Source organism: Notolabrus celidotus, chromosome 12, assembly GCF_009762535.1.
Source record: "Notolabrus celidotus isolate fNotCel1 chromosome 12, fNotCel1.pri, whole genome shotgun sequence".
NCBI classification, from domain to species: Eukaryota; Metazoa; Chordata; class Actinopteri; order Labriformes; family Labridae; genus Notolabrus; species Notolabrus celidotus.
Window position 1 is genome coordinate 6931340 of NC_048283.1, and position 285549 is coordinate 7216888.

A 285549-nucleotide genomic window follows, 5' to 3' on the forward strand; every position below is an offset into this window, starting at 1 on the left:
ACAGCCCGTTCTTCCTTTATACTCACTGCCTGCAGACATCATTCTTCTTGCTACAAACCGTCACAGCGCTCCTTCTCCCCCCCAGCTAATAAACAAGAGCTCCCTGCACCAGCAGCTGTCTGTCACCCTGGATCCTCCATATTACGCATGCTGACCATAGACAGCTGATCTTGCTCGGGTGTAGCAGTATCGTTTGGAACCGTGAGTATTCATAACGCTGTGACTGCAGTCTGAAATACGATCTGTTTGACAGCTGTCGCAGCAAACGCACAATGAGGACAGGCGCGCGTCCGGCTGTAGGTCCGGCTGTAGCTCCGGTTCTGAAAACATGCTGCACATGCGCCAGTTAGGGCAACATTAGAGAGCCATTTACCAGCAGATAACGAAGGCTTTTGATATTTTTAAGGAAGCTATTCTTTTTATTTCTATTTTTATTTTTGCATCATTTTGTCACAAGAAATCACGCGGAGGACAGAGCTGCTATTGTGCTGCTGCCGCCTGAGGCTTGGTGTCTAAAGAGGGGATACAGGGTCAGGTCTGGACACGCTGTAGAGCAAACGCCCGTCCTATTTGTGACTATGTGTTACTTTAATATAGCTCGGACATAGACACAGATATCAGCCAGGGTTTTAGGAGATCATGGCTGTCCTTTAACGCTCTACTGGCAGCTGCAAACAGAATTTGCATAGGGGTGTATTTAGGGGAAAACAGCTTCAACCGCCGGCACAATCACCCTCCACAGAAGAATCTGTTGGAAACGCCTCTGCAGGGGGGTTGACAGTGAGTTTTTTGTTCTTCTTGGTTAAATTTATTCGTATGGAAGCCTGAATAAAGGACCAGATCATGGATAGCAAACAGACTGCTGTGGCGCACTGAACAGCTGCGTTTACTGCCCTGTTTTTTTGCTGTTCCATGGCTACGTTTGGCCAAGAGGGAGTCTTTGCATTTGTTTGACATGTTATAGTGCTGTCTATTCTATAACAGTCGTGTTAAATTATATAATACATTTAAATCAGTAATATTATTGGCTTTACTGTCTGCCTGCTAGCTGCGTCATTTGGAGCATTTTCTGGTTGCATTTAGCTTCCAAATTCGACTCTATGTAACTTAAGCTGTTATTTTTCAAGTACAATTCGTAGAATTTGAACATATTTATTATTCTAAAAACTATTTAAGCTTTAAAAACTCACGATTTTTTCTCCTTGAGCATTTGGAGAGCTCCCAGAGTCAAAGGATACACCTGCGCAATTTTGGAGATGCCAATTTGGGTCCACAGCGGTCCATTGGCCTGCTTGGATTCTACCCGCTTGTAAATATTTTTCTTCCGGTTTTTTGGACCATTCCATTTGAAAAGGGTCTCTTTGACTCAAAAATAGCACCAATGGACTATTTGTAGTCTCCCAAAGATGCTCCAGGGCTTGGCAAACGCACAAAAGGCGTCAGAAAGTGGCTGAGAGTTCAGTTGCGCACTGACTGACAATTGTACTTCTGTATCAACTGTTTAAATGCTGGGTGGACCAGAATAAGTTGAAAATATGGGGGTAGGACATGGTGTTCATGAGGAGTGGGCTTTGCTGATTTTTTATTTTAAAATATTTTTTTTTAATTTTATTTTGGAGCTTTAGTGTATTTGGGGCCAAAAGGGCCAATTTTGGGTTCCTGGGGGTCTCTGGGGCCTTTACAAATGGTAAAGTTCCATTTGGACACCCCTACACATTAGACATACATGGAAGTGTCCTTTTTTGCAGGGATTGCTGGGAAGAAGAAGGAGGCTGTCGAGGTTGAGCTTCTGATCAGGGAGGTTTGGGCAGAGCCAGTGTCAAAAAGGTAAGAAATCCTCTCTCCTGCTGTGGCCTATGGTGCCCAATGTTGGCTGGAAGGTAGTTTTAGACCATTATCTCAACATTTATCCAGAGAAACTGAACTTTTACTGTGTATTTTTGTATATTTTTGGTGAGAAAGAGAAGGGAGGGCCAGGGCATTATGGTGTGCATTAACAAGGAAATATGGAGGCACGGCTAGGGGGAGCCATAGCTGGGCAGGAAGGCAGTTATGTGGCCCTGTGCTGCTGGAGAGGGGATGTTGTGCTGAACTTAGTACTTACAAGCAGAAGAACTCCGGAAGATACTTCATTGTTAGACTTTTATCTTCATTATTGTAGTTATTGTTGGAATTGCATTAGCCTCAAGGGTGGACACTTCCTTAGAAAAGTGCTCCAACTGCCTCACATGCTGTCATCTGTAAATACACAGAGCAAACACAAACAAGTGGGAGAAATGTATTCAAATAAGTTCTGAAATAAGAAATTATATCATGAAATAACATTTTTAAAAGAATAAAGTGTGTATATTTGGATTAGCATTAGCATTGCTGTGATCATAGAAAACATTCAAGATGGCCTCTTCAGTAAACGCAGGCAGGTGAGCCTGAACTGACACTTCCTGATTAGATTAAAGAGCTGATTTTTAAACATCTGACATGTAGTTCAGTGTTTTTATTTGAATTATCTTAACTTTACATCTAATTTTTGATAGTCACTGCATAGGCGCACAGAAGCTCAGTCACTAAAACAGAACTTTGAGATGAGACTTTCTGGCTGAGATGTGGGAGTGTTGTTGTGCCACATGTTATTTAAAGGCCATGCTGCTGCTGAGCTGTGATTGGTTGATTGATGGTATACATTTACACTTACATAGTCTTTACATGTTGGTGCTAAATAAACATTTTTATGAACATACAAAACCATTATGATCACAATATTGAGCATCACTTTCCTTAAAATGAATAAGAAGTGCTATAAAATGATCAAGCTCTCTCATAAATTATTTTCCTTGCGGGTGTGGAGTCGATTTAGGGTTGATTTTATCCACACAAAGGGTTAATATTCAGTTTCAGATTAAAATGCAGCCTCAGGAATCAGTCAGATGAATCCTAATCATTATATTTCTGACAATTAAAGCTCATATCATCAACAATAAAACATAAATGTATTGTTTTATTGATTCAGGGAGGGTGTTTCTACCAAAAACAATGTATTAACCCTTTCATTACCTGTGTCTCCTCTAGTAGTTTGTTGCGTCATCTTGAGACATGAAACAATTTCAGCTGTATATCTCCGTCTGTGAAAACAAGGATAACACATTTTAATTAGAAAACATCGGAATAAGATTCATTGATGGTTTATTTGCTCATAAATGCAAACTATGAATGAAAAACACAGTTTCTTGTCAGTCGTCAGTGAAAAAAGCAAAAAAGGTTGACATCTCTGTGCAGATCGAGTGGCTTTAAGCACATATACGGACATATTGTGATGTCAAAAATGATTAACTTCTACAAAACCAACTTTAAAATAACATTTAGAGAGACTTATTGTCATTTTGCAACACATTGTACGTACAGGTGCATCAACTAATCACATAAATACAGCAATTTACTTGTTTTTTTTTGCTGAATTCATTATTTTAAACACATCATTCAAAGTTATCCTGAAGCTACAGGGTTAAATCCTGCTTCTGTGTGTCACTGCTTTTAGTCCACAGTGATGGTGCTGAAATCAAACTCAGGATAACATGGGCGTCTTTCTCATTCTAGGTAAATTACTGCCCCCTCTGGTGGACACAGGTATTTAAAATAGAAAGCAAGACACTAAAACACACAACTTGCTTTTCTTTACATTCTGTGTGCATGTGTGTGTGTGTGTGTGTGTGTGTGTGTGTGTCTCAGGGCCTGTTTGGACTTGCACAGCCTATTGGACATCAGCTGTTTGGGTATCCAGTGTTGGCACAACACCTGTGTTATCTCTGTGACTATGTTGTAATCTTAGAGTGTGTGTGGAACCGAAACACACATGCAGAGCCAACACTGACTGACTGGAGTGTAGAGGAAGATATCAGAACACTTAACACGAGTGACTGAAGTAAATTTAGCTCTGTGGTTACTTCAGTGTCTCATTTTATCAGTGTGTTTGTGTAAAATCCTCCCTGTATGATCCTGCTGTAAGAGCTTCATGAACATTCTGTAGCCTCACTCTAATTCAACTAAAAATATTAAAATCCAGCCTCCAAACTATGTTGAAATGATGCACTATTGGGTATTATTGTTCCTGTTATGTAACAAACAAGTCGTACAGCTCAGTCAGCTGTGTCATTATTTGTTTTCACGCTGTCCTGCAGCGGAGAGTTTCAGTGAAGGTAACGCCCTTTAGCTGCAGCCTGCTAGCATCTGAACAGCTGCTGAGGAGCTATCAGCTCGGCCCATAGACACACACACAGAGCGGCCTGGTGCTGAAAGAGGCTGGAGAGCTGCTGAGTGGCTGTTAACTCTTTCACTGCTGAAAAGAGAAAAATCTATTCAGAGACAGAATGAACCAAAATCAAATCAATAAATCTACTTCCTGGGTTTTAATGGATTCAAAATGCTCCTCGTTTCTGAACCTCTGTTTGTCTTTTCTTTCAGAAATCACCTCAGGACCAGAGTCCCTTACTTTCTGTAAGAACCCAGAGAGAGGCTCACGTGGGAGCTTGAAGAGAAGACATTTCTTGTAAGGAGCTACAAATGTCCTCCAACACTTCTCAATTTTCAGCCTGTCAGTCTTTAAACAGTCATTAAATGCTCATTATTGTAGTGTGTGTCTGTCCAAACGGTCACAGTCAGGCTGAAGAGAACAGAAAGAATCAGTTTGTCATCATGAGACGCTGCTATGGAGCTGAACTGGACATAATTTGCTCTGTACAAAGGATGTCAGCACAATATAAATGCTACTAATAGATCAGGTCTGCTTGTTGTCTCTGCTGAGAGCTGAGAGAGACTGAGGCTGATTTGTTTGCTGTGAAACGACTCTATTATGCCTTAGAACCAGAATAATTAAGTTTTTTCCTTCCTTTTCATGGCTGTCAAATAACTTCTATTCTTTTAATTTTTTTTCAAAAGTTCAAAAGTTCAGTCTTCTTTATTGTCAAAAACTGCAGTATGCACCAGACATACAGAAGATTTGATATTACGTTCCTCTCTCAGACCCTAGCAACGACGACAACAGATAAACATAGGAAATAGCTAGAAAAAGATAAGGTAAAATTACAGGGAGAGAGTTCAGCATCCTGACTGCCTGGTGGATAAAACAGTATTCAGTTCCATCCATCCATCCATCCATTATCTTGACTGCTTATCCCGTTAGGGGTCATGGGGGGCTGGTGCCTATCCCAGCATTATTCAGTTAATCCTCATATTTATTTCTGTTTGCCTGTAGACAAATTGTAACTTTCCCATGATCAGCTGACCCTCAAGCAGTCCAAGACTCTACATTGTGCAAACAAGTCTCTGATGTTTAAGAGTCAGAGGCGGGCCAATCCAACCCTTGCTTTTCCTTTTCATTAAACTACAAAAGTCTTTCAAGGCAACTTCCTGAAGGACATTTCTACATCCTTATAAGTAGAACATCAATACACCGGCGGTCCCTCACTGTGACACTGCTACACAAAGGCCTTTAGTCGATTGTTCAGATCAGCTTTCAAAAGACTGGAAGCATTTTCTATGACGGAGCCCAATAGTTTAAACCTCACATCTACAGTTTTTGGCAAAGACACTGGTGTTCCAACTAAGACCCATGGTGAGGCAGCTTTTTATCATCACGGCCCATGCCTGTGGAACACCCTACTTGAAGATCTGAGGGCTGCACAGAGCATAAATATTTTTAAAAGCAAACTCAAGACGTACATTTTTAGTCTTGCTTCTAACTGACTTTTTATTTATTTATTTATGTATTATCTGGTTCAAATTTTAGTCAATTTCATTGTACTTTATTTATTTATGTACTTATTTATTCAATTTCAGTTCAATTACATTTTGCTTTATTGGCATGAACAAAGAGATGTTATTGCCAAAGCACATACATTCATACAATGCATTATATATATTCAAAACACACTACACTCATCACATATACACTAGCACGCTCACAAGACCCCCACCCAAAAACAAACACCATGGGATGTTGCGTCCCTCAGGCAATGACAGGCAGACACATATTTAGCAGCCAGAGGCGCTGCTGACCCTTCCCCCAGGAGAACTGACAGTTTCTCTTCTGGGGTTATTTATTTATTTTAAGTATAGCATCTTATTTTCTTGTAATGGTTTAATATTTTAGTGTTTTATCATCTTAGAAATTTATTTTATTTTGGTGATTTTAATTTCCTGTGTTGAGTTTTAACATCTTATTTTACCTCCAGTGTTTCCTCATTAAAATAGAATGAGAGCGTTTCCCCAGTTTGTTCAGCAACTTCTTGTTTATTTTACATTTTTTTTTTTTTTTTTTATTACTATTGTTGCATAAATTGTGTTCTTATTCTTAGGATTGTGGGGTGGGTTTGTGGTGGGATCTTTTTCTTAATTTATTCTATTTTAGGTTGTTTTTATGTACAGCACTTTGTGTTTAAATGCCATTGTATGAAAAGAGCTTTATAAATAAGTCTGATTGATTGGCCGTTTAAACACTAAACTGTAATCAGAATCCATCAAAGTAAAGTGTCATCTTTCTCTCTACCTCTCTGTCTCAGACGTCCACAAGGTGACATCAACAACAGATATGGATACTATGATGGACGAGGAGATCCTCGAGGACCGGGCCAAGCTGAAGCAGGGCCTGTGCAAAGTGCTGCAGTGTGTGGCCACCATCTCCTCTGCAGCCGCTGTGGTTAACCCCATTTTTGGCGTGGCTGGTTCCCTGATCAGGGTGGTGCTGCACCACATTGATGATGAAGACATCCGCACCCTGAAGCGGGAGTTCGGCTCTGTGAACAAGGGGCTGGATCAGCTGTCCCAGATGAACCGCAACACGCTGCTTCAGATCAGGAAGGAAACGCTGGACGGCCAGTACTGCCGCGTGGAGGAGAACCTGAAGAACCAGTTCAGGAAGTTCATGGCGATGGTGGAGGCCCGGCCGGAGCACCGCGAGGGTAAGAAGGAAGACTTCGAGGAGAGCTTCGCCAATGACTTGGGAGACCAGAACCTTCACACGCTGTATGACGGCGTGGTGGGCAAACCTAAGCTCTTCAGCCGGCCCATCCTGGAGGTCTACCTGAAGCACTCGCAGGGCGATCGCCAAACTATGGAGCTCCTCTGCACACGCCTCACCTACTTGTTCTGCATCGGCCTCATCGCCCTCATGGGCTACGCTGCCGTCATCGGAGACGACGAGGAGGGTCTGAGCGAGGAGTGGTCCGAGAAGATGGAGCACGTGCAGACGAAGATGCAGGAGGCTCTTTGCAGGTGCAAATGAAGACGGAGAAGCATGAAGAAGAGCTTTTTTCTGCAATGCTGCTTTTCTGTCATTTTCAGGACTCATGGCCTCTTTCCCTCTGTGACTCCTACTGTACGTCTTCCTTTTTCTTTCCCTTCCTGTAAGCACTTTTAAAAAATCTACTGCCTGAAAATCCAGTGGTAGTGAACAACAATACGTTTATTCATAACACTATTTGTCCAGATTTCCCGGATATGCAAAACAGACTTTGAGCCTAAGTGATACGGAATATGATAATGATAGACTTGATATCATCACCGGCTCAAATTCAGAGATAACCATCAGGATTTGTGATAAATCTGGATAGGAGTGCAGTCACTGTGAGATTTAAAAGCTAAATGTGAAGCTGCAGAGTTAGAACACTTAACACTACATATATAAAACAGCAGAACACTACCATGAATATGTTTCTGTCTGATCCAGACATCATTCAGAAATATTGAAATCAATCTTTGATGCACTTAGATCTCACTTTACATGTTTGACTTTGCAATGCAGCCTGAATCATTCTGCACTTGATGTTGTTTTCACATTTCTAACACTACAAGGAATCAGATTATAGAAATGAACAAGTAGCCATACTAAAACGTCAACACCAGAGACATAAATGTACGATGTAAAGGAATACTAAGTGTTTTATGTTGCTGTCATACTAATGTACGTCCACTAGAGGGAGCTTTTTAAAGCCAAAGCGTTATGTTGCTTTACAGCAAGTTTTACAAAAGCAGCAAACACCCAAAAGTTATCTTAGCTATGAATGTAACTGCTGTGAAATTATCACATTATCATCATATATATAATCATACTGCCATGTGCAAACTAATACATGTACCACGGTATGCTTCAGATGCTTGGAGATTATAATACAGTATCCATGAGTGTTGCTGCTAAATAGCAAACTGAATCTAATTTAACTCTCCTTTCTGATGCTGCTGAACTGACGTCTTCATTTTCATTCAGTCAGAAATCCCAGGTAAAGAATTAAAAACACTAAATGTACACCTAAAAATCTAATCAGTGATATCACTACATCTGATAAAGCATAACGACTAAGACGGATACACTACCTATAATCTTCTCTCACTACTATTTGTTCTTCCTTTCCACTACATGATGGATATTATGTTCTTTACTTTCATGAGGTATTTGATATTTAAATGTCATCACAGGATATCATACCGTCAGAGGATGAATCCTTTTTCTCTCTGCCTGATCTTTTCTCTCTCACTGTTTGTGTGTCCTATTGCCTTAATTAAAGCAAAGCAGGAGGTTCACCAAGTATATTTGTAATGTATAAATCAAATTATCTTTGGGTTTCTTGGGAGTGTGGCCATTCAGAGGTGATACAACAAACATGTATCAACCATTATTTCAGTTTCTTTGTAAGTCTCATCAGGATAAGCTCTGTCCTCTCGCTCTCCACTTCTGACCAACAGTGCCTAAATGTGCCATCACTTTGTATTATTCTTCATTTTAAGGGTTTCTTTTTGTAATTATTTTAACATTTTGTGTACGGCATTATGCTTTATTAAAGGTCTTTATGCTATGTTTAGATTTAAACGTGCTTAAATATTTTTTTACTATGTCTTTTTTTTTATTTGAGCAAACAAGCAGTATCAGTCGTATCAGGCTGGTTTAAATTTCTGCACCAGGACGGTTCAGCGAGAGTCAGCGAGGTTATATAGGAAAAAAAAAAACACAAACAGCACTGCATAAACATCGTTTTCATATCTCACAGGTCTCACCTGTGTAACTCATCTTTATAATAACTCTACCCTGAACTGCTCTTTGGTTTTGTGGCTTTGTGCCATCTCTCTCATTGTTGCATCAGATTCAATGCAAGGCTGCATAAAGAGTATATTCAACATGCTGTCGACATGGAGGATAATTATATGCACCTCTTAAAGGCTTTTTATGAAATGTCTTTTGTGAATATGTTGCCTTTTTGTTATGAGTCCTTCATGCCTGGTTGTACATGTACCACTAGAAATAAAAGAGTGGAAAATAAACATCTGGATGAGTCTTTTCTTTACTATTTTCTTTACGTTTTATATTGGTGTCACAATGTATGAAAGAGGGGTGTGAATTCAGCCGCATGGAACTACACTACCAGTCAAAAGTTTGGACACACCTTCTCATTCAAGGGTTTGTATTTATTTAAAAAATGTGAAACACTGTAGATTAATACCAAAGACATCACATCTTTTAAAGAACATATATGGAACTATTTAATTAACACAAAAGTGTTAAACAAACCAGAATATGTTTTATATTTTAGATTCTGTAAAGTAGCCAGTTGGTCCAGAATGCAGCCGCTCGCCTCTTAACTGGAGCACGTAAGAGGGAGCACATAACGCCCATTTTAGCCTCCCTCCACTGGTTGCCTGTGCATTTTAGAGTCCATTTTAAGATTATTTTATTTGTTTTTAAATCTTTAAATGGTCTCGCCTCTACCTCTCTGAGCTGATCCATCTCTACGCCCCTGCTCGGTGCCTCAGGTCAGCTGATCAGCTGCTCCTGGAGGTACCGAGGTCCAAACGGAAGCTCAGGGGGGATAGGGCTTTTTCTGTCACTGCTCCCAAACTGTGGAACGATTGTCCTTTAGCCGTCAGACAAGCCCCTCACTGTCCACTTTTAAAAGTCGTCTTAAAACCCATTTTTATTCCCTGGCTTTCGACTCAGCATGAGACCCTGCTCTTGTTTTAGTGCCTTTGTATTTTTTTTTTTTTTATTGTTTAACTTTATCTTATCTTATTGTTCTTATTGATTTTATGATTTTATTGTTTGTTTTTTATCCATTTTGTGTCACCGTTGTTTTATGTCTCATGGTTTTATGTTTCTGTACAGCACTTTGTGTCCAGCTGCTGTTGTTCTTAAAGTGCTTTATAAATAAAGTTGAGTTGAGTTGAGTTGAGTAGCCCCCTTTTTCCTTCATGACAGCTTTGCACACTCTTGGTATTCTCTCAGTCTGCTTCATGAAGTGGTCTCCTGGAATGGTTTCTAAATAACATGAGCCTTGTCAAGAGTTCATTTGTAGAATGACTTGCCTTCTTAATGTGTTTGAGACCATCAGTTGTGTTGTTCAGAGGTAGGGTTAGTACACAATGGATAGCCCTGTTTGACTACTGTTGTAATCCATATTATGGTAAAACCAGATTATTTCATAGTTTTGATGTCTTCAGTATTATTTTTTCTGTTGAAAATAATTAGAAAAAATAAAAACCATAGAATGAGAAGGTGTGTCCAAACTTTTGACTGGTAATGTATTTTAGATCAAGTGCAGTAATTATCAAGGTTAAGGTGTGTTGTTTTATTTCTTGTGATATTTTTTTGTTTATATAATCCTTTATTTTGTGTCATATTGATTGGAGAAGTATCCTATCACATGGGTATGGTCAGGCGTCATGGGGAAGGTTAAGGGAACCAGGTCCTGATTCAGAACTATGTCACATTTTCAGAGTAGAAATTCAAAAAAATCTGAAACCAATCTGTAGAATCTGAATCTGTGTTCTTGTTCATCCTGACCTTAACTTTATTCTGATCCCCATGAGCTTCCACAACCTGGTCGCTAGTCTTCCTGGGGTCAACAAACTTACATCAGTCTGGTTTCCTCTTCTAACCTCTCATCTGTTTTTCTCTGTTTGTGGTCTGCAGCTCTCTACCTGTCTGCCCTCTCTTATTATTTCTTTAGCTGATGGGTTTAAAGCCTTTAAAAAAATTATACAACAAAAGAAAAACCTTTACATTTTGTAAGGATTAAGAAAAACTAAATAAAATATGCTAGACTTTCAGAGTATTTCCTGGATTGGGTTGCCTGCCTCTAATATATCCTGAAACCAAAGAACAGTAGAGATCAGATTAACTAATGCAGACGTGTGTAGGTTTTGGTCCCTTTCTGGTATCAGTTAGTGTTTTAAACTCTGGACATAATACGTTGTTTGGCTTTTAGTTGGTTTGTTATGTTTTCTTTTTTATTGTAAATTTGCAGGGTGTTATTTGGTTTGAAAACTAGGAGATCACACTCTGAATCCAACAGTTCTGGGGGAATTTGACCGATTTGTATGAATTTAGTCTCTGATCCTCACACTCTTGTTCAGTTTTATGTTTGGTTTGATTTTAGATTTTTTTGCTTTGTTATTTCATTTATTTCCTATTCTTAAAAATAATGAAAATCATGGTATTTATATTTTAATGTTGCATATTTAGTATTTTGGAAAAAACCTGAATTCCAATATAGGTATGAAATGTATTAAACGTCTCGTGTGGAAAATGTCCTGAGATGCAGTCAGAGGGACTCTAATGTGCAGTTTGTTCATTCATCCGCGAGAGGGCGTCAGTACTTCACTGAAACACCTGTTTCCACTGAACTCCCCGGGGGGCCGAAAGGACTGAGGCATCACATCTGTAACATCTACATCTTCAACTCTTCAGCCTGCCTTCTTTCAGTAACCGTACAGATCAGCTGTCTGACCTGCGCGAGCGTGATCCAAAATGAATGTAAAGGTTGAAAAGAGTGGAAGAATGTACCTGAGCTAATGTAAAAAAAAAAAAAATGGGCTCATGGCCTGGGTTAAGTACCTCTGGAATGGCCCTCATGCATCATTTTCCAGTTGAACAGGTTTGACTCTCGGCTCAGAGTTGGGGAACAAAAACAGGAAAATGTGCATTGTTTGCGTCTGGAAAGCAGATTACTGAAACACAATGATTTAAAAGGTTCTTACCTGCTCTGCAGACTGCACGATGAGCCTGTTTGAGACACCGACGCACCTCGTTTATCATGTGATGGAGCTCGTGTTCTCTGCACGACACGAGCTCGTTTCAGTAAATCCATTTCACCTGAAGAAAATGAGCAATGTGTCAGACATTCAGATTTAAATCATCATCATATATCAAAGAAATCCTGCTGTCGTGAAGGCATTTATTGTTTGGAGGATAAAACGATTTGTGTAATGATTTTTTTTCTTGGTGAGGGAGGCTCAGTCTGTGCGCTCACAGGGCGCGTCGAGTGCGCGCAAACGAGGAGGTGTTAGGTTTAATTTGATCACCAAAAGTCATCTGAAGGATATAAATATTAGGCTATTTTGCGGTAAACGTGGTCTCAAATGATGGAATCTAGTAGATTTATATTTGTCAAGCACGGATGTATAAAAAACAAGATAAAAAAGACCCTTAAGATATATTAAATTCCCCATAAAATCAAAGGTTTTGAATCTTGTTACGAATTCAAACATCCAGGGTGTGATTCGAATCACAACTGTGTGTTAGATCAACTGCTTTGATTACAGATGTGTTCGTGGATATAAAAAGGCCATGATGATGAAATCTAGTTATATTTAAACACCTGAAAGATAAAACAAGATGATGATTTTTACATAGTCTTACCTTAATTGTGATCATTTGGCATTCACACCAGCTAAATGCTGAAGAGACATTTGCACCAAAAGCGCAAAACACTTCTCACAGGGGAACAAAAGCCGTCCAAATAATGTCGAAAAAAAAATCAACAAATAGTTAAATCAGGCATAAATGCAGTCCCTTATCGATGGAAGAAGTGACAAACACCCTTTCCTGGTGAAGACTGAGAGGAAAATGGAGCCGAACTCACATTTTACCTGCTGTTGTTTGCGCTCTCAGCTTGTCTCTCTCTCTCTTTTTCTCTCTCTCTATTATTCACTCTCTCCCCCTGTCTCTCTCCTTTGCAGATATTGAATGCGCATCTTCTTTCTCTCTGGATCCTGTTTTGGACCCCTCAGCTCCTCAGTGGGTGAGAGAACCGTGGGAATTTTCTCAAACTTGAAGGGGGGAAAAACTTGTTTGCAGCTGTTGGAGCTCATCAGGCTTGAGGGAGCAGCAGAGCCATCATAGTGAGGTATGAAAAATGCAGTTATGATATACATGTGATGAATCTCTTCAGCTGACACCAGAAAGGTTGACTGCGCTGTAAGGTGTGTCCGACGATCACAGAGGACTTGTGCGTAAAAAGGATGCCATTGCGCATTTCTCTTGGACGCGCATGACAGTTAAACGTGATATAGTTTGGATACATGATATTTTATACATCTATCGAATTAATTATGTTTTCTGCTTATAAATTAATATAAGTAATAATTTATCTGATTTGGCTTTCTATTGCTCAAAATATAGAAAATAGCGACACACATTCAGATACGTTTAAACAAAACATGAATGCTGATATTTTGGAGTTTGGTGACGCAGCAACTGCTCTCCATCCACAGACAGACATGTGAACAGAGAGGTCTCTCTAATTCATGTGCGTCAGGTTGTGTGGCAGGAATGAGGGGGGATTTTTAAACAAGGTTTGGCCTTGCTTTGCTCTGCCCTGAAGTGAGTCATGTGCAGACTCAAGGGCATCTGTGTCATTTTCTCCTCCAAGTATCTCAGGCCCCCATTTTGTTAGCATGACATCATTACATGCATCCTTTGGGGGGCAGTTTTCTGTTATGCTGATGGCATGTTATCACTATGTGACAACTGACAAGGACTAGATAAAGATTTGAAAATTTGGTTGAAGCCTGCTGTCATATATCTTTGTATTCTATCACTTTGGTGCCGAGCCCTTTTGCTTGAAAGTAATTTAGTTCTGCTTCATGATTGTTTTAAGACCAATTACGCTTTGATGTTTCTTCTAAATCATTATATTGACAATGAAGTTAGAAGAAGGCAGAAATAAAGCAGGAGAGAGCTTTAACCTGTTTTATTCCTGTACTCTTAGATATTGTTTGTCCAGCACACTTTGCTTTATGATCACATGAGACACTGGAAAGCAGAACCTCACCCTGAAGATGAAGAAACCAGAGAGTGTCAATGAGTGATGTCACAGAGACTGCATCCATGTTTTATAAGGAATAATCTGTGAATGTTCCTCTGGTCTCGACGCAATATGAAAATTCAGGCTAATGGTCAGTCCTCCCTAAACCAAATGAAGTCCATGAATGAGAAACTGATTTAAAAGTCTTTTTTAAAAGAAATACCTTAACGGAGAGCTTCATCTGTTTCTCCCTAATGTCTGTCACCAGTGTCAGTCCACCTGTGTCTCTGAACATGTCCAGTCCGTTGGAGCGGGTTGTTGCCCAGAAGAAGGAGGCCATCGAGGCAGCGATGGACATGTTCGAGAAAGGAGCCGAGGTGTTGGCCAGCGCTGTGGGCGAGCTCTTCCCCCTCTGTGAGGCCGCCGCTCCAGTACTCCGCCTCGCCTTGGACAACGTCCAGAGCAAAGAGGTCTTCTATGTCAAAGAGCAGTTTCTAACCGTGAGGAACAAACTGGATGTTCTCTCCGCCCAGCTGGAAGACATCGACTGTGAGATCAAGAAGGGGAGGCTGGACTCCCAGTACTTCTCAGTAGAGGAGAACATAAGGAACCAGTTTCGGAAGTATATGGACATCTTGGAGGCTAAACAGCAGTTCAAGGAGGTGAAGACCAGACTCTTTCTGGAGCATTTCTCCAAAACTGGAGGGGAGAAGAATCTGTTTGTGCTGTATGACGCTGTGATGGGGACAAACAGCTTTGGAGAGTCTGTTTTAGAGGTGGTGGAAAGGTATGTTGTCATATTTCATGTCATATTTACCTGCATCATTATCCAAGGTAAAATGCACAAAGCAAGGTCTGCCTTCTGCCTGTTTTACGAGTTGTTCACATCAAATACTCTGTTCAGTAGTTTCAGGCTTTTGAGGAACTTTCACTTTATGTTGTTTTTGGCAACCACCATGGAAAAAGCAGTACATCTTATCTCTTTGTTGATCTTATCATGTACAAGCTTGTGAAGTATCTCAAAAGAAAAATCTGCACATGCTGCTCCTCATTGTAAATGTAGCACCTCTGGGAAACTTGCAGAAATGTAAACAAGGTCTTTCGGCAGCACGCTGTGAACCGCCTTGACGGACACAGATACATGGCAGATGTTACAAGCATTAAGAAATTGCTGATTTCTTGTGGTAGTCAGATAATGGCTTAAATGTGCATGCAAACTGTGTTTTTTTTTTTTACCCCTACAGGTATGTAGCAAGGAATCGTCGCCTCCTTGAGGATTTCTGTGTGCGGATGAAGGAGCTCTTCTGTCTCGGCCTGATAGCACTGCTAGGACATAGCGCCTTAACCCAAGACCAAGATGAAGAAGAGGAGAAAGTCCGAGAGTGGAGTAGCAAAATCGAAGAAGTCGAATCCAGGATGAAGAAAACCATTGAGTCCTGTGTCTCTGCTTTTCCAGAGCAAGCAAAGTTGGACTCCCAGCTCCTCCTGCAGTCAAAGGAACAGGAGAACCTGCAGGATACAACTCAGCAGCTTCTCGAGTTCTTGGTGAAAAAGTATGATTGGATCAGCTGGTCCGTGCGCCTCATCAACCATTCAGGCAGCACCTACCGCAACTGGAGAGCAGGGGAGCACTTTCATCATGTTGCAGGACAGAACTGGTTTGAGGTTCTCCAGGTGAACAACATCAACCTGGTGGTGTCGTTCAGCACCAAACCCCAGCCGGTGCCCCGAGACTTCATCCGACAGCTGATGGAGGGCGCGGGTAAGAAGGGGAATGCTCCGGCAGTGGTGGAGGTGCTGGAGAAGCAGCTGTGTGGGTTTGTTGTTCATGCTGTCAGTCGCCACAAAGAGTCTGCGGCTGCGTGGAGCTTTTCAGAGGACTGTCACTACTGGGAGAGACACAAGAATGTGGCGGTGTGTGTGCACTCGGAGTAAAACTGAGGTGGTGTAGTGTGTGTTGTTAGTTCATCTAGAGGAATTAGCTTGAGAATCAGGAAGTTGATTTTTCATAAAAAGTTTAAAGCTCCTGTGAGGATTTTTCAGGTTGTGCTGATTTTGGTGCCCCCTATTGACAAAAGTGGAGTTACTTTTCTCTGCTGAATCTGTCCTCTCCATTTGTCATTAGTGACATCTGATGAAAAAAATCTCCCCCTTTCTCATATTTAAATGTTGCCCTTGCAACTCAGGATGAAGCTTTGGCATGGGATCATTAGAAAGGCTGTTTTGGCAGCGTGCTGTTGATCACTTTGTTGTGACAGGGATTAAAAATAACCACATGGAAATAATCTGTCTTCTTTAGTATTAGTATTGTTTGTTGTTGAATGTCAAATAGGAGGGTTAACATTAATTCAATGTCTATTCCATGCACAACCAAAAACCCCTCACTGGAGCTTTAAATTATGAAGCCGTCGATCTCACTCAACAGATATCGCTGCCAGTGCTGATATTATTTAACAAATCAGGTATGGGCTAGATGTAACCAATCTGGGTTAAAACCTTAACCTGACTGAATATTGTGTCTTGTATCACAAATAGAAATCTTATAACATCTGTCTCTTTAAATAATGTAATCTTGACTGAAAAATTGTATTAATTAATCTTAACCTTCAGAGTAACTAAAGTGGACTGGATAATTGAAGCTCATGAGAGGTGTGTGTCGATTTTAGCGTCCTCTTTGGAAAAAGTAGTAACTATTGCGCCTCTTTGCTGTTTAACTCTCTCTTCAAATGAGTGAGTCCAATCCAATCCATTTAATTTATATTAGCACATTTTATAAACAACAAGGTTACCAAAGTGCTGCACAGCAAATACCAACAGTAGAAATTAATAATAGTAAAATTTAAAATGCAGTACATTAAAGGACAAACAGAGACCAACACAAACTCTCATGCTGTATTCAAATCCAGAGAGTAAAAATGAGTTTTAAGACGTGATTTAAAAGTATCCAGGGTTGGGGCCATTTTGACTTGGGTGGGTAGCTCATTCCACAGTTTAGGAGCTACCACTGAAAAAGCTTGGTGACCCCTCGTCTTTTGTCTGCTTTTTGGCACAAGACGCATCTGATCAGCAGACATCAGTGCTCTGGAGGGGGCTTAGATGTTTATGAGGTCAGAGATGTGCTGAGGTGCCAGACCATGTACTAGTGTTTAAGATAAACAAGAATCTCACCCTGCTTTATTTTAACAGTCAAATATAAGAGCCATCAATGAGTTTTGCCATGGAAAAGGTTAAAAAAGGCTGTTTGGAGTGGAGGTAATCTTCACTACTTGCACATACCCTCTACCAGTGATTTATGATAATTACAAAATACCTGAAGAGATGTTGTATACATTTATGAATAAAGTGTGGCTCAATTTGAGATAAAACCATGCAAATAAAAATTGTATCAGTTTTCTTCTTTAGTTTGTTGCCACACATGCCACCTTTTTTCACATAACATGAAAATCAGTCAATTCCTAAGCTGGCCTGTTTATTCTTGCGTGTGGCTGAGCAACATTTATCCACCTCAGGTCAACGGGGGTCTCTGATCTCTGGTACTGTTATTTTGGGAGTCTGTGACTAAAAGGTTACCTCTCCTTCAGAGTCCGAACAGTGTATTTCCATCACAAACTGTCTATTCCACACCATATGTTTAATTCATGTACTTCAAAATGCACCTTTATTAGCTTCCATGCTAGTGTTACTTTTTATACAGTGCTGAGTTTAAGCATTTTGTGTACATGTATGTTTTTACAGCCATTTAAATTCAGACTGTTTGCATATTTCTCTTTAGCAATGCATCTATTTGTATTTAGTAAGTTACTAACCAATGATTTTTAATATTGTACACTAACACTGCACCGTATATAATGATGCAGAGTGTCTATGCTTTTACCTCGCCTGCATACAGTCATAATCCAGTCTCTCTGAGTAAAGGCTTGTGCACCTAAAGAGATGCTTCTGCTGAGGCTGCATACTGAGCTGTGCTCCCATTTTGTCTCTGCTCAGCAGGCTGGCCTACTTAACTCTGACAGGGCGACTGAGGTTACTCTTTCAGGCGTGAAGAACAAAGAGGCTCGGAGTTTGGCACCGGAGATGCGACAATGTGCCTTGTGTTCTAAACACATTTAAACCCCTCGAACCAAAACGAGTGAACCCCGCTTCTAACCAGAGCTGTGCCTAATATTACATAACAGTCGTGTTGCTTCAGCCTGTGTGAAAAATCAAATGGTCTGCATTTGTGCATTTAGTTTTTAACGATGAATGTTGAAAATCTGTGTGTTATTGCACTTCCCACATTTGTGAAGCTTTTTTTCTGTGTTTCCAATTTCTTGTCTGTGCAGGCTGTTGTCTGAATAAAAGCAGTGCATGAATGTTGTGCAGTATAATCCTTACACTTTATGACAGGTAATGACAGAAAACAAATAATTAATGGGTGTGTAAACAAACATAATCTAATATATCTGCCTCTGATTTCTTGTACACTTGTGATTCATGCAGCACGCTTAGCGTCTGTAACCATTAAAGCAAGGCAGTGCAACCTCAGCAGCAGAGACTTCAGCTAATTTAATTGATATTTACACATAAGTCAGCATTTCCTGACCGCAGCTCTGGTTTGATAGTCTGTGAATAACCTTTGGCTGAGCTAATACTCTGCAGACGAGCAGCAAAGTGCTTGTCTTAGCAGGAAGGGATCAGTCATGATGCACGGTGGAGGGGCAGGGCGGGTGGAGACGGCCATTATTTCATATCTCAGTGGATCTGGAGGGTCTTTAGCTGCTCGGCTTCTCTGTCGTACATCAGGCCTGTCAGACTCAATTCAGCGTTATCTGTATAATACATCACAGTGCAGGAGGAAGTACACTGAGGCTTATCGTCTGAGATTCAACCGCATGCAGCAGAAAATAACTGCTGATGGTGGTTGAGGTTATTTTAAGTTTCAGCTGCACTTGAGGAAAAAATGCAGGAAACTTGTGCATAAACAAATTTAACAAAAGATAATTTTGTGCAGACGAGATGATAAGAATGATTTTTACACCAATATTCAGATTATAAATGTTACACAAAAGATGGAAGATTTAATTTATCATGGTGTTACTTTTTCTCATCGCATGATTATATTAGATTTTTTTACTCCTGGTATTTTTGGTATTTTTGGGGATAAGTGTCATGAATGTAAACAAAGCCACACAGCACTACTTTCAAAGAGGAGGGGGGCCATGATAGCACAAAACCTCAACATTTACACACGTGACAAAACAAAACACAACTATAAATGTGCTGAATAAGGAAACAAAACATGCAGTAAATTTACACAAAAATAAATCTCATCTTACAATGAGCTGCACCTCTAGTGTAGGAAACATGATTTAGTGCCCTTTAAGCTTCCTTATATCACAGATTGCCATGTTCTTGTTATAATAATAATGTTAAATGTAATGAAGAGAGCAGTTTTCTTAAAGTGACAAAAATGCAGAGAGATAAAAGTGAAGTGGATTAGAACAGCACACAAAAGATGGATAAAAACACAGGAGGACAGCTTTCCTATAAAAGAAGGTTGTAAGAGAGGATTTAAGAGAAGCTAGAGATGTTGACCATCATCATTTATGAGGGACTCACGGACCCCAGACTTTCCATGTTCACCACCTTACCCTCAGGCAGACAATCCGCACATGGACGAACAGATTTAAGAACAGCTTCTTCCCCAAAGCGGTAGACATACTGCAGAACCCATGACCCAGTCCTTCGCCCAAAAAACAGTTTTTATTGACTCTAGCCACTTTGCTGACAGCACACTGCACATAACTGTCAGTTACTTAAAATTAATGCACATATTTATATTTTTATATAGGTAAATACTCATTTGTAGTACTTTTTAATTGTATTTATTGATAGATTGAAAACTGCTGTATGGACATGCTGCCAAAAGAAGTTTTGTTGTATCTCTTTTGCAATGGCAATAAAGTGCCTATCCTATCTTACTGTGAGAAGCAGAGAGCTCCACAGTTTTGGGGCCCTAATTCTAAAAGCCGGGTCACATTTGGTTACAAGCCAGGATCTTGGAACATCCAGCAGAGCAGCATCCAAACAAAGATAAAGTAAAGCATCTTATATCACAAAGAGTACTTTCTACATCTGCTCTTCTTGTAAAGTGATAACATTTGTTGGAATTTGGCGCTATGTAAATAAAGACTGACTGATTGATAAAGATCTCTTAACCTTTTGGAGCCAGTGGATTAGAAACAGCAAAGGCAGTCAGCATTAATACATTAATCCCAGTGCAATTAAGGTAACTAATTAATGCTTTTCTATTTTTTACTATTTATTTTGTCCCATTCGGCACACCGTTATTACGCCACTGCAGTGTCTTTCCTGGTCCCTGCTGCCATGATTGAAAACAACAACAACACCACTGCACTTCTGAATGGCACATAAATAATTTCAAGTTGCAAAGTCAAAAGTAATCTGCACTAGGTGTCAAAAGGAATTACACACATCAACTTAGTCCTCTGAGTTTGAGCTACCACCTATGAGCTAAACATTCAGGTGCAGCCAAATAGATGGATGTCAGTGGCCAACCACATCACAAAAGCCTGCAGAGCGCTATTTAGGAGAATTTCAATCACCATAGACGTGTGGATGAAACTAACTAGCAAACCTACTGACTGTAGGCCGGTCAACATTGAGGAAAACTATGGTCTAAGGCAGGGGTTCTCAAACTTTTCAGCCCACGACCCCCAAAATAAAGATGCCAAAGACTTGCGATCCCCACTGTCCCTCAAAGGGATTTGATGTGGCTTCATTTAGCTTGTTTGCAGAAAATTTGCCTACCTGTATGAGCATGTGGCCGTGTTTCCTGTGCTGTTATGAATTAACCTACTGCTACTGAGGCTTTTGACATTTAACTGTTCACTAACCCTAACCTTAGGAGTCATCTGGCAAAAAGAAAGGTAGAAAACTCATTACACTTTATATTTTCAAGGTTTTATTCCAAGTTAAGCTACTATTTTTGTCAACATTTTTTACTATAATGGGTAAGATGTACTATTTTTAGATAACTCTAAAAACAAACATTCTGAAAGACATCTCACGACCCCCCCATTTGTGTCTCACGACCCTCAATGGGGTCCCGACCCACACTTTGGGAGCCCCTGGTCTAAGGGACGACCTCAGGTTAATATGCAGTGACCGCACATACATATACCTTGCCATCAGTATTTATTTGAATAATGACTCTAAAAGTCAAAATCATGAAGTGCATTTCATTGCATTCATTTGATTCCCAAATCAAGACACTAGTAAGAAATGCTAAATGTTGTTAACATAGACTAAATAAATATTTTAAATGCAAAATAATGGAAATGTATTCATAAACGTGATTGAAATGTGATTATTCATGATAACTTTAAGTTCAGCAATCTATCACGATAACATTTTTTATAATTTGACAGTCCTAATAGTAATCAATCCAATGTTAAAATCAATGCAAAAAACAGGCAGATAATGTAAACTCGTTAAGACAACAGAGATGTGTTGGTACGTTGCCTCAATTTGCTTTGAACAGTTCTTCCTTTGATTTTAACCACTGAGGTTAACTTCTTCTGAGTCAGTAATTTCATCAAGACTTTGACTACACTGTATCTGTGTGCTGGCTCTCAAAGCATGCATCACAGCCTGTAGTTCAGGACAAAACATAAAAAAAGGAAGATATGTCACCATCAGTCAATGACAAACACGTTACTACCTTTGAAATATCAGGACTCTAATCCTACATTGAAAAAATAGAGAACAGGAAGCAGACAGAGAGCTGGGAGTGCCAGACAACATCTCTGTCTTCAAACGCACCACAGAACCAGTCCTTGAGAACAGACCACTCAAATGTTTCTGCACAATGCGACACAGAAAGGGCAGGAACTGGCTGGTGCTGCACCTGCACCTACTGCTGAATAATAGGCCTGTTCACCTTTTGTTATGCACTTCTACTCACATTAAACTCAAGTTAAAGTAGAATTGTCCTAATCCCTTCATTTCTGTCTTTAAATCCAAAGTAGTGGATGTATTTGGGGATTAATTTTCACATTATCTCCAGAGGTGTTAAGTATTTGCAGAGTTTTTTCTCCTGTGTCGACCTAAGCAGCAGCAGCAGCAGCCGGTTCTGTAAGCCAGAGGATTCATTAGTGGTCGTGTGGGCTTTGCCTAGGTAACAGCTATTGATCCAGGAGGCTCTCCTCCTGCATAAAAAGCTTTAGCTGTGGTAGCCCGTCAATCCTGACTGTCATTAGAGGAAGACTGAAGCTTCTGTTTACTGACAAGATTATCTGCATCCATCTCAGGCCACAGGAGCCACAGTTTAGCGTGCTTAGTGGTAGAGTGAAGGTTAAAGTAAGGTTTTCTGAATCAGAGGGAAACTGATGAGGAAACGGTACCAGAGGAAGAGTGCAGACAGAGGGCGCTGTTACCATACAGATACAAAGGCAAATCATGATTTTCTGTCAAGAGGAACCAAAGAAATTATCTCTCTACTAACCTTTGTGTTCTGAAATATGAGTAGGATTACAATTTGGAGCCTTTTTGCAAAAATGATGAAGTCTGTTGTGAGCTTTATACTATTCTGAGCTCTTAAAGTCAGTGAAAATGCAGAAAATGACAGTCAAATTGTCACAACTGATGACCCAAGTTGTGATTTTTATCAGTTACTGCAACTACAGATATTTCCCTTCTCCTTTCTTTGGCTTTCTACTGCGGCTCAATAAAGCATTTTTAAATGTTGAATTAAAGAATCAATCATGATTTAATTGCAGAAATAATAAACTGATTAGTCCCCCAAGAAAAAAAAAACTTTCAACCACAAATAAAACCTCCTCCAGCATCCCCCACATGCCCTCCTTCCATCAGACTGAATCTCCTCGTCTCCAAGAGGAGATAGCAGCCAATATCAATATTTCATAAACAAATGAAACAGTGGATGGAGGCGAGCATCAGAGCGGCCCTGGAGGGAAAAGTCGATCAATGGTAAGATAGGTCTGTCCGCTGGTGTCTGCCAATCCCGGCCCGCACAGGATAATGCTATTACCCATCAGGCCGAGTGGACCATCGACCGGCCTGCTGCTCTGTGAGTGCACTAATCCGATAAAAAGCATTAAAACATTTGTTCAGTGACACACTGGCTGCAGGTTCAAGCCCAGAGTTCTGGAGGACTCAGGATGCCTACTTTACTCCAGGCTGACTGATCTAGACTTAAAATATTCAAAGTTTTGAGACCCACATATTAGTTCCTTGTTGTTTTGAATGTTATGATGACTGGATGTAATCATGGACGTTGTAAAGCTCCCAAAGGAGGCTTGCTCGTTGTCGGTGTTCAGTCACAGTTTTATTCTTCTTATTGATTAATGAATGGGAAATCAGTTTTAATACTCAGGATGTAATAGATGTAATATGTAAAAGTAGCTTTTCCAGTTATTGTCAAAAAGTGCAAGCCCGACTAGACCTTTGCAAAGAGATTTCTAAGCATTGACTATCTTGAGTAATGTATCAAAAGGCGTAATGTGGAAAAGTATACAATCCAGAATTACATTCCGATAAATGCTAAACTACGACAAAGTATCAGGGCCTCCTTTCAGGAAAGAAAAAACTAGATTATAGCAGTAGTAGTTTTATGAGATTGAAGACATACATTTAAAAGATTAAATTAATACATTTATAAGAGATAAAAGATTATTTAAGGCATCGGTTAGCCTGAATGCTATTTTGAAGGGGAAAATCAGCGGCGCAGCCAGCTGCCTGAATAGATCTGAGCAACATGCAGCATCTAGTGTGAAGTTCTACTCTACTATATGTTCCAAAAATAACTGAATTCTCTCTTTTAGCACATCAGCACTACATTGTCATAAGAATCAGGATTTTGAAACTATGATGCCAAAAAAGGAGTCTAATCTGAGTGCACACCTCTGCTCTGTCAATTGATCGTAGGGCATAACGGCTTCCAGTTCTCCAAAGAAAAGTGCATAAATAAGTTGGAGCCAAGCCAAGAAGAGCCTTATAAACCGGAGTCATCCAGTGTGTATATCTCCTTACATTGAAGGAAGGCATGCCAGCTTTAGCGTACAATTCGCAGTGGTGGGTGAGGCGGCTACAACCAGTGATAAACCTCAGAGCACAGTGGTAGACCGGAACCAAGGTCTGTAGGCAGCTGGATGAAGCACACATATACACAACATCGCCATAATCAAGTACAGGCAAGAAAGTAGCTGATTAAATAAGGGTTAAATTAAAAAAAATAAAGTTCATGTAGTGAATTACTTATGCCTTCTTTCATTTCTATGCATTTTCTGGTCCCTATAAGTTCCCAGAGTATCATAAGCTGAGATGCTAGCTTCCTTTACCTCTAGTAAAATGGATCTGATGAGTTTTTAGCTTTTGAATAAATAGTTTAAAACCCAAACTTGTCAGGAAGCGAGCTAGCTTACTATGTTGAGCTTTAAAGTGGACATTGTCTCCTGAAATTAACCAGATGTGAGCTTTTAGTGTGTTTTACCTTTAGAAATCCAAGCAGGTGTACAAGATGCCCTCCAACATGGCCGCCACATGGTCTGAAAGAGTGATTTGCTGCTACTTCCTGGGTGCTCTACTCACCAAAGACATATGAACAATAACTTGCAGAAATGAAATGATGGAGACACATTAAAGCACACTGCCTGCCTCTAGAAGGTCTTCAGAATCCAGTCTTTCTCATGACTTTGGGGTAGTTTTACAGAGTGTGAGTCAAAGCAGCTTTACATACATAACAAGATGGCTGCCTCTTCGGTCAATTATCCAATAGGAGCTTCACACATGGAGGGCTGGCCTCTTAAGGGAACAGCATCCCCAACAGAGGAGACAGAGGTGCTGGCAACTGTGGATTCTGTGGGATTGTTCATTCTTCCTGTACAAATAAATCATTTTATAATCAAAAGAATCGTCTTTAAATCAATACTTAGTGTCAACTTATTTCTTTAGTTGGCAGCCAGGTAATAAGCAGGATCATGTATAGTGAACGGGTGGTTATAGCAGGTTGAAGCCCTCTTACAGACTCCTTTTGAAAAGTTTACTAAAGAAAGCCTTTAATGATAGATGTGGACTGAGGTCAGAGCATGTTCTCTTAAAAGTCTTTCACATGGTCATACCTGTGTGCATATTTGTATTCACTATTCACTTGTTTTTTGAGTGTGTAGTGTTCTTGAGAGAAAGAAGAAGAAGAAAGTGAAATAAGTGATGCAGACACTGCTAAACTGAAACTGCCATACATTTCATCTGAAGGCAGTTTTACCTGCAGTGTTGTAGAGGAGCTCTGTTTGCTGAGTGTGTCTGAACTGTGAGAGGAATCATCTGTCAGCAAAACTTTAAAGTTAAATTCCAGCGGGTGGTAAACACGTGTCTCCGCCATCTGCAGAGCCTCAGAATTTCCCTCATGTTTTCCAACGCTTCCTTTTCTCCTTGGATGCCATCGCTGTCTGCTTTTCCTCTCCAGGGCCCCGTGTCATCTCACTCCAACCCCCCATGCACTGATGTAGTCTGAACTACCACACACATATACACACACACACACACACACACACACACACACACACACACACACACACACACACACACACATATCATGAGCACTGAAGAATGTGAGAATAATAATCTGTGTTCTTGTTCACTCTGACCTTCACTTACATGATCACTCCTCGTTACCTCTGATAGTCCATCTGTTTTTCCTCACATGTAGTAAGCAGCTCTTTACCTGTCTGTGCTCGCTCATCCTATTCATTTTCTTTTGCAGGCGAGTTAAAGTTTAAAAAACGTTTTGTAATGTTTAAGAGGCAATAAATAAAAGTTGCCAGACTTTCAGAAAGCATTTCCTGGATTGTACTGTGCACTGTGATCTGTAAACTACAAGCAGGAATTCCTTCATTTTAAAAGGAAACAGAAGAAAAACAGACCTCTTCTTGGGTTTCATTAGTAACAGACATTATCAAGCAGAGTTGGATTGTGCAACACTAACAGTGGAGGTGAATTTGTGGACCAAGACCCAGAGGGAGCTACGGGTGACTTGGTAACAGCGTGAGAAAAAGGAAATGAAAAAGAGGAGAAGAAGGAAATGCCACGTCACTCAGAGTCATTGCCATCAGTGGGTTAATCCCACACAGTCTGCGTCAAATCCTCATGAGAACATCAACAAACACGGGATCAGATGCAGGGGCGGGCTTAATGATTCAAGGCCTCGAGGCAAATACCAGCATGAGGCCCCCTCAGTCTGAACTCTGAGTTATGAAGACAAAGAAAGATGGATGCTGGCGTTGATGGAGGAATGGATGTGTGGGGCACCCAAATATGTACAACCACATTTGTTGTGTATTGAGTAACTGAACTTTGTTTAATAAGCATTTAGTGTGTGCAAATATGCTCTGATAATCAAGAGTACTACTGACTGTAGGCCGGTCAACATTGAGGAAAACTATGGTCTAAGGCAGGGGTTCTCAAACTTTTCAGCCCACGACCCCCAAAATAAAGGTGCCAAAGACTTGCGATCCCCACTGTCCCTCAAAGGGATTTGATGTGGCTTCATTTAGCTTGTCTGCAGAAAATTAGCCTACCTGTATGAGCATGTGGCCGTGTTTCCTGTGCTGTTATGAATTAACCTACTGCTACTGAGGCTTTTGATAATTAACTGTTCACTAACCCTAACCTTAGGAGTCATCTGGCAAAAAGAAAGGTAGAAAACTCATTACACTTTATATTTTCAAGGTTTTATTCCAAGTTAAGCTACTATTTTTGTCAACATTTTTTACTATAATGGGTAAGATGTACTATTTTTAGATAACTCTAAAAACAAACATTCTGAAAGACATGTAAAGTATTACTTTACATTTATGAGATGTAGTCCTGTGTGAATATTGATAAGTCAAAGAGAGAAACGGTAAGCGGAACCTTTGTCACTGTAGTCACGCACCCCGGTTGCCTAGTGTGGACGGACTTCCTGCCCCCCCTCAGACGGAATCTGGAGAAAGATACGAGTGCTTCTGTTCTTCTTGCTCTGAGACTTTGCTTTTATTCTACAGATCTGTTCTTTTTGTTATTGTGGTCACCGTGCCCGGGACCCGTAACAGATGCACTCTTGTCGTGCATGAAATGAAGAAGGTGCTCAGAGTAGTCCCTGGGAGAGAAACACCATTTATGCATATAATCTACAACTTTTAACTGTTCTTCATTCACATAAACATACCATGAAGGAGACACAACAGTAACTAGAAAATATGGAAGACATGAACACAAAAAACTTATGATGACCCCCCTCCATAGATCCCCATGTACTGTACTGTACAGTTATAATCCAAGATGCACGGACGCAGAATTCATCAACCCATACAAATGATTCCAGCTGTTCCTTGATTTGATGTGTCACTCAATAGGGTTTTGATACTGGACCAGGGTTTTAGTACAATTTCAGCATTTTTTTCATCTTGCAACCCCCAGTCTGCAGGGCTGCAATGCAAAAGCTAGTACTAAGTTGTAAAGATTTACTGTATGCAATAATGTTGGCAACTTGGCTTGTCTTAACTTCTTAACTTCCTGCGTTCTGCAGCATCTCTGTTCCAGCACGCCGTAGCCCTCCGGATCAGATACGCAAGACTTCTATTTTTGCTGGATGCTGGAGCACAATGCAAAATCTCAACAGAGCAGATCAAGCGGAACAGGAAGTCATGCACCAATACAAAGTTAAAACATTAAGTTAATTTTTAAGAAGAAAACACATCGTGTTAACGCGAGACGGTATTTCACTCAACTACAACAACAAACTGTCATGATGAGTGAAGCCAGGCCAGGAGTCAACAGGTCAGAGGTTTACAGAGGCCATTAAAGACAACATGGATGAGGAGAGGAGTTGGATAATCGTTGATTCAGTAGTTACTGCAGGAAAACCTTGGTCTGAGCACGGAGCCGGACTGCAGCGGATTGGAGACGGACCCTACACGGCTCTGGTGGAAGTTCGATGTTAGTGTATGTTAGGTTTTTATGTTGGTGCACACAGGATTACAAGAGTCGCTTTGGTCAACAGAGGTGTTGATCGTGGGATTGTACCCCACTTTTAGAACCAAATACAGTTGTGCTCATAAGTTTACATACCCTGGCAGAATTTGTGTTTTTTTTGGCCATTTTTTAGAGAATATGAATGATAAGAGAATTTTTTTTTTCACATATGGTTAGTGGTTAGGTGAAGCCATTTACTGTCAAACAACTGTGTTTACTCTTTTTATATCATAATGACAACAGAAACTACCCAAGAAATCATAAATTCTACTAGGGTATGTAAACTTATGAGCACAAATGCAACTAATAAGAACAAACTTATCTGAAAAGCAGCACATGCAAATATATCAGCAGCCACTCATCAGGGGACAATCAAGTTGTTTTGGCTTCTGTTTTGTGGATCCTTCATGTCATTCTTCTTTTTGTTCATCTGGTTGAGAGGAACGCCTCTGTACTAGGTTTTATTTCAGTTGCATTTTTGTCGAGGAGTTCACTCTGTAACTAACTCTGTGTGGTTTGACAAAGAAGCTACGGTATAATTTTAGGAGGAAGTCGGAGGATGACGATGTGTAACCTCAACCTTTAGTAAGCTTCTAGGAGTTTTCTTTCCAGAAGCACAAATATAAATAGTCCCCCAGGCTGATTTGTCTGTCCACAAAAGCATTAGTGGATTACAGCTGTGATTACTTTATTGATCTGGTTTGTTGAACATGTTCAGTCCCCTGCCTTGATTTCTCATTTTTGTCCCAACAGTCTTTGCATGCAGCATTTTACATTACACATATTCCTCCTGAAGATGGAGGGTTTTTTTTCAAATAGCACCCTGCCATTACTGCGAATAATTTCCCTATTATATGTTTCATACATCTTCCTATGCAATGAGAGTATTAGCCACATATTTATTGGGCAAAATAAATAACTATTAAACAATCAACAATTCTGAATACAGTCAGAGAGTTTGGAAGCAGTTTTTGCAGAGATATAGAATGAAGTATGTTAATACAGGGTGGTCTTGTAGGCTCTTCATGAATCAGCATTAGAAGCAAATGATTGAACAAAAGTCCCTGCCAGTAACAGTGATTAAATTTCCAATTTACATGGGACATCGTGGTGGTTTGACTCTCTTCTGTGAGGGCCAATGTAGATTCTGAGGTGATCAATATTTTGTCTTCTTCCAGCTACTGAACATTTATCTGTTTCCTGAGATCTACTCAAAGTTTGTATTGATCTGTGTGAGTGACAGATGAGGCTGCGTGTTGCTGCTGAAGACAGCGTTGTGCACACAGATCATTGGTGTGTGACTCAGAACGGTCAAAGTTCAGTCATGCCATTAAAACAACAGCAGCTCAATAAAAAGAAGGCTGGGAGGAGATAAGTGACAAAGTGTTTCTCTATGATACTTAATACGTAACAATTATAACTGTTAAGATTGCCATTATAGATAGGCAGCTGTTGTTTTTCAAATGATTAATCTCTAAAATGATCTTTGATCGGAAATACATTTTCTGAGTTATTTCTATAGCTGCAAATTTACTTCTTTATCATTCCCGAGTCTGATGGAGTTTTAAAAGACTGATTTTCCCAAAAGAAACAAACCTAAAAACTTCAAATGTCATCACTTTAAGAACTTTGGACCTTCTTCTCAAGTTTTAGTAGAAGATAAGCAGAGACCAGTCAGCAAAGAGGAACTGATATCAGGCCGGTCACTTTTATTTTCCATGAAAAAGTCCTTGAAGTGAACCGAGGAAACACTTTCCCTCCGGCCCTGCCCTCCTCTAACTTTTTTGACTTCTTAACACAGAGTGATGTTTTAGTCCGTCTCTTGACACCACCATGTCTGTGACCTGGAAACATCTGGATAGGGAAGTGGGAGAGTGGATGGTTGTCAGGCTGAAAACACCGCCTTGGAACCAAAACTACAGACTGCTGAAACACAGAGTGTGCTGACTGGAATGGTGTCACTTAAAAATCCATGCCACACTGATATTAGCTTTTCATAACCTTGATTGCAGCTGTAGGTAGAATTATTTTACTACACGACAAACTACATGACAAATTAATATAAAAAAGAAGACTAGCAAAGATGGGTGAATTAATGGATACAAGGGCACAAATCACCAAGTATGGTTCTCTCACAGACATACAGTACAGCTTGAACAAATCAGGCCCAGAAACTATTTTTCCTATTGAACATGAGTGAAAATGATTACACTGAAATGCTAAATAAAAAGCTTTAAGTTTGTTGCATGCATTTCGATAGCATTTCAGCACCCGGCCTCATATTGTGGCACTCAATGTTCTAACTGGTGGGTGTGGTTTTCATGATATGATGTGTTGTACTCCATCCTCTTTATCATCTATTATCATGCTAATACTTGTAAAGTACTGAAGATGACTCTGATCACTGCTCAGCAGGACCTCTCCACCTGAGTGCTCCCACATTCCTGCAGATTTTGTGGGGGTTGGGCTTTTGAAACAGGAGCTTGTGGTCGTCAAGTTCAGGTAAACTCAAAACATGCCATTATGATGACATGACATGGTGAATACCTGCAGGGCACTTTTCTTTTGTCCCCTGCAAAGCAAGTCAGAGCCCCTCACCTCTGAGGGGGATGGGATGCTCATTCACCCTGTGGAGAGGGCAGTACCCCACACACACCCAAATAATCTCTTCAGGTTTTTGATTTTAAACTTCCAATTTTTCCAGTTGCAAGGTTTGCATGTTAGATCTGTTTATCTTATCAGAACATACAGAGGTTTGAGCTTCATGGGGGGCCACAATGGGTCCTACAGCCCTGTTTTAATACTCAAGGGAGAACAATGTGATACAATCTGTCTGTGCAAGCCCTAATTGTTTTAACCTCTGGCCAAGTCCCACAATCCAGTGCACATTACACCACTACAAGTTTCGTTTTTAAGGCTCAGCTGCATTCAAAGAACCCGTTAGCCCTGCCCACCTTTATTTTTCCCATGGGAGTCAGCTTAATCCAGCATGGCGGTTAATAAATCCTGCTTTTCCAACAGTTTTCTTTTTGTGAAGCAATCCTGCGATACACTGATGTAATGCTGGGGAACTGAATTATGGAACATGAAAGGAAACGTCTGTCAGCACCTACTACTCACAATACCACCTTTCCCCTTTCTGCATCTTGATTCTGCACTGGTTAAGATCATGTTTGCTTACTGAACCGATTATATTGTACAGTTCAACCAACAAGCTCTGTATCATCTGTAAGTGTTTTCATGCCCCTTTAAAGCTCTGCAAAAATGTTCTTTCTTGTCTTTACTGATCGTCATACTCAAATCAATTAAAGCAACCTCTCGTGTAGAACCCTTTCTCTTCCTCAAAATCAGTATTGACTTTTTCGACCACCTCCCCTTTCCAGAAACCACTGCATTACTCTCATACGGGATAAAACACTGGGGGCTTTTCCTGCGAGCTGAGGAGACATCTTGTGGTGAGGAGGAAACAGAAGCCACTGAACGAGGTCAACAAGATGAGGTCAAAAGCTTGTTCAGGCAAGGAGAAGTCATTTATCATCTCAGCTTGTGGACACAACAAAGACAGACGGAGACTTCTGTTGTTGTTTGTTACATGATATTTGTATGAGACTGAATAGTAAGAGGTTTAAAAAGCAATGCATAAAATATAAATTAGTCTTTATAATTAAAACGTGTTTTATGTCCTACTGCTGCTATTCTTTTTAAAGATTTAACTTGTTTTGTTGTATGTGTTGTTCATGCAAATGTTAATAATGAGTAAGGAATAAAGTTACCCTCAAGCTGAATTTCTATTGCATGATCTCACGTTGAAATAAAGTCCTCTTGTCTTAGCACCCAATTTAGGGGGGTTGTACGGGGACCTGCAGCGCTAAACATCTCTGATCGTTACATTCTGACGAGTTTTTCACACATCAGCCAAATCTTTAGAGGTCTATTTACACCTTTGTGGAGATGCAGACAATGAGAGGCTGAAGTTTGGATTCACTGAAAAGTAACTTAAAAATCAAGCCAATTCTTTTTGGTTGTTTTTCATCATATAGATTTTATCAAATCATTGCATGTGTAAATGTACTTGTAATGTTATTTGCATCAGTGTGAAGTAAAGTGAGCAGCAACCATATCCTTATAAATTGTTGCAACAAAGAGTTGTCAGAATCATTAAAGAATCTTTGTTTTTAGAAGCATGAAAGACATTTGCTAACATGCTGAGTAAAGCCAGACACAAAGCCTCTCTCCTATCAGCTGGCTATCATTACATCAAATACTTCACTCGTGTTTCCACCCGAGGAGGCCAGAACCATAAACAACAAAGGGCAGACTTTTTTTTCTATGACTTTAACACTTTCCACTGATCTGTCTGACTGTATGAGGTCACTGTGAACCCAAAATAAGCTCAGCTTTTTCTTATGCACAGTTGCATGAAAGTTGTGGAACGAGTGCAGTAGACTTGATGGACATCATGGAGGGACCTGTTGTTATTCGTACCCCCCCCCCCCCCCCCCCCCCATGGTTTATGGCATCCCTGCAAAGGGGAGTGTTTACAGGGTGCTATCTGTGTCAGAGCCTGCCCCTCATCCCCTTGTCTGACTTGATGTCTGGGGAATGCGAAGAAAGAGGTGGGCTGGTGGGCTTGGGTTGGGTGGGGGGACTCCCTTATATATATAGACCCAGAGGAGATACTCAGCCAGTCCCACCTGGACTACTGAATGAGGACACAAGCCCACCAGAGATTCAGCAAGCAGCAAAAAAGGTGAGGTTTGATTGTTTTTTTATACAATTCTTATTATCAGCATATATTATCTACTTTCCTCAATACAATGTAGATCTATAATTTTGGTTCCCTTATAAAAATGAATGGAAGGAAGAACAAAAAAGTCAACATTAGTGTTAAAAACTGCCTTTTTTTTTGCAATTCATTAAACGGAGTGAGGAAATTAATCTCCTTGTATCTCCAAATTGAAAGACCTCTATCTCTGCAACAGTGAAATGTTACATTTCTGCAGAGAGGAGTGAAAGTCAGCTGAAGTACTAGAGCTATGAGTGTTTGGGGTAGGGGGTCTTGTTAAGGACAGATGTTAGTGGTCTCTGTCGAAGCTCTGTAGCCTCTAGTGTTAAAAAGGAAGAAACTTTAAGTTACTTTGAGGCACAAAAAGAACATAGTCAACAAGATTCATGTTTGTTTTTTCTTCACTTGAATGGAAATTGACTCTGTTTTGCAACTCTTAAATTCAAATGGTGAGCTTTTGTCATCAGCTGCTTCATTGACCATGAAAGGGCTGATAGTTGTGAGGGGAAAAAAGGCCCAATGTGAGCCTAAAACACTGACTTTGTCTAACAAAGCTGAAAAGGGAAGAAGCACTACAAATATTGTCACAAATTGCAGTGTAATGACAAAGGGTTTTGTTTCTCTTTCTCTCAGGCACCAGTAAAGACTTTGGTTGTGAAATAAGTTGACATACACGACAAAAAGATGAGCCGCTTGGCAGACTGGATTGTTGAGAACAAAGACAAAATTGAGGCAGGGGTGGAGATCATGGGGAAAGCTTCCCAAGTGCTTGCTGCCACGGTGGGCAAGCTTCACCCCCTCCTTGAAGTTGTCTTCATTGCTGCTGCAGAACTACTCAGGAACCCGGATGGCCAAGAGGCTCGCTACGTGACCAAACAGTGCGAACTTGTCAATAAGAAACTGGAGGGAATCCAAGATGAGATAACCCAAATCGCCCTGGAGCTGCAGAGGACATCGATGAACAAGCAAAACTTCCACCAAGAGGCCCAGATGATCAGCCAGTATGAAAAGTTCCAGGACTTTATAAACGCTGATCAAACGTTTAAAGAGAAGAAGATGGAGAAGTTTCTCAGCCATTACGAGAACACTGACAGGGACATGAACTTAGACGCACTCTACAACGCAGTCATTGGGGAGAACATCTCAGGGGACCCCATGCTGGAAACAGTGGTCACCACCGAGCAGAGGAGCAGGAGGGCCGTGGAGAATTTTTGTGCCAGTCTGAAGAAGCTCTTTGTGGTCGGCATTATTGCAGTCATGGGCCACTCTGCCCTCAAAGAAGGGGTGGTTGGGGAGGAGATGGTGAAGAAGTGGAAGGACCGCATGGAGGTAGTAGAGAAGCGGATGAAAGCAGCTGTGGATGAATGCACAGAGAAATTTGCAGATCAAGCCAAGCTGGACGTGGAGCACATACTTCAAGAGAACCCCGGCACAGTCAACAGCGAGTTCACCCAAACCCTCCTGGATTTACTCATGAAGAAATACGACTGGGTTAACTGGTCCATCAGAGCCTTCAACAACAGAGAGCGGGTCTTCTTTCTTAACTGGCTTGCAGGAAAGAAGTTCCATGGAAGTGGGGGCAGCAACTGGTTTCAGTTTTTAACCAGGAGCGGGATCACAGTAGTGGTCTCTTACTGTGTTGACCCCAAGCCCATCAACAAGGGTCAGATTCAGGAGAAGATCGAGGCCAGGAAGTTGAAGGGGAACATGATGGCACTGGCTCTTTCTTTGAACAACTTTTTCCCAAACTGTCTGGTTCATGCAGTCAGCCACTACAAGGAGGTGGCTGAGTCCCATAACTTCAGTGAGGACTGTTACTACTACTGGAAACACAAAAGAGCCCACCTCTGCATTCACCCTGAGTAGACCCGCTGAGACTCTTCAAGTGGAGGGACACACAGATTCATGAATATTTTTACCTATACGACATTTTAATGTGATTTACTACCTCAGTCTTTTTAATATTCTTTTACACATTCATATGAATTTGTGATTTCTGTTTTGTTTTGTTGTACACTTACACTTTGTACTTTTCCCATTCAATGTTGTAATCTTTCACACAAGGCAGTAAATAAACAAGCTTGTCAGTCAAAGTGATTTTGGTGTGAATATGATACATTACAGAAAGTGCTCAATTTGGATAAGCTATGAAAATGGGTCATTTGGAGTGTCAAAGTTCATAAACAGCTTGTAAGAGATGCAGAACAAAGATATGACAATAAAATTCAATTTGAAATTTGGAGTTGTGCATGTGCATGCTTTAAGTAACACAAGAGATCAGTCTCCGAGGTTTATCTTCTATATGTGATCGAAAATCAAGACAGAGTTAGGTTTTCTTAGCCTGTGTATGAACTGAAAATAAGGGGAAATAACTGGGCCAGCGCTGTTGGTGAAATAATCGGCCTACAGATCAAAAGTTCCTCAATTTTGTTAGCTCAAATATAGGACACCAAAGTTAGAGCATCAATTTACAGGTAATATGAAAGCCTGTTTCTCAGCCTAGAGCAGTGGCCTCAAATACCACCTGTATAATCAAAAAGTACGCTTAATTAATTGTACAGATTGCACAAATTCTGGTATATATTATCCGGCGTGATAAGTGAGGTTTTCAAGCAATTTTTTAAACATTTTTGCAGAACGAGGTTTGCTTATGGAGCTCACTCTTAAAGGGATATTTCAATTTTTTTAAAGTGGCAAGCCACAATAAGTGCCGGTGAGCTCTTCCCCTTTCATGATAAAATTCCCAGATGACCGGCAGGCAAGCTAAGCTACAATTCTCTGTAGATGGGGACACCTCTTTCGCGTAATTTCGCTAAAGTTAAGAAAATATGGCACTTATCACGGTGCAATTGCATGCTCTACTAGAAAAAATTGCAACTCTCGACTTTGCCGCCAGAAACCCCCTTTCTTTTGGCACTATTTTCGGACGCACCACTGTTGTTCTTCCGCTGCATGAGCATGTATACACGCCGATCAGCTGCTTGGATCAACAAGCACATAGCAGGGTCAAGTAGCGGTATCAGTCTTTAGAGTGAATTAAACTCACCTTTCTGCTAATTTTAAATATGGTACGTACTTGTCTTTATCCCGGCATGTTTTGTAAGATATGTAGTTGTTAGCAATTAACCACAGTTATTTTTTTGTAACAAAATGTTTTAAAAAAGCGATAATAGTTGGGACATAAGTGTAAAACACTTTATTTTGACTAATATAAATAAAACAAGGATTGGCATCACTACCAACATTAATGAAATGATGCCTGGAAGCTAAGTTTAGGCAGGCAACTCAAGCTGCACCACTTTCACATTTACCATGCGTCATTCTCACAACCTGACAAAGTATCCTCACAATCAATCAGCCTCTGCCACTGCCCTGCACCTGTGCTGTGCTCAGACTGTCAGCCCCAACACCTCCCCAGCATTCACCTGCAGGCTCTGACTAAGAGGTTTAAGATATCATGTCATCACTCCTCAAGTCCTGCATGTAGAGTAAATTTGCGAGGAGTAATGAGGTTCAGCACCTAGACAGCAAACACAAACAATGTTCTGCTGCTGAAATAAAGCTTTGATCAATACAACATGAGTTTACTGACTGACAGACTAAATTTAAATGAACTTCATCTGAAATTCAGAACAATTATGTCAGTCTAGATGAGCCCAATTGCCAAAAATTACATCAGCTGCTCGTTAACAGTAACATTAGGTCAAGGGTTGAAGACAGAGGTGGTGCACACACATGTCCTATATTGTCCTGACAGCAGTTTGTCTCTTGGCTGCTGAGCTGGTAACTGTATTCCACAGTTTCTGGATTCCCAATTGGATTGGACAACTCCAGAGAGGATAAGAAACCTTTAAGTTTAAAAAAATACTTGATGTCCTGTCCATTAGTAATCCTAATTCACATTAGCCTTGGGTGCATCATTATCACATTGGCAGCCACGTAGGATGACTCGTTCTTTAGGCAATAAGACCATTCACTGTTTTTTTGACATCCATAAATCTCCACTTGCTGGCTGCTGATGGGCTGGTTTTGTGGCTGGCTGCTGAAGGGCTGGTCCTGTGATATGCCATTGAGGGGCTGGTCCTGGGATTGTCTGCTGAGGGCCTGGTTTTGTGGCTGGGTGCTGACAGGCTTGTCCTGTGGTTGGCTGTTGTTGGCTCATTTTGGACTGATCTTAACCTCTTCTTCAAACTCACAGTCAGATATCTCTCTGCTCGAAAACATTTGAGGATGTGAGAGCAGACGGGTGTCGGGTACGTTATACAATCATGTTCAGAAGTAGCAGGAACAGAAAAACAGAAACCAAAATACACACCCCTTCTTACACATACAAATGCACACATGAGGTGTTTTCGATCGCAGCAACTTTCCCGAGGAACTAGGGACTTTTTGAGGAACTCTGTGCTGTTCGACTGCAAGAAACCTCTGCAGGGAGAATGTCATCCCTATTTTCAGCGCTTCATTCCAGCAGCCAATTGGTTTTCGTCACTAATCATGAAATTCAGAGTGAAGTCACAAATCTTAAACACTATTTTACAAGTACTAGTCCAAGTCTGTATGTCTAAACAATGCATTTTATTTACCACATTAAGTTTTTGTGAAGCACAATCAAGCTAATTTTAGTTTTTAAGCATGCACAGTTGCAAAATAGTTTGGAGAGCCAGGGGGACCTCTCTGACAGACAGACAGAGAGAGAGACAGAGAGACAGAGAGAGAGAGAGAGAGAGAGAGAGAGAGAGAGAGAGAGAGAGAGACTATATATACATCCCAAGGAGGCTGGTGCTCACAGGCACAGCTGGACTAGGCAAGGCAAGGCAAGGCAGCTTTATTTGTAAAGCACATTTCATACACGAGGGCAACTCAATGTGCTTTACATTAAAACATTAAAAGAATTGGAGATATTCAGACAGACATAAAAGAGCACAATTAAAATGACAAATATAATTAAACAGAAAAGAAAAGGAAAATTAGAAATATATTAAAAATTACAATAAAATTTTAATTTAAAGTGGGTTAAAATAAGCTAAGATAGGAAGGCAGTGGCAAATGAAAAAGTCTTAATCTTTGATTTAAAAGAGGTGAGAGTTGGAGCAGACCTACAGCTTTCAGGGAGTGTGTTCCAGATATGTGGTGCATAATGACTAAACGCTGCTTCACCATGTTTCGTTCTGACTCTTGGGACTGAAAGCAGACCGGTACCTGATGACCTCAGAGGTCGAGGTGGTTCATAAAGTAGTAGCAGATCAGCAATGTATTTTGGGCCTAATCCATTCAGTGCTTTATAAACCATCAGCAGGATTTTAAAGTCTATTCTCTGACAGACAGGAAGCCAGTGTAGAGATCTAAGAACTGGAGTGATGTGGTCTACTTTTTTGGTCCTTGTTGGGACTCGAGCAGCAGCATTCTGTATGAGCTGCAGCCGTCTGATGGACTTTTTAGGGAGTCCTGTAAAGACCCAGTTACAGTAGTCTAGTCTGCTAAAGATAAATGAATGGACAAGTTTTTCTGCATCCTGCTGAGACATGAGTCCTTTAATCCTTGATATATTCTTAAAGTGATAGTAGGCGGACTTTGTAATTGTCTTAATGTGGCTGCTGAAATTAAGGTCTGAGTCTAAGACTACACCAAGGTTTCTGGCTTGGTTTGAACATTTCATCGTTGCAGATTGGAGCTGAGCAGTAACCTTAAACCTTTCTTCCTTGGCTCCAAAAACAATCATTTCAGTTTTTTCTTTGTTTAACTGAAGAAAGTTCTGGCTCGTCCAGTCATTGATTTGTTCAATGCATTTACTCAGTGTTTGTATGGGACTATAATTCCCTGGTGATATGGTGATGTAAATGTGTGTGTCATCTGTATAGCTATGGTATTTTATTTTGTTGTTTCTTATTATCTGACCTAAGGGGAGCATGTAGATGTTCAACATTTTTGACTGGTCAGCTACCTGCAGTGTCTTTATTTCAACAAAACACTGGTCGCCATGGCTTTAAATTTGTTTACAGTTGAGCATATGCAGAGGCAAATAAACCACAGGTTCTTTAATTCCAATTGGAATCTCTGTGATACCCAGCATACCTGCAGAACTCCTATCCTCTGACATATGTTGGTCAATAGTTTCTTTTATCCATGGGTAATGAAATGCACTTCCTCATCCATCTATTAACTAATCCACAGACACCAGCCACATATGTAAGTGAAAACAAGGCATTAGGACTGAATTTATACTCCTATAATCCTGCAATAAAAACAATCACCAAGACAGTGCAAGTGCTGTGTGTTTCTAAAGAGGAAGTTTCCTTATCTTTTTAACATGTTATCTTGTTATCTATCTAGCTTCATGGGGGTTCTCTGTTGATCCTACAGACCTGTTCTTTTTTTTTATCCGAACAGGAAAATGTTGATGATCTCTGTCTTGGCAGGTCACAGCTGAGATGGGTTGGGCCTCTGGCAATATCCCACAATCAGCTGTATTCAAAGAACCTGTTGGCCCCGCCCACATTAATTTTTCCCATGGGAGTCAGTTTAATCCAGAATGACAGTTGCTAAATCCTGCTTTTCCCACTAACAACTTTCTATTTGTGAAGCAATCCTCTGACACACTGATGTAATGCTGAGGAGTGGATATATGACGCAGCGTTCATAACGTCTGCCTGTACGGTTTGCTCAACATATACCTTTTACTTTTTCAACCTCTTCATTATATACTGCTTTAACTTAAATAATAGTATTATTCAGTTTAACTAAAAGTCTCTGTATCTGAGCAGCTCATCAACACATTCTAAGACTCTGTCAAAATCTCAGCAAATATTGAGTTTAGTGTTTCAGCATGATAATCTTCATCTTCCTCTGCTTCTCTTTGTGTCTTAGTTCTCACTCTTTATTTTTTACATCCAGCTGTATGAATCCCTTAGAGTGTTATCGGGCTAAAGACCTTATTCAGGTGCTGCAGGGGGAGGAAAGACCCCTTCACTTTGTGTCATTGCCCTGCTCTCCCTGTCAGGATTTCCTTTTACTGTAACTGCCTGCTCACTATACATCATACCTTACTTACAAACAAACCCATTGGTATGCAACCAAGAGTGGTCAAAATACTTCCAAGCATCTTTGTTACACAAAACCATGAAAGACATTTGCTAACATGCTGAGGTGATGCATGCTGAGTAAAAGCCAAACAAAACAGCTAGACACACACAAAGCTTCTCTCCCTCCAGCTGGTTATCATTACCTCAAATATGTTACTCATTCTCCCACCTGGAGAGACTGAACCCATGAACAACAAAGGGCAGACTTTGCTGCAACTTCACAACTTTCCACTGAGGCTGCAGCTAGAGACTCCATATTATGGGGTGACCATATTTTCAAACCTCCAAATACAGACAGTGTTACAGCAAATTCACATGCATGAGCTCAATTGGATTTTTCATCAATGATACTGAAATTCCAGCCTGTACTGTAGGCTAACTCAATGCTTGTGTTTGCTCATTGTGATATGGCTCAACATATCACGGTCAGTGATTGAAAATGGACACTTGTGTGTACAAAACGCAGCATATTCTGTGCCTGGTATACTTTTCAAAGGTAGCAGTTACTCTCCTGGAGGTCTTTTGGAAATGCTGGCTTCCATTTCATCATGACAGCTAGCCTACCTGTCGTTGAGAAGAAGGTCCTGTCAGCATGATTAGCTGTGCTAGCTTGCAACAGCCACAAAGACAAAGAAATTAGCTTTGACTTGTGGGTTGTTTGTTGCTACCATGGTGCTTTGTTTTGGATTTCTAATTGATTGAAACCGGGACATATTAGTGTTTCATAGATCTTTGTTTGGACTCAGGACACCAAGATTGAAAAGGGTAAAAAGGGTAAGGTCCCAATCATATCAGGACATAAGGTCACCCTGCAATATTAGCACTTGCAGATCATTTCCAATATTAAAGACATCCAGATAATTATAGAAATTTGTGTGGAAAAAACATTCAACACAAGACTAGAGAGCAACTGAGGTCGCCCAGCTGAATACTCATGCTCTCTTCAGTGTGTGTTTACCATCATCAGGCTGTACCACCCATCACGCCACATACTATTGAGTCACTGCGAAAGCTACAGCCTTCTTTTCGCCGCTCACAAACACATCAAGTGTGAGATGTGACAGTGGGACGACACAGGAACAAGGCGGTGGCTCGCCAAGCTCTCATCTTGCTCGACTGACCTGCATCATTTTCGCTGCAAACCAACTTCCCTCCCTTATCCCGTTCCCGCCTCTTTAGGAACCATCAAAGCTCATGTTTTACAGTGACGTTTTGGTGCTTGTGTCACAGCCTGCTGTATAAAGCACAAAGGACATGAGGGAGCTCTGACAGTCATGGTGTGTCCTCTCAAACACAGACGCTCTTTCATTTAGCTGCTCTGTGACGGACTGATTTCGGAGAGTGCTGCCTCTGCAGGGCAAATGTCATCCCTATTTTCAGTGCTTGAATCCAGCAGCCAATCGCTTCCCGTCACTAATCATCAAATTCAGAGCGAAGTCTCAAATCTTAAACACTATTTTACATTTTATTTGCCACATTAAGTTTTTGTGAAATGCAAACAAGCTAATTTTAGTTTTCAAGCATGCACAGTTGCACACGAGTTTGGGGAACCAGTGCAGCAGCCATGGCAACCTGTGAGCCACAACAAGAACAGTTTTGTCCTCATGGATCGCTTTGCTGAACCCCACTGCAACTAGTTTCCCTTTTATTTTTCTCTCTCTCTCTCTCTCTCTCTCTCTCTCTCTCTCTCTCTCTCTCTCCCTCTCTCTCTGTTCCACTCTCTCTCTGTCTCTCTCACTCAAACACACACGTACACACATATACAGTGAGAAACCAGTCCTGTTTCTTTTTTTTGTTAGTTTTCCCATGGTGCATGGTGTCCCTGCACAGGGAGTGTTTACAGGATGTTATCTGTGTCAGTGCCGGCCCCTCATCCCTCTGAGTGGGTTTCTGAGGAATGCTGTGAAAGAGATGGAGGAGTTCCAAAGGGGGAGTGACGAGAGAGAGACAGACAGACACTGGCGCGAGAGAGAGAGAGAGAGAGAGAGAGAGAGAGAGAGAGAGAGAGAGAGAGAGAGAGAGAGAGAGAGAGACTATATATACATCCCTAGGAGGCTGGTGCTCATTGGCACAGCTGGACTACGGAATAACTGGACTCTAGCCCATTGGATTTTTGCAATAAAGGTGAGTTATTTTTATTATGATTTTACTCTTTTTTTCAGCTTCTCCATCCCTTACTTCATCAAATTCACTTGTTTTCTTTACAACCCTCTTTATAACCATCTAAAGAAAGAAAGAAAGAAAAAGTAAAGTAATAAGTAAGAAAGAAAGAAGAGAGGACAACTCAACAATCAGTTTCTATTGTTCAGCAATTTTTCATTTCTAAAACTGGTCTTTATTAGAATCCATTGGAAGCTTTAAGGAACTGGATATTTTTTGTTAATTCCTCTATTTCAACAAATGGGATTTTTCACTTCTGCAGGAAACAGCTCATTTTTCAGCTGAAGATAGATATGAGTCCTTTGGGGGACGTGGTTTTGTTAATGACTGACGTATGCAGTCTCTATTAAAGCTCTGTAGCTCTGTAGCAGAGCATATCACTCTGAAATGGTGGACCAGTGTTTGATCAAGTGTCGTGTGGGACTCGCCTTTTTTTTTTACTCCAACATAGAATAATTCACTTTTTGTGTTAATAAAAAGAAGAAAAACTTTTATTTTGTTGAAGATATCTTGAAGCACAAAGCAACATAATTAACCAGTAAGTATTTATTTTCACTTTTCACTTTTTTCTGTGCTAGAATTGAACTGGATTGGATTGTGTAATACAAATAAAAACAAAATTTGAATGGTGCACTTTTTGTGGTAGGATCAGCTGGTTTATTTAGCAAAAGAAATATCAAAAAGCACTGATGGCATGTGACTGGATAAAGTCCATCTAATTAGTGCAGTTATAGGAAAGGCTGTAAAATGACACCACTGATCTCATCACTGCAGCACCTATTGGTGAGCTTATGTTCTATAATTTACCATTTTTACAAACCCTAAAAATAACAGGATATTTTGAGTGTTTAGATGACATTTGGTCCATAATGAGGAGACTAATTTCATTATTGAACAAGTGCACTGGTGGGGGTTTTCTTCTCCCAGAATTGGGTGTGCCTTTTTCTGAACTGAAAATGGCCTCCAGGGAGCACGACATGAGTTAGGTCATCTCTCTCGAGTGTTTTACTCTGAAAATCATACTATCATTACCACGTAAATCCCCCTCTTCCACCATGTTGTGAACATCTGTGTTTGCTTTGGGTCTTGGCTATTGTTAGAGCAATACAAAAATGACATCCCAAAGGACCAGTACTGTGATGTTGCACAATACTTCACGTCATAATTCATGAGTACACAAACCCTGTTTGATATTTGTTCTGAATTGCCAACGACATGTGCTTCGTCTGTGTACTTTCATGAGCTTTTTGGATTTGTTTCAATGCCACCAAGGCTTTAAAAAAAAAAGAGTCCCTGTCATTAAGTGAAGCTGTGAGGGTGCGGCATGAAACTGGATGCCTACATGTGCTGACATGACCTGCCGTTTGCTTTATTGTAGGGTTTTGTTTGTCAGGAAAATGTACTGTGAGAAAAAAACGACTTGATGTCAGCTGATAACATTTGCTTTGTGAAACATAGCTGAAAAAAGAACGTGCGCCATCATTCATCTGAAATGTCATTAAAGTGCAGTGCAATGAACTTTACAAGGGTTTCATGTTTCTTCTTCTTTCAGGTACCATCAAAGCTGTGGAAACATATTACATTAGTTTGTGTGAAATCTAAGATACAAAGATGAACAGCGTGGCAGATTGGGTTGTGCAGAACAGGGACAAGATTGAGAAAGGGGTGGAGATCATGGGGCAAGCCTCGGAGGTGCTTGCTGCCACGGTGGGCCAGCTTCACCCTATCCTGGAGGCCGTGTTCGTTGCTTCTGCTGAGTTACTCAGCAATCCAGATGGCCAAGAGGCTCGCTACCTGACTCAGCAGTTTGAACTAGTCAACCAAAAACTGGAGGGAATCCAAGATGAGATTGACAAAATCGCCCTGGAGCTGCAGAGGACGTCGATGAACAAGCAGAACTTCGACCGAGAGGCCCAGATGATCAGTCAGTACGAAAAGTTCCAGGACTTTGTCAACGCCAAGCCCAAGTTCAAGGAGAAGAAGATGGAGAAGTTTCTCAGCCATTACGAGAACACTGACGGTGACTTGAACTTGGATGCACTCTACAACGCAGTCACTGGGGAGAACACCTCAGGAGACCCCATGCTGGAAACAGTGGTCACCACCGAGCAGAGGAGCAGGAGGGCGGTGGAGGATTTTTGTGCCAGGCTGAAGAAGCTCTTTGTGGTCGGCATTATTGCAGTCATGGGCCACTCTGCCCTCAAAAAAGGGGTGGTTGGGGAGGAGATGGTGAAGAAGTGGAAGGACCGCATGGACGTAGTAGAGAAGCAAATGAAAGCAGCCGTGGATGAATGCACAGAGAAATTTCCAGATCAAGCCAAGATGGACGTGGAGCACATACTTCAAGAGAACCCCGGCACGGTGAACACCGAGTTCACCCAAACCCTCCTGGATTCACTCGTGAAGAAATACGACTGGGTTAACTGGTCCATCAGAGCCTTCAACAACAGAGAGCGGATCTTCTTCTTCAACTGGCTGGCTGGAAAGAAGTGCCATGGAAGTGGGGGCACCAACTGGTTTGACTTTTTGACCAAGAACAAGATCAAAGTGGTCGTCTCTTTCTGCGTTGACCCCAAGCCCATCAACAAGAGTCAGATCCAGGAGAAGATCGAGGCCAGGAAGCTGAGGGGGAACATGATGGCACTGGCTCTTTCTCTGAACACAAGCTTCCCCAACTGTCTGGTGCATGCAGTCAGCCACTACAAGGAGGTGGTTGAGTCCAACAACTTCCATGAGGACTGTTATTACTATGGGAAACACAAAAGAGCCTACCTGTGTATCCACTCTGAGTAGACTCCCAGAGACTTGTAAAGTGGAGTAACACATAGATTCATGAATGTCTCTACCAGACACCTGGTCATGTTTCCATTAAATTTAGAAATGTACTTATAGATAGTATCTATGTTAAAGTGTAATCTGCTCTACGAGGGTTCTTGAATGTGATTTATTGCCTTACTTTTAATGATTTTTTCACTTTTACACGTATACATCTGTCCTCTAATGATGATGCAGCAGCTTTAGGGTGTTATAGAAATTTCAAAGCCATATATTTCCATGCCAGCTTCAACTTTGTGTTATACATTTTATGACTACTGACTCTTTAGGTGTTCCTAGGGTTGGACGATACAATGATAAATTGCTGCCTTACTCTTTGACTTCTGTCAAGGTACCTTTCCCTTTCATCATTGTAATCCCTCTCAGATCTCCGGGTATGTCAGCCCATGGTAGTGAAGACCAAAAGTCAAAAAATTTCATTTGGATATGCCTAAAAATATTGGTTATTTTGATGCACTGCTAGATCTAGAACCAAAAAATACAATCAAATAATACTTTGAGGTTATTCATTTTATTTACAAGAGTTTCTTGTTTTGTAGTTTTATTTGAAGCCAAAGCCATGAACGGCGTTGAGTAACGTTAGCTCATCTTAGCTTTAAGTGGTAACTGGAAACAAGAGGCTGTAGCCATACTCTGATTAAAGATAAGAAAAAATAATCTACCAACAAGTCTAAAGTTCACTTTTCTTGCTTGCCAAAGTTTCAAAGGACTATTTGTTAGCTCTGAGCAGTGGCTTTCTGAAATCTCATCGTATTATACTCTGTAAAACCAAATAGCGAACCTCACTAACTGTACTGATTAAACAGATCAGGTAACATACATATTTATATGTATTCAACTTTGGGGTAGAGCCAAGTTAGATTTTGGGACATTAGTTTAAGCTAAGTTAAGCTAAGCTAACTGTCTCCTTGTTACTCATTGCTTCAAATTTAGTGTAGCCTTGAGGTAAGAGAGTGGTATCACAATTGTCATGTAACTCTTGTAAAGAAAATGAACAAACTTATTCTGCTTAACAACTGAAGAAGAAAGTATTAATAGAGGTTACTTGGTCACTTTGGTATCAAAATTATCAAGAATACCTGCTACACAAAAATATGTCAAGTGTATATGAAATCATTAATGGAATAATTTAAATTTATTGTTATATATATGATTTGATGTTGCCCAGTCCTAGACATTAATGCATACAAATCAAAATACTTTTCGTGCTGCTTTCTGTGCAATATATCGCTGCGGGTTAAATCCCCCAAATCTTCCACAATCATCTCTGAGAATGTGTACAGCTATATTTTACTTTTCTTGGCAATAAACAAAAAAATATAAATGTTTTTGTCATCATTGGTAATCACTGCTCCATTAACTGAATGCACTTTTTTTGTAGTATGTACAGGGGCGTCGTAGTGGGGGGGGGGGGGGGGGAGTGGGACTGACTACCTAGGGCCCTTAATGGGCCTGAAATAAAATGTGTTTTCTACTACCCTTTTGTTTTGTTTTGTTATAACTGCAATAAGATAAGATAGGTTATTAGAGTTTTATTTGACTTCATGAGATTAGATTATACCAAATAATGCCCCCTTGTTGTTATTCAACAAGTCAATTGGCTTCAGATAATCTTATTTAAAGAGGTGGACAGTCTGAAGGTCAATATTGTGCAGTTACATTTGGAGAAATTGTAAAATAAATAATATTGATATGTAGCTTAGATTTGAGTCAGTTAACCAGGATAGTTTTAAGCATATATTTTTGTTTAATGCAAATAAACCAGTATTATAGCAGCAATGTTATATTTAGTAGGGTTAGCTGTGGTGATGGGGCCCACTGAGATATCTATTCAGGGGCCCCAGAATTCCTGGTGACGCCCCTGAGTATGTGATTTAAAGTCATATTAAGCATGACCTTTATTAACTATACCACTCAGAACAAATTCAACGGTAAATAATGCTTCAATAACAAACCATTGTTTACTGAAAGGGTGGAGGAAAACCTGTAATAATATCTCCACAGCAACAGCCCTGCTTATTATGCTGGCAACTTTTTTTTTTCTTTGTCCAACACCCAACTTTTTTGTGCGCAACTGGGTGTGCCTCCCCTCTGTAACATGAGAGCCACATGACCAATAGGAAGACACACAGTCTGGAAGTTAGAGTATTTCTTCCGTAAACTTTGGAAGGTGAGTCCATTTCTGTTTAAAATGCTTCATAGTGGACAGGCACATTAATATTAACTCCGATTGAGTATAACGAGGCACTTTAATATCAAGTAATCGATTAAAACTCATCGACTTCAGTGCAGTTTCTTGTTGCGTAATCGATCATTTTTTCCCCCTCTTGGCACAAAACAGTCAAATCCTCTTAAAGATGTGTTAACGCAGCTTCATTACATGTAGTGAAGTAGGTGATCAAGTGAATCTACAAACTTTGCAGCACTTTAAACAAAATCTGTGTACTCTATGGGCGTTGGTTGCCAGCTCTCATGCCACCGATCCGCTTTTTCCAGGAAGTGTCAAACTCTTTAAGGGCGCTATGCATTCTGTAATAAAATAATTTGTGGTGTTAACCTGCCATGTTTGTTTGCCTCTCTGTCCTTTGGCTGCAAAGTGATACAATTAGAGCCCTTGTACACGGGCAGATCGATGTTTTGTCCATTAAGAAGGCGCATTAACAGATCAGTCCTCTCCTCTCGGTGGTCAGACTGAGTGGTCAGCTGGCAGAGAGAGAGGGCGGTCATCTTTCTGTTTAGAGGAAGCTCTAACACATAATAACAATGAAACAAACAATAAGTATTCATGAGTCTTTAAGAGCCATTCTGTGAGGCAGAAAGCAGCATGCACGTGACCTGTGACACTTCCTTATCTTGAGCATTAACTATATTACATAACTTTATTATGAAGCTTCAAGTAATAGGACACAGTTTCACTCAGATCATTATGATGGAGCTAATATCAAGATGTAGCCTTCCCATATATATTTTTAAAAACCTTTATTTAACCAGATGAGACCCATTGAGATCAAGACCTCATTTACAAGGGTGACCTGGCCAAGAGGTGAGCAGCACACGTCAAAATAAATAGCACAACTCAACATCATGGAGCATATATACAGACAGTATGTAGAAACAATCAATAATTTAAAAGTGCAACTAATTTGCAAATAAAGTGCAATTTGTGAACACAAAACAGCATTTTTTTTAAACACAGGCACTGTTCTGGGGTCTGTCTTTTGTTTAAGATGGAGCCAAAGGCATCAAGTGAGATAAGATCTGACAATTTCAAGTCCTTCTTGAGCGTATTCCTTGATTCCAAGCAGTAGGAGCAGGAAAACTAAATGCTCTCTTACCGAACTCTGTCCGAACTCAGGGAACACACATTTGTAAAGTGTTGCAGGAGCGCAATGCATAGTGGCTTTTCATTTTGTACTTAGTGTGTTACATTGAAACAATGTTTGATCACCGGTCCAAGTCCTGCGATCAAAATGTCCCTGCTTAAAACCTTTTAGAGTTAACAGCTTAAAGTGCAAAGTCCATGTTTTGTAGTAAATGTCCTGTGTGACATATTAAACAAAGAATTGTGTTTTTGGATACAGATGCATCAGTGTGACACTGCAAAATCTCAATTCTTGGCAAGTTTATGTTTTATTTCTCATCAAGGATGTCATAAGATGACATGTATGACTAATTCTGGTGACAAGTCTAGATAAACGTCCTATTTCCAGTTATAAAGAAGCGGCAACGTCCGGTCTAAAAATATGAGTCCAATGCAGAAGTGTTAAAAACTGCAGTTCATCTAGGATCCGCTTGAGGCTGGCTCGGGAAGTACCATAAACCACATACACACCAATTCAAAAAAGCCGATCTTTACAGCAGAAATAAACATGTTTACAGCCTGGTACAAAAGACGAGTGTAGTCTGGATAGCTCATTTCTCTATCGGCACACACTGTACGGGGGATACATTTTTTTCTAATGTGGCAATTTCAAAGATATTGAGATTACGAGTCTTCCAATGAGAGGCACACCTGACTTGATTGACAGGCGGTAACACTGTAGCTGTTGGCTAGGAGGCTCAAAGCCCGCCTCTTTACGTCACAATCACTCAACAGCAGCACTTAGGCTGCCGCCGCCGATCGGCCTTAAAATAGTACTTCAGAAACAGATGTGTGACATCACGGATCCTACGTCCATATTTTATACAGTCTATGTGTGTGACATATTAAACAAAGCATGGTGTTTTTGGATACAGATGCATCAGTGTGACACTGCAAAAACTCAAATCTTGGCAAGTGTATTTGTCTTCTTTCTCATCAAGGATATCATAAGATGACATGTATGACTCATTTGGGTGACAAGTCCAGATAAACATCCTGTTTCCAGTTATAACAAGCAAAAGCTAAGACCTGTGAGTAAAAATATCTGTAATGCAGTGCAGTGTCATCAAATAATGTCTTACTTCAAGAAACTGATGTAACTTTTGTCTCCTGCAACAGCAGATCATATTACTCATCATCAATCCAGGCCTTATTCTTTGCTTGTATTATCTTGAAGTATGATGGCTATGTGGACTTGTAACATGAATGTGGTTGTGAATTAAGTGTAATGAGTTATTTCTAATGAGAAAAAAGACAATTACTCCCGCTATAATTTGGAGTTTTTGCAGTGTTAAAACATTTTTGCTTACCTGTTAAAGTCAAAATGTCCTGTCGCAAAACCATTATGTGTTTTTTTACAGGAACTATACAAAATTAAATGTCATACATTCAAATCTCGTGTGTATCTGATTCATAAAGGATGGTATTATTGAATTCAGATGCATCAATGTGCAGCATTTGACTGTTGTAGCTAAATTACTCTATATGCATGTTTGTACTCATACTTGGGGTCGTATCCCTCAAAAGTGTCATGAGGTACATTTGATGGGTTGTGAGATGATCAGTGAGAAAGCAAAGGAAGAACAACAATAACCTGCAGCAGAAATCCTTATTCCAAGGTCTTCTTTAATGTTAAATATCAATATGTAAAGGTGCAGGGATATTTGAAATATGCAGTTGATTCAGTGTCTCTGAGATAGTGTACAAAGAGCCATGAAAAGGAAACACTTGAGTTAATTACCTCAGAGATGAACAGTCCAGTAGAAAGTGTGGTGACTTTTAACCACTATAACTATTCATAAATGTAAATGTTAGTGATAGAAATACTTTGCTTGTCTATAACCTCACATTTATATCACCAGTATGCAAACTGCGGTTTCACATCCTGCTCTCCATCCTCTTCTGAAAATCTGATCATTTCAGCACTTCTTGGTTTGAATAGCCTGAAAGAACTTCACATGCACTCAGTCTGCAGCTCAAACCCAGGGGACCCTGAGAGAGAAAGAGAACATCAGTAGAAAACAGGAATAACAGTTTTAACACAGTCTAATCGAATGAAATACAGTAACTGTGAATGCTCTAACATCCTGCTGGAATCTTCTGCATGTTGTTGCTGTAGTTCTGGAAACATTCAGGGGAGTTACAGAGATATTACTGGCTTTGTATTGCAGCAGTTGTAGGATGCAGGTTTCAGGAATAGTTCAGTTAGTTTTGTAAAAAGCTTTTTATACCTTAAACATTTGAGAAAATCAAAACACTCATATCTGTCAATTAAATATGAAGCTAGACAAAACTGGATAGGTTATCTTAACCTGGAAATGGGTCCACAGGTGAGCATCTAGCTGAGGGAAATCAGATGAGTCAAAATATCTGTCCAGCAGCACCTTTTAATCTCACTTACTTCCAGATTGAACCCTATTTTAATCCACTCAAAACCAGAAATGAAAAACAAGCCGTATTAGTCTCATTGCTCATCAAAATAACTCATTACACTTAATAGAAACCTCTCTGACCGAATGTATATTATGTCAACATATCACAAGCCCAAAAAAATAAAGAACTTAATTGATAGTAACAATTAAAAATTGCTGTCATTCAGCAAGCAACATTTTCCTGAAACAAATGTAACGCTGATTTCAAGAAAGTGTTCAAGAACATTTTGCTAGCAGCATTGTCAGCAATTTTTGCTCATTATGGTCAATCAGTCTTTATTTTTAATTTTATATATTTAAATAAAGTTCATTTCTGGACTTTTCAGGTCCAGGTGTCTTGTATTAAGTGGAAATATATATCAAGTTGAGTATTGAGAAGAATACACTTTGTGAGATTTGAGTCTTTTGCAGTGTAGGTCAGCTAACAACCTTTAAAAAAGTGTCATTTTTACACTTTGCTTTCTGTAATAACAAACAAATCTTATGTCTATGAGCTCTATGAAGAGTACTTGTCCCTGTTTTTGTTACCTGATCACACATCTAGACTAGCTGCTTCCCTCTGTTTCCACTCTTCATGCTGGGCTAAGCTAACTAGTATTTTGACTGTTACTTTATACTGAACAGATGAACATGATAGTGTTATATTTTCAGCTCTCAGAATTAAGCTAAGTTGTGTACTTTTCCAAATGTCAAAACATTATTTCTATGAGTATACACACACACAAGACATCAGATTTGAATATCTCTGTCAAAAGTAACCTCCCAGTTTAAATGTCCTTCTGTATGAGTGTCTATGTAAGTGTGTAACTTCTGCTGAGGTGTGTGATGCATCAGTCTTAGAAGCGGCTGCAATCCTCTGCAGTCTAGTCAGATAAACCCCACGGAGCAGACCTCAGCAGAGAGACGAACCAGCTGACAGATTATTTTCCATTGTCTTGTTGCTGTGGTAACTTGCTGAGATTCACTGGAATACGCACCCTTGCCCAGCAAGTTTAACCTCTTCCACTTAATCACCTCCCACGCCTGCTGCTTCATTATTGACTGGACTGGCTGAAGGAGAAAGAGCACTGCTTGCTTTTGTTCAGTCACAGTTTAAAAACAGAACATTTACAACCTACAGAAGGTCAGAAACGTTTCATAACAACGTGTGATGGATGGATCTTTACCTACTTAGGTCATGAACATGAGACTCTGTTTGTGTAGCCAGTGGATGACTGTACTGTTACCTTGTGCCAGAACTGGATTTCCATTGATTTCCACATTAAACATTTCCAGTTTTGCAGAAGGACATGCCTGAACATGCCCAGGCACTAAATCTGGTTTGCACTAAAAGTGAGCTTTTCTCTGTTTTCTGACCTCGAGGAGGAGTTGTTGGTGTCTGACCAAGATTTTGAAATCCAACAGACCTCTTGTGTTTTTTTAAGTGCCAGCTGGGAGTCATTTCTTTCATATCAACAATCACCTAGTATCATGAAAAGCTTTTATCCATTTGAATTCTTAGTTAGGGACACTGAAACACTTATTGAAACCATCCAGGTGAAGATATATTAAATCCTCTTTGCAGAAGGAATAACAACAGACTGTCAAAGACCTGATAATTTCCCCTGAGAGTTTAACCCTCTAACAGAAACTTTATCTGCGTGTATGGTCTGCACAGTTTTCATGGATGTTAATCTTCTGCTGCAGGCTCAGTAGCTGCTAACACTTCAGCCATTGCTGTATCAGAGCTCACCTGTTCATCATTATTTACCTCAACTTAAAGCTCCTGTGAGATTTTTTTGGATGGCAATGAAACAGACTGAAAATACATTTTGAGGCCTCTTTATGACTTAATAAGGTAAACCAGACCGCCAACTAGAGGAATGATCATTTCTATAAAGTTACTTTCAAGGTCTGAACCACTTGCAGGGGGTAGGTGTCAGACTTAGTGATGACCTGCTGATATACTCTTATTTCACATGTTCCACTATATTTTTAGTGGCCACAAGGGGGCACCAAAATCAACACAAACCTCAAGTTTCTCACAGAAGCTTTAAAGCATGAGAGGCATTTTGACACACACTCACTTTCTTCAGAGGGTTAGTTGTAATGATTGTGACTTCTCTCACTTATGTCCGTCCAAGTATAAAACTTCAGTAATTAGCTTAGCTTAGTTTAAAGACTTGAAAAAAAGGGATATGGCTCGCCAGAGTCCATCAGAAAATGTTAAACAATCTGACTCACTGCATTTTCAGTTGGTTGAGGAATGATGCAGCACAACATCCCATTTGAAATAATTTGTTTCCTTTGGTTCCTTCAGTGTTAAGATCAGTTAAAAAGTTAAAGCTCCAGTGAGGAGTTTGTAGCTGATTATTAATCCAATTTAAATTAATACTGAAGCCTCTTTATTACCTACAAACCTATAAAAGACCATCAGCAAGAAGATTTGCTGTTTCTGTAAAGTTGTTTTTAATACCTGTAACTGCTGTGGCAGGGTAGGTGTCATAAGAAGTGCTTGAATGCTGCTAAAACTAATTTGCAACACACTTAATATGGCAAATCCTCTTAATGATTGCTATAAAAGACTGTTAAGAAAAAGCAGGATGAGATTTTTTGTTTCAACACACTGCTTTCCCAAGAAAACAAGATCAGCAAGGATCATCTGTCCACAGGGGGTGCCAAAATAGGCGTACTCTAAAAGTTCCTCACTGGAGCTTTTAAGTGTTTTATTTACTGAGCTCTAGATAAGCTGGCAGGCAGACTATGATACCTCGAGAAAGAGCCTGGTTTGTTGTTTTCTCCTGTCTCCAGTCTTTTTGTTAAGCTGTGCTGCTTGCTGTTGCTCCATATTTAATAAGCAGATGCTATCAGAGTCTTTTTTAACCAACTTTAGGCTGGAAAGTGAAAAAGTGTTGAGCTATTTTATGAAAAATAATATTTACTCTGAGAATAATGTGGACAGAATGGCTGATACTGAGTCAGGAGAAATAGTGGCTCATTTTATACATGAACATTGTATCCTATAATTATTTATTTCACTTTTGACCTAGTGGCGGAGCGAGACAGTTTTGACTTGGGTGGCCAAACTGGGGCACTGACTGTTGAAGGGTAGGCCAGGCGTGGAAAACATTAGGGACTTACCCCAAACCTAGGAGGGTTAATTCCAATAATCACATCTACTTTAACTTCTTTTTATAAAATAATTTAAAACTTATTACATTTTTGTAGATTTCTAATGTTAAGATTAAAAATGTAACTCGACAGTGTCAACATTTAAATCTGCTGAACTGAACTCTTTAAGGACTCAAATGAAGATGACTGTCTAAAGTCAAAGCATCAACAAAAATAATATTTAAATGCAAAGAAACTACTGTCTCTGCAGCTTGCTGAAACACAACAACACAATAGCTGATTTGAATATAAGTAATGCCTCTGACATGGCAGAGAGCCAATCATGTTTAAGAATTTCAGGGTGGCCAATCAGTTTTCAGTTTTGACCATGTGACTTCAGTAACACTTGTTGGTTAGCTTGTTTTGCTGTCAGTCACTGTTGCTCCATGTTGTCTCCGACAAGTCAAACCTTAGACAGAGAAAGACAATACGCTGCTTTAAGGATAAAAAGCACCTATTTCATTCTTGCCATTCTCATACCGATCACAGTGCTGACTTTGAAATGTCAATGAGCGTTTTAATCGTAAACACACACAATACACAAACAGTTGAACCTGTCCAGTCCTCAGTCCTTGCTGAATTCCCTCTGCATAGTTGGCTCATTGCTCACTGGGTGTGGCCAGCAGCCAGCACTGAACTCACTCTGCTGTTTCTCTCTGTCTTATCAGTTTCTGCTGTGTTGTAAGAGCAGCGAGGGAGGAGGCCACAGTCCAACACTGAAACAGAACTGTAAGTAAAACAAGAAAACCAAACATTTATTTGTAGCAGTAAGGCTAAAATGGCTGTCTCACTTTGGATCAGTTTCTTACCTCTTGACTTTGTTTCCTGCCAAATGTCAGACCTATACTGTTCCTAAGCATGTTCATATGTTCCCCTTCTTAGGATCAGTCTAAGTGACATTACCAAAGATGGCAGAACTTCAGAGGCTTGTATCGGAGAGGAAGGATATGGTGGAAAATGTAATGGAGGTGTTTGAACAAGGGGCTGAAGTCGTCGCCAGTATCGCTGGTGACCTTTTCCCAGTCTTCGCCATCGCCGCTCCGATTGTTAAACTGGCTCTGGACAATGTAGAAAGCAAAGAGGCTACATACATGAAGGAGCAGTTTCAGAGGGTGCGAGAACGCCTGGAGGTGGTCTCAGAGGAGATTCGGCGAATCAACGATGAGATCAAGAAGAGTGGACTGGACGCTGTGTATTTCCCCGTGGAGGAGAACATCAGCAACCAGTTCAGGAAGTACATGGACATCCTCAACGCCAAGCCAAAGTTCAGGGAAGTCAAGAAGAAGCTCTTTCTGGACCACTTTGGCAAAACTGGAGGTGACAAAAACCTTCAAACGCTCTACAACTCAGTGACGGGAGATAACTTCTCCGGAGAGTCTGTGCTCGAGATCACTCTGAACTACGAGGAGAAAAGTCGCCGGCCAGTGGAGGACTTCTGTGCCAGGCTGAAGAAGCTCTTCTGTATCGGGCTTATCGCTCTGCTGGGCCACGCCGCTCTGAAGGGATATGATGAAGAGGACGCTCTTCTGAAAGAATGGGGTGAGAAGATGAAGGTTGTCCAAGAGAAAATGAATGTTGTCATTGAAGACTGCATCGAAAGCTTCCCCAAGCAGGCGGAGATGGATTCACGTCGACTAGTGAGAGACCATCCAGAGTTGACCAACCAGCAGCTAGCTGATACTATCATAGAGAAGCTGAAGAAGAAGTATGACTGGGTGGGGTGGTCTGTGCGTGTATTCAGGTCCCCTTCAGGCCTTTTAAACAAAAAGAAGACTTTCCACTGCCCTACAGGGAAGACTCGCTTCCAGGTCCCTTCATCAGACGAGAAACTGAACGTTCTGGTGTCGTACAGCTCCTCGCCTGAGCCTGTGGATAGGAATCAAATCCAGCAGGTGATCCAGAGTCAGAAGAGACTCTCAGTGGTGAGTCTGGCTGAGACCCTGTTTGAGAATCTGCCTGGCAGCTGTGTGGTCCACACAGTCAAAATGAGCAAAGATCTGGCCTGCTCCTGGAGCTTCACTGAAGAGCTCCACTACTGGGAGGAGCACAAGCCCCTGTACGTCTGTGTTCACTCGGCTTGAAGTTAAAGACACTGGAACTGCCAAAAGTCACTCCTTATGTTTGTTGGATACTTCATGTTCACACAGATAATCGCAGAGTCTATCACTGCCTCTCTGCTTGGCCTTAGAAATGAAATATTACACAAAATGTGCCTTAATTTCGCCTTTTAGTCTATTTTTATGTGATTTATCTTGTTATTCTTTAAGTCTTAGTTATTTTTACAGGAGAAGGGATTGTTAAGTCATGTCAGGCCAAACATATCTATTAGGCCCAATATCACACTTTTTTTTTTGGAGTCGACAATCTGTGAACCATGGACTCCCTGGATCCCAAAACACTCATAGGACAATGACCCCGTCCCCTGAACCCCACACTGACACATGGACACATGCAAAAATAAAAAAGAGGGGGACAGATTGGAAGAAACCTCAAGAAGTGCAACAGTAGAAGAGTCCTCTCCTGGGTTAGTTAGGCATGTTTGTTCAGACAAATACCAGATTCTTAAACTGACAATAATGACTGTTTGATCTCATGTAGCTGTGCTTATTTCTCAAACAACACATGCATGATTGAACCTCTTTGTTTAGGCTGTGTCATGCCGCTGTGCCCCTCTGGTTTATAGTATCATAATGTGTAAGTTGACAGATGCTGAGAATGGCAGGTTTAAAATCATGACTGTGTTTCCTACCAGTGGGTTTGTTTTGTTAGCATGTCATGCCGGTGTAGTTGGTGAAGTAGAATCCAGCTGTCATACAGAGATAACGCTCGGCTGGAAGAGATAAGCCGTGACCTCGGTCTGTCGAGGATTCAAAGCCACGAGAGGAAGTGTCTCCAGACTTAATTCCAGTTTCACTTTTTCACTTACCTGCAAACATAAACCTTGTTTCTGGTGGCTGTAAAGAGTAAACAAAGTACAAGAAAGCAGAAGAGTAAAAGGCCTCAAACTGCACTGCTGCCATGAACTGAAGCTTTATAAACACACTCTGAACATGCCATGAACATGCTCAGGACAAGTGACAGCAACACTTTGTTTACAGGCAGATGCCGAGCATAGCTGTTCTCTATTGACCTGAGGGGTTATATGAAAAACTGGAATATTTTAACTGCTCAAAACCTTCAGCTTTTTGTAGTATGTGTTTTTTAAAAAGAGGATTGTCTTTTGAACAGAACAAACTGTTATTTGAAGCAGAAAATTTAAATCTTGGGATGGGATCTTTCTTTGTTTTTGTTTTAATCAAATTATATTTAATCTAACTTTGACATTGACACTACATCATTTGATATAGCTCAAATGTGTAAGCTCTGCGAACTTGCTCACCAATAACCTCTTTTGTTGTTGCAGATATGTTGTTGTACAACGCCTGTGTGTCTCTTCCTTGTATGTGTATTGTTTATGTTTATGATAATGTTATTATCAGACCAAAACAAGCCCAATGTGCACTGTAAAACTGTTATTTTTGTTGCACTTTGTTATTTCTTGTCAACATATTTGGGTTGTAAATGAGTTAAAGCTCTGTTGGTACACCAAAGCAGTGATTGTAATAAATCTTCTAAACGCCCAAATAGATTTGATGTTTTTATTGATTAATTTCAGTTTGTCTGGTTGTTATTTAGCTGGGTGCAGGACTGCCTCTGAAAACTGAAGCAAACATGCTTTTCTGTGCAGTTTTGAACAGTCAGTCCTGGCTTTGTGGTGGCTTTAATATTTGCAAAAAGAGAGGACGAACTGCTGCAGTCTGGTAAGTAAAAATATGAGGGTGCCTTTTTACTTCATGCAGCCAGTGCAGAAGTGCTGAAAACTGGTGTTACATTAGGGGGTGAATCCAGGGCGTAACATTAACACCCACCAAGCGCTAGTGGCAGATGGAAAATGCTGTATTGCATGTGAGGTTTTGTTTTCATACTTTCGCCCATTTCTGCCGACTGTCAGGCTATTTTAACCCTTGTGGCGCGCTGTACTTGTGTTGTGATTTGGTACATCAGGAACGGCGTGACGTCAGCTACTGGAGTTCTATTCATTCCCTTTGCTTGAAGAAGCACGACGGGAAGAGCGTTTTGAGGAAGATGTGGCGACACATTCCCAGAGTGAAGCCACCACAAACAAAAAGGATATACAAAGAGGCAGGAGCCGAACATGAAATTGGAAAGTATTAGGGACCATGAAAAGTCAAAATGCCAGTGACAGCTTAAAAACCTTGCATACATGATGATGCAGCAGTCACCTTGAAATTAAGTATAACCTAATGAAATAGCAATAATCTAATTTATCTGTACATAACTGTATTTTTTAAGTGATGCTTAAACTGGATTTTCATAATAAAATCATTTGGTAATTATTTTAAATCAAAGAAGGCATGATTTTTTTTATTTGGTCAGTGAAAAATATTTTTGGCCGGTACATTTTTGGAGGTCACTAGCCAATGGCAGATGAGGTAAAAAGTAAATTTTACGCCCTGGGTGAATCTAAAAGCCCAAGAGATTCCATTAACACCAATGTCAAAACCCTAGTTTTTACAGCATAAATAAACATGTTTACAGCCTGTTAAAAAATCTGTTCTGGACTGAACATCCCATTTCTGTAATCTGACAGTCAGGCCCATTGTAGCTGTTAGCGAGGAAGCTAAAGGCCTCTTAACCTCAAGCTAGGTTGATCCCAAATTAGATAGCCAGCATTTCCAATACAGCCATCATTCTGCTTCACAATTTAACTTCAGGGACGAATGGTGGGGCTTCACCGAGGCTACATCGATGTGTTTTAGAGTCTATGAGTGAAACCTGTACTACAACACAACAGTGGTATTATGTAATCTTCTAAGGGGTTGTTTACCACACCCATTCAAATATCGTCAATGTGAGGCATGAACAGAGTCATAAAAGCAGACCAATTCTACTTTAGAGAGATGAAACTGTGAGACACAGCTGAGAAAACATCATTCTGCTCCAATAAGTAGCTGTACAGCATAGAGAATAGAGAGGAAAGAGAAAAAGGATATAATAGTAAGCTGGTTTGGAAACGCCCATAGTGCTCTGTAATTATGTGGTTGTGGCTTTTCTATCTTGGGCATATAAAGACTCATGTCGCAGCAGTACATCACGCTGACGGGTCAAGTGAACGAATAAAAACGAACAAGTGTAAAGGAAAACAAGTGGGTCAGACATATTTGTGTGTTTTTTTTAACTTTTATTACTTAACAAAAGGAAATGCTGGTTACAGGGATGAAAGTCAGTAAGATTATGGGGTGGCACGGGTCACAAATCAAACAAGTCAAAATTGTAATGCATTGATTTTAATATGTTGACTTTTTGGTGAAGTAGCTACAGGTTTGTTGGCTGATCATTTAACCCTTTAAACACCAACACTGCCCAGCTAAAAACAACCTCTAACCTTTCATGTCTGAGTGAATTTGAAAGCCAAATAATTCCAGTTTTATAACAAGCAGCTTTGTCACAAAATTCCAACAGCAAAGAGGAATATGAAAATATATTTAAATGTGATGATCTCTCTTTGCAGTAGAGATAACTGGGATGAGACGAGATGATTGTCCGCTGCTGGCACCCAATCAAAACCCAGCCTTAGGCCTTGCCAAATGTGACCCTGCCTCAACCCTTTCCTTTCCCTACACTGGACTTGAACCCAGAACCATCGGACTGAAAGGTAGGAGCCCTGTCCACCACACCACAGCGCTGCTTGCCAGTGCTTGACTCTTTAGGTCTTTTTATTTCACCATTTTCTTGTAATATTTTAAAAGCACAGCTCATGCACATTGTGAGGAAAGTGTTTCCTTTCCATTTCACATTGGAAGCCCATAGTGGGATTTGAACCCAGAACCATCAGACTGAAAAGCAGCAGGCCTATCTTCAACACCATGGGGCTGCTTCAATGAGCTTTATTTTGTAGGTATTTTCATTCCACTACTTGGATGTAGTTATTCTATAACACAGCTCAAACTACAGTGTCTTAAATTAATCTCCCATGGACAGTCCATGTTCAGGATTGGAACCCAAGAGTCTTGCACTGAAAGCCAGCAACCCAACCCCCAACACCACAGGCCAGCTTGGCATTGATTACCTCTTTAGGTCTTTTCGTTGATACCTAATGGTACTTCAAAAGCACAGCTTGGCCTCCCTTGTGATAAAAATATTTAAAGTCTACCTCACACAATAAGCCTTTGTCTAGGATTTGAACCCTAAACTATATCACTGAAAGCTCACAGTACCAACCTCCTCACCCCAGGCCTGCTTGGCAGTGCTTATCTAGTAGGTGTTATTTAAACATTTTATTGGGGTACTTTAAAAGCACATTTTGTAGTCTTTTGATGCTGGAAAAACTCTAATTACCATGCTGGGCATGTAGAGCAGACAGACTTTGCTGTCTGGATACCTGTTTGCCAATGGAATAAAACTGAGACAGAAGGAATTCAAACTTTCCCATTTACTTCCTAACGAAGCAAATCTCTCACAAGTGCTTTCCAAATTTCCACTGGCAAATGACCCAGTTAAATCAATGCTCAGCGAGCCGAGGCCCACATGCTACTTTGTCAGCAAGTTTCAGACAAAGCTTAAAGAGCTTGAAAAAGACTAACAAATATTTCTGATATGGGAGGCCCATCAAATATATTCTGGTTGAACAGCATTTCTAACCTGCAATAACTGACTGGGGAGACATCACCTACATTTTCAACCCCTTGGCTATAACTGATGTGGCTTACATGTGCTTGGTTATTCCATTGACTGTATATCAGTATACACAGTGCAACTCCATCTCCTTCAATTTTGAGATGTGGAGCCAAAATACTGCCTTAATGGACACTGACACAGTGTGCTAGTGGAGCCAGGGCATGAGCAGAAGCCATCTGACTATAGATACCATGAGATTTACATCACACCCAATGACAACACATATAACTTACCAATGAGACAGCAAAGATTGCTCAGGTTAGTCCACAGCAGAACAGATTCTTGTGTTGATTAAAGCAGACACTCATGGTTATGCTCAGTTCAATGACTCTTGTGTTGCTACATTTTCTTTCACTGTTCCTCCTCCACTCAAATAATCTGGTGAAGGACTTTAATTTTCTAGTTTGACCCATGTTCCATATGTTACAATGGAGTAGGTGGGTTTTAAGACCCATACTGCAGCCATTCACCAGGAGGAGCTCTAAAAATGATGGCTTCACTCTGGATAGCGGTTGTTTTGTCCCTTGTTTCATAATCTATGTTTCTGACAGAGCTTAGAGAGCTTGACAAAGATTCAACAGGATAACTTTTGTTATACATTCTGCTTGTATTTCATACCAAGCTAACAATACCGTTAGCGTGGAATTTAGTCGCTGGATGCTTTCATTATCCTTTGAAAGTGTTGTGAGAGTGTGTGAAACGTGCATGCTAATAGTACTCTCAAAAAAACATATTCAACAGCATATTTGCGATCAGACACTAATGTGAGGATTCAACTTCCTTCCTGGATCTTTTCTATCAAGTGGTTGAATGCTAATGTTAGCTGTTGTCTGACAGTAGCTAATGGGTTAATGGGTATTGTTGTTTAAACTTGAAAATGGTATGAAGTCCTTTATTTTTAATTTGAGGGAGAAGTGAAAATTCAGTGCTGATCATTGGTGAAGTGGTGAAATAAAAGACAGGGTCACGTTTAAATTCAAATAGAATTTGAGCTTCCCACCCTGAATGTGATGTCAGACAAGAATGGCTGCCATGTGTGGCCGGTTGATGATTATTCAACCTATTCAGACTAAAAGCTGCTGTTGGTAGTCACAGAGTAAACATCTGTTCAGAGAGAGGGACTTCAAATGTCAACACTACCCCTCCCAACCAGATTTCCTCTTAGCCCCCAAACACAGATCGGCGTATGCAGTCATGATAGTGCCGGACTCATAACCAATCAGAGGACGTAGTAGGGGCTGCCCCTTAACCAATCAGGACAGAGGATTGGAGCTTTGCTATGATTGGTCCGTCATAACGGGAACGAGGGGAATAATAACATTGCTTGATACAAAGGCATTGGAAAACGCAGAGATTTCGCAATAGTCTCAAATTACTCCACTTACCAATGAGTACCGATGGGTATTATGACCTTTTCTCCAAACCCAGCAGAAAAAAAGCAACGTTTTTTTTACACCATTCCTACCAACAGCAGCTTTAACTTATGCAGCAAACAAATGGACTTAAATACCTGCCAAGAACTCTCAGTGGAGTTGAAGCAGAAGTTTACTAAAAGGGCACATTTAGCGTCAATCGATCTTGGTATGACCTCAGCTCCTTCCGAAACAGCTGCTACAAGCCAGTTTTTGTCTGCGCTAGGTGAGTCAAAGGGGCAACCAGTATTACACTGTTGAATGGGGGAAGTGATGCTTTTAATCAGACCAGAATTACTCTTCCATGAATATGATTTGGCCACACAGACCTGCATTGAGTCCGGCCCATCAGGTGACCTCAGGAACGCAGAAAAACATCACGAGGCATCGAAAAGATTCGCCCGCCTTGCAGGAATACATTGAGCTGCTACTCGTCACTTCATCTGGTTCTTATTCCAGTCTTCATGGAAACAGCAGTCATTTTGGGGAATACAAAATTGATCAGATACTTTTACTGGATGGTGCAGGTCACATGGTGTATGGGAGGGGCTAGTTTGCTAGTAAGTGCCCTAAATCCATCTTACTTAATTAAACCATGTGGGCAGATAAGGACAGATATTCAATCATGAGGAAGCTTTAATAGTTCACTAATGCTGAAACCAGTGAAGGAAACTTCAAAGAGCTGAATACAGTTTGTAAGTTACTGATTGGTCACATGTAGCGCAGAGCTTTGAATCCTTGAACGTCATTTGAAGGATTCCTTTATAGGTAAGCTGCTGCAGCCTGTATACAAAGGCACCTAAACTAACACTAATTCCTCCCTCTAACTTACAAAAGCAAACAAGACTTTGACCTGCTTAGTCATTCTTAATGCCTGTGTCTGATAGGCTGGTGTCAGACGAGATGAGATACTGCAAACAGATCAGAGGTGCCTTCGTTCACATTTTCCACACCAAAGATTCACAGTGAATAAGACATTTGACTTTTAGAAGAGAGCAGGATGAGATTTTTAGCTGGGACACACTAGTTAAACATGCAGAGGATAAGATAAGCTAAGTGATAAGAGATGCTGCTGTGTCCACAGGGGGGCGCCAAAATCAAGCAAAAGTTCCTCACTGTAGCTTTAAGAATTACAGAAAAGGATTACATTTTCCAATCGGGGAGGGAGACCGCTCTGATTCTATGTTTGTCACATCAGAATGAATATAAAATAGTTCTGCTTTGGATAAATGGGCCTTTTGTAAGACTTAAAACTGCAATGGGCAGTGGTGGACTGAGAAAGAAGTTACATTTATGATCTTAGGATCTGTTTAAGATACATTTTCTGGAGGTGAGAGGTTGTATCTTTATTTTTTTAATTCCTGTTTGTTTTAAATATTTAGTATTTTTGTTTGTTTATATTCATACAAGTGTTTAAATTTCTCCTGCCTTCACTGCATATTTTTTTTTGCGCAAGGCTGGGGCTTTTTCCAGGAAAGGGGGTCAAGCAGGCCCTGGTGCACAGAGTGACCACCCCCTTCCTTGCTGTAGACCCTCCCCTCCCTCCATAGACTAAAAACCATGAGGGATTTGCAGGTAAAGAGACCCGCTATAACCACTAAGTTCTTGCCTTGTGAGGTCGATCTACGTTTCACTCAGCATCTCACTGTCACCGTCCCCACCCCTGTTTATCTGCTCCTCTGTCCTCCCTCACTACATACCAACGTCTGGGCAAGACCCGGCAGGCTTATGTGGCGCTGCTACTATGTCAAAGAAACTCCTCCACTATGAAGCTTTAGAGGTGGTATCACAGATATTGTCTGGTAATTACATCAAAACATAACCTGAGGCATCAAACAGTTCACTTCATACCTTCTACCGCTCAAACAATGCTCGAGCAATGAGTGTTCTGTGATACAATAACAAACAGTGACACCACTAAAAAACTATGTAAAGCCTCCAGACATCATCTGCATCCCTTTTACAGACACATTTAACAACCAATTGTGATCTCCAGGTATTTCATAAAGTTCCAGAATGCATGTTTGAAATATTTGACACATAATCAAATGTGAAGCAGGGTTTGTAACGTGGTCAAGTACCAGAACATCAATGTAAGGTAGTTTGACTATTCATAAGTCAGATTTTGTTTTATTTTACATGTAAAGATCATAATATTGTATACATAGAGTAGCATAAATTGCTAATGTATTTTGCTGTAAAGAAGATGCATGACGGCCTGTTTATGGGCATCACTGTGTTGGTAATGAAGATGGTACCAGCGCTAGTTGAGTAAAGTTATTAGAAAGTGTGGTCCATCTTTAAAGATAAATAAAAAAGGTTTCGTTTTGATTGATTTTGGCCCTGGCACCTATTCCTTTAACTTTAAGTTATGTGTACATGCTACACCTCATCATTCAGGATTGATAATTCATGAAAAACACAGACATACCTGTGGCTCTGCCTTAAGCCTCTCTCGGTGTTTGTAACTGCATTGTGCAACAGGAATTTGACATGAATCAACAAGTACAGTCGACGCACCTGCTGTGAGGAGAGCAGAGTATTGTAGGCTGAATAAAAATGAGACAGGTGTCTCTGCCATGCTCTGATGTTTAATGGTCTGAATCTTGGAACAACAAACTCATATGAAGGGAAAAAGTCTGACTTTAAGAAATAAAATGTTATATATAACTGTAGAATAATAACTGCTGGTTTGAATCACATAACAAACAGATTTTCATATAGATACCTGTATAAAAATTTACAGATTACATTAGACTGCAGGTCAACAGTTAAACACTAAATACGTTTAAAATAACTTTCTATGAATAAATCTGTTGTTACAGATCTGAATTAAAAAAAAACATTTTTAAGATGCCTAAATCTGGAACTTAAAGCTGAATTTCAGCAATCTGTTCAAACCAGGTGTGGTTAAAGTACTGTAAATACAAAGACGTGCTGAAGCAATGGTTTAATAAAGATAATATCCAAGGCTGTTTAAGACTAATCCCTCTCAAAGACATAACAACATGATAAGTGTTAAAATAAAGTCCCTGACCTCGTGGTGGTAATGATGTTCCCACACTGTTTGAGCTGTAGAGTCCTACAAATATACATTTCTCTACTATTTCTCTAATACTTTGTCAGAGTCCTTCTCAACTGATAAAGCCTTTATTGTCACCATACCATGGAATATTGAATCATGTGCACAACATTCAGGCATCAACATTCACACAGCAAAACATACATTTAAGTTTCAAAAAGTATATTGTGCACACAATAATGTATTGCATGGCAAACATTGTATATCACACAGTGAAAATGTAACTTGCACCCAAACATATTTATTGCACAGGTAGAAAAATATAATGCAGGATTAAAAAAAAGTGATTATTGCACATAAAGAAGACACATTATCCTTTTAAGCTGCTCTCATTTCACTGATGCTTCCCAACAAAGTCTGAAGAATAAAAATATGGTGGAACAAAGTTACTGCTAAGGCCAAATTATTCTTCTCACTTCCTCACTTCACTTTTAAAGTTAATTTTCTAGAGATTTTTGTATATCATCAATGTTAGATTATGAGGGACTTGCAGTTGTGCAATTTGGCGCCCCCTGTAGACAAAGTGGTTCCTTTCAATTTGAGTTTTTATTTAAATAGAAAAATCTCATCCTACTTTCTTTAAAAGTGAAAATATCACTTATTGTGAGTCTTTGCTGCAGTTATTAACTCCTCACTGGCAGTTTAAACCATGGTTTGCTTTTGTAGGTAACACAGAGGTATCATTTTTCATTGCAGTCAAGTTTCATAACCATCTGAAAACTCCTCCTTGGTTAAAGTCACAAGAGCTTTAGTCTGGGCAATTTATATCATGTGAAGTCAGGCGTCAGTGTTTAAAATAACAAGAGTTTGAAGACTAAAACAAGTAGAACACCATAAGTGTAGACTGTCTGTGTAAATTTAGCAGAATGAGCACCACCTAGTGGCAGACGGTGTCATCACAGGTTGAGGTGCTGCTCACAGAAAAAATCTGGTGGGAGGGTCCTTCCCAGAAATTACTTTCTCTCTGTTCTCATTCTCAGGAAGCTTAAAAACAAAAGTTGTGTCACTTAATGTTTTTTTTAAAAAGCTGGATGAGTTCTCTGGAAGTCTCCAAGTTATTCAATCTCTTCAGAACAGCAGACAAAGATTAAATGTGGTTGGAAGTGTCACTCTTGTTCTTCATCTTTATTCTCAGACTCACTGAAACATGAGAACCTTTAAAAGGAGATATTCAGGATTATCAGTTCAAACCTTTCTCCATAATAAATTCAATATCAGATTCCTCTGTGTGATTAAATAACAGGCCTGGTTATACAAACACATCCTGTTTCACAGCCTGTTTGTTCAGTTGGCAGAAATAAAAAAACAAGTTCTTCAATGTGCGTTGCAGTTTTTCAAAATAAAAGCCTCGGCACCAAATTGATCACATCAAGGCACTGTAACATTATTAACCTGAAAGAAAGGTGCAACACAAGAGCCACTGATCAACAAACACAATAAGGCATAAGATGAACTGCACTTTATAGAAATAAATTGATTCAAGTGTTTGTTTCCAGAAGATAAAGTCACAGCTTCTGTTTATGTGAATTTGATATCTTGGAGTTTGGTACCGCTGAGAAAAACTCTCATCACTTTTGTCATGATCACTTCATTATCGTATGATGTCTCAAAAAGCAAAATATTAATTTGATATATTCTTAGAAATCATCAAAGCTCACAGACTGCTTGTTCCTGGCTTTATATTTGGCACAAATAACTTCTCTCTTGCTCTTGAACAAAGTTACTCAATGCCACAGTTAGGCAGCTGCACACATTCACTTACAGAGATAACAAATCTTTTCCTTTCCAAACATCGGGATCCAACATTCCTCTATTTTTTCAAAGCTTCAGTGTGTTTCAACATTGACAGGAGGGACTTGTGCATCTCGTCGTTTAGCATCACTCCTCCTCAGCTTTAAATACCATGAGTCTGTGTTCTTGTGTTTTAAAGAGTGACCTCAGCCAAGTCAGAAACTTTCACTCAACACACAAAAAAAACCATTCATTGTATGACGTTTTTACCTTTTTTATTAAAGTAAGTTCCTTTAAAAAAGTTTACAAAAAGATATAAGACATTTAAAATACATTTCCAATAACTCTGTTTAACCACATGTCTGAAATAGTTGTGTAATTATGTTATGTAAAGCTGATACATATTAAAGGATTGAAACCATGTGTTGCTTATTGTGCTCAAACATCTTTGTTTGGTTTAAATTTTATGGATCAGGACCGGTCAGGAGGGCTTCCTTCAGCTCTGGCTTGTAGAGCTCAACATCTCTGATGTCCTGCTGAAAGAAAGCAACAATATTCTTCATAAAGTAACAACACAGCAGCTTTATAAATCTGTTTCTTTCTAACATATTACCTAAGACTATCACATGACTGTGTACAACAATGTTTTCATTAGACATATCATTTAATTTAAGCCAAGTTCAAAAGACAAGTCCTGATAAACATCTTATTTCAAGATATCATGAGCAAAATATCGGGCCTAGATTGCCTGTTATTCGTAAAAGCATCTGCTATGAAGAATAGAGCTTTGGGAGAAGTCTAGTTACTTTGATATTGGTTTGTTCACAGCAGGTGAAGAGTGGAGAAAATAGAGGAGAGGTTAGAGACTAAAACTGTCACAAAGGAGAAACCTACTAATTCAGTAACAGTATTTAAGGATTGATAGATGGGACAGAAAACTCTGCAGACTGACAGTGACGAGGCAGAAAAACTCAGTCCAGTGTGGTGCTGATTCATCGATCCTGTTCAACTTGGTTCACTTCACCATCATCGAAAATGTTCACTTGGTGTAAAAGGACTATTTCTGGAGCGGCAGAGAAACCCCTTCAGTGAAACAAGACCCCTTCTTTTCTCATCAGGGTCTTGCTCACCGTGTCAGGGTTCCGAACCGCCATGGCCACCAGCTCACAATATACCATCTCTTACATAAGAGTTACTCTTGTTGTACTCATTCAATGGTTTTTATTTATTTTGATTATTTCAACATTGTAGATTAATACTGAAGACATCAAAACTATGAAATAATCTGGTTTTGCCATAATCTGGATTACAACAGTAGTCAAATAGGGCTATCCATTGTGTACTAACCCTACCTCTGAACAACACAACTGATTGTCTCAAACACATTAAGAAGGCAAGACATTCTACGAATGAACTCTTGACAAGGCTCATGTTAATTAGAAACCATTCCAGGAGACCACTTCATGAAGCAGACTGAGAGAATACCAAGAGTGTGCAAAGCTGTCATGAGGGGAAAAAGGGGAATACTTTACAGAATCTAAAATATAAAACATATTCTGGTTTGTTTAACACTTTTTGTTAATCATATAATTCCATATATGGGTGTCATCCTTGACAGCACATTATCCTTTCAATCACACATCAATAACATCACCCGGACTGCCTACTTCCATCTTCGTAACATCAATCGTCTTCGCCCCTCCCTCACCCCCCACACTGCCGCCATCCTTGTCCACAGCCTTGTCACTTCCCGTCTGGACTACTGCAACTCTCTCCTCTTCGGCCTCCCTCACAAATCCCTCCATAAACTCCAACTGGTTCAGAATTCAGCTGCCCGTATCATTACCCGAACTCCCTCCATCCACCACATCACTCCTGTCCTCCAACAGCTCCACTGGCTCCCTGTTCAGTTCCGTATTCAGTTCAAAGTCCTTCTGTTAACATTCAAGACCATCCACAATCTCGCCCCCCCCATATCTGTCTGACCTCCTCCATGTTCCCACTCCCTCCCGCTCCCTCAGATCCTCTTCCTCCATACACCTGTCTGTCCCCTCCGCCTGTCTCACCACTATGGGGAGCCGAGCATTCAGCCGCTCTGCTCCCCGTCTCTGGAACTCATTGCCACCTCAACTCAGAAACACAGATTCTTTCCCCCATTTCAAATCACAACTCAAAACATATCTGTTCAAAACCGCTTACTCCGTCTGACTCCAATTGCACTGTCATTTTGTTATTGTTTCTATTTTTTTTCCTAACCCTTGTTAGTTTATATTGTTTTCATTTTTGACTCTGATTTTGTTTCCTTTAATGTAAATTTGTGTATGTATATATTTATATCTGTGTGGTGTCCGAGAAAGGCGCCTTTAAATAAAATGTATTATTATTATTATTATATATTTTCTTTCATAATTTTGATGCCTTCAGTATTAATCTATAGTGTTTCAAATAATTTAAATAAATACAAACCTTTGAATGAGAAGTTGTGTCCAAACTTTTGACTGGTACTTAAAGTGCCAATAGCTTCTAACCACCGTTTTGTTTTTGGGTGTTTTGATCTTGTGTTTGTCTTGACTCATACCTCTTCTGTCTTCTTTTTCAGAGCCTTGATGCCCAGAACAGCAAAGCTGATGCAGACACATAGCTGGAGAACAGTCAGGAGGAGCATCGTGACGTCCAAAGCTGTCATCAAACGCTGACACAGACGAGAAATAATCACAAAATAGAGTTTAGATTCACCCAAAGAGGGTTAAAAAGACAGTGTGCATTTTAACTTCTTTGTTGAAACTCAAACAAATGTTATACGTTATAAGTATGGTCTCAAAGAACAAGATAAGGAAAAATATATATTTTTTGATTTTGTAAAAATATATAAAATTCTCAAACAATGACAAATTAATCTGTGTTTAAAAAGCCTGACCTATCAACTCCAAGAGAGATGTAAGTTTATATACATATATACACGGTTGGATGTACTGCCAAATTATCTGTAACACCTTTGGAAACGGCTTATGGTAGAGAAATGAACATTCAATTCACGGGCAACAGCTCTGGTGGACATTCCTGCAGTTAGCATGCCAATTTCACGCTCCCTCAAAACTTGTGACATCTGTGGCACTGCGCTGTGTGATAAAACTGCACATTTTAGAGTGGCCTTTTATTGTGGCCAGCCTCAGGCACACCTGTGCAATAATCATGCTGTCTAATCAGCATCTTGATATGCAACACCTGTGAGGCGAATGGGTTATCTTTGCATAGGAGAAGTGCTCACTAACACAGATTTAGATAAATTTGTGAACAATATTTGAGAGAAATAGGCCTTTAGTGTATCTAGAAGAAGTGTTAGATCTTTGAGTTTAGCTCATGAAAAATGGGAGCAAAAACAAAAGTGTTGTGTTTATATTTTTGTTCAGTGTGTATATATATATTGGGGGTGCAACAATACGTGTATCTGTATCGAACCGTTCGATACAGTGGTCACGGTTCGGTACACCCTATGAACCGAACGATACGCAGTTTTATATTCATTTTATCAACTTCTGACGAGGAACTCTGAGCTGAAAGTTCAGAGGATCTGCGCTCGACTCCTCCGGGCTGCATTGTCGAGCGCAGGTCCACTGAACTGCGCGCTCCTCCCACATTCATTCAGTCCAAGCTGGTCACGTTTGTTTTAACTGTGCTTCATCTGGAAAAATATATTTCACCATACGACGGTCTGCTGGGTTCATATGTTCACGTATATGTGTGTGAGCGCGCGCCCGAACGAGAGGGAAGCACGAGTGTCCGCTTTGGTTGCAGAGCAGAGTTGTTCCGTGATCCTGTAGTGATGCTAGACTGGGTGATGTGGTTTTAAAGTTCGTATATGCATTACTTGTGGTCTTATACTGCATGCTGTGTAAGACTTCACCCTGATACCGGACAGTGTTTTCCCTGCCGTTATATCGGGGGAGCACCCGCCGTGTCCCGCCTCCCCTTGGAAGTCAAAGCAGAAGTGATTTAATAATAATAATAATAATAAAGTTTATTTATAAAGCACTTATCAAAACAGACGTTACAAAGTGCTTAACATCATAAAAACCCACAATAAAGAGAACAAAGCAAAGGGGGGGGGGGGTATATGGGCTGGCAAGACAATTTAAGAAGAAAAACCAAAAGAGAAACTACTAAAAGCAGTTAAAACAATAAAAAAAAATTAAAATCAGTAAAACAAATAAAATCAGTAAAACAATAAAACGATGAGTGAATAAAAAATAGATTAAAAATAAATGCAGCATCTTGGATAAAACAATATTACAGGAAGGCCTTTCGATAAAAATGTGTTTTCAGCTGTGATTTAAAAGGTTCCCTCTCTCATAGATCAGGTCTATACCTTGTTCTTTTATTTAACAGACTAAATATCCTCATGTTATTAATCTTATTTACATGACGGGATGTCATTTCTGTCTCTACATGGTCGCGCGTTCACAATTCTCCTCTGCTCTCTATCGCGCAAGGCAGATGCGCACGCAGACAGACAGACAGACACACACACACACACACACACACACACACACACACACACATGACCTCCCGATGTACAGTAGAACATGTGTCAGGTGTTGCTGCCCCTGATACATTTAATTTAATTTAAAAACTGCTTTTGAGCTGAAACAAATGTTGGTAATATCAATAAACTACAAGTAAAAAAAGGCATGGAAATTTCTCTTTTTCTGTATCGAAAACGTATCGAACCGTGACAAAAACGTATCGAACCGTGACAAAAACGTATCGAACCGAACCGAGCCATGGATTTTGTGTATCGTTGCACCCCTAATATATATATATATATATATATATGTATATATATATATATATATATATATATATGCCATTAAAACAAGGGCAAGGCTTTCCTGTAAGTTACTAAAACAATACCATATATTTGGCTGTTTTTATTTATGAGCATGAAACATATAATGTCATTACAACAGCAGGAATGTTAAGACTTATGGATGACATAATTGGAAGAATTTAACGATACTAACACATTGTGGTTGTTTTTTATGGGATATGTTGATGGTAAGTAAAATATAGAACTTATCATGAGTCTGATTCTCTAAAGGTTTCCTTACCCTGAAAAAATATTCCATGGAATACCAGCCATAGAAATTGAATTCCCCCAGTTCAATGCCGTACAGCACGATACCAACGATGGAGAAGATGGCTCCCAGTATGTTCATGATCACAGCGGAGATCACCTGATAAGAGATATTGCGTCATTTTTTTGACCTCACTGACCTTTCATTTAACAAAATCTCTTCATTTAGTCTTACAGATTGGATAATCAACCTGTGAGGAACCATGATGAGGCATCAGCAAAACAGAGGGTATTTTAACTCGTTAAAAACTCCTCATAGTGTCTTTAAATTTCGTATATTCAGGTAAATAATTCAGGTGTGTTTGTACATAATCTTAAGGCTTTACTCACTGAACAAACAGAGGAGAAGTGGCCAGCAAGAATGGAGATGAGTCCTGACACGAGGAACTGAAGAGAAAAGCACAGTTCATTAAAATTATTCATTCTCTGTTTCACTTGTTCACACTTTTTGAAAAGACCAAACATTTTCTAAGAACATTTATGCAAATAAAGAGTTTTTTTGTGGGCTTATATCAATACTATTATCACTGACTATTATAATTCTCAGTGCAGAGCTTGTGTAAAAGTAAAGAAAGTAATGTGCTCTTACCACACCACCCAGCCAGTAAGCAACTCCTAAATGGGCAAAGTCTTCAGGGTGCATGCTTGTTCGTCCCGGCCCGAGCCCAATGCTGAACAAGCCCACCATGATCTGTATAGTCTTTAAAGATTCAAAACAGTTACACCTAACAGAACCACCACTTTGGGAATAAACTGCAGAGGAATACAAACAAATTCAACTGTTCTTACCCCGAGAGCTGCAGTCACACCTGTCTGCATCATCCCTGACTTTACGGAGCAGAATGTGGGACTGTAGCAGAGAGCTTTGAGGATCTGACACACTGGAGGAAGCATGCTGTTCTTGTCCCCCAGCACAGTGATCACAGTCACTCCTTTCCCGTTTTCCACTGTAACAGACATACTCACACCTGGAACAGGACAGAAATGTTGTGATTATGATTGGATGAATTGAAAACTGATTGGGACTCTTTGGGAATAATTTGTCACAGATGCCTCACAAAAAGAGACCCACTATGACACCCAGAAATTGGGTGTCATGATTCATGGTCAGCTAACCTTTCAGGTGCAGAGAACATTAGTGAACAAACAGAATCATGAAGACTAAAGAACTCACAAGACAGGTCAGGGAAGTTGTGGAGAAGTTTAAAGCAGGGTTAGGTTATAAAAACATATCCCAAGCTTTGAACATCTCACGAAGCACTCTTCAATCCATCATCTGAAAATGAAAAGGGTATGGCACAACTGCTAACCTGCCAAGACATGGCCGTCCATCTAAACTGACAGGATGGGCAAGGAGAGCTTTGATGAGAGAAGCAGCCAAGAGGCCAACAGTAACTCTAGAGGAGCCGCAGAGATCCACAGCTCAGGTGGGAGAATCTTTCCATAGGAAAAATATTAGTTGTGCACTCCACAACTAATATTGCTTTTATGCAACAGTGACAGTGTTGAAAGAAAGCAATAAGAAGTTCCATTTAAAGTTTGCCACAAGCAATGTGGGGACAGAGCAAACGTGGAAGAAGGTGCTCTGGTCAGATGACAACACTAACACTGCGCATCATCCTGAACACACCATCCCCACAGTGAAACATGGTGGTGACAGCAACATGCTGTGAGGAGGCTTTTCTTCAGCAGGGACAGGGAAGCCAGTCAGAGTTGATGGGAAGATAGATGGAGCTAAATACAGGGCCATCCTGGAAGAAAACCTATTAGAGGCTGCATGAGACGAGACTGGGGTGGAGGTTCACCTACCAGCAGGACAACAAACCTAAACACACAGCCAGAGCTACAATGGAACGGTTTAGATAAAAGCATATGCATGTGTTAGAATGGCCCAGTCAAAGTCCAGACCTGAACCCTGTTAAGAATATGTGGGAAGACTTGGAAATTGCTGCTGTCTCCATCCAATCTGGCTGGACTGGAGCTGTTTTGTAAAGAAAAACGGGCAAAAAATGCTGACTCTACATGCGCAAAGCTGGTACAGACCACTTCACAATTATGCTTTACTTTGTGTTGGTCTATCACATAAATCCACATCAAATAAATGTAAGTTTGTGCTTATAAAATGACAAAATATGGAAAATTTCAAGGGGTATGAATACTTTTGCAAGGCACTGTTCTTACGGTACTCTCATATAAACATCGCTCTGGACCCAAGTGTCTGCTGAATGACTGTAATACAGTGTCTTGGATGGATAATTTAAAAGGCAGACGAGTTGCAGAAGCATGGACAGAGAAAACAACAAATGAACGACCACAAAGAACGATAAGAGATGCTAAAACAACCAAGGAGGGATAAAGAGACTGAATATTTACACAATATGACCACAAGGAAGGTAATTAAAAAGAAACACAACAACAAAATAAATTAAAAATAGTAGTTAAATAAGAATAAATACACGTTTGTAAAAGAATAAATAAAAAGACAATAACACTGTGAGTTTAAGCTTACACTCTTTGATATGTGTTTATTTATCTAGCCTCGTGTCGTTATCACACATCACATATTATTCTCATATCCTACAGGCCTTATAGAGAGTCATCTCATCCCTTAATAAACTAGTTATAGCTGTTACAAGTTCACATTTGAAATGACTTGTTGGAACAAGTTTAGTTTTTCAGAGTTTGCTTCACTTCCTTGTATTGTCCTTGTTATCATGCAGAGCCTCCATAACTCAGCCCTCTCTGAAACAGCGTGAGAACCTGTTTTTACAGTCTATGGTGAGAACATGATTATTAAAATAAAAGTCTCTATTTTGAACTCAGTTGAGATTATTTCTCATGGAAATGTTAAAGTTTTTAAAATACCGTTTTGTTTTTGAAGTGGAGAACTCACCTGGTTCGTGTCACACTCCCTGTTTCTGTTTTCTGTGTTTGTGATTTTAGGAAGCAGAAATAAAACAGATACTTCCTGTCAGCTGTTTTATCACTTCAAAATAAAAGCGTCAATGTTTTTTCATATATTATATGAAACACGCTTCATTACAGAAAGAAATGGTACAGATATGTATTAGCAGAGAGAGAAAAAAACAAAGAAACAACAACAACAAAAAAAACAAGTTCACATTTTTTTTCTCTTTATTTGCAGATTTAACAGCAAAGTGATTATCATAATTGTTGGTCTCCTTGTAGTATTAAGCAGTTTTAGTTCCTTTAATTTAACTACTTCAGTGTTTAAATGCAACAGAGTTAGATTGATGATCTCTGTCATTAAAAAGCATGCATGTGTCATATATTATACTTAAAGAAAAGTGGAGGACGCCAATTGCGGAAAAAAATAGATGTATTAAACAAAAGACAGAAAAGGCAAATTTAAGAACACTTCCTTTCCAAAAGACTAAAATATAAAACCCAATGAATATAATGTAAAATCCAAAGTTCAACAGAGAAAAGAATATAAAGTCATTAACAAAATCCACACAACACTGGTGATCACTGAGGGAAGACACTGGAGAAAGCACATAACTCAACAAAGTGACACAGAAGGGAAGAAACACAATACAGTCATGGCCAAAAGTTCTGAGAATGACACAACTATTAATTTTCACAAAGTCTGCTGTTTCAGTTTTTATAATGGCAATTTGCATATACTCCAGAATGTTATGAGGAGTGATCAGCTCAACTGCAATTAATTGCAAAGTCCCTCTTTGCCTTCAAAAATGAACTTTATCACCAAAAACAAATTTCCACTGCATTTCAGCCCTGCCACAAAAGGACCAGCTAACATAATTTCAATGACACACAGGTGTCACACACATTAAGGTTGGCGATCAATCTGTCATGATTGAGTGACTGGACACTTTAAAAGGAAGATGGTGCATGACACCATTGTTCCTCATCTGTTAGCCATGGTTACCTGCAAGGAAACACGTGCAGCCATCATTGCATTGCACAAAAAGGGCCTAACAGGGAAGTTTATAGCAGCGAGTAAGATTGCACCTCAGTCAACCGTCTATCGAATTATCAAGAACTTCAAGGAGAGAGGTTCAATTGTTGCCAAACAGGCTCCAGGGCGCCCAAGAAAGTCCAGCAAGCGCCAGGACCATCTCCTGAAGGTGTTACAGCTGCGGGATCGGGCCACCACCAGTGCAGAGCTTGCTCAGGAATGGCAGCAGGCAGGTGTGAGTGCATCTGCACGCACAGTGAGGCGAAGACTTTTGGAGGAAGGCCTGGTGTCAAGGAGGGCAGCAAAGAAGCCACTTCTCTCCGGTAAAAACATCAGGGACAGACTGATATTCTGCAGAAGGTACAGGGACTGGACTGCTGAGGACTGGGGTAAAGTCATTTTCTCTGATGAATCCCCTTTCCGATTGTTTGGGGCATCTGGAGGAAGGCTTGTTCGGAGAAGACGAGGTGAGCGCTACCATCAGTCCTGTCTCTTGCCAACAGTGAAGCATCCTGAGACCAGTTATGGTACCAGAACGTCCTCTGAGAGCAATTTCTCCCAACCATCCAAGGGCAGTTTGGTGATGAAGAATGCCTTTTCCAGCATGATGGAGCACCTTGCCATAAAGCAAAAGTCATAACAAAATGGCTCAGGGAACAAAACATTAAGATTTTGGGCCCTTGGCCAGGAAACTCCCCAGATCTTAATCCCATTGAGAACTTGTGGTCAATCCTCAAGAGGCGGGTGGACAATCAAAAACCCACAAATTCTGACAAACTCCAAGCATTGATTATGCAAGAATGGACTGCCATCAGTCAGGATTTGGTCCAGAAGTTGATTGACAGCATGCCAGGGAGAATTGCAGAGGTCTTGAAAAAGAAGGGTCAACACTGCAAATATTGACTTATTGCACGAATTCTGTGTAATTCTCAATAAAAGCTTTTGATACTTATGAAATGCTTCTAATTGTATTCCATTATACCATAGAAACATCTGACAAAAACACCTAAAAAGCCTGAAGCAGCAGACTTTGTGAAAATGTAATATTTGTGTCATTCTCAAAACTTTTGGCCATGACTGTACACACAAGGTAATCAGACACAGGTGTGACAACAAAACACAGGTGAAACTTATGAGGGGGAATCAAAATGAAGGGAAACACTCATGGACAGGAGGGAAAACTAAACCAGAAACACAGGGAGAAAGAAATACACGAATAAAAGAGGAAACACTAAAGACTTCAGAAACACAGATGAAAACACGCATGAAATACAAGACCACAAGGACTACAAAATAACACAAGAAAAAGCAATCGAGATACAAGACGAGGAACAAACAAACTTAATGAAGAAACTCATGACATTGTGTTTATTTAAAATGGTTTTAAGCCCCAGGACTGGTGAGGGGGACTTTTTCCAGTTGTGGCAGCTGATCTTCTGCACTTTTGGCGTCCTGTGTGAACAGAGAGAACGGCATGAAACAGATAGTTCCAGAGTATGACTTTAATGAATGTAACACAATATACTGAACCAGAAACTGAACTACAGCAGCTGCTCAGCTGTTTATCACACAAGTTTTCTCTCATCATATTTCAAGATATCACAAGAAAAATGAAAGAACTGGATTTCATGTGATGATTAAAACTTTTGAAAATCTCTTGAGGGAGACTTGATCTTGTGTTTGTCTTGATTCATACCTCTTCTGTCTTCATGTTGTTCAGAGCCTTGGTGCCCAGAACAACAAAGATGACGCAGACACACAGCTGGAGAGCAGTCAGGTTGATCATCGTGATGTCCATTGCTGACACCAAACGCTGAACAGACGAGAAATAATCACACAACAGAGTTTAGTTTCACCCAAAGAGGATTAAACAGAAGCTTTAGTTTATAGGTCAAATACTAAATGTATGTATTTAGCATAAACACAAACACATCAATATAAAGATAAACACTGTGAAAACAACAGTGTTCAATTTAACTTGTTTTTTTAATTCAAATGTCAAAAAGCTCCATTTATTTCCTGCAGATTACCAAATACAAGATTACCAGATGTGTATCAAGGCCGTTCTGTAACTTCATGAAGCAATACAATATTTTTTGGGCTTATTTTATCAATATAAATATATGTTGTCGTAACAACAGTAGGAAAGTTTAGACTCATAGATGACACATTTGTAAGAACTTAATGAGACTAATGTTGTGTTCACACCAGACGGGAATAAAATCATTCCCAGGAGTGAATTATACGTAAACTCCTCAGGTTATACGCACTAATGACGTGAATTTGTGATACATTCAACATGCTCCTCACTTAATTTGCAAGAGTGGAAAAATCTGGTCTTCAGCGAATACTTCCCACCATGATGGCTAATCAGCACGGAGATATGATGTGAAGAACGGACCAGCAGAGGTTCATTCATCTGGGAAATGGAAGAATCATTCATAGTGTTTGTGTGTACCCTGAACTGTACGACACCGCCTGTTTATTTTTATTTTCTTTAATCGTAACAGGAATAAAAATGAGCTCATTTAGAGCAGGGGTTCTCAAACTATTTCGGGCAAGGGACCCCTTACAGGTGGGAACATTTTCCAAGGACCCCCTCATAACTGTAACATTGATTACGTACACGCTTGCTACCATTTGCACTCTTAGATGCATTTTGAACTATTTGTATTGTAAAACTTATCAATCTAAACACTTCAGACCTGTACCATAGTGATAAACAGAAAACACTTCACCATCTATGTTTTCTGTTGGATGTATTCCTCATTGTTTTGCTGGAAAGAGTCTTTAGTTTTGTCCTTATATTCCGGGTGATCAGATGTCGCTTTAGCTTGGCTGGCGTCACAGCTTCATTTGCTAGCACCTGAAGACACATGACGCATTTTGGTCTCCTGTCACTGTTCTCAATAAAACCAAACTCTATATACCTGTCGACATATTGTCTTGATTTAGCTAGCTTAGGTTTAGCATCACTTGACGATGTGCGCTGATTTAGAAATGGCTCCATGCTTGCCAGGTAGTAAGCAAAGCTAAGAAGTAGCAGGAACAGTTGTGACCGGAGTGAAGTGTGTATGAGTGATATAATTATTTCACAGACCCCCACGCTATAGTTCGCGGACCCCCAGGGGTCCTAGGACTCCACTTTGAGAACCACTGATTTAGAGGACAGTGAGTGAGGAGGTGGATTACCTGGTAAACTGTGAAAACTTCGTCAGTCACTTGTTACCAGCTATCGGTTGAATTAGAAAGTTTGCACTACCTAAAAGAATAACCGGCTTCTCATCTTTGAGTACTTACATACTCGTTCACTTGCCTGGGCACTGCCGAGGTGCCCTTGAGCAAGGCACTGAACCTCCAACTGCTCGGGGTGCGCTGGTTGATGGCAGTATCCTCACTCTGACATCTCTCCCTAAGCATGTTCACTGCATGTGTGTGCATTTGTATGTATATACCAAAAAAACTGTATGTGTAGCATGTCCAAAATAGCATGAGTGAAAAACTTGAATATCCCCCATGGGGATTAATAAAGTACGTTTCTTCTTCTAAACACAGAATACCCCAGTGTTCAAATACATGCAAATTAAGGAAGCAAATAATTCTATCCATGTCTGGTGTGAACACGACATAATGCACTGTCTGTTCAGTTTTTTTTTTATTGGATATGTTGACAGAAGGTAAAATGTAGAACTTATTATGCGTCAAATTCTCTAGAGGTTTGCTTACGTTGAAAAGCTGTGCCATCCACTGACAGCTTTCCTCATCCGGGCCCCAACAATGATCAGCGGTTGTGGTTTCCCCCAGGTCGATGCTGTACATCATGATACCAATGATGGAGAAGATGAATCCCAGTATGTTCATGAACACAGCGAATCTCATCTGAGAAGACATATGTCATCATATTTCTCATATCATAAAATTTCTTCAACTTCAGACTGGATAATCAACCTGTAAGAAACCATGATGAGGCATCAGTTTAAGAAAGAGAGTGTTTTAAAACCTTTTAAAAGCCATGGTGCTCGATCGGAAAAGGGTGGCTTGCCCTCTCCAGGTCAGAGGAGAGTCTTTACCCCAGGCGGAGGAGTCTAAGTATCTCTGGGTCTTGTTCACGAGTGAGGGGAGGAGGGAGCGTGAGATTGACAGACGGATCGGGGTACCGGTCTGTCGTGGTGAAGAGAGAGCTGAGCCAGAAGGCAAAGCTCTTAATTTACGGGTCAATCTACGTTCCAACCATCACCTATGGTCACAAGCTGTGGGTAGTGACCGAAAGAACAAAATCGCGAATACAAGCGACAAAATGAGCTTTCTCCACAGGGTGTCTGGGCTCAACCTTAGAGATAGGGTCAGGATCTCAGACATCCGGGAGAGGCTCAAAGTAGAGCTGCTGCTCCTCCAGATCGAGAGGAGCCAGATGAGGTGGTTCGGGCATCTGGTCAGGATGCCTCCTGGACGTCTCCCTGGGGAGGTGTTTCGTGCATGTCCGTCTGGGAGGAGGCCACGTGGAAGACCCAGGACACGCTGGCGAGATTATATCTCTCAGCTGAGCTGGGAACATCTCGGTATCCTCCCAGAAGAGCTGGTGAAAGTGGCCGAGGAGAGGAGTGTCTGGGCTTCCCTGCTGAGGCTGCTGCCCCCGTGACCCGGAACCGGAAGAAGATGGTGGATGGATGGATGGATGGATGGATGGATGGATGGTTAAAAGCTCCACACAGTGCCTTTAATTTTTGTATATTTACAGTCTTTTGTAGCTAACTCCTCTGATTATATTATGTTTAATAGAGAAGGAAGTGATGGCCATGACAGTTAAGGCTGTGCATAGGTCTCACTCAAACATTAGACCAACATGTTTAATTTTATAAATGCCATAAGAGAGTGCATGTTTTAAGTAATCTTATGGCTTTACTCACTGAACGAATAGAGGAGAACCAGCCAGCAAGGACGCAGGTGATTCCAGACACGAGGAACTGAAGAGCAAAGAACAAGACAGTTCATTCAAATTATTCATTCTCTATTTCACCTGTTCATATTTTTCAAAAGACATCTCAAATAAAGAAGGTTTAAGGGTGTATATCACGACTATTATCACTCACTCACATGGGGTGAATGCTCCAGATTGTTACCTGCTTTATTTACGTATCAGCTCACCCTGACAGACTTTTTACTGAGGGCTGGACAATGCTGGGTAATTCTCAGTGTAGAGCTTGTGTGAAAGGCGTTTAGTTGAGTAAAAGTAAAGAAACTAATGTGTTCTTACCACACCACCCAGCCAGTAAGCAGTTCCTAAATGGGCAAAGTCATGAGGGTGAAAGCTTGTTCGTCCCGGCCCGAGCCCAATGCTGAACAAGCCCACCATGATCTGTATAGTCTGTAAAGATTGAAAACAGTTACACCAAACAGAACTATCACTTTGGGAATGAACTGCAGAGGATATAAAAACAATTCAACTGTTCTTACCCCGAGAACTGCAGTCACACCTGTCTGCATCATCCCTGACTTTGCAGAGCAGCCCGTGGGACTGTAGCAGGGAGCTTTGAGGATCTGACACACTGGAGGAAGCATGCTGTTCTTGTCTGCCACTACAGTGATCATAGACACTCTTTTGCCGTTTACCACCGTGACAGACTTGTCTCACACCTGGAACAGGACAACAGACATGTTGTGATTATAACTGAATGGATTAAATACTGATTGGGACTCTTTGGGAGTTATTTCGTCACAGAGGCCTCATGAAAAGAAACCCACTAAGACACCCAGAAATTGGGTGTCATGATCAGTGGCGCCGTATAGGGGGGGAAAGTTAGGATGATTCTAAGGGCCCATGACTGACAGGGGGCCTGAAAGTAATAATAATAATAATAATACTTTACTTTTTTTTAAATAATAACTAATATTTTATTCAGAATAAGGTAATCAAAAAAAACTCTCCCGTTGTCTGCATAAAATGTATATCAGAGATCTCTACTTAATTTGTCAAAATTCATATTAATCCCATTCATTAATGCACTGTCTCCCCACAACTCCGCATGTCAATTAGCATTATTGAGGGAGGTCTGTGGGAATCTCTTTTTTCTCTCTCTATCTGTACTATTACAAAAGCCTATAAAAATAAAGCTATAGCTATATAAGCTACAGCCTATAGTCTGTTTTGGATGCTGGGCAGGTTGAAGCATTGAGTGATTTAGTCTGTTTTAATGTCACGTCTGGGTCCATTGGATCCTGGAGATGTGGTTACAGCAGTTGCACATGGTTCTTGTGGCCTTTGGTGATGGGGCCCAATGTAATATTTTTTCATAGGGCCCAAAATCCCTGGCAGCGCCCCTGGTCATCATGGTTAATGGCCAGCCTTACTTTCGGTTTCACGTGGACTTCAGTGCTCAGTGCATAACATCAGGAGAATCATTCCATACCTGTCAGCTCAGCTAATGCAACAAAGCTCCTAGATTTCAAAACATCATGCATTAACTAAAAAACAGATGCAGAAGAGCACTGATGCAACCTTAGATTATTGTACCCAGTCAGGCCCCTGCATTCATGCTCCAAACTTAAACACACACAATTTGTAAGACAAGAAATAAAAAGACAATAACACTGTGAGTTTTATCTTATACTCTTTGATATTTGTTTATTTATCTAGCCTCATGTCATTATCACACATCATATATTATTCTCATATCGTACAGGCCTTAAAGAGAGTCATCGTATCCCTTAATAAACTAGTTATAGCGTTTGTCCTTATCCTACAGGCCCTCTATGACTCAGCCCTCTCCGAAACAGCGTGAAAACATGATAATTAAAAACAACAGGGTCCACTTTGGACTCAATTAAGATTATTTCTCATAGAAATGTTAACGTTTTTAAGATACTGTTGCGTTTCTGAAGGGGAGAACTCACCCGGATCGTGTAAACACACCCTGTTTCTGTTTTCTGTGTTGGTGATTTTAGGAAGCAGAAATAAAACAGATACTTCCTTTCAGCTGTTTAATTACTTCAAAATAAAAGCCTCAATGTTTTTTAACATTTTTTTTATAGTTATCTGATTTTACAAAGTCAAATATGTTGAAAACAGAACGCCATACAATACTATTTGAAACGTACTTAATTAAACAAATTATACAGATATGTGTTGGCAGAGAGAAAAAAACAACCAAAAACATCCAAAGAAACTTAGATTCTTTAATTGCAGATTTAACATCAAAGTGATTATCATAACTTTTGGCCTCCTTTTGGTATAAAGCAGTTTTAGATCGTTTAATTGAACTACCTCAGTGTTTAAATGCAAAAGGGTTACATTAATGATCTGCTCTGTCATTAAAAAACATGCATGTGTCATATATTATATTTAAAGAAAAATAGAGGACGCCAGTTGGGGAACAAAAAATTGATTTATTAAAAAAGACAAAAAGAGGCAAAACTAAGAAAACCTCCTTTCAAAAGACCAAAATATAAAACCCAATGAATATAATATAAAATCCAAAGTTCAACAGAGAAAAGAATACAAAGTCATTGATAAACGTAACACGACACTGGAGAAAGCACAGGACTCAACAAAGGGACACAGAAGGGAAGAAACACAATACACACAAGGTAATCAGACACAGGTGTGACAACAAGACACAGGTGAAACTTATGAGGGGGAATCAAAATGAAAGGAAACACTCATGAGCAGGAGGGAAAGCTAAACCAGAAACACAGGGAGGAAGAAATACACGAATAAAAGAGGAAACACTAAAGACTTCAGAAACACAGATGAAAACACACAAGAAATACAAGAACACAAGACATGGCACACAAGGACTACAAAATAACAATGGAGATACAAGAAGAGGGCGAAACAAAACTTAATGAAGAAACTCATGACATTGTGTTTATTTAAAATGGTTTTAAGCCCCAGGACTGGTGAGGGGGACTTTTTCCAGTTGTGGCAGCTGATCTTCTGCACTTTTGGCGTCCTGTGTGAACAGAGAGAATGGCATGAAACAGATGGTTCCAGAATATGACTTTACTGAAGGTAACTCAATATACTGAACCAGAAACTGAACTACAGCAGCTGCTCAGCTGTTTATCACACAAGTTTTCTCTCATCATATTTCAAGATATCATAAACAAAAAGTAAGAAATGGATTTCATGTAATGAGTAAAACTATAACTTGAGGGACACTTGATTGATTGATTCATACCTCTTCTTTCTTCCTGTTGATCAGAGCTTTGATGCCCAGAACAGCAAAGCTGATGCAAACACACAGCTGGAGAACAGTCAGGATGATCATCGTGATGTCCATTGCTGACACCAAACGCTGAACAGACGAGAAATAATCACAAAACAGAGTTTAGTTTCACCCAAAGAGGTTTTAAACGGAGACTTCAGATAGAAATCCAAGTATTAAAGATGTATTTAGCATAAACACAAATACATCAATATAAAGATATTCACTGGGAAACCATGAGTGTTTGAACTTTGTTGTAAGTTTTCTCACTCTGTAAAGCTCTCTCATGTCGTACAAGTAAAAATCATTGGTTTCACTCAGGTCAATGCTGTACATCACGATGCCAACGATGGAGAAGATGGCTCCCACTATGTTCATGAACACAGCGAAGCCCACCTGAGAAGAAATATGCCATCATATGAGAGCAGCTTTTTATAAATGCCAAAACAGAGTGCATGTTTTATATAACTTTAAGGCTTTACTCACTGAACAAACAGAGGAGAACCACCCAGCATGGACAGAGGTGAGTCCAGACACGAGGAACTGAAGAGCAAAGAACAACACAGTTCATGCTGGGTAATTCTCAGTGCAGAGCTTGTGTGAAAGGCATTTAGATGAGTTGAAGTAAAGAAAGTAATGTGTTCTTACCACACCACCCAGCCAGTAAGCAACTCCTAAATGGGCAAAGTCTTCAGGGTGCATACTTGTTCGGCCCGGCCCGAGTCCAATGCTGAGCAAGCCCACCATGATCTGTATAGTCTGTAAAGATTCAAAACAATTACACCAAACAGAACCACCACTTTGGGAATAAACTGCAGAGGAATAAAAACAAGTCAACTGTTCTTACCCCGAGAGCTGCAGTCACACCTGTCTGCATCATCCTTGACTTTGCGGACCAGAACTTGGGACTGTAGCAGAGAGCTTTGAGGATCTGACACACTGGAGGAAGCATGCTGTTCTTGTCCCCCAGCACAGTGATCACAGTCACTCCTTTCCCGTTTTCCACCGTGACAGACATGTCTCACACCTGGAACAGGACAACAGACATGTTGTGGTTATGACTGAATGGATTGAATACTGATTGGGACTCTTATAGAATCATTTTGTCACATATTATGTAAAGTTGCACATAAATCATATGACACACAACAAAAAAAGAAGTCCAAAAATTTGGTGTCATGTATAATGAAAGGAAAATAGGGGATGCATGGGCAACCAAATCTTGAAGTGCTGGGTGTCAGACAAAGACAACAAACGTATGAAGAGAAGATTAAAGCTGGGGTTGGTAATCAGATTTAGATACACTTTTTGTCATACTGGTTAAAATGATCTTTATGTCCTGATGGCAATCATTACATGATGTGTTCCTAAAAAAGAGTTTAAAAAAGGGCTATCTACAGCCAGAGTAAACCTGGGAAAACACCAACCAATCACCGTTTTTTGGCTCCCCAAATTTTAAACCAATCAAATCCCGTCCAGCCGTTCTGCACTCCTCCTGCGCGTACATTTCCCCGGCGTGCACTCCTCTGAGTCCCCGTCTCCTGCCTCTACTTCCCCTGACTCTATTTACTGCCCCTCTCGCTCGTCCTCGGGCCTGTCCCCTCTGACCTGATGAGGTGCTTTTCTCAGGACTGTAGTCCGGATCAGAGTCTAAAAAGCTCTCACCAACAAGCAGAATAATTAATGACGTTCAGTAAGTCCTACAAAAAATATATATTTATTGTAGCGTCCGTCCGGACGCTGTACTGATGACGAGCCGATTGGTGAACACGTTGATCTTTAATAACCGGTCACTGTCGGCCGTAATCACGCCAACCAACAAAACAACAATCAATGTTTGAATGAATGAAAAACTTCTCTCCTCTCTCCCACTCGCACACCTCTCCTGATGCCTTCACTGACCGTCAACACTGTAGGAATTAAGAACATCTACACTGAACAGGTTTAACAAACAGTAGAGCTGTTACAGTATTATATTTGTGTTATAACTTTTCTCCTGATATCGTGTCACCAGTACAACTCATAGGTACAACTGGATAATGCTAGCATTAGCTAATGTGTTTTTAACTTTCCTCCCTTGGAGGAGCTCCGAGGGAGGAGGGGGGGGTTTAGACGGAGTCATGAGGAAAAGCTACATTTAAATTCATGCTGGTTTTCCGAGACTACCAACCCTAGCTTTAACTCAGCCCTCTCTGAAACAGCATCAGAACTTGATTATTTAAAACAAAGTGTCCACTTTGAACTCAGTTAAGATTTTTATTATAGAAATGTTAAAGTTGAATAAATATTGTTGTGTTTTTGAAGTGGATAACTCACCTGGTTTGTGTCACACTCCCTGTTTCTGATAGTTTTCTGGGTCGACGATGATTTTGGGAAGCACAAATAAAACTGATACTTCCTGTTTTATTACTTCAAAATAAAAGCGTCAATTTATCTTTTATTTCATTTCTTAAAAACAAGAGATTAGAATCCTTTCTTTTGATACACCTGACAACTACCTACCTTTGACAGAACATGTTTTTGAAAACTGCCACATGTCAGGGTTTCTTTTAACATTGTTTTATTTATTTTGTATGCTGATATTTTATGACATCAATTCTGAACATAGGTATATGGAATATTATCAGTGAAAGATGAAGAATGAAAACTCAACAGAAGTGTCTTTTGGGACATTTTTATTTACTGCTTTACATATTTTCATAAAGACAGATGCGATTTTTTTTTAAATGCAAACAGATAAAACAAAAAAGTGATTATCAAAAATTGTGGTCTCTTTGTGGTATAAAACATTTAAGCTACATTGATCAAACTGTTTGTTTAATATCCGATGTGTTACATTAATGAGCTGCTCTGTCATTACAAAATACACATGATTATTTAAAATGGATTTAAGACTCCAGAACTGGTGAGGAGGACTTTTTCCAACTGTGGCCACTGATCTTCTGCACTTTTTCCATCCTGTGTGAACAGAGAGAATGGCATGAAACAGATGGTTCCAGAATATGACTTTACTGAATGTAACACTAAATACTGAACCAGAAACTTAACAACAACAGCTGCTTCACACAGCTGTTTTATCTCATGATATTTCAAGATATTGTCAGCAAAATCAATGTCTGGATTATCTGTAATGAGTGAAATTGTCTGACTATGGATCAAGCAAAAATGTTATTGCTAAGTTTCTTGTCATCAGAATGTTGTTTTATGTTACTGTGTTGAGTGCTTAATTCTGATTGGTCATCACATAGCAACATTCATAGCAGCAGTCTGTTATTTCCATTATTTCTCAATAGCAGACTGCTGCTATGAAAAAAAGAGCGTTGTGACTAATTTCACAGACACTATAGGACTAACTGTAATAATTTCTCTTTTGATTTTGTGTTTCTCTTGATTCATACCTCTTCTGTCTTCCTGTTGATCAGAGCCTTGATGCCCAGAACAGCAAAGCTGATGCAGACACACAGCTGGAGAACAGTCAGGACGAGCATTGTGATGTCCATTCCTGTCATCAAACGCTGACACAGCCGAGAAATAATCACAGGACAGAGTTTAACTTCACCCAAAGAGGGTTAAAAAACAAACTTCAATTTAAAATCCAAGTATTAAAGATGTATACAGTGCAAACACAAATACATCAAAATAAAGATATTCACTGTGAAACCATCAGTGTTCTAGAGGTTTGCTTACTCTGAAGAACTGTGCCATGTAATAACAGCTGTCATCATCCGGGCCTCGACAATAATCAGTGGTTATGGTTCCTCTCAGGTCGATGCTGTACAGCACGATACCAATGATGGAGAAGATGGATCCCAGTATGTTCATGAACACGGTGAAGCCCACCTGAGAAGAAACATTTCATTGTATGTTTGACCTCACTGACCTCAAAAGCTCCACAGTGTCTTTATTTTATTTAAATTTTTGAAACCTTTTATTGCCAACTCCTCTGATGATATTATGTTTAATAGAGAAGGCAGTGATCATTAGGGATGTGCATAGGTCTCATTCAAACATTAGAGCAGCATGTTTCATGTTATAAATGCCATAAACGAGTGCATGTTTTAAATAATCTTAAGGCTTTACTCACTGAACAAACATAGGAGAACCGGCCAGCAAGGACAGAGGTGAGTCCAGACACAAGGAACTGAAGAGCAAAGAACAGCACAGTTCATTCAAATTATTCATTATCTATAGGTGCATTTTGACCAAGAGTTCCGGGGTCTTTTAGCCCCCAGAACTACTTTCCCCTGAACTAAAAGGTTCCTGTGCCCCAATTGTTGTCTGTGTTTCGACCACAGGCTGAAGTCCCAGGTAGATTGTGCAAATCAGGCCAGTGACGTATGGAGAAATTTTTTTTAAAAATATAATATTTTGAAATCTCAATAAAAACCTAAACTAGTATGCATTCCCAGGAACTCCCTCTGTGTTTCAAGAACTGTGTAAACTCCACAAACAACGTAATGTTCAACCGAAAGTCCTAGGACCTTTGAAAAGTACTACCCCCCAAGCAGGGGCTTTTCAGGGGGACAATATCTACCCCTGAACTAAATTTAGACCCTGGTTCCTCCGGTCGAAACGCACGTAGTTCAGGGGTAAAGTCCCTAGTTCTGGGGTAAAGTTCCTGTGGTTGAAAAACACCTTATTTCACTTGTTCTTATTTTTCAAAAGACTAAAAACATCTTCACAAATAAAGAAGGTTTAAGGGTGTATATCATGACTATTATCACTCACTCACATGGGGTGAATGCCCAAGACTATTACCTGCTTTATTTACGTATCAGCTCACCCCAACCTTACACAGACTTTTTACTGAGGGCTGGACAATGCTGGATAATTCTCAGTGTACAGCTTGTGTGAAAGAAGTTTAGTTGAGTAAAAGTAAAGAAACTAATGTGCTCTTACCACACCACCCAGCCAGTAAGCAGCTCTTAAGTAGGTAAAGTCTCTAGGGTGTTGGCTAGTTCGTCCCGGCCCGAGCCCAATGCTGAACAAGCCCACCATGATCTGTATAGTCTGTAAAGATTCAAAACAATTACACCAAACAGAACCACCACTTTGGGAATAAACTGCAGAGGAATAAAAACAATTCAACTGTTCTTACCCCGAGAGCTGTAGTCACACCTGTCTGCATCATCCCTGACTTTATGGAGCAGCCCGTGGGACTGTAGCAGAGAGCTTTGAGGATCTGACACACTGGAGGAAGCATGCTGTTCCTGTCCATCAGCTGTTTTATGCAAAATTTGTATTATGGGTACTATGCCTCCTTTAGGGTGTTTTGTAAAGAAAACATTAAATGGCTGCTCCTTTAGCTTCTAATACTTTGTTCCATCATCCTGAATGTAACACTCAGATGTACATGTCAACATACGAGTATCATTTCTTGGTCTCTACCTTTTCCTTCTTCATCTCACTGATTAAAGCCTTGATGCCCAGGATAGTGAGGATTACGCAGACAGAGAGCTGGAGCATGGCCAGCGCGATCATCATGGTGTCCATGGACTTCAACAAAGTCTGAGGGATCAGAAATCAGGACATGAATTCAATTTAATTTACTAGAAACATTCAATTTCAATACTAAAATAGATTTTTCCAGTTCCAGTTGAGTGTAAATATTCAATCTGATAAAACAAACTGTCGTCTGGCCAGAAACTAAACACTTCTTTAAGTTCAGTATCAATGCGTTTTTTGGTTAACTTTAGAAGCATGCTTGCCTGTGCACGGAGGGCCACAGCCCTGCAGTTGTCTCCGTGATGACGATCAGCACTGCTTCTGCTGCGGTCACACAGCCAGAGCAGGGAGGCATCTCGCAGGTCGATGGCGTACAGCACGATGCCAGTGATGGCGAAGATCGCTGCAGCTATGTTCATGAACACAGTGAAGCCCACCTGAGAGCAGAGACACCTCCAGTTAGAGGCCAAATTCAAGCTACATTTAGAAGTGCATGAGTGATGTATTATAGATTTTTATATCAATCTTTTTGTAAAATCTTTCAGAACAATTCCTTTAGTCAAGACTTGTTTTCAAAGCTCCAGTGAGGAACTTTTGGTTTGTGTCGATTTTGCTGCCCCCTGTGGATACCTCACAGCGGTAGGTTCAGGCATTAATAACAATCTATTCGAAACAAGGCACAGCACAATAACAATACAACTGGGAAAATGATAACAGCAACAACAAAAAGTAAAATCTGATACTTTAATAATACAGTGTGAAATAGACAAGAACAACAAAGCCTACAGTCAAGATTTGGGAACCACGAGTTGGGCAGTGCAACAGGACCTCATGCAGCGGTCAGGCTAAAGAGAGTTAGCAGAACTAATATACGCTGGAGACTGGCTATTTAAGCATCTTAAAATCAGTTCTAAACCTCACAGGTGCCAGTGAAGGGCAGCGAGGACCACTGTTTGTGTTGAAAACCTGGCAGCAGCGTTTTGAATTATTTGCAGTCTTTGGATGTTGCACTTGCTGATGCTTAAGTGCATTACAGTAGTCAAGTCAGGAGGAAGAAATCTATGGATGACTTTTCTAAGTCAGGAGGAGAAAGGAAAGCCCTGATTTTAGCTGAGTGAAACAGGACTGCATAACTTTGGTCACTTGGTGTCAAAGGAAAGATCAGAGTCAAAAATAACTCCCAGGTGGTGGGCCTCTAAGAACGTTATTATATAGAGCATCCAGGCTGGAGGACAGATTATGAAATAAACTACAACTGAGGGCAGAGGGGGAGATGACAGTGACTTCAGATTTCGAACCTTTTTCAGACATCAAGTTCATGATCTCAGACAGACATGACATAACGTGAGAGGCAAGAGTTTTGCCAGGCTTTAACAGGGCACCATCGTAGTAGTGGAAGTGTTACTCACCAAGACGCGTGAAGGGAACTGTCCCGCCAAAATGGACAAGATTCCAGTCACAATAAACTGAAGAGAGAGAAGCAGAATCAGAGTATCAGAGACATTCAAGCAGAAACCACTGCACTTTTTAAAAGTGATTTTTGGGAGCACTTTGCTTTTAATTGACAGCACAGCTGAGGAGAGACAGGGAATAAGGGGAGCAGAGAGAGGGGGAGGACATACAGAAGAGAGAACCTGCAACCGCTGCAAGTAGGACTGCAGTCCCTATGCATGAGGTGTGTCGTTTTGACAACAAAGCGTTGCCTCAATCAGTGCAATTTTGAATCTTTCAGGATACTTTTTTTTTTTTTTTTTGCTCTATATTTTGTCCCAACAGAATCAGAGAACTCACTCCCTGCAGGATTACATTTGTAAAATGTAAAAGCTACTAAGCATGAGGAATGACAGAAATATGTTAGCCTGGCTATACTGAAGCAAAAGTCTTATTTTACCACACCACCCAGCCAGTAAGCAGCTCCCAAGCTGGCCAAATCTCCAGAAACTATGCTTGTCCGCCCCGGACCAAGTCCAATGTTGAACAGCCCCACCATGATCTGCAAAGTCTGTGAAGGATTCAGAACAAACAAACATCAGCTGATAAACACATAATCCAAAACTATATAGAATACAAGTATATTGTTTTCATCCCCTCACCCCGAGAGCTGTGCTGCAACAAGACTTCAGCAACAGCTCCTCAAACCCAGAACAGAAGGCCTTCAGGAGTCGGCACCACGCAGGACACATGCTCTGACTGTCAGCTGCTCGCACACCTGAAACATAAAAAATGTACTTTGATATTTTTGTGGAGACCTTAAGTCGCTCTTTTCTTGTTGCAGGTGTGTGTCTGTGTGTTTTTAGAGCAGAATGGGTCAGTGCATGAATATGTTTGCACCTGGCAAAGTCAACAGAGAGTCGCTGGTTTGGTTAACAATCCTATCACATCCAAATATGCTGATGTATTACAGCTTTAAGGCATGAAGATTGAACTTATTGTTGCCTGTCTTGAATGTTTTTGTTCAGTGACTTTAAGCTGTAAAGACTTTTTATTTGCAGAGTTCAAACTTGTGTGTCACAGTTTTTTAAACCTGCATGAGAAGTCTTCTAGGAGAGTCTTACAGACAGTACATGTGTACGGAAGAGGCTTAAGGCCACTGAAAAACATAAAATTGGGATGTTAAGCCAGCACTATCTTTTTTTTTTAATCCTGACTTTAAAGCCAGAATCCTGAGATGAAAGCCAGAACTCTGATGTATTACAACAAAGTCTGAATACTGACTTTAATCTCAGGATTCTGCAAATAATAGTCTGAATAATGAGAATGAGGTCAGAAATCAGATGGACAGAATAGAATAGACGACAAGTTTTATGTTGGCCCAGTGACCCTGATCATCTTCCATATCTGTGTTATTTATATTTTACATAATTTACATATGAATCCAGCTGAACCGTTTGCAAACACAGAAAAATGAAACTTTCTTTCCAGGCCCTTCTTTTCTTACAATGTTTTTTCGTTTGCTTATGAATGTTTGTCTTTTATCATCACTTCTTAAATTACCCAAAACTCTGCTTTCTCTAAAAATGTAACATAATTCAATCTTGGCAGACTTAACAATTTAAAAAAAAAGCTCTCATTTAACACAGAGTCTATTTAAAAAGTTCCAGTCTTTCTGCATCAAACTCACCTGTTAATGATAGGATGCTGTCATGCTACAGTCTGGTTCCTCTACCTGCAGTCTCTGTTCATTTGGCACCGACTGAAAAGTCACTTCCAATCACACTGGTCACTTTTTCTTTCAGAATAAAAGCCCCACATCTAGAGGCAGGTATAAGAAATGTGAATGAAGCTGTCAGAAAATAAGAGTATTCAGGATCAGCTGTGCATTATTTCCATCTTAGCTTGTCTCACTGATGGATATAAATGTAAGGGATCAAATAGATTTGGGAAAGATGGCTTAATGTGAGATTTTGTTACCTTTGAAGGGAGTCGGACTCAGTTTCCCCCTCTTTAAGTCTCTGTTAGGCTTGTGACCTGTGTTATATTTAACATACACATACAAGAGGGGAATTTATGTACTTGTGTAAATCTCAAGACAGTGAATAATCTTTTTCCTCAAATGACAAATTATACCTTTAAGAATATGTTTTTATTGACAGAAGTTTTCTTCAAAATTGTATTTATTTTTAATGTCTTATCTGTGCAGCCTAAAAGCCAGAACAACAAGGCTAAGGTGAAGCTTCTTTGCAGAAGCTGTGAGACTTGTGAACTCTCTTTTGGTCTGTTCTCTGCACTTTACCGCTGTGACTGCATGCACTCATTACTGCACTTTCTCGCTGGTTTTAAACTGTTTTTATATTTACTTACTGTCGGCTTGAGGGTATGTATTTATGTCTTTATTTGTAGAGTCTGCTTTTAGCTTGTTATCTGTTCTGTATGCTGCTGGACCTGAGTAATGTGTTTCGTTCCTTCATGTTTTTAAATGTGACTGAATGACAATGAAATGAACCTTGAACCTTGAAAATGTAGGATTTCCACAAATTTGAAACAAAAAGTGCTTTTTACAGAATTAGGTGACTATGGAAGCCCTTAGTTGACAAGTAGCAATTCATTTTATTACAGTTGATTCCCTTTTTCCGTGTTAAAGATTAAGATAAAACTATTTTCTCTACCTAATCTTGTATTCCCAGAGTTGCAAAAAGCTTAAAACAAAAACAAAAAAAGTATAGACGAAAGTTTAAGTTCAGTTTTATAGACCACCAGAAAGTCAGTCCATTATCACAAGAAAACCTGCTTTGTTATCTCAAGGTAACGTGACTGTAACTGAGTAAATGAAATGTATGGATGCAAGGGCAGTGAATGCAAAGTAATGAGTTGGAATTAAGAATGATAAACAATAAAGAGCTTTTCTGATAAAGATTTAAACCAGTGAATACATTTCTACATTTGAGTATACTGAGTCTAAGCTCAGTTTGTGTGGATCTAACCGCCCCCTGTGAACAAAGCAGTAGGTTACATTTCATCCTTGCTTATCTTGTTTGTGTTTAATTAAAAATCTCCTCCTGTTTTATGTTTAGATTCAAATGTATCAGTAGATGTGGATAGCAGCAAACGCCTGACACCTACCCTGTGGTGGTGATTTCAGGCACTTAAAGGAACTCCAAAGAAGCAGTCTTTCTGCTGATGGACTTGTCTTTGTAGGTCATAAAGAGATGTCATGTTGCATAACTGGTTAAGTCTCCTCACAGGAGCTTTATGTAAAATTGATTATCATTTACCAAAAAAATACAGATTCAAAACAGCAAGAATTTGGTAAGACATCAATCTCACTGCACAGAAAAGAGAAATCATTATCAAAATCCTTACAGGAAATGTTTTCAGCATGACGATCAAGTTCAAACAGGCCTGATGGGATTGTGCAAGCTTCCTGGAAAGTCCCAGCCAAAAAAAGAAAAGGAAAAAAAACACAAACACAAATGACTGTGGGAAAATAAGAAGCATCCTGGTCTGTGAAAGTAAATCTAAACTTGATGTGATTGTAGAGGAACACCAAACCAACAACCACAGGTATCATGTTGACTTTAAGTTTAGGGGGGGGGGGTGATGCAATTTGTGAGCATTATGCACAGAAACTGAACTCGCGCAAACAAAATTCAATAACAAGACAGATAAAGATCCTCATCTGTTCACATTTCTCCACAGATGAGCTTTGTGGGCTCGTTTATAGACCAGCCTGTGGCATCTATAAACCATGGCATGTACAATAAAATCACAGAAGGCTCTTTCTAAATGTTCACAGAAGACTGTGTGGCAGAGACTGTACAAGCTGATTTTTTGTAAATCATTGCAACATGAACATAAGATTATTAATGTAAGTGCACAGGATTATAAGTGGAGTAGCACAAAGCAGAAGTTTTCATTAGACTGTGGGGTTAGTGGTGACTTCCTCCAGCAGTTGTTGCTTTGAGTCATCAAGGCGAAAGTAAAGCAGTTGAAAACAGTTCAACTTTAATCCCATAACACTTTTTTCTTTGAGCTCAACGTGTTCATGAATCGGCTTGTCATCTGGATGGACACTACAATACATATACATTTCTGTAGGACTTACTAAATGTCATTAATTTGTTTGCTTGTCAGAGCCCCCGTGGTGAGAGCTTTTTAGACTCTGATCCGGACTACAGTCCTGAGAAAAGCACCTAATCGGGTCAGAGGGGACAGGCCCAAGGTCGAGCGAGAGGGGCAGTGAGTTGAGTCAGGGGAAGAAGCAGAGGCAGGGGACGGGGAGTGTATGCAGGAGGCGGGCAGAACAGCAGGACGGGATTTGATTGGTTTCATAAAATTGGACCCTAATGACAGTGACACTCTTTTTTAAGAACACATTATGTATTGATTGCCATCGGGACATAAAGATCATTTTAACCAGTATAACAAAAAGTGTATCTAAATCTGACTACCAACCCCAGCTTTAAATGGGAGGAAAAATACAGAAAATGAATGAGTGAATACGACCTGTGAACAGATGACAGCTTCGAAACAAGATTTCAACAAACACAGATCCATCATTTGAATGTCTTTATTTTATAAAGGGTTTCATATTGCAAAAATATTGTCAAACACATGAATCTCCCTTTACACCACATGCATGTAACCGTAAGGCACACTGCAGGATAGAAAATGACCATAAAAAAGCTTAAAAATATAGAGATTAAAATATAAAGCAGCATAGTGTAGAAAGTGCATATCTTTTAGATAATGGTCTCAAATATATCATTAGTGCTTTTATATAGTGCAGATATTTAAAGAGATGTGTGGCAGAGACTGTACCAGTAGAAATCATTCATGTTACATTACATGAGGTTGAATGGACAGGGTTATATAGTCGCCTGTTTCTTACAGCACAGAGCAGATGCTTTCATTCACACTGCAGGGTATCTGACTTCTTTTTCCAGTGGTGGTTTTCTGTGTTCTGGATCATCAGGGCTCTACAAGAGAAAAGGGAAACACACACATTATCATTTCAATTTGATCAAACTTTCCTCTTGATGTTGACAGGCTGTCTTTAAGAGCACAAACAAAGCGTATACTCACTAATGACTTTCTGAGAATTGTTATCAAAGAGGAGTTAATCGTTGTCTACGGAAGCCCTAAGAGGACATGCATCCATGCATTTTATGTTCTCTGTTCTATCGTCATAAAGAGTGATTTCCAGTTGTTTCCATGAGATCTCAAATAACATCAGATGAGCATAACTCTGATACCCAGGGTTGCAAAAGCACAAAACAAAAACACAGAAACAGACTTAAGTTAAAACAGCTGAAGTTAATTTGTTATAACCGGAAAATGGACTGAATTAAATGGATGCATGTCCTCTGAGGGCTTCCATAGTTGTCGACATTTTGGTAACCACTTTTTATATCAACTATGGGGAATCCCAAATTTTACTAAACGGTTCTTTGTCTCTATATTTTAGCCCTGTGTTGGACCGAAGACGTGTCCAGGGTGTACCCCGCCTCTGACAGCCAGGATCAGCTTCAGCATCCTCACGACCCCAAATGGGAAAGCAGCATAGATAATGGATGGAAGGATACATTTTGCAACATGTTAAGGGGAAAGTACAAATTCGTGGGAAATTACCACAGACTGTATAAATAATGGAAGTAGTATCCGTGATGCCACCCATCAGAAGCGCTGTTTTGAGGCCAATCGTCGTCGGGAGCCATATTGCTGCTCGAGCTATTATGAAGTAAAGAGGCGGGCTTTGAGCCTCCTCGCCAACAGGTAGTGTTCCCGCCTGTCAATCAAGTCAGCCGTGCCTCTCATTGGAAGACTTGTAATCTCAATATCTTCGAAATTGCAGCGTTAGAAAAAAATAACCCGTGCACAGTGTGTCGATCGAGAAGTGAGCTATCCAGACTGCACTCGTTTTTTGTACCAGTCTGTAAACATGTTTATTTCTGCTGTAAAGATCGTCTTTTTTTAAATTGGTGTGTATGTGGTTTCCAGTACTTCAGGAGCCAGCCTCAAGCGGATCCTCGATGAACTGCAGTTTTTAGCACTTCTGCATTGGACTCATATTTTTAGACTGGAGGTTGCTGCTTGTAAATTACATGGATACATTGTTTAAGTCCATAAAAGCTCATTCTTTAAAAACAGGCTGACATTTTGAGAAATAAGATCGATCACTATATGAACTTACCGCCAGCATTTGATAAACTTAACATAAAGAGACTCTGTAACGTGTTCACAACAACTTAAACACTGTGATATCATCTTGTAGACTCTACCTGGTTCTCTTCCCTCCTAGTCTTGCACAGAGCCTTGATCCCTAAGACAGCAGAGCTGATGACGATGCAGAGCTCCAGCACCGACAGGACGATCAGCATGGCATTCATACTTATCAAAATCATCTGGTGGTACACACACAAACACAAACACACACACACACAGTGAAAAACAACATTACCTTTGAGCCTTCAAACACACTGACATTTTTAATGTTGATCTGTTTTCATTCTTGTATAATCTCATGCTGGGAGACACTCAGATTGAACAGATGGAGATGTCTTAAACATGCATGAATCCATGAGAGGGGTACATTTCCATCACTGTTTGCTGATTTGGAATGCTATGAAACTTTTTTGCAAAAGTGTCAACAGGCGCAGGAGTCCTTTTTTTATTTCATTGTTTAGATTATATTATTCTCGCCTTTATTCAGAGTGGACAGGACAGTGGATAGAGCAGGAAACAGGGAGATAGTGGGGAGTGACCTGCAGGAAAAGGTCTGCAGGTGAGAATCAAGACTATAGCCTCTGTACATGGGGTACGTCACCTAACCACTAGGCCAAACCGCCGCCCCAATGCCAGAGTCCTCTACGTGGATTGATTAGAAGTGTGTTATCTGGTTGTTCCTGGCATCCCTTTGCTAGTGAGAATGAGTAACCTTGTTGTGGGGTTTAAACCAATCAGAATTGAGTATTTGACACAGACAAGATGTATTATGATTCTCTCAGCTGGTTTGGAATATCACGTATGTTAGCACTGTTAACATTTCAGATCACACTGTGCTGCATTATTTATTTTAAATCTGTTTTCAGAAGGCGCTTCACTTTTTTAAATAAGGTCACATTCAGATATCGAAGATGAATTTACGGTGCATGACTCATTTTTACTTGAAGAATCCTGTTTTTATCTAAGGGCTTCTTCTAAACAATCAGAACGATTTTAAGAAGATCAGAAGACACTCTTGACTTTTTCTGTGTGACTGAGAATGAAACCTCCCTAAATTGTTACATTCTAACATTTCAGAACCTATAAAAGTTCATGTTTGTTGACTTTGACAACCAATAATCCAAACTGTTCAACATTTTTTCTTCAATGTGCACTTAGTTTTCTTTGAGATTGAGTTTCTTTAAAATAAACATTTTAACCATCAGGAAGATTTTTTGCCACGCTTACCTCAGTCAGTAGTTGAGCCCCCAAGCATTTCTTCATCATGGAATTCTCGAGAGGAGACGGAGTTTTGTACTGTGAGTAGTCGAAGTCACCGTCTGGCTCACACAGCCACGACATATTCATGAACATAATGTTGAGCATGTAGAGTAAGATGGCTGCGATGGCAAAACCGATTCCTGATAGATTCAGAACCACATTGAGGATGACCTGAAGAAATAAAGCAGTTGATGCACAATGAAAACAGAAACCACGAGCACAAACTATGAAAGCAAAACGTAGTGGAAGATAACAGTCGGATGTTATAGAGCTGAACTACTCACCAGATATGGCCTGGGGCACTTCTCAGACAAAATGCACGTGATGCCAAACAAAATGAACTAAAGAGAGAAAAATAATCATCAATAGAATTCCATTGTTTATAAAAAAAAAAAACTATTATAAACAGTTAGCATTCAATTTTAAACTTTATATGAAAAACTCAGACTTGAATAAGACTGAAGATTTCTCTGAGACTATTTAGTGAAGTTATTACACAATACTGAAATAGTTTGGACCCATGGTTTAGTGGTTTGTCTGCCATAAGATGTGCAACACCTGTGACAGAGAGGACGCCCTGCTCGCAGCTCAGTTTGAAGGAGGATCCATCCAAATTGTCAGTGGCTGTTGTCTTCATTCATCATTTTTGTCATTCCTCAGACTCGCTCTGTTTTTGGCAAAGGTGCTTTTAATTTTTTTACTCCCTCATCCTGGTCTGAGATAGAAGGTCACCTAAAACTGGATTGTTAAATTTGATTGGAGGATTTTAGAACTAGGATAAAAGATCATCTGATCAGCTTGTGCACGTGTTTTACTGCTTAACACTGCTAATGTATTAGTTGATGTAACAGTTACTTGTTATTCTAACTATTGCTCTGCATTCAGATGTCCTGTTTTGCTTCTTTTTTTCCATGCTTTGCAATTTCCGGCATTTTTTCGTTGTGAAGCACTTTGTAACTTTGTTAAGAAAAGTGCTATATAAATAAAAGTGTATTATTGTTTGTTGCTTTGTCTTGTTCTCTATGTGAAACTTGTTATGCTGCTGTTTTGGCCAGGACTCCCTTGTAAAAGAGACTTTGTATCTCAATGAGAATATTCCTGGTGAATTAAAAATTGAAATTCAATAATATGTGTTCAGACGCTGCAGGAACTTTTAACTTAGCATGTGACCGGCATCATATCTCCTTCATACAAAGGATCATCACGACACGATGTGAAATCTGTGTTTATTAGTCTGTACTGTTGAAGTTGCGTTCAGTGCATGTTGTAACATCTGCATGTGTATCCTCCTGACTGTCTAAACCTGTAAGCTGGATCTGATTGGAGTCAACTAAACAGTATGAGAAACATCCACAGGTCTTTGCTCAAACTGTTGCTCAAGACAGTTAAAAAAAAAAAAAAAAAAAAAAAAAAAGGGGGTTGTAGTAGTTCTGACACAAAAAAAAGCCCTGTACTGGCTTACCATGCCTCCTAACCAAAAAGGAAACAGGTAGTTATACTTCTGCCACCACGGGGCACTGTCTGTGATGATTGCTCCACAACCAATGTTCAGCAAGCCAAGCAAAATTTGCAGAGCCTGTGGAAGAGAGAATGTAGTGATGAACAACCAAAACCTGTACAGTAAAACTGCAGCTAATAGATATAACCAGTTAAGATCACTGAGGGGCAGCAGTGGGTCAGAAAACAGTTGTTACCCACCCCAAGTACTGACTGAGAAGATCCCTGGATCCTCTTCAGGTGCAGGGACTTTGGGAGACATCGGGGGCTGTAGCAAAGGGCCTTGAGAAGCTGGCAGAATGGAGGACAATGACTGCTGGGGTCAGAGGTCAGAGTGATCACCGTGACCCCATCAGCCTCAGTCTTGGTCAAAGACATCCTCACTGTAGACTGAAAGAGACAAGAGGAATGTCATTATCTTCTGATAAAGTTCAGGCTTCTATTTCTTAATGTCATCTAAGTTCTAACTGAGTCTAGATGTTAACCCTCCTGTTATGTTGCGGGTCAAATTGACGGGTCAAATTTAAAAAAATGTTTTAAAGGTATTTTTTCGGTATGAAACTTCTTCTGCTTGGCTTAATTAGCGTTATCAACATATAAAATAAAAAAGGTTCATTTCACGTATTTACAACCCCCCCTGAATGATTATATTACATATATACTGTTCAGGTCAATTTGACCTAGCAGTCAAAGTGGAGGCTAAAACGGGTCAGAAGGGTCAAATACTAATTGTTTTTGGGGATTGTGGGTAGAGCAACTTCTACTACTCCATAACCTAGGCCCTAATTTCAAAGTGGATGAATGGCTAGCAGTATTCAGAGGTTGCTGCCCATTTAGGCAATATGCCCTTCAAACTAGCTAATTACAGCATAACTATCTGGGCTTGACTTCATAAAAAATAAAATAAAATAGATAAAAAATAGATATGTCATGTAAAACTATTGTATTTATATGAAGGTCTTTCTAATGTACATTTAAAAAAGTTTTAACATGAATTATTTTTATGAAAAACAAGTGAACTATCCTCATAGGATCATGATCTGTGAGAGGTAAAGAAGACCACTGCACTAAATATTGATTGAAATGGTTAGTAATGGAGTTAATAATGAGATGTAAACAATGTTTTTTGGGTTCTGACACTTTTGGATAATTAAACATGCGAAATACGAACACAACAGGAGGGTTAAAGTACACACGCCTGGTCAGCATTATTTCCACTCTGAAAAATAGCACTCCTGCTCTTTATTCATAAAGTGTACTCAAATCAAACAGAAATGACGGCGTACATAAATTCCTCAACATTTAGACAAGTATGACGACACTTTAAGGTCTATTATACGACTGTTCTCATCGTGAATACAATAAAAGAACCACGCCCTGTGAAATGATGTGAAACTTGTTCAACTCTTTACTGCAGGGGTGTCCAAACTTTTTTTAAAGAGGGCCACATTTGACATTGTCAGAATACCTCAGGGCCAGTGGCAGTTACTGATACTTAGTAATCATAAAAGTTACATATGAAATCTCTATTTAATAACAATTATTCTACCTTTTTTTTTCTCAATGGATCAGTAACTAGGTAGTCCTCAGTTCTCCACAAGCTACGTAAACATTAGCAAACTTTATCTTCTTCTGGGGGAAAATGTTTTTCATTCGGGTCGGGCAATGTGGGAAAAATTTTGTCTCATTATTTCTCTATGGCAGGATCACGATCTGGATATCATCACACTTCTTTTTCATGTTGTTTTAAGACTTTTCTGACCAGCAGACAACATTTTAAGAACCAAATAATTATTTTCCTGCGTTCTGAAAATTTGTATTCACCAAATTTTGCTTTTTCTGCACAATTTCATAATTTTGATTTTGTCTTGTGTCCTCTTTTGTGTCTTCTGAACTTTTAGTGTTCATCAAGAACATTTTCATGATAAAATCATTAATTTGAAAGCCTGTCAGCTTTAAGAGTTCTTGTGTTTCTTCTTTATTGCCATCTTGCAGAATTCCCAGAGCTTTGGCTTTATAGAGGTAGTCCATATGAAGCTTTTTGAGACATTTCTGGATTGACTTTAGTTTTGTTTGTGTACTTGAAAGAAACTGCAAATGTAAAGATGATTCATGCAGAAGGTGGTTCATTTCTTTGCTATGAATAACACAATTTAAGATGGAAGCTTGGGGCCATAAACAAATGGACCCTGGGCCGTACTTTGGACACCCCTGGCATAGATATTCAACTGTACTTGCATGAAATCTGGTTGTAAAATATATTTTCCCCAACTATATTTAAGTTCCATATTAAGAGCCAACCTTCAATTTAGTGAATTCCTGGTTTATTCCCGTTTATTCCCATGGACAGTTTCCAATTTTGAAAATTACCAGAATTTTGCAACTCTAGTCTAGATGTTAAAGTACACATGGCTCGTCATCATTATTTCCACTCTGAAAAATAGCACTCCTGCTCTTTATTCTAAAATCAAATCAAAGTGTACTCAAATCAAACAAAAATGACAAAGCATATATATTTTCCTCAACATTTTGACAACGGATACTTTAATGTCTATTATACGACTGTTCTCATCATGAATATAATACAATAACAGAACCACGCCCTGTGAAACGATATGAACGTTTTTAAACTCTTCACTGTTTGAGCTACGGAAGGAAAACAAAAGGTAAAAACATTAAATACACACACGGAGGGGTTTTTAAATAGTTGCCTAGACTTACCAGGATGAGTAAAGGTCGATTTAAAGAAGCAGGGACACTACTTATTCGGATTAAATGAATATTTTTCAAAGTTAATTCAACATGTTTACTTCGAAACTGCCCACAGGCAAAACCAAAACATCACCCTTCTTCTTCGTGGGCTGGAGTGTTACTCACTCAGCAGCATTGTGCTCTCTGCTGCCCCCAGTGGTCAAGATTCAAGATTCAAAGGTTTTTATTGTCAATTTTCACTGTATATATACGAAACATACAGGAAAAACGAGATGCTGTTTCTCTCTTCCAGCTTTTAAATATCTAAGATTTAAATATGAAATACAATAAAATATAATAAAATACAGTTTTATAAAAACAGCCTATGTACACAGTGCAGGTAGTGCAGTGACAGTTTAAAAATGGACAATGAAAATGATAATAGATAACAGTGCAAATGATATTAAGGTGCAGACAGTATTCGAGATAATATGCAAATAATAATGTGCAAAAAGCAGCTGAGGTAGAGTTCTTGTATGTAGTGAGTTTATGTGTGTGTGTGTGTGTGTGTGTGTGTGTGTGTGTGTGTGTGTGTGAGAGAGAGAGAGAGAGAGTTAGAGAGAGAGAGAGAGAGAGAGAGAGAGAGAGAGAGAGAGAGAGAGAGAGAGAGGGAGAGAGAGAGAGAGAGAGTGAGTGAGTGAGTGAGTGAGAGAGAGAGAGAGAGAGAGAGAGAGAGAGAGAGAGAGAGTCGGAAGATATATCACATTTGTGTAGCTCCACTATTATTTATTTTAGAATGTACATAACAAACAATGAGTACATTCAGAAGGAGCATCATACATAAACAATCATTAAGGACACAGAAACAATGCAGCTTCAGTTGATAATTTAAGGTGAATGAGAAAATTATACATACATAGACAATAAATCATAACATAAATTGAATAAGGAATGGAAATAATTTTACAATTCAGTGAGGAATTCTTTTAGGGAATTGTATATTTTAAGTGCTCTTGGTCCTTTCATTATTTTCAATGATTTTAGATATATTTGGAATTCATTTCGAAAAACAACAAATTTGGGGGGAGATTTCATAGTCCTGTTTTTATGAATAAAGAATTTTGAGAGGCACAGGATTATGTTACAGCAGACTTAATCACTTTTATTTTTTAATATCAAACCAAAAGATACGTTATTTATTGAAAAGGAAATTGGAAAGGATTGAACTTTTACTTTTGACCATTCATGGATATCAGTCCAGAAGCGAGGAGTTCTCTTGTTTACGCAGCCAGGTTATCACTAACCCTCTTATTTGACATTATATAGAACTCTGGAATGATAAATGCTACCCCAACTTAATTCTTCATTGTTTTAGATGCACTTGTGTAAACTTGTGCAGTGTCTGAGTATTTTCCTTCGACGTATTTATCAATTTCACCTTTTCCTATACGACCATCTTTCCCCTTCCTCAACAGGTTTAAATCTGCTCTTGTTTCTTCTGGAGTCCATGGAGGGATAACAGAGAGTAGAACTGTTGGACTCAACTTTTTATCACCTGTCGCAAAGTTTTTAACCCTTCCTTTCATTGCCCACCAAAAACTGCTTGTCCAGACCTTTTCCTTTCTCTTGACACTGATCTAGGAACGCTTGGACTTGGTGGCTGATGCTGTGCTCCAGTAAATTAGTGCCATCTGCTTCCGCCACATTCCCAAAGGCATTTCTCCTGTTTCTGCTTGTACTCCTCAGTCGTACTGTTTGCTTTTTACTGGAATTACATAACTTTTATCCTGATAGGTAGCCTAGAAAGGCGTTCAAACTTAACAAAAAATACACTAAATATTACACAAAGAGCATTGACGGATGATTTACTGCTTAAATTCAAACATGAAATGAATACTTACCCGTTTGTGTGTACAGCAGGGTAAACAAAACCCTAACGAATGTGCTCAACTGGACTGCGTGTGTGTTTATTGCATGTTAATGTTTAAAAAGGGAGGAGTAGAAGGCACCATAATCCCAGATGCAACTCCCCCCATGTGGAAGCGATAAAGAAACCCTGCCCTTTCTCCTTCATTTAGCTGAAATCAAAGCCAAATGGGAATATCCTGAGCAACATAGTCAAAATGAGGACATATTTGAGCCACATTTTGATTGTTTGATTTATAATATGTGGTTAAAAATGCATGCTTTAAGACATTGTGTTGAATATATAGTAGCCAAGCTGATAGCTTTGTTGATGCCTCATCAGGGTCCTCAAAGCAGGTAGGGGTCTTTACAGGATGCCTTTGTGTAGGCCTGTTTTTTTTTTCAGACTGTTGTGAATCACCTCTGTGCATCATGCAACATCTCAAGTGTTAGCCGGCTTCCGATCTCTGAAATGTGCTGGTAGTTTGAACAACTTATTCACACTTGAAAAGAAATAGGCCGAGTACATAATGAGGTGATTACAGAAGACAGATTAAAAGGATTTAGGGCGATGCCAGTGTTCAATGAAATCATGTTGGTACAGCCATAAAACAATGTGTTAACATTAAACATGACTGTATGATAGCTGCAATGACAAAAGTAACAAGGTTGCAATAACACTAGTAATGAAGCAGATTGGAGGATTTGTGAGTTCATACAAAAGATGGAAATGAGGCATGAACAATAAACCATAAACAACATTGAATTATTGAGTCTTTGGGGGCAAAATGGAGAAAAACATGTTATTCAAGTGGTTCAATTTCTCACTCACACTCTAAGGTGTCATAGAAAGTACACATCTGATTCACAGACTCCATGAAACACATTGCTTTTAAGAGTTTTATTATTTTTTTTAACATTGCTAAATGTTGTAAAAAAGAAAATTACAAAGCCCATCAGCCTGCGTCCCTCAAACATGCATTGACCTCGCTTCAGCTACAAAAATATTAACCTATATCACAACACTCGATAGAAAAGAATACTGAACAGAGACACGATAGAACAGAGCAGAATGTAAAGCATCATATGATTATTGTGTATTATTAGAAAAGTGCTCTGAAGTTTAAGTGCAAATGATTCTTAAGCCACTTTAAGAAAAAGAGCTCAAATTTGAAAAGCGATCATACCAACTGGAATGGAGTAATTCATAGACCCAGCAGTAAATACAGTCATTTGTTCAAATGCATACAGAATATGCCGAGGAGAACAGCTCCTGGTGACTAATAGTGCAAAGCGGATATTTTGATTTATGCTGCAGGGTTACTGGTCACCTCCTCCAGCAGTGGTTTGTAGAGTTCTGGGTCACCATTGCTCTAAAAGACAAAATGTAAATTAGGGAATTAGGCGTTATATTCACACAGTGTATACACAGACACACCTTCAGAGTAAAGATTTCATTTTGTGAATTTATTCTAATTTTTTAAAGTTTTACCTCTCTGCTTTTATTGTCTGTTTTACTGTTTTTAGTGAAGCACTTTATTACTTGTATTGAAAAGTGCTATAAAAATAAAAGTAATATTTTTATTATTACAGATGCATGACAATAACAATTCAACTCTCATGTCTGTGTGATAAATATAACCTGTAGCCAGCAGGCGATTAGCTTGTCACCATTATTAAGACTCGACACTAGTGGAAGACAGCAAACCTGGCTGCCCTCACAGGTATCAAACTCCACTAAATAGCACTTCTTTCCAAAAGGTAGAACTATTCCTTTAAAAGTCATGCACTATCAGACCAGTTGAGATTCATTCATACCCTGACTGTCTGTGTCAGCTGACTTCAGAATCTTTAATGGGGGTTCTGACTGAGATGGAGCTAAGAGGCCAAATTCACATCAACAATCAAAGTCAGCGCCCACAAAACATTTACAGACATCTCATGCTGTGAAAAGAAAAACTGAGCATTTATGTTCAGTTAGCTTTAAAAAAACAGGTGAAACAGTGTGATATCATTTGGAGACTCTACCTTGTTCTCTCCCTTCTCCCTGCGTCTCAAAGCCTTGATCCCCAAGATAGCAGAGCTGAGGGTGATGCAGAGCGCCATGACTGACAGGACAATCAGCACAGCATTGATGCTCCTCAGAAGCATCTGGAGGGACAGGAGAGAAACAGTGTCACCTTTGAAATCTTTAAACAGTTTTTCTCTGGCCCTGGTTTAGCTAAGTTGATAGAGCTGGGTTGGGCCCCTTATACAAAGCCCTGACACTGCTGACTCCAACGTGTGGTCATTTGGAGTGCTCCCCTCCCTCTTTTCCCTACATTTCCTCTCTCTCTTCAGCTGCACTATCAACAAAGACAGAGGCCAAACAAAAAACATTTTTTTTCTGTTCTGTTAACATCAGTAAAGTGTGTGCGCATGTGTGTGTGTGTGTGTGTGTACGTGTACGTGTGCGTGTGTGTGTGTGCGTGTGTGTGTGTGTGTGTACGTGTATGTGTGTGTGTGTACGTGTATGTGTGTGTGTGTACGTGTGTGTGTGTGTGTGAGAGAGAGAGAGAGAGAGAGAGAGAGAGAGAGAGAGAGAGAGAGAGAGAGAGAGAGAGAGAGAGAGAGAGAGAGAGAGAGAGAGAGAGAGAGAGAGAGTTAGTTTCTAGATGATAATCTCTGACAGTAACTTTTGGAGACAAAATAATTAAAACAGACTTTTTTCCGTTTGTGTTCTTTTCTTAGAATTGTCTGCACATACCTGCGACAGGTTTTGGGCTTCCAGGCATTTCTCCTTCATGCGTATCTGCTCAGGAGATGGAGGTTGTGTAGTGCGACGGTGACGGTAACCATAATCACCATAATCAGAAGAATAAAGTTCACACTCCCACCACATATATATGTCTGCAATGTTGATGCTGTAGAGTACGATGGCTGCGATGGCAAAAGCAACTCCTGATACATTTAGAATCACATTGAGGATGACCTAAAAAAAAAAAAGAAGTTATATACACAGAGAATCAATCAATCACTCAGGCTTTATTTATAGAGCACCTTCCATAAAAATCAAATACAATTCAAAGTGAGAATAAAATCTAATATAACATGACCAAACATAAAGCAGAAATGGATGTGGAAGTAGAGACTAATGCACACCAATTTCAATAAAATGTGTATAAATATAAAAAAAAAAAAAGGGGAAATAATTAAGAAATAAATAAATAAAAGATTAAACATGACTAGTTAAGAAAATAAAAAAAGGTACAGATAAAGGTTTAAGATAAATAAAAGGACTAAAATAGCAATTCAAAAACTGTAATTAGATAATAAAAATTAAAGACTTAAAATAAATAAAATAATAGAATATTTAAATAAATATAAAATGACATTAAAATCATTTTGGAAAGGCTACATAAAAGCCAGACTAAATAGATGGGTCTTTAATCTACTTTTAAAAGTCTCAATATTCTCGGCTGCTCTCAGAAGTTTCTGTCCCTGCAGTGGAAGCAGCTCAGTAGCTGAAATTAGTTTAAGAAACCCTCAGCGACTCTACCAACATGCGTTAAAGCAACACTGTAAACTTGTGACACAATGTTCTTCAGTTAAACAAAGAAAAAACTGAAATGATTGTTTTTTGAGCCAAAGAAGAAAGTTTAAAGGTTACTGCTCAGCTTCAATCTGCAAAGATGAAATGTACAAACCAAGCCAGAAACCTTGGTGTAGTCTTAGACTCAGACCTTACTTTCAGCAGCCACATTAAGACAATTACAAAGTCACCTTAAGAATATATCAAGGATTAAAGGACTTATGTCTCAGCAGGATGCAGAAAAACTCGTCCATGCATTTATCTTTAGCAGACTAGACTACTGTAACCGGGTCTTTACAGGACTCCTTAAAAAAGTCCATCAGATGACTGCAGCTCATACAGAATGCTGCTGCTCTCTGTCAGAGAATAGACTTTAAAATCCTGCTGATGGTTTATAAAGCACTGAATGGTTTAGGCCCAAAATACATTGCTGATCTGCTGCTACTTTATGAACCATCTCGACCTCTGAGGTCATCAGGTACTGGTCTACTTTCAGTCCCTAGAGTCAGAAGGAAACATGGTGAAGCAGCGTTTAGTCATTATGCACCACATATCTGGAACAAACTCCCTGAAAGCTGTAGGTCCGCTACAACTCACCTCTTTTAAATCAAAGATTAAAGCCTTTTTATTTGCCACTGCCTTCCTATCTTAGCTTATTTTAACTCACTTTAAATTAAAATTTTAATGTATTTTGTTATATATTTCTAATTTTCCTTTTCTTTTCTATTTTTTATTATACTTGTCATTTTAATTGTGTTCTTTTATGCTTGTCTGAATGTTTCAAATGCTTTTAATGTTTTAATGTAAAGCACATTGAGCTGCCCTCGTGTATGAAATGTGCTTTACAAATAAAGCTGCCTTGCCTTGTTTGGGAATAAATGACAACAAATGTACAAACTACAAAAATCTCCTCCACCTTTTTATGGTCTTAAAATCAAATAGAATTAAACGTGAAGATAACAGGAGGATCTTATAAAGCTGAATGACTCACCAGACATGGACTTGGACACTTCTCAGACAAAATGCTCATGGTACCGAAGAATATGAACTAGAGAGAAGACAGAGAAATACTCAGATTTGATATCAGTCATTTGGATTAGTGAGTAGTAGTTTTGAAAATCACAATTATATTTGATATTCACTTGCTCAGCAGAGACTCATGAGATTTAATATTGTGATATGACAATCAGTGCTGAACACTACTGTCATTTTCTTGCTTTGTTTTTGTTTTCTTGATTTGCAAATGTGTTTATGATTTGTGGTGAATGTTCAAATGCTGAAAAAAGCAACAACAGTTTGATGGTTCAAAAAAGAAAAAAAATAATACTCATCACATGCTCACAAGTACATCTTATCTGTGACTTTGTTCAAGTGTTCACAATAGAAAAATCTCCTCCAGCTTCACATGAACTATCTGAAGTACTCCTAAATGTGAAATGATGCCAGGGAAATACAAACACAAAGCAGTCCTCTTGCTTGTGCTCATGTTTTGCTTTTGTATGTCATACAGAGGCACCACTACTGAACTGAGACTGTTTCATAATCAGTCTTAAACTACTTCGAAAATGGTTGCTTACCAGTCCTCCAATCCAAAATGGAAACAAAGAGGAATCCATTTGCCACGAAGAGCCAGCACCGCTGCTAGTGAGGATCGCTCCGAGGCCAATGTTCAGCAAACCAATCATGATTTGCATTGCCTGTGGAAAGTGAAACACAATATGAACAACAAACACCTGTACAGTGTGAGTGTGTTACCAGGTGTCAATGTTTCAGTAAACTAAATAACAACACTGTGTAGAGCATACTGTAAGTTATTTCTAAGTTTTGCTTTCCTGAATAAATGGAACATGACTTAAAGAACTACAGCAGATACAGAGCCCTGACAGTGTGATGGAACAACTAAACTACCAGTCAAAAGTTTGGAAACACCTTCTCATTAAACGTTTTTTATTTATTTTCATTATTTGAAACACTGTAGATTAATACTGGAGGCATCACAACTATGAAAGAACATATATGGAATTATTTAATTAACAAAAAAGTGTTAAAAAAACAGAATATTTTTTATATTTTAGATTCTGTAAAGTAGCCCCCTTTTTCCTTCATGACAGCTTTGCACACTCTTGGTATTCTCTCAGTCTGCTTCACGAAGTGGTCTCCTGGAATGGTTTCTAATTAACATGAGCCTTGTCAAGAGTTCATTTGTAGAATGACTTGCCTTCTTAATGTGTTTGAAACCATCAGTTGTGTTGTTCAGAGGTAGGGTTAGTACACAGTGGATAACCCTATTTGACTACTGTTGTAATCCAGATTATGGCAAAACCAGATTATTTCCTAGTTTTGATGTCTTCAGTATTAATCTACAATGTCGAAAATAATTCAAATAAATGAAACCCATTGAATGAGAAGGTGTGTCCAAACTTTTGACTAGTACTGTATATTTAAGAGATTGTTACCCAACTATGGCAACAACATGCTGCTTCTGACAGAGAGAAGTTTAAACCAGAGCCAAGAGGGATAAGTAGAATAAGTTCAGAAAAAATTCTAAATCTGAATTTTCTTTAAGCAACTTGAAACACATAAGCTGCTAACTCACCCCCAGTGCTGACTGAGAAGATCCCTGGATTTTCTTCAGGTGCTGAGACACAGAGCAGCACACGGGGCTGTAGCAAAGGCTTTTCAGGATTTGGCAAATTGGAGGTACAGCACTTTGGGGGTCAGAGGTCAAAGTGAGCACAGTGACCCCATCGGCCTTGGTCATGGTCACGGACATCCTGTCTGCTCCTGTAGATTGAAAGAGACAAGAGAGAACATGGCAGAGTCAGTTTATGGCTGACATTTTTTACTTTAAATGAATAATTTTTGAATCCCAACTTCTCTAAATTTCTGCAAATGATCAAGAACGCAGCAACACGTCGTATCTTCAACCAACCCAAAACAATGCTCCACTCTGCTAGTCATATCGCTCTTCTGGCTGCTTCCTACATTATCAATTGTTTATGTCATGTTGATCAAAATGTATTATAATGGGTCTCTGCTGAATAGTCTCACCCTCCACAACATTTAGGCATTAGTTCATCGCATAAGTCTTCACATGCAGAATGGTTGAACATGTTGTCAGAATATGTCAGTCATATTTATGTACATTTCCATTAGACTTTTTTTCTAAATCTGTCCTGAATTAGTAAATTGCTCCGAGGTGAATCTTGACTTTCTCTGACGAAGGGAAATGTGGGAAGCATTAGATCAACCAGTGATCAACCCGTTTTCTGACGTAGCTCAAACAAGGTGCATCTCATGAACCATCAACTGGCAAATATATATACGGTTAAGCCCGAAATGATTCATACCCCTGGCAAATTTTGACTTAAAGTTACTTTTATACAACCAGTAAATTGGTCTTGATTGGAAATGACACAGGCGTCTCCCAGAAGGTAATAAGACGATGTACAAGAGGCATCATTGTGGAATAAATTATTTCTCAGCTTTTATTCACATTTGAACAAAAAGTGGCATGTCCAAAATTATTCATACCCTTCTCAATAATCAATAGAAAAGCCTTTATTGGCTATTTACAGCAATCAAACGCTTCCTATAATTGCTGACCAGCACTTTGCATATCTCCACTGGTATTTATGCCCATTCATCTTTAGCGATGAGCTCCAACTCTTTCAGGTTGGAGCGTCTTCTTGCCATCACCCTGATCTTTAGCTCCCTCCACAGATTCTCAATTGGATTCAAGTCAGGACTCTGGCTGGGCCACTGCAAAACGTTCATGTTTTTGACCGCTAACCATTTCTTCACCACTTTTGCTGTGTGTTATGGGTCGTTGTCATGATGAAATGTCCACTGGTGCCCAAGGCCAAGTTTCTCTGCAGACTGCTTGATGTTGTTGTTGAGAATCTTGATGTATTGCTCTTTTTCCATGGTGCCGTTTACTGTGATTAGGTTCCCTGGTCCATTGGCTGATAAACACCCCCAAAGCATTAGGTTCCTGCCACCATGTATGAATCAGAATCAGAATCAGAATCAGAATCAGCTTTATTCGCCAAGTATGCTTGAACACACAAGGAATTTGACTTTGGTAAACTGTGCTCTCTTTGTACAAGGCAGAATAGGAATAAGAATAAGAACTACAATAAAAAATAAAATGAAAATATAATAACAATAACCTTAGCTATAAATACAAAGAAACAACAAATAGCTTGACTAATATGTACAGGCTAAAATAATATGATAAAGTGCAGTGGTGAGTTGCAGAGGTAGTTTTACATTATAAAATAGAAGTTAAATAATACAAAAAATAGAAATATGGAATTCTGCTTGAGAATTGTTGCATTGTATATCTACATGTATATTTACAGAGAGTATTTATCTGACAGGTATGACACTGTTATGGTTTAGTGTTCATCAGAGTGACAGCCTGGGGGAAGAAACTGTTCTTATGGCGGGTTGTTTTGGCGCACAGTGATCTGTAGCGCCTGCCGGAGGGGAGGAGTTTGAAGAATTTGTGTCCAGGGTGTGAGGGGTCAGCGGTAATGCTCCCTGCCCGTTTCCTGGCCCGGGACCGGTACAAGTCCTGGATGGGGGGCAGGTCGACACCGATGATTTTCTCTGCAGTCCTTATAGTCCGCTGCAGTCTGTGTTTGTCTAGTTTGGTTGCAGAGCCAAACCAGACAGTGATGGAGGTACACAGAACAGACTGGATGATGGAGGTGTAGAACATGATCAGCAGCTCCTGAGGCAGGTTGAACTTCCTGAGCTGACGCAGGAAGTACATCCTCTGCTGGGCCTTTTTTCTGATTGTGTCTATGTGGGAGGTCCACCTCAGGTCCCGGGAAATAGTGGATCCCAGGAACCTGAAAGAGTCCACAGTAGACACAGTGCTGTTCAGGATGGTGAGGGGGGGGAGTGGGGGGGGGCTTCTCCTGAAGTCCACTGTCATCTCTACCGTCTTGAGCGGGTTCAGCTCCAGATGGTTCTGACTACACCAGAGGGCCAGCTGTTCCACCTCCTGTCTGTAAGCAGACTCGTCTCCGTCCTGGATGAGACCGATGACGGTGGTGTCGTCTGCAAACTTCAGGAGTTTCACCGAGGGGTCCCCTGAGGTGCAGTCATTGGTGTAGAGGGAGAAGAGCAGTGGGGAGAGAACACATCCCTGTGGGGCGCCAGTGCTGATGGTCCGGGTGCTGGATTTGATGCTCCCCAGCCTCACCTGCTGTCTCCTGTCCGTCAGGAAGTTGGTGATCCACTGACAGATGGAGGCCGGCACTGTGAGCTGGGTGAGTTTCTGGTGCAGGATGTCTGGTATGATGGTATTGAACGCAGAGCTGAAGTCCACAAACAGGATCCTAGCGTAGGTCCTGGGGGAGTCCAGGTGATGCAGGATGTAGTTCAGACCCATATTGACTGCATCCTCCACCGACCTGTTTGCCCGATAGGCAAACTGCAGGGGGTCCAGCAGGGGGCCTGTGATGTCTTTCAGGTGGCTCAACACTAGTCTCTCGAAGGACTTCATGACCACAGACGTCAGGGCGACGGGCCTGTAGTCATTGAGTCCTGTGATGGTGGGTTTCTTTGGGACTGGGATGATGGTGGAGCTTTTGAAGCATGAGGGCACTTCACACAGCTCCAGCGATGTGTTGAAGATCTTTGTGAAGATGGGGGCCAGCTGCTCAGCACAGACTCTCAGGCAGGAGGGGGACACGCCGTCTGGTCCTGGAGCCTTCTTGGTCTTTTGTCTCTGGAAGAGCTGGATTACCTCATCTTCACAGATCGTCAGCGCAGGTGGGGGGTCAGAGGGGGGTGGGGAGGGGCTTGTGGGGGGGCCAGGTAAATCAGAGTGTTCGGGTGTGGGGTGTGAAAACCTGCAGTAGAAGCTGTTCAGGTCGTCAGCTAGTCTTTTGTTACCTTCAGGGTGGGGGGAGGGTCTCCTGTAGCTTGTAACTTCACGCAGGCCTCTCCAAACTTCTGAGGGGTCGTTGGCAGAGAAGCTCTGTTTTAACTTCTCAGTGTAGCTCCTCTTAGCTACCTTGATCCCTCTCGTCAGTTTGTTTCTGGCCTGCTTGAACAGGTCCCGGTCCCCACTCCTGTAGGCCTCTTCTTTGGCCTGACGCAGCTTCCTCAGTTGAGGTGTGAACCAGGGCTTATTGTTGTTGTATGTGCAGAAGGTCCTGGTCTGCACACACATGTCCTCACAGAAGTTGATGTATGAAGTCACAGTGTCAGTGAGTTCATTGAGGTTTCCTGATGCAGCTTCAAAAACACTCCAATCAGTGCAATCAAAGCAGGCTTGTAACTCCTGCTTTGACTCCTCCGTCCACTTCTTCACAGTCCTAACTACAGGCTTAGCCGTTTTTAACTTCTGCCTGTAGGTCGGGATGAGATGAATCAGACAGTGATCAGATAGTCCTAAAGCTGCACGGGGGACAGAGCGATATGAGTCCTTTATTACTGTGTAGCAGTGGTCCAGAGTGTTAGACTCCCTGGTGGGACACTTAATATGTTGTCTGTATTTAGGTAGTTCGTGGGTTAAATTTGCTCTGTTAAAATCCCCGAGAATGATGAGCAGAGAGTCAGGATGTTTTTTCTCCACGTCTGTAATCTGGTCAGCCAGGTGCTGTAACGCCTCCGTTACGCAGGCCTGAGGTGGGATGTAGACGCCGACCAGAATAAAGGAGGAGAACTCCCGCGGCGAATAGAAGGGTTTGCAGTTTATGAAAAGAGTCTCCAGATTTGGACTGCATGACTTCTTCAACACTGTGGTATCTGTACACCAACCTTCGTTTATGTAGAAACAGATTCCGCCTCCTCTCGCCTTCCCAGAGAGTTCCTTTACGCGGTCCGCTCTGTGGAGCTGAAAGTCCGGTAAGTGCAGCGAGCTGTCTGGGATGTGTGACAGTGGGGATGGTGTTTTTAGGGTTAAAGGCTACTCCTTTTTTACGCCATATGAAGGATACATCATTGTGGCAAAACAATTATTTGTCATTTTCATCAAGAAAAACCTTGCTGGTTGAATAAAAGTAACTTTAAGTCAAAATTTGCCAGGGATATGAATAATTTCAGGCTGAACTGTATATAGCCGGAGCATAACACAATGTTACAACGTCTGACAATGGAAGGACAAGGAATTGGACTGGGTCAACAGCCAGAGAGAAGAAGAGGAAGAGGAGTGAGGCTGCGTGGTGGAGGAGTTGGGAGGCAGAGGACATATGCGCATTCCTGATGAGATAATAGCCACACTTGTAGACCACATTCCCAATCATGGGCTTACAACGGCCGAGGCTGATCGAAGGGTGCAGCCAAATGTTGGGAGAACAACTGTGTCCTCCATCATTCAGACTGGGTGCTGTTTTTTTCTTTCTCTATTGCAATGACATGGTCTGTCAACAAATTCAAGTACAAACAGTAAAAGCGTAAATGTGAATCTTGTTCAGTCTCTTGCAATCAATCTCCCACATACACTGAGGTGTAACTTACAATTTAAAATAACTGTCATCAAAACTTTAGCTATAGTTAACATCAGAACGTCCCTCCAGAGAACACTGTTATATTGACAACATGACTAAGCATTTTGACTGTCTCATCCGTACACAAGGACTTATCATGCTGATGGCACTGACATGTTCATTAACACAGATATTTACTTCTGAGAGATGAACTAAGGATTTTCAGCAAGATACTGGCTTTTGCAGGTGATCCATGATGTGTTTCTATTTGTACGAATTGTTTTGAGAAATGCACTTACTGTTTTGCAAATGTCGAGGATGATTCGAGAAATGTACCAAAGCGACTGAGAGAAAAACTGTAAAAACAGTCGCAGCACGAGCCTGTTTACTTCCGCATAGCCCTACAGGTGTTACGGTTCCACTTGATACCCTGCTAACTGAAGACTCTCGGCGCTGTCTTCGCTGTCTCTTTGTTCATGTTATAAATTGTATTGTAAAAAAGATGCTCATGAGAAACGTTTAAAGTCTTTTTTGTGTAAACCTGTGATGAAAATGCTCCGAACGCTCCTAGTTCAGTTTTCCACACTCACTGTAAATCAGTGCGACCTCATCATACGTATCCGGTTTACAGTCGCCATTTAACACGGTCTCTAGTATAGCCGAAACACCCAGTCAGCGAAAACACATATTTTGAGTATGTCATTGATACAGAACCTGTACAAAACACACTCTTCCTTTCCTGATACGTTTCCAAGATGTCTATGTATCTCTCTGTGTGTCCAAACTTGATATTATACTTATTTGAAAACGTGAAGGACAGGCAATGGTTATGATGAAATGAATCGCATCAATATAGGAACAAACCATATCGACAAACTGGCTAAACTCACATTATGTTACTGTATTAAGCAAATAAAACACGTACCTGTTAGTTTCTGTCAGACTAAGAGCTGAATCCAAACGACTGTACTTCTACTGCGCAGTTTCCAGCACAGGGAGGGAGAGAAACTATCACTTCCCAGAAGTGCCTCCCCTCCAGTATGAGCTGTAAGCATGGGCGTATCTAGCCCATTTTTCGGGGTGCTGGAGCACCTCAAAATTGAATCCCAGCACCCCTGAAATTTGAGAGATTTTTTTTGTTTGTTTGTTTGTTTTACTGTATGTCCTTTTTAACAAGCTACATTTTAAAAACATACAGTACTTGATTGAAATGTAATATTTTAACAACAGAAATACAGCAGCTCCATGCTTTACATCAGGGGTGTCCAAAGGAGGGCCCAGGGGCCAATCGCGGCCCGAGGTCCATTTATTTATGGCCCCAAGCTTCCATCTTAAAATTTGTTAATTATAGCATGAATCACCTTCTGAATCATCTGTACATTTGCAATTTATTTCAAGAGCACAAACAAAACTATAAGGTCAATCCAGAAATGTCTCAAAAAGCTTCACATGGACTACCTCTCTAAAGCCAAAGCACTGGAAATTCTTCAAGACGGCAATAAAGAAGAAACACAAGAAAGCTGACAGGTTTTCAAATTAATGATTTTATCATGATGTGAAAATGTTCTTGATGAACACTAAAAGTTCAGAAGACACCAAAGAGGACACAAGACAAAATCAAAATTATGAAATTGTGCAGAAAAGGCTAAATTTGGTGCATAAAAAATGTTCAGAACTCAAGAAAATCATTATTTTGATGTAAAAATGTTGTCTGCTGGTCAGAAAAGTCTTAAAAACAACATGAAAAAGAAGTGTGATGAAATCCAGATCGTGATCCTGCCATAGAAAAATAATGATACAATATTTTTCCCACATTGCCCGACCCGAATGAAAAACATTTTCCCCCAGAAGAAGATAAAGTTTGCTAATCTTTACATGGTACTTCCTCGTTACTGTTTTATTGAGAAAACATTTACAATAATTGTTATTAAATAGATATTTCATATATAACTTTTAGGATTCCAAAGTCTCAGTAGGAGCCACTGGCCCTGAGGTATTCTGACAACATCATATGTGGCCCTCTTTGAAAAAAGTTTGGACACCCCTGGTGTACAGAGTTCAGAAAGGGTCCCCAAACTTCAATAAATTGTGCGTTTCAATGTTGGAGTGAGAATCTTATTTTCTCTAGCTTTAAGCAAGCCATAATATCTGCCAACCATTGTGCATGTGTGGGCGGAGTAGCGTCTCTCCGTCTGAGCAGCATGGCATGCCTGGCCAGGAGGGAAGCAAAGGCCAGGGTCAAAATAATCTGCTTTGATTGCATTGTTGACTTCCTTACAAACGTACAGAAGAAGAAGGTGACAGTGACATCCTTTTTTTCACTTCCCCTTATTATGTATGTTTTTTTTTTTTTTTTTCAGTTTGCACAATAGCTTTTAAAGAAGTACAATTTGGTCTACTAGAGCACAACTAGTTATTTTAATAATTCATTTTCTCAGCCATATTTTGAAGTATTGAACAACATGTACAGAAGAATTACAAAACAAGATCTACATATTTAGATTCCTTTATTCTTTTAAATGTATTTGTGTGAAAATAAAAACAGAAACCACCAGTCCATCAATGTAACACAAATGTGCATTGACCTCCCTTTAAGCTACAAAAAGTTATTATAAGGCACATAGCTTTATAGACAGAAATAATGAACAGCAGTGGTGTACTTGGGGGGAAGGGCATTACCCTAGAATGGTGCAATAGTGCCCTCTTGGATTAGATAAAACATTACAAATTCCCTTCTCTGGTGCCCTTTCATTGGGGAATGCATGAAAAAGTGTATTCTGGAGCCCCACAAATGTACAAAATGTATACAAAGTGTCATTTAGCCCTGTGTGACCTACCCTGAGTCTCATTGAGATAATTTCTTCCCTTCTCTTCCTTTTCCTCATAGTGCTTTGTTATTACTGATCATTGTATTTTGTAAAAACTCCTTCCTTTCTGGTCTTCTTCCCACTTTATCTGCCATTACCTTTCTTCTTAATTGCTGCTTTCCCTTCTCCTGTCCCAAGAGGTATTTGGACTGATATGTTCTTCCCTTGTGCCCCTTTTGCTAGTTTTTTCACATCCTCACCCCCTCTCTCTACCTCCAAACAAAAGAAAACAGGTGGCCTAAATGAACTGAATATCCCCGCCCCTAACACATGACCTGTAAATAACCTAATTAACTGACCCCACAATAAACCATATTGTAAAAAAACACCACAAAAAATATACAAACACTAACCTACCCTAAACCATGATCAACAAACCATACACAACAATGAATTGTTGTAGTTTTGGGGGCAAAATGGAGAAAAAATACATTACTTAAAGTGGTTCAATTTCTCACTCCTTCTCTAAGGTGTCATAGAAAGTACACATCAGATTCACAGACTCCATGAAACACATTGCTTTCAACCACTTTATTATTTTTTTTAACATTGCTAAATGTTGTAAAAAAAAATTATCCAAATTAGTCAAGCAGCCTGCGTCCCTAAATCATGCATTGACTTCCCTTTAGCTACAAAAATATTGACCTATAATCACAACACTCGATAGAAAAGCATACTGAACAGAGACACCATAGAACAGATCAGAATGTAAAGCATCATATGATTATTGTGTATTATTAGAAAAGTGCTCTGAAGTATAAGTGCAAATGATTCTTAAGCCACTTTAAGAAAAAGAGCTCAAATTTGAAAAGCGATCATACCAACTGGAATGGAGTAATTCATAGACCCAGCAGTAAATACAGTCAGTTGTTTAAATGCATACAGAATATGCCGAGGAGAACAGCTCCTGGTGACTGATAGTGCAAAGCGGAGATTTTGATTTATGCTGCAGGGTTACTGGTCACCTCCTCCAGCAGTGGTTTGTAGAGTTCTGGGTCACCATTGCTCTAAAAGACAAAATGTAAATTAGGGAATTAGGCGTTATATTCACACAGTGTATACACAGACACACCTTCAGAGTAAAGATTTCATTTTGTGAATTTATTCTAATTTTTTTATGTTTTACCTCTCTGCTTTTATTGTCTGTTTTACTGTTTTTAGTGAAGCACTTTATTACTTGTATTGAAAAGTGCTATAAAAATAAAAGTAATATTTTTATTATTACAGATGCATGACAATAATAATTCCACTCTCATGTCTGTGTGCTAAATATAACCTGTAGCCAGCAGGCGATTAGCTTGTCACCATTATTAAAACTCGACACTAGTGGAAGACAGCAAACCTGGCTGCCGTCACAGGTATCAAACTCCACTAAATAGCACTTCTTTCCAAAAGGTAGAACTATTCCTTTACAAGTCATGCACTATCAGACCAGTTGAGATTCATTCATACCCTGACTTTCTGTGTCAGCTGACTTCAGAATCTTTATTGGGGGTTCTGACTGGGATGGAGCTAAGAGGCCAAATTCACATCAACAATCAAAGTCAGCGCCCACAAAACATTTACAGACATCTCATGCTGTGAAAAGAAAAACTGAGCATTTATGTTCAGTTAGCTTTAAAAAAAAACAGGTGAAACAGTGTGATATCATTTGGAGACTCTACCTTGTTCTCTCCCTTCTCCCTGCGTCTCAAAGCCTTGATCCCCAAGATAGCAGAGCTGAGGGTGATGCAGAGCGCCATGACTGACAGGACAATCAGCACAGCATTGATGCTCCTCAGAAGCATCTGGAGGGACAGGAGAGAAACAGTGTCACCTTTGAAATCTTTAAACAGTTTTTCTCTGGCCCTGGTTTAGCTAAGTTGATAGAGCTGGGTTGGGCCCCTTATACAGAGACTGCTAACTTAAACCTGCGATCATTTGCAGCATGTACTCCCCTCCCTCTTTACCCTACATTTCCTCTCTCTCTTCAGCTGCCCTATCAACAAAGGCAGAGGCCAAACAAATCTGTTTTCCTGTTCTGTTTACATCAATAAAAATCTGTTCTTTCTTGATCCATTCCCATTAAATGACTTTTATTTTGCATTTCTAATTCACTCTCATTTCATTCTGTCCTGGCCCTGCCTTCCCGTTCTTCCCTCTAACATCTCTATAAATTCTCTTCTCTATGACAACTCTTCATTCCTCCTAACTTTCCTTCCTCAAGCCTAACCTGGCGGGGATGAGCTCTAACCCAAACAGGCTTCTTGTCCTGGCTCTACCTTCCTTGTTAGGATGTTCTGCTCATGGAACATATGATGGGCGGTGGGAGCTGGCATGGAGACGGGGTGGCACTGATATGCCTTAGCTCACAGTTAAGCCTCTTTAAGGTGTTGTGGGCCTAAGTTAATGAGACATCAGTGGAGGGAGGGGCCCACTTGATGACCCCAGTGATGTGCTGCCTTGTTGCCTATCTATCCCACATGTTTCAGACTGTGGGGAACATGAGAAGCCATGTGGTAGGTTACAGAACGTATGAGTAGAGGGCGTAATGGAAAGGGTTTCTTCACTGAGTGTTTATTCTCCTTATCAGAGCACCAGACTTCTCAAATTCAATCTGCAAAACAACTTGAGCGAAGGCTCCTTGTATTCAAAGAATGAAAAACTTAGAATAATTATTTCCCTTCTGTAGCATCAGTTTACCTCAGAGGATGTATCAAGGATATATTGTAGTTCAAATCTGGCCCCACGCTCCTAGCTGAATGTCATCCTCCACTCTCTCCTCTCAAAATCCTACTCTATCCACTGTCCATCCTCAGGACAAAGCCATTAAAAGCCAATAAAAAACTCTTTCTATCTATCTCTCCTTTTATTGATACATAATTCAATCATCAAAAGTTCTGACATGTTTTTTATTAATCAGCTGTTTCTGCAGTAACCCTTTTGTTTTATTTTGAGAGTTTCTACATAATAATCTTATAAATATGTAGATGATAATCTCTGACAGTAACTTTTGGAGACAAAAGAATGAAAACATTTTTTTCCCCCTTTGTTTTCATTTCTTAGATGTTATTTTTCTGCACATACCAGCGCCAGGTTTTGGGCCTCCAGGCATTTCTCCTTCATGCGTATCTGCTCAGAAGATGGAGGTGGTGTAGTGCGACGGTGACGGTTACCAAAATCATCATAATCATAGCCACCATCGTAATAACTTTGTTCACACTCCCACCACATATATATGTGTGCAATGTTGATGCTGTAGAGTACGATGGCTGCGATGGCAAAAGCAACTCCTGACACACTCAGAATCACATTGAGGATGACCTAAAAAAAAAATAATTATATCAATCAATGATTTAATCAATCAATCAGGCTTTATTTATAGAGCACCTTCCATAAAAATCAAATGCAATTTAAAGTGTTTTAAAGAGATTCAAAATAAATGAAATCTAATATGTCATGACTAAACATAAAGCAGAAATGGATGTAGAAGTAGAGACCAATGGACAACAATTGCAATAAAAATATTTATAAATAAACAAAATAGGGAAACAATTAAGAAATAAGTAAATAAAAGATTAAACATGACTAGTTATGAAAATAAACAAGGTAAAGATAAAGGTCTAAGATAAATAAAAGCACTAAAATAGCAATACAAAATTGTAATTAGATAACAAAAATTGAAGAGTTAAAAAAATAAATAAAATAATTGAATATTTAAATAAATATAAAATGACATTAAAATAATTTTAAATAGGCTACATAAAAGCCAGACTAAATAGACGGGCCTTTAATTTACTTTTAAAAGTCTCAGTATTCTCGGCTCCTCTCAGAAGTTTCTGGCCCTGCTGTCTAGGAATATTTGACAACAAATGTATAAAGTACAAAAAAACAAAGAGAAATAAAAGTGAAGATAACAGGAGGATGTTATAAAGCTGAATGACTCACCAGACATGGACTTGGACACTTCTCGGACAAAATGCTCATGGCACCGAAGAATATGAACTAGAGAGAAGACAGAGAAATGCTCAGATTTGATATCAGTCATTTGGATTAGTGAGTAGTAGTTTTAAAAATCACAATGATACACTGAAAAAACTGAAATCTAAGTTAGATTGAATATCTCAGATAAGGGTGAAATTTGCTTATTTTTTGCTTGATCAGATAGTTTTTCTCACTAAGCAGTTTTTATGTTACTGTTTCACGTGTTTTGAGTGTTTTGGTCCTAAATTATCTCAGTAAGATATCACAGCTTGTTACTGAGATTTTATGACCTGTATTGAGTAATACATGCTTGAAACTAGAATATCAACTGTTACAAAGCTGTCTCATCAACACTCACAAGTATAAAACTGCTTTTTCAAAGAAATAATTTCTGATTTTAGGCATGAAATAAGAAATTATTACTTTAACACAATTGTATCTCTTCACACAATTAAAACAGATGACAGCCAAATTGTCACAGTTGGCACAGTACTATAAACTGTCCCTTAATATTCAAACATTTAACATTTGAAACCGTTTCAAACAGATATAATTAAATTCAGGTAAGTTCTTCCAAATTACAAGGCAGAAAATGATCCTACATAATGAGAAATATATTCTGGCTGACTTGATTGACAGGCGGACACCCTGTAGCTGTTAGCGAAAAGGCTAAAGGCCAAACTAGCTTGGACGAAGTTAGGTTGAGTTCAGCATTTACAATATGGCACCCACTGATGATTGGCTTCAAAACAGTAGGACCAGCGTATGTGGTTCAAACCACGCTGTCATGTGTGTAAAACCACAGAAACCAGGAACTCTCTCTGCCTACAGATGCAAAATTGTGATAAAGTAGAACTTATCAAACTGTGGTGTATATGAAAGATTATTTTAATCTAGATGAAGCATGTTGGCATGTCAGCATAGCTACCAATCTAAACTGATGATCTCACAGGCGGTTAAAAATGGTCTTTTTTATCTCTGTTACAAAGGGAAGAAATGTAATGACTAGTGCATGTCATTATGTCAAGATGATGGCACTAGGGAAATACAAACACAAAGCAGTCCTCTTGCTTGTGCTCATGTTTTGCTTTTGTATGTCATACAGAGGCACCACTACTGAACTGAGACTGTTTCATAACCAGTCTAAAACTACTTGCAACATGGAGCGTTAATACAGGAATCTGTTAGATCATGAAAAGAAATCTGATCGGATATTCTCTGACCTTTGCAACATAGCTTGGAGGTCAGAGAAAGGACTGGAAAAAGCCTGCGCAGTGTTTGTTTTTCTCTGGTGTGTTAGACTTAATGTTAATGTCAACATGCTGCCACGCAGACTATTACCCTGCAAACAGGTGTGGTACTGTTTGAGAAAGCCATCAGCTGATACTCCTTAAAATGGTCAAAACAGTCCCAATAAAAGTCAAATCAGTCTTTATTCTAGCTTTGCTAAACACGTGGGGTGTTGATAAAGACAGATGTTAAATGTTTGCAAATCATTTAAAGCCTACATTTAGTTGAAAAAAGTGCAAAGACAACATATCAAATGTATAAACAGAAAATGTTGTTTTTTATATAAAAGATAAATGAGACAGGGACAAAAGAAACACTGTAAAAGATGTGTAACGTAACAAAAAACACCTTAAGGATCATCTGTCAACTAACTCGGTGAACTAGCAACAGGTTAGTAACATGACTGAGTATAAAAAGGGCATCTCAGAGAGGCTGAGTCTCTGGCGTAAAAGTTTAATCATCTTCAGAACATAATTTCAAAAGATTCAAAGAAATCTCTGTAAAAAAAGAGACAAGGCCAGAAATCTTTACTTTGTGTCCATTGTCTTGGGGCCCTCAGAGCATTTATTATTCCATTAAACATTAAAACATTTTGGTTTCAGGAATCGATATGTTGTCTTGCACTTTTCAGTTAAATATTGAGTTTAAATTATTTGCAAACAAGCGGCAACCTCCGGTCTCATGCTATGAAGCCCATGCGAAAGTGTTATAAACTGCAATTCATCCAAAATCCGCTTGAGGCTGGCTGCAGAAACACCGGAAACCACATACTGTAGACCCCAATAAAAAGAAGATGATCTTTGCAGCATTAATAAACAGGTTTACAGCCTGGTTCCAAAAAATGTCTAGGCCCTAGCTAATCTCTCTATCGGCACACACTGTACAGGGGCTGAATTTTTTTCTAACATGATGGTTCAGAAGATATTAAGATTACGAGTTTTTGCCCAAATGAGGACATGACTGACTTGACTCCAAGTCGGGAACACACACCTATTGGCTAGGAGGCTCAAACTCCTCCCCTTTATGTCACACTCTGCCTGGTTTAGTTCCGCATTTCCAATATGGCTGCCTCCGTCGACTGGCTTCAAAACAGCGCTCAGGAACAGATAGGTGACGTCATGGATACTACGTCCATATTCTATACAGTCTATGTTTGCAACCATGACATGATTTGCATTTTAAACAGTGTCCCTTTGTTTGGTTTAATAGGGCTGTATCATTTTTGAGTAAAATTCAGTTTTATTGGGGCACCATTGGCCCAGTGGTTTAAGCGAGCCTGATATACAGAGGCTATAATCCCTGTAGCAGGTTCGACTCCCAGCCTCGACCATTTGCTGCATTTCTTCCCCAACTCTCTACTCCCCACATTTCCCATCTCTCTTCAGCTATTCCATCAAATATAGTCAAAAATGACCAAAAATATAACTTAAAAAAATAATAAATTCTGTTTTGTTGTTAAAAAAGTTGTTTAGGAAACAGACACAACATTAGTTTGCTTACCAGTCCTCCAATCCAAAATGGAAACAAAGAGGAATCCATTTGCCACCAAGAGCCAGCACCGCTGCTAGTGAGGATCGCTCCGAGGCCAATGTTCAGCAAACCAATCATGATTTGCAGTGCCTGTGGAAAGTGAAACACAATATGAACAACAAACAACCGTTCAGTGTGAGTGTGTTACCAGGTGTCAATGTTTCAGTAAACTAAATAACAACACTGTGTAGAGCATACTGTAAGTTATTTCTAAGTGTCGCTTTCCTGAATAAATGGAACATGACTTAAAGAACTACAGCAGATACACTACTACATTAGTCAAACGTTTGGAAACACCTTCTCATTTAACATTTTTTATTTATTTTCATTATTTTAAACACTGTAGATTAATACTGGAGGCATCACAACTATATATGGAATTATTTAATTCACAAAAAAGTGTTAAAAAAACAGAATGTTTTATATTTTAGATTCTGTAAAGTAGCCCCTTTGTCCTTCATGACAGCTTTGCACAATCTTGGTATTCTCTCAGTCTGCTTCATGAAGTGGTCTCCTGGAATGGTTTCTAATTAACATGAGCCTTGTCAAGAGTTCATTTGTAGAATGACTTGCCTTCTTAATGTGTTTGAGACCATCAGTTGTGTTGTTCAGAGGTAGGGTTAGTACACAATGGATAGCCATATTTGACTACTGTTGTAATCCAGATTAAGGCAGAGGCATATTGTTTTAATACCTGCGTTGTTTGTCTATTTATGTACAGCACTTTGTTCCGGCTGTGGTTGTTTTAAAGTACTTTTTAAATAAAGTTGAGTTAAGTTGAGTTGAGAGACATATTATTTCTTTATTTATTGAATGAGAAGGTGTGTCCAAACTTTTGACTGGTACTGTATCTTTAAGAGATTGTTACCCAACAACCTGCTGCTTCTGACAGAGAGAAGTGTAAACCAGAGCCAAGAGGGATAAGTAGAATAAGTTTATAAAAAAATGAAGTGTAGTTCATTCAAATTCTAAATCTGAATTTTCTTTAAGCAACTTGAAACACATACGCTGCTAACTCACCCCCAGTGCTGACTGAGAAGCTCCCTGGATTTTCTTCAGGTGCTGAGACACAGAGCAGCACACGGGGCTGTAGCAAAGGCTTTTCAGGATTTGGCAAATTGGAGGGACAGCACTTTGGGGGTCAGAGGTCAAAGTGAGCACAGTGACCCCATCGGCCTTGGTCATGGTCACCGACATCCTGTCTGCTCCTGTAGATTGAAAGAGACAAGAGAGAACATGGCAGAGTCAGTTTATGGCTGACGTTTTTGTTTTAAAATGAACACTTTTTGAATCTCAACATCTCTAAGAGGTAACCTTCGATTTAGTAAATTCCTGGTTCATTCCTGTTAATTCCCATGGAAAGTTTCCAACTTTGAAAATTCACGGCATTTTGCAACCCTAAGTCCAATTATACGAAAGGGTGCAAGGTTAACTTCTGTAATGACAACCCTGTTGTTATTATTTGGGTCATATTTGTTTCATTAAATCCAACTACGCCACGACTTTATTATCCACACCCTATCATCAAACACTGACTTCCTGCTAACCAGCTTTAAACTGCGCACACACATACAACTGGAATAAAATAAGAAGCCAAATAGAACTACTTTGACATAGGCTGTGAAATGTTATCAACCTCACATATAAATAAGCCTAGAACCATTAAAATGTATCACAGTCAGTCAGTAAGGCTTAGTTTAAGATCATAGTTTAGGACAGTTATTTGGAAGTCTTGCTGTGACTGGTCAAAATACTAATTTGAGGGAAAAGATTCTGTAATGTTGAGGAAACTTTGCTTATTCAGATGTGCTGGATGTTTTTTAAGTAAACGTGTCATGTAAACTTGAGGATATTGTATTTGACTTATTTGTGGACTTGCAGTGCAGCTGTTATACGCACATGGATGGTGCTTTAGATGCCATAGTACATCAGCATATCTTAACTCCATTTTTAATCTTAAATACAGTGAGACACAAGAAATGTTCACACAGTAACAGCCAGCAACACTATTCTGACAAATACACAAATGGTATTTTCAATCTTATTGCTCTAATATCATTGTTTTAAAAACAAGAGTAGTACTAGTGCTTCTAGCACATGAGGCCTCAAAATCACTAGCTCGACTCTTCTCTTCTGTTGCCCCTAAATGGTGGAATGAATTGGCCAACTCCATTCGATCTGCAGAGTCCCTCTCTACCTTCAAAAGACAGCTAAAGACCCGGCTCTTTAGGAAGCACTATGCACTTAGCTAGACTGTTCTCCACTGTTGTCCCCAGTGGCAGATCATGTCTTCCAGCTACAGTTGACTCGCACTGTCCTGCTCTACTCTGGGAATCTGTGTTCAGCTCTGTGTATATATATATATATATATATATATATATATATATATATATATATATATATATATATATCCTTGCTTACTTTTGTGCATTGCCTTTACACTGCTTGGCAGTACCTGCACCCAAATTGACTTGAAGCACTTTGTTGCTTGTGTTGTTCTTGTTCTCGTATGTACGTCGCTTTGGATAAACGCGTCTGCTAAATGACATTGTAACATTGTAACACTAGCCTGTTTACTTCCGCAGAGACCTACAGGTGTTTCGGTTCGACTTGATACCCTGCTAACTGACGACTCTCGGTGACTACACTGTCTCTTTGTTCATTTTATAAATTGTATTATAGAAATATGTTCATGAGATACTTACTTGTGGATTCATGTAATGGAAATGCTCCGAACACTCCTCTTTCAGTTTTCAACATCTACAGTAAATGCGACCTCATCATACGTATCCGGTTTACAGTCGCCATTATACACGGTCACCAGTATAGCCGAAACACCCAGTCAGCGAAAACACATATATGTCATTTATACAACACACACTCCCTTTCCTAATACATTTACAAGATGTCTATCTTTCTCTCCGTGTGTCCACACTTCGTATACTTATTAGAAACGTCAAGGGCACGCAATATGATGACATAAATCGTATCAATATAGAAGTAGGAGTAACTATAATATAATAAAAAACTGGCTAAACTCACATTATGTTACTGTATTAAGCAAATAAAACACTTACCTGTTAGTTTCTGTCAGACTAAGAGCTGAATCCAAACGACTGTACTTCTACTGCGCAGTTTACAGCAGAGGGAGGGAGAGAAACTACCTCTTCCCAGAAGTACCTCCCCTCCTGTATGAGCTGTGAGGAAGATAAGATAAGATAGTCCTTTACTCGTCCCACAATAGGAAAATTCAAGTGTCACAGTAACAAAGTAGACAGTGCAAAAAAATTAATATATATATATATATATATATATATATATATATATATATATATATATAAATATATATATATATATATATATGCCCTGTTGGAAAAGGCATCACACAATCTTTTCTGGATGCATAAATAAATTGAATGACTACATTAATTAACACAATAAAACAGATTTTTGTAATTATTTTCATTGTATCATTTTCTGAAAATGTAATGCCTGAGGAAGATCTGAGAAATAATTATAGCAATTTTAAATAATTTTTAATTTTAAAATGACCCAATGCCTGGGCCCTGTGTGTGTGCGTGATAAAAAAGTGAATGTATTTGGATAATTTCTGTACAATGCGCGCTACAGCCTTTTGGGCCTTTTTTGGCTTTTATGCTCTTTGCTGTACAACGGGGTATGGCTGTATTATATTCGTTATTGATGTGAATTTATAATGAAAAGTTCTCTTGAAAGCTTGTATTCAAACCAGATAAATAAAAATAAAATGTATGTGTGCTATAGCCTATCAGTTGCATACGTATCGCAAATGCAAAAAGAAAAAAAATTGCACCCCCAACTTAAAGCCACTTCCCACGGCTCTGACCACGGGTGAAGAAGTCTGTCACTGAACGAGCTACTTAGTGTTGTTATGGTCTCCTGGAGGGGGTGTGGCATGTTGTCCATCAGAGAAGATAGCTTTGCTATCATCCGCCTGTCAGCCACCACCTCCACAGGGTCCAGTGGGCAGCCAAGGACAGAGCTGGCCTTCTTCACCAGTCTGTTCAGCTTCTTCCTGTCAGCAGCAGAGATGCTACTTCCCCAGCTGACCACTCCAAAGAAAATGGCTGATGCCACCGCAGAGTCAAAGAAGGACTTCAGAAGAGCCCCCTCCACACCAAAAGACCTGAGTCTCCTGAGCAGAAAGCTTTACCTTTGCTGTCCACGGTGTTTAACAACTATATTTGAATTTACAGATTTTATTTAACTTAAAGTCTGAGCTTCAAAAACACACGTCCTCCCCTTGTCAACAAAGACAAATGAGTCAAATGATGTGATTAAAAACTGAAAATCTTATTGATATCATGTAAAAAAAAAGTCCAACATGAAATCAACATCAACGTATCTGATCAGTTCTTTTTGTCACATATTTGCCACCTTTCAGATTGCCCTCAGTTTATTTGACTTAACTTAAAAAAAAAATACATTAATTAACTCAAGATTTTTCTGAATCAGCTTTTTATCAGTCATTTGGAGTAATGTGACAGCCGGAGACAGAAGTTAAATGTTAATATTATTCATGCTGTGCAGATTTTTATTCATTGATTTCTACATTTTTTTAAGGTTTTGACTACACATAGCATAGGATCCACACATTGTGGGGACAATGTGTGGATCTTGTGGGTGTGTTGTATGGACTACTGTCTGCAAAGTGAATTGCCCCTGGAGGAGAATAAAGTTATAGTGTTCTCTACTCTACTTTTAATTTTGGAAAACAGAATACAATTTTTTTCTGTCATTGCTTCAATTTTTGCGATACTTAAAATTTATGCTGCATCTTTGCACGAAATGTGCCAAATGAATGCATTAAGCTGAGGTGATCACTTCCAAAGCAGAGTAGGACTAAAAAAGAAAGAAGCTGGCTAAAATATTCTGCATTACTTTAAAATCTGATTGAATAAGTTTTACTTATGTGAAAAAGCAAACTGGTTGTACTCAAACCCAGGAGAAGTGGGTTCAGTGCGCCATTAGTGTGTTAGTGTTTGGGATGAAAAGGGAGGGAGAGGAACAAACAGTTCTCGTACATACCTCCTCCTCGTTTCAGTCTAGAATCTGAGTACTGGATATCGCTCAATATTCCCATTTCTACCAAGCAGCAACCTCCGGCCGAGAGAATTAAAGCCTATGCGGAAGTTTTAAAAACTACAGTTTCTCGAGTGTCCACTTGAGGCTGGCTCCGGAAGTACAGGAAACCACATACACACCAACTCAAAAAAGCCGAGCTTTACAGCAGAAATAAACATGTTTACAGCCTGGTACTAAAAACGAGTGTAGTCTGGATAGCACATTTCTCAATCAAATTAAGGTGAATATATCTCAAATGAAGAAGTTGTCATGAAATGTATTAATGCAAAAATCTTTTTTGAGTGAAAAAATACTAATTGTTAGCATTCCCTGCTTATTCTGAGACACTATGCTTTAAAATACTGGTAAAATATTGCTTAAAATAAGTTTTCCCTGCTTATTTAAGATCACAGTTTTCTACGTCTTATTTTAAGAATGAAACGGACTGAAATTAACATTGATGCCTCTTTATGACCTACAAAAGCAAACAAGACTGTTAGAAAGGTATTGATCATTTCTGTTTTGTTATTTTAAAGCCTGAAATCGCTGTGAGAGGGTAGGTGTCAGACGGGGTGATTGACAGCACGTCAAGAAAAAAAACTTTATTTGCAGTAAATATTCTTAATGAGTGAAATATTTGACTGTTAGTTGAAAGCAGAAGGAGATAATATAATTTACACATGTACAGGATAAAATAAGCAAGATCACTTAGTCCACAGGGGGCACCAAAGTCAACACAAACAGAAAGTTCCTCACAGGAGCTTTAATTCAAGGTAAAAGTACCTTGAAATAAGTTTTTTTTTCTTGTTTTTGGAGGGACATTTTTTCCAGTTTGTATATAATACGTAATGTATATATGTGTATGCATATTATGTGCTTTGGCAACATGTCTTTGTTCATGCCAATAAAACAAATTGAATTGAATTGAAAGAGACAGAGACAGACAGAGAGAGAGGCGAATTAATTATTCTAAATGCACTAAGACAAAATACAAGATTACATGCGATTACATTTTTTATGCTTTTATTTCTCACAAACTTCATTGTTTTTTTAAAGTCCTATAAAAAATGTGGGAGAAACCGGAGAACCCGGAGTAAACCTGACCGAAACGCTAAAGGGGAGTTTAAGGGCCTGAAATTCCACTGTACATGTGCTACTATTAAAAAATTCTGCAGCTATGGAATTAGAAATCGGATCTTTGCATGAGAAGCTTGTACTCTTGGATGCACCTTGGATAAAATAGGGGCAACTCTTGATCTGGGGAAGGTCCTGGCGAGCATAGCTGCTATTCTTCTTCTGGACCTGGCATAAGCAGCTTTAACATATTTTACAAAAGACTGGAGTACTTCAGTGATCGAGGCGCGTGGTTCTTCATTACTCTCCTTCTCTTCTTGGTCCAACTCAAGTTCCTCTTCTGTGTAGTTGTAAGTGGGACATGCAATAATGATTTTGGGTTCTCTTCTTCTTCCGACCATGGCCATAGCTGAGGACACTTTCCTTTTGGTGCATGAAAAAATAGGGGGGACACAGTCACAGAGTAAACTAATGGTCCAGAGGCTACATTTAGTCAAAATCAGTGCCAGGCATTGCCCCTCATCTGTGAAGTAGGTCCTGGTGGATAAAAACGCTGCTCTGGTGCAGGACAAAACATCTACAATTTTTCTCTTTGGTTCAGAAAAAAAAGAAACAAGTCTGGCCGTAGAATGAGCTCGTGAAATACCGCCTGGGTAGCAGTGAATCCTCTTGGGGCATGTGCACGTAGAGGTGCCCGCCTGTAGACTGTCTCTGTTCACACAGTACGAGGCTCTACATCCAGGAGCATCCTGATCTTGAAGGAAATCATCGTCTATCGGATCTGACAAGTCTGTGAATACTTGGGGTGATTCATCCATATGGTCCAAATCAACGGGTTCAGTTATTCCTGGGTTAGGCCGTTGAAGTCCCAGATTAGACATGAAGTGACCCACAGATGTAATGATTGATGAGAGTAGTGGCATGTTTGCAGTAAAATGAAATCAAAAGGAGAAAAGATTGTTCTTCTGTTGGATCCAAAGTCTGGTTATGAACTTACTTCAGCTGGTACATGGCATGTTCCATTAGAAAGAACTACAGACTGTGCTGAGATCAAAGGCAAAGCAACACTGATGTCATAGTGTATAGACTGTGATGTCACATGGGATATTACATTTGAACATTTCTGTGTTGCCACGGTAACAAGCTCCACCCTACAGCATAGCATCACGAGATCCCATGGAGTTTCCCCATAGACTGTATAAAATATGGACGAAGGATCCGTGACGTCATCCATCTGTTTCTGAAGAGCTGTTTTGAGGCCAGTCGGCGGCGGCAGCCATATTGCAAATGCAGAACTCAACCAGGCAGAGTGTGACGTAATGGGGAGGGGTTTGAGCCTCCGAGCCAACAGCTATGCGTTCCCGACCGGGAGTCACGTCAGTCATGTCCTTATTTGGGCAAAAACTTGTTATCTTAATATCTTCTTAACCGTCACATTAGAAAAAAAATGCACCCCCTGTACAGTGTTTGCCGATAGAGATAGACCCTGAGTTGTTGCTTGAGTTTCCCTCCACAGCAGCTGTCAATCAAAGCAAACCCGGAAGTAAAACCCAGTTTTTTAACCTCTAATAAGAAACGGAAAACAAACTTTTCAGAACAAAGAGGCCTTGAACACAAAACAGTGAAATAATAACTACATATCACCTAGGGATGGGAATTTACCGTAATCCTTGTAATCGATTACTCAAATTTCCGAATGAACGATTACTCGAGTACTCGCAATTATTATTATTTTTTAACCATAAACAAAAATAGATAAATAAAAGTCCGTCGGACACGGACCTACCAGACCAGAATTGTAGTAAGTTCTGCTGCCTTTTCTTCAGACATCTTTTCCACTCTCGTAGTTGTTGTTCTCTGTGATGGTAGCTTGTACTCCGGCTGGACTAACGCGATCAGCTCTTTGAAGCCGTCTCCTTCCACAAAACTTAACGGGAGCATATCTCCAGTTACCATTTTGGTTATTATCAGGCTAATCTTCTCCGCTCTGGTTTCATCACAACGACTTGTGCTAACAGGGCGAGCAAAAGACGTGATGCGAGACTGCCTGTTATCTGTCTCCGCTGTTTTCTCCTTGTGCTTTAAGCACATGTGGTTAAACATATAACTATTTCTATGGTATGTAAGTTTAATGCCACATATCTTGCACTGCTCATTAACTTCATAGTTTTTTCGAAGCACTTCCAGACATCACATTTTATAACTGACATGCCGCAGGTGTCGCAGACAGTTCTGTGTTTGTTGTGCTTTCGCTTTCGGTTGAATGACCTGTTCCTAAAGAGTTGCCGTAGCTGCCGTAAGACAGTTGTTTTTGCTGAAATCTGGCTCAGTGTGTTCCAAAGCTGAAGCCATGGCCGGAGAAGTCAAACGTTTATATCCTGTTAATTATTTTCCTACCTAGTATATTTAGTTAGGCGAAAACAAGAAGGACATGGTCACACATGTAACGCTGTATGATTATCTTGCCAGGTGCGCGAATAACAAAATGCTATTCGAATACTGGGGTCAACGGCGAGTACTCGAGTACTCGAGTAATCGTACCCATCCCTAATATCACCACAGCATACGGATGTGAGAAACATTCGTACAATGTGTATTTATTTTTTTAAAGTTTGACTTCACTCCCATTCAAATGAATGGGGGAGACAGAGTTTTTGACCTATACTGCAGCAAGCCACCAGGGGGCAGACGCTTTGGTGGAAGCTTCACTTCCAGCCGAGCGAGATGCACCCCTGGCCTATGCAGGGCCGGCCCGTGGAATAGGCAGTATAGGCAAATGCTAGGGGCGCCGGCCATCCATAGGGGGCGCCGCAAAATGAGTTAGGAAGAAAATTTGAAGATAAAAGGAAAAACAATATTGTTTTATCTAATTTAATTTTGGATTCAATTGCGGAATGATGCCAGTAAACATTTAAAAGCTTGTTATTCACTTTTGGTTTTAAAAATAATGGTATGCAAAGCAGTTTTTGAAGTCTTTATGCGTTATTGATTTACCTGTTTTTGTTTTGTTTGTTTCTTTACACTTTGGAAGCTGTTAGCTTAATTAGATAGAAAATGTAGGCTAGGCTTAAATAAGCATTTTGCTTCTGCCTTTTCAGTCAACACTTAATACCTTACTGTTGCTTTGTTTAAAGTATCTGCACTGTGAAAATCATTGTGTTTTATAATGACTGAATAAATTCTACAACTATTACATTATGCATTTTGAAAGTGTATTATTATTTTCCTGCTAAATATCAGTGTTATTACCATTTTATTAATGTTCTTTTAGAGGTCCTTTTTATTTTAAAACAAAGGAAACCTGTAAAACATAAAGCTGGATGTCAGTTGTCTTTCAGTGTATATGTGATGTGATTGTTGTTGGAGTTAGTTATAGTACAAGCGACACCAATTCAAATCTTGCCTTGGGCACCAAGTCGGTTAGGGCCGGCTCTGTGCCTATGTGCGAAAAATTATCGGGCCACCTTAAAGTTATCAGAACCACGGACTGAGCCCACTTTGAATTTCGGATCCAAACTGCACTGGAGCTGCACCGTTAATACTGGACACTGTTTAGAGCAGGGGTTCTCAAACCTTTTGGAGCCAGGGACCTCTTACAGGTGAGAAAATTGTCCAAGGACCCCCTCATAATTGTAAAACAGATTAAGCACATTAGTGATGTGTCATGATCAAAAGCTGCTGCTCTGAGAGCCGATGCTTTGAGAGAGAGCCGGCTCACAGTTTTTTCCTTTTGCTGCTTAGCTCTCTGCGTCAGCCCCAGCTCTGCTCACAGCAGAACTTTGTTTTGATTGGTCAGCATGGCGGCCATGCGGCCAATCACATGTGAGGATATAGGATACAGGTGATGGAGGGGAGACTGTGTATCGTGGCTTCATCTGTTCCTACTGAGAGAGTCTTCTCCAAGACAGGGCAAATATTCACTGAGAGCAGAAATTGGATCAGCCCATCCAAGCTGAGGCATCTGATTTTTCTCAATGCCAACCCGTACTGAGGACATTAATAAAGTTTGCTTGAGTTTGGATCTGGTTCTGGTTCTGTTTGCTTAAGTTTGGTTCTGGTTCTGGTTCTGTTTGCTTAAGTTTGGTTCTGGTTCTGGTTCTGTTTGCTTGAGTTTGGTTCTGGTTCTGGTTCAGTTTGCTTGAGTTTGGTTCTGGTTCCGTTTACTTGACTTGGTCTTGTTTCTGTTTGCTATAGTTGGTTCTGGTTCTGTTTGCTTGGGTTGGTTCTGGTTCTGTTTGCTTGAATTTGGTTCTGTTTCTGTTTGCTCGAGTTGGTTCTGGTTCTGTTTGCTTCAGTTCGGTTTTGGTTCAGATCTGGTTCGGTTCTGGTTCAGTTCTGGTTCGGTTTTGGTTCGGATCTGGTTCGGTTCTGGTTCGGTTCTGGTTCGGTTCTGGTTCAGTTCTGGTTCGGTTCTGGTTCAGTTCGGTTCTGGTTCTGTTTGGTTCTGGTTGGTTCTGGTTCTGTTTGCTTTAGTTCTGTTCTGGTTCTGTTCTGATTCTGTTCGGTTCCGGTTCTGTTTGGTTCTGGTTGGTTCTGGTTGTTTCTGGTTCAGTTTGCTTGAGTTTGGTTCTGGTTCTGTTTGCTTGAGTTTGGTTCTGGTTCTGTTTGCTTAGGTTTGGTTCTGGTTCTGTTTGAGTTTGCTTCTAACCCTAACTCTAACCCTAACCTTAATCATAACCCTAACCCTAATCATAACCCTAACCCTAACCCTAACCCCTAACCCTAATCCTAACCCTAACCCTAACCCTAACCCCTAACCCTAACCCTAATCCTAACCCTAACCCTAACCCTAATCCTAACCCTAACCCTAACCCTAACCCTAATCCTAACCCTAACCCTAACCCTAATCCTAACCCTAACCCTAATCCTAACCCTAACCCTAACCTCTAACCCTAACCCTAACCATAACCTTAATCATAACCCTAACCCTAATCCCAACCCTAATCCTAACCCTAATCAGAACCCTAACCCTAATACTAACCCTAACACTAACTCTAATCCTAACCCTAACCCTAATCACAACCCTAACCCTTACCCTTACCCTAACCCTTATCCTAACCCTAACCCTAATCAGAACCCTAACCCTGATCACAACCCTAACCCTTACCCTTACCCTTACCCTAATCCTAACCCTAATCCTAACCCTAATCAGAACCCTAACCCTAATCCTAACCCTAACCCTAACCCTAATCAGAACCCTAACCCTAATCCTAACCCTAACCCTAACCCTAATCAGAACCCTAACCCTAATCCTAACCTTAACCCTAATCACAACCCTAACCCTAACCCTAATCATAACCCTAACCCTAATCATAACCCCAATCCTAATCACAACCCTAACCCTAATCAGAACCCTAACCCTAATCATAACCCTAAACCCTCATCACAACCCTAACCCTAACCCTAACCCTAACCCTAATCAAAACCTTCACCCTAACCCTAATCATAACCCTAATCATAACCCTAACCCTAATCACAACCCTAATCATAACCTTAACCCTAACCCTAATCACAAACTCTAACCCTTACCCTAATCATAACCTTAACCCTAACCCTAACCCTAATCAAAACTTTCACCCTAACCCTAATCATAACCTTAATCTTAACCCTAACCCTAATCACAACCCTAACCCTAACCCTAACCCTAATCAGAACCCTAACCCTAATCCTGACCATAACCCTAATCATAACCCTAACTCTAGTCATAACCTTAACCCTAATCACAACCCTAACCCTAACCCTAATCATAACCCTTACCCTAATCCTAACCCTAATCATAACCCTAACCCTAACCCTTACCCTTATCATAACCTGCCACCCCCACTGTCCCTAAAAGTGATTTAATGAGGCTTCATTTAACTGGTCTGCAGAAAATGAGCCTACCTATATGAGCATGCGGCTGTGTTTCCTGTGCCATTATGAATTAACCTGCTGCTACTGATGCTTTTGATGATTACATTTTCACTAACCCTAAATTTAGGAGTCATCTAGCAAAATGAAAGTCAGAAAAATCATTACGTTTTCTAACTTCAAGGTTTTATTTCAAGTTTAGCTACTATTTTTGTGAATAATTTTTGCTTTAATGGGAAAAATGTACTATTTTTTGATCATTAAGGAAAAAAAGCATTCTGGAAGACATCTCACGACCCCCCATTTGTGTCTTGCGACCCCCCAGGGGGTCCCGACCCACACTTTGGGAACCCCCTGGTGTAGAGGGCTGCTAATGTATGTGCCCATGTACATATGATCATGTACAAAAATCAAAACATTGGTCTATTGCAGCTTTGTAAGGTTCAACAGGAAACAAGTGTTTCCTGCTGTAAGACAACTTACCCCTTATTGCCTTTCGGCTTCTTCTCCACTGTGTGATCTCCCCTTGAGCCTCCCATGCAGGGTGGGCTCTAAGCCAGGATGGGGTTACTCCCCCACTGCTCAGGTGTCTTCGCCTGGATGGCGAGTACATGAGCACACTCCTCCTTCAGAGCTTCATTTACCAGACGGTGGCACTTGATGGTAGACCCTCAAACAGGGAACTGACAACCAAGACATGGAAGGGGGATTCAGAGCCAGGGGGCACAGCGCGCATGTGGCTTTCATTGTGTACCTCTAGGTGGTCCGGCGCATGTTGGTCAGTTTGGCTCTGATTGCTCTCTTAACAGGCCGGCTTGGGTCTGGGTCCATGTGTGGTCTGAAGTGGGCCAGAGGCCGGCTTAAGGCAGGGGTAGAAGAGAAAGGCTGGGCACAGCGGAGGACAGCAGGCAGCATCTGAGGCCGTGGCAGGACAACACCTGCGATGGGTATGAAATACATATTTATTTAATAAACAGCTTTGAGGTGTGATAACACAACATCAAAAGGACTTGATGGAGTTCTGACTGTAAAGTCATTGTTTATAGTATGACTCTTGCAAGCACATAGGACAAACTGTGTATAATAAACATCATAAAGGACGCCCTGGCTCTATGATAGTGTTATAGTAATAAAATGCTTTAGCTGGAACAGGTGTACCTATGAGAGAGTCCAATCAGTGATGTCCATGACAGTCCAGTTAAATCTATATAAATAGAGACACCTTCTTTTTGACTCCCAGTAACAAACACACCTGCTGATTTGCTGCAGGTAATTTACTAAACTAGCTAAAAGCTCAACCTGTTGTTAACTTTGAATGTAAACACCCCACATGTGAGTCAAATGAGACAATCTGACAGTCTCCACCCTGAACAGCTCTAATCTACAATAAACCATTCCGTTTTTAATAATACACACATGTTGAGTGGTTCATTGGGACGTTTTGAATGGACTCACCTTGCAGCTACAATCAGTTGTAAACATTACAGATGTCGCGCATGCGCAGCGTTGCTCAAGGCAATTTAGGCAGGCATAAGGTGATACTGCCCCCTACTGACATAATCACAAACCGCAGTTATCTCTTTGGAATACAATTTATATTATAGTAGCAGCCCCTGTGCTCCCCTATAATTTAAACCTTTCTTTTTAACCAAAAAATAATTCCTGTTCTGTCTACCAGGGAATAGTATTTCATTAAGATTATTTCTTATCAATTTATTATTACATTTTGTATCTAAGACTGACAATCCTTTAATGGACAAAGCAGGTAGTTGTGGAGCTATTCTTTGGTGTCATTATATTTTTTGTTAGGAATACAAATTGTTGGGGAAGTGCTTTGTGGAGTTTAATAAAATCAGATTCTGAGTCAAAATCTTGAGAATGATTCTAATGCATACATTTCCCACAATGCATTGGGAAGGAACCCGGAAAGGGAAGAGAACAGTCAGCTGACCTGACTTGTGTTGATGCTTCTTGTTACACTGGTTAAAGTGAGATTTCACCAGCTTTAAATCATCTGTCTGTTTCAGTTCGAGGTTCGGAAAGTAAGTGAGTCGTGATGTTACGACCGAAGGCGCTGACTCAGGTCCTCAGCCAAGCAAACACAAACGGAGTCCAAAGCACTCTGTGAGTATTGATAGCTTGTTAGCAGCATGCTAACAGGATCCCACTGGAGTTTATTTTCACCATAATACAGTTTGATTCATTGTAAACACTTGCTGTAGTTAACATTCATACAGAGTACAGAAAAGAGCCGTATAGTGTGGAAATAGAAGGAATAAATTAACTATATTTATGTATTTATTTTGCAATGACAGCTCTGTGTAAGTTAATGTCTTAACACTTAAAGGAAGAACGTACATGTTTGTAAGCTGCAAACCTTAAAATATCTGAAATGCAGGTTTGTAGAAGTATATGAAGCTTTCTGACATTGTTTAACTGGATTGTTTGGCTAACTATTAAAGCTGCTGTTGGTAGGAATGGTGTAAAAAAGAATTACTTTTTTCTTCTGCTGGGTTTGGAAAAAAAAGGTCATAATACCCATCGGTACTCATCGGTAAGTGAAGTTATTTGAGATTATGGCAAAATCTCTGTGTTTCAAATGCCTTTGTATGAACCAATGTTACTATTCCCCTCGTTCCCGTTATGACGGACCAATCACAGCTAATCTCCAATCCTCTGTCCTGATTGGTTAAGGGGCGGCCCCTACTACGTCTTCTGATCAGGGGTGCATCACGCTCGGCTAGAGGTGAAGCTTTCAGCAGAGCATCTGCCCCCTGGTGGCTGGCTGAAGTATTGGTCAAACTTTAAAAATTAAATACACGTCATACGAATGTTTCTCTCATCCGTATGCTGTGGTGATATGAAGTTATTATTTGACTGTTTTGTGTCCAAGTCCTCTTTTTCCTGAAATGTTTCTTTTTCATTAATTATTAGAGTTTAAAAAACTGGGTTTTACATCCGGGTTTCCTTTGATTCACAGCCGCCGTAGAGGGAAACTTCAAAGGACACACAGCGTCTTGTGACGTTACGCTGTAGGGCGGAGCTCGTTACAGTGGCTTCACAGGCTCTGGCTGCACAATGGCTGTGCCCAGGATCGGGATTTTTTGGCTTCAGAACTGTACAATGGGAAGAGGCGGAGCAACACTGTCCATTTTTATTAACAGTCTATGGTTAACACCATAACACTTAAGGCAGGGGCGTCCAACTCATTTCAGTCCAGGGGCCACATACAGCCCAAGTTGATCTGAAGTGGGCCGGACCTTTTAAATCATAACATAATAACCTATGAATAATGAAAACTCTAATTTTTCCCTTTCTTTTAATGCAAAAAAGTACATTCTGAAAATGTTCAAATTTAATGAACTATATGGCCATTTCTCATGAACACAGTAAACATGAACCCATTTGAAGGCACCATGAGTCCTTAGAGGTTTAACTTGAGATTTCAATGTTTCCACTCTGTTTTGTTACTTTTTAAAGTGAAGAATGTACACCAGAATGTTAAATTACATTAGTTTGTTTGTGCTCAGGTGGGCCAGTGTACAGTGATACACATTGTACTTTGTAATGAAGCTTCGTACGGATAGCATTTGACACCTATCGTTTATTGTAAAGTCCTTCCCATCTTCATCCGCTGGATACTGAAACACCCAACTTTTCCCTTTCACCAGCTTACTGAATAATGAAGGCTCACTTCTGGCTTACTCTGGGTATGGAGACACCGACGCACGGGTGACAGCAGCCATCGCCAGCAACATCTGGGCGGCCTACGACAAGAACGGCCACCAAGCCTTTAACGAAGACAAACTCAAATTCATACTCATGGATTGTATGGTAAGAGAAGCTCAGTATATGGTGTATGAAGAGTGATTGTGATACTGACAGCTTTGTACTGTTTCAAACTCTTGGAAAAAAGACACTGATTATTTATCAGTGAGCTCCGACACTTCATGACACTGTCTCTCATTTTCTCTCTCAGGAGGGAAGAGTGGCCATTACTCGTGTAGCAAACCTTCTCCTGTGTATGTACGCCAAAGAGACGGTGGGCTTTGGGATGCTTAAAGCCAAGGTGAGAGTTTTGTCACATGCGAGTTAGTCGCTTCCAAAACAACCAAAGTCTTCTTCCAGGCAGCAAAATATTCCCAATAGTTTGTTGTACTTACCTGGTTCATTTTGGATCCAGGGCTCCACCACTAACATAAGATGAGTCTTATTGTTTTAGCCAACTTGAAATGACAGTAGGTTCATTTTACATTTCATATGAGAGGAATAGAAAATAAATAGACGCAGCCACATGCAAAAAAATTAGCCAGACAGTTGTATGTTAATGGTTGTGAGTCTCCATTTAAGATTTACTATCTGCTTGAAGGTTAACACAGAAATAAGGTCTGGGTGTTGTATTTTAACCTGATACGTCCTTGACAAGCATATTACAGGAAAATCTGTCATTGGTGAAGGAAGTAGTGGTTGTTATGATCAAATGGAGAGGACAGATAAAGCATATGTAAGAGAGAGTGCAAGGAAAGCCAGATACCATCAGAATAATCTGTAGGTATGTAAGTTATTGAAAGATCTCGTGTGGTTGATTGATGAGTAACTGTACTAGGATTTTTTGACCCTCTAGTGGAAGTGAGCATTAAATCTGAGCTGAAGATTTTCAGGGAGTTATTCGCCATTTTCAGCATCTATTGATTATGGTCGACTTATTTTCTTGTCCTTCTATGTCAATCATACAATCGATCTTTATTTGTGTAGCGCCAAAAAACGTTATCTCAAGACGCTTTTACAAACATAGCAGGTCTAAACCGTACTCTTTGCTAAATTATTACCAAAGAACCAACACCAAGACAGGAAACGATCCAGTCCCATCTTACTGGCAGGACTTGATCTTATCTCATCTTAATCCATCATGAGCATTGCACCTCGCAGTATTTAGCAAGTTACAGCGACAAGGACAAACTTCCTTTTAACATATAGAAACCTTGAGCAGAACCAGACTCATGTAAGACTGCTATCTGCTTCGACCGAGTTGAAAGAGGGATAGAGGAGAATAAGAGAGAGCTATGATAGTGATGTTTGTAATGTATCTTAGTCACCAGTGTATGCATGGCTGCTCTATGTTTGTTGGAAACTTTTTTAAGTATTGGCTGCCTGTCTTGGCTAGGACACTCTTGGAATGTTTTTTAATCCCATTGAGTTAGTCCTGGTTGAATAAAAGTAAGCAAAAAAGAAACAATACCTAGCTCAAACTCAACTTCTGGGGCTCTGGTTTGGCTAGGTTGTCCTCTTCGAGACAAGAATCGATACTTAGTACCAACTGTATTATGTGTGGGTCATCATCCACTATGTCCTCACATTTCCTGTCTCTCTCTTGAGCTGTCCTATGTCGTAAAGGCACCCCCCTCCAACCGGGATATAAAGGAAGCTCTACATGATTTGGCTTCACTTTTGTTGAGCTGTCATGTTGTCCATCTTTTTACATATCCCAACCACCTGTGTTCAAATCACTGAAACACATATTCACAAAAAAAGTATAAACAGTCTCATTGCCAACACTGATCTGTGTGTGCTGTGTTTGCAGGCAGAGGCCCTGGTGCAGTACCTGGAGGAGCCATTAACCCAAGTAGCAGCATCATAGTGAAGACGTGCCTGTCACTGTCATGCCTGTAGACAAAGGATCACATGATCCAGGTTATTCATGGACTTCTGTCACATTCTGTACATGCATTAATCAATAAGTGTGAGAGTGAACGTGTGCGCAGGGGGAGAGGGGCCTGGGTTTATTAATCTATTTATAACTTTGAATTTAAAACTTGGATTGGTTTGTTCCCCTTTTTCTTTTGACTCATCATATGACTGTCTGTTCTGAAAGTCCACATATTTTTGTCTGTGAGAAGTCTGAGTGTAAAGATGCTGAAATGACTCCATTATCTGCGGGTCCACAGTTGATTTATTCATCTGCAGTTTTTTCTCAGCCTTGCCGCTCACAGTGAGGCAGAAAATTGAACATTTTGAAACCCATCAGAGGGTCTAAATGCAGATAATGTAAAAGTTTGTGGAGACCTTCGTAAGAATTTCTGGCTGGTGAAAATGTAGTTCAGATTTTTTGCTATGTTGTTTCAAAGCTGTCAAATAAAAAGTAATTGAATCAATATTTATTTTGTGTTTTTGGTGTGGACTTGATGTGACATGAGTGGGATTGAAGAACAACTTGACTTGAAAAGTTGATTAAAGCTTAAATATCAGGTGTATCAGGATTCTCAAGAAGATAAGGTCGAAATGATCAGTAATATCAATATTCTCTTGAAGATATTTTCTTGCATCAATAACAAATCAGAAGTCCTGTTGAATTAATTACCAAGTTCCTTATGGACCTGGATGTTAGACGTGTCTTTTTTTCTCTTCGAAACAGCTGATAAAAGAGGGATCGGGGTTTTGTAATGAAATGCCATCATTGGTTCAAAACATCGGACAGCACCACTTATCTGTAAAGCAAGAGTTCTCTTCATCACTGGGGCCAGCTGTGATGGGCAATGATTTTCGAATATTCAAATATTTGTTCACTTGTAAAAATCAAAGAGTTACTTAGAATATTTTCTCATTTTAAAAGTACAATTTTTCATCATTTTTACCAGTACCTGGCTGTAATACGGTATTCCTGCCAGACGGTGGCTATAGAGCGTCTTACAGCTGGGGTTGGTAGTCAGATTTGGATACACTTTTTGTTATACTGGTTAAAATGATCTTTATGTCCCGATGGCAATCAATACATAATGTCTTCTTAAAAAAGAGTGAAAAAAGCTGCTATCTACAGCCAGAGTAAACCTGGGAAAACACCAACCAATCCCTGCCATCAGGAGCCAAATTATGAAACCAATCAAATCCTGTCCTGCCGTTCTGCCCGCCTCCTGCAAAGAGTACACTCATGTTTGTTTGTGTTTTTAACTTTCACTATGATAACGTTTTGGTGTTTTCTTACCGCTGAGTGATGCATGAGTTGACCTAGGGCAAAACACAAACGATGTGCTGAGGACCGGTTTTGAATCAGTCGCCATCATGTGGTCGGGAATCAGCGGCGCTTGTGCATGTGACGGGGGGCGTCGTTTTGGAGGAGCTCCGAGGGGAGGGGTTAGACGGAAATGTTACGTTCAAATTCATGCTAGTTTCCCGTGACTACCAACCCTAGCTTTAAAGCTGTTTGCTGACTGCATTAGCAAACAGAAGAAGAAGAATGCTATTGCTTTAAATAGCAAAAGAAGAAGAAAACATCAGCAAGAGTCGCAGCGATTTTCTTCGTTCCTGAATCTCATACTACTACATATGTATTTCCAGAGACTGAGCATGGCTGTAAAATATAAACACAAACCCCATGCTGTGTCACAGAAACACCGACATAGAGATCGCAACAGACGCTGTCAGTGCCCGCTACTAGCAGCACCTCGTCATGCTGCTGGGTAACACAACTGCCACATGAACGGGACACTATTTATTATATATTATTTTGGCTTGACATGCCCATCCCTACTCACAACTACTGCGCCAGGGGGATGAATGATGGAGAGACACACAGTGATCATTCAGCACAAAGGGAATCAAAGGTACGCCAAACTATTCAACAACTGAGGCGGAGTTATGATTCCAACTTTTTAGATAATACTTATCAAACAACTGTCGAGCTGTAAGGAAACATGGTGCCACAGAAGTGCAAAGATGACCAGCTCATTAGGTTTGAATAAAGATGGGTGGTTGAGTTATTAAAATTTGAATGTGACAGTTTGATTTTAAAAGGGTGTGATTTTTGGGGTTGGCCAAGTGGTTTAAGCCCCGCCCCATGAGCAGCAGCTGTTAGTCCCTGTCACGGTTGCTTGTTCCACTCCCAGTCATGACCCTTTGCTGCATGCCCTCTGTCTGCCCCACATTCACTGCCTCCCTTCAGATGTCCCATCAATAAAGCCCAAAAAAGATGAAATAAAAAAAAAACTCACCTTGTTTTATTCACTACTTCAAATTTAAATTGTTATCTATATTAAAACAAGATTTGGTCTTTCAAAATGTAATCTTAAAAAGGTGGAGGTTGTCTATAAGCAGGGTTGTCTTATAGTCAGGTCGATTCAGTACGTCTTTAATCAATGTGAAGCACTTCAGGAGTATTGTATGAGCCTTTTACACACTCACTGATTGATTTTTAAGGTAGAGCCAGGAAATCATCCTGTGATTTTGCTCTTATTAAAAAAATGTTCCTTTTGTTATCTTGGTCACATTTCCACAATGTTTTCAAAATGGTTGTTTTTAATTATAACGTATTCATTTCAAAATCGTATTAAAACTTCTGTTAAAGATGTGACAACACGACAGTTTTCCAGACAATCACAGGATGTACTTTTTTAATCTTGTGTTTGCTCACTTGCATTGAAACCTGATATTAAAATTGATTTGAATCATTTGACTTGAGAGATGATTGGAAAACTGAGCAACCTGAATCATCAGTGCAGTTTAACAACAGCCTCAAGGCAATGAAAATAGTTTAAATGAAGTCGATTGAAACTAGTTTAAACATTTTTAGTGTCTCTGGTCATGTTTAGAGACAGAGAGAAAAATTAGGAAATAACTTGTGAAAATATACGACAGATCCCCGAAAGGAAGGCACATCTGCAGATGCTTGATTAAAAAATAAGAGATCAGGTCTCAAGGCAAAATAAAATTAAATAAATGAATCAAGTAATTTTTAAGACCAAGCGTTTGTGACCACCAGGGAAGATGATAATAAATATAAATGACTTCACTGTCTTCCTTTCGGTTGCAAAAGGCAGACCTTTTTCATTAAATGGGGGCACCAGGTTCTTCAAGAGAAACACTGGAGGGGAGTTCAATAATAATACAAGGTGCTATGTGCAGTGTGAAGCAGCAATCTTACTTTAAAATGTCCTTTCTGATCAAATTACTCTAAAACAACTGGGACAAACATTTCTTTTTATAAATATAAACAAAAGTCTCTTTCATCCATAAAAAACACCAGTAAAAATGTGGACTTGTGTTGCAGATTTAGAGGAACATGATGTAAAATCTTTTTAGTGTGATTTCAGATATTGGGATGAAGAAGAATCTCTCACTTCCTGCTTCCTGCATGCAGTAATTTGATAACTCCAGCAGAAGGCGCATGACAGACCCTGTCAGCTGTACCTGCGAGTCGCCCCACCTGTCCAACCTGCCCTGCACTCACTCCTTTCCAAAGACACACCTCCACGGTTGCACCACCACTCCCTGATACAGACCCCGCCTGCTGCTGCACAACAACCTGGATACACTCAGCATGTCTTGTTCAAACAAGCCAGCTCTGCATTAACTCAGATAGAGCAGAGTATAGTGAAGGGCAGAGAGCTGGTGACTTTAATTCATGTGTTAAAAAAAACATCTTCTGCAGCTTCTTTCTCTCTTGAAGTCTGAGGATCTGAGGAGCAGGTGGGTCGCGTTGTGAGCCAGTGTCGCCTTACATCCTGCAGGTAACCTGTGAGTCCTGGAGACGCGGCGGTAACCTGTGGGGCAGCAACATTGAATGGACACAATATGGGGTCAGATGAGGCCTACAACTTAGTCTTTAAAGGTGAGAACGTGTTCTCTTACTTTGAATTAAACTCCCATTAAGTCTTTGAAATACATTATTTTGTAAAGTTTCTTCAAATTAAAACTCCTTGATTGTTTTTAACTTGGCATTTACCTTGTACAGGAATATGTGTCATCAGAGTGCAATGCAGTGTTATCAATAAACAGCCTAGTGTTAGCTGAATTTACATGTCAGTGTGTTAGCAGCTCAGTCAGCTGTTCAGGTAAATCATTTTTGCAGGTATTTAGCGTCCAGACACTTTAGATGAAGCTGAGTATTACTGCAATCACATTATCAGATCAGCACATTGTCCCTGGGTACGTCAGATGAAGCATGCATAATACAGGATACTGTTGAAACCAGGATGTGAACTTTAATTCCTGCTATCTGTGGCGTTTCATGCAGAACAACACTGTAAATCTATTTAAAAACTGAACATCTGAGTTTACAGGGGAAAGCATTTCACACAAATCCTGTATGTCTAAGAGACGTCACTGCCTCAGCACAAAGCTGTTCTTTCATTGTGCCGTCTGTTTATTCTTCACCTAACATCATACGTACCTGAGCAAACAGAAGTAAGAGAGGAGTTAAATTACCTGTGAGGAGTTTTTAGCTGGTAATGGAACAGACTGAGACTAACACAGATGACCTATAAAACCAAACTTCTGCATGCACTTCTGCATGTACACGACAAAACTAGCAAAGATAAAGAAGGTACCATTTTGTCCACAGGGGATGCAAGAATCATCACAAACCAAAAGTTCCTTACAGGTGCGTTAATGTGTTCAGGTTCAGTGTGTAGAATGTGAATTTCTAGTGAGATGTAGCGGTCAGATTCGAGATTGAAGCGCTCCCTTGTTCACCCCTCCTGTTTGCAAAGTTGCAGAGCCTTCAAGGATAAGAAGCTCCCTTGTTGCATGAAAAGCAAGATCTTCCATTGATTGGTTGTCTGTCTGTCGGTGAATTGGTTTTATTACAGGGTGTTCATGAATTGGTATTGTAGGTCATTGGTCAGCTAGACAAACTATTTCAGATACATCAGATACCTTCAATTTTAAGCTCCCATGCAAAGGAAGATTTCTTTATTTTATTTTATTTATGTATTAGGATCCCCATTAGCTTCCAAATTGTGGTTGCTAGTCTTCCTGGGGTCCACACAACAAAACAAAAACAAGAAAAACAATTATTTAATATCACACATTATCCATAAAACAAAGATGCAATAGCAGCCAATTATAAAAATCAAGAATGAATCCCAAATAACGACAATATTTTCTTGTGTACATCTGCATTTGGATTCTATAAGGGGCCTATTTTACATGGGATTCCTCTCTCTCATCCCCACATTTTCTCTGCTTTCTCTCAATCCCCTCATTTTCTATCTCTTCTCTCCATCCTCATGTCGTCTGTTAACTATTGATTTGGTCGATTTCTGCGCCCCCTGTTGTCAAAGCGGCACCTCCTGACTCTTTGATGGTTTTATCTGTTTTACATGTGCAACAAAGAAGTATTATCAGTCTGTCTTTTTTGGTCGTAGATGATTTTAAAGCAACAACATTTTTAATCTTAGTGTAAATCATCTTAAATCAGGCTTTGTTACTCATCACTGGGCTGTGTTGAATACTCGATCCTGATTGGTTAAAACCCCATAATGAGGGTAATTAATTTTGAATAGCAAGAGGATGTTAGGGACTAGCTGATCACACATATCATATTAAATCAGGAATGAACTTTAACTTCAACTTCAAAGAGCTTTATTTATCCGTTAGGAACTTAATTTGTGTAAAAGTGGCAAAATGTTTCTTCCCGATGAGTTAGTTCTCAATCAGACCCCTCCGCTCTGTGTCTGGATCTTATCTCATCCTAACAGGGTTCTATTTTGCATAACCACCCGCTCACCACACATAGTCACATCCTTGTCTGTCACATCCCTGTGGAAGCAGTTTGAGACATTAATGGTAACTAAGTAGAAATAACCAAACTAGTCTTGTTTGCTTTTTTAGCTCATGAAGACCATCAGTGTTGACAAATCCCATTCACAGTCCCTGGCACAAGCACCAGGGAGAGTTTTGGGGTTAAGTGTCTTGCCCAAGGACACTTCAGGACCTGGGATCAAACCTCTGACCCTCCGATTGAGAGACGACCGACTCTACCACAGAGCCACAGTCACCCCCTAAAGTGTGGTGTCAGTCCCATCTGTGCATGCTTCAGCATAACCAGTGCAATATATCAGTGCCCATCCAGGTGGTATTTTGGCTTCACTTTGCACAATGGGAGGAGATTGAGGCATGTCGTCCATATTCTTATACAAACAACAGCGTAAGCAAATCAACACCTGGAGTCGTGGGTGGTTGTCAACCTCAGGGTGACGAAAATACTCTTTGAAGTCACTGCTCCCTATTTCCCCAGCTTCAAATCTTTATTCTAAGCTAGGTTAAGCTAATCTAAACTAATCACCCATTGGCTTTAATCTTATACAGATCATGCAGACTTGTCAGAAGCATTTATTTTCTCATGTAACTCTGGTCAAGAACACAAACTAGGGTGTTACACCTCAAATATAAGAAACTCAATGAGCAGTGAAACATGACGATTCTCATCTCCAGCAGGTGAATTGTGAAGTTCACAAACGGGTTATCTCTGAATGCTTCCTGCTGCAGAACTCTGAACACTGAGACACTTTTTAATCTCAGTAATGTGAGCAGGTTTCCATTCCTTTCAGTGATTTACAGATAACTCAGCCAAACTTATCGGTAAAATCAAGTTCTGTAGAGTTTGTGTGGAATGTAAAGCATGCATATTCTCCCCCCTGTATATACCATACAGGGAACCATTGTGGAGTATACATAGGCTGCAGCTGTGAGTACATTACATGCTAATAAATCTTGTTATTTAAAGTCCTTCTGTTACCCAAACAGTCTTTTTAATGGTGCACAGAATAAATTATGCAGGTAGTTACAGTTCACCGACAGATACATACATGTTCTGGTGTTTCGATGCACACTTAAAAACTTTATTTTGTTCTTAATATTGACCGTTTAATCTAGAGCAGAGCATGAAACTGAGTATGTTGTGTTTAAGTTGGCTCCAGGATCTCAGGCTTTGGGCCATGACATCAGTGTGTGCAGTGCAGTAGTCACATTTCCAGTCCTAACTGTCAATAAAACAAACAAAATGAGACTTCAATCCTCCCTGCAACGCCTCAAGTGCATCCCAGCACCTTCAGAATTAACAAACCAGACCAGAGAGCTTTGAGGCCTCTTGTCCCGTATCTCCATAGAGACCAGAGGTATTGTTTGCTTAAGAAGTTACTCAGTTGTGGAAGAGAAGAGGGACAAAAACAGGAAAAACAGGCACTCTCACCTCGCCTGCACTGGAAAAAAAAAAGCATTACAGTGCGGTGGCTGTAGAGTGGACAATTCAAGCAAATCTTGTAAGACATTCCTCGCCGGGTCCTCAGACTCCAGGTTAAACATTGTGTGAGTTAGGAACCAGAGTGCTGAGACATTGGTGGTTTCAGAGTGTTCCTTTAAAAGTGTAAGCAGGTGTTCAGGGAAAATGTGCCAGCATCTTTCATCCGTGGATCCGACTGGGGTACAAGGGATGTGTTAATGGTAACCAGTTGATTCTTGTCTGTGAAAACAACCTCCCCATGAGGTCAGTTTGGTAGCTAATCTTCCAGTGAGTAGAGCTCACCATGGTGGTCAATGAATTGCTGGTGTTCTGTAAAAGTTTGCATTCATTTGAAGCTTTTTTAGGGAGGTCAAGTCCATTTTGGTTACAAAGTCTCGGTTTAAAGTTCAATTTTGATGTTGGGAAGAGTAAAAGTTAAGAAACCAGCCTCACCTGGAGATGAAGTAACTACTCTGATCCTAATATTCATCAGCATGTAGAAGTTTGTAGGTCCACATTTCCCTGACCGAGCAAATTCAATCTGTTGAGTTTAACTAAAGTGGACTTAGTGGTTTTCCTCAGTGTTAGTATTAGTATTAACGTCCCTTACTTTATTTTTCTTTTAAATTAAAAATAAAAACACTACATTCAAAATCTAACTGAGGTTAAGTATTGGTAAATCTACATATTTTACTGGTATGTTAAGTTTACATGCTGGCAATATTTTAACATTTTACAGGCGGAGCTCATTTAAAAAACTTGTATTGCTGGGTGTTATATTTCATAAAACTGCATACTTTTTTTGTATACAAATCCTGAACTAAAAAATAAGAAAGTAGCTGTAAAATGTATTTAAAAATGTTATTAATTAACGTAAAAATAACGTAAACAAATATCAAAAAAACATTGCATGAGTCCAGTTCATGTGCTTTTTTTTGTTATCTTTTTCAGACATTTTTTCCTATTTATTTGATAGGATGGAGTGAAGAAAGGAATAATGGGGAGTGACATGCAGCTAAGGTTAGTTGTTGGTGAACAATCTAGCCTCAGCTGTATGGAGGAAGCTATAGCCAGGACATGTGGGATGCATGCTTTACCTGCTAAACTGATCTGGTGCCCTCCAGTCAGTTTATCATTTTAATTTAATAGTCTTTCCACTCTGAGCGCATTTCAATGTTTGATACATTGCACAACCAAATGTTGGCTAATGTGAGTTCATAACATCTTTTAAATTGTGTAAATTGAAGTTAATGGGAGCTCAAACCTGTATATGTATAAGCATATATTAGCAGAATAACATCAGTGTGTTAAAACCATAGACTGTATAAATAATGGACGTAGTATCCGTGACGTCACCCATCTGTTCCTGAGCGCTGTTTTGAAGCCAATCGATGGCGGCAGCCATATAATGCGGAACTCAACCAGGCATAGTGTGACATAAAGGGGCGGAGTTTGAGCCTCCTAGCCAACAGCTATGTGTTTCCGTCCGGGAGACAAGTCAGTCATGCCCTTATTTGGCCAAAAAGTCGTAATCTTAATATCTTCTGAACTGTCGCGTTATAAAAAAAATCACCCCTGTACAGCGTGTGCAGATAGAGAGATTAGATACGTAGAGCCAAGCCGTTTTTTGAACCAGGCTGTAAACATGTTTATTAATGCTGCAAAGATCGTCTTTTTTGAATTGGTGTCTATGTGGTTTCCGGTGTTTCTGCAGCTAGCCTCAAGCGGATTCTCGATGAATTGCAGTTTATAACACTTCTGCATGGGCTTCATATTTTGAGACCGGAGGTTGCCGCTTGGTTAAAACTAGATAAACAAGTTCTCTCTAATCATGCAAACTAAGTTGACAATCAACAAAGGCAGCTGAATTGAAGGAAATAGCCTGTTAGGTAGTTAGGTAGCAGCCTGTTGTCTAAGCTAGCATACGGCCTCTTAACAATCCACCACAAAAGTTCTCCTTTTTGTACATTCAAAGCAGACTCTGGATGGAAGTGCTCTGCAGGGGATGGGGCACATTGGGTATCCCTGAGATTCTCATAGGATAGAATGGACTCTTGGTTGATTTGCATCCCCAGACATACATTAATGGAAATAGGGTGGGTCTAACTCCTGATCAGCTGCAGTTTCCACTCATAGACTGGCTTTTTGTTATTTTTTATTACACTAGAGGTTGCTGCTTGCTGATCCCCCATGCTTCCAGTCATCATGCTTATCAGAGCGAACAGCTTGCTGACTGTACTCTCGCATTTAAGCAAAGCCAGGAGAATCATTCCAAACTTATTGTTTAACTCTCTCTGCAAGAAAAGCAAATAAGTGTATTTCCCAAATTGTTCAACAAGCTATTAGCTCCCATCACACCCTAAATCCATGTTTAATTGCTGTGAAGATGTCACAAGAATTGGAGTATTTATCCTAGTGTTCACGAGCTCACACGCCTCAGCAAGAATCTGACTGTGTCTTTTCCCCCTCTGCAGTTATCCCAGTCTTACTGTTTTTCCATAATGTCCTCATACTTTCCTATCTGTGCCAATTAAGCCAAGCCTTTCTGCTCTCTGAGTCAGCTACTTACAATTGAAACCCAAACATTAGTCAGTGACATGTACAGAGGGGGTGTCTGCGGTCTTTCTCTCCTGTTTACTCTGTGGGTTGGTTCCTCTGACCAAGATTAAAGGAAGTATAGCAGCTTGACTTGTTCCACCTGATCTGCATCACCTCACTTGCTGTAGCTGTATTTCCTGAAACAAGGGCTCTCTTGTGAGGGATTTTTTGCCTTTAAGGTTTTCAGTTTTAAGAGCAGGAAAGGTTTTTTTTTCTTCCACAAAAATGGGCAGGGAGGTATAAATCACAGTAAACTTGTCCTGCAGTTTCATCAAAATGAGTTCTTAAAACATCAATAATCATGTGTTCAACATGACTGAAAATGTGTTTGCTTGTTTTGGGGGAAATTAATGGGAAATTAGGAGCCGTAAATTAGGAGCCCTCCAGTGAAAGAAAACTGAACAAAATGCGTCAAATTGTCCATTATGAAGATCTCTGTGTCTAAAACTACACCTGTGCTCTTCATTGGAGGTGTTTATCCTGCCTCTGTTTGGCTTCCTTTACTTGTCCCACTTAATCCCTACTGTTGGAATAAAACTATTAACAAAATACTCTGTTTATTTTAGGACTGGCATCTTCACAGTGCATGCTTTGACAGCCAACAGCTTAACAAGATCCCCGTTTAGCTTCTTATTAATCAATAATTTGGTGTATTATTTTGCAGGCCTATATCTATTGTTACTTATTTTACTCAACATTATATTTCTGCTATTTTATTCTGCATGCTGAAGTCCAAAATGATTCACTTGTTTACCATGAAGGCGTAGTGTTTTTTAAATTGGAACATTATATCCCTGACTGTGTAATTACCCCCACTCCTAGCCACTAAGACTGAGGACTTAGGGTGCAACCAAGAAAGACACACCTTGACTAAAGGCTCCTTTAAAAGAGGCCGTGGAGGAATGAGTGGGTGTCACAGGGTTGGTAAATATTAGGACACAGGAATACTTTTGTTTCCTTCACTCAGGAAATACTAGATTTAGTTTTGCAACAACCAAACACAACACATGATTTAAATACTTGTGTTTTCTGATGTCTTTGTCTCCCCTGCAGTGGTTCTAATTGGAGAATCAGGTGTAGGAAAAAGCAATCTGCTGGCCCGCTTCACCAAAAATGAGTTCAACCATGATAGTCGCACAACCATCGGGGTGGAGTTCAGCTCCCGGACCGTGCAGCTCGGAGGCTTCACCATCAAGGCCCAGATCTGGGACACGGCCGGGCTGGAGAGATACAGAGCCATCACATCTGCGTGAGTGTCAAGAACCATCACACCTGAAATAGATCCATGAGTGTGAATGTGTCCCATTTATACACATTCAGACTGCTCATAATGTATGCTCTATTTTCAAGGGCATTCGAATGACTTTACAGCTTTGCAGTAAAATGTTAAAAAAATGTTATGGAATCTCTACAACTAAGTGTGAGTTATTGTAAACTCACTTAAACTAAACTGCTGTCCGTACCACGTCATGATAATCAGCATCAAGCCAAAGAGAGTCAGACATCCAGACACACTTTTACTGCGTCATGGTTTTGTTTATACTTTTTTTACAGGTCTAACTCTCATTTAAGAATTCAACATGTCTTTGTGTGCAAATTTTTTTTCTAGTTGTGTTTCTCGTGTTAATGATGTTTAAAAAGTGAGGCCACAAAATAAAAAAAAAGACAATTAGTGGTTATAATTTACTAAAAGAGAACTTCCTTATTTAAAAACTTTTTCAATTTCCTACCAAGTGATGGAGGAGATCGATAAAACTCTCAGGTCTGTATGTAACCGGTGGGCTTCTGCAATGTGATTGCTTATAATGATGCTGTGACACACGGGTTCTCTTTCTTTTTACACCTCCATTTATTCTGGCACAGACACGGACAGACAAAAACCTCCATGTAAAATATTACAGCCCACTCCCGCGGCCCGCCTCTACACGGATAAATTGAATATGCATCACGTGAGTTAGCATAGCTGTCTGTGCACGATAAGCTAGCCGGCTGACTTTTAAAATGACTATTTTTTCATGCCATTTAGATCAAATGAATATTTTGTCAGGTAATAAAAGACAATTATATATTAGGAGGAACAAAAATTAAAGAATATGATAAATTGAATATGCATCACGTGAGTTAGCATAGCTTTCTGTGCATGTTACGCTAGCCCATTGACCATTAAAATGTCTATCTTTCCAGGACATTTAGATCAAATTGATATGTTGTCAGTTACTAAAAGACAATTATATATTAGGAGGAACAAAAATTAAAGAATATAATAAATTGAATTTGCATCACATGAGTTAGCATAGCTTTCTGTGCATGAAAGTTAGCTTAACTTGCTGTGCACGTTAAGCTAGCCCACTAACTGTTAATGTTACATTTTATTCACAACATTTAAATCAAATGAACATGTTGTCAGTCGGTAAAAGACACTAATATATTAGGAGGAACAAAAATTAAAGAATATAATAAATTGAATATGCATCACATGAGTTAGCATAGCTTTCTGTGCATGTTAAGCTAGCCCACTGATTGTTAAAATGACTATTTTTCCAGGACATTTAGATCAAATTGATATGTTGTCAGTTACTAAAAGACAATTATATATTAGGAGGAACAAAAATGAAAGAATATGATAAATTGAACATGCTTCACGTGAGTCAGCATAGCTTTCTGTTCACGAAAGTTAGCTTAACTTGCTGTGTACATTAAGCTAGCCCGCTAACTGTTAAAGTTAAGTTTTATTCACAACATTTAAATCAAATGAACATTTTGTCAGTTAGTAAAAGACACTAATATAATAGGAGGAACAAAAATTAAATAGATAATATGATAATAGTTTGGGCTCACAACAGACACACCTCTCCCAAAGTGCAAACGTGGAGAGGGAAGGGCTGAAAAAATAAAAACACACAACCACAGAAGAAGAAATACACAAGAAGGAGGGGCTGTAAACCACAACAGTATGTAATAGAGTTCTGACGCCGCGTCACAAAGACAATTGCCAGGTATGTTTTGTTATAACAAAAAGAACTGTGAAAGACACAGGCACATATTTGACCCTGTTCCATGTATACATGAAGGTGTGGCCAGCAGCAAGGTATCTTAACTTTGCATTACTAGAAACTAGAAATAACTAGCAGCCCAGCTCAGTCAGAAGGTGACCAAATCTGCACACCAACACCCTTAATGCTCACTAGTTAGCTTGATATATCCTGTTTGTGCAATCCCTTAAACATTGGAGTGTTTAGATGACAGCTTGCCATTTCTCAAGGGTTGTATATTATGTTACATTTTATTTTAAATGACTAAATGTTAACCTCTGTTTTCCTGTTCTTTGTAGTAGTTTAATCTGACGTGTGTATATATTTCATGGAAAAAAGCGTGCCAATAGTCAACATTATTCCCAATCCCAATGTAAAACAGTTGCAGCACAATTTTGAATAATAATTTCAACAAAACTAACCCACAACTGCTTTTTCTTTTGGCAACAGCTCTGTCTGTGTTCAACTTGGCCGTAGATTAACACTCAGTAACTAAGCCCCAAAGTCTCAATTAGTGGAGATGATGGCTCATGCTTCATTTTTGATTCATAAAAGTGTGTTTATTCATAGAGACCCTGCATAATGTAACTTTCAATAACAATGTTTGCTCTTCCTTTAGATGTTGTGAATTTGTACTGAAGTAACACGTTGTACTGGCAGACGCACTGGTTTGAATATTGCACATCTTTTGAACGTGCAGATGTTTTTAGCATGGCATGCAGAAGGTAAAGACAGATTTTTAAATCAACATTTCATGCTTGTTTTCTTGCTACATAGTTCTTGAGCAACCTGTATGTCAGCATCTTAAGGTGGTGCTGTTATCAGCCAAAACACACGCAAGGACAGGCACTGATCCTTGGTTCCCTCCCACATTACCTGAAAAACAACCAGCACACTCATGTCTCCTGTCAGCCAACAGCTGGCACACTTAGGTTCAAAAATCCAATTGGTTATAGCAGAGACTTTGTTTGAACACTTAGTGGGTCTCTGTCCTATCCGAAGCTGCTCCTCATTCATTCTTTTTTTTTAATTAAACTAGTGGGATTAACTGTGGAAACTGGTTTTAAAACAATAGAACCATGTCAGTTTTATTTTTAAGACATGGGAAAATCTGAGGATATGCTACACCACTGGATTAGCCCCTTTCTGACAGCTTGGCTTTTTGGGTAATTACTTGCCGACTTATTCCAGTATGCAAATTCCCGCTCCCATGGAATTTCCCATTTGTGCTGTAACAAGCGGCTAAAACCTATTAAAGTGGAATTAATTATGCTCGTGGAAGTATGGAGCAGAAATGTAATTGTGAAGGAAGTATTGATTGGTTTTCCACTTCAGACCAATTGTCAGTCATTAAATTTTTCCTCAATTGAGGGCAGGGAAAGTGACTTATTCTCAGTGGAGAGAAAACAATGCTCAAATCAGCCACTGTCAATATTTTTTATCAATAACAAACAATGAGATCCAGTTCACTGTGAACAGGTTCATTCTTACTGATGTACCAGACTTGTGTTTTCCATCTACAGTATGTAGTTCCCCTCAGCTCTGCATAACTGTATGTATGGTGTCTTTCAACACATTGCTTGGGGTTTTATGCTCTATTGGTTCACAGTCACTGCTCTGTTTTATATCCCAGTGAGCATTTTCTCAGTTTAAACAGCACTTAAAAGATGTCTCAGGTCGAGGTTGAAAAGGCTCTCAAAAAAATTCAATCAATTTAAAGATGTTGATGTTTTTTAGACCAGATTTCAGTAGATGCGCTTCTGTCTCAAGATTCATCAAATACAAGTGTTAACAGGTATTTTCAGAAGAATCTCACACAAACAGAAGCCAAGGTTATTCTATTTGAGCAGTGTATCATAGTCATTATACAAGCTGGATTCACTCACACAATGCCAGTACTACAATCCAGCATTAATCTCTATCAGCCAACAAGAAGTGTTTTAAGTACAGCATGTCCTCAGTTACATATCAGTGCCTTTGTAGTCAGAGCTGCAAAGAAAAATTGCCTGGGCATGTACAATGATTCATTGTCTTCTTCTGTGGGGAATGTTTTAAACTGCTCTCTTAACAATGTCTTTAAACCTTGTTGCTAACATCGCACGGCTCATTATATGCTGTAGTTATGTTTGTATGACAAATGAAACTCGCTAAAATCACATTTCTGCAAAAGACTATATTTAAACTACTGGTGGCAATATCACTTTGGAGAAATAATGCACAGTGATCATTCATGCCCTTCTTTTACCCATTAAAAAATAGATTTGTCAAAGTTATATGTTGATAACTTGGACATGTTGATGTCCTAACTATGTTATGGTCTGTTAGAACTGGGTGAAAAAGGACCCAATTTTCCAATATTTCTTATCTTGGATGCAATATGCTAGTTGTATGGCATCGAATAGCAATAATTCATAGGTAGCATTTAACTGGCCAACATAGCAGAGCACAAAGCAGCTAATAAACAAAAGTACATTTCACTCTGGGGTTGGTGGAGACCAAAACAGAGCCAAAAGGATTGGACAATATCAAGACTTTAAATCAAGCTGCAACTTCTGGTGCTGAAAAAAATGTGGAAGTGCAAAAAGAAAAAAAGAATAATCAACTTCCTTAAGTGTCCACCTGAGGCTGGTTCCAGAAGACAAGGAGAACCCATTAGGACCAATATTAAAGTTACTATTTTCACTGCAGAAGTATACTTGACTACAGCCTGGTATAAAGATGATTTTGGTCCCTGGGGCTTATTTCATTTGAAAAACTGTATAACTCATTCATTTTGATTATAATACATATTAAAACATAGATCAAGTCAAAGAGTTATGCATCATAAGGAATAATCAGAGACGTGGCTGATTGCAAAAGGAAGTTGGAGTCAGTATTTCCAATATGGCGTCTCCCGTATTGACTTCATAATGCCTCTCCAGAAACCAGTGGGTGACTTCTCTGAGATTACGACCATGTTTAACACAGTTTATGTCTCTCTAACCTCTAAATGTTTAAATATGCTATGCAACTATTTATTAAGAAGTTTGCCATAGGAACATAAAAGGTGATGACATGTTAATGTTGTGATGGTACCTACAGTATATCTGTTCCCCTGATGTAGCCAAATAGAAACAGTTCATCTTTAACAGTTTTCAGCTCTCATGATTATCATATTACATCTGAAATGGGGGAAAAAAAACACCCACTTGCCACCAGCAGTGTAACTGTAAAGTAATTCTTCTTCTAACAGGTATTACAGAGGAGCAGTTGGAGCCCTGCTGGTTTTTGACATCACCAAACACCTGACCTACGAGAGTGCAGAGCGCTGGCTGAAGGAGCTGTACGAACACGCGGACCCTAACATTGTGGTGATGCTGGTGGGCAACAAGTCTGACCTGGAGTCAGAGAGGTCTGTGCCCACCGAGGAGGCTCGAGACTTTGCAGGTATAAAGTCAGATCATTTCAGTCATCATTTTATTTGTTGTTTCTGAGTGGTGATAGAAAACACATTACCTGGTAGTTGTTTACCACTTTGGGTTCAGGAATCCTCCTTTTCTTTGAGAATTGTGAGATAAAATAAAAATGTTGTGCTACAGAGTGAAACTACAACAAATATGATTTTAACAATAACTAACTTAGCTTATTTATATTATCCAGAAAAGAATGGTCTTTTGTACCTGGAGACCTCAGCTTTGGAGTCAACTAATGTGGAGGCAGCATTCAACAATGTCCTAACAGGTAATTTAATAAGATGTATTTCACTTTTTTCTGTTTTATTGAATCAAATCTCTCTTTTATGTCCAAATTTGCAGCATTACGCAGAAAATAATATTTCCCTTCCAATGCAATGTTGTCACAGTTCATAATCTGTACTGGGGACTAGGTCGACTGCTGTGTGCATGCTGGTTCCCATCACTTTTCTCCCTCTGTTCCTTTCCCATGATAAAAATATAAATGATATAAACCAGATGCATGCAATTTCCTATGTATGAGCTGTTTCTCAAGCTGCACTCTTTCACCCTAAATTCAACCTCACATAGCTAGACTTCATCTCTGCAGCTCGGGGAACTTTAGTGAGTCTTGGTCTTCAAAAGGTCAGCACAGACTGACCTCTTGTAGTCCTGCAGCAGCCTTTTGATTGGTTGCTTCTGGAGGAAACTTTTCTGTTGGGTTTTAATTCAACATGAGCAACTTTGCCCTTTTTAATTTGTTTAAAGTGCTCCAATCAACTTTTATGCAGCATGGATGTGAGAGGATGTGTACTTTTTAAAATATTTATGCAACTTTTTCTCTCAAAGCCTGGAACACTGCAGGTTTTTTCTATTCAGGCATAATGTCACTGTTTAATTTACCCTCACTTTCTGCCACAGAGATTCACAGGAAGGGTGGTGGTAAGAAAATGGGCCGGGGCTCTATCAGTGCTTTGTCTTTTAACAACACCGGAGCAGAAAACACAGAAGAGAGTAAGCCCTGCTGCAGGAACGTCTGATCACAAGGACCTTCAGGACACCGGGGGCCTCAGGGGTGGCTGAACTCCTCCTTCACCCACAATGCTTTGCTGGAGTTGGAGGAGTTGGGAGTGACATGGCAAAAATGGGTGCAATATTAACAGTCCTGGGCTGGCTTAAGTGATGCCACTTTGAAAAGACTGATTCACAGGTTGTACAAACTGCATGCTGGTGATGTATTCAAGGAAAGATTAATATATTTGAGCCAATGTATCTGGAAGCAAACATCAATGCTGTTGAATATAGGTCAAAAATAAAAATTCACTGTGTCACTTGTGAAATGAAATATTTATAATGCATGCCGAGAATAAGAGTTTCAAATGTACATGATACATGACTGTTAATGTTTTACTTTATAATCAGATTGGGGCATAAATTGTATGTACACACTACAAGTCTTGTTGTGCTTGAGCTGAGGATGTATGAGGAGTTTAATTTCTGATGAGAAATAAACAATTTATGGATACAGTTGGCCTCAAATGTGTTATATGTGTTTTACAATTATAGATAGGATTTGAAAGAGGCAGTTTAGGGCTTAATAAAACAAAAGCTAGATGAATTCAGTTTGATATAAACTCAGTAAAAATATATATTTTGCCAAAGTCTGTCCAGATTCGGGCCATTCTGAAGCTGATTTAGATTTTTATTTAACCTTTAGAAAGAGTGCTTTTTAATACTTACAAAAAGGGGAAGTCACTTAGATAGAGGCTTGACAAAAAATCAATACAACTGTTACTACACTGCAAAAACTCAAAATCTTACCAAGTGAAATTGTCTCATTTTTAGTCAAAATGTCTTATCCCACTTACTTTAAGTTAAATTGACTTAACAAGTAACATTTGAGCAAGATAGAGGGACTTGTTTTAAGTCAATGCATCTTAAATATCTTGTTAAGTGAAACAATCTTGAAATGATCTTGTATTGATTTGTAATTGTACATTTTTCAAGCTGAGATCTTATTTGTAGGAGACGGATAATCTTGATTTAAGACAAACACTTTACTTGATTTAAGTAAATGCATTTTATTGGAGAATCTATCAGAAAATAGCTCTATTGATAAAAGAAAGAAAGAAAGAAAATTTCTTTTTTTATGGGTGGGTTACAGTTTTCAGGCTTTCAGGTTTCTTCTAAATCAGATAAAAATATACATCTTCAAACTAATGAACACAATGAAACACCTACTTTTGAGCATAGCTGGCTTATCCTTAAAACAACATGCCTGAATATTAGTATATCCAGCTCACTATGAGAAGACATTATATCTCCAAATGCCGAAATTAAACTTTGTAATCTCTTTTCAAGTACAAAATGGTCTCAAACTTAGAAGTGCCGCTATAATACACCTCAAATTAAGGTGAATATATCTCAAATGAAGAAGTTGACATGAAATGTGTTAGTGCAGAAATCTTTTTTTGAGTGAGAAAATAATAACTGTTAGCATTCCTGTCTTATTCTGAGACACTTTAAAATACTGGTACAATATTGATTCAAATAAGTTTCCCCTGCTTATTTTAAGATAAGATAAGATAAGATATACTTTATTTGTCCCCCGTTGGGAGAAATTCTTTTGTTACAGCAGCTTATAACACGGGACAGGGGAATACAACAATGTACTAACATAGTTAAAAACTATAACAACAGTAATAATAGCAATGACAAGGGTAAAATAAAATAAAATAAAATAGAATAAAATAGAATAGAATAAAATAAAATAAAATAAAATAAAATAAAGTAAAATAAAACTGTAAAACTGTGTAACTACACAAAGTATTGAATAAAATGATTTAAGCACCAGCTGCTACAGTTTGAAACAATAACTGGATAACGAAAACAATGCATAGGATGGCAGAAAGCAATAAAGAGTTATCCCTGAAATGTCCTAGCCATGTATCAGTCTGAATCTCCCGAGAGGGATCCAGGTCAAAGAGTTTCTCCAGTCGGCATTCTTTCAAAGATGAATAATCTTTTATATCACATTAACTATGTTGTTAGGCTGCAGGGATGTCTGTAACAATGAGATAATTGTGATACCACAGTTTGCCAGCTGGGCTTTGCTTCTCCTCTCTAACCTGAGGCTCTATCATAGACTCTATAAAATGCTCCACACTACCTGTTGAGGCTTGGACCAGCATACGTCATCCAAGTCAACGACCAGCGGTTAAAGCATGAACGGCAGCTCATCGAACCAATCACGTGAACGCTCGTGACAGGTGTCGATCAGCTATTGACCAATAGGAGCGAACAAGGGGGCGGGACTATGATTCTGACGTTACGTCGCAGCCTCGGTAATGGCAAGTGACAGAGGTTGAGGAAGACGAGGCGAAACTTTTTTTTGGAGCTTAGTGTTCTGCTGTAGGATTGTTTTTATGCCTCGTGCTAACACCAGAGAAACATAATTTTACTGTGACAGTTACCCGGCGTCTGAGCGCGTGATAACCGTGTTTCTATTGACGGTTAAAGTCGGTTTGTCTTGACGGTATCAGAAGTATCAGAAGTTTGTCCGTCTTCGAGTAAATACAGAGTCATCGAAGAACAACAGCAATGACGAACAGAGAAGACGAGTATGACTATCTGTTTAAAGGTGAGTTGCTTTTTTATCTTCCAGCTAAATGTCTTTCATTTCGACACCGAGCCCACTTACACCTGTGAGCGAGTGTCATCTGATGCCGAGGGCTGACCCCCCCTTACAACAAGGTGTATAGGACGACGTTTTCCAGACCTGGAGACAGAGGCACCTGCTCTGAGCTCTTAACTTTGACTCTTGCAATGTCGAAACACAAGTTACAGCAAGGTGTATACCAGCTGTGGGATTGCAGTGTTGCTTGTAAGGACTTTTTTCAGTATCGCTTTTACATCTGTGGTGGAGTCATCATCTTGCAGGCCGATGATGCAATCGTCTTATTGTCAAAAACTGTGGTGGGATGATGAATCAAAACAGCTTCAAATCAGTTCAGAAATTGAAGAGATATGGTGGGTTTTTTTCAGTAGATGACTTCATGGTGTACAGGAAATCACCTGTTTGGAGTTTGAATGCCCTCATAGGTCTTTACACCTCGGCAAACCCACCATAACAACCTCAAATCAGCTTATCTTATAAATTAAAGCCATGTAGGTGTGTTTTTTTTCAGAAGGGGACTTCATGATGTACAGGAAATAACCTGTTTAGGGTTTGAACGTCCTTACAGGTCTTTACACCTCGGCAAACCCACCAAAACAGCTTTAAATAAGCTCAGAAATTAAAGAAATATAGGTGTTTTTATAGTAGATGACTTCATGGTGTACAGGAATAGCCTGTTTGGGGTTTGAACGCCCTTACAGGTCTTTACATCTCGGCAAACCTAACAAAACAGCTTCAAACCAGCTCAGAAATTAAAGATATACAGGTGTTTTTTTAGTAGAGGACTTCATGATGTACAGGAAATCACCTGTTTGGGGTTTGAACGCCCGTACAGGTCTTCCTGGGCAAACCCACTAAAACACCTCATGCTTTCTCCATTTATTACATCACAGGGAGCTTATACACTTAAATATGTAAGGATTGACTCTCAAAGTATTAACTTGGAAGTGTAAAAAAAGTGATTTACTAAAAAAACCTGGGCTAACCCACCAAAACAGCTTCAAATCAGCTCATCTTATAAATTAAAGTCATGTAGGTGTGTTTTTTTTTAGCAGAGGACTCCATGATGTACAGGAAGTCACCTGTTTGGAGTTTCAACGCCCACACAGGTCTTTACACCTGAGCAAATCAGCTTACATTTCTCCATTTACTACATCAAAGGGAGCTTAAACACTGAAATATGTAAGGATTGACTCACAAAGTATTAACTTGGAAGTGTAAATAAAGTGATTTACTAAAAAAACCTGGGCTAACTCACCAAAACAGCTTCAAATCAGCTCAGAAATTAAAGAGATATAGGTGTTTTTTTTTTCAGCAGATGACTTCATGGTGTACAGGAAATCACCTGTTTGGAGTTTGAACACCCTCACAGCTGGGCAAACCCACCAATACACCTCCCACTTTCTCCATTAATTACATCAATGGGAGCTTAAACACTAAAATATGTAAGGATTGACTCATAAAGTATTAACTTGGAAGTGTAAATAAAGTACTTTACTTAAAAATGTAATGTTAAAAGTATTAATACATTATGTTATTCTTAAAAATGTGATTATGATGCCTCTATCTAAGCCCAAACTGAGTGACATAAGGTGTTTTTCTTGCTTTTGGAAACATTTGAAAGATTAACTTTATGGCATTCACTTTAAAGCATGATGATGTTAAAGTTTATCCTTGAGTGGCCATCTTTGTCTTTTATCTGTATTCTTTTTTTAAGGCTGATTTGCCCCCTGTGTATCTGGAATAATGTAAAATAATAAAGTAATTGGTTATTGAATTCACAGGAACACATTTACTTCCATTTTTTTTAAATTCTATCTTGTTCAAACAGCTTTCAAACTTCTCATAAGCAAGGAAAAAGAAGTGCTTTTGGTCTGTTCAAATATAGAACACTAAACAGGCATGTGTTGTCAAACTGGAAATACCTGCATGAAGTGTGTGTGTGTGTGTGTTTCCACACAGCAGCTGTCTTTCTGAGCACAGAGACGACAGGATTCGCTCGCTCACCCTGATAAAATGATGTTTCATGTATCTGAATCATGTGCAGCAATGCAAGGACGCTGATAAGGCGATAGCTGCCATCGAGTCGTCCTCTCAAACCAGGAAAGAGGCGACGTTATTGTAACATCTCTGCTTTGTTCTCCCAGCCTGCTTTTTGTACCTTGCTGCTGGTTGCATGAGTCAAGTGGGGTGAGCTTTTAGTGAGTCATAAAAACCTTTCCTTACTGATGGTGACAGCAGTGCAGGGAGTCAACCCGCTTTCCTGCTCCTGCCATACCTCTTTTTCTGTACCATGAATGAGAGTCATAAGTAAGGAATTTTAGATTTTTTGTACTAGCCCTTTAAATCTGTCTCAGAATACATCTCATTTTGGATTTAAAGCACATTTCAATGCTTAGCTGAGGGACTATGGCAAATTTGAATTTGAAAACAGCATTTATGAGATTAAAACTATCATGCTTTTATAAAGGCTGTGTGTTTTAGATTGCCATTCTTAGCCGTCATTATTCTTTAAATACAAACGCTGAAATCGAATATGTAATGATGATCTCATATTCCATTTACAGGGATTTAGAGCCAACAGATGAGTGTTATTTATTCTCTATTCCTCATAGGATAGGCTGCATTACTGGGTGCAGGGTTGTAAAGTATAATAGAGAGGTGTCATATCTTTTTAGCTGAAGAATGCAAACCCAACAATGGGCGAGTGAATGGGTGTGTAATGAAGCCGTGATAATACCTGTCTGATGGCAGAGAACCTGAAAGCAGTTGCATAATGATTTTTCGTCCTCCGCCCAAGATCTTTTGTGTCAGACAAAATGGAGAATGACAGTCTCGCTGTTTTTGATGCACAGCAGAGCCACACATTTACTTTTAGGATATATATATATATATATATCCCGCTATAGGTTTGCCATCTTTATTCATAATCTACAAAACTCAGTGGGCAGGCTCCACAGTCTGTATCTGTTACACCACTGACAACATTAACACACAGTGTCCCCCGAGAATGAGCTGCATTGCTTCAATGCAAATGTGGACACAGCGGGTGATTTGTTAATGCAATTTCACATTCCTTGTCAAGTTCCTATTTCCCAATAGCAGGGTGGTTGGTTCCTTCTGACAGACTGACTCACCTGACAATTGTGGAAGTAGTTCTTTGACTAACACTCAGCCTAATAATGGCCGTTAAAGTGTCGTTTTGGAGAAGATCTGAGGAGAGAGAGCTTTTAAATTTGTGTTTTCATTGCCTGTTGGTATACACTACCAGTCGAAAGTTTGGAAACACCCTCTCATTCAAGGGTTTGTATTTATTTTAATTATTTTAAACACTGTAGATTAATATTGGAGACATCAAAACTATGAAAGAACATATATGGAATTATTTAATTTACAAAAAAGTATTAAACAAACCAGAATATGTTTTATATTTTAGATTCTGTAAAGTAGCCCCCTTTTTCCTTCATGACAGCTTTGCACACTCTTGTATTCTCTCAGTCTGCTTCATGAAGTGGTCTCCTGGACTGGTTTCTTATTAACATAAGCCTTGTCAAGAGTTAAATTGTAGAATGACTTGCCTTCTTAATGTGTTTGAGACCTACAGTAGTGTTGTTCAGAGGTAGGGTTAGTACACAATGGACAGCCCTATTTGACTACTGTTGTAATCCAGATTATGGCAAAACCAGATTATTTCATAGTTTTGATGTCTTCAGTATTAATCTACAATGTTGAAAATAATTAAAATAAATAAAAACCATTGCATGAGAAGGTGTGTCCAAACTTTTGACTCAGCAGGTCTCAGCAGATTTTATTTGTCTTAATGTTTTGAAGTCTTGATTAATGACCCTATAAACAAATGCACTATGTTCAGGTATAGCCGGCAGATTATGCGTGCACCCTATCCAATACTTTCCCTGCCACGTGTTGGTTGTTGTTTACAATCAACTACAAACCTGTGACACAAAAGTGGGGCTGGAGGCTAGCATCAAAATTCAAAACTCTTGTACCAGTCGTATTGATTATCCCTTTTTACCGGTCTGCCAAAAAAGTCTCTTAAAAAACTGCACCTCATTCAGAACGCTGCTCTCAGAGTTTTAACAAAGAAGAAGAAACCTGATCACATTACCCCTCTTTTTAAAACTCTTTTAAAGTCATTTTAATTGTTTTTCAAGCTCTTAACAGCCTTGCTCCTCCATACAGCACTGATCTCCTGTCATTTTACGTTCCACCACGATCACTGAGGTCCTCGAATGCTTCCCTTTTAAATGTTCCTCATGTGTCCCTCACAAGCGCGGACCAGAGAGCTTTCTGTCTTTATGCACTAAAGCTGTGGAAAGTAAACTTAAGACTTACCTTTTTAATCTGGCTTTTAACTTGGAGTAATTTTCTTTTAGCCCTGGACTACATTATTACTTTTGTTACTTTTATTACCATTGTTTTATCATAATGAGTTATTAATTTTATTTGTATTCTATTTTCTTCTTTTTTTAATTATTTGATTTAATTTATTGTTTGGGTATTTATTTGATTTTGTTTAATTAATTAATTTAATTTGTATTCAATCTTCTTTTCTAATTATTTTATTGTATTACATTTTTTGGTATTTATTAGATTTTATTTAATTGATTGATTTTAATTTTATTTGATCTTCTTTTTAAATTATTTTATTTTTTATTAAATGTTTGGTATTTATTTGATTTTATTTGATTGATTGATTTAATTTTTATTTATTTATTTTATTTTTTTCATATCACACTCCTCTATCTTGTTTTAGCCATGTATCATTTGATCTGTTGCTGTTGTTTTCTGTCTCTGTTCCTTTGTGAAGCATTTTGGGCTTTATGCTTGAATGTATGAAAGGTGCTATGTAAATAAAAATGAGTTGAGTCTTTATCATGATTACTTAGAGGAAAGTAGTCATCATATGCTATCTGTTCATGGATCAATTTAGGCAAATACATTCTCATGTGTTGACATCTCTAAACATTTTGCGACCCTGTATATACCTTAAGCTTGCTTAAACATGATCGGTCAACTTAGCACAACTCTTTCAACACCCTAAATCTTGACCCTCATAAAGAGACATATTTAGATGTAAGTGCACTGTTCTAGACATAAAGATGACTGCATTCAGAATGAGTGCTCAGTGTTAGTAGTTGTCTAAAGATTTTGTATGCAGCCTTTGAAATAAACAATCTTACCGAAAAGAAAGTTGTATTAGAACACTTGCTGCATTATCTGGATAGAAGATAAGCAATCACAGTCCTTAATTCAAACACTGTTATGTGTGGAGTACATTTAACAAAATAAATCTGCAACAAATGATTACTTTAACCTCGATCAATGTGCTCAGTCTGCCTGTGTTTTTTGAAAAGATGAGCTGGTTCTAATATTTAGTGTTCTCAGTGGGAGTCCCCTGAGTTTCTGCTCTACCTCGGCTGGAAGCCAGACTTGTGCGTCATTGTAAAGGCAGGCTATCTAATAGAATGAGAAACAAACTCAATTTAAAAATCAGCTCATCTTGTTTAATATAACTCTTTCACGGTTGGATAAACTGACATACCGACCACGGATCTGTCTTAACAGCTGCAGCAGAGAAGTGCCCTGTGTTGTTAAAGCCAAATGCTTTGCCTGCTCTCCTTATTTGTTTTTCATTCTTAAAAAATGAAATCCCCCTCTATGAATGAGATGTGAAAAAGAGGGAACTCTACAAGTGGAGTCCACACTTCTCTGTATGACCATGCTGATGACGACTGTTCCACTTTTTAAAACCTTTGTTTTTTCTTTTTGCAGTGGTGCTGATAGGAGACTCTGGCGTAGGGAAGAGTAACCTGCTGTCTCGCTTCACTCGGAATGAGTTCAATCTGGAGAGCAAGAGCACCATCGGGGTGGAGTTTGCCACTCGCAGCATCCAGGTAGAAGGCAAGACTGTTAAGGCTCAGATCTGGGACACAGCGGGACAGGAGAGATACCGAGCTATCACTTCTGCGTGAGTATAGAACATCACTGAAGCCTTTGTTGAAACACAGACTCCCCTCCTATTTCAAGTTCCTTCTTTTAAAGTCCAGCGTATATACAGAGACTCACAGGTCCACACGCACTGCTCAGAGCATGCTGGGTCTCTACATACAGGAACTTAAAAGTGCTTATGTTATTTCCTCATGCAGGGGAATGTGCCCTTTTTTTTTTTGAAAAACTTCACTATGTATATTTTGTCTTCAATCTGATTCTAAGGGTTTAAACCTCTCACCAAAGGCGCCATTCAGTCCATGAATTAAATTCTGATATAATCAAGTAAAGGGTTATCATCATTGTTATCAAAAAGAGGAAGTAATAAGGTCGGGATAAGTGATAAGGACTATAAAATGCACCTTTCTGCCTTGGGCCAGGAAGTGACTTGTTAATCACAGCCCCCCCCCTCCCTCTCTCTCTCTCGGTGAACTTCCCATCCAAACGCAGATCCCTTTTTTTCAGCAGCAGTCAAGCCTGAGGCACGAGCATATTCTGTGTCATACCTCGAGAGGTATTCAGGAAGGCACCTTTGATTAAAGGAAGTAACGTCAATCAGCGTTAACTAGTGTTATGAGCTTAATGTTTCATTACATGTGTTCCTTAGTTTCTACACTTGTTGATGATCAGAGTTTGTGCTTCAAAAGCTGGCTGGAGCTTATTTGACACACAAATACTGAAATCAACAGGCTGTGACCAGAAAAGGTTGCTACTCTTATTCATATTTTATTTTTTATCCTCTTCTCATGTTGTCCAGGTATTACCGTGGAGCGGTTGGAGCTCTCTTGGTTTATGACATCGCCAAGCACCTGACGTACGAAAACGCTGAGCGCTGGCTGAAGGAGCTGCAGGACCACGCTGACAGCAACATTGTCATCATGCTGGTGGGCAACAAGAGTGATCTGCGCCACCTCAGGGCAGTGCCAACAGATGAAGCCAAGGCCTTTGCAGGTATTGTTATTGTGATGTTATGTGTGTGTGTGTGTTCTTTCTCAGAACAAACAGTATCTAGCCTGGGTAAGCCTTTAAGGTACTTGAACCCTGCTTTTTATAGGTTATTGGAGGTCACGGGGAATTTGCAATTTGTATTTTTTAAAACTTTATCTCTGAGTTTTCTATTAAGTGTGTTAAAATCAGCAGTTTTTGCCAAATACCTTGGGGTGCAGTTTTTTAAGTCTCAACATCTGTTGATGTTCTGGTCAGCTGTGGGGTCGTTTCATGTAGGTGATGACTCAGAGGAACTACAGTCTGCATTTTTAGTCTCTGCCTTTTGCTTGTATTGCAAATAAAGCTACAAAACAACAGTTGGAAGAAAACAAAAAGGTATACCAGAATTTGAATGCTTACACTACCAGTCAAAAGTTTGAACACACCTTCTCATTCAATGGTTTTTATTTATTTTAATTATTTTCAGCATTGTAGATTAATACTGAAGACATCAAAACTATGAAATAATATGGTTTTGCCATAATGTGGATTACAACAGTAGTCAAATAGGGCTATCCATTGTGTGCTAACCCTACCTCTGAACAACACAACTGATGGTCTCAAACACATTAAGAAGGCAAGTCATTCTACAATTTAACTCTTGACAAGGCTCATGTTAATCAGAAACCAGTCCAGGAGACCACTTCATGAAGCAGACTGAGAGAATACCAAGAGTGTGCAAAGCTGTCGTGAAGGAAAAGGGGGGCTACTTTACAGAATCTAAAATATAAAACATATTCTGGTTTCTTTAACACTTTTTTGTGAATTAAATAATTCCATATATGTTCTTTCATAGTTTTGATGCCTTCAGTATTAATCTACAGTGTTTCAAATAATTAAAATAAATACAAACCCTTGAATGAGAAGGTGTGTACAAAGTTTTGACTGGTAGTGTACATCATGACACATGAAGGCTTTATCTTTACCAAGAGCAGAGGAACTTGGCTCCCTACCTTAATTTTACAACTGCTGTTGTGATTAGTTACTAAGGAATGTATGTTCTCAGTTGACACTGATTGCACATCCACAGAAAACATGGACAAAAATGTCCTTTTAAAGTAGTGACACTATTGATTTCCTAATTGCTTTAGATATGTCTTATCATGTGTGTTGCAGACATTGAATTGAACTCTTGCTGATGTCAGAAACTCTCCCTTCAGTTTATTTTGTGCTGTTTTTTTAACAGTCTGTACACTTACTCCCTCTGGAATCACCAGTTGTAGAAATACTTGCAGTCTGGAACTGTTAGGTGCTTCCCATTAACGTGTCCACTGGTGGCACATGTCCTTGGCTACATGTAAGAAAGCACAGCAAAAGTTCAAAAGGACTCCATTTAAATAAATTAAACTTCCATTTCTCCTGACCCTATGAGAATTTCAAGGCTTTGTTTCAGAGCAGGTTTAGTTTTTACAATCAGCCTGCAGAACTTCACAATAATTTAAGTGTAATTGTCAACCTTTTGACACACTTATTATTTCAGAGTGGTTGCCCCTTGTGTTTATTCTTGACCTTGAGTTTATTGGCTCGTGTCTGAGTCGGTGTTGCACCTGCTTTGACTGGTAAATGATTCTTGATGGCACTGCCTCTGTGAAAGTCAAATTCATGAGTCCTGTTAATCCATTTAAGACTAAAGTTATTTATTTCCTTTGCTTGATAAATAACGTTTCTGCCGGTCTGAACTGGTTTGGCTTATTTGTTTTTTTGTTGTTTTTAATGCCACTGACCATTTGTAAGGTCCTTTATTTACATAAAGACCATATGAAGGACACGTCCATGCAAAACCTATTATAATATCACAGGTGAAGGGTTCCTCTCCCAGGTGATCTTAGATAGATAGATTATAACGTTAAGAGAGAAGCACAAGAGTCTCACATTGGAGTGGCTGGATTGATAAAATAATATGCATTTTTGTGTTTAACCCTCCTGTTATGTTGCGGGTCAATTTGACCCATTTTAAAATTCAAAGATCTAAAGAAAAATGTTTAAAGTTTTTTTTCAGTATGAAACTTCTTCTGCTTGGCTTAATTAGCTCAATCAACATATAGGATAATTCATCAACATCACTCCGTAAAAGAAAAAGAAAAAATACAAAATAAAATTAACAAAAAACTAAGTCATGTAAAACTATTGTATATTTATTTAAGGCTTTCTAATTTACATTAAATAAAGTTTTAACATTAATTTTCTTAAAAACAAGTGAGTTATCCTCATTGAACCATGATCTGTGAGAATAAAAGAACACCATTGCGCTAAATATTGATTTAAATGGTTAGTTAATAATGAGATTAAAACATTTTTGTATTAGGATTTCTTTGGGTTCTGACACTTTTGAATCATTAAAATTGCCCCAGGTCAAATTGACCCAAGAACATTATTGTTGTCACTAAGAAACAAACATAACAGGAGGGTTAATATCCAACAATTGTGCATTAATTTCCTGACAAAATTACCCAAACTTTGTTAGTTTTTTGCTTCCATAACACCAAACTCAAACTAATTTAATTCTAGGTGGAATCCTGTGTCATTCAGTTTCTCTCATGATGGGAAACACAGGAAAACATACTTTAACACCATCAAATAATATAATAAATGAAACGGATCAATCATGCTTTTGTCAATACACATTATTCAGAAGGATAATATCTTCAAATGGAATCAATATGAAGATCACATTGCTTACAAAGTGTTTTCATCAGAATCTAAACCACATATGGTTTTAAATGTCTGTAACATGCATTTCAGAAGATCGTAAAACCACATTGCAGAGTACATTCCAGGAATGATACGCAGTGAGTAACAAAACAGGAGTCATTGATAAAAACAACAAAGGTGGGGACAACCCACGAGAGAGTCTATCATGCAGAAGACAACAACAGCTTTAATGCCAGTGCAACTGAACATCACCTCCGGTCAGTGTAGGTCAATATAAAGGTTAAAACTGAATGAAAAGATGTAACGTGTTGTGTCCCTTTGTGCATGTTATTTTACAGAGAAGCATGGCTTGTCTTTCCTGGAGACGTCAGCATTAGACTCAAATAATGTGGAGCTGGCTTTCAAGACTATTCTCACAGGTGAGTTTTTCCATTTGTGTTGTTGTTGTTGTTTTCAATTTTTTTCAGTGTTTATATCCAGTCATAGGATGAAAGTGCATTAGATGTTGGAGGTCAGTGATACCTTAAACTCCAAAATGGTGTCATCATAACGCTTTATTTCTGCTGTGTATTGATTCGTATAAAAGTGTTACAGTTCCATCAAGAAGTGTATGGTTTACATAACAACACTTTTCTTTCGCCACTAGATGGCAGCAAAATCCATCGTATTGGTGATCCAAGCCGCTCTCTTAAATGCAGTCTTTGGCCAAAACACCACTTTAATGTTTGGTTTTTTAAAGGTCAAAAATACAGGGACACACAGAAAAACCACAGAGCCAGTCAGTCAACCCTGGCGAGTGCCACTGTAAATATCACTTAGAACTGCTCTTCTTTTATGGTCACAAATCTGCTTTGACCCACTGAACCACATACATCTGTTTATAACAGAAAATCAGCTGCTGGTTCAAAGATATTCTTTTTAAAGTTAAGTCTATGAGCAGTTTCCCTCCAGGGGCATAACGCTGAGCTTACAAGGGTATCTGATGTTGGAGATTTGGTAACATGGAGAAGAAAAAAAACAATCATTGTGACTGAGTCAACCCCTGAAGTGCTTAAAGGGACAATCCAACACTGAGTGGTGCTTCCACTTCAATTGCTCCAGGGGCTATCAGTGTGTGAGTATGTCCCACTCGCTGTTTGTTTTCTGCTTCTGCTCCACGTTCGATACCGAGACGTCTCTGCTTGAGCCGTTTTAGCCGTCCTCCCTAACCACAGCTTTGTCAGTAATTTCTGATTCATAAAAACTTCAAACCAACAAGCCCCATTGAGCTAATGATGCTAATTAGCTCATTAAGGGAGGAGAATAGAGGAAGTTCACAGCACATTAGCAGACCAGCTATAGACCCGGCGAAGCAGGGGAGAAGCCACGTGTGTAGATAACAGCAGCAGACAGATCGGAGGTCAGAGAGGGTCATCCTGATGGATTATTGTCTATATAGGCTCAGCAGCTGGTGCTATGTAGAGTTCTTAGAAATGAGTCATGGTTTTACCACCTGACGTGTCACGTCACAGTCAGCCAGGAGTCTTGTTTTGCTTTCAACCTTCTTGCTTAATAGGCGGTTTTTATTTCAGGACTGTTTGGTTCCACATCTGGCTGTAGTTTAGAGTTAAAGGGGCAGTATGCAACAGTAAACCAGAGGGGTGTTTGTACTGCTCCTGCTCCCTTAACTTGATGAACTCACCACCTTAATGGCATTGAAGTATTTCAAAAGGGAAATCTTGATGCTGAAAAAAAAACCAGAACATGTTCAGTTCTTATGCAATAAAGATGTAACTGTGTATTTTCTGCTTGTATGCATGAGCATGTAAGGTCATAAGAGCAAGGTAATATAAAAGAAGTAATATATGAAATAGTGGTTTTCAGTTAAAGTGTAAAATAATTCCATCTTGTGGCTTTGGGAGGATTCCTAAAATGAGGCTATGCCACATGACATACCAAAACCAGTTTAGGATGGAAAGAATCCTTCAGTGTTGCCAGGAGTTTGGATAGAACAGTTGTTGTTCAGTGTTGCCGTGCTGTTTGTCCTTATCACAATATGTTCCACTGTTGGCTAGATTTAAAGGCATCTACACATAACTCATTCCCTTTCACCCTTCTCTCCATCACAGCCATCTACAACATCGTGTCACAGAGGCAGATGTCAGGGCGAAGCGACTCAGACTTCTCACCAGCCTCCAACGTAGTGCCCATCACAGTTGAGCCCACCCAAAACTCAGCCAGTAAGGGTGTCTGCTGCCAGAACAACTGAGACCCTACCACTGACCCCCTCCTTCACCTCCAGGCTGTATTGGAGAAACAACCAGCTAGACAAACAGAGACAGACAGATGGACAGGGGAAATGGAGAGACAGGTAGAGAGAACTGTTTTACACAAGGACACTTGTAATGGGAATGATTTGTCTGATGTCTGCTTAAGAAAACGTCATGCAGTATAATGCAGGGGACCATGGAGGGAGGAACAGTAAGGAGGTTCAGGTAAACAGATAGGGAGGGTTGTAGTGATGTGCATTCTGCTCTGAGAGAGGTACATGATCAGAACTCATTCACAATCTGATGAAAAATTTAACACACGATTAGGTCCTTTTTGTATCTCATCATAATTTCTGTCTTTGCAAACTGCCTCTCTTTTTTAAAGCTGTACTTTACAAGCCAGTAAATGCTGTCTTTCAATTTCTCACTATCAGGATATTGGGCAATAAAAATTCCACATCAAAAAAGACTGAACTGCAACCCCTCTGTCCCCACCGTCATTCCCATTTTCCACTAAATGTATGATATTCAGAAATAAAGTCCCTTGAAATATTTATTGAACACTAGATTAAGGTCTTGTTTGGCCAAAGGGTTTGCAGTTAACACTAGTTAATTTAGATTTTCTACACTGATGGCTTCACACTAAAGGCAGCTCTCTTGCTTTCCAAAGCTTTGTCCACGATCGTCTCTGCAGCAGCTCATAAAGACAGCTACACCTCACTAATACGGGAGCGAAGGGCTTAAAGTCATTTTTCCTAAACGCACATACAAGAATTTGGTGGAAGTTGGTTCATGTTGCGTTCCACCAGACCACTCAGAGCAATAACATCCCTCTCGAACAGTGACATGTAATTTCTTTTTGATTGCTTTTGATCTTTGTTTGGAAGGCTTCCCCGCTCTCTGCACACTTTGTTCTCTACAGATGAGTCATGCTCTCGCAAGCTTTGCACAGCATTAACTCCAAACTCCAACTTTTATAACAGATAGCTGCATCAGTAGTGGATGGGTGAAGTGCCTGGCATGCTGGCTAGTGGGACTAAAGTTTTTGGCTCAGCTGATGACTCTTTCTTCCCCGTCCCTAACCTTTCGCGTGAAGCGGGAGAGGTTAAGAAATTGTTTTAAATGCATGGACAACCCTGTGCTGCTGCTGCTGCTGCTGCTGCTGCCTGCTAGCTGGGATAGATGGATGGATGGATGGATAATGTTTCAGGGGATGAGCTAGTGAGGGCACTCAGCCCTGCCCTGCTCCTGTGGTCTATGATGTGCCCGAGATGGCTTGTTTTACTGTAAGTGAAATCCTCCACTGCTGCCTGCTCACCTACTCCTTTCTGTGTCTCTCTACGCTGTATGTAACTGGAACAGGACTCTGCCTTCTGGGATCTCCCTGAGGTCTGCCCTCGCGCTCACTTGTCTTTATTTCCTGTGGAGAGGGCGGGGGTTGTATCAGGGAGCCAGGATTGGGTTTGTTAGTATTTAATAGTTTAATAGATGAGGAAAGGAGAAAGTATGGTAGAGCTGGGAAGGGCTTAATTAAATCCAAAGGTTATGCACACAGATGGTGTTTATCCTGCTGATGTGTTTCCACATCAACACTGACTTCTGTCGACTTCACAGGTCTTTAACTGGGTGGTGTAGGTTAGGGCTTTTTAACATTTATTCTAATATATGTATATTGGACTGCATATGTATAAATAAATCTCATTTGTTATAGACTGTCTCTTCTCATGTCTCTTTAAGATGCTTTTTAATTATACAGGAAACAAGCAGCTGAGTTTTTCTATTGATGAGTTTGGCAGAATGCGTTCGGGTAACCGGGAAGTATTTACATTGTACAGTTATAGGATTAATTCTGCACACCCACTTTAATCCAATACAAAGAAACATCGGAAATGATAGTTTTCATTACTGGTACTGAAATATGAATAGTCACATCATCAGAGGATCAATTAGCCATGTTTAAGTTCCCCTTCAAATGAAAAAAAAAGCACAATTTGTTTCAATTGAAGATCATTTCATTTTTGTTTTATTAGAAACATTTACAATACATCTTGAATCTTGGAAAAATAACAAAGAACCAGAACTAACATGGCGCAGATACAATAATAATAATAAAAATGTCTCCAAAAGATGTAATTCACAAAAAAAAAAAAAACATTTGCTATAACAAATAAACCTGCAATATCACATGCCTCGTAATGGCACGGCATATTGTAACAGAGTTCAAAGACTTCTTTTTTTTTTTCCATCCATCAAAGTTGACGGTCAGCCACACAGGGCCACGTAGGCAACCCTCTTTCACTGTTCACAGAGAAACCAGAAACTATCGCCAGGTGATGCTGGCCCAAAAACTAATGCACTACGACCACTATTAGACCGGTATGAAACACCTCTACTGTGCTGGAAAAATTGGAAACGCTACCAAAGACAAACTGTCAGACTGTTTTGGCCTCTTTGGAAAAAGTTGCGAGTTTCACCAGCAAATGCCACTTCAGTCCCCATCATTTACATGCAGCAGAAAATGTGCTATTGTTGTGTAATTGTCAAGTTTTTCGTTACTGTATCTACTCTTACACAAGCTAAAAACTTCAAGTTAATTTCATATGAGGTGCAAACAGTCGTTCATCACTGACAGGTAACTGAGAATACAAAATCCAACTTTGTTGTGGGGACTGAAATGGTCCCTTTGCTTGGCTCCAAACTCATGTCAACTTTTCCACTTTCCAAAGAGACTCCAACTATGAAAATCTACAGAGGAGAAACAGCCCAGGTGTTCTGCTGTTAAAGGATAACACAGGACCTGTGCCGTTCCTCCTGTCTAAGTGACCATACAACATACATGCAAACTAGTACGGTAATGAATCTGTTGTGTGTGTATATGTGTGCATCTAGTTACATAGATCTACTACACAGTGCGCTGTTGTCCTCTCCGAGATACCTCCACTCAATTTTTCACAATTCACCTAATTATGACATTAGGGAAAGTCTTATAAAGGCTGCCTTTAGGCTGATTATGCTCTGTCGCTAGTGATCACAAACTGTCTGAGTAGTAGATGTAGAAAATGTATGAATGAAAGTGTGTACAAGTTATGTGTGGCCCTATTGGCGGAAGGGTCACAGCTGCCTCATTCATTCCAAGCGTTGCAGTCGTAACATGTTTTATAGGTTTGATAAGTAAAAGCGAGTTTAGATTACAGAGGAAATGAGTAATGTGTTTCAGTCAGTAACATGGGGTTAGTTGAAGGGGGGAAAGGGTAACAGCAAGCAGCACTACACAAAGAATGCTGATGCAGGAAAAATATATAATTGAGGCACAAAATTGATGCTCTGTGACTAAAATATCTCCAAATTCTAAAAATATTATATTATTTTCTGTCATTATTCCATTGTGACTGCACAAACGATGTAGTAGTGCATGTCTGAAGTTAAAATTTCAGCCATAGGAAGCTCTCGTTCCATTTACTTCATTACCATGAACGTACGTGGAAAAGACGAGCACCCATAACTTTCATAAATAAAACTTCTAAACTTCTTTTCTCATTTTACTTATTAGTAGAAACTGACTTCCCTGTGTTTAGAAATATATTAACTTCTTGTAATTTTAATTAAAAAACAAAATGTCTTGAGGTTACTCATAAATATGTTGCTTCATTTTTTTTTTTTTACTTTTCATAAATAACATCCAGATACTGACTTTTTTTTTTCCTCTGCTTTCTATGAAATAATAACCCATGTTAGCAAAATAGATTTGAGAAATTGTAATATGTTTTTTTTTTTTATTCATTTTAAGTTACTTTCTATAAATGTATGTGGAAGAACTCAAATATAGTCTAAGTTGAAAACCTGTCGCAAATTCTTTCGTAAAAAAAAACCAAAAAGAAAAAGAAAACTTAAAGCTCACTTGTAAATTGACAAAACAATAAGCATAAGGAGTGCATCGAGTTGAGTGGTCTTTTTTTTACATTCAAATGCGTTACTTGCTCAATGTGTGATTTAGACAGGTTGGTACAATTGCTTAAGTGCATCCATTGAAAATAAGGATTTCCTATCACTCCTTAAAAGGGATTCTACATAAATGCATAAAGACCTTTTCATATCAAGAGAAGAAAAACATCAACAGTTTCTACCATTACTATAATAGTAAGCTTAATACAATATTGTAAATAATACTAACAAGAACTTAACGAATCAAATGTCACTGTGAGTCACCCCACCCCTTTGTCGCTCCACTGAATTAAAAAGTATCTCATACTGGGTGAGTTGGACAAATGAAACTTACACCTTAGCATATTCTTAAGAATCATAATTAAACTTTATGTATCAATTAGTTAAACTACACGGTAAATATATGTTTTCGACCGATGTTCACTTTAAGGTCTTAAAGCTTTTTATACACTTTAGGTTTCACGCTGATGAATTCTTTATGCGATCTTAACTTTTTTCTGATAAATCTTACCTACTGTACTATACTTTACTTACATGCAGTTAAACTTAAGGATACAGTTAATGGCTCTCTAAATGATATTAACTAAAAAACCACAGTGTTGCTTTTTTCACTATCACACTGACCTTGTTTACATCTACAAGAAAACCCTCACAGTTTACTGCGACGGTCTTTAAAAATTGGGAAATTCGGCCTGAATTTTCACTGGCTTGTCATTGTGAACAGTTTCCTCACTGTCTATTTGATCAAATCACTTGGACAGTCCCTTTTAATCTCAACTCCTCAACATCAGTCAAGTTTTACAAAGAGATTAAGACCCACCCTGGACTATTTTCTTCCCCAAACAACCTCACCAGGACAATAGAAAATCACTCAAAGAGCTGTGAAAGTTCCAGGATGTGCTTTTGCTGATCTCTTTGGGGAGAAGTAAGTCTGTTACCGGCGCCCCTGCAGTATTAAACTAATCTTATAACACTGAAACATGATATGCCTTCATTTCACAGATATCAACTGATTGGCCTCCAAGACTTTTGGGTAAACAGAGTTATTCTAGCTACGAGATTATTCCTTAATAATCCTGATTTAATAAACTTCAAACCAAGCAGATTTTGATGCAAAAATAAGTTAACTTGAGTGTTTGTAGCCCATGTCCTCTCCTTTTTCACTTTGTTCTTTGGCTATGTGTGACCTTTTTCTTTCAACGACATTACAGATGAAAAAGTAGGTGCAAATAGAGCCATGAAATCAGAAACGTGTGATTACTATGTAAACAGAAATCCTCTTAAGATATGCAATAAGTAACACACCTGCCTCTGTCTGTAACTTAATGAAGAAGAATAGTCACTACATGACTGCAGTCAAAGTATAGCTGGTACAGTACATCAAGTCATGTTCCCTACCCTCTGTCTCTCCCTGCTGTGTACGTTTCTGACCTTCAAGACATCAGTCTATCATAAGTAAAGTCCTCCTGTCCCGCCTGTTAACAAAGAGGACAAGAGGACAGACCCCCGGGCTAACACTACGGTCCTGTTGCTTATTTACACTCAAGGGAACACTTTTACAGCGCAGTGCCTCTTAGTCACAGAAATTTGCAGTTTCATACTTTCAGTGCTACTCAGGAAAAAAAGATCCTTAAGTTTGTCTCGACCTGCCCTTTGTTCTGATTGAGAATTTTTAAAAAAAGTAAGCAATCAGTTCACTAAATGACCCTGATGATGAACACAACAAGAACAATTAGTTTTCCTGAAACGGTTACTTATTCATTATCTCTGTTTCTTCACTGGCATGAATCCGTAATGAACTTTTAGAAGATGTGAGACAGACGCAACAGCATCCTAATAGTCAAGGTCAATTTCTGAATAGAATATTACTTAAAGAACTGACTAAGCAGACCTCCTCTGTTTACTATCCCAGTATAGTCCTATTATTGCTTTAATCCTAATATACATAGAGACTGATTATTCATCAGGGGTAGGTTATTACACATACTTCATTTGAGTTTTTACTTGAGCTTGGATTTATACATCAGCTGCTTCATAAAGGATATTCATTATTACAGTTTATAGTAGTGTCTGGTTAATTTATTATCTCTATTTGGATGACATACTAAGTTAATCAGTTTAAATAATATTTCTTAAATGTATGGATCTATCTAATATACAACGTACTATTATAGTCAAAAAGATGATGGGGCGCATATATAAAAGATTTACTCTCCCTAAAACTCAACATCTTGAATTCCATATGCTAAAACATTGACAATGACACCTTCAGCTTTGAAAAATAATCAGAACCTCACTTTAAGCTGGCCTTTGTCTGGATGTTCATCACCGATACACATACTGTATTTACATAGATGCTCAGAGTGCTTTCCCATAAAGTACAATACTCATTAACTTATACAGCGTCTAAACAGGGAGAATCTCCAAAAAGCCCTCTCTTCATTAAACCAGTGCAAAACTCCACCAAGTCATCAGCATTGACCAAATGGACGAGAGGCCTCCCAATTACCACTACTACTACTGAAGTATTAAGAAGAACAAGAACCACCATAATACAAAAAAATGATAGGGAATCCTTATGTGCATTTCTTTCAAATTCTATGAAATGTATTCACCATCAGTGGTCGGTTTGGTTTTAATCAATTGCGCATGTTTTGTAATAAGGTGCTCTACTTTATTTTTTAAGTAAAGTGTTTTAAGAGCCTAATTTCCTGAATCCCGCTAAAACCCACCCAAGAAGTTTGATTCACATTCGTTTCTCCAAAAATAAGTACTTTAAAAAGTTTTACTACGGGGCGATACTATCAAAGGCCAAAGTTGCTACCTTGTGTGCCAAAGCAATGGCAATATTTGAATAAAAAATATTAAGGCAGAAAACAAAATAACAAAAATACTAAGTTCAAAGAACAGTGTCATACTGCCTTGAATTTGACATTGAAAGCTTAAGCCAAACCACTGTGCAATTTTTCCATCCATAAAACCATAACTATTCTTTATTCCTATATCTGATAGATCTCAGGGTACTTTTTATAAGTACAGTGCTTTCCCTGCAGTCCTCACGTAATGTGAGTGGTCTGCTTTTTCAAAATAAAATAAAATAAAGAAGGGCCCTTTGTGTGCTAGAAAACACAATTTGTAAATGTTAATTCCTTTTTGAGACAGAAGCCGAGTTGAATTGTTCTCCAGTACAACAAAAGAAAGGCCTGCTGAATCGCCGACACCAGCTCTCATGTGACAACTACTCAAAACTCTGAGCAAGACTTGAATGACCAATAAAAACGCAAGATCTGGAAGTTTTTTTTTTTCGAGCCTCCTTCTCTCTTCTTACAGCCCAAATGAATCCCCCCCTATCATTCAACAGCTTTAATCCCTACCCCCATCCGCTCTCCTCTAGCCCTCTGAAATCCCCAGGCTGGGGCTAAGGCAGACGCAGAGGGTGTGTAATTTGATTCAGCATGAGTGCTGGTTAAATGGGGCGTTTCCTCTGCTTTCCTGTCAATTACAATTGTCTGATTTCATTCTCAAAGCTCAAAGCCAGAGGGGGGCTGCCATTGGCTGAAGCCCTGGTGTCCACAGTGAAGGGGCAGCTGCAGGATGTCCCATACAGTGGCGAGCTGACATGATCTGCATTGGCGCTGTCACACAAAAAACGACCCCTTCCTGATTTCAGGGCGGTGCATGTGGGAGCTGGAGTAGGGGGGGGTTAATACCGCCCCCTGTGTGATGAGATCACGCAATCTTTGTTTTGTAGGTGAACATGCACATTTTTATCATTTACAATGTGAGGGCATCACATTTCTGCTGTTAATACTGAGAACAGGTAGCTGGTGACCTTCTGATAACTGTAGATAATTTATTTTGCTCAAATCCTCTCCCTATTTCACAGGCACTGCCAAATTCAGCTACTGTCTTTCAAATTTCGTATGTGTGTGTGTTCTGGGACAAAAGAGGCCCCGCTCCCCAGTAGGGATAGCTCAGAACGGCAGAAAAGGAGAGGAAAAAGGGGGGAGGAAGGGGCAAGAGGGAGAGGAAGGAGGGGGTCCTATACGCCCAGCTGCATCCAGCCCCCTCTGTGCTTGTAACAGTGGGGTGGGGCTGAAAGGGGCTCGCTGCAGGACCCTGTCCTACTCCTCATACAGCTCCAGAGTCCCCACACGGTCCGCACCTGGACCAACCCATTTGCCTAATTATGAATGAGTAGATCCAGGCCGTGTCCGAGCACTCCGCAGCCCACGCCGCTAGCGGGCCAAGACAATACGCCCCACTCAGAGAGGCCTTCGAAACCAAACGATCGAACTGTAAGCAGGGGGAGACATAAAAGCCACAGAAAAGAGAGAAAGAAAGGGGGCTAGGCCGGAGCTCCAACTTGGGGTCACAGCCACAGTGTGCCATGAAACACCTGCTCCTGTACAGATTTGCTAATTACAGGGGAGACAGCTGGCCCCTCGGAGCTCACACATAATGCTGTTACTATTGGGGAGTAAGGATTACTGGTGTGGGACTCTGTATTTTACATTGTCAACTGTTTTAGTGAGTCGGCTGCTGATTCAGGAAACAATTTACAGTTTTACTCGGCTTCTGTCCACGTACTAATTCTCCTCTGTATTTACAGTGCACACCTCAGAGAAATGCCTGTTGACTAGAGCTCTTTCTTTGTCCTATATTGTTCAGAGAATGTGGCCAAATGACCACACGAGACAATAAAGCGCGGCTAAGGTGGCTTTGAAACAAGTCCATTGGGGAGACGGATATCGAGAACTAGCCAACTGGAAGAATTCCAAGGCTTTCGGCCTCACAAATTAAATCAGTGCTTTAAGCCAACCGAGGAACCACATGCTTTTCAAGTGCCACGAGGAGCAAGCGTTACTAAATCTTTTCAACAAACTGCAGTGACCAAAGTGTAATCAATGGCTACTGGAAAAACGATTTCACTAATACACAACTTTTGCCTATCTCTAAAGATTTGTTTCCAATTATGAGTGTAGCAATACTTTAATAAATGATGTAGTGTCCTATCCCTTTTAGGATTCATTTGTTTCATAAGACTCTAAGGTATAAGACTGAAAAAAGGGCCATCTTTTGTTCTTAGTCAGGGTTACAAGGTTACCACCAATCTATTCACATTTTCATTGTGATAAAATATCTGTCCTGGACCAATTATATCAAAATCACAATCACAGTAAATCTGAAAAGGCTGAATTCACCTTCGCATCGGCTCCCAAAATTTCAAGGTTTGATTGAAATCCTATTTTAGATCAAGATGATTGTAAGGTGCAATGAATATTCTAGTTGTTTTTTCTTCTAATAACAACATTGACTCTCTAGGTCAGTCAGGTGCAGATTGGGTACCTCAACAATCATCTTCTTTCCTTCCATATAAACCCACTTCATGGTAAAATAAAAATTTGAATAATAAAATGTTCACATTACTGTCTACCTCTGCCTACACTGTGATTCATGAATGAAAAACAGCAGCAGTCCAAAAAACTGAAAATGCAAGGTACTATACTTCTCTTATAAACAAAACTTTTATAAAATATATATGCATATATATATATAAAAGAAAAACTTAAAAATATTTCTTATACTTTTTAGTAAAGCAAGCAGTGCCTTCTAAAATATCTGCTTGATTGTTTTTAAATTTTCTGAAAAACAAAAATGTGTATTATAATAATAATCAGAATAACAGGAAATAATTATTGAACAAACACTGACAAAACGAATGATAAAAACCGATGTGGTTCCTTAAGAGAATATTCGGATGGCCTGTGTGACCTGGGTGTGGCACACTGGGCACTCCGGGTGGTTGAGCTCACAGATTCGGATGGCACACTCCATGCAGAAGAGGTTATGGCCACAGGGCACCAAGGCAGCCGTCACTTTGCTTTCAAAGCAGGTCATGCAGTCCCGCACAGTGGCCGGCGGTGAGTCCGGCACTGGCAGACGGCCTGGGAAGCCCTCGCCGGCTGAGGTGGGCTCACTGTGGGCACGGCGGGCTTGGGCATGAGGTGAACCGGATACGGGCACAATGCTGGTGACTGAAGAGTTGTTGGTTCCTCCACCTCCACAGGACTCGGGTAAGCCAGGGGAGAGTCTGGTCAGGGGGAGCGGGAGGCCTCCAAAGCTCTTGGAGCGCTGCTGGGCATAGAAGGCCACCTGTTTGGGGTAGTCAGGGTCGCCCCAGCTCTGTGTACCATCCGATCCAAAATAAGAGCAAGGCTTCTCTCCAGAGCTGGAGAAGTTGCTCTTGGTGTAGATTCCCCCTCCCTCACCTCCTCCCCCTCCCCCTCCAACCATGGTATCTGAGAAGTTCTGGCGGTAGCTGCTAGTGAGGGGCTTGCGCTGGCCCCCCTGCAGCCCCCACACCTGCTGTAGTCGGCTCTCCAGACCACCACTGCTGCCCGCTGGGCTGCTTCCACCATTTGGCCCCAAACAGTCGTTCTCATTATTGTGGTCGTGCAGGCCTCCTGTTCGGAAGGCGATGTGTGCTTCTATCTCCTCGCGGGCCCGCTCAGCATTGCTTGGTGACCCCGTGATCTCAAAGACGGGGTCGCGGTCTCGACTAGGGGTGACGATGTAAGTACAGGTTTGCTGCTGGATGCGTTTGATGGTGGAGCCTTTAGGCCCCACGACCAGCCCCACAACACGGTATGGCACTCTCACCTGAATGGTAGTCTGACCAGGCAAAGGTGTGGGCGGAGAGCCGCTAAAGGACACTCCTAGCTTGTTGCGGGATGCTCGAAGCATGGAGAAGTGCTCTGCAGCAGAGATGATTTCACGGCGGGCCAGTGCAACATCCTCCTTCCGGCCAGTGATTAAGAACACCGGCTCCTCTCCTCTAACAGGGGTTTTGATGTAGGTGTTGGTCTTCGCCCGCAAGGCTTTGATCTTGCAACCTGCAGAGACACCAAACAAACATTTCAAAATAAGTAAATATGATCAGTGGAATCTCGTGTATCACAAATAGAGTGAAACAGCTACAAGTGTCATCATCCTGAGCTCACAGAAATCTCTAACTCTCCTTTGTTCAGCCTAAGTTCAGATTAATGCTGCAGGTTTCCTCCAGCAAAGGATACATGCAATAATTGCCATGATTTATGAGGTTTCCAGGACCACCGCATTAGAGGACTTATTCAGTAAACCTATTTATTAGCTCTAAATAAGGTACACTTATCTCACTGAAGGATACATGGATGATGCAGAGGTATTGGCAGGGTGTGCATGTCTGTTTTTCATGCTTTATGAGCCACAACAGATGCAATACATTCACTCGATGCTGGTGAGCAATCACTGTCTGACCTCTCCTTGAACTTACGGGACCATACAATCAACCCACATGTGCTTTATTTTTTGGGCCGTTTTATGGTTTTGCATTTGTCATGATGTTATGATCAGTTTGTACTAGTTTACTTCATGGAGTGCTTTTAAGGAAGAGCCTCATTGTGAAGAGAGCACAAGTAAATGTTACTTCATCACAGGACATCCGGTAAATCAGGCAATACTCCCGAGGATTTTCAGCTAGATTTGAGGTCAAGAAGAACATCAAAAGAAAGGACAGAGCCATTCTGTTTTTATAACACCCCCTTGAAGCATCAGGCATTCCTTGGGTCAGTTTTCATTCAGAAACTCAGGCAGCTTCCTCATTAAGACTTCCACAATTATTGATTGTAATATGCTTTCTCATCGCAGCCACTTCTTAAAGAGGCCGGTCAGTCTCTTTGGACAAGGAAGAATGATCAGGCATCCATCCAGTGAGCAAGTATGAGCTCATCTTACCACACTCAGGTTGCTTCGAACCAAGCAGCATATCATCGCATTAGCTATCTGAAAATCACAGTAGCAGGTATCAAAAGCTTTAAAAGACACCTTAAGTTGAAGGGGAATGTCGCTCTAATGCTACCAAATAGGCCCACTTTGTTCGGGAACACTTACCTCTCCAGGACCAGAAGGATAGTGGGACTGAAGGTTTAAAATTGCTCATACCCAAAATTGAACATGCCCATTGTGACCATTGCCTGGTATTAGGCTAATAGACCTGTCTATGCCACGGGGGATCAAAGAGCAATTGCCAAATATCCTTACTGGGACTACCTTGCACCTTTCAATTAATCCAAATTTATGGCTCAATTAAAGAATTATCTGTTAACAAAACAGGGACAGATTAATTAATCGCAACCAGAAATTAGGGTCACAAGGGACAAATTTATTTTCTGCTGGTAAAATGTGGCGGAAGAGGTGCTTGTGATTCAAAGCAAATCCAGAGAGCTTCACAGAAAGGTACAGGAGCCTCCTCGAAACCAACGCCTGTGACTCTGAGAGGAGAAAACAATCATATCCAACCCTTTTCTTTATGACAGGATGCTCCGTTTGCCACAACCACCAGGCGGACTGTGATGCGCGGTGCTGAGGAGAAGGGGGTGTGTACGCATTGCCATCCTAACGAAGGGGCCTGAATCAAAAGCAGCTCGACTCAAATCCCCCCAAATCAGCACTTCTTCGTGGTCAAGGCAAAAGGGCCCTCTCGCTGCACTTGTACTCACTGGATCCACCCTCCGGCTGTCTTCGGTTACCCCATTAAAATTCAAAACTTACACTTCAGAGTAAAAGAACAGGAGCCGCAATGGGAGACAAGGGGCACTTGGCAGCAAAAACTGAAACCACATCACCAACGAAAGAAGGCATTTAACTCCTCTGATTGAAACCGCTTTGACATTTTTCAATACCTGTTTGTTTTTGTGGCAAAAATCTGGATTTTGCTTATGCTACCTCACCCACCCTGCAGTCTTTGTACTCCTTTCAGTTCACCCGCCCATTCCTCCCTCTCTCCTGACACACAACCATGTGGCATTGAGAGTGTGCAGTGGAGTGGGGCTCATGAGGAGCCCCTTGTGCTGAGCTCCAAGGCGTGACTCCCATTCAGCTTTTTAGATGCTATACTGCCCTTCCCTCCTTGTCCTTGTTTTCTCTGCCCCTCTCACCCATGGGTTCATCACAACAGCTAACAATAGGCAGTCACATTTTCACCACCAACATGCGAAAGAAGACAAAAAACATCATCATCTGGGTAGCCTGTTTCAGAACAACTTCAAGCTTTTTTCAAAGCTGTTTAGTGCACAGCTATGGAACTTGAACAAGACAGAGAGATCACCTTAGAAAGGCAAATAATCACAAACAGTAAATATTCTGTTCAAACAAAAAGGATTCCCTCCTTCTGGTGCAACTTCTAGCTGAGTCACCCTTTAAGGCCATCCCGTGTGGCAAGCAGCAACACTGTCTTAATGCGCCCCTCCCCTTATCCCCCACTTTCACACCTTTGTTTGACAGCTGCCGTCATTCAACTTCAGCTCTTTGTTCAATAAATCCCCTCAAACTGTAAGAAAAACGAGCAGTAGGTGTAATGTGAGTGGGATAGAACTTTCCAACTTCCTCATTTGGGAGAAAAAAAAATAAAACAAGTGGACCACGCTGGCTCTTTTGTCCAATTGTGTCACTGGGGCAGTGCGCAACATAAACAACGAGCTGAATAAATTTTGGGGAAGGAGGAAAAACATCTCCCACCACTGGGACCCAAAATGTGCACATTTGGGGTATTTTCCTAGCAATCAATTCAAAGTGAAAGACATTCCTCTCCTCGCCAGCCGCACGTTGCCTTTTTTGAACAGTCTGGCGCGTCTCAGACGACAAAGGAAGCAAGTGCTCTCCGTGCTCCAGTGTGTGTCTGTGCGCTGACATTGATGGCGTGGATGTAGAATAATTCGCCCAGTAGGGATCGGGTCTCTCTCGTGCCTCTAGTGCACAAATTCACTCAAAAAGCAAAATAAACACAAAGCAGCAGAGAACGACTTGTTTAATGCACGAGCCCTGTGATGATGAGTACACGAGAACTTGCAACATTGGAGCAGAAAAAGTGGGAGGCTGATGTCTCGGGGGAGTACAAAAAACACGCGAGCACACACACACACACCACTCCCTTTTCTTTGTCAAATAACACCAGGTAACAGTTAGAGAACCAAAAAACAAAGCGCACAGGAACCCACGGCGGGGATACTGCAGCACTGTTTGCGGGATAAAAGCACAAGTTTGATGGGAGGGAATAATAATTTGCAAGCCAGCGGTTTACCTTGTCTCCCCACTATTTCGGCCACATGTTCAGAGCTGGGCACTGGGACGCATTCTGTTATGTTGCAGCCTCGTCCTTTCGTCTCACTTGAGGAGCTCTCGTACAGGGCGCACAACTTGCTCTTCCCTTGCAGAATCGCCGTGTCCCCGCTGCCTCCGACGCTGTTCGTGTGGTTGTGGTGGTTGTTGTTATTGTTGCTCCGATCCTGTACTCCTGTTGTTGGGGCTCCGCCGCCGTCCTCGCCTTCCCCGAGCCCCAGTAGAGACAACTGGCCCAGCGCGACCCTGAGGGCACGGGAGTCGTCTTCCTCCTCATCGGGCGGCACAAGGAGACCTTCGCTTCCGAAGCCGGAGCCGGCCAGATCCCCGCCGTAGCCCCCATTTTTCTCCATCATCCCTGCTAGAACCAGCAGGCTAGGCATGGCTAACAAAAGAGTGTGTGAGACAAAGACAGGGGAAAGAGACTGGAGAAACAGCACCCGTGCCGCCTCCTCCTCGCCCCCTCCTCCTTCCAATTCCCCCCTTTGCGCTAGTCCCTCCCATAGACCGGCCCCCCTCTCTCTCTATCCGCCAGACTTTCAGTACAGTAGTCTCTCTCCGAGCTCCAGGCAAACGGGACACAAGGCCGTCTGCACGATAGATGGGGCGGGCGATGTGTTTGCTCCACCCAGTCTGGTTTACACAGCTCTCCTCCTCGCCGAGACAAAACGAGCCGCCCTCCCGTTGTACCATTCCGTCTCAGGTTCCCGAGCCCGTGGCATCTCAAATCCAGCTTTCCCTTCAGTCCACCTATAGAAAAGAAGACCTCATCGTTCAGTTCCTCTACACCACACTACTCGGTCAGAGCTGCGGAGCTGCAGAACTGAAAACCCCGCAGTTCTGCGACTTATGTAAGATCAGCCATCCAGGATGTAAACAGTTGCGTATCAAAAGGTGCAAGTACAGTGCGCACATGGTCATCCACTGCTGCTGAAAGGATGATGTCAACTTCACCGTTTAGAGATAAAAACAAGCAGATCGTGTATATAATGAGGGGGGGATCGTGGACTTTGTGGCAGGATTTTATTTGAGAGTAAATGAGTTGTGATATTTTGGAGAGGGGGGTCCGCCCACCTTCCATGGAGCCGTGCTTTGCGGCAGGTCACCGCGTTGTTGTCTCCGGCGCCGTTGCGCATGAGGATGTTATGTATAGGAGGGAAAGAGTGTCTGGAAGAGGGGGGCGGAGGGGGGGCTGTATACGAGGAGGAGAAGAGAAAGGGAGTTGTCAGACAGGCGTTGCAGACCCTATGCAGCGGGGGAACATCAGAAAAGCCCTCGCACATTTCCCGTTAAAACACACACACATATATACACACACACACACACACACACACGAGGGTTTTGCAGCAGCAGCCCGGTGAACAAAGAACCGCGCCGTTCGTTTCGCGCACAGACTCCCCAAGATGTCCTCGACAGAAGCCACGCCTGACAGCATGGTTGTAGTACAACACAAAGACTCAAACTGCAGCAATAAAAGCTCAATCATTTTAACATTGATGAAAAAATATATTAAATAAACCAGTGTAGTTGGGTCATTTTGCCTTTTTTATGGAGATTTTTTGGGGTTTCAAACAGGCAACAAAGTACCTGCAACTTCTCCTGGTTATCATTGCAATCTGGAAATTCACAATAAGAAATAATTCCAAACCCAAAAAAAAGTGTAAAGATGTCTCACATGACACAGTTAATTTTTTACTGAGTTGTAAATTAATACTACACACGTGTCCCCATCACAAATGAAGCTATGAGGACATCTTAAAACTGCTTTATAAATTGCATAAGCAGTAACTGATGTCCATGTTTTTAGCTTCTTCAAAGTGTCAGTCTAACTGGAGCTTAGCCTGTTAGTACCATCTGTGCATATGCATGCTGGGATGTACAGGGAGTGTGTGTTGCGTAAGACGTATACCTGAATGACAAGACAATCTCTTGGGACGTTTTACTTGCAGGAAACAAAAAGACGCTCCACCACTTCATCCTCCACTTCATCCTCCACCCCACCAGGAAAATAGAGGTATATGTTGCATGCATATTTAGGGAAACACTGAAGACTGATGAATTGCAGCTGGATGAAATTTCAGGAAAATCTCCTGTGCGTTGTTTACCCAGGGGAGGTGTTGCTTTCACCTCATAGATTACTTTTGCAGTCCCACTCCATCCGTTAAATTCAGTTGATCCTCCTCCATCATATGTGGTGTTTTCCCACACTATAAAAATAAAAACACACACACACCATCTTCCATTTGGGCTTATATGACAGACTGTGCGTGGCATGTGACTCTTAGAGAGATTTAGCATGAATATTTTAGCATTTCTGGTGAGAACGCCTTCTGCTTTTAATAACACGTAGTGGGGAGCAACAATAATTTTTCCAAACATCAGGTCTGAGTACAGCAACAATACGAAAGCTGTGATAAAATGGTACCAGAAAGATAGAGCAGGTGTATTTACATGCATAATCACAGTCTAGACGCGCTCTCTGGGTGCCAATCAGGACAGGGTTCGTTCCCTGAGGGTGTGTTGCAGATGAGGACTCTCAGGGAGACTCCTGCTATTAGTCCAGGATTAAAACATCCCCTCTCCACCCAATAACATGGATAAAAAAGCAGTGAGCAGGACAAGAGCAGGATGGCGTGATGCATGAAGGACTAGAGGGTGGGCCCAGAGGGGTGTTTGCCCCCAATCCCCACCCTTCCCAGAATAGAGGAGGGCAAGAGGATTCGGTGGATGAAATGTGGACAAGCACCACACAAGAGCCGGTCCCTCCGTAGTGCTCTGAGTGTGCCAGTGTGTCCAAGAGGTCGTCTGGCTCCATTAAAAGGGGTCTGCTGGGAGTCCAGAGCCCCAATCAATAGCAAGAATGGATCTGGGATCATGTTTCGACACACCCGTCTCTGTGAGTTTGGTGTGGCCTGTTGGAGGTCTGATGGGTGATGCTGTCGTGACCTTTGTGACCCTGAACTAAACCTTCTCTGGATCTGAATGGACCTCAGCAGGTCTGGTTTTCATTCAGACCCTCTTTGCCCGAAGCTTGAGGCTATTGTTATTCATACACTCATGTCACTGTGTGTATATGTGTGTGTTTAAGTGTGTGTGTGTTGGCTACAGGATACTTGTGAAACCCAGAGTGCTGAGGTCATGTTACTTGCACATAAAAAACTCAATGATCTTGACCATCTGGTCGTCACAGTGGTGCTGTTTCTCTTTTTTTCCCCCCTGTTGAAAGGCTGACTGGCATCAAGCGGGACGTGCTGTGGTTTACTCTGGTGCAGAAACACACACCAACCTATTTATCCAAGAGCTCATGCAAATATATCTCTCACCTATATGGACAGTATCTTGTCTTTCAGAGAAGACTGGCTTAATGGGCTGTAAAGACATGTCTGAGAATCCCTAAAGGACATCCCTTTGACTTCAACGGCCAGATGTCCTTTTCAAGACTTTTCTGGTGCCCCGCTGTCACTTGAATGAGGCTTTTGCGAGCACAAAGGGATATGTTGGCTAAGCACCACGTGCTGATGCCACAGTGAACGGGCTCTCAGGGATGATGTAAGACCTCATGCAAATGATACTACATCCTGTGCTCGTAGGCTGACGGCAGCCCTGAAGTCCATCAGCTGAACAAACATCCACAGAAAGCAGAGGCCACTCTGTGTGTGTGTGTGTGTGTGTGTGTGTGTGTGTGAGTGAGGGGTTTTCCCATTCTGTATTTTACTTTTTAATTCTTTATTTGGAGGCACATTTGCTTTTTTGTTTGTTGTACCCTTTTTCCCACTTCTGGGTTGTTTTCCCTTATGAGGCTGCAGCAGCACCATGGATACTCAAAGACAGACTGAACATCATGATGTTACAATAAAAACAGACATAACACAACAAGCAACACGAGTTTATAAACCAGAGAGAAAACAAGCTGGAGAAGTAGTGGTGGTGGAGTGCAATTAAAATGTAAAACCTCATCTTACTGACAGAAGCTGAGTGTTTTTAAACCTCATGTAAAATCTCTTCGTCTTTGTTTGCAGTCGACCGCCATGATGGGGCCCAGATAATGAGGCCTTCTTGTCCCAAACTCTGGATTAAGTCAGCAAAAAAACACTTCACTGAGCTCCACTTGTATCACAAAATAAGGGGAAGCTCTGTGTGTATGGTATTCTTACAGATTCAAAACCAGACTTTCTTTGAATAATTTAAGACAAGTCTTGACATAGAGACTCTGTGAAGAGATGAGTCATTCCAGATGAGTTCACGAAAAGCAAAAACAATCATAAAAATCATCTGATTCAAATGTGAATCAGCTCTTATTAACTTTTATATTCCACCCTGGAGTCAGTCCAATCGGGGATGCCGATTCCCCTTTTCCACTTCTCTGGGATTTGTTCAGTGAGTAATCTGACACACAGACACACTCTTAAGAATTTGACTTACCGTCTGAGTGAGAAAGCTGAAGGTGTTGCCTCATATACAAATTCAGCTGTTTTTAGTGATAAATCTGGACACTTCTTTCATTACTGACCCTTAAAGTCTAAATAAAGTCACTTAAAGGTACAGTGGGTAATATTTAGCGGCATTTAGCAGAACAGATCATGTAGAAAAAGAATGTAACATTCATGTGTGTTTATATTAATAAATAATTGCCTGAATATAGAAATATTTTTTATTTTGGTAACTTCAAATGAGCCTTTTAGATCTACATGAGAGCAGGTCCCCTTCCATGGATGCCGCCATATTGCACCACCATGTTTCTACAGTAGCAAAGAACGGATAAACATAAGAGTATTTGTATTCAGTGAGTAGCCGCTGGAAATACAGAAGGTGTACAACAATGAAGAAGAAGGAGAAGAAGAAGAAGAAGAAGAAGAAGAGAGTGGTGGTTGTTGTTCCCAAAATAATTTGTATAGATCAACATATTTGATGGTTAAAACTTGACAAATAGAGCGTTATACCAAGCGGCAACCTCCGGTCTCAAAATATGAAGCCCATGCGGAAGTGTTACTGACTGCAATTCATCGAGCATCCACTTGAGGCTGGCTGCAGAAACACCGGAAACCACATACACACCCATTCAAAAAAGACGATATTTGCAGCATTAATAAACATGTTTACTGCCTGGTTTAAAAAACGGCTTGGCTCTAAGTAGTTACTTTCTCTATCAACACACTGTACGGGGGTGATGTTTTCTCTAATGCGACAGTTCAGAAGATATTAAGATGACGAGTTTTTGCCCAATTTAGGACATGACTGACTTGGCGCACAGGCGGGAACATAAAGCTGTTGGCGAGGAGGCTCAAATTCCGCCTCTTTACGTCATACTTTGACTGGTTGAGTTCCGCATTACCAGTATGGCTGTCGCCGACGATTGGCCTCAAAACAGCGCTCACGAACAGATGGGTGACGTCATGGATACTACGTCCATTATTTATACAGTCTTTGGCTTATACCTCTCATGCATTACAAGAGCTTCTTGTCCTTGAAGGCCACCATAGCTTCATGAACAGGGGGGGTGAGCAAGGAAGCATTTCAGTCTAGAATCTCACTGCTAGCTATCACTGAATATTCCCGTTTCTACGGACTGTTCCTTTAAAATTAAACAAAATAAAGCTGAAATTTTCACATTTGAGCAACCACTGAACGTTTAACAAATTGGCTTGATAAATAGATCATTAGTCATCAGTGTTAGTGTCTGTCAGACTTCTTATTATTCCCGCCTCACTGTGTAGTAGGGCTGTAGTGATAAGCAGATAATAGTTGGACAAACTGATTTAATGACATACAGACACTAATTGTTAAAAATATACTCCTGGATTTTTCATCAAGTTACACCGGTCACTATATCCATCTGTATGCAGTTACTCTTTATCTTTAAATTAAAATATCATAATTTTTTAATGTCTGGAGAGTCTCAATAATTCAAGTCTTTTCAGACAATCTGGTAGCTATGGTAGATAAATATAGGCCTGTGATATCATCTCACATTGACCCAGTACGTGTTCACAGCTTTACAGACTTTAGCAAAACTCAGTTATTTTCTAAAAGACATGATATCATATCATACTGATGAAACTTGTGATTTACACCCATGCTGCTCATGTGTGATACTCGCTGCAAATCATTTGGTGTGACAAAACATGTCAGGACGTTTTTTTTTCGAACATCTTTTAACACTTTTTCACCGTGTTGGCAAAAAGAGGCAAGTTCAGCATCTTCACCCTTGCTATGACGTACTCACTTGCAGATGAGGATGCTGACCCCAACACATACACACACACACACACACACAAACATGGGCACACATACATTCTCACCTCACCCTCTTATCAACAAACACACACACACATGCATGCACTGGGATGTTGTGATTGGGAGAGCTGCTGTCAGCTGGGAATATGAGTCAGGTAGGATGACTTCATTGCTTTTTACGGGTATTAGGTCATCTCTCTTCTCTCACTCTCTTCCCCCACTCCTCATCCCACCCCACCTCACCCCCGCCTCTCTAATCATATTGATGCTGTAGAGCCAGTGACACGCCTAGTGATGAGTAAGGCTCACCTCACCACCACTTGCTTCCCGTATGCTGGTGATCTCACACACGTCACAGAGGGCTTTGAACTCAGGAGTCCTGCTGGGCCTTCACTTTCTCTCTCTGGTATTTCTTCTCATTATGTAGTCTGTAATGCAGACAGTCAGCTGATTCAGAGATTTGCTTTTACTGTACACAATGTAAGTCTGCATTTTTTAATCCGCTGAGGGATTAAGTCACAGGATCTGTATCACACTGGAAAATGACTGATTGGGTCACATTTGAATGCTGTCACTGAATTATGATGGCTTGTTACAACTTAACCCTCTCACACCTGATTGCAGAAGTCGAATGCACCGTGGTGTTTTTTAATAAAGAGCTAAATAGATAAGCCATCAGAAGATAGCCATTTATGTCACTTCAGACACACAATCAGAAACTGAAAGTAGTACAGACATTTTCACCAGAGCAACACAACCACAAATCTTCTTGACTTGAGTGTTTATATTTTACCGAGCATAATAACAGTGATGGAAAGCAGCTTAACACATTTATTCAAGTACTGTTTTTAAGTTATGTTTATTTCCTACTTCATTATTTCCTTTCAGACTCACTTTCACCTCCACTCCATCACATTTCAGATTGAATCATTGTGTCTTTTCTCCCACAACATTTGTTTGATTGCTCTTTGTTCGCCGATTAATTTTAAAGTCAAAATTTAGCACCAGTTTAATCTGACACATTGTTCAAAGTGAAAGCAAACAGTTAACAGTAGGTAAAAGATCCACTTTTGCCAAAAGTTAAAATGTTGTTGACATATCAATAAATTCATGCATGTTATTCAATATTAAAACAAGCTGGCGTCTCAGCTTCTGACTCATTTAGAGCCTGTATTTTAAACTTTTACCCAAGTAGAAGGGAAAGTTAACCACAGAGGACTTTCATTTTGATGCTTTTCTTTTTCTTTTAGCGTGGTGGTATTTGGGTGCTCTCTTCTTCATTTATCTGATGGCTGTAACAACATTAACCTGCTTGACAGTGGCTATGTCTGTTTGAAGATTTGAACCAATTTCCCATGCACAGGACAATAAACTTTCTAAACTTGTCAGGAATGCTGCATTTGAGAGCGGCATTCAGTATCAGTGTGCAACACTCTGCAGTACTACAAGTTATTTGACTGATCTCCTGTTTGCTGAAATAGAAATATGGACACCAGGAATCATGCACAGACATCATGTAAGAACAGTTTGATTTGTTTGAATATTCTCTTTTTTTGTCTTTGTTTGTTTGCTTGTTTGTCTCACATGTCCTCCCTAGAAAGCAGCACAGACACAAAGAAGAACTCTTGGGGAATAAATGTTGTCTAATTTTTTTCCAGGCAAATGGATTGGGTCAACAAGAGCAAGTTATCAGACTTGGGGCGGCAGAGGCTCAGTCTGTATGGATTAGGCTTAGGATCTGGAGGGTGAGAGTTTCAACTTCTGGTGTTGCTGGTTGCTGGAAAGGTAGTAGTTCCCTTTCTTAAGTGAAGCACAGAACCCCCAACTGCTTGTGGAGCAGTTTGTGTGCAGCCACCTCATTTGTGCATCTCTCCATCAGTGGGTGTAAAAGATCCTGTGTGTGCATATCCGGTTTATATGTGTGATATATGTTTTATATCAAACATTACATTTCTCCCTTAGGATTAATATAGTATATCTTCTTCTACTGACAACAGACAAATGTCTCTCAATGACTTATACAACAGGCTGAAAGTACAAAGGTCCATGTATGTTGATTTTTTGATCACTGTTGTTTATCTTGTGTTGAAGGGCTCTGTTCCAGACATAAACTTGTGCTGAGAGTTTGGGATCAATCACAAGACAGATGGATGAAAGAACAATCGACTCAAAGAAACAAAATCTTCATTCAATCAATTTCTTTCCGATTTGGAAATCAAAAAGGGAAAAAAAACCAAAACATTCTAATAATAAGACTTTAACTTTTTACCACACTGCCTCTACTTCTCATTCTGTCCCTGATAACCCCTTGAATAAATTGAACCAAAGTACATTAAATTGAACTAACTTAATAAATAAAATTAGCTCCAGCATGACCAGTTACAACATTCAAAAGCTGATATTAACTGGAAAGCAGATAACCTTGCTCTCTGAAAGCATAATGATCACTTTTATTTTGGTTTTTGGGTCTTTTCACTCATAAATGTTACCAGCACCTTTATTTGTATTTTAGATTTTTTGTCACCTCTTCTAAATTGTCCAATTACTTCCCCTGCTTTATTTCTTATTGAGAGGTTGATCTTTCGGAGCACATTACTTTTATCATTGTCAGAAACATCTTTTTTTTTCTCTTCACACCCATTTTACATTGACAAATGTGCCCTGAGAGCACCACGTGTTCCTCAAAGATTTCTTTTTACAGTACAGTTTTGTACCACAGTGTGAAAAAAAAATATGTGTATCTTTGTGAGTTGGATTATACAATCATTTCTGAGTTGCACATGACAAACTAATCCTGCCCTGAAGGTGTAGTTTTAGTGCCACAGTAGGCACAATCGCAGCAGGCGGGGTGACTTACTGGGCCCATAATTTCTCCAAGATCATGATGCTTTCAAATGACCCTCAGTCCTGCTCCATCATTTACGAACATTATGAATGTAAACAAACCATTTACAGCTCGGTAACATAGGTCATGTAAAATTCATGTTCAGCTGTTACATAATGATAAGCATGCCCAGGAAGAGCTCTGTAAGATATCTCCAGTAGCACCCTTCAGTAGTTTTAATTTCTTATTTTTTTTGATTTGTGTTATTGAATGAGTTTGGGATCACAGGGAATTAAAGTGACTGCACTATTCAACCGGGCCATCTGTACAGCTTGATAGTGGCACTCATGCTGGTACAGTTGCCTCGAGGAATGGTTGTATGCAATCCTGGCTGCCAGTTTAATTAAATTATCAATTCATGTGAAACTGCGGCTCAGGTCAGTGTATCAATCCTTGCCAAAAATAAGAAGCAAAAAAAAGTGGGGTCCATGTAGTCTCAAGGGCCCCCCAGGGCTCTCTGAGGGCTCCGGAGCGAAATTTACACAGCTGTTATTGTATTCACTCCAAGGCATTGGGAGCCACGTGTATTGATCCTGATAGCAGGTATCTGAGGTGTAAAGTGTTGCTGCTGCTGCTGCTTTAAAAAATAAGACAATGACTTGAATTATGATTGTGACAATTAATTGAATCTCCTGAAACCATAAGGTAACAATGATTTATTTTTTATTAATTTATTTACTTTATTGAGATTGTACAGGCTTTCTTCTTTGCTGTGGTAGTGTCTGCATTCTTCTATGCAGTGGTCTTCTGGGGAGCAGGGAGCACAGAAAGGGACAGGAAACGACTGAACAGACTGGTCAGGAGGGCCAGTTCTGTCCTGGGCTGTCCTCTGGACTCCATAGAGGAGGTGGGTGAGAGGAGGACATGAGCCAAGCCGACATCGATCATGGAAAATCCCTCTCACCCCTTGCATGAGACAGTTGGGTCCCTGAGACACCCACCCTGCAGGACGGAGCGCTACCTCAGGTCCTTCATCCGATCTGCAATCAGACTATTTAGGATAAATAGTATCTAAGTAGTAAGACTCTCCTCTTCATTTCACTACAGGGCAGTTACATGGCAAGATGTCCTTATCTTCCCGGGTCACTGTTTACAATTCAGACCGACAAACAATTGTATCCATCCACATCTGAATTGCATTGTGTTTCTCATACTGTGTATGTTTTTTAATAACCTGGTGCAATTGTATCTGTGCAATAACTTACCTCACTATCTATTCATAAGATAGAAGTGTACATATTTATGGCTGTATGTCTTGTTCTGTGTCCCTCCCCCTTGATCACCTTCTGCAGGAGCTTCTTGATTGAGGCAACAAGGTTCACCTGGCTGTGGGCCTTTTAAAGTTTGCTGCTGCCTGCAGTCAGTGGGAGGCAGTTGAGTTGGGGACTGCTATCTGGCTGCCTCTCCTTCAGGGGATTTGTGTGTGTTTTTGTTGTGTTGTGTCCTGTCCTGTCAGAATGTAGTTTATCTTTGTTGAATTGTTTAACCCTTTTTGTGGATTTATATTAAATTTCCTTTTGTTAAGTGTTAAAAGGTGTTTGTGGTTTCTAGGGGTCATGTGTTGGATCATTGTTAGGCCCACAGGGCCGGGGCGTAACAACATAGTGTATATATATATATCTGTAATATTTGGCATATTTTATTTTATCATTGCTATTTATTTATTTATTTTGTATTTATTTTTATATTATTATTTAGTCTGTTTGTTTTAATGATGTTTTAATGATGAATGTTTTTATTTTAATCCCTGTAAGGTGACCTTGGGTGACTTGAAAGATGCCTCCAAATAAAATGTATTATTATTATTATTATTATTATTATTATTATTATTATTATTATATTTTTAACTATGTAAGTACTTTGTTGTATTCCCCTTGTCCTGTTTTGTAAGCTATTGTAACAAAATATTTCCCCCAATGGGGGATCAAATAAAGTATACTGATCTTATCTGTCTTTAGAAACCCACACCAACTGAAAATAACCCAAACAAGCGGCATCAGTGATATCCGCCAGGTGGCGCCGGTGGGCTGCATTGTAATTAGCAGAGATTGACAGCCTAATCAAGTGTGTTGATTTGCAGGTGGCTACTGGTTGCTGGCACGGAGGAGTTCCCCTCACCGACTTTTTCTCCCCCCTTTCTGAACAGAGAAACTGACCCAGAGGATAATATCATGTTTAACTCGACTGACGACATTTAGAAAGGTCAATGAGGACCGTGGAAAGAGGGGACAGAATTTAAACCGAGTGCAGAGAATCTCACTTCCTTTGCAAAGGCAGAAGGTAAGACTGGAGTGAAGCTTCGCAGCACTGCAATATTTATAATCTGCATATTTCGTGCTTCTAGTTGATATATCGTAAAGGGAGACGTGCAGAAAGACTGTTGAACCGATTTGTGAACTCTATGACCCCTGTTCAGTTCTTCCCACCAGTTTCCATTCAGTGAGTCAGCCAGGGGAGGGCGCTTCGCAGCTTGTCTGGGCCATACAGTGTACGGCCTGTGCTCCTGAATGCCAATACTATGTGTCTGCAGAGTCTGAGGCTGCAGTTTCAGGACCGTGATTCTAGGACCACTGTGTTGTGGCGACACATGTTTTTGTTTACCTAAGGCACTGAAATGCCATCCTTTCCGAGCACTAGGGGGTGCCGTCGCAAACAGCAAAGGTCCCAGAAATGCAGTCCCAGAAATGCGGTCCTGAATCTGCGAATGACTTGATGTCTGTGTGTCCGTTTGTCTGTGCAGAAGGAACGACAGGGGGCGCCAGAGAGGTACAGCTGGACAGCAGCAGCACAATAGAGACAATGCAGCTGAGGGGCCAGATGTACATTTTAAGGTAATTGAATATAACATGACTTTTTATTAAAAAAATCTTCTACTTAACCCTCCTGTTATGTTGTGCAAATGAACTCTTTTCAAAGTCTATGTTAGGCAATATTATCTATTTTCATTTTCATTGTCCATTTTTAAACTGTCACTGCACTACCTGCACTGTGTACATAGGCTGTTTTTATAAAACTGTATTTTATATTTAAATTTTAGATATTTAAATGCTGGAAGAGAGAAACAGCATCTTGTTTTTCCTGCATGTCTCGTATAGACAGTGAAAATTGACTATAAAAACCTTTTGAATCTGGAATCTTGATATGCCTTCCAAACCAGCTAACTGCAGCATAAAAATCTGGGCAGTGACAGAAAAGGTATCATGTTAATGTATCAACATCACTTCATAAAAAAAATAAATTCAAAATTTTAAATAAAATAAACAAAAATCTATGTCATGTAAAACTATTGTATTTGTATTTAGGGCTTTCCAATGTACATTAAAAAAAGTGGTAACATTAATTTGAATTAAAAACGAGTGAGTTATCCTCATGGAACCATGATCTGTGAGGATTAAAGAACACCAATGGACTAAACCTTGATTTAAATGGTTAGTAATGGAGTTAAAAAATAGATTTAAAAAAATGTGTATTGGGATTTTTTGGGATTCTAATAATATGCCCCGGGTCAAACTGACCCAGGAACATTATTGCTGATCCAGAGCAACGAACATAACAGGAGGGTTAATACTTTTACTTCAGTACAACTCAAAAGCTTACATGGATCTACTGGATTTCTCTAGATGATAAAAATACAACAAATACTTTATAGACAAAGGTTAAGATAAGACTTGCCACTTAGCAATACAACAGTTAATTAGAAGTAGCCTAGAATGCAAAAACAAATGTATTTATGAACCAACTTATCACTTATTATAATACTAAAGTTAAATATACTATTCTTTTGTTCCAAAGTGGACCATCCTGTTAAATTATGTGTCAGAACTTTGGAACTTAAAGTGTATTTCGATGCCAATACTTTTGTACGTAGTAGAACTTTGAATGTAACAAGTTTTGAGTAGCCTATTATAAGCACTGTTCTATATTTATTCTACCAAAGGAAAACACCTGTTATTATTCTCCACCTCTGTGCCTGGCTAAATATGAATCAAGTCCTTCTTTCATCAAAAAAATTTTAAAGAAGTTTTTCATTTTCAGTTTTTAGCTTGTGTTTACTGCAATTGGAGTGACCTCTTAAAGCAGTTTTTTGTCCCTTTAGTAAATATACAGTGTAAAGTTTGGACATTTAAACAGTCACTAGTCCCTCTGTGTTATGTTTCCTCCGGTCCACACACTGCTGACACATCCATTCAAGAGGATGTCAGTGTAAGTGATGGAGGACAAATGTCTCTTATTCTGTAGCTAAATGTAAAAAATGTGAATCTGAAGTTATAAAAAGGTGGTAGTGCTTTCTGCTACTCAGTTTAAGTAGTAATGTTCTTAATTTACATGCTTTATAGTTTGAAATCCCTCTACTGCAGCTCAGCAATGAAACACCAGGATGACAAAAAAGAGGAAAATTAGTGCTGTAGTTGATTTTTAGATGAAAAGACTTTCACATCTGTCACATCTTTCATTAGAGACATTTTGATGTTTCAAGATGGACTTGAATTAATACGGATTATAGCATCTCCACGAGTGCTGAAGAAGCACTCATGTGGTTAAGTATCAGTTATACTACAAAATGTTATTAAAGGTAAAAGTCCTAAAGGTTCTTCCCTGTCAATTCCTAATGTGATATTTTTTGACAGCTGCATGATAATGGAAGAGGAGTTTTAGCTGGCTGTGACTGCTTGCGGCAAAAATAGGAGTTCAATGCAGAAGTGCTAAAAACTGCAGTTCATCGAGGATTCGCTTTAGGCAGGCTCTGAAAGTACCGGAAACCACATACACACTCATTCAAAAAACCCGATCTTTACAGCAGAAATAAACATGTTTACAGCCTGGTACAAAAGACGAGGGTAGACTGGATAGCTCATTTCTCGATCGGCTAACACTGTACGGGAGGTGAATTTTTTTCTAACGCTGCAATTTTGAAGATATTGAGATTACAAGTCTTTCAATGAGAGGCACAGCTGACTTGTTTGACAGGCGGGAACACTGTAGCTGTTGGCTAGGAGGCTCAAAGCCCGCCTCTTTACGTCTCAATTGCTCAACAGCAGCAATATGGCTACCGCCGACGATTGGCCTCAAAACAGTCCATATTTTATACAGTCTATGACTGTGTCTGATCAGTCAAACTTTAATTAACTGTGAGTGTTTAGTAAATTTTGTCAGAGCACATCAAATCGTTTTTAGATCCAGAGACTAAATAAAAGTTATCAAAGTGTCCAAGAGGGATAAAACAAATCCCATAGAGCTTTAATTGAAAAATATTTTCTGAAGTTTCTGTAAAGCAAATATATTATTCATAGTCTCTTACATGTTTAGATTTAACTTTTGCCATTTCATAGATGTAATTTAGAAAATGTGCAATATTTCATTTTGATTTGAAGTGAAGTACAAGTATGAAAACAAAGATAAATGCAGAAACTTCCGAGTTGTATTTCAGTCCTGTGGTTAGTGAGTAACCTTTAACCATAGATTAAAGCTGCACTCTGTACATTACTCATTGTGAAACTGAAATAAGAAAGGGACTTGTGAAAACGGATTTGGCCCCAGGGGTGACATTTTTCCCCGTGACATGACAACATCTCTTTCAAAAACACACAGTAGTCGAGGATTACTCATCTGTATGTAAAACTCTTCTCAGACAGTTTCTGCAGTTGCCTCCTGGGACGGTAGCTTCCTCATTTAACTGATTGAAGTAATTAGACAAGCCTTTGATCCTCCCTCTGCCGTGGTTTATTCTGCGTAGACCCACCCAACACATCGCAGACAGCACATTGTGTGACCCGTCAGTGTTTATTCTACATTTCCTGCGCTTTATGTAAAGTTAATACATTTAATTTACATAAGACTACAGGCTGTTGTGGTCATCATGATAAGAAATTTGCATAGTAAGCAAAACAAAGTCTCACTGAGCCATCGTTGTTTGCCTTTAAAGTCTGTGTTGTGTGTGTAGACGGGAAGAGACTTTAACTTCTCTTTGAAAAAAACAAAATAACAAAGAGAAAACACAATTATTTATCTTCACTTTTTACAGAGCAGATCAGACTGTTTTGATACAGTATTTGATTATTTTATTCAGCATTTCATCATAATGATTTTCACAGGGCTGTGTTATCACTTGATTAGCTACTACAGAGCAACATTTGACAGCAACTTTACTCCACAGCAACGGTTTGGTGTTTCTGGGTGGCAGATTGTTTCTATGAAGGGCACAATGTTGCTAGGGATGCATATTAAATCAGTCTGTCATTAGAGTCACATCCATAGTGACCATGTGTTCTTCATGACAACAGTCTGCTATTGAGAAATAACAGACAGTTGCTATGGAGTATTGGCCAATCAGAATTAAGAGTTTTACACTGTACAGCTGTGTAGTAATCTGCTATAATAACTTGCTCTCTATACAGTAGACCTTACTCATTTCTCATGTGTGAATAGGAGAGAACACAAGGAGAGCAGCTTTAGAAATGTAGCTGCTGTCGACTCAAGGACAACAATGACTGCGTTACTGTGTCACATGAAAGATTAATGCTTCTGTCGACAGTTCGACAAATCACCCTTTTCTCATCTTCTTTATTCACACTATAAGAGAACTAACAAAGACATGAAACATACACGGAAGCAATGTGATAAAAGAAGAGAAAGAGAAGCTGTTGTGTGAGTGCAGGACTGGATGTGTGGGCGGTTCCTCAGGTTTTCAAACTGGGTTGGATGCACTCTTCCTACTAGCCTGCTTCAAAAGTTTTATCCGAGTACCCTCCAACAAGATACTTGTTTCCTCATGAAGTTTTTCCTGGTCACTGCTCCCTTTTTTCTCTGGAAGGCAGCAAGTGAGTCGTTCCTGAGGAAGACATAAAAACTCAAGATTGAGCAACAAACACGCCTTTTTGCCAAATTCCCTGCTTGGAATGTCGAGAGGGCAGAGAGAGAGAGGGAGGGAGAGAGAGAGAGAGAGAGAGAGAGAGGGAGGGAGGTGGAGAGAGAGAGAGAGAGAGAGGGGGAGAGAGAGAGAGAGAGAGAGAGAGAGAGGGGGGGAGAGAGGGGGAGAGAGGGAGAGGGAGAGAGAGAGAGGGAGAGGGGGAGAGAGGGGGAGAGAGAGAGAGGGAGAGAGAGAGAGAGGGACGGAGAGGGAGAGAGAGAGAGAGGGAGAGGGAGAGTGAGAGGGAGAGAGGGAGAGAGCGGGAGAGAGAGAGCGGGAGAGAGAGGGAGAGAGAGAGAGAGAGAGAGAGAGAGAGAGAGGGGGAGAGAGGGAGAGAGAGAGAGGGAGAGGGGGAGAGGGGGAGAGAGAGAGAGGGGGAGAGAGAGAGAGAGAGAGAGAGAGAGGGAGAGAGAGAGGGAGAGAGAGAGAGAGAGAGAGAGAGAGAGGGAGAGAGAGGGAGAGGGAGAGGGAGAGGGAGAGGAGAGGGAGAGGGAGAGAGGGAGAGAGAGAGGAGAGAGAGAGAGAGAGAGAGAGAGAGAGAGAGAGAGAGAGAGAGAGAGAGAGAGAGAGAGAGAGAGCGCTGACTGCTAACGCATTGCTCAGTACCTGTCTTGTCTGATGAGTTGCATCACAATCTGTCATGCCTGCTCCTGTCTGTGCACTTGATGAGTGCAGTCGGAATTCAGATCCCTAATGTTTGTCTGCTGAAAGCTTCACTGCATTGTTAGTTTGCTGCAGTTACAAAAATGTGTTGTTATTTTGCATCCATAAACTGTAGAAATAATGGACGTAGTATCCGTGACGTCACCCATCTGTTTCTGAAGTGCTGTTTTGAAGCTAATCGTCAGCGGGAGCCATATTGTAAATGCTGACCTAAAACTAACTGCTGTTAAGCGATTGCGACGTAAAGAGGCGGGCTTTGAGCCTCCTAGCCAACAGTTACAGTGTTCCCGCCTGTCAATCAAGTCAGCTGTGCCTCTCATAATAGAAAACCCGTAATCTTAATATCTTTGAAATTGCCGCATTATGAAAAAATCACCCTTGTACAGTGTGCGCCGATCAAGAAATTAGTTATCCAGACTACACTCGTTTTTTAGTACCAGACTGTAAACATGTTTATTTCTGCTGTAAAGATCGGCTTTTTTTAATTGGTGTGTATGTGCTTTCTGGTACTTCTGGAGCCAGCCTCAAGCGGACACTCGATGAACTGCAGCTTTTAACACTTAAGCATTGGCTTCAATTCTTGCAGCCGGAGGTTGCTGCTTGGCAAGATGCAGCTCATTTATGACTAGTTTTAATCTCATTGAGTGCAGGGAGTTTTTCCAGTAGTTTTTCCTGACTAATGAGAGCAAAGACACAAAAGTGTGTGAAATATGTCACTGAGCTGGAAACTGGAAAAATCAATAGTTTGATAAACTGTTTTAAAGTACTGTTCTTCATTTTTTTAATCGCCTAACTTTTAGAAAATAAGGGAAATCAGGCTCCAGAAAAAATTGCTCTGTGAATATTTTCAGCTTTTCTAAGTTTACCCTTATAAGTCAGGTTGGGTGAGATATTTTTGGGGTTTTGGATGGACTGATTAGAAAAAAACATGCAACTTGAAAATGTCCCGCTGTGATTCTCTGATGTTGCATTGAATTATTCCTTGCAGTGCCTCTTGGAGGAATTGTGTTTTGGGGTTTTCTGCCTCGTTATGTTGAACAGAACATCTCGGGAAGTTCTTCTAATTTTGCATCAACAGCCTCTTTGATTTGAGGGTTAATGCTCTGGATTCTTTTGGCAGGGTTGTGAATTTTAGATCTCCATTAGTCCTTTTTAGTCTTCTGTAAGGATGGTCTTTAAGTGAGAACTGAGTTTCTCACTTTAAATTATTCACAGTAATGATACAGGTTTATATGAAGCTAACTCTATGGGAACCTGTCTAAGAGTCTTCTCCACAGGTATAATAAATCTGAAGCAGGCAGTGAGAGATCAGGGTGCAAGTTATGTCTCCATTTTTGTCTTTAAATCCAGATTTAAGTGTCGATCAGCCCCCTGCCTGTGAAAGCGTTAACATTGTGACTTTAATTATTGTTTGTGCTCACAGACATGTAAAGGAAAGAAAAGTGTTGGTATAAAAAGAGCTTGTTGAAGAAAAATCGTTTGTCTGCCAGACAGGCACTCTTTGTGTGACGTTCATGGAAACAGAAGCGATGAAAGACTTGAGATGGAAAAGTAAAAAGAGAGAAAGAGAGGTAGAGAGGAGGTGGAGACTTTAGAGAGTTGTTTGTTAAGGGGATGTGTGACTCAGAGAGAGGCAGCCTCAGACACTGACGGAGCCTTTCCACTGGAAGGCCAAAGTGAAGCCAGGATACTCCCCGAGCCTGCCCCATGCCCAAAAAGAGAGATGCTGTCTTGCCCCTTGTTTAACCACGCAGGCATACACACACACACACACACATACACAACTGGACTAACCACCATTTCCATGGTGAGGAGTTACGTACACACACACACACACACACCGAACACAGCCTTTTTCCCCATGCATCAGAACTTGATTGGACCTGTGATGCCATTAACTCCACCCAGAGGAGACAAATATAAGAACAGAATCAGGTTTGCGTTGATTGTCAGACCTTCAGACTGTCAAGATGACTCGTGGGGATGATTCTGTCACTCACTGGGGATATAACGCAGAGGATTTGTGGACTTTTTCGTTGTTGGATTCAGTGGAAGGGCCACCTGACCTGACAGATTATTTTTCTGTCATGGAAGGCACCTGAACCTTGATCTCAGGTGATAAATGATTTCTCTGCACTTTGGACTTTTTTCCTTAGCTTCTGTTGTTGTGTGTGCTAAGATCAAAGGGGGACTTTCTTTTCACTTCACAGATGGAAGCAAAACTTTAGCCTCTAGGTGTTCGCTTTGGAGTCGGCTGTCACTGCTGTTTCTTTCCAGAAAAGCAGGCTAAGAATGTATTCTTCATAGCAGCGGGGAGGAGCAGGGTGAGAGCCGCACATTCGCACACTCTCACCCACCTGGGAGCTGTTCAGTATCATCAGTGTCACTGCGTTTTATTGACAGAGCGCTTGCACCAGCCGCTGAGGTCAGTCTGTGTGCTCGGGCTCTGTCTGAGTGAAATGAGAAAGGAAGAGATAGGGCCAGTGCAGGGAGAGATAGCTCAGCAGCTGCTCTGTGTGTGTCCATGCAGTGTCCACACACACACACTGAGTCAGGCTACCATGACTCCTCCCAGCAGCCCCACCCATCCCTCTCTGCTGCTCCCGCCCCCTTTCTCCCTCTTCAGCAGTAGGTACATGTGCAGTGAGCGACAGCAAGGAGAGCAGTTCAGGGCACGAGCCAAAGGCGCACACACCCACTAGCAGAGAGCAAGGCTGCATTATTCAACGGATCCTCTTCTCTACGCTCCTCTGGGGTACGGCACACACACTCACAGCAGCTCACACACACTCACAGCAACAGATAAACTTCTAGAAAGGTCCTGTACACTCATTTTTAGTCCCTTCAGCAGGCTGCAGTGGAGAGTTCTCACACAGCTGAGGTAAGGTTCAGAGAGTTTTTCTGTCTCCCTGTGAGACTTTTTATGTTGGTAACTCTGCCAGACAGTGACACTGTTCGTTGCTTGTTTAACCTGTTCAGTCGGCTCGGAGTTGTTTTCATTTTCAGTTTGTCTGGGAGTGGTTTGGAATAACTTTGTAACTTTTTGAAGTTGGAGCTCGTTGTTCTATTGTTGAAGAGCCGGTAAGCAGACGGCACCTGTTCATGTTCACCACATTTTAGGCGCTCAAATGGATGCTTCATTTATTCAAAAGTTAGCCAAGAGAGTACTTGTGAGGGTATGGGTTGTGCTCCTGTGGGCGTGTGCACGCCATCGTGTGTATGTATGTGTGCGTGCGCTATCCCACCCACATGGGCGTGCTTGTCCCTGCATGCACTTTTGGTAATGGGCGGTGAGGGGATGGATGGATGGCAAAGTTTGGTGCATCCGCCCACCGCTGAACCTAACTGGAGGAGGCTTTCCCGCCATTCAGTGGAAAAGGGGCTGTTAGGTTGTAAGTGGAGTAACTTAAGTCACACCTGTTTAGACACAGCTGCAGTTACCAATGATAAGTTATTCATTCATCAATCCGTTTTCATAATTGCGGCATTTGTCTTTCTGATATGGAAAGAAAGCAGTCTTGTTGCACATTTTTTGTTCAGGTTTTAAATTCTGTTTACATTTTCTTTGTTGGAAGCATAAACCATAAACGATTTCAAAAGGGTTCATTATCCTTTTTTTTTTTTACTGCAAGTCAAATAAATTTGACTTGACTTGACTTGAATGTCATTGTATTGTAAAACAAAAAAAGCTGAATCAGACACAAAAACCTTTTCACAGAGTGTGCTCTTATTTACATCTCCTCTACCACAAATCCAAACAGGAACAAAGTGGATGTGAGTCCACATCAGGACACCCTGCAGGAGGTGGTCATATTATGAGTCAACACTTTGGTATATCTGTATGATCAGCACTGGTTCAGGCAGTTGTAGGCAAGATTTTTATTGCACAACATCCAGACGAAACAAGGAGAAGCGTTTTAAAGTGGTTTGTCTCCATTTTAATCAAGAACTCTCTGGAGTGCAGAAAGGGAGGGAAATGTTTGTATTTATGTCGGTGTCCTTGGCAAAAAGTGCTTAATTGCCTTGTGTGTGAGCAGAAGGTGGGAGTTTGTGTTTCTGGGAAATATGTTTGCTTAACAGTGAACTGCGTAAATTGGATGAACTGCTCCTACAATAATTGAATGGAGCCGGAGGAGAAAACAGTGAGGCGAACGTTGCGACAGTGTGTTACAGTGATAACGCCTCTGTGAAGAAGGGACCTTTTCAGGAGACCTTAAAGCAGGAAAGGGGCAGGAAAACTATAACACCTTCTGACAGAGAGCAGGGTTTTCTTTCCAAAAAATCTGAGGCCCTATAAAACAAGAAGGACAAAGAAAGGAGAGAAACAAAACCATGTGAACAAGTTCTCAGTACAGCACAGGGTGGTTATAATATTTCAAAGTTTTATTGATGTGCTTTGGAAAAAAGGGTTCTGAAATATATTACCCAAGAGCACAGTGATCAGATCCAGCACTGAAGGCGGGCTGCCCAGACAAGGAGCAGGATTATGCCAGACTGGAACATTTCTTCAGTGTAAACTCCGTTAAAGTCTAACCTGTGATTCAGCCACTGTGTCTCTAAAGAGAGCAGCTCAGATACTATAGGTTTCATTAATACTTTTACCCTCCCCCGTCTCCCCCACAGACAGTGACTCACCCCTGCTACACTTCTTGCTGAGCCATCATTACCATGGATACCCCAAGCCAGAAACGCAGCCGCACCTCTGGCGTCTCCCCAGCCCGCATTACCAGGCTGCAGGAGAAGGAGGACCTGATCAACCTCAACGACCGTCTGGCTGCCTACATCGACAAGGTGCGCACTCTGGAGTCCGAGAATGCTGGACTACGTCTGCGCATCACAGAGTCCGAGTCCGTCTCTACCCGCGATCTGTCGGGCATCAAGAGGGCCTATGAGGCAGAGCTAGCCGACGCCCGCAAGACCCTGGACCAGGTAGCCAAGGAGAGGGCACGCCTGCAGCTGGAGCTGAGCAAGATCAGGGAGGAGCACATGGAGCTCAAAGCCAGGTAGGAGGAGCATGGGAGGTGGAGACTGAAAGGGAGGGGCTTAAGTTTGTGGCATAGTGAATATGACTTCATAAACAGTGCATGTTGTCTTTTTTACTTTATGAAGATGTATTTTTGATATGAAATAACACAAGTAGTTAGTTGGGATGCTCTGCTTTAAAACAGACTTTCATTCAGTTGTTTGATAAAGTCAGCCAGACCCCGAGGAGCCGTCTATAAATCTTTCACTCGTGTGCAGTATGGATGACATTACAGCTCTATTGTGTGGTTTCTTTGTGGTGGGAATTCCCGGCATTTCAGCATGTGAGATCATTTTAACATGGAGGGAAAAAAATCCTGAGCTGTTAGAAAGTGTCACTTTTAAGATCATGAGTTGATAGTGTTTGTCCTGTGGCACAGTACTAAATGATGACCCGGATACTTGAGCTCGAGTCTCAGAGGTTAGATCAAGATAACAGAACTTATGATTGCATTTTATTGTATGTCCCCGTACTTGTGGCGGCACATCAGCCCATGTAGGAGTTTTCTTTGAGTTTCGATTTCTTTATCAGCTCCCAGATCCAAAACATCACTTGACCATCGAGGCAGCGCTGCATCCAGATCAACTGAACATGAAGACCGGGGTTCTGTAATGTAACATTTTGTGCCGCGAGGCCTCAAGTTCACACCTGCTGTTGTTCTATACATGGTGCAACACCCTAATTTTCTACCAGGATTGCAATGCAAAGTATGAAGCCATACCTGACATTAGCACTGTCAAAACATTCCTGGTTGTTAAGTTTGTGACTTGTCAGTTAGAAGCACAGTTATGTCACTTTAAGCCCTCAGGGGTGTTGGAAATTGACACACCTCCACACCTCCAGCCAAACAGGCTCCACCTTAAACACACAGCTTGCTCTGTGCAGGAAGAATTACTGCCCTCATGACAGAATGTCCTACATTACAGTGTTTGACACAACTCTGTGGGAACTTAAATTAGCCCTGTGAACAGACGCTTGAAATATAATTTGAAGTTTATTGCTATTTTGATAAGAAATACTATACTGTGACTTAATCTAGAATTTCCTCTGCAATGAGATAGTGGTTTATAAAATGTAAGACGGTGTCCCCCATAGACCAAGGTTACATCATCCTGGGTCTTATTTTGTCAACAACCCAAAGATACTCAGTTATCTGTCACAGCTGGCTGAGGAAACCAGAACATATTTTAAGATCCTGTAAAGGTAGAATATCAAGTTTTTTTTAATGTAAAAAAAACATACTCAATGATCAGTTACTGATCAAACTGGTTTGCAATGCTTCTGCATTTATCAGTGTAGCTCTCAGAACAGACGCTGAAGTGATGCTCAGGCTGGCAGATCATGGGTCATAAAACACATGGAGTAGTGTTTGAAATATCCTCTCTAAAAACATGAGAACATCACTTTGTTGTCCCACATATGAGTGAGTTACAGCTTTGTTTCAGTTACATCTTTAAAACTAATATAAAGTCAGTTGTAAATCACTTAAGGCGTTTTTAGGCCAGAGGAACTTTACCCAAGAACTAGGGACTTCACCCCGGAACTAGGGACTTTACCCAGGAACTACGTGTGTTTCGACCGGTGGACCCAGGGTTTAAATTTAGTTCATGGGTAGATAAGCTCCCCCCTAAAAAGCCCCTGCTAGGGGGGTAGTACTTTTAAAGGTCCCGGGGCTTTCGGGTGGGCGGGGCCTGCAATGCTGAACGTGTCTGATGGTAGATTAACCGCAGTCATTTTATTCCGCCAGCCATCCATGATAACATCACACACATCTGTGATTCACTTGATTTCTCTTTCTTTCATTAGTTTTTATTTGTTCTATCTTTTTTGTATGTGTGTGTACTTTTCAAAAGAAGAATCTGTGATTCTCTTGATTTAGCAGCTTGTAACAGTAGTCTTCTCTAAACCCACCGCAAATACATCTCTCCCGGTGTTACGGTTTTAAAAGTGACCCTGTAATCTGGAGACATTCAGCTGAACATAACAGTGTTTTTTGGAGTGTACACAGCTGTTGTAACACAGAGGGAGTTCCTGGGAATGCATATTTAATGTATTTAATGATCATCCAAAGACGTTCGTGAGCGATGCATCCGGCTGAAAGTCGGCAGTTAACAGGGTTGCTGTTTAAACCAAAACACCGGCCGATCTCTGCCACGGCTTTTTGAGTTAAAAAGGATTTTAAAGCCATGTTGAAACGTCTTTGCTACTCGCGCTTATCTCCTCTCACGTGTTGATTCAGTGAATCCATCTGTGATGAAATATAGCACCATCTAAAACAGAGCGAGCTGAGCCTCCTCCATGCTAACAGGCTAACTGTTGTGTTGCTCATAATGATACCTGCCTGTCCGTCTGCTTCTATGGTGTCATCTGTGATGAATGGTATTCGCCTTTGTTTTACTGCCCTCTACTGGTCTGGTGGTGTAGTGCATTTACTTTTTTTTTCCCTCCATACATCACCGGCCTGATTTGCACAATCTACCCGGGTCTTCAGCCAGCGGTCGAAACGCAGACAACAATGGGCTGCATAGAACCTTATAGTTCAGGGTAAAGTAGTTCTTGGGGCTAAAAGACCTCGGTACTCTTGGTCGAAATGCACCTTTACACAATCAAGGGAGCATTGCACAGGAGATGTGACTCACAGGAGTTTGAGTGTAGCTGTTGTGTAATTCATATCTGGGGCTTTGGATTGTTCTTGAACAGCAGATTATGATGTTTGATAGTAGATCGATTAAAATCTCTTCAGATGAGTACATTGCAGCTCTGTACAAGGTGTATTGTTAGCACTCTGAGTGAGCTTGTTGCAAGTGAAAGTCTGTGGTGTAGCCTCACGCTGTTGTACGGCACGTGAGGAATGTGTTAGTGTTTTGTCAAATTGCACCGCAGGACAGGGTGGGACAAAATGAAGTTGCTTAATACACACTACATTCATAAATATGTCAGACTGCATGTGCTCCTTAAGCAGGGCGTAACATGTACTTGTTACCTCATCTGCCAGTGGCTAGTGACCTCCAAAAATGTACCGGCCAAAAATATTTTTCACCGGCCAAATAAAAAAATCACCAATATTTGATTTAAAATAATAGGAATACATTTTTATTATGAAAATCCAACTTGAGCACCACTTAAATAATACGGTTATATACAGATAAAATTAGATTATTGCTATTTTATTAGGTTATACATCATTTCAAGGTGACTGCTGCATCATCATGTATTAGAAATATTCAAATTAATTCGTCAAGTTTCCAGTTTTCTTTGAAACGTCGTATAGTGACATTACTCCGTTTAGCTGTCTGTTCCTCTTCTTGATCATCCCCTGCCTCTTTGTTTATCCTTTTTGTTTGTGGTGGCTTCACAGCGGGAATGTGTCGCCACATCTTGCCCGAAACGCTCTTCCCGCCATGCTTCTTCAAGCAAAGGGAATGAATAGAACTCCAGTAGCTGGCGTCACACCCGACGTACCAAATCACAACACAAGTACAGCGCGCCGCGAAGGTCAATATAGCCTGACAGTCGGCAGAAATGGGCGAAAGTATGAAAACAAAACCTCACATGCAATGCAAAATTTTCCATCGACCACTGGCGGGTGTGTGTTTTTGTTTTACACGCCAAACAATTTTTTTACTGACCATTGGGCGCTTGGCGGGTGTTAATTTTACGCCATATCCTTTAGTGAGTGTTTTTATCACAAAGACTTATTTTGGGGTTGATAGCGGAGTATCAGAATACTAAAAAACACAAGCTACATTTCAAGCATACGTTTCGTGTTGTAACAGCAGTCTGTATGAACACACACAGCAGGGGATGCTTTTATACAATTAGCGCCACTGTGTTCCTTTCACTCTGTCGGTATGAAGCATGAACTGTGAAGCATGTACTCTGCAGGTGTGGCTCAGAGGTGTGAGCAGAAAGATGAAGACAAAAATGTACAAACTTTTCAGGTTGATGCAGCTTCTGTTGTGCTCTGCGGGCGTATATATGAGTGCTAAGCTTCTTTGTGGTGTCCAGGTGACTCTGCCCAAACCTGGGATAAAAGACCGTGAGCAACAAAGAGTGGAGATTATTATTGTACAGAGTGCTTCTTGTAACCTACAGTCACTTGGCAAGAAAATGAACAACCGCTCCGGCAGCAGTATTGTTTTCAAAGGGAAGCAGATCTTTTGACGCACGTGTGGTGGGAATGAATTCCTCAATCCAGCCCGCGCCGGCTTTATCTGCCATACTTTGTGCAGCCTGTTTGCTGTTTGGTTGCCATAGCGCTCTGGGAGTCTTGGCTCGACCGTGTGACGGGGTGGTGACTCAGAGGTTTTTTTTTCACTGCCTCTGGAATGAGGCTGACTGAGTGCTCGCTGTAACGGGAAGTCAGGTTTATTAATACACACTGACAGGCCGCCGAGCTGAGCTTCAGGTGGCGATAGCAGCAGACGAAGGGGCAGCAAACATTGGACAGCTCCATCTCATATGTTGACTTCTTTTATTGTTGATGTCCTTGGTTATCCCCCTCATGTTTGACTGAACACACAGCAGCAGGTGGAGTCGTCTCTGCAGTTCAGTTGCCTGGACACACCTGTTCAGCCCAAAGGCATGACACTGTGTCTCCACACACACATGGCTTTATATGCATAACTCTTACAACGAACACATGCTCTCCCCCCTAGAGGCACAACCTCAAGCTGCCGGGCCAGAATGCCAACCATTCTCCTTGCAGCACTATTTGACTTGTAAATAATTCAAAACTGTAGACAAAAGCAGGTGTGGGTGGATTGAGGTGCTGTAAAATCAAGTCTAAACCTAAAGCTTGGAGCCAGAAGCACAAGTTGAGAAAGGAAAAGAAAACAAAGGTCGAAAACTGTAGATATGAGCCCCTGAGCTACAACAGGAGCTACAGCACAGCGTTCACGGGTCTGTCAGGGCCTTGTTTAGTCATCCTTCCTTTAATACTGAAATAGTGCGTCTGTCTGGTGTCTCGTGCCCAGTCTAACCTCCAGCTGTGCCGCTGGCTGTGTAACTTGAGCCTGTGTGGGAGACTGGCTCATCAGTGTCACTGGCAGGACTCGTTTTCTGAATCCTTTTGTACCGCTCCACCCAGGCAGATGAGCAGAGGGGTTTTTTTGTGTTGAGAAATACAATGCTACACATGCAGTATTCAAGTTTGTCCTCATTATGTGACAAAAACTCCTGTGGGAAAAATATTAGTCACACAACATTTGATTATCATTCACAAAATATGAATCTACAACGATTTGATAATTAATATATCAAAATGTAGATATTTAACTTCTCTGGGCTTTCTTTATGTATCTGGGAAGATGCCTGACTCAAGCTGTCAGACAGATTTAAAAGCACTGTATGGTCCTAATAATCAGAGGTTCATTAGAAATGAAAGTTAAAGAGTTGAAGCCTCAGGTATTAATAGTTTATTACATTATTGTCATTGATAACACTGGCTGCACATGGTGTCTAAAACCGAAAGCACACCTGCACTATAAAGTCCTAAACTTTGATATAAAGTCCAAAACTTTGATCTCTCCTGTTGGGTTTATTGGTTTACTGTCTGATAAGGATGAGGCTCAACTACACTGGTTGTAAAGTAAACAGCCAAGCCCTATTCATGAATAAATTCTACTCTGTGTGTATAAAAGCAGGGATTTGCCTCGGCTGACCTCGCCCAGCCTTGCCCCGCCTGTTGGCTCAGTGTGGTTCAGGGTGTGGCGGCAGGTAGACGAAGCTCTCAGACTTTGTACTGCAGTCAAAAAGTGGATTAAAGAAATGCTGAGGTTGACGGAGCGAGGCAGAACATGTCCAGATACAGCAGACCAGAACATTTTCACCACTGAGAAATAACACTGCTCTGTACATGCTCTTAAACTGTGTTCAGGGTATTGTATGCAACCTGAAAGCAGCTTTTGGCATTCATATAACTATCAGATAAAACAGCAGGAAGTGCACTTATCATAAAGCAAACTCATATCTCCTTTCTCTAGAATATTAGCTTTTGGTAGACATGGAGCAGTGGTTCCCATACTTTTCAGCCTGTGACCCCCAAAATATAGATGCCAAAGACTCGCCACCCCAACTGTCCCTCAAAGTGATTTAATGTGGCTTCATTTAGCTGGTCTGCAGAAAATTTGCCTACCTATATGAGCATGCTGCTGTGTTTCCTGTGCCGTCATGAATTGACCTACTGCTACTGATGCTTTTGATAATTCACTGTCCATTAACCTTAAACTTAGGAGTCATCTGGCAAAAAGAAAGGCAGAAAACACATTACATTTTCTATTTTCAATGTTTTATTTCAAGTGTAGCTACTATTTTTGTGGATATTTTTTACTATAATGGGTAAAATGTACTAATTTTAGATACATTTAAAAAACAAAAACATTCTGGAAGACCTCTCCCGACCCCCCATTTGTGTCTTGCGACCTCCCACGGGGTCCCGACCCACACTTTGGGAACCCCTGTTAAGAGCATACTAAACATGAACTCTCTGTTTTTGGAGATTGATGGATATTTGATATTTGTGCTCCTAGATCGTCCCAAAGCTGTCCGGTTAAAGCTGGATTTTTTTCCTCTCCACAAAACATATTTCTTAATTCACTTGGAGCCAATGACATTAAGTTTACAAAAGAAACAAACCTTTCATGCTAAGCAACTCATAGTGTTGTAAACAAACACTCTAATATTGAGCCAACCTGTCCCCTGTGAGTAAAAAGGGAAGTGAAAGTGGAGAGAACGATAGAGTGACTTTCATGAAGTGGGTCTATCATTAGTCATAACTTGAGTTTCAGTGACTAACTTTCTATATTTGACCACAGGGAAACTTCAGCTGCGTAACTCATTACGCATTAACAGTTTGGGTATCACATTACAGCTGTGTTATTACTGGGCCTTGTTATGGATTACAGGAGGACTCATTCAAAGGGCTCACATCCAGTTTGTTGAGATTAAATATTTGTGTCCAAAATCTTCTCCTAAAATGGACAAGAGCAAGCCTGCACTCCTCTCCTGAACATGCAGACGAGCCTCTCAAATGCATCGGCTGGCTTTTCTCTTTTAGAGGGAAGCTTTCTGCAGTCAGGACGATGTTGTGGCAACTGTGAGTTACTACACTGCGCTTTTTTTCTTGAGTCACTGGGAAAGTACCTCTGATGGCATGGAAAGCTCTCTGTGTCCTTAAGAGACTCAAATAAAGAAATCAATTTGATGCACAAAACATCAAAGTGGATCACCCTTTTAAAAAAAAATCTGAAACCGTTTCCTACTTAGACTGAATCATTCATATGACTTTCAAATGTAAATTCAAAACGCCCTTTTTTATTCAAAGATGCAACTTACATTTTCTGAGAAATTCCAGGAAAGAGAAATTCACCAGAATTTACTCACCAGCATGAATACATCTGGACAAAATATTTTAAAATGAATTGTCAGGTTGAGGATAATATGAGCAAACACACACAGGACAGGTTTCTAAAATCCCACATGGTGTTTTTGCACTGCCTGTTCTGCATGAACAACAGTCTAAAACCCACACCATCTCAAAGGTTTCCCTTTTTAGGAGCAGAGAGTGTTTCAATGTTTCAGTCATGTTCAAGTGTTCAAATAAAAAATGAAATAGTTCTACTTAAATAACAGAATAACTCAAACGTATTATAGCGTTCATATCTTCCTTCCAACTTCTCAAAGACTGATTATGCAGACTTATTCAAAAATTAATAACCGTAGCGTGCTCTTATAAGGTCAGCATAATTATTGAGATGAAAAATTAATCTTGCCGGGTTTTATGTTCTTGCTCGAGCATTGTTTAAATGTTGAGAAAATCCACTTTGACAGGTTTTTCTTTGGAAGTCTGAACACTTCATTGATTATTGACTGCATCAGCAATATGCCAGCAACCATTAGGACTGAACTCAGCAGGATTTATCCCAGAACTCCAACACTCATTGTGCTTATTGACCAGTCATATGGCACACAGTTTGACTTGTCTTATCAGTTATTATTCTTATTATTATTAGAAGTCATAATAAATCAAACAAGGAATGGCTTCATTGATTGAAAGTGTTCCAGTTTGTTTCTATAGAGCGTCTGTCTCATCGTCATGTCCTGCCTGTCGAGCTTTAACGTGGAGCTAAATCAGACAATATTAAACACACTCCACAAACGGTCCTCCAGAACATTAACTATTTTGTGGATAAAATTAGAGTTCAGCACCACGAGTCCCGCCCCCCGAGGCCACAAACAGGCTGCAAACCACCATCCACCAGAAGCAGCACATTTCACGGAGCTGCTGTACGTCTTTTCTCATGCTGTTTGATCACTTCTCTTCTGTTCTTGGCTGCCTCGGGGGGAAAACCCTGTGTTCCCCTACCATGAGCTCAGCTTGTATTATGTGACAGCAGACAATTGTCTGTCACATTGAGTCATGCCAGGCCAGATAAGAGCTCCGAGAAGAGGTCCTGATTTTTGGGTGTCATCCAGCATTGACGTAAATTGGATCACTCTTTCTATGCTATTGAATAACTTGTTGAAGAACAAGAGAGGGAGAGTCCTTTCTCACACTTAACATTTTAATGAAATACCTTCTTTCTACCTAATTATCTCTAAAAAGAAACGGAAAAGGAATACATTTAGGGCCTGTTTTTATTTTTTAACATGGCTCCTTTTTTTTTTTTACAGTGCTCTGAAATTTTACAGCAACATTGGCTCTAAATTTCCCCCATAAGATGGACAATTTGGAGGGTAACCAGTTATATACTTGTGTGTTTGTGCAATATAGGACAAATTACATAAACTAAAATTTATAGTAATATAAAAGATAACATCTCAGTCCTACAAAACATGTTTTGCTCCTAAAAAGTATTACTTTTTTTTTTGTTTGTTTTATATTTGTCTATTTTTTCCATAAGCGGCCGGCTTAGGCAAAGTACTGGATACATTCTAAAACTCTTTCATACCTCTGCTTTTAACATTTAGACTTAACAAATGTAAAAAAAAAAAAAAAAGAAAAAAGAAAAAAGGAGGTAAAGGTGTGGGCTTAGTTTGATGGAAAAGAAAGGGTTATCACTTTTAATTTGTTGTAGAATAGACAAAAAAAAAGGCCCATCACATACTCCCAAGACCCAATGTTGAATCTTTAGATTAATAAAGACCCAAAGAGACTTACTGTGCAATTTTGTGATGCTGTTTAATACCTTCTTTGGTGTAAGTTTTTTTTGTTGTTTTTTGGGGGGGCTTTTACACCTGTATCGACAGAGGGAGAGGACAGTGGATAGTGTGGGGAAACTGGGAGAGAGTAGGGAAATGACATGCAGGGAAGGAGACAGGCTGGATCCGAACCCGGACCGCCCCCTAAACGGACACGCAACTCAACCATTAGGCCAAGTCCGAGCCCTGTTACGGTATTATATCCAGTAGCAGGCACTCAAAGAATCAAAGGACCACTTTATTTGCATTTGAATAAAACCACACACTTCACTTTCTTCCTGGTTTGATTGAAAAACTTAAATTCAGGACAACAAGTGACCAGGGTAAGGGGTGGCGTGAGTCTCCACAAATTTGTTGCAGGTAAAAGATCTGTCTGTACTTCACAACTATCAACGTTTTCTAAGGCTGACCTCAACTATCGTACAGGGAGGTGATTACAGATGATACAAAAGAGAGCTACACATCTGCACAGAAACAGCACGTTCTTGAACGCAATGGAAGTCTTCACCCAAGAACACAATGTCAACCTTTTTCCCTCTAGGAGACCCTCAAAAAGAAAAATGCAACAAAACCTCATACGCCCAAAACTGGTGGCTTTAGTGGGTTTGGCTTTTTTGTTTGAAAATCAAAAAAGGCTGAAAATGTGTGTGTGTGGATATACCAACCATCCCTGTGACTCTACTGTTTTATTCTTAATACAGCTTCATACCTCATGTTGAGATACTGTAGCTTGAGGGCACACATTTTATGATCAAACTGTGATTGTCTAATCACATAAGCACTAGATTTTACATAACATTACCCCCTTAAAATAGATAATCTTCTAGATAATGCCAGTATGTGCTGTAAGGTCCAGTGAGAGTGTGTTCCTCAGCTCTGGACACAATTTGTTCTCTTTGCCCGCTAACGGATCTTCAGCGATGGGAAACAGATGTGGCAGGGCTGTAAAAGTGCTGCGCTGCTGCTGCTGCATGGAGCCGTCTCTGCTGGGTTTATTGGTGTGCAAGTAATGAGAGAGTCGGTCTTGGACTTAGACGAACCAGAACCTGGTACCGAGTGGAGGCTATTTCAGTGTGTATGTGAGTGTGAGTGTGTGTGTGTGTGTGTGGAGTGGAGTTTGTAGAATTAGTTTCCATAGAGCTCTCAGAGCCCGCCAAGCCCTCGATGACTCACTTGCACATGGCCAGGGTAAATTACTGTAAGATGGTGGGACTCCACAAAGTCTCTCCCTCACACACACTCTCTCTCTCTCTCTCTCTCTCTCTCTCTCTCTCTCTCTCTCTCTCTCTCTCTCTCTCTCTCTCCGTCTCTGTCCTCCTTCCTCTTTCTTGCCCGCCCTTTTTGCCCAAGGACCTTTCCATTGGGAAGTGGGGAAGGTGGGTGCAGTGTAACCGTAATCATCCCAGTTCCATCTGGTCCGTTATATAACCTTTGTTAAGTTTCCAGATCTGCAAAAGTTAGTTTACTCTGAAATAAATGTACAGAGTGTACGAATGCATTGAGTGCATGTCTGGAACAGTTGTGCTGTATAATCTAAACAGGGCAGCGGGTTTGTATGGAAACTCTTTCCACTGTGACTCAACCAGGCATGTCTCAGATGTTCTGCATTAACTATCGCTCTTGTTTATTAGGACTGAGGAAATGTGATTTGGACTTGAAGTGAAGACTACAGCCTTGATGTGGCTCCTTGTTTATTAGCACTGATGTCTTTTGTTGAACTTGTTTTAATAACAGATGCTAATTGGGTCAATGTAAAGCCTTGATTAATGAGTGGGGCAGTCGTCTGCTGCTTTACTGTTTTAGATACTGAAGAATAATTCACTTTTTTTTAAAATAAACTGCAGACTCCTTTTATGCCCAACAAGTATGGGGAAACTAGTCTGCATTCTTTTTTCCAACTTGTCGCCTGATGGGTGGAGTTTCCCACTGAGAACAGTACACAGTGCCAGAGCTGAGACAATCACAGGAAAGTCAACATGGCATTATTTCCAGGTTTTAACAGCTCACCTGACACCCCATAGATTGTCGTGATGTGTCTTGGCTCTGGATGTGTGTTTTAAGAATAAAGTTTACTTCCACTTTCCTCCGTCATGTACACGCCTGCGAGCTCCCTTATATTTCCTGAGTCTATATTTGATGCCAGCCCATTTAGGTTTTTGCGTGAGAGCAGCCTATCGTCAGGCTCGTCCCACAACCACGACTTGGTTATGATCCAAGCTTCAATTCTCTCTTTTTTTTTTTCCCTCGTACGATAGCAAAAGCTGAAGAATGCTGACCAAAAACTCCTCACAGTCTCATAAACTCTGCCCTCTTGTTTAGCTTTTAAACTAACAATAGCAGCAGTCGCTCTTCTACCCGTGGAGTTTTCATTGTAACTGAGTGCAGCTGGAAGAAGAGCTGTGCCCCACTTGAGGGGAGGCTGGGACACAATCTGTTGTTACAACGTAGAGCAGAAGTGCGGGTGGTGATACAGACGGGTGGTTCCTTGTTAACACAAACAAGACTTAAACTCTAGGATGCACTTTGAGACACCGATCAAATCAGAATGATAGGAATTACCAATGTAGGAAGTTATCAGAATCAGAAATACTTTATTTATCCTGGGGGGAAATTCAGTCATTAAAGTTGCTCCTATACACAATAATTAAGAATATTAATGAGCAGCACCACAGACATGCAGAGGGCTGCTGATGTAGCGTTGCTGCTGAACCTGTTAGCTAAATATTTGAGTGCCTGCCGGCTCTGCAAGGTTGCACAAAGATAATTAGAGATAGTTTATATTAGCCGTCCTTTTTTAAATGCACACATCGCTGCTTGTCAGGTCTGATTCAAATCAAAGCGGACAATATTTATTCTCACCCTATTTAACCCCAGCATTCCTCGTCTTTGAACCCACAGTTATGTCTTTTGAAAGGCGAAAGTGGCAAACTCGCATTCCTTGCACTGCTCTTTATCATGGCACATAATCTGATCCAGAACTAGTGAAAAATAGCTGATAAACTAACACAAAGACAGCCAGGCAACCAGCGTGTGAGTCACTGCTGGATGAATCATCAGCTAATCACTCAGGGAGGAACAAGGCCTGTTTCATTTGCCTTGTGGTGTCTGTGGACACACACGTTCTCTTTTTCAAACAGGCATTATCAACGGGCGGGACACCTTTCTCTTTTCCCCATGTATTGAGTGACACTCTGTTTGAGGAACTGTATGAACAGATGCAAATCGTTGCTGCTATGAATGGGACACAAAGAGTACATATCATTTTTTTCAGCCTACAGAGTTTGTTTTGTCGACAGCTTAAACAAAACCAGAGTTTGACATGAGAGAACACTGCCGGGCTTCTTCCGCCCCCCCCTCCCTCTGTGGTCGCCTCATCAGAAGTCTGATGAGACACGGTCGACATTTGCTCTGCTTTAAAACACAGCACACTGGGACTCTGTTCCCATCTGCCACATGTGGATGCATATGAGTGTCCTCTGGCAAAGGCTGCGTTGTCGTCCATTTCTGGTGATTTATCACACGCACATAAACACACAATCCCTGTTGTTGTGTTCTGCATCCCCGAGGAGACACAGGAAACAGTCATGTGCCAGCCTGTTATATTTATTTTGCTGCATATTTTCTAGAGAGTTGCACAACAGTCGTGGAAGAGAAGGGTTGACTTGAACGAGCAGGCCTGAATTTCTTTGTTTCAGAGTTTTGCGGTGTGTGCTGCTGCTCACATCTCTGTGCCTCCAAGTGCTCCGCTCTGACTTCTAACAATTGTTTATTCTCATTTTGTCAAAGTTCAACAGTGTATCTGCGAGGTTTCCGCAGTGTCTTTTTCCTGCAGGTTAAACTACATTGTGTTTATTCGAATCACTGGAAATGAGTCAGCAATTTAGACTGTGGATATATTCTTGATCTGTCTCTACATGTGATGATCAGCTTTCTATCAGTTTATTTTTGTGCAAAAGTCAGAACAAAAAATCAAACACTTTACCAGACTACTAAAAGTCTCATGATTCTGAAGGGTTCCCATGTGTCCTGGAAAACCTGGAAAACAGTTGACCAGTTTTCCAGTACTGCAAAAAAACCTGGTAAATGGGAGAAAAAGTAAAATGTTTTGGAAAATCACAGATTGTCCTGGAAAATTATTCCAACATGTATGCATGCGATCTGACAAGGTTAAAAAAAACCATCCCCTTTCAACATTTGTGGCCATTTTTGTCATTCAGTTCTATTTAGGTCAATTAATGCACTGATCATCTGATTATTATTATTATTATTATTATTATTTATTTCAGTAAGGCAGCTTCCAGATTCCTTTGCAGGCTCTTTCGTTTTTTACTTAGCTAATTTATATTTTTTGAGAAAAGAGAAAGCTGAGATGAGAGTTGGACGTCATTGTTAATTGGTTGCACTAATAAAGTGCTGTACATCTGTGGTTGCATTATTCTATAATCAATTTGCCATCATTTTTAAGCATGTAAGAGATGATTTCATTGATAGCCATAGACTACATGTCTTTCAATGTAGACTTCCACTGAGAGGAACATATTAGACTATTTAGGAACTAAATTAGGAAATACATTTAGACTGTCACACCAGCTTGATCATCACTGATAATGTCCTTGAAATGTTCTAGAAAAGAGTGGGAACCCTGTTCTGGTTCGATCCTGTCTTACCTTTTAAAATAAATATTTGAAGGAATGAATGGAGCTTTTTTGTTGCCAGATTTCTCAGAGTTATGACACTTTTTATTCTTTAAAAACTTTCAGGTAGTAGATGAATGGTTAGGTTTCATGCAAATGCTGACGGTAGCTTCATGCATCAAATACAGTACTATACAGTACAGATAGAAGATGCATAAACACAGCACTGTGCTGTATTCCAGCATGCTTTCCTGTAGTTCTATTTCTGGACCCCTTCGTTTGTTGATTGTTCACTCACCTTTCTCTTAGTCACCGTTTCCCTCCAGTGTTCTCCTCATAAAGCAGCTTTGTGAATGTAAAAAAAAAATGTTCTGAGGATGGAAAGAGGAAAAGTCGGCTGTAATTGGAGAAAGGAACATTTCAGACAGTCTGTGGGGAATTCGGGAGAACCCCCTTTTTCTTTTTTTTCCCTCTCCTCTGTGTTGGAGCAGTGAGTCATCAGGAAACCCCACCCACACGTGCTCACACATGCTTGCCAGACGGGGTGTGTGTGTGTGTCAGTGTGTTTATGTAGTAACATACCATATGGATCAATGGACTCTCGTAGAGCATGTCAAAGGAATCCTTTGAATAGTAGAACAGGAAATGATCGAGGCGATGTATTGTGTGTAACTATAGCATCCCCTCACAGAGAATGGCCGGTTCAAACACACGCTTAGGGAAAACCTCACGGGTGAAGTGAATGAGATGGACCCCCCCCCCCCCCTCCTGTTCACCCACAGCTTCAGCAGATGTGCCCATGTGCAAAATGCTGAACCCCCTCCTGCTGCAGGGGAGCTGCCCGATGGTAAACAGCACATGGCTGCAGCTGGAGAGGGCAGCTCCCAGTGTGAGCATGCAGAGGATCCAGATCGCTTACAGCTACTTTGCTTTTAAGTGAAACTGCAGCAAATATATAAAGAACCACCAGCTATTCTTAAAAAACTGAAATCTGAGTTATAACATCAACTTTTTAGTTTTCTGTCACACTGAACTATTTATTGGTGAATTCACAAAAACAAATCACAGATGATGCTCACAAAAATCCCTCTTGTGATAACAAAACCACTGACTGAATTATCCAGACTCATGGGGACAATCTAACTGGAAATATGTGTTTAATTTTACTTTAATTCAAACAAATATATCATTCACCTTGATTTTATTCTGGCAGCAGAACTCAGATAATTTTGTCGAGCACTCAAACTATAAATATCTAATGTATCCGTGTGACTGAATGAAATGAAGCTTATATATTTTATTTTAACATTGGTGAACTAACTATTGAACAGATCCAGTGCAACCAAAATGATGTCCTCTTTATCAGAAATAATGTGAGTGCAGGGAGGGCGGTAGTTAAATGCTGACCCTCAGTGAAAGAGAATGGATTTTTTTTTCCTGCAAAAGTAGGAAAAACGGGGGAGGCTGCTCCGTCAGTGCAAAGGTCAAACTATGAAGCTGTGCGATCTCAAGTGTTTTAAATTTGGCAGAGTTGTAAAGCAGCCATGAAACAGACTCTGCACACTGATTTAACTTTGGAACACCCACGGTAGTGAAATCCAGAGCGACACATTTCAAAAATAGTGCTGATGATAAATTGTAAAAACCTGCACACAAACATAAAAGATGCTCTCGCTCTTCTTGAACGTATAATTTCATGTGTTCCAGAGTAAAACGAGTCTTGTTTCTCATGATGATTTACTGCTCGGCGTCTGGTGAAGCAGTTCTTTAACTGTGGTGCTGCGGTCATTTTGTCGCCGTATCTTGTAGGAATTATATGTTAGTGTGAAAAAAAGCAACACCCTCTCAATCTTAAGATATTTTAAAAAAAAACACTCTGAAACTTGTGCACCTTTTTTTTGTTCCTCTGCGTCCACAGCGTGGTAGAATTGGCTTACTAGCAGGCCTGACGACAAGGCCTTGGTTGCCACGGTAACGGCATAGCAAAACAGGAGGGGAGGGGGCTGCAGGAGGGGAGGGGGGGTGGTGGTGGTGGTGCTTTTTTCTCTCTTTCACTCCACGAGGCGGGGTTCGTTTCTCGTTACTGGGGTGGACAAAGATAGCTGTGAGTCATCCTTGAGGCTGGGAGCCGAGCCAACACATTCCTCCTCCTCCTCCTCAGATTTCTCATCTCTATTATCCCCCTCTTTCTCTTTTTGTCTTTCTTTTTCGCATTTCAAATTCACACTCCCCCTCCAGCCTCTCCTGCTCTCCCCCATCTCACACCGTCTCCGTCCAATAGCTCCCATTTTGTCTCTAAACCTTAAAATGTGTCATTTACTCTTTTGTAACAAAATGCCTTAAAAAGCTCTGAAATTGCGGCTGGATTGCCGCGTGAACCTTTCATTATTTTTCAGTGATATTTTTTGTTCGAGGGTGCAGACATTAGTGCGTGGGAGGGAAGAAGGCATGACAAATAAGACAAGTGGTCTGCACAAAATAGAGCTGGCTGAAATTACTCTTTTTTTCTGTTTTTTAATTCCGTCTTTCACTGAAAATAAAGCGTGCCGCGTGGCCCTGCTAGAACGAAGGTCCTCCCCGGTTTGTAAGCTTCGAGTCAACTCTGCCGCCTTGTTTTACTTACAGCACATCGGCCTTATCTTGATGAAACAGACTGGTATTTTTTGCTTTATTTACCTAATTTCCCAAATGTAATCTGCAGTTGTTTGCTCATCTGTTGGCTCTCGGCCATTCTCAGCACCACAGTTGTTCGCCTTATGCTGACTGTGGATTGTTTTGTAAATATTAATGGTGTGACTCTTAAAAAATAACTGCACAGTAGCTCCACATGTGTTCTCAGAGCAGGCTGGAGGCGTCAACGCTTTGATGGAACAGAATGTAAACAGAAAGTCCGAGGGTATTTATGCTGGGCCGCTCTAATTACACATTTCATACTGGATTATATAAACAGGTAGTTTAGAGCTCACACACTCACACTGCTCTGGATTATGTAAATAGTGTATAAGAATGTGGGGACTCACATGGCAAATCTGCATGTGTGCGGCCACATACATTTTATAACACCTTTTGTTAGAACTAATGTCCTATTTACACACAAACACACACACACACAAGCTCAAAAATGCACAAACATAAACGGTAGCACACACACAGTTTTGCAGCCAACACTCCCACACATGTACGGTGCAGAACAGACTCAAACATGCACAAATACACCCCCAGATACACGTCTACTTAAGAGAAACACACACACACACACACACACACACACACACACACACACACACACACACACACACACACACACACACACACACACACACACACACACACACACAGTGACAGGTTTTTTAATGCCCCCTTCGTTGTCTTCAGACGCCACACACTGTTTGGTAGCAGACATCCAGGAACAGCATCCTGGAGATGTCAGTAGCAGAGATAACATGTGAAAAAGCAGCTCAGACCTGTCAATCATATGCTGTATATACATACCAGGCTAAGGATTATATAAGAAGTGGCTCTTGAGCACAATTAGTTCCAACAGTGATACTTACAACTACACTGGTAAGATTCTGAAAAATGTAAGTAATGTCTGCAGCGATGTTAGTGTCTGAATGGATGAACAGGGTGTGAACTGCTCTGTCCACCACTTTGCTGACTCTGGAGTTTATCAGATTGTAAAGATATTTGTTCAGGTATCCTAATGTCTTTGGTAGAGATGCAGAGTATCAGAACTCATTTTGAAATGACGTTATGCACACATTGTTTTTATTATAAAGAACACCAAGTCTCTCCTGTACCAGAATCCACCTGTTACTCTTATTATGACGGCCCAGCTGTTTTAGAAACAGGCATAAAACATGATAAACACTTGATGCCAACATGAATGATTAATATATATATATATATATATATATATATATATATATATATATATATATATATATAATCTTTTTCAATGCAGACATTCAGATTTATGGTTGCTGATTTACTTCTTAGTTGTTTGTTCTTGTTAAATGACTGAAGTAGAGGCTGCTGACAGGTTTTTGGTCACGCTTTTTCATCCTTACTTTTAAGAAACTCATGTCAAAAGTTTGGACACACCTTCTTATTCAATGGGTTTCATTTTAAATGTTTTCAACATTGTAGATTAATACTGAAGACATCAAAACTATGAAATAATCTGGTTTTGCCACAATAGGGATTACAACAGTAGTCAAATAGGGCTATCCATTGTGGGCTGACCCTACCTCTGAACAACACAACTGATGGCCTCAAACACATTAAGAAGGCAAGTCATTCTACAAATGAACTCTTGACAAGGCTCATGTTAATCAGAAACCAGTCCAGGAGACCACTTCATGAAGCAGACTGAGAGAATACCAAGAGTGTGCAAAGCTGTCATGTAGGAAAAAGGGGGCTACTTTACAGAATCTAAAATATAAAACATATTTCGGTTTGTTTAACACTTTTTTGTTAATTAAATAATTCCATATAAGTTCTTCCATAGTTTTGATGCCTTTGGTTTTAATCTACAGTGTTTCAAATAATTAGAATAAATAAAAACCCTTGAATGAGAAGGTGTTTCCAAACTTTTGACTGTCAGAATGACGGTTCTTTGGATGCACATTCATCGTCTGTTGTGTTAGAGGAATGTTGTTCATCTCCTCCTCAATGGATACTTTGCTGTCTGTTTCCGACACTTCAAAGTACCTCCATACATCCGACATGTTGAAGCTCGTCCTTGGCTCGTGTAAGCTGTCATCATGTGTGCATAATCAATGCGTCACCTTATTGGCGATTCATATCGATAGACATTTTCAGAACTGCTGATACCCAAAATTCATTTTTAATGCCTTTATCAACAGATACTGATATTATGCTGATAATGTTGTGCAACCCTGCAGTCTTTGGTAATCTGAAGTATACACTGGAGACACATTTTGTGTTGTGTGTGTGTGTGAGATGATGTTTAATAACTTTGATGACTCAAGGAGAGTTGTATTTATCAGTTTTTATTTCTTGTCTTGTGTGCTGTATTTAGTGTTTTCTTCTTGTCTCACCATGTTGTTTGTTTTCTGGAACATATGTATCAATAACAAATTATTATAAATAGCTCCAAACTTTATAATTATTTGCAAAAAAACAATAATAATCACTTCAGCCCAGTTCAATGTTGTGTTTCAGCCAGTTAGCAAACGTTAGTGAAGTGGCAGCTTTTAGCAAAAACCTTCTTGTCCACTTCTGCAGGACGTGATATTTCTGACTCATGCTTTCTAAAACAGGTTTACTCAAAAATGAAATGGATGCCGTGAAAAATTAAACAAACTGAGAATTTATTAAAAATATCAACAAACAAAAATCCCTTCTATAGTCGCTATTAACTTCTACTTCCTCAAAAGCGACAAACCTATAAAAAAATATATATTTTTAAAAGCTCCGGTTAGAAAATATGTTGCTCCTTGTCCTGCTCTGATCAAAAGCACACATTGCAGCCGCACATGCTCAGTTGCTCCAATCAGCAGCACCAATTACCTGCCGCATGACAATTAAAGGCACATAGACTCAAATTACTCTATGGCTCTAACATTTAGCATGCTACAATTCTAAATTACCACACTGCACATTTTAAACATACCCGCTCAATGTCTTAGTAATGATCACCGGGCACCAAAACACCACTGTGTCTAAGTTCAACCCCGCAGGGCAGTGAGCCTCTTTTTTTACTGTCATGTAGTGTAGTGCACGTCTCACTGTGGCCACTTGTGCTGAAATGTGACAGTTTAAGAGGTTTCTACCAAAAGCCTTCTTCAAATTGTTACACAGCATGTCATTCTGGAGGAAGGAAACCTCTTTGTCTTGCCGTCATGTTTGTGTACAAAGAGAATTCAGATAGTCAAACATCAAAACCCACTTGTGTCCATTAATTCTCTGCTGGAGCTGATCCACTGGGCCCATTAGTCCTAATGAATGGCACAGCAGCCACACGCACGAGCATTCATCTGCCTGCAGAACCAGACTGTTAAATGTTAGTTAGGAGGGTATCATGGTCAAGACAAAGAGCTGTATAGTTTGAAGTATTGTTTAACCAAAGTTGAAAACGATATAAGAAAAAAAAGTGTGTGCTGGTGTCTTTACATTTTATAGCCCAGTTTAACGCACAGAAAACACGTGGTCCTTTGTCCCGGCCTCATTAAGCAGACTTGATTTGGTAATTTAGGTTTATTATTGGAGTCTGTAATAAGTTAATTAGCATTGTGGTGGATTCAAAATATTCCACAACAACAAGAGCAGCAGAAAATAAGTTTTATAACAACCTACAGAGTTACACAAGCCTGAGGGAACATGTCCCAACGAGAGGTGCTTAAACCCACCGTCTGGTATAGGTCGCAACAAAAAGTAATTAAAACATTTTATAGCAGAACCAGTACCTCACTTTACCCCAGGAACCAGTCTGCCTGTCTTGAAGGCGTTTTAGACGGCTGACATGTTTGTATGGGGCGACTTTGTTCTGTAGGTGCAATAATTCAGGGAATGTTTCTAGGTGTTAACACTTTGTGTGTGTTTGGTATGTGTGTGTGCGTGATTTTTAACACATTTGAAATCTACAAACCCACAATTTCAAGTACCTGTACACCTGGATCATAAAAAGTTACATTCTTGTGTCTTGTGATGAGTCGAAGCACGACAAAAGTTTACCTGAAAACAGAAATCTTTACTTTGTGATCGACTCAGAAAAAGAAACGTGTGTCAAAGTAGAGCAAAACATGTCCTGATAGTCAACACTTCAATTAAATAATTCCAGATATATTCTGTCATAGTTTTGATGCCTTCAGTATTAATCTACAGTGTTTAAAATATTTAAAATAAACAAAAACCCTTGAATGAGAAGGTGTTTCCAAACTTTTGACTGTTAGTGAAGTTCAGAATGACGGTTCTTTGGATGCACAATCATCGTGTGTTGTGTTAAAGGAATGTTGTTCAGCTCCTCCTCAATGGATACTTTGCTGTCTGTTTCCGACACTTCAAAGTTCCTCCATACAGCCGACATTTTGAAGCGCGTGTAAGCTGTCATCATGTGTGCATAATCAATGCATCACCTTATTGGCGATTCATATCTGTCCACCACTTTGCTGACTCTGGAGTTTATCAGATTGTAAAGACAGACATTTTCAGAACTGCTGATACCCAAAATTCATTTTTAATGCCTTTATCAGCAGATACTGATATAATGCTAATAATGTTGTGCAACCCTGCAGTCTTTGGTAATCTCTTGAGCATAAAGGTTCTCACTCAGTATATAAAGTATTCACTGGAGATTTTGTGTTGTGTGTGTGTGATGATGTTTAATATATAAAGTATCCACTGGGAAATACATTTCCTGATAGTCAACACTTTAATTAAAGGTAAATATTAACCCTCTGACCTTCATGCAGGCAGAGGTTTATGTAATGAGAAGGCAACTGAGGTCATGTTTCGTCTCACACATGTCATACAGTACATACATCATTGAAAAGCAGCTTTTAGAAGCAAATATATTACCACCACTAATAAAGCTTATAGATATGATTCAGTGCTTTGCTGCACAAACAGGAATGTATGCACATCTGGTCCAAACATCTGGTTATTCAAATTTGGTTTAGGACTAGAGAAAAGGTCATGGTTGAATTCTATACACTGTATAGTCTTTACTTTATTGAGTACACCCAATATTAAAAGAGTGTACTGTGAAACACTTACAGTAACCTTCAGCGGCAACAGCTTCTACTACTCGTCTCATCACTATCATTGCTCCCTCTCTCTCTTATTCTCCTCCATCCCTCTTTCAAGACCCAACTCGGTCGAGGCATGATGGCTGTCTAACATGAGTCTGGTTCTGCCTGAGGTTTCTACCTGTTAAAAGGAAGTCTTTCCTCGCCACTGTAACTAGCTAAATACTGCGATGTGCAATGCTCATGGTGGATTAATGTGGGGTCAGACTGAGTCTTACCCTGTCTTGAAGTTGGGTCTCTGTTCATAATTTGACATAGATTGGTCTAGACCTCCTATGTTTGTGAAAGCGTCTTGAGATAACGTTTGTTGTGGTTTGGCGCTATACAAATAAAGATTGATTGATTTGATAATATTTGTCAAGTAGATGCAGATCGACATGAATCACTATGAGTATGATTTAAAGTCACAGCTGTCAGGTGATGGGTGTAGGATGTCCCGCCTCCTTCCCAGAGCTTCTCGTCCATGTCTTTTTTCTTCTTTTGCATGCTCATTTGATTTGGACCAGCTCAAACACTGGCTGTATCTCTTCCTGCTGAAACTAAACAATGATTAGTCTGATTTTTTTCCTTTGGTGTAATTACTCCTCCTGGCTCAGTAAGCCTGATCGTTCATCTGTGAAGCATCAAGAACATGTTTTCTCTGGTTTTAATTCTGGACTTTTTCCTGAACATAAAAGACTTGTTCTTTTTTCCTGTTTTTCACGCTTTTAAACGCAAAGTATTTTATTGTCTCTTTGTCCTAACTTTTTTTCAAGAAGCTGAACTACACATTTTCTAGTTCTTGTAGTAATAGTGAAAGAGGGCTGTGTCATAAACCAATAAACTACATCTCAACTTCTTGTGAGGTTTGTGAATGGACTCAAACGTTGCAGATAATAAATATTCTGCTGTGGAGTAACTTCCATTCAGTGCTTCATTAACCCAGTGTTAAAGTGTATCTGTAGCTCATCCTGCCTCTTGTTCCTACACTGGCCATCCTAACACAGGGCTTGTAGGCTGACCAGTCGACTCTAAGGTCTGTGTGAGACGCCTGGAAGCTATCTCCCCAGGCAGATGGCCGTTATTAGAGACAATGAAGACTGGCCCACAGGGCTTAATAGAATAACAGGGAGCCCATTTCCTCCTTTGCTGTTCATGAACCACCTATACTGCTAACAGCTACTCTCTCTTCCCTCCGCTCTCTTCATCTTCTGCTGGGAATGAAAAGTTTTTCCAGGGCTGTATCCAAGTGTTTTTTTTTCCAAAACAGAACATTAAATTGGTTCCTGTTGCGTTGTTAGTGGAGAGGCGGGGCGCGCTTGCCCAAGCACATGCGCAGCAAACGTGAATTCTCTTAATTCAACACAGATTCCCTTGAGATAGACTTTAATGGGCTCTTATTCAGCACTGAAGGCTAATAACAGTACGCTGATGTTCAGTACACATCAACAGTTGAACAACTGCTCGCTCCACTCTCGCAGCACAATGGTGGTGTGTGTCGTCCACCACCTCTGGCGCTGCAGCACAGTTACCCTCTGCTTGTCAAGTTTCACTTAAAGCAGAAAAGACGGAGCGGGCTGCCTTAAAGGAAATCATGACTCAAAGTAGCTTACAAAAACATCAACTCTGCAAAAGAAGAGTGTTTCCTTTTTAATGCTTCTTCTTTTAGAGCTTCAATCAGATGTAAGAACACAGCTGTGTTTGTGTAGCACCTTCCAAACTAGTTATACATTGAAGGAAAAGAAATGCAGTTGTAATAAAAACATAATGTTCGATTTACTCCATTCAATCAGCAACATTTAAAGCAACATGAGAGGGATCAACAGCTCCAAAGAGGACAAAATGAACACGTATTCAAAGAGAACACAGGACAGGCTTCAAGAAGGGGCCACAGTTAAAACCTACCAACAGGATATGAGATGTGAAGAGCAGTGGATGTTTATGAAACAATCAAAAAGAAAGCATACTAAGTCCACATCTCTGTCTTTTTCTTTGTTTTACAGAAACAGTAAAAAGGAGGCTGACTTGGTTGCCGCTCTGGCCCGGCTCAGAGACCTGGAGGGCCTGCTCAACTCCAAAGATGCTAGCCTCACCACCGCCTTAGGAGAGAAGAGAGCCCTGGAGGCCGAAGTGAAGGACCTCAAGGCCCAGCTGGCCAAGGTAAAAAGAATTCTTATCGGACCTGTAGTGGTTGTTGTAAATATCAGAAATGCATCTTTAATGTTTGTTTACACATCATGGTGCAACAGGCGCTTTTATTGATGCCACAGTCAGGCTTTGCTTACAGAGGTTATCCTCCCAATGAAGCATCACTCTACATTTCTCCATTTGATCATCTGTGGAGACTTTCATTGTTTTTTATATGAGGAGATCAATTCACATCTTTGATCCTCGGTTAAGATGCTTCACCTGTCAAATCCAGAAGAGCTTCAGTGGAGGTAGTGATTACACGTAAACCCTCCAGGCAGTTGATTATGAATGAGGACAAGGTGTGGAGGCAGACAAGGTTGCATTGTCTGCTGTGTGTTTTATCAATGAACTTTACCACAGGACTGACTCATTTACTTGTGGCGTTGCTCCACCTACTGGCCACCTAGGGGAACTACAAGTTAAAGAAACAGCACTGCACAGATCACACCTTAAGCTGTGTTTGATTTTTTCCTGTCACGCCCCCACTAAAGAACATTTCCTTCCTCGTCTTCTCTTTTATCCTCTCTTCCCAGTTGGATGGAAACTTAGCGGATGCCAAGAGGCAGCTGCAGGACGAGATGCTGAGGAGAGTGGACGCCGAGAACCGCCTGCAGACTCTGAAGGAGGAATTGGAGTTCCAGAAGAACATCTACGCTGAGGTTCTCACTCTTCACCTTCACCCCTCTATTTTTACTGAGCTGTCTAAGTCATCTGTCCTACTTTTCATCTTTTCCACAAGATATTGATCTGCTTCCAACAACCTGCTTGTTTGTTTTGCATTCATGATGCAGATCTGTTTCACAGATGCTTTATTTCAAGTGATTTGTCACATTGTAATGAAACACAGTACAGGTAGAAACATTCATGGATGATAATGTTTTTACCTTACTTTGTCACTGTAAAGTAACAGTTTCTATCATGTTGAAGGCCTGAACAAAACTAGAAACAAATGATTGTCTTCAACATTTTAACAGAACGATGAGGAGTTGCTTAAATGTCAACAGAAGGTTAGATTTGTCTGCAGGAGCTCTGCACTTCTCAACAAGTAATTACTACTCAGCAACAGACTAATCAATGCAATGTAGTTCATTGACCAAAGCAGCTTTCTACAAGTGAAATCATTCAGTGCTTGAGAATAATTGAACCAAACATCTTTATAAACTCCTTTTTTCATCGTTTAATAAAGTTATAAAGGATTTAATAAGTCAAACATGCTTCTCAGTGACATGAGTTTGAGTCACAACAGTCAAAGGCGAGTCCAGAAAACTGAAAGTAAACACTCATGAGACTGATACCTATCACTGACCTGTGTGTGTGTGTGTCTGCAGGAGGAGCGAGAGCGCCATATGCGGAAGGAGAAAACTGTGGAGTACAGTGGAGAGCCACATCAGGATTATGAGAGCAGGTTGGCTTTGGCCCTCGCCGATATGAGAGCTCAACACGAGGAGCAGGTCCGCCTCTACAAGGAGGAGATCGAGAAGACCTACAACTCTAAGGTGAGTGTGGATGCTGCAGGAGAAACAGTTCACCACTACCAGAACCAAAGTAGCTCATTTTGATGTTTTTTCTACTTGAAGCAATTGATAGATTTAAATGATTTATATCCTTTTTGCACTAAAGAAGTGTATACACGCCATCTTTAGATTGAGCCTTTCATTTTACACAGATACACATACAAGACAAGACGAGCATAGAAGTCATAACAACTGTTAAGCTGGAGTCTCTAAGAGTTCAACCACATCAGCAGATTTTGTTTTAATTTATATGTAGGTCTCATCAGTTTTTGGCCTCAAACAGCACTGTTTCATTGAGTTGTTCCATTTCTCTTTCCTTCAGTTGGACAATGCCCGTCATTCTGCTGACAGGAACAGCCACCTGATGGGAGCCGCCCATGAAGAGCTGCAGCAGACCCGGGTTCGAATGGAGAGCATGTCAGGCCAACTCGGCATGCTGCAGAAACAGGTACACACACTTACACAGTGACTATCTGTCAATCGTTGATTATACATCTGCTAGGTTTACTTGATGTCTACATGAATCCTGCAGAAGTCAGTTTACCTCCAAGCAGCATTGACTGACTCATTGTGCTCAACACACAGTGTTTGTACTCTAACAACCACTGTGCAGACTACTTACTGGTCAGTCTTTATTAACTTAACTCGGTTTGTGTGTGTGTGTGTGTTCTGTCTAACTTAGCTGTCAGCAAGCGAGGCCAAGGTGAGGGACCTGGAAGAGGCTCTGTCCCGGGAGCGGGACCTGATGCGGAGTCGGCTGGAGAGTAAGGAGCGGGAGATGGCTGATATGCGTAATCGGATGCAGCAGCAGCTGGAGGAGTACCAGGAGCTGCTGGATGTCAAACTGGCCCTGGACATGGAGATCAATGCCTACAGGAAGCTGCTGGAGGGAGAGGAGGAGAGGTGAGGTGGTTTTCAAAAGTTAAGCTAGACAGTAGAAAAGCATATCTGGATTGGTGCGAGTACAGGTGTTTAGGTTGTTACAGAAAGGGGGGGGGATCAAAAACAATACAAGTCATGACTCTCCCTAATGACTTTGCAAATTGTAGATAATCTGAACCTGATTGAAAGACCAGTGAAGCTACTCTCTGCTCTAAATCATAACAACCAGACAATATCAAATCTGAGGAGACAGTGATAATATGAACAATGGAGAAGTGGAACAATCGGAAGGGGGTCTCTTTATGTGAATCCAGCTCCTTAACTGCTTGGAAAGAACTGACAGGCCTGCACAGAGCTCTGAACTCAGAACGCCCCCCAACTCCTTCGAGAGAGAGAACACAGACTGTGATCCAGACTTTATCGCAGAACATCAGCGTTCGACCTAATTAATGCTCTCGTGGCTGAATGGGAGGAAACCCTCACAGCCAGGCTCCAAAATCCAGTGGAACAGTTCCAGCACATGTATTTTTTTGCCGGGGCGTTGTGGGAAAGATCTTAAAAGTCTCCTCACCGATGTGAGAGCGTATGTTCACTGACCATCGTGCTCTAATTCTATTGTCTCAATCTCTCTCTCCCTCTCCTCAGGCTGCGCCTCTCACCAAGCCCTCCACCCACCAGGGTCACCGTGACACGGACCTCAGGCTCCAGCCACAGCCACAGCGGCGGCCATGACCACGGCCACAGCCACGGCCACGGCCACAGCCACAGCCACACCAGCCGCCTGCTCGCCTCTGGCACCGCTGCCACAGCCTCCAGCAGCCGCAACTCTTCTGGCACCGCTAGTACCAAGAAGCGCCGCCTCAACGACAATGACAGCGAGACCTCAAGCATGGTTGGGGGCACCGTGACCAAGGCCCGCATCAGTCAGCATGCCTCAGCCAGCGGGCGCATCACTGTGGACGAGGTCGACCTGGATGGCAAGTTCATCCGCCTCAGCAACAAGGCCGACGAGGTGAGCGACTCATTTCCATCAGCTGGCGCTGTAAAGCATGTTGAGTGGGTGTAATGGGTTTTAATAGAGATGAGGCCGCACTCAGTAATGATGAACTCTAAACCTCTGACCTCAGTTTGTTCTAGCATGGATGAACAATTGACTTTTCTTTAATGCAACAAGCATCTGGTTTTATACAGACAGATGTGGTGAAATTACAACAAGTATGTGTGGAGAAAAGACAGCTTTGATTATCTGTGCCTTTAATTTATTTATGGAGCTTTTTAAAATCTGCCATGTGCTTCACAACAAACAAGACTGAACAAAAAGGTAGTACCAGAATAAGTGCACAGCAATACACAGACATGCACAAACCTTCATGCCCACTTATTGGGTCTGTTCGAACACCCTTTAAAGGTGGTGAAGAAGGCTCCTAACTGTCTGAGCTGTTTTGAATTCTACAAATGATTAAAGGAGCTCCCTTTTACCTCCTTTAGCATGTGGGTACACTGGACCATCCTTCATGAAAAGAGAGAAGAAAAAATACCCATAATTCTTTGCCCCAATTCCATTTAAATTCATGCCCCTCTTGGCCTTGCATGACGACAAACAATCAGCATGACAGATTGATTTGAAGCCATATTCACTGGATTCAAGAATTATTTTCGTTTAATCAAACTCATGATTCATACGGATAAATATGAGAGGGAGTGACATTATCAACGTGCCAAACATTTCACCTCACCTTTGCCGACTTGGTGACCTTGATTAATCAATCAATAATTCAAAGAGAATCTCTGTCCTTACTTCCATATTGAGTAAATCTGTAGGGTTAGAGTTTTACTGCTGCCAAGATTCAGTGCAATCTCTGCTGATTTCATGACATATATGGTGCTCACAGGGGCCTCCTTCAAAAAGGAACTCAAAACCTTTCTCTTTCGGAGGGCATTTCCCTCATTTTTATCTGTTTTATTTAACTAGACTATTTTTATTCCAAAGTTTCTTTATTGTTTTTTTATGCACAGACAAACACACAGAAGGTTTTGTGACATGTAGTAGTTGAAACGGAGTTCTGTGGATGATGTTATAAAACACAATAACAAAAACACCCTTAAGATCCCACCCAACCCAGAACATTGATCACTTCACACACACCTCACATCCATACCGACATCAACAAGGGGTAAACAGACAAAACAAATACAAAAGAGCAATATCATTTAAATACATTAGGGAGAGCAAGGTCACACAGAAATAGTCGATTATTACTTGAAAAACCAGCTAGTGCATTGTGGAAGTCCCTCCAAGCCTCAGAGGCAGAGGTAGAGTGCAAAGACATACGAGTGACACAGATTAATTATGTTTTTCCTAGACTATTTTAAACACGTGTCTCCAATTTATTGTCTGTTTTTAACCCTAAATTTACTTTTGCTTGTTTCATTCATTTGTAGCACTTTGGGATTTGTTTCTGAATGTAAAGTGCATAACAAATATAATGCATTATTATTATTATTATTATTATTACAGATGATCCTTTGTCTGTCCATTTAAATAGACAGACAGACAGAACCTGATAGTAAGAGAGCCAGTGAAGTGCAACAATATTCATATTAGAAGGTACCGGCTAAAAAAAAAGGAGATATAACACCCCAGTTTAAGCTTTTAGATCTTCAGCTGCGACGTCCTGAGCCTTAATGATACATCTATCACTGAGTTTTCATCATTTCAAACAAGACGTTATGAAAGCACAAAACTTTTATCCTCCATCCTTGGTAGATTATGGTTATCACTCATTGGATCCATGCAACATCAGTAACATTCACTGAGTGTAGGAGCAGTCAGATTCTCCAAACGCAGCTGTTGTCTTTCCTAACTCCTTATTTACACCGTCCCTTAAACCTCATGATGTTTTCTGTCAGGGTTAAGGAGAAGAGGCTAGGAAAGGCTCAGAGGTTAATTTTTTGGACTTTCAGAGTTTACCCATAGTCAACATTCATCACAGATGTAGACCACAGAGTACCGCCGTGTCCTGACACAGCTTTTTACAGGAGCTGAGAGATTCCGCTGCAGGTTCAGTTTCTCTGAGACTATTCCTGAGTCTTGGTGGAGTTGCAAAGGAGGCCACGTTCCTGAAAACTTTTCATGGGATGGTTAGAAGACCTTGATCTGAGGATCTGAGGGGCTGAGCTGTACTGTACAGGGATAGCAGTTCTGTAACATAGGACAGGTTGAAACTGTGCAAAGCTTTGAACACATAGAACTATGTAGAAGGAATTCGATACAGAACGGGGCGCAGTGCAGAGACTCTAGTACATGTGTGACATGTTCCCTTTATTTATGGCTGCATAGGAATCCGACTGCTACATTCACACATGTTGAAAGCGCTGAATAGACAGAGAGTGATAGCCGGTAGTCTTCTTTAGATGTAACGGTATTTTCAAATATCGTCCCATTTTCTCTCCTGCAGGACCAAGCTCTGACCAACTGGCAGGTGAAGAGACAAGTTGGATCTAGCACCCCCATCGTCTACAAGTTCCCCCACAAGTTCACTCTGAAGGCTGGAGGAAGTGTCACGGTAAGTTTCAACAGCATCACGATTAATCTCTGTTGATCTAAACTGTTGTTTGCCTTTGCATAAAGGCATGGGAAGGGTTAAAGAGTAGTTTACACCTTTTGGATGTGAAATTAAATAATACTTAAAAAAGAATGTGCATGTATTTTGGGGTATTGTTTAAGAGTGTAAAAGCATGGTGGTGACATGGAAAAAAAAATACTGCCAATGTCTTGTCATATCTTTGCACTGAGCAATCATGTTATGAACCAAACCTGCCTAAGAATCTCTGACACGTGAGGGACCAGTGAAGTCAGTTGGTGAAGCAGGCGCCCCCCACAGAGGCTACAATCTGTGATGCATTGGCTGACCGTGGCCATTTAATACATGCCAACCACTTTCTTTTCTCCCTATAGCTCCTACCTCTATTTAGCTGTCCTATCTAATAAAGGCAAAATCTTTATGAATGTTGAACACGTAGGAGGTGTATTCATTCAAATTATATTTTTAAGTGAAATTTAGTGAAAAACAAGAAATAAGCTAGAAGGAAACTCTGCAGGAAACCTTTTAAAACTTTAATGTTTGTCCATGCTGGTAACGGATTAAGACATACACTACCAGTCAAAAATTTGGACACACCTTCTCATTCAATGGTTTTTATTTATTTTAATTCTTTTCAATATTGTAGATTAATACTGAAGACATCAAAACTAGGAAATAATCTGGGTTTTCCATAATATGGATTACAACAGTAGTCAAACAGGGCTATCCATTGTGTACTAACCCTACCTCTGAACAACACAACTGATGCTCTCAAACACATTAAGAAGGCAAGTCATTCTACAAATGAACTCTTGACAAGGCTCATGTTAATTAGAAACCATTCCAGGAGACCACTTCATGAAGCAGACTGAGAGAATACCAAGAGTGTGCAAAGCTGTCATGAAGGAAAAAGAGGGCTACTTTACAGAATCTAAAATATAAAACATATTCTGGTTTGTTTAACACTTTATTGTTCATTAAATAAATAATTCCATATATGTTCTTTCATACTTTTGATGTCTTCAGTATTAATCTACAGTGTTTCAAATAATTGAAATAAATACAAACACTTGAATGAGAAGGTGTATCCAAACTTTTGACTGGCAGTGTACAAGTGAGGTTCATGAGCACCCCTAATCTCTGACCTTTGACCTCTGTAGATCTGGGCTGCTGCTGGTGGTGGAACCCACAACCCCCCCAGTGACCTGGTCTGGAAGAGCCAGGAATCCTGGGGCACCGGGGATCAACTGCAGACCAGCCTGATCAGTGCCAGTGGAGAGGTGTGACTCCTCCTGTGTTACTTTGAGCTTGTTGTGCCCGTCTGCTCCTTCTACATTCTCTTACTTAATCACTCTGTTTTATTTACCACCAGGAAATGGCCATGAGGAAAGTGACTCGCACCCTGTTCCATGAGGATGACGACGATGAAATGGTAAATTATAAATACAGTAAACATCTTACGCCTCAGGAACAACAAACTGTGCTGTGACTGCAGCGTCTCCCAGAGGAGTTGCTCATTAAGTAACTCGCCCTGTTGTGTGTCGCCCCCTGCAGGGAGCTCACAGCACAAGCGGGGGAGATTACAACCTGCGGAGCCGTACGGTGATCTGCAACTCCTGTGGGCAGTCATCGGGCCGTGAAGGGGGAAATGATGGCCTTGCATCCTAATTCCCAGGAACCAACGAGCCCAGACAGGTACCAAGCAGTTACAAGAGGGACAACAGGAATTATATAAAGAGCAATGTCTCATTCAATGACAGAATACATGATTTCATTCATAATTTATAAAGTTTTCAAACCCAACACCAAGATGAATACAGCCTGTGACAGAGCACTGTAGAATGAAAACAGAGGGATTTAAGTTTCTTCTAAAGCACCAGTAATGTCTCACAAACAAGCTCTCACAGTGAAAACCTATGAAATGATTTAACATTGCTGATACTTCCTCAACCTTTGTTGACTTCAAAAAACAACAGAGACACATGTAGGCTGCTACAGCAACACAGTCAACAGTGACATGGTGTAAAGGTTTCAGAGGAGTCCCTCAGCTAGAAAGAAGCACAGAGCAGCTTCACCAAGTTTAATCCAACATTAAAAACACTAATTGGGGGGGCGCTGGTGGCCTAGCGGTCTAAGCGCCCCACATACAGAGGCTACAGTCCTTGTCGCAGGGGTAGCAAGTTCGTTCCTTGCCAGTCGACCATTTCCTGCATGTCCTCCCCCACTCTCTACTCCCCACATTTCCTGTCTCTCTTCAGCTGTCCTATCTAATAAAGGCAAAAAGGCCAAAAATATAACTTAAAACAAAAAAAACACTAATGGGGTATCAGTACACCTGAGGCTTACTCAAAGATTTTCTTGACAGGTGACCTCTGCACTGTGTTTGTACAACTCAACTACTTTATTTTTACTACTACTGGAACCAGATAACTTTAGTATTCTAATGAATCTCCTGGGAGGTTATAACAGTGTGTCAAGAAGAGTCTAAATAAAGAACACTCTCCTGTAGTCTTGGGAAACTTGCAGAAAGCTTCACGAGCTGCCACATGTAGAGAGCAAGAGATCAATAAAACGTTAGATTTGATTGAATAAGACGGTCTGTTTCAGACACACTACACTGGACTCTTGGTTTAATGGGGAAAACTCACATTTACAACCCAATAAAACATCCATCCAGTAATATGAATGTTTGAACTGACTTGCAGGGAATCATCTTGATGTCAACACGGCTGATTTGTTTGGTTGTGTGTGGTTTTCTTCTTCTAATGCTGCATTCTGCTGCTTTGTGTTTCAGGGCGGTTTAAAGCTGCAGAACTGCCCCATCATGTAAGAACCAGACAACACCTCACCTGAACCCTCCGCCTCCTGTAGCCACAGAGGAGAACAGTTTTCTGGAGTTGGGATGTTTCCTTTTTGGTTTATTTTTTATATGATCTTGTCTTTTTTTTTTTTTACTCTGATTAATCTGCAGGTTAAATTTGCTTTGGGGGTTTGGAAAAAGGGCACAGGATTTTCATATTGAGCTTTTTGAGTTTTTCTTTTCTATAATCAAGTTATGTTACTGCATGTGTGCCGCGCTACCGCTTGCTACTGCTCCTGCTCGTCTTGCACACTCACACACACACACACACACACACACACTCACATACACACACTCACACAAACAGAGCTCCATTGACCAGTGCTTGCGCTTCGATCCGAACCAGGGTTTCACATTTAATGGCCAGGCTGTCAACACTCAACACGCACAGCTAGTGAACCCTGTGAGGTCTCTGCAGCCGTTCAGGCAACAGGAGAATAAATCTGTGGGGTTGTTAATCAGGCTTATCGGCCATCAAATAGATCAAATCTGTATTTGAAATGTCATGATGTTTACAGCAGAGATTTGTTTTCCTTCATTTTGAAAATGTATTGTACTATTCTCAAAGGCTACAAAGGATAAAAAAAAAACATAGACACGGGTTGTTGAGTTTTTTTTATAAAACTTGCTGGATATGTCTCCAAAGTAAGCCAAAGTTCTGTACGCTCAGGGTGCTCTTGAAGTAGACTGATATGTCGTAGTATATTTTCTAGATGTGATTAGATAGTTGGACAGCTGTGGTGCGTGCAGAGAAGATGATCATGGAGTGTTTTTTCCACAGTTCACTCATCAGAGAGAGTATTTGTTTGTTTTTGAACGTATCTTAACATAAGGAATAATTGTTTCCTGGATAAGATGAAAGTTTAGCAATGTTCTAACCCACAGCAAGAACATTTAAATATGTTGCCTTGTATGTTTTTTGTTTTTTATAAAGAAAATCGTTTTGTTACGGCCATAGCAGAATGTGGATTTTGTTTCCGCCTGGAGAACTATCAGGAATCGGTACTGAATTATAACTCTGTACTGACAGTTTTGGTGCCTTAAATATATATTTTATTTTTACAGGATTTCTTGGCGTATTCAGCCAGATTAAAAGTAGTCTAACAGAGTTAGTGCAGTAGATTTTTAAGCATTTTAACATGTTTTGTACAGATTAGATACACAGGCACACTACTGTGCATGATTGATCTTTCAGAATCAACAAATTGTTGTGAGTAAATGAGTGTGCAGGAGATTACTTGCACATTGTTTTTCTATTTTGATACAGATGAAATATACAGAAGTGCCTTTTAGAGGACATAAAAAAATCTCTGTTCTCTGTGCACATGTCTCGTTCGGCGGTCTTGTGACTGTCAGCTGTCCTCTGGTTTGTGTTGCTCCTAAGAACTGGTCATAAGGGCTTTGATTTCTCCTCTCCTCTAAGCTCGCTGGCTTTGTAAATCCCCTGGCATGATTTTGGGATCTGAGTATGATTATGGGGTTTGTATTCTTTGTTACTTTGGCTTCATGCGCTGCTTTTACTGAGGGCTTCGCCAATTATGCACAGCAGGTAGATTTGTACTGTAGTCTGGCAGCTTAAATCATTTATACTCCAGTGAAAAGCATATCAAAGCATTTATGGAAAATACTTGATAGCTATTATTGTTTTTTTATTTTTGTTGTACTTAATAGATGGTATTCATGCCACGTTTGATTTTTGGTGCCTTAAAGAGATTCTGACAAAATGATCCCAAAAGTGCCTTAAAAGAGACCATGACAATCGTTAAAGATGTTTAAACAAAGATGTTTAGTTTCAGGAATTCATGACATAGCATTTATTTCTTAGTTACAAAGTAATATAACGTGATTATCATATGCAAGAGTAAAATATGCATAAGTATTAACCAAATCTTCCAACCCCAGAACAGATGATTTGAGGGAGACTTCAGGGTTTTTCAAAAGGCCTCTTTGATTCTTCAGCAGACAGAAGCTGGCTACACAAACAGCCTTTGTTTGACATCCGTAAAAAGTCAACGTTAATGAAGAGCCAGGAAAAACCAAATTCAAACCACAGATGTTCAGCAGAGCAAAAAACTCTTGAAAGGCCTTTCTTGAAATCCTGAACTCTCCCTGCTGAACTCTGGCTGGCTGGAGTCCTCGTGAATCATTGAAGGACCTGAGGATTTAAAATGTTCAATAAAGGGATTTCTTATTGTAAGCCTTTAATGCCAAAGTTGTAATTTCCTTGAAGTGGGACTTATTTTGTTTCTCTTATAAGAATTCTGTCAAATTATGGAGAAGCACTACATTCAAGTCGATGTAATGATTTTTTTTTTGCTTTTCTAAAATAATGAGTAAAAATCTTGGATTTTCCACTGACTGACTCCTGTAGTTATTTCATCGATCAAGAGACACCACGAATGAAAAGTGCAGCCATTTTTATTTACATTATATACACATGTTCCCATGGTTACATTCAAAAATATATGGCCTTATGGAAAAGAAGCTCAAACTCTATCCAACACTACAGCATTTAAAGCATGATGTACATTCTTCTGGTACACAGGGTTTGTATTTACAGGACATTTTACACCATAGGATCTGAGTTTCATACAAAATCATTTCTAAAACTTCTTGTGAAGGCTGCATGGGTAAAAAATGTGAACTTAATGAAAACTGTTCTTGTAAAATAAGAAAAAAAATCCAAGGCACACTGTAGAGGAAGCATAGCAAGTCGGAAGTATCCAAAGAGCATGTGTGTGTGTGTGTATGTTACAAAGACCCTGCAGCGCTTCTAAACTGATGACTGATCGACGATAAACAATGATAAACAGTTCAGACAAATTAAGACAAAATTATTTCAAACACTGATTACATTTCAAATTCAACCATGTGAAATATATAGATTAGTTTCAAGTCTTGGTGTTTCTGTTAATGTGGTTTATCACCAGAAAAACAGCTTTTATTTTTAAACATAAAGTGGTTATGAAGACAACTTTGAAGCAGAATGATCAGAGACAGATTTCAACATATCTGTATAAATCATTAAGACTTATATAAACATGGTGGGGAGTGCACCTACTGTATGTTACACACTGAAGTCCTGCTGAATATGTGAAAAAGGCTCTGGCAGGGGGAGCTGTGTGAAGTTTTAAGTGTCTTAAATGACATCACGAGTCGGTGTGAAAATTAAAACAATCAGGAGGCGTGGAGAGATAATTAAGCTGATTGAACTTCTGCAGCACACTTCTATTAAAGACTACATCATCTGCTTCAAGCATTGCACAACCTAACTTCTGACTCTAGTGGACACTTGAGGAACTGCAGATTTTAGAACTTGCACATTGTCTTCTTTGAACATTAGAGGTTGCTGCAGCGGTCAAACAGTGCTGACATTCATAACACTGCTTCCATTTGGATTTTGACTCCGGCTTTATGATGGTTTGTTTTCCATGACATAAACAGTTTTATTACACTGAGCTTACAATATGTATAACTGAGCAAAATGTTAATGATCACATGAACCCTGTAAAAATATGACCATCTTATAATAGGGCTGGTTTTCTACATTATAGTGAAGCTAACAATATATTTATTTCTCTATTTACATGGTAGACAGCAGCTAATGAGCTTCGTTCCTTCATCATTATGGAGAAGAAACTAAAGTGAACCATCAAAAACACAAAGGCCATTCATGTTGGCCTCCAGGTGATCTACAAATCTTTGGTTCTTATGTGAAACAACTTGACTTTACAGCTTCCTGACACCTGAGTGTCAGTCTTGAGGATTTTTCTTTGGTACTATTAGGTCCCATTAGCTTTGGCTTTTTTCATTTTCTGATGTTCAGATGGTTTCAGTGATAAAATCATGTGGACAGTCCAGCTGGGATGACTTCATTTGTAATTGCACATAAAAGAATTCGAGTTTGGAAAGAAATGTAACCGTAAAGAAGCAGATTAAAAACCAAATGAATCACTTTTGATGTAGAAAACAAGAAAATTGAATTCTGTATACGTGCCTATTCAACATCAAATCAGCAGCGACCTAGATGTGTGGAAAACTTCATTTACAGCCTGTTTCGGTAAGTTTAAAAACATACAAATGACTAAGTTGCTGCTTTTAGTCTTTAAGTCTTCTCTTTGTATTTCCTGTGAGAGTTGAATGCAGCAGAAGCCCCACTGGCGTCGCCACAGTGCAGCCTTCCTCTCTTGCAGTCTGCTGGCTCCTCTGCCTGGATGACAGGACCGTCCTGGTGCAGCAAGTACCACTTCAGCCCACAGAGGGGCAGTGTTGAGTTAAAGTGGAGCCTCCACAGTAAACAAAAGCTCCTTGGTGGGACCGGACAGACGCCCCACTGCTGCTCTGTAAGTGGTCCACAACTCTGAGGAGAGGAGGGTAAAGTTTGCTCTGTCTCTCAGAGCATCCCAAGCACAAGGAGGGGGAGGAGGAAGAGGAGGAGGAGGGAGACTTTCTCTGCTGGTACAACGGTCACTGAGGACTCCTCCTGAGGGAGGGGGAGGGGGGTCTGCGGAGCGGTGGCAGGTCATAGTGTCCTGGGATGTGGCTGTTAGTGGGGAGGTCGTAGTGGCTCTGGGGGTCTTCTTGTGGAGCATGACCGAGGGAACTCTGGCGCTCTGAGGGGGACAAGATGACCAACACGGTTTATTGGACTAAAAAACACAATAAATGAAGTGCTTCTTGTGTTCAGAGGATTGTGATGTTCAGCTTTTCGAAACTACTAATGAAAATAAATGTTAGTTGTAGCTTTTACAGGGGGGTAATGTTCCAGTTCCAGTTTTGAAAATTATTGCATTTTCTCATTCTTCTATGTCCATTAAAGTTTTAGTCCTCATACCTTCCTCCATTTGACTGGCTCAGAGGAATTTACTGTGTTATTCTAATGTTAAAGATTTAGAATTAACAGGTCACAATTGACATAAACACAATGTGTCTAAATATGAATATCAGAGCAGATTCCTGACACGAGTATGAGAGGGTAAAAAACCCAGAGAGTCTCTCACCTCTGCGTAAAGTGGCCGTGTTGAAAGGCGGCGGGCTTATCTCCGTGTACGCTCGCTCTCGAGGCACGGCTGACTTCATCTCCATGTAGCTGCACTCCGGGGGGCAGTAGGGCAGGCCGGGCAGGTCTTTAATGGTGGCGTAAGGATTCTCACTGTTCAGAGAGCTGCTACTCACCGCCACTGAGTCCTTCAGCTCTGTCAGCGGAGAAAGAGAAGTGAAAAAACACATCAGAGGAACATGTGGAGAGCCAGAGAGAGCAGAACAGCAGGAGTAAAGGTTAAAATGTAAATCTAGGAGAGGTTATTACTTTTTAACAGTTTCAAGGATACTTCTAAGATATAATTTGTCTTTTAGGAGTCATGAGCCCCTCAGACAGCTGAGGAAGGTTTCAGATGTTTCATTTTATGGATTGAGATGGTTGAAAGGAAAACTAATGGACAGTCAAATATCATGAAATGTGATTAGTCTAGATCATTTTCACAAGTTTGTAAAATCTTTTACTTCCACTGGTTTCAGTTTTTCACTTTTCTAACAGATGTGATATTTGTGAGCTCTCAATAAACATGAAAGATCATTTAAGTTCATTTATTTTCAATTTGTAAAGAGAGCATGTACGATATTAAACTTGAACGTTGCCATTTAATACATTTTATATGAGTTAGCTTAAAGCTCATTTACATCTGCAGTCTCTTGGCAGGTCACAAGACATATTAGCTGCTCCATGAGACAGTAGCTTAAGAGAGTAGCTTGTTGAGCTGAAGGATAGCATGCTGAAGCTAAGCAGGTCTCAAAATATGAAGCCCATGTGAAAGTGTTATAAACTGCAGTTCATTGAGCGTCAGCTTGAGGCTGGCTGCAGAAACACCGGAAACCACATACACACCAATTCAAAGAAGCCGGTCTTTGCAGTATTAATAAACATGTTTACAGCCTGGTACAAAAAATGGCTTCGGCCTGAAGAGCTAATTTCTCTGTCGGAACACACTGTACAGGGGGTGATTTTTTTTCTAACGCAACGGTTCAGAGGATATTAAGATAATGAGTTTTGCCTATTTAAGGACATAACTGACTGGACTGACAGGCAGGAACCAAGCCACAACCTCCAGTCTAAATATATGAGTCCAATGTGCAAGTGCTAAAAACTGCAGTTCATTGAGGATCCGCTTGAGGCTGGCTCCGGAAGTACCGGAAACCACATACACACCAATTCAAAAAAGCCGATCTTTACAGCAGAAATAAACATGTTTACAGCCTGGTACAAAAGACGAGTGTAGTCTGGATAGTTCATGTCTTGTTCGGCACAACCTGTAAGGCAGGTGAATTTTTTTCTAACGCAGCGATTTTGAAGATATTGAGATTACGAGTCTTCCAATGAGAGGCACAGCTGACTTGATTGACAGGCGGGAACACTGTAGCTGTTGGCTAGGAGGCTCAAAGCCCGCCTCTTTACGTCACAATTGCTCGACAGCAGCAATATGGCTCCCGCCAACAATTGGCCTCAAAACAGCGCTTCAGAAACAGATGGGTGACGTCACGGATGCTACGTCCATTATTTATACAGTCTATGGTATTTACCAGGTTCACCATATTTGTTTTGTGCTTGTAGGTTAACATTACCGTATTAGCTGCAAACACCAGCTACAATTGAGGCTAATAGGATTTTCATTAGCTCTACAGTTATTTACTATAAAAAATCAACAAAAGGAACTGAATTATTGAACAAAACCAGAGTGTGATCTGATAATGTAGCTACAAAAAAGGGGAGAAAAAACTTTACTGATGTGTTTTAATATGGTCTCTACATTTCCTGGTCATCCATCCAATAATTGAGGTATCTGAAAAACGACCATTGTGGTGAACTGACCAACTTACGGACCAACAATGCTATCCCTGCTAGCATGGCTAACAAGCGACAGACATGGAGACATGAAATACCCGTGAGGAGAATTTTTCAAAATGTAAATAATCATGTACATTTTCTGTATGTGTGAACAGCCAAGAAAGTTATATCAAGAGCTGATAACTTTGTTTTACAGTGTTTTTACTGCTTTATATGATTAGCTTTGCTGCTTTGTTGCATTAGCTAGCTAACATAGCTTTGGTACTCCTGCTTCTCTGCAGTAGATCACACACAGGGAAGGAGAAGGCGAGGTAAAAAGGTGAAAATAGGATAATAAATTACCTTTGTTGTAATATTTTCCGAGGCTGGCACTGTAGCTGTAGCTGCGGTCGATTCCAAAAGCTCCTGTGAACCGTAAAAGACAAATTATGGCAAAATAATCAAAGGCAGATGAAGCTGCTCTGAAACCTGTAAAATCTATACCAGGTGAGTTGAAGGCTGGCAGGGAAACCATCACTTTTATGAGGTCATTATTTTTATAGACTCATATCAAACGTGCATTGTGGACTAAAGTGAAAATCTGGTCCAAAGGAAATGTGATGTCGATAAATGAAGCCGAGGCTGCATAAAAGAGATTTTTCAAAGTTTTCTCCTGAGCTGCAACTCAACATTTCATCAGATACTTCATAATTCACACTGCTGTGGTTTTAAATTGAATAAATTATGGGGTTTTTTTTACACTTTAGCGAGAAATAGCTACATTTCTCAGGGAGTTTTTTTATGCAACACTTTTTGTGTGTTCAATCCAAAGGACCATTTCAATATTTTCCTGGAAATTATTGATTCATTGTTTGATAAAACTTACGTTACAATTTATCTAAACACCTTCTGCTGACTCTAAGATAAAGGTATAATATTCAGGTGTGTTCTTCAAAGGTTAATTGAGCAGTAATGTGCAGGTCTGCCATATTTTATTCTAGCTGTGTAAGGGGGTTTAAAGGACAAGTCCCATTCTTCAATAAGCTCTTAAAAGCTAATCCACATGTTTAATTGTACTCCTCTGTTGCACACCTCTAAAGGAGACACCTGACGCACCTGAGTCTTTGCGGGGTTCGTGATGTTTCCAGTCTGCAGGTAGAGTGGCATTGCTCTCAACCCCAAACAGACCCCTCCTCTCCCTCTCCATGTTTTTCACGCTGCAGAACAGCTGGTTGTTTGTGTTCTGTATTAAAGAAAGAACGATATAAATCAAAAACATAATAAAGAGAAAAACAACAATAAAATAAGCTTTTAAAATGAAGTCACATCAATTAAAAGTAGTAATAAAGAGAATGTGACTAAACATCTAGGATTTCCTTTATAAACACATGACCAGCTGACTGCAGAAACAACATATCTGTCTGCATGCTGCACTATATTTGCTTTGAGGTGTAAAATTGTGTGGAGTATCTGATAAGTGGGGTAGCAGAGGTGTGTTCACCTTGATAGTGCGGTCATGGTTGTTGGGCAGGTGGGGCAGTGGAGGTCGGCTCTGGCTCAGAGTGTGGTAGCTGGGGTTGGAGTAGTAGTGGTGGTAACTGTGAGGAACATCTGCAGGCCAAAACAAACACATGGAATCACGTCTGCAGTCATAAAATTACCTCAAGGTCGATAAAATGCATCTCTGTGGGACACTAATAAAAAAAAAAACACAAGAGTGAGATAAAACCAAAAGCACATTTTCACTAGAAAACTCAACGATGATTTATCTGTCCTCAAAATAAATTAATCATTACCATGTGTTGACTGATTGGCTAACATATCATTTCATATGATCTTTGACACTGACATGTTATTGACATGTTACCATTTAAGGGTGGCACATGTAATTACTATGAATTCAAAATGATTTATAGCAGCAGGTCTTTGATAAACATGAGAAACAGGTTTTTGCAAAAATTATCTAAAGCTTGGGAAAAAACAAAACAAAAGATTGATCATTATCTTAATTGTTGCATAGTTTATTTATTCATTCACATATTAAATAACTTATTATAGCCGATGGTTAAATGCTTGTCATCATGTCTTTAGTCTCTTGGACCGTCCTTTGTCCAACCTCTTTAAATCCATACCACAACTTCTGCTGTTTTTCTTTCAAAGTTGAACTCATTCAACCCTCCTGTTATGTTGCGGGTCAAATTGACCCATTTTAAAGTAAAAAAAACAGGGGGAAAAAAAGTTAAAAGTATTTCTTCACTATGAAACTTCTTCTGCTTGGCTTAATTAGCATGAAGAACATATAAAATGAAAATGGTTCATTTCACACATTTTTAACCCCCCCTGCATGTTTATATTACATAGATATTCGTCAAATAGAGGCTAGAAGGGGCCAGAAGTGTCAAATACAAAATGTTTCTTTGCAACTGTGATATATTTCACCCCAATCACTTTCCAATGTACATAAAAAAGTTTTAAAATGAATTTTCATACAAAATGAGTGAGTTATCCTCTTTGAACTATTATATGTGAGAATTAAAGAACACCAGTGCACTAAATATTGATTTAAATGTTTAGTAATGGAGTTAATAAAGAGATTTTACAAATGTAAATTGGGATTTTTTTGGGTTCTGACACTTTTGAATTATTAAATATTCCACGGGTCAAGTTGACCCATGACGATTATTGCTGTCCTTAAGAAACAAACTTAACAGGAGGGTTAATTTAGTTTTGAAGGGTATTAAAGTGAGTCAGGCCAAAGTAGTGGAAATGTGTCTGAAGTACCCCAGAAGGTGCAACTTCTATGTGAGGATTTAAGTATATGGTGACAAGTTACAGTGGTGGAAAAAAGTTTTCGGACACCCTTGAAATGTTTACACAATCTCAAACATTCTCATGAAATATTTGTGGGGGGAAAAAAAGTGTGTTTCAAGCATTACACAGACATAAACAAATACAAATGATATCTTTTTTGGTTATTGTTTACAAGAAAAACTGACAATGCTAAATTCTTGACAGTTTCAATACATCAGTTCTCAACATTGTCGGTATCAAAGTCGACAAATAACAGAGAATGTGTTCAAAACTGAACCAAAAATATATAAACCTGGCTGTGACTGTACTAAAAGAAATTCCACTTGAAGACCTAAGAGTGACTCTTAATGCAGTATTTGGGGTGTCCGAACACTTTTTTCCACCACTGTATTTATTTTCATGTAGTGAAATGACTTTGATGAATGAATGCAAAGATGGTGGCCTTTTGAAATAAAAATAAAAATATTCTGCAATTGAGCAGATATAGGCTATAGGAGAATAAACAGCTTAGACGCAGACGTTTGTGTATCTTTAACCAGGTAACTCAGGCTGTACGACCTAATGGAAATATCCTCCGTACTGTACCTGGTATGGCGTACTCAGAGTTGACCGTTCTGGTGGTGGAGAAGGAGACAGTCGGTGTGTTGTTCTGCTTGTCTTTTTGCCTGCGGCGGTACAGCAGCAGCAGAGCCAGCAGTAACACCACCAGGATGACGAGCACCACTATGCCACCAATAGCTCCCCATGACTCCCTCTCACCGGGAGGTAGAGGAACCATGACGCTTCCTGTCTGCAGAGAGGAGTCTGTGAAAATAAGAGGTGGAAAATGAATTGAAGTCACAGATTATGCTAAAAGAAGATCAAGGTTTTATGCAGTTCTTGAATTTAAAGTTCTGCTTCTCTACCTTCTTTACAGTCCTCTCCACTTTCACACACGCAGTCTCCAGTGAAACGGTCACAGATGAGGTGTGCGGGACAGGAGCAGGTCTGAGAACAGAACGAGCCAAAGCTTCCTGGACTACATGCTGGAAAACACAGAGTACCTCAAAACATTAGACACAGGGACTTGACCTTGGGTGGCCTAGGCCCCACTTGAGGTCTGATTGGCCCCCACGTGCCACTCTAAAATCCTAAACTACGATTGACTATCTTGTCAGAGGCCGAACTTATGTTAAAATCAACAGATGCTAGTAGTTTTCTTTACACTGTAACTTAAATAAATATCTCTTTAGGACGTTCTTACAGATTTGGGCTTTGTAGAGTTAAATGTTGCCACTCTTTCTTTTTAAAGTTATAAACATATGCACAGGCATGTAACGTCTTTTAGATACTTGGAGAATGGTTGACATGGAAAGGGTAAATTAATGCTTGTCATTCACGTGTGTGTGCACACAAATTTCATGCCACCCCCATTTGGGCCACCTCGGTTAAAAAGCCTGGGTCCGCCCCCTGAGACACTCTGGTTTCATCTACTCTGAGGATTTACTGCTTTAAGCTATTTTGGGGATTTGGTCAAGTGGAATGGAATAAGCAGCTTTACAAAGAAAATCATAACAGGAATATTTTCTTACATACACTACCAGTCAAAAGTTTGGACACACCTTCTCATTCAATGGTTTTCATTTATTTGAATTATTTTCAACATTGTAGATTAATACTGAAGACATCAAAACTAGGAAATAATATGGTTTTGCCATAATATGGATTACAACAGTTGTCAAATAGGGCTATCCATTGTGTACTAACCCTACCTCTGAACAACACAACTGATGGTCTCAAACACATTAAGAAGGCAAGTCATTCTACAAATGAACTCTTGACGAGGCTCATGTTCATTAGAAACCATTCCAGGAGACCACTTCATGAAGCAGACTGAGAGAATACCAAGAGTGTGCAAAGATGTCATGAAGGAAAAAGGGGGCTACTTTACAGAATCTAAAATATAAAACATATTCTGGTTTGTTTAACACTTTTTTGTTAATTAAATAATTCCATATATGTTCTTTCATAGTTTTGATGTCTTCAGTATTAATCTACAGTGTTCAAAATAATTAAAATAAATGCAAACCATTGAATGAGAAGGTGTTTGCAAACCTTTGACTGGTAGTGTATACAGTAGAAAAAACACAAATTATGAAAATGACATTCAGAACTATGCATTATGAAAAGCTGCAGCTGTTAGGCTGTACCTATTTTAATAAATCATATAACCAAAAAAGACATAAAGGACGACACTCAATGTCTTAGTGATGAATCATAATAATGAGTTATTGGCACTAAAGAACTCTCTCTTTGATAATACATGGTGATTTATCAGCAGCAGTCACATTTCACATCAATTAATGAGTACCTCCTCTTGTAGTTGAAACAGTCACCTTCACTGGAACCTTTTCTACAGTAAACACACTCTTATAGTCGTTCTATGAACTCACGTTTGGAGCAGTCAGTGGCCGTCCAGCCGGGCAGACATTCACAGTGACCGTCCCGGTGGTCACATGTGGAGTTGTTGGCACAGTTTACACACACTTCAGAACACTGTTTGCCAAAGTAGCCTGTCGGACACACTGTGAAAAAAAACAACACACAGCGTCATGTAGAGAACTACTCTGAACAAGGTTACACAGATATATTTAGAACATCTGCCATGTTTTTATAAAATAACCGTCCTGTAGAATAAGTGAGGAGTTGTTTGGATGATCTGCTGACAGATGTGTAATTATTGTGTTAACTCAAACCTTGATCACAGTTGGCTCCTGTGAATCCAGGTAGACAGTCACACTCTCCGGTCACATGATGGCAGCGGTACAGCTGGCCACAGGACGGACACGACATGCTGCACTGCTCTCCGTACATACCAGCTCGGCATTCTGGGAAACAGAGGCAGGATGAGAGAGTCATGTAGCTGTATAACATAATGAATCTAAAACACCTCCAACCTGAGCTGGTTTGATATTTGCTGTACGTAACAGGTGATAACGACACTCACTGTTTTGGCAGGTGACTCCCCAGAAGCCTGGGCGACACACACATTCTCCAGTTTCCCTCACACACGTGTCGCTGTTGGGACAGTGTTTGAGACAGGTTTGGTTACAGTGACGCCCCCACAGACCATCTGAACACGGCTGGTTACAGCGAGAACCTGGAGGGAGAAATAAGGGGAATAAAAGCGATGCAGACACAAAATGATGAGGCGTTCAAAACCTCCTTTATTCGTGTAGTAAGACAGATATCCCAATTTGGGGCGTCATTGGCCTAGTGGTCTTAGCGCACGCCACATATACAGAGGCTGTATCCCTCGTCGCAGAGGTTGCAGGTTCGATGCCAGCCTCGACCATTAACTGCATGTCCTCCCCCACTCTCTGCTCCCCACATTTCCTGTCTCCCTTCAGCTGTTCTATCCATTAAAGGCAAAATTGCCCCCCAAAAAAGAAAGGAAAGAAAAATAAATCCCAATTTTGTTTTCTTTGGCAGCACATTTCACAGTAACACCTGGATCTTAAAGCTCCTGTGAGGACATCTTTTGCTTGTTATGAAACCGACTTAAATTCCTCTTTGTGAACTTCAAAAGCAAACAAGACCCTCAGTGACAAGACTGACTGTTTCTATATTGTTATTAATCTATGACACCTGAAACAGTGCCCAGCAAAAGGTGTCAGACGAGACGTTTAACAACCTTTTTTGACAGTAAATATTCAAAATACATAAAATAGATCTGACTGAAAAGAAAGAAGGATGTGATTCTTTGTCAGAAAACTACTCACACATGAGAGAGGTACCAGTTTGTCCACCAGGGGTCGCCAAAATCAACACAAACTCAAAGTTCCTCACAGGAGCTTTAAGTTTGTGTTTTTCTTCATCTAAACATCAAATGAGTTTCTTCCCATTTTATTTTCACTTGTTATTGAAGCTTACTCTGCAGACATAAATCATTCTGAGAAATTTGTCCGGCCATTTTCTCAGAACTCAAAGGAGATCACTTCATCTTCTCCTCTTTTTGTCAGGAATCAGTCTGAAAGTTTGTTTTGGGTTTGAGTGTATCTTATAAAATATTGTGCTTTTGTGTGTGTGTGTGTGTGTGTGGTGGGGGGTCAAGTCAGAACCTGGTATTAATCCAAGCTGAACCTGCACCCTGATATCATGCATTGTTTAAAGAAAATCAAGGGATGTTTTTCCCTGGATTACTTGTAAAAGTATTTCTACAAAACTTAGGATACTGAAACTGTATTTATAATGATGTATCTCTACATTGCAGTATCTGTATGTTTACCTAACACAGTATCCAAACACTCCTCCAACACTAAATTAAATCTGTGAGGAACTTTTGGCATTGTTTGATTGTTTTTGCAACCCCTCTGGTCAAAGCAGTACCTCTGATCTCTTACAGGTTTTGTCCTCTACACGTGTAAGTAGTGTCTTTATTACAAGATATCTCACCCTGCCTTCTTTCACCAGAAAGATGCATCACTCAATGAAAATATTTGAAGTGGAAGATGTAAAAACTGGCTGTTAATCTGCAGTCAATCACTTCCTTTGACAGCTTCTCCTGGCAGCAGTCACATGTATTAAAACAACTGTGAAGAAATAATCAATGTTTATGTTTATGGTCATGTTTTGCTTTTGTAAGCCACCTGGAGGGATCAGTATTCATTTCAGTCTGTTACACAACCAGCCAAAATAAAAAACTACTCTAAGATGGATTGACTACATTTGTAAGAGACCAGCCACAGCTTCAGGTAAGGTAGAATCAAACCTGAAACCTTTGTTGTGGGATAAAAAAAAGCTGTCAGAAATGTAATGTAGGTGATTTGAAACCCCAGGCTCAGAGAAAAAACTCTTCTACATAAAATCTGAATCACAAAAAGACAGAGTAGCAAAAACCTGAGGCTCACTTAGCTCTGCTGGACCGGACTTATCTCTGGTACTAAAGCCAAGCTGGCAGAGAAGCTCAGAGGACGTCATCACTTACCCGACCAGCCTGGCAGACAGTGGCACTCCCCGGTGGTGGCTTGGCAGCCGTCTGCATGAACACAATCACACCTCTTCAGGCAGCCTGGCCCAAACGTGCCCATCTGCACATGTGAACAAACGCCAACGGGCACAGAATCGTCAGGGGAATCTCCTCAACGCTCGGCCAGCTCAGTCAGAGTCAGACAAAATACTACACTGGCAATGTGTGTTTGCATGGACAGCCTGGTGGGTTGGCACAGCAACAACATGAGGAGCAGGCATCCAAAAGCACAGATTAAAGCGTACAGAGGGTGAAGTAAGGGATGAAAAGCTGGACAACATTTCTACAGACTGTCCGATCACAACTGGCATGTTCAGAATAATTCTAACTCTTATGATTTGTGTATTAATCTAACAAAGATCGCAGCTCATCTGTCGACTCAGCATGACTAAAAGTACACAAATCAAGAGTTATTCTAGTCTCCTGTGGTTCCTTTATCTCTGACTCAGTGGTGTGTGATTTGGTGCGCTGCTGTGGACCAAGTCCAGAACATTTTCTGTTGTATTTGAGGAGAAATGTGAAAATCAATGTAGGTTAAACCTGATCTGCTCTCTAAACTATGTCCCTATAAGTTCCCATTTCTAACACTGATGCTATATTTTATATCAGCATGTCTTATTCTACTACAAAAGAGTATATGGTAGATTTACATGTTATATACTCATGAATCATTGTATGCACATGAGTATCTTTCAGGATAGTTGAACCCTCTCTTAAAGGTATTTATATTTCTGATTTCCATATTACTACATGTTATTGTGATACAGTTTTAATGCATTACATGTGATTAGTGATTTCATGCCTGCTTGGGGGCCACCACAGTCATGCTTGTTCTACACTGATGTTCCTCAGAAGTTTTCCCACCCCGTTACCGCTTCAAGAATTGAACTGAAAGCTAAAAGCTTCATATCAGGGCATTTACCGGGCACGGTTGGTCACAGAGCGCCCCCTGCCAGCCGGCCGTGCAGGTGCAGGATCCATCTGCAGGATTACATTTTGCCCCGTTGGCGCAGTAGCAGGTGGCGTTGCATCCTGGACCCCAGGTTCCCTCGGAGCAGCGGATGGAGCAGTCGGAGCCCCGCCAGCCTGCAGACACAGAGAGGACAGTCAGCCATGTTTTAATCGTTATATGATTTACAAACCAGTTTTAGGTGCAATCACACAGTCAGCAGTTTCTCAGCAGGTTGTGAACTGACTCTCAGACAGTCAGATGTTTCTTGTTTGACAGTGATAGTGATTGTTTCATATTTTTTCACCTTCTTTGCAGAAACAGGTCCCGTCAACAGGCGAGCAGTCCACAAAGTTTTTGCAGGAGCACTCCAAGGAGCAGTTCTTTCCATAGGTGCCGCTTTTACATGGACTCTCACAGTGGACCCCCTGAACAAAAACAGTGATTAACTCTCATGATTACACTTCAGATAACAGAGATTAATTTAGTCATTAAATCTGAGAGCTTCTTCACAGAATGCAAGAAAAGAATCTAACAGATTGAAAAATGTCACTCAGAGATCAATCCTGTAAAACTCAACCACTCACCGTGAACCCGGGCGCACACTTGCACTGGCCGGTCCCACTATCACACACCCCTCCATTCACACACAAACACGGCTCCAGGCAACCGTGACCATAGAAACCGTGGGCACAGGTCTCGTTGCAGAACAGCCCCGCCCACCCCGGCTGGCAGGTGCATTCCCCTTTCATTGGGTGACAGCTGCAAATAAACACAAGGTAACTATGATGAAACTGTGACAGATAATACAAAAGAACAGAGAGAAAGTGATGCTCACACACATACGCCTCTAAATCTGGCAGTATTACTATTATTATTATGGGATATGTGTCTTCACACAGAAGAAGCCTGCTAAAATGCCACAGTGGATGACACTACTTGAACAACAAACACAACCTCATTTGCCCATGGATTTTGCACTGATCTGCAGAATTCTGGTGGAGGCCATGTATCTTAAGGTGAGGTCTGTTGTGGCCCTGGTCTGAGGACAGGGGGGCTTTCATGATACAAGGCAGGTGGTCATACAAGGCATTTGAAGAATTTGTAGACAATGCTTCAAGTTTCAAAAAGTCTTGATGACTTATTTAGATTTTAAAGAAGATTCAATAAGTTGCAGCACAAACCTGAATCCTGAGCAAAACAGTGCGAGGGGATGATAATTAAATTGGGAGATTATGTCCTAAATAGGCACCAAATGACAGGATTTATTTGTAAATGCATGGTGTACAACCTTTGAGTCAACTACTTGTTTGACAGCTAGCCCAGAATTGTGTCTCTATATCTATCTCTATATTTGACCAAAGTTGAATATTTCTTGCTCCAGAGTAACAATGCTTTTAAACCCTTTTCATTCTTCTCCTTCTCCAAAAACAAAACTCACCTGAGGGTGTGTTTGTCCTGGCAGAGACACGTGCGTTCACAGTGCATGCCGTATTTGCCGGGTGCACACATCCTGTCCCTGCAGTGTGGGCCGTGAAACCCCGGCTCACACAGGCAGCCTCCATCGATGTTGTAGCAGCGAGCACCGTTAGCACAGTCACACACACCTTTACAGTCCTGACCGTAAGAACCTGCAGCACACTCCTCGTTGCATCTGCAAAGTAAAACAGAGGCTCACACAGACGCACAGAAGAGGAAATGGAAAATAAAGCACAAGTCTGTTGTGGATTCTCTCTTCAACCACAAACCAAATCTAATCTAATATTTTGTCTTGTGGGTAGCCAATTCATTATTTTAGCTGGTGCTGTGCTTCTCTGTCTCTGGTGTCTTTTAAACACTTGAAATGAATTTGACTTTGAGAAGCTGTTTTGGTTGAATGTTCAGAAATAGAGACAGACCAACTCAGCTGCTCTGTGATGATGTAATACCACAGAACTAGCATCCAGTCACAGTTTAAGACAACAGTTTCTGTTTTGGTTCTCTACTTGCAAATAAAGCCACACAAAAACCCTTGCACACACACACACCTGTTACCAGTGAAGCCTTTAGCACACTTGCACTGTCCGGTTTCAGGGTCACATTTGCCCCTGTTGTGACAGACGCACTCCTCGGCACAGTTTGATCCAAACCTCCCCTCTGGGCAGCGCTCTGTGCAAACTGAACCCTGCAGAGAAACAAGGAACAAGCGCTCATGAGGAGGACAGAAATGTTAAGTTAAGAAGGAGGACACACTGCAACAAGACACCAACATGGCAACTTCACAATTCAAGTGACTCAGACTTTGAGGTTCTTTATCTCCTCTCATGCTTGTCTTCCAAACCTGAGAAACCTACGGGTCCATCTATCACATTATTTGAGAACCTTAAATTGTCTTGTCCCCACAGACTCACTCAAAATCTCTTTAGAAACACGTCATCATTACGAAAAAGAAACTGTCAAAAGTTTTAAGCCAGCTGGAATATCAGAGATGATCTATTTCACAATCTGGCAGCCTCTCTGGACTACGTAAAGGTTAGTGTCAGTGCAACTTTAGCCTGAAGTCTTACCGTCCATCCTGGGGGGCAGTCACAGACTCCTTTGCCCTTACAGATACCACCGTTCTGGCAGGGGCAGCGAGCCTGACATCTCCTGGAACACGCTTTCTCACAGCTGGAGGAAAAGATGGAGTCCATGATTAATTATCAACTTAATGGACCTCTTCAGTCAAAAACACTCAGTGTGTCCTGGGACATTCCTGAGGACTGAAGTAAATGTTTCATCAAGCAGTTAAAGTGCAAAAAATAAGTGTTTTCAGAGTTTTTAAGAGGTTGATATTTAAGTATCTGCACAAACACAGAGTACAGAAACCAAGAACATTTACTCAAGTACCAAAATAACCAATTTAGGTACATTAACATCAGTATTCCCTTCATTGTTACTTTATACTTACAGAGATTCATGGCACTTTTTGTCCATTAGCTGTAGTAACTAGTTTCTTCAATTACAGATATATAATAAAAAAGATAATGAACATGAACATTATCATGAAGTATTTTAGAAAAACAACATTTTATGAAGCACAAGAGGTACCTTAAAATCCCTTACTTTGGCTGTAAAATTCAATTTGTGCATCAATATTAACAATACAATAACAAAACATGTATATTCCATTACAACCAATTTGCATTATGACGACTTTTACTTGTTGTAGTTCAAGTTTCGATTCTAATACTTTGTACTTTAACATTTAATCCAGTCAAGATTCACCATTTTAACTAAAGACACCATACACTGTTGTATTACTACATAAAGCTCTTTTGAGGATTTTACGTTTGTGTTGATTCTGGCGCCCCCTGTGGAGAAAACTGTACCTTATTCATTTTGATGATTTGTTCTGTACATATATAAGTCATGTCTCCTGACAGAAATTATTAATGTATTAGGGGCATACAATGTAAGGCATTAAAAATCCCCAAACAGAAATTGTCAGTCTTGTGTTTGATGGTCTTTGTTTCTTTTGTAGGTCATAGAAAGACATTAATGTGAATTTCAGACTGTTTTATAACCAGTCAAAAACCTCTCACAGGAGCTTTAACTTTGTAATCAGTCATGAGTCAACATTTTAACTGAGTACAACCCACATTGTTAGTTAACCTTAAAGCTCCTGTGAGAAACTTGTAGTTTGTGGTGATTTTGTTGGACAAAGTGAGGTGATGTCCCTCGCTGAAAAACCTTTCCTCTATTTTAAGTGTCTATCATGCACATGACAATAAATCCTGACGTGGAAATTTTTAAAAGGCTGTTTTGTCAGCGTTCTACTTTCACCTCATCTGACACCTGCCTCGCAGCAGCAGCAGTTTCATTGAAAATGGCTGTAAAGAAACTCCTAACAGGAGCTTTAAATTTAAGAAATATTTATTCCATGTTATCAGTGTCAATCCAGTTTCCCTACAGCAGTTTTGTATATACTTTATAACCTAATAGACACGTGTATACCGTTTATACTGCCATTTAATATTCTGTTGACTCAGTAAAAATTAAAAAAGGCAGAGAGAAAGAAAACCACAACAGCTTCTCCTTGATTATTATGAGACTTGACATTACAGTAGCTTTGTGTGATTCATCAGCACAGCTGGAACGTGTCTTTAACCAATCAGATTACTTGGCTGAAACTACTTGTTGTACAACTCCATGTTTGGATATTATATTTTCTAAGACACCCTTGAGGTGAAATAACATGGACAGACTTCAATAAAAACAATTTGTTGAGGAGCTTTAATCCCATAATCAGTATATCCAAGCCTTCTTTTTATGTAGCTCTCAGTGGTGTGTTGTGTTTTAACATTTAAGAGTTTCCATTAATATGTAGCTGGGAAGAATTTTAATAGCTTACTCATCCTCGGGGGCTTCTATAAAAACAGGGCGTAGCGGATGACTCACGGATCATGGTGTCATACAGAAGGGTCTTTTTTCCATCTTAAAGTTAAGTTGTGTAAAAATAACTTGTTGAAACGTCCCACATCTGTGTCTGACAGAGCCCCGGAGAAAGTTTAAATAATGAAGTAAACTCAAATGAAATGATGCTTGACAAAGCGAGGTACCGAGTGTTCCCCACAGTCAATTAAATAGTTAAATATGGGTGATTTAAAATGTCCTTTATCAGAAGGGAATGTTTTTGGCTTCATAGAGTACAAAAGTCCCAACCTGTCTCACATTAACTCATCAGCCTCATGTCATATAAATCACACCATGTCCTTTGTTTAGAAGCCAGTTTGTTGTTAGAACTTGTTCCTGTGACCTGCCTGCTGTGCTGTATGGATTTGTTTCCCTATTCTTGAACCTTAGGTCTTATCCTCGTGCCACCTACCTTCCTGTTTTCATTAGCCAAGTTATCTGTCTTTCAAGCTGAAATTACCTGCCTGTAAGTTTTATTTTGGTTAAAATAATAGAATGGAGCAGGTGGAGCAACCATTCTCAACCATTCTCAAATTCTTATATTAAAGCTCCCATGAGGAAATCTCAGCTTGTTTTGGTTTGGCGCCCCCCTGTGGACAAAGCAGTAACTCTTTCCACTTTGCTGATTTTGTCCCTGTACATGTGGTGGTACTATTGAATCTACTACATTAGATTAAAACTAACAATTAATCTCCTTTGTTTATTTTCATTTACTTACAAAGTCCCAGTGAATCTCTCCCGACATATACACTCTCCGGTTGCTTTATCGCAGGATCCTCCCGCCTCACACTTGCATGTCTGCTGACAGCCTTTCCCGAAGATCCCCGCTGGACACGACTCCTCACAGTATCGTCCCATGAACCCTGGAGGGCACAGACACGCCCCCTTCACAGGATCGCAGAGCGCTCCATTCTCGCATTTGCACTGCTCAATACAGGTTTTCCCCCAGTGTTTGTCATCACAGGCTGAAAGGAGAAGAGATGGACTGTTAATTATTGATTATGTAGACTTCCAACATTGAGCCAAGATACTAAAACACAGGACAGAATTTTTCTGCAGCAACTTACAGCGTTGAAAAATAGAAGGTAGAAGTATATGTGCAAAAAAGAACCTGCAGTACCCCAAGTGTCTACTTGAGGCTGCTCTAAAAAAAATGGAAAGAGCTTATATAGAGCTTATATTAAAGTGGCCATTTTTACTGCAGAATTGCTCTCGTTTCCAGCCTGGTTCAAAAAACTATTTGCTTCCTATACCTCATTTCTTTATCAGTAACAACTGTACATGGGTGGTTTTCATTATAACTCATCTGTTCTCATTTTATTCAGACTGAGTGTATATTATAATGGGAAATAATTAGAGGTGTGGCTGATTTGAATGAAGGGTGGAGCTGTTTGGGAGGCAGCAAGACTATTTGCCAGTTTCTGGAGTAGTTCAAGATGGATGGAGTAAGCATTACCAACACCGTGACCACCAGGGGTTTGTGCTAGAAAATTTTGGCCATGTAAAAGAAATATGAGGTCACTAATTCCCTACCACGAATGTTCAAATATTCTTAGGGCCCCTATCAGTCATGGGCCCTTAGCAATCCTGAATTTTCTCCCCAACATGGCACCTGGTGTCCCCATCTATAGGCTTCCTAGACTAATACCTGGCATCAATGAACGTATGGATTGGAATGGAAATAAATCATCCTGATGACACTTTCTGTAAAAATGTAATCAAACGACAATCAGAAACTACCACCTGATATTACATCGCCTCCACACTTTTGAATCTTATTTATCTACAGAAAGGTTTTTCTTTTTTCCCTTTGTCGTGCAGTTTAACAGCAGCACACATTTTTATTTTCCTTGCCCACATTTTCCAATGATTCAAACCAGTCATCTTCCAGTAACAGTCCTCCTCCTCCTCCTCTAAACACTGACTCAAACCTCCTCTGCCCTCCTGGAAATGGGGGAAAATCTTCAGCAAAACAAGATTACAGATGATTATTGTAACTTGCATACAGTGCAAGAACAACCGTTTAGTGTCTCTTTACTTCATCCGTTTCTGTTCAACATGGTGTCACTTACAGCTATATATATGATATCATGATAAAACAAATAAACAGACACAAATCTGATTTAAAGAAGTGTGTTTAACTGAACAAGGATGATCAACAGAAAAGAAACTGAAAAGGAGTGCTTGGAGATGACATAAAGCACTGACTAACACACATTACTGTGTTTCTCCTCCATGCTTTAACATCCAAATCCTCCCTTCTAGCTCAGGAGAGTTGAATTACCAACAAATAATGTAGCACTGGCAGGGAGATTTGCATGGAGATCACAGGGCAGAGGGTTTTGAATGGTTAAGTTTACCCAAGTCTGAGTTTTGGCTCCAGGGGTTTTAACGTGCAACGAAGATTCACACACGGTTTGGATTTCAATCCATGATGAAGAGATCTCAGTCCTCTGTATCGTGCTGTGAGAAACTCAAATGGTCAAGGGTGCATTCTTAGAATTACTCATCAATAACTCAGCTTGTCTCGGACATTAGACATCATTGAGAGAGTGTGATATCCGATAGCTGACGTAAGACGTGGACAGGGGTGAGTTATCTACTCCTGAGCTGAGTCCAGCAATTTCACGCTGACCAAGGAGAATCTTTTGCATGAGCTGCAGACGTTCATGCACGAAATCCAGAGTGCACCGAGGCCTGAGCTGCACTTCATGTATGTCCATGTTCCCAGTTTGCCCCTGAACCCCCTCTGCCTCTTCCACAGCTTTGAAGCACAGAAGGATTGCTTTGACAATAATTACACAGAGGGTAGAGCAGAGCCAAATTTGGCCTGGAGCAAAGGGATCTGTTGTGTTTATTGCACTAACTCAGAGCAGGACCCTCGCCTCCTTTGTTTAACTGAATCATAACCGTACTTGTTCTCTGTGTGGGCATTGTGGAGGGGCTCTGCTGGAGTGTGTCAGGTTAACTAATGAGAATTTCAGCTGGAGCATATTTGTGTTTACACAGACATTCTCCAAGACAGGAGGGAGTTTTCCTGAAGGCTCAGTGAGGATGTCAGCTAGGGAGTTCAGGGCTGATAAATCCAGACAGGAGATGAGTGAATGGGTGAAAATTCTCAGCTTGGAGGTGTGATTGTGAGGGTGCAAACTGACAGTGGCTTTTGCCTGGTCCATGCTAAAAGGTGTTATAACTATTAGCAGACATTGAAAAGAGGAGACCAAAAACATCGACATGTCCCAACTCGCGATATGGGAATCTGAGTATCTCTTACGGTTGAACAGGACTTTAGAGAAACAAACATGACAGATGATGGACAGGAAGAGTAGGCAACACTCTACAGAAAACATGCTTGACAGTCCACAGAGTTCTCCCCACACAACAGGATATCAGATTCTAAATATTGAACATTCTCATCATGTTAGAGTTGAAATAGGTGCACCAGATCTGGGGAAGTAAAATATCTCTAAACATACCTCACACCACGGGAAAATCTGGCAAGATAATCTTTAGAACCCCCCACAACTCTGGACTTACTTTCATCAGTATGGGGGAATCGAGCCAAAAATCAGCTTGATTATCTTACAGTGTGTCCCCAGTTCAAGCACAGTGTTGCTGAGCTTGTTTACCTTCTTCAAACACACTCACCTCAGCTAAACTAACTTTGATGACATGGTCGACCCAACATTGCCAGAAGTTTGATATTTTGGCATCAAAGGGGCTTTCAGGAGAGATTTTCCATGTCAAGTGTTTGCATCTGTGCTGGATAGTTACCATGTTTGGTTGTTATCACAGATACCCCACAAAAACACAGCAACCCTGTGAAGTGCATGACATGATGCCTGAACGTGACTTCACAACAACGATAAACAAATCAGAAAACGTTGCATGATTACAACCAGATTTTTGTTTTTAAACTTAGGTTTGAGGTGCATTTCTAACCCTGCAAAGCAGATTATTGTTTAAACATGTCCCTAAAGGATCAAAATGACGCCTCCTTACAGTTTAAGTTTAAAAACTGTTCTCCTCTAAATTCAGCACTGAAATCTCAGTCTCTATGCTGATGATACCGTCTTGTTCTGCAAATCAATCTGTGGAAAAGATTCCAGCACTTTTCAGCTCTGCCTACTGTCACTATGACTGAAGTGTTAGTTTCCATCTCAGGCTGGTCTCGAGAGTCGAGAAGTAATGACAGTTACTGGGCACAGATGTGAGAGCAGCCTGAGGAGCTACTGGGCTCCAATCACCTCTGATGGAGCACGATCCAGTCCTGCAATCCAGGCGACAAGAGCAGAGCTAGTGAGAGCATCTTTAAGTTGCTGGTTGGTACGAAGTGACTGAAAGCAGTAGTGCTTGCTTATGTTTGTTTAATGTAATATTTTAAATTAGGTATTCTCTGACAAGGTATGGCATTATGGAATTAACCTGATTTTGGATCTACAATTCAATGTTGGGCATAAGGGCACCCTGCGGGGGTGTCAAGAGGTCTAAGTCAGCTTCGGGCTGTGACTTGACACAGAAAAGATTAAATGTGTGAGTCTTAATCCTTGAGAAGAAGTTCTGAGATGAATCGAATAATTAAAGGGTTTATTTCGGTTAAGACGAGATCAGTTGTGATTCTGTGTCCAGTGGGACATTAAGACTCTGCAAGTTACGGACTTCAGAGGAATGAAGGGAGCTGATTATTTATAATACTCCCTCCTAATTTAAATAAATGATAAGACCCAACACCGTTTACTATGTACGTTAAGTTACATAAGTGCACAGAGAGACAGAGAGTTGATCAAACATAACTGGCCGCATATAAAATGTAAATGTTTGAAGTGTTTGCTGTATGTTTTTTGTTGATTGTTACTGTTCTGTTTTTTGTTTTTAGCTCTTAAAAGCACTCATACTCTTAGTATGAATGGTGCTTTATAAATAAACTTGCCTTGCCTTGCCTTGATAGCAATGATGTAAAAAGTTTTCGTCATTATGTTTTCAAAAGCAAAGCTCTGAGAACAAGAGCTAACCAAGGACATAATTGTCAACGTAAAGTCCTGCTTATCTCCTCTGACATTACCTTAAATGGGAAAGTTCAGTTTGATGTGAATTATATCAAATAAGCAGGCTGACATCTAATTTGACTGTAAAAGGAAATGTTCAGTTCAATGTTGATTCATCCAACAAAAAGGATTTTTGCTTCAACTTGTTTATTGCAGATAGTGTAAAGTCAGTGTGTGGTTATTCAAATCCTTAATGTTTCTAAAGCAATACCTCTGAACTGAGGAAAGCTGGTTCTCACTACTTCACATCTAACTGAGGGTCGAGACACTTATTCCTCAGGGTCTACAGTTTTACCTACTCATATAACATAAATTCTAAGGTCTCTCTCACTAATGATATGTTGATTTAAATAAGATTTCAAAAATAAGCAGCTGGTGTACGTGATGAAGATATGTTCATTTAAGGAGATTACAGTCCCCTACAGTGATATGGATCAGTATCTGTAATAATGCATGAACCTAGAAATAAGCACTTGGCACACTCCAAATTTGCTTCTCCTGCTCGCTGACATGGTGGGAAAATTTATACTTTTCCCCAGAGAGCGGTGAAAGCACTGGTTTGGGTTTCGCCTGCCTCCAAAGTCCACATAATCTCATGGATATCTCACTGACCCTCGCTGCTGGTTTGTGATTCCTGCTCTCTGAGTCACTCTTTTAAAATCTGCTCTAAAAGGCCTTACATAAAGCATAATTAATCTAACATTAGCTTTCCACTTTGCTGCCTTTCTCCTTCCCCAATAACTTCCATTACCACTATTTTCATTCTCACCTCATGTATAGAGTTTAGATTATACTTCCCCCACTTCTTTCAACTCTCCATACTCATGCCCAAACAGCCCTAAGAGGGCTCAGTATGAAAACCTCAGGCCCCTCTCTTATTTCCCATACTTAGATAACTCAACACACAGGCATCCAGGAAGTGTCAGGGCTCATTCTGCCAAAAAAGACTCCATTATAGGACAAAATGGAGGAGCCAGCGCTGGAGAGAGGAGTGCGAGTGGAAGAGGAGAAAAGTGTGGAGTGAACGAGTGAAAACAAGGAAAAAAAATTAAGTGCAGGTTTTTAGGGGAGGGAGTGTAATGAGAGACAGAGAGAACTGAGAGAACTGAGCCATGCAAGAGAGAGAGAGTGGGGTAACATTTTCCATTTCCCCTTCCCATCATCCCCCTGTCAAAAATCAACCACTACCCGTTAAAGCTAATTCCCTCCCTCTGTAGAGAAATTTGGGGGAGAAAATGGAGGAAGGCTGTGTACTATTGACCCAGCTGACTGCAGAGAAACGGGCTGATGTTGTGGAAAAACTCCATCTCGGTGAGGGGAACAGCAGCACCATGAAATGCGGTTCTGGTTTCACACTTGGCGTTGTGCGGATGATAAAATTTAGGAGATTTGATACAAGAAACCCAGCGTTAGACTCACTGCTCTGAAGTATTATATAATGATTTCTGCTGACTTCAGTTGTGTCATCATGAGTGGAAGGAGCAGGTTTAAAGCCTCTGTCTTAACTCTTTTTATTGAATACGGCTACTAGAGTCTGTCAAACTGATTAAACTATGCTCTCGGGCCTTTTGGTCACATGCTTTTAACTTCACTTATAAGAACTCTTCTCAGCTGTATAATAAAAGCTGCTCCAAAATTAAACCACTTTTTACTGATATTGAAAAGAAACTGTGTGAGTGAGAGAGGTGGAGGTGCAGCTCTGCGTCCCTCTGGTCCAGTAAACTGTTTCTGGACTGACGCTGACATCCATGACTCACTGTGTGCATGCTTTAATGCTCCCTTGCTGTTTCTATTGGACGGGCCTTCAGTGTGTGATGGAGGGTGTGTGTGTGTGTGTGTGTGTGTGTGACGAGCCACTTGACTTCAGACCAGTTCTCATTTCCTGTTGTGCATGTTAAATTTTTATTTGTGTGCGTACCTGAAGAAGAGGGGAAGACAGAAAGTGATGGAGGGGGAAAAAGAGAGAGGGGGAGTGGGTGAAGGAGAGAGTGAGGAAATGTCTGAGCGAGGGGAAAAAGACTGATTCATACCGCTGGAACAGTCGTCGCCTCGCCAGCCTCCCTCACACTGGCAGCGGTCCGGAGCGACACATCGACCGTGAACACACTCCTTGGTGCAGCGAGCTGTTGATGAAAACACACTCTATTACAGGAGCAGCTTTGTGTCAAACATTCAACTCCAGATAATCAGGAGGCAATGCATGATCTACAGCAGAGTGTGCAGGAATCTGAAGGCGACCAGTTGTTTGTCTAATTGAGTAAATGCTGTAAAGTGTTTACTGTCCACCAGGATTTTTTATTCTGTCAGTGCTTGTAACTGTCAGATTTTATTTGTTTTGTTTTAGCAGTCTTTTTTTGCTCTTGTGTGCTCTGTTTTCTGTCTTTATCTGTTATACTGTGTTCTCAAAGTGTTCAAAATTAGTAAACAGATGTTCAAAAACAAAAACCACAACAACAGAGAAGAGAGAGAGTACAACGATGTGCACTAAATAGACGAGAGAGGGATCCAAACCCGGGGCCGCTGCTCTGGGGAATGTAGCCTCTATGTGCATGATTACACCACTGAGATTAACTGTCACTCTGTTTAAGGAAAAAGTCACATATAAATGTTTTTTATCATCATTAGTTTTATGGGAGGAAAGACCATTTGCCTGTTAAATCTTGACTAAAAGTGGACTGTCAGAGTGTTTAAATATCTCTGACTGAATTCCTCCCCTCTGCATGTTTTCCATCCGTCACAAACAGCGTGTGAGCTGCCAGCACAACAGCTGGGCTCAACCGTACAATTGAAAGCATCAGTTTGAGATGCCATTCATTCCTTTAAGGAACTTTCTCTTCAATGGAGAGCCTTTAGGGTTCAAACTTGCCAGTGTCGTGAATTGTCCCAGTATTTGATTTGATCACAGACTTCATATTGAAAGACAGATATATATTTTCTAAACACACAACACCCAGGACTAGGGATGTTCCAAACTCTCTAAACTCTCAGTCTTCTAAACAGAAATTTATATTCTGACCGACCAATGAGTGAAAGGGAAAAGAAACACTCCATTTTCTTGATTAAAATACTGACACTTTCACTATGATGCCATCTGTCATCTGTTCTCAAGGGGCGCCTGTGGTTCAGTAGTAGAGCCTGTCGTCTCTCAGTCAGAATTTGGGGGTTCAATCAAGCGGCAACCGCCGTTCTTGAGAATTGAAGCCAATGCAGAAGTGTTAAAACTGCAGTTCAATGCATGGGGCTGGTCAGAAAACAATCTGAACCTGGACCTCTGCGGCTGCAATGGTTAAAGACTTACTGAAATGAAGAATGTGTACTTATTTGGGACTTTTTGTTTATTTACTTATTTATTCATTTATTTATTTATTAATTGTATTTATTTTATTTTATTTACCTTGACCTACTGAACACAGAGGAAACTAGGGTATTACATACTGTACTACTGTATATACCTTAAGTAACAAGATCTTGCTTGGATAAGAGGGATGGGGTTGTCGCCATTTGGGGGGGGGGGGGGGGGGGGGGGGGGGGGGGGGGTTCTAGAGGAGCGTTTAAAGAGAAATGCTTAAAACCTGTTGTACTACTGCCTTTGAAATATGCCATGCCCTTCTCTTTTTGAAATAAAAAACAATTGATCGCAAAAAAAAAAACTGCTGCAGTTCCTCGAGTGTCCACCAGAGGCTGATTCCAGAAGCCCAGGAAACCACATACACACCCATTCTAAAAGGCTCATCTTTACAGCAAAAATAAATAACAGCCTGGTACAAAGATTTAAAAAACTTGGGAGTGAACTTTTGTTATAACTCGTATTTTGAAGATATTAAAGTTACGAGTTTTTGCTTAATTAGGGGCGTGGCTGACTTGACTGACAGGCGGGCACACTGTAGCTGTTCGTGAAGAGGCTAAAGGCCCGGGTCAACTCTACTCCTTGCCCGTGTTAGGTTGTCTGAAAGTTAGATTGAGTCAGCATTTCCAATATGGTGACTGCTGACTATGGGCTTCAAAACTCTTCTTTAGAAACCAATGGTTGACGTCACAGAGACAACATCCATGTTTTGTACAGTGTATGGTTTCAATCCCAGGTCAAGCTGTCCTAGGGCAAGACACTTAACCCCAAACTGCCCCCGGTGCTGTGTCGGTGTTGTGTTAATGGGATTAGTTAGGACTGATGAGCGCTCTACGTACATAACAGCTTCTGATATCAGTGTATGAATGTGGTGTGATGGGTGAATTTGACATTTGTGTAAAAACACTGAGTGGTCAGAAGACAAGACAGCACTCTGAAACGCAGTTAATTTACCATTTCTTGTTCACATGGTGGTATAGAGCATCACAGTATTATGATAGTAGCCATTAAATGGAGCTACAGCCCCAACTAGTGGTGGGTGGCTGCACTACAGCTTGACGATATGGACCGAGTGTCAGGCTGATACTTTTAACTCGTTAAACTGACAAGAAAGTCTGGTGCCAACATGCAAGGGTGACGACATTCAATCTTTTAGTGTACCAAACACGCACATCCATGAGAACTACTGCAATATGTTTTTGTTGTTTTTCATCCAAGCACAAACAATAACTTCACTGATTATTTTCCTCTCTAGTTGTAGGTGTGTGAATACTGAGGGCTCCAAGAACAGGCGAACATGTCATCAAATGGAGGAGGTAAGCATAATTATATGTAATGATATGTATTTTAGAAATAAAAACAGTGTACAGAAAGTGGGTTTAGGAGGAGGCACTGATGACTCGTTGAAAGCAGAGATATTTCAATTATAGAACTCAAAACAGCGATCAGTGGGCGCCATGGTGGCTTTTGTGATGGCCGTCAGTAAAATCAAAGGCTTTTGTGTTTGGATACAAAACAAAATATACCCTCACACCCACGTAAATACACACATGGAGGCTTCCTTTTTCACATGAGACTGCTGCAAACAACAAAAACACACATTTTCTCCAGTGACAGAAAACATTTATCTCCCTGATGTCAGTTTTCTGAAGCACAAAGCGCAGACACTTGTTATTACAGGCTGAGTTTCTGAGATCAGATGATTCGAATTCTGACAGTCCCATGAGAAGTTTTGAATGTATGGTTCCACTTTATTTAAATAAGTCACTGCTGACTGTCAGAAATAACAGTGTGTCAGCAAACTGTTGACAGCTGGTCTCTTAGATGACAACACACTTTGTTGCTTTTTAAACTTATGCACCCGTTCATTTATCCTAACTTATTCTGGCATCTCTATGTTTGGACTTCATATTTAAACTCCTTGAATTTAAGATAAGGGTTGGGGCTACTTTTGCTCTTCAGTGACACAAAGACTCAGCGTTTTCTTAGGGAGATATCATGATAACTGAACTGTGAATCAATAACAGATGTAGGAATGTTTTTCCCTTTAAACAAGCTTGCTTTTTGTTTGTTTATGGCTCTACAAAACATACAGACTACAAAGAATCACGTGTTGAAGTGAGAAGGTTATTTTCACATTAGTTTGATGTTAGAGGACAGACACAAACCATGTAAAACAAAGTCAAACAATCAGATATTAAGATCCAGAGCAGAGCAGTTCAAACTGAGCCAGGAGGTAAATAAATATTCAGATCAAAACGACTGAACTTCACCAAAACTGATGGTTTAAGAAGAATGTCATTGATCACCTGGCTCTATAAATAACTTCTGATATGGCATTCAAATGTCCACAGTCATATTTCAGACAGCTTGTTATTTAAAGGAAAACTACATTTAGGAAACAACATGCTTGTACAGGAGAATATAGAATCAGGCCTCCCTTGTGGTTTTCGTACCCTTTTATCTTAGTCCAGAGTTCCCGAGCTGTGAGATGTTTTCTAAAGCATGTGCTATAAATAGAGGAGTACATAGAGGTTTTTAGGCTGGATAGTGAGTTAATGTACTGTACTTTCAGTTATAGAGGTCTTCTCCCAAATTTTAAATTGTATTTGTATAAAATGTGCATATGTTTTTCCCCTGTCTTTGAAATCTTGAAGCTAATTGGCCGGTAACCAGCTGATCTTTTGGCATGCTTCTGTTCAAAGACTGAGCGGCTCTTTCTCTTTCTGAGTGTGCACTGAAAAAATGTGCTGTTTGTACACAGCGCTGACTCTGACACTCTAAAGTGACTCAGAGTCAGCTCTTTGTCTAGCTTGCAGGATTTTCTGTTGCTTTGATTTCTGCTACAGTCACAGAGAAGTTGTGAGTATTGTAGGAGCTGCTGTACTGACTCTTGGCAGTCAGCTTGTCCTCTTTAAAGCAGAAAGTTTGGCAACAGTTTGCTAACCCAAAAGACAACATGGGTTTGATAATTCACAAGGGGTGGGAATTGCAAGATAACTCACCATGCGATATGACAATACGATACTACACATTAACATACGATACGATACAATAAGATAAGATACGATACAATACGATACAATATGATACGATACGTTAACATACGATACGATACAATGCGATGGGATACGATATATTATGATATGATAAGATATGATATGATTGGATACATTACATGACATGACACAATACAATGTCATATGATACACTACATTACATTTCGATACGTAACGATACAGAATATACTGCCAATGATTTATAATAAAATCATGATACAGCAATTCAGCAATCCTTAAAAATGGATATGATACAATAGGATAGGATCTGATTATACAAAAGCATATGATACAATAAAATATGATAGTAATACAACAGGATTTGACGCCACGTGATGCAGTGAGGAGCGATGCGGTGGGATGCAGTGCAATGTGATACGGTGCAATACTTTAAGTTATGATACAAGACAAGATGAGACGGTACAAAACCACTTCAACATCTTTGTATATATTGCATTCATTCCAAGCACGTTTGTACATAGGTAATTCTAACTACTCTGTGCTTCTGTATATACTTTATTATTATTTTATTTCATTTCATTTCATTTTATTTTACTTTATTTTATTTTATTTTATCTTATTTTATTTTAGTTTTGCGTATTTATATCTTATTCTATTCCTTCTTCTATTAATATTTTGACTTTCTTACATATTGTTTACTACAGTACTTTGATTCCTCGTGTTGGTACTATAATGCAGTATCGTATCGTATCCTGTTGTATTCAGAATCAGAATCAGAGTCAGAATCAGAATCAGAAATACTTATATATCCCAGGGAGGGAAATTTGGTCATTACAGAGCTCTTATAAACAGTGTTTCAAAGGTAAAGTGTTTTCCCTTCTTATGCTCCATATTTTTCAGAAATAAAAGTTGTTTTTTTTTACTCTAACACACGAGTCAAGATGGTGATATTTTTCTATATCAATATTTTGTCCACCTTCTTCCACTTTATGTGTATCTGCTTTATCGTTGGATGATGTTTGGTCTGTAAAACATTTCCAAGGGTTTTATATTAACATTATTATATTAACAAAAAGCATAAAATCAACTCTCTTTTTCGAAACACCTCGCCTTTAACCACTTTAACACCAAGCATGTTACGTAAATGTCCACAAACTAACAAATACGATCTGAAGGCAGCAGTGGTTCAGCTGAGTGTTGGTTATCTGGGAGTATTCAGTCTAATATTGTCTCTTTTCATATGCTGCAGTTTTTGTTGTTTTACTCTGAGCTGTTCACACAGCAGAGCCACACCTCTGAACTGATCAGGAACAGATGCTCTCTGATGAAATAAGAGTTGCTCAATTGATGTGAAATCCTCAAAATGAAATTATGAGAAAAATGAAGATGGGTGTGTGAGGGTTTTCAGAAGACAGCAGCACACACACACACTTCAGTTTGGTTTGAGTTTCCAGCAGCAGCAGCCAGTGTATACTGTGAGTCTTCACCATGAGAAGCACCAGTGGGAATCAAACCTGTAATTATGGTTATTTCACTGTCATATGCTACTCATATTAACTTAGCACATTCAATGGAAAACAAGACAGAGACATTATCAACTTTCTGTGAGTAATGATAATCTGCGTCAGAAATTTGATGACTGTTTTCGCTCTAACGTTATTTGACCTGCTGTGCAGTCATTTTGGGGTTCTGCTGGATTACTGTCACTTCACTTTATAAAACATCACTGATGCTTTATTGAGACAGTTTCTCCTTCACGTCTACAGAGCGACAACACTGCGCTTCATCATCTGACCTTATTAAAGCTTATGTTATACCTCCAAACAGAGAACCATGCTCAAATACTTACTAAATGAGATTTATTTCATCCAGACACTGACTCTTTATCCGGAGGAATCAAACAAACGGACACATGCAGATTACTATTCTACTTATTTTACATCTTTGCCTTTTTATTCAGAGAGCCTGATTCTGTTTCTACACATTGCTTGTTGCAGTGTAGTGTGTATTGTTTTCGAGCCTGGCCTCAGAGGTGAGCACTGATGACAGGAATGTAGCCACACACACTTCAGTGAGCAGTGAGGTCACCGAGTTCATGTCCTCAAAATTTTTCTGGGAGTTATAAATTAGAAGAGGTGGAGTTGCTAAAAATAAACACTTCATGGACATTTCACTGGCTGATGGCAGTTAATACAGATCTATATTTTGAGGATGGAATGGAGCGCCGCCTGCAAGCTAGTTCAGGCAGACAACTCGAGCTGCGCTCAGTCATACTGACACGTCATCATCCTCCCTATCAGCTGATCTCAACATCCTCATTTGGCGGTCTATTTAAGCTGCATGTCTCCCCGTCTCTGTCTCTGCCTCTGCTTTGCAAGTGCTCCTGCTGTCCTGCTCAGTGCTGTGTGCAAACTTTGTACCCACCTCCTCCCCGGCATCCACCTGCCGGCTCCGAGGGGGGTTAGTCCTGTCTCATTACTCCTAAATGTATGCATTTAAATAATATATGCTGAGTAATGAGGTTCGGAGCCCATACGCCAAACACAATACTGTATGCTGCAATAAACTTTATCTTAAGTGAACGTGAGTTGTCGTACTGAACTATATTTGGGTCAATGATAATTAAAAAGCTATATTAAGACTGGATTTAAGCGACCACAATAATTTTATAAATTTAAAATGAACACAAAAAGTCAATTCAAAGCTCCTGTGAGGAATATTCAATTTGTGACAATTTTGTCGTCCCCTGTTGACAAAGCAGTCCTTGTCTCCTTGTAGACCTCATCTGTTATGTGTCATTGGTATATTTAAGTCTTCTTAAGTCAAATGTATGGTAACTGAGGATCTGTGCTGTGCAAAAAATGCAAAAAGAAAACACCCCACGACAGTAGTTTTAGGCTTTTTTAGGTTGAGTTCTTGGAAGAGCATTCAGCAGTGTCTATGTGCTGCTGTAATGGTGATTGAATGTGTTTAAACAGTCTAAAGATGTCTGAAAAAGTTTTGGACTCAAAACCCGAACAAGAAAAGTTGATTTGCATCTTCTGACTGAGTCGGGTTAATCTTATTGTTCAAGCTCTGTACTTTACAAGCATGAAAGCAGGAGGAGACCGTTCCATCTTTCAGTGAGTGTTGGGGAGATGAGGTATTCGCACTAGAATATTCCCTGAAGTTTGAGGACTCACTCTTACCAAACTTTTTCTTCTCCTCTTCATCCGTTCTCCCACCAAAGACATTTGCATGTGAACTGGTGAATGATTGAAGTGTCTATAAATACTTACGGACACATTTGTCTCTGCTCTCGTAGTAGCCTGGACAGCACTGGTACCTCTTGCGGTAGTTGGTCTTCACCGCCTGCCTGTAGGCCGTCTTGTAGGTGATCCTGAAACAACAACACAGTTAGACAGGATGCTCTGATCCCCCCTCTGACAGGAACAGGAAGTCAAGCTGACAGGAAATGAGTACTAATCATTAGGGTGCTACCTGTGGCGCGTGCATCTGTAGGAGGTCCGTGGGTCCGAGCAGGGCTCCTCTGTCACTTGGTCGTAAGGATGAAAATAGGACTCTTTAACTGAGGTGGTGAAGCTGAAAAAACAATGACAGAACGTCAGATAGGTTTACGTCAGTCATAGTCAGAGTAAGGTTATGCAGCTGTATCCGAGGCAAAAGAGAGAGCTTTGAGATGTTATAAGCCTTAAAAAAAAAGGTATGAATTTTTCAGTCATTGGCGTGGGCAGTAGTCGTTTTCATACTGCTAATTCAAGTTGCTATATCTAAAGTTGTACAACTGCTGTGCCGGCATCAGAGGTATTTATAGAGGCACTTACATATCGTCGGTCCATATTACATTTGTTGAAGACTGAAACACCTAAACAACTACTGGATGGATTGCCTCACAGAGGTTAAATCTTTGTTGTTGCAGGACATTTGCTGGTTTTGGCTTTCTGTGTTTAACAATTAAATGCATCTCTCTTCCTGTTTTAATGCTGTGATAATAACTATATGTTGTACTAAGAGTGCGACACATCAACAATCTGATTAACCCCCTTGTAGGAAATTATCACTGTTATATAATGAATTGATCAATTTATAGAGAAAGATATCTAATTGTCCAAGTCATGGTTGGTTGCAGTCTCGGAGGAATTTCACCACTTTTAATGTAATTGTTTTAAAGTGACAGTTTCAATTTGTCTTCCAGCCACTCAGGAGAAATTATCTACGTCTGACTGAAGTTAAACCAACATAGAGTTCTTTAGTGAGGTCTGTGGGCCCCACATGCCATCAGAAAAGATTTAGTGCACCTTGGTTATGATTCATTGAGTCTCTGAAGCTCAGCTGGAGGGATAAACACCATCCTACAGAAGATATTTCCTCATTTGGTATTTTTCAGGAGTAGAGGGTGGTGTCTTGGAAATGTCTTAATAATAGACCAGGAGCCAGGACCGGCCCTCAGACTGTTTCATGCTACCTTTTTTTTCACTAGTATTTTTAGTCAGCTCATCACAAGATGAAAGAGACCAACTCTGGACGGTTTGGTCTCTGGGGTCCAAAAAGTCAATTTTTGAAAAATGCTTCAGGCAAGGTGATATAACTCCATAAATGTAGCTGGAACTGTTACTTTTCCGGTCATACAAGCATGGCATTTGGTAGGGAGTACCATGAAACATAAGGGAACATAGCAAAGTAAGATTTTAGTGCTTCCAACTTTTAGTCATCCACAAAATTCACAAAAAGACAATAAAAGTGACGTCTACTTGATAAAATCCCTTAAAAAATTGTAACATATGAGCACTTCATAGTCAAAATGACTGCCTTAATTATACTTCAAAACTTACCAAGTTTGCAACCCTTGTTCTGAGTATCTCTTCAACTTATTTTCTTAGAAATTACACTTTCTTTGGCCTGAAATCTGTCATTATATCATAAATAATAGACAATATGATGGATCTGATGTATGCAGAAGCACTTTACTTGATCATCAAACAAGTCAGTGACCCCTCATGCGCTATGAATGTGGACATTGCCCCTCCCATCAGATTAGAAATCCTCCATCAGAGAGTAAGGGTCTCACTCAGGTTTATTCTGCGTTGATTTATAGAGTTGGCTAAAACCATTCCAGAAAAATGCCTCTCACTGTGGAGAAGGTCATCTTCATTTATAATCCATTTGTACACGACACAGTGATGTTATTTTGTTTTTCTTCAAAGCTTATGTTGACTCTTATGTGATGAATTCATGTCTTGACCCTCATAATTCCTGTTAAACCGTCGTCAAGTAAACATTTGAGCAGCTCTGTATGAGAAAAAATGTTTCTTATGGACTTAAAAAAAACCCAGCAACGTTTATTTGTCTGTCACAGTCAAACAGGGCTCACCTCTCCCACAGGCTGCACACATTAGGGTCTCTGGGGTTGAGAGAGAAGCCAAGGCCAATCAGGAAGCTGAGCAGCAGCAGGGGGGCGGAGCTCTGCAGAGTGGACATGATCCTGAGGGAGAAAAAGAACGACATTTAGAGAGGGAATTGAAAACCCAAACACTTCAGGGAAAAACTGTAAAGGATGTTCTTGATTTTAGTTAGAGGGAAGAATTAAATAAATGTTTTTATGATGCAAAATAATCAGATTCTGCAGCACATATATAAACTTCCTGCATATTGCTTTGCTTAAACCAAGCAAAAGCAGAAAATAATTCACAGTTATATGTCCAACTCATACAGATGCTCATTATTATAAACCTAATTTGCCATTTTGCTAAGCATGAAGCCCACAGAAGTTATTTATTTTTAGAGCTTCTCCAAATCTGAACAGCCTTCAAACACAGCAGTCACTGTCGTTCTCTGTGAGCCGAGCAAACGGCAGAAAATGTATCACGCACAAACATAGAATAACTCCTGCTCTCAGATATTCAAATTCATTGTTTTTGTTTACTGCAATCAACATTTCAAAGCCTGGTTTTCATTGAAAAACTGGTTCTCGGTTCTTATAAATTGCGGTTTAGATTCAGCCTGTGATTGTAAAAGAGTTCATTAAACACACAGCAGAGGTGAGGCAGAGAGCCAGACTTGAAGCTGTCTGCACCCCGCTGAGCTCCACAACGTCTCAACAGGGAACATAAAACACAGACCAGACAGCAGACAGGATACACGAGGAAGAGTGAGAGCAGGAGAGAGAAAGAAAACTAGAAAGAGAGAGGGGGATCAGAGTCGAGAAACGTGACTCTTAACTCTGTCCTGACCCCGATCAATCAAAGCTGCAGTGAAGCCTCCACACTCCTCTGTGTCCCCGTCCACGCTCCTGCAGCATCTGGATCCCATCAGTGCATCGACCCGAGAGAGAGCCTCTGCACGGGGACCCTGTTAGGCTCTCAGGGAGCAAAAGGGAGCGACTTTTTTTTTTCTTCTTTTCCCCCTCAAAATATCTCATGGAATTGAACACAAGTTCAGCAGGCCAGTACTGTGAGCCCTCTGTTGAAGTATCGTGGGAATGAAACGGCATTTCTAGTAAACAGGGCCTTTATGTTGACGTAGGATTGGTCCGTTCTGATTCCCTCTGTTTTCTCAACAAGTCCCCTCTGACAGAAATACTGTGCCACAGCTTCTCATGTCATCTCCACACGGCCTCAGGGAGATTTCTGATATGTTGGGACAGTGACATCACAGCCATGGATCAAGATCATCTTCTCTGGTCAAGTGAACCATGAAAAAACATCTCAGGTCTCAGAGAGGAGAGAAAGAACAAACGTCTCTCTTACAGTAAAAACTCAAGGAATGTTTCAGGACATTTCACGGATCGTGTCTTTTGAGAATATCACGTGGCTCTTTCAATTAAGGTTGAAGTTAAAGTCTCTGACAGATCGCCTGTCTCCAGTCCCATAATGGTTTCTATTAATAATGGTTTCTTGTTTGTCCACGGGGAACTGTGACAACTCCAAGCGCATTATGTTAAATTGAGCAATTAGAACAAAGAAGAACAGAGAGGAGACGTCCGAGGAGAAGAAATGCAAGGCCAATTGGATGGTCGTTGCACAGTGATTCTGGAAATGTTGTAAATGGAGAAAATACGATGCTGCCCAGCTGATCAATCACAGGGGTTGTGGTCAGCGTCGTTTGAATGCATAGTGACATTTTCGAGGGGCACATCAGGCTACACATCTAGGCTTCTGTGTTGCAACAAGGCTACGTGGACGTACATGGTAGGCTACAGCGTCAATTCAAGGCAGAAGTAAAAACCAGAATTAACGCCCAAAGAACAAATTGTACCAATGTGGAAATGCAAGAATCTGCAGTTCCTCTAGTGACCACTGGAGGATGGCTTCAAAGGCCCTGAAGGTCCCATTTACACCAGGTTAAAACACCCTCTTTAATGGCAGAAATAGACATGTTGATCTAGATAGTTTATTTCTTGATTCAAACACATTGTGTAGTGAGTGTTGTATCTATAACTAATAATAATAATAATAATAATAATAATAATAATAATAATAATAATACATTTTATTTATAAAAGCACTTTAAAAGATTCTCCAGGACACTTTAAAAGAAAATAAATTATACAATTGAAAAGCAAAAGAAAACAGTGCAAAAAAGCAAAAAAAGCAAGGCAGGAAATAAAAAAAACAAGACAAAACAAAACAAAAACAAAACAAAGATCAATCAATTATAGGTTAAAAGCCTTTGTAAATAGGTGGGTTTTGAGTCTGGATAACTGATCTGCTTTGATTACATAAAGTCTAAAAATGATGCATAGATTTGCATAATTAGCCTGATTTGACAGACAGGCGGGGGGGCGTGTTGTAGCTGTTTGCCAGGAGGATAAAAGCCTGCTTCATCTCCAACTCTTTCCCTGTTTCTAAGTTGACTCAAAGTTAGATTGATTCACCTTATTCAATATGGTGATCTTTGGGCTTCCAAAGCCTCTTCAGAAACCAATGGGCAATGTCACATAGCCTATTTTATACAGTCTACGAATGACACATGAAATGTGTGTTAAATAAATCCCAACCCATCCACTTCAGTCTGGACTAAAACAAAGAAACAAACAGATAACTGACATCTTATCCACAGAGCTAAGCTGCTCGTATGGCTCAAATAATCGTCAAAGCTTAGGTGACTGGAGCTCTTATCATGAGTTAGGGTGAGATTTTGGCCAAGGCTGAGTACAAAAATCAAATGTGCTGCAATTTTACCCCAGATGTTGGCAGCTGTTTCCAATGCATAACTCTGCCATCAGATTACATCCTGTTTCTAGCCCTTTGTCCTTCCTGTCATCAGGCTTTTATACCTTGAGTCACAGAGGCATTTTAAGAGACTGTTCTCAACAAACATTCTGCGTTTTTTAAATCTGGCGTGAGTTTGCCCACACTGTTTTTATGAGGATGCTCTCCCATGAAAAAGGTAATGTAAGTAAGGTTTAGACAACTAAAACTTTGAAGCAGTGGTATACAGTTTTGGTAAGTCCTGGTAGGATCAATTCCAAACTGACTTGGTAAGCCTGTGTATGACTGAGAGGTTAGATCCTGGTTTCAGGCTGAGTCACTTCACTGTCAAACCACTTTGTAGCCCTACTGTCTCCTTCGTGTCATTCATTTGTGGTGCAGAAACGTTCTTATCCCACTTTTCATGCACATATTTGCATTTCAAGTCACTTCACTGTTTTTGGGAAACTTTGGGAAATTTCCTACAATGAGGGAAAGATTTGCTTGTGGTTCAGTGAATAATACATACCTCTCATACTGCCAAGGTCAGCGGTTCAACTCCTATTAGTGCAGCTTTATGAATGTTTACAAAAAGTCTTGTATCTCCACAGAGAAAAAACACCCCAGAGTAAAGATTATTTCATGTGATGTAGAGGCTGCCCGCCACAAACACCTCTACAATCCATCAGAAGCTCATTCATCAGATTTATATCTGCTTTAACTCTGTTGAGTGGCTGGTAATCACTGCTGGAGATTTGGCACGGTGAGGCCTGGGGCATAAATCAGATCTTCTGCTTCTGATAAACTGCCTCGTACAAACCCTCCTACCCACCGTCAGGAGTTAATTCACTCGCTGGCACAAACACTAACGCCTAAAGAAATCTGCGCCACGAAAACAGAACTTTATGAGAACAGGCATATGGCTTTTATTAAGAGGAGTCATCAACTTCACCAGCCACTTCATTGGACTGGGGGTAAATATTTTTCATTACCTTCTCTTCGTTTTAATTGTGCTTCATTAGGGAAAGGCTTCAAACCGCATGGGAATTCTTCAACGCTGAGAAAAGAGCGCTTAATGAGTGCAGAGGGAGTTGTTTTGAAGTCAGGCTCAGCCGTTGTTTGCATTGAATGTTTGAGTTACATTCAGACGGATGGGGATGAAGGGGTCAGGTATACGTCTGGAGCTCCAGGTGGTTCTACAATCATCTGGAAACTAGACTCTTCAAGGAGGCAACCCTGCTTTTTAGTGGTATAGAGGAGGATGAGATCTCCAAACACAAAGTTTTTCATGAAACCCCAACACTAGTGTGGACTGATTGATTCCCCCCCTTTCCTCCTTTTCACAGAGTCTGTTTCTCTCCATTACAGTCAGGCCTAAGCTATCATTACTTCCTCTGAGCTTTTTCCAAACTGCAGATCTGAACCTTTTCACTCGGACAAGCTTGGCAATGAAGCAGAAAAACACAAGTAGCATGATGTATCAGGACTGTTTTTTCCATTCAGTTTCAAGTAGCAGCCAACATCAGGGGATTGTGATTAGATCAGCTTGTGAGGGGCTGGTTTGTTTACGACGGGGGCTTATGATTTTTGACACAACAAACAATAAAATCAAAAGAACAAAATCCAAACTGAAGCCAACACTTACAGAAGAGATGTCAATACTTCAGCTGTGAGATGAACACAGCAGATCTTTCTTCCACAAATACGGAAACAACTTCTGCTTGCTAGCAGCTGCCTGCCAGCTGCAGGTAAATGTTGTAGCCTGGTGCACACAGTAAATTACAAAGGTAGTTTACAGGCTACAATACTAACTTACAATATAAATTAAACTTCAACAAAGATTCCTATCCTTTCCCTTCTTTCTCTTAGTCCTTTAGACATCCCAATGTCCTTCTCCACCCTGGCACTCTCATTCTGTTAACATCATCCACTCTCCCTCGTTTCTTATCGATATCAGAAAAACTACATTCTATGATGAGCTAATTAGCATGGACTTGTTATCTCAACATACATATAACTCCTGTTTGAGCTCTTAGACAAGAAGTTGTTAAAGAAACACGTGTTCATGTTGTCCAATACATTCTTTTTTAACCAATCAAATCATACAACAAGCAGCAGAGGACAAGGTTGAACCATTTCGACTATAACTATGTTGCTGCAGGCCAACTATCCTCCTCTTCCACTCAAAGCAGCAGTGATAAACGCACCCGAACTTTGTAGTAAGTCTTGTCAGTGAAAAGTAGTATCCAGGTTTTAATTTTGCGTTGAAATTAGAGGAGCAAAAGCTACTAAGCTAACCAAACAACATGAGGTGACATTATGATGTGTTCAAGGTCAGGTCAGTGAAATAGAAAGACTCTCAGGCAAAGGTGAATAAAATGTCTCTTCACTAAATTATAAAAGGTTATTGATCATGGAGTCGATAAAGATTGTTAAGGAGGCTTGATAGTTGTATCAAAAATGAACAATCCTCATCCCTACTACCAGCAGCAAGTTACTGCAGACTACGTCCACCTCCACAGTTCACATCCACCAGTGAAAGAGAAAAGACAGAACCAGGATTGGTTAAGAAGCT

General features: G+C 40.2%; 17 protein-coding genes across 30 annotated transcripts in view; 9 read left to right on the top strand and 8 right to left on the bottom strand.

The window, feature by feature from the left end:
• The first annotated feature begins 1729 nt into the window (after nucleotides 1-1729).
• Nucleotides 1730-9303, top strand: LOC117823395 (protein rapunzel-like). Of its 2 annotated transcripts, XM_034698582.1 has the most exons (4): nucleotides 1756-1827; nucleotides 3592-3621; nucleotides 4456-4540; nucleotides 6552-9303. In XM_034698582.1, exon 4 carries the CDS (start codon nucleotides 6581-6583, stop codon nucleotides 7271-7273), a length of 693 nt encoding a protein of 230 aa, XP_034554473.1. In that variant the 5' UTR covers nucleotides 1756-1827; nucleotides 3592-3621; nucleotides 4456-4540; nucleotides 6552-6580; the 3' UTR covers nucleotides 7274-9303. The 2 variants fall into 2 exon arrangements, with proteins under 2 accessions (XP_034554472.1, XP_034554473.1); XM_034698581.1 differs by lacking the exon at nucleotides 3592-3621 and having other exon boundaries at nucleotides 1730-1827.
• Nucleotides 9304-12643: 3340 nt separating this feature from the next.
• LOC117823393 (protein rapunzel-like) lies at nucleotides 12644-18413 on the top strand. Of its 3 annotated transcripts, none has more exons than XM_034698579.1 (3): nucleotides 12644-13163; nucleotides 14332-14850; nucleotides 15308-18413. In XM_034698579.1, exons 2-3 carry the CDS (start codon nucleotides 14357-14359, stop codon nucleotides 15996-15998), a joined length of 1185 nt encoding a protein of 394 aa, XP_034554470.1. In that variant the 5' UTR covers nucleotides 12644-13163; nucleotides 14332-14356; the 3' UTR covers nucleotides 15999-18413. The 3 variants fall into 3 exon arrangements, with proteins under 3 accessions (XP_034554470.1, XP_034554469.1, XP_034554471.1); XM_034698580.1 differs by lacking the exon at nucleotides 12644-13163 and adding an exon at nucleotides 14028-14214; XM_034698578.1 differs by having other exon boundaries at nucleotides 12644-14850; nucleotides 15308-18412.
• A 14389-nt stretch (nucleotides 18414-32802) lies between these two features.
• Nucleotides 32803-34811, top strand: LOC117823517. The gene is made up of 2 exons (XM_034698726.1): nucleotides 32803-32844; nucleotides 33514-34811. The coding sequence occupies exon 2, from the start codon at nucleotides 33565-33567 to the stop codon at nucleotides 34744-34746; it is 1182 nt and encodes a 393-aa protein (XP_034554617.1). The 5' UTR covers nucleotides 32803-32844; nucleotides 33514-33564; the 3' UTR covers nucleotides 34747-34811.
• A 7193-nt stretch (nucleotides 34812-42004) lies between these two features.
• LOC117822684 lies at nucleotides 42005-46278 on the top strand. 3 transcript variants are annotated; one of them, XM_034697531.1, is made up of 2 exons: nucleotides 42005-42083; nucleotides 43672-46278. In XM_034697531.1, exon 2 carries the CDS (start codon nucleotides 43731-43733, stop codon nucleotides 44910-44912), a length of 1182 nt encoding a protein of 393 aa, XP_034553422.1. In that variant the 5' UTR covers nucleotides 42005-42083; nucleotides 43672-43730; the 3' UTR covers nucleotides 44913-46278. The 3 variants fall into 3 exon arrangements, with proteins under 3 accessions (XP_034553422.1, XP_034553424.1, XP_034553423.1); XM_034697533.1 differs by lacking the exon at nucleotides 42005-42083 and adding an exon at nucleotides 42499-42657; XM_034697532.1 differs by lacking the exon at nucleotides 42005-42083 and adding an exon at nucleotides 42774-42902.
• A 631-nt stretch (nucleotides 46279-46909) lies between these two features.
• rpz4 (rapunzel 4) lies at nucleotides 46910-57546 on the top strand. The gene is made up of 3 exons (XM_034697534.1): nucleotides 46910-47124; nucleotides 54566-54626; nucleotides 54780-57546. The coding sequence occupies exon 3, from the start codon at nucleotides 54806-54808 to the stop codon at nucleotides 55976-55978; it is 1173 nt and encodes a 390-aa protein (XP_034553425.1). The 5' UTR covers nucleotides 46910-47124; nucleotides 54566-54626; nucleotides 54780-54805; the 3' UTR covers nucleotides 55979-57546.
• Nucleotides 57547-67118: 9572 nt separating this feature from the next.
• Nucleotides 67119-74965, bottom strand: LOC117823228. Of its 2 annotated transcripts, none has more exons than XM_034698345.1 (7): nucleotides 74888-74965; nucleotides 72784-72962; nucleotides 72584-72694; nucleotides 72325-72381; nucleotides 71969-72094; nucleotides 69439-69552; nucleotides 67119-67393 (listed from the first exon to the last, which is right to left on the bottom strand). In XM_034698345.1, exons 2-7 carry the CDS (start codon nucleotides 72952-72954, stop codon nucleotides 67325-67327), a joined length of 648 nt encoding a protein of 215 aa, XP_034554236.1. In that variant the 5' UTR covers nucleotides 72955-72962; nucleotides 74888-74965; the 3' UTR covers nucleotides 67119-67324. The 2 variants fall into 2 exon arrangements, with proteins under 2 accessions (XP_034554236.1, XP_034554235.1); XM_034698344.1 differs by having other exon boundaries at nucleotides 67119-67396; nucleotides 74888-74948.
• Nucleotides 74966-77278: 2313 nt separating this feature from the next.
• Nucleotides 77279-82919, bottom strand: LOC117823229. The gene is made up of 7 exons (XM_034698346.1): nucleotides 82829-82919; nucleotides 81392-81571; nucleotides 81192-81302; nucleotides 80845-80901; nucleotides 79664-79816; nucleotides 77634-77750; nucleotides 77279-77389 (listed from the first exon to the last, which is right to left on the bottom strand). The coding sequence occupies exons 2-7, from the start codon at nucleotides 81524-81526 to the stop codon at nucleotides 77321-77323; spliced, it is 642 nt and encodes a 213-aa protein (XP_034554237.1). The 5' UTR covers nucleotides 81527-81571; nucleotides 82829-82919; the 3' UTR covers nucleotides 77279-77320.
• Nucleotides 82920-83775: 856 nt separating this feature from the next.
• Nucleotides 83776-86550, bottom strand: LOC117823227 (membrane-spanning 4-domains subfamily A member 15-like). Its single transcript, XM_034698343.1, has 7 exons — nucleotides 86458-86550; nucleotides 84989-85168; nucleotides 84790-84900; nucleotides 84628-84684; nucleotides 84412-84537; nucleotides 84115-84231; nucleotides 83776-83886 (listed from the first exon to the last, which is right to left on the bottom strand). The coding sequence occupies exons 2-7, from the start codon at nucleotides 85157-85159 to the stop codon at nucleotides 83818-83820; spliced, it is 651 nt and encodes a 216-aa protein (XP_034554234.1). The 5' UTR covers nucleotides 85160-85168; nucleotides 86458-86550; the 3' UTR covers nucleotides 83776-83817.
• A 308-nt stretch (nucleotides 86551-86858) lies between these two features.
• LOC117823226 lies at nucleotides 86859-92749 on the bottom strand. Its single transcript, XM_034698342.1, has 12 exons — nucleotides 92708-92749; nucleotides 91680-91795; nucleotides 91478-91588; nucleotides 90996-91052; nucleotides 89850-90023; nucleotides 89530-89649; nucleotides 89240-89362; nucleotides 89041-89151; nucleotides 88226-88282; nucleotides 87829-87981; nucleotides 87540-87656; nucleotides 86859-87099 (listed from the first exon to the last, which is right to left on the bottom strand). Exons 2-12 carry the CDS (start codon nucleotides 91767-91769, stop codon nucleotides 87019-87021), a joined length of 1194 nt encoding a protein of 397 aa, XP_034554233.1. The 5' UTR covers nucleotides 91770-91795; nucleotides 92708-92749; the 3' UTR covers nucleotides 86859-87018.
• Nucleotides 92750-95577: 2828 nt separating this feature from the next.
• On the bottom strand, nucleotides 95578-116676 carry LOC117822697. Its single transcript, XM_034697560.1, has 14 exons — nucleotides 116546-116676; nucleotides 110769-110956; nucleotides 109750-109869; nucleotides 109164-109220; nucleotides 107348-107572; nucleotides 106630-106752; nucleotides 105933-105974; nucleotides 102727-102843; nucleotides 100207-100395; nucleotides 99971-100084; nucleotides 98793-98849; nucleotides 98476-98679; nucleotides 97305-97427; nucleotides 95578-96002 (listed from the first exon to the last, which is right to left on the bottom strand). The coding sequence occupies exons 2-14, from the start codon at nucleotides 110943-110945 to the stop codon at nucleotides 95937-95939; spliced, it is 1614 nt and encodes a 537-aa protein (XP_034553451.1). The 5' UTR covers nucleotides 110946-110956; nucleotides 116546-116676; the 3' UTR covers nucleotides 95578-95936.
• A 2327-nt stretch (nucleotides 116677-119003) lies between these two features.
• Nucleotides 119004-138800, bottom strand: LOC117822592 (transmembrane protein 176B-like). Its single transcript, XM_034697412.1, has 9 exons — nucleotides 138753-138800; nucleotides 137781-138235; nucleotides 128348-128467; nucleotides 126291-126478; nucleotides 125241-125360; nucleotides 122415-122471; nucleotides 121554-121790; nucleotides 120152-120274; nucleotides 119004-119494 (listed from the first exon to the last, which is right to left on the bottom strand). The coding sequence occupies exons 4-9, from the start codon at nucleotides 126465-126467 to the stop codon at nucleotides 119429-119431; spliced, it is 780 nt and encodes a 259-aa protein (XP_034553303.1). The 5' UTR covers nucleotides 126468-126478; nucleotides 128348-128467; nucleotides 137781-138235; nucleotides 138753-138800; the 3' UTR covers nucleotides 119004-119428.
• Nucleotides 138801-139205: 405 nt separating this feature from the next.
• Nucleotides 139206-143451, top strand: lamtor2 (late endosomal/lysosomal adaptor, MAPK and MTOR activator 2). Its single transcript, XM_034698691.1, has 4 exons — nucleotides 139206-139421; nucleotides 140969-141131; nucleotides 141277-141366; nucleotides 142879-143451. The coding sequence occupies exons 1-4, from the start codon at nucleotides 139354-139356 to the stop codon at nucleotides 142933-142935; spliced, it is 378 nt and encodes a 125-aa protein (XP_034554582.1). The 5' UTR covers nucleotides 139206-139353; the 3' UTR covers nucleotides 142936-143451.
• A 3096-nt stretch (nucleotides 143452-146547) lies between these two features.
• rab25b (RAB25, member RAS oncogene family b) lies at nucleotides 146548-160879 on the top strand. Its single transcript, XM_034697041.1, has 5 exons — nucleotides 146548-146898; nucleotides 153943-154138; nucleotides 159154-159347; nucleotides 159561-159641; nucleotides 160274-160879. Exons 1-5 carry the CDS (start codon nucleotides 146862-146864, stop codon nucleotides 160390-160392), a joined length of 627 nt encoding a protein of 208 aa, XP_034552932.1. The 5' UTR covers nucleotides 146548-146861; the 3' UTR covers nucleotides 160393-160879.
• Nucleotides 160880-162661: 1782 nt separating this feature from the next.
• rab11al (RAB11a, member RAS oncogene family, like) lies at nucleotides 162662-176637 on the top strand. 2 transcript variants are annotated; one of them, XR_004633178.1, is made up of 6 exons: nucleotides 162662-162992; nucleotides 168822-169017; nucleotides 169795-169988; nucleotides 173015-173095; nucleotides 174785-175026; nucleotides 176288-176637. XR_004633178.1 is itself a non-coding variant. In XM_034697176.1 (5 exons), exons 1-5 carry the CDS (start codon nucleotides 162953-162955, stop codon nucleotides 174922-174924), a joined length of 651 nt encoding a protein of 216 aa, XP_034553067.1. In that variant the 5' UTR covers nucleotides 162662-162952; the 3' UTR covers nucleotides 174925-176635. The 2 variants fall into 2 exon arrangements, 1 of the variants encoding a protein (XP_034553067.1); XM_034697176.1 differs by having other exon boundaries at nucleotides 174785-176635.
• Nucleotides 176638-178661: 2024 nt separating this feature from the next.
• Nucleotides 178662-189491, bottom strand: mex3a (mex-3 RNA binding family member A). Its single transcript, XM_034697175.1, has 2 exons — nucleotides 188988-189491; nucleotides 178662-185763 (listed from the first exon to the last, which is right to left on the bottom strand). Exons 1-2 carry the CDS (start codon nucleotides 189406-189408, stop codon nucleotides 184613-184615), a joined length of 1572 nt encoding a protein of 523 aa, XP_034553066.1. The 5' UTR covers nucleotides 189409-189491; the 3' UTR covers nucleotides 178662-184612.
• A 10053-nt stretch (nucleotides 189492-199544) lies between these two features.
• Nucleotides 199545-245707, top strand: LOC117822637 (lamin-A-like). Of its 7 annotated transcripts, none has more exons than XM_034697486.1 (15): nucleotides 199545-199562; nucleotides 200290-200423; nucleotides 200884-200974; nucleotides 210337-210716; nucleotides 234326-234482; nucleotides 235046-235171; nucleotides 235841-236008; nucleotides 236349-236474; nucleotides 236709-236929; nucleotides 237554-237920; nucleotides 240367-240474; nucleotides 241653-241772; nucleotides 241865-241924; nucleotides 242047-242187; nucleotides 243287-245707. In XM_034697486.1, the coding sequence occupies exons 4-14, from the start codon at nucleotides 210382-210384 to the stop codon at nucleotides 242158-242160; spliced, it is 1902 nt and encodes a 633-aa protein (XP_034553377.1). In that variant the 5' UTR covers nucleotides 199545-199562; nucleotides 200290-200423; nucleotides 200884-200974; nucleotides 210337-210381; the 3' UTR covers nucleotides 242161-242187; nucleotides 243287-245707. The 7 variants fall into 7 exon arrangements, with proteins under 7 accessions (XP_034553377.1, XP_034553376.1, XP_034553371.1 ...); XM_034697485.1 differs by lacking the exon at nucleotides 199545-199562 and adding an exon at nucleotides 199920-199936; XM_034697480.1 differs by lacking the exon at nucleotides 199545-199562 and adding an exon at nucleotides 199922-199936 and having other exon boundaries at nucleotides 200224-200423.
• Nucleotides 245708-245752: 45 nt separating this feature from the next.
• pear1 (platelet endothelial aggregation receptor 1) overlaps nucleotides 245753-285549 on the bottom strand; it is a 66328-nt gene continuing 26531 nt past the window's right edge. Inside the window, exons 2-23 of the mRNA XM_034696978.1 lie at nucleotides 280157-280267; nucleotides 278266-278367; nucleotides 278064-278164; nucleotides 270450-270542; nucleotides 264093-264339; nucleotides 261487-261589; nucleotides 260968-261104; nucleotides 260382-260594; nucleotides 259528-259702; nucleotides 259248-259368; nucleotides 258914-259077; nucleotides 257950-258052; nucleotides 255970-256122; nucleotides 255719-255850; nucleotides 255416-255547; nucleotides 253889-254008; nucleotides 253569-253787; nucleotides 251674-251783; nucleotides 251289-251415; nucleotides 250536-250598; nucleotides 248353-248547; nucleotides 245753-247965 (exon numbers count right to left, since the gene is read on the bottom strand). Coding sequence (XP_034552869.1) covers nucleotides 247820-247965; nucleotides 248353-248547; nucleotides 250536-250598; nucleotides 251289-251415; nucleotides 251674-251783; nucleotides 253569-253787; nucleotides 253889-254008; nucleotides 255416-255547; nucleotides 255719-255850; nucleotides 255970-256122; nucleotides 257950-258052; nucleotides 258914-259077; nucleotides 259248-259368; nucleotides 259528-259702; nucleotides 260382-260594; nucleotides 260968-261104; nucleotides 261487-261589; nucleotides 264093-264339; nucleotides 270450-270542; nucleotides 278064-278164; nucleotides 278266-278367; nucleotides 280157-280263 — 3063 coding nt within the window. The 5' untranslated portion in view covers nucleotides 280264-280267 and the 3' untranslated portion in view covers nucleotides 245753-247819. The remainder of the gene's footprint in view (nucleotides 247966-248352; nucleotides 248548-250535; nucleotides 250599-251288; nucleotides 251416-251673; nucleotides 251784-253568; nucleotides 253788-253888; nucleotides 254009-255415; nucleotides 255548-255718; nucleotides 255851-255969; nucleotides 256123-257949; nucleotides 258053-258913; nucleotides 259078-259247; nucleotides 259369-259527; nucleotides 259703-260381; nucleotides 260595-260967; nucleotides 261105-261486; nucleotides 261590-264092; nucleotides 264340-270449; nucleotides 270543-278063; nucleotides 278165-278265; nucleotides 278368-280156; nucleotides 280268-285549) is intronic.

What these genes read in the sequence shown, in the direction of transcription:
- LOC117823395 (XM_034698581.1), top strand. Translation starts at nt 6,581, where the DNA reads ATGGATACTATGATGGACGAGGAGATCCTCGAGGACCGGGCCAAGCTG.
- LOC117823393 (XM_034698578.1), top strand. Translation starts at nt 14,318, where the DNA reads ATGTCTGTCACCAGTGTCAGTCCACCTGTGTCTCTGAACATGTCCAGT. An exon ending in GTTTTAGAGGTGGTGGAAAG is followed by an intron (nt 14,851 to 15,307) that starts GTATGTTGTCAT and finishes TTACCCCTACAG; the next exon opens with GTATGTAGCAAGGAATCGTC.
- lamtor2 (XM_034698691.1), top strand. Translation starts at nt 139,354, where the DNA reads ATGTTACGACCGAAGGCGCTGACTCAGGTCCTCAGCCAAGCAAACACA. An exon ending in AACGGAGTCCAAAGCACTCT is followed by an intron (nt 139,422 to 140,968) that starts GTGAGTATTGAT and finishes CCCTTTCACCAG; the next exon opens with CTTACTGAATAATGAAGGCT. An exon ending in TTGGGATGCTTAAAGCCAAG is followed by an intron (nt 141,367 to 142,878) that starts GTGAGAGTTTTG and finishes CTGTGTTTGCAG; the next exon opens with GCAGAGGCCCTGGTGCAGTA.
- LOC117823229 (XM_034698346.1), bottom strand. Translation starts at nt 81,526, where the DNA reads ATGATCACTGTAGTGGCAGACAAGAACAGCATGCTTCCTCCAGTGTGT. An exon ending in CTTACTGGCTGGGTGGTGTG is followed by an intron (nt 80,902 to 81,191) that starts GTAAGAACACAT and finishes TTTGCTCTTCAG; the next exon opens with TTCCTCGTGTCTGGAATCAC. An exon ending in GGATGGCACAGCTTTTCAAC is followed by an intron (nt 77,751 to 79,663) that starts GTAAGCAAACCT and finishes TCGTCTGTTCAG; the next exon opens with CGTTTGGTGTCAGCAATGGA.
- LOC117823517 (XM_034698726.1), top strand. Translation starts at nt 33,565, where the DNA reads ATGAGCCGCTTGGCAGACTGGATTGTTGAGAACAAAGACAAAATTGAG.
- LOC117823228 (XM_034698344.1), bottom strand. Translation starts at nt 72,954, where the DNA reads ATGTCTGTTACAGTGGAAAACGGGAAAGGAGTGACTGTGATCACTGTG. An exon ending in GTGTGACTGCAGCTCTCGGG is followed by an intron (nt 72,695 to 72,783) that starts GTAAGAACAGTT and finishes GAATCTTTAAAG; the next exon opens with ACTATACAGATCATGGTGGG. An exon ending in CCATGGAATATTTTTTCAGG is followed by an intron (nt 69,553 to 71,968) that starts GTAAGGAAACCT and finishes CGTCTGTGTCAG; the next exon opens with CGTTTGATGACAGCTTTGGA.
- LOC117822697 (XM_034697560.1), bottom strand. Translation starts at nt 110,945, where the DNA reads ATGTCCGTGACCATGACCAAGGCCGATGGGGTCACTGTGCTCACTTTG. An exon ending in CTTCTCAGTCAGCACTGGGG is followed by an intron (nt 109,870 to 110,768) that starts GTGAGTTAGCAG and finishes CACTTTCCACAG; the next exon opens with GCAATGCAAATCATGATTGG. An exon ending in CTTCTCAGTCAGTACTTGGG is followed by an intron (nt 100,085 to 100,206) that starts GTGGGTAACAAC and finishes TCTCTTCCACAG; the next exon opens with GCTCTGCAAATTTTGCTTGG.
- rab25b (XM_034697041.1), top strand. Translation starts at nt 146,862, where the DNA reads ATGGGGTCAGATGAGGCCTACAACTTAGTCTTTAAAG. An exon ending in CTACAACTTAGTCTTTAAAG is followed by an intron (nt 146,899 to 153,942) that starts GTGAGAACGTGT and finishes TCTCCCCTGCAG; the next exon opens with TGGTTCTAATTGGAGAATCA. An exon ending in GGAGGCTCGAGACTTTGCAG is followed by an intron (nt 159,348 to 159,560) that starts GTATAAAGTCAG and finishes TATATTATCCAG; the next exon opens with AAAAGAATGGTCTTTTGTAC.
- rpz4 (XM_034697534.1), top strand. Translation starts at nt 54,806, where the DNA reads ATGGCAGAACTTCAGAGGCTTGTATCGGAGAGGAAGGATATGGTGGAA.
- LOC117822637 (XM_034697486.1), top strand. Translation starts at nt 210,382, where the DNA reads ATGGATACCCCAAGCCAGAAACGCAGCCGCACCTCTGGCGTCTCCCCA. An exon ending in TCAAGGCCCAGCTGGCCAAG is followed by an intron (nt 234,483 to 235,045) that starts GTAAAAAGAATT and finishes CTCTCTTCCCAG; the next exon opens with TTGGATGGAAACTTAGCGGA. An exon ending in TGATCAGTGCCAGTGGAGAG is followed by an intron (nt 241,773 to 241,864) that starts GTGTGACTCCTC and finishes ATTTACCACCAG; the next exon opens with GAAATGGCCATGAGGAAAGT.
- rab11al (XM_034697176.1), top strand. Translation starts at nt 162,953, where the DNA reads ATGACGAACAGAGAAGACGAGTATGACTATCTGTTTAAAG. An exon ending in GTATGACTATCTGTTTAAAG is followed by an intron (nt 162,993 to 168,821) that starts GTGAGTTGCTTT and finishes TTCTTTTTGCAG; the next exon opens with TGGTGCTGATAGGAGACTCT. An exon ending in TACCGAGCTATCACTTCTGC is followed by an intron (nt 169,018 to 169,794) that starts GTGAGTATAGAA and finishes CATGTTGTCCAG; the next exon opens with GTATTACCGTGGAGCGGTTG.
- LOC117822684 (XM_034697531.1), top strand. Translation starts at nt 43,731, where the DNA reads ATGAACAGCGTGGCAGATTGGGTTGTGCAGAACAGGGACAAGATTGAG.
- LOC117823226 (XM_034698342.1), bottom strand. Translation starts at nt 91,769, where the DNA reads ATGTGTCCTGCGTGGTGCCGACTCCTGAAGGCCTTCTGTTCTGGGTTT. An exon ending in CTTACTGGCTGGGTGGTGTG is followed by an intron (nt 91,053 to 91,477) that starts GTAAAATAAGAC and finishes CTCTCTCTTCAG; the next exon opens with TTTATTGTGACTGGAATCTT. An exon ending in GTGTGACTACAGCTCTCGGG is followed by an intron (nt 89,152 to 89,239) that starts GTAAGAACAGTT and finishes GAATCTTTACAG; the next exon opens with ACTATACAGATCATGGTGGG.
- mex3a (XM_034697175.1), bottom strand. Translation starts at nt 189,408, where the DNA reads ATGCCTAGCCTGCTGGTTCTAGCAGGGATGATGGAGAAAAATGGGGGC. An exon ending in CGAAATAGTGGGGAGACAAG is followed by an intron (nt 185,764 to 188,987) that starts GTAAACCGCTGG and finishes GTGTCTCTGCAG; the next exon opens with GTTGCAAGATCAAAGCCTTG.
- LOC117823227 (XM_034698343.1), bottom strand. Translation starts at nt 85,159, where the DNA reads ATGTCTGTCACGGTGGAAAACGGGAAAGGAGTGACTGTGATCACTGTG. An exon ending in GGTTCTCCTCTGTTTGTTCA is followed by an intron (nt 84,538 to 84,627) that starts GTGAGTAAAGCC and finishes ATTTCTTCTCAG; the next exon opens with GTGGGCTTCGCTGTGTTCAT. An exon ending in TCAACAGGAAGAAAGAAGAG is followed by an intron (nt 83,887 to 84,114) that starts GTATGAATCAAT and finishes CTGTTCACACAG; the next exon opens with GACGCCAAAAGTGCAGAAGA.
- LOC117822592 (XM_034697412.1), bottom strand. Translation starts at nt 126,467, where the DNA reads ATGTCGGTGACCATGACCAAGGCCGATGGGGTCACTGTGCTCACTTTG. An exon ending in CTTCTCAGTCAGCACTGGGG is followed by an intron (nt 125,361 to 126,290) that starts GTGAGTTAGCAG and finishes CACTTTCCACAG; the next exon opens with GCACTGCAAATCATGATTGG. An exon ending in AGTGTCCAAGTCCATGTCTG is followed by an intron (nt 121,791 to 122,414) that starts GTGAGTCATTCA and finishes TTTTTTTTTTAG; the next exon opens with GTCATCCTCAATGTGATTCT.